The sequence below is a fragment of the Clytia hemisphaerica genome, unplaced genomic scaffold, assembly GCF_902728285.1.
Source record: "Clytia hemisphaerica strain Z4C2 unplaced genomic scaffold, Clytia hemisphaerica genome assembly, whole genome shotgun sequence".
Classification (NCBI taxonomy): Eukaryota; Metazoa; Cnidaria; class Hydrozoa; order Leptothecata; family Clytiidae; genus Clytia; species Clytia hemisphaerica.
Window position 1 is genome coordinate 40,562 of NW_027104031.1, and position 245,282 is coordinate 285,843.

The following is a 245,282-nucleotide window of genomic DNA, read 5'->3' on the forward strand; positions in this document are numbered from 1 at the left end:
CTAATAACGGTTGAAAACACAGCCAATCAAATCCTGTTATTGTTTCACTACTGGTCACACTTTCTTAAAGAAAGCGCAACTTCCGAAATTTGGTTTTTATTTTAGTTAGTGAGGACAGCGCTAAATTCGAATTTCCCACATTAATTTTTTTGAGGCCAAAATCGGACTCACAGCTCTGACCCGTCAAGTATTCATCAGATTTAAAAAAAATACGCAGACGGGTTCCTGTCTAGGAGCGAGCATGTTTTAGCCTCCACTGATGCAAGTTACCCGACTTCACGGTAGGGGTTTTGGACCTACCCGCAGTGTAAATATAAGACAAACATTCAAAAAAAGTAATATAAATAAATACCTTGTGTGATGATCGATGATAGTGCTTTGTTGTGTATAAAATGTGTCAAGCAGCCTGGATGAGCTTTGCTTGAGCTAGTTGAGCAGATATGAAATTTTGCAGTCGCCTTCAACCTGAATAAACCCTTCTTACAGAATACTTCAGGTCGAGCCCGACTGAATAAATGCCTCTCCCCCGCTTTTGTCTCGATACTTTGTAAACAATTTTTGACAGCTTTGGCTCTGTTACTCAGCAGCAGCGCCCGTAGTACACCCACCGCCCCTAGGCGCACTTATACTTTTAAGTTAAAAGTAGTGACGTCAAAAAATCGAATGTTTGGAGCCGTAAACCGTATACCGTAAACCTGTACCCTGGGTCAGGCCCAGAGGCCCAGTTTTCATAGAGAAAATACTATCTTATTCGAGCTGTGATACTCACGGTAGTAAACCTGGGCTCAAAACATTCGAGAAGTCGCAAAGTGGAATAGACGTCATACTGTAATCAGTTAATTGTGATGTGAAGATAAAAGCCCAGGATATATAGGGCTAAAATGACGAAATTGAGAGAAACGAACTTAGTTGTGCGCTATGCTGTTACCCTGAGTATCAGAGGTTAAGTTTTCAAAGAATATAATATCCTCTGAAGACCAATGATAGAAATTTTATCGCGCATGTGTCAATCTAATCACTGTAGAAAGAATCAAAGATGAAGAGCATGTATTACCTTATTAATGTCTAGCAGACTATATCAGTGTGCAGTTTAATATTTACGAATTCCCCAGAAACCTCCAAGTGTAATTGAAGTGAGTTTCTTTCGAAAGAAATCTTTTACATGATCCCCAAATGTATAACAGTAATTGCCCCCGCAAGGAGCGCAGCGACTGAGGAGGCACTCATAGCTTCACGCAATATATTGGACTGGAATCTCGATTTTTTGCGAATTGTTTTTGTTTTTGTGTTTGCGTCGTAATCGGCTTTCCGGCCAATTAAGTGTTCCGCAAAAATATGGCGGTAAATTATACAGCGGTAAATGTTATACATATTTTCATATTACGTTATATGCTATTACCATTATTGCGTATTACATTTTATTAGTTTCGATTTAGCATTGAAAAGCTGAAGCGAGTGTTATAAATGCAAATTATAGAAAAAGTATAGTGATTACACCATAACACGAATTACAATATTACTTGTGCAAATCAAAACAAACAAAATGGCAGACTGGTTATGATGATGAGCTGATTCGTTGACTGGAAAAGGTGTTTTGTATGTCAAATTTTGTTTCTTGTCTTTCAAACTGAATACTAAATACTGTAATTTAGTCAGAAGAAGTTTATTTCAGCAATGATTTCAATTCTTTTTCTGGAATCTTTAAAGAAGTTTGCTCAAGTTTTCAAATGTACATTTGATATTTTTGTTCAAACTGTAATTTATCTTTGTCTGTTATTATATTAATAACTAGCTTAATTGTTTATAGAGCTTTTTGAGCTTTAAAGACCATCATATGGTCGTAACTCGAGAAAGTCCTTCTTAGCTTGGTAAAACAAGGTACCGGCAAAGTACAAAAAAGTTGAATGTGCACGTGAGTAAAGTTGAATCCAAAAGTGGTTGAATGTCAATCAATATATTTTTTTTGGTCTTCAAAATAGATTTACCTCACTTAGAGTGTTTTCACTGTTTGTGTGGTAAATCTATTTCAAAAGCCTAAAAAAAGTTCGTTTACATTCGTTTAACTTTGCATGCGCTCGTTCCACTTTTTCATGCAGTTGTGATAGAGGCCGTCCATATAGTCCATTCATATAATAGTACGTACGCAAAGATTTTCCAAAAATTTGATACCCCCTCCCCCCTTGTACGCAGAGAACAATAGAAATGATGTCATTTAAACAATAGATGTACGCTTTTGCTAACCTCTCCTCTCCCCCTTCATTGCGTACGTACTGTATGTGTATGGATGGCCCCATAGCCTAAATAACTTACGCTCTAGGGGTTTGTTGAAATAGCTCCAATTCTAGCTTTCCAAGTTATGGCATTTAACGGTGGTTAGAGTAGGCACACAGACAGTCATACAGGAACACCATAAAGTGAGAGTATATAGCTAAAAACTCAAAAAGTCTAGTTTCCTGAAGGCCCGTCTCTTCATTGTCTGCGCTGCAATCATCTTAATGGCTTCGATCCTTGCAGCTTGGAGAAAAGATTGCATCATGAAAAAGTACTATGCACTTGAAAAAAAATTAGGCACATTTCAACTTTTCGACTGTACGCCTGGACCACAATGACATTCCTTTATTTTTCTTTTGACTGCAATCACAGCGTACGCAAGTGGAACCCGGGCCTTAACTAGGATTGGTCTATTTCAGATGGCGCAGAACTTTTTGATGGATTTTATACGCAGTATCATCTTATCATCTTACTATTGTTTATTAGGCAAAGTAGCAATAGAGAGTTGTTGAAATATATAGCAGCCAATGAAAAATAAACAAGCTATTTCTGATTGGTTACCTTGTTGATTTATTCACCGCACCGCTATATATTTTGCCTACAATCTAAGATGTCTGCTGCATTATCGGAAAAGGTCATTTAGTGAATGATCATGACATATATTGTTGTAAGAAAAAACAAACAAACAAGGAGATGTGAAAGTCAGTAAGATAATGATACCATGATTTTCGAAATATGTTTTTGAGAAGCTTTTCCAGCTTTTCCTTGAATTTCATTAAATTGTCAAGCTGCATGAATTCTTTAAGTATTTTGTTAATGGAATATGATTTTTTTTCAATCAATTAATAAATAATTAAATCAATCAATTATTCCTGATTATTTTTATTAAAAGCTTTATAACTGCATGACATGACCTTTCTGTGGGGGCATTTAGTGAAAGCTATGACTAGTTTTAATTACTAAACTATTAATTATGGAAATGTCCCAACTACAATCATGCTCGACATATATTGAGAATTCCGGTTATTTTAACGTTTTTTCAATATTTCTCTTTAATTTAATCGAATATTTCAATTGAAATGGGTTAGCAGACTTCCCAGGCTATATTCTGAACCTTATCGGACTTTTTTTGAAATTTTGGATCTAGCGTTAAAACTCTATCCTTCAAATCGAACCTACTTTAGAGCACTTACAAATCGATTATTGTGGTTTCAAAACTTCCTGGGGAATTTCCCTTTTTTCTTATCATTATCAAATAAGACCTTGATTGTAAAATTAAAACATAAATTAGAATTGCAAGGGTCCAGAATTTTTGAGATCTCGATGTAGAAATTTTCTTCCAACGCGCTAAAGCATCGGAGCAAAAGCAAGGCCGGGAATATTTACAAGATCGGAAATGGTTTACTTTAGATTACGGAATTTTGCAAGACCGCGATTTTGCAGTGGGAGAACTAAACCATCGTAGCCCTTGTTATCTCGTGGATTGTCTGGTTCAGTTCAGCCAAAATACTTTCAGCCTGAAGGGCAATGGGTCACCGCTGTTGAGCCAGACTGCGGATGCAGCACATAAAAGACTGACTATTATTCCTTCTTTTGATTTGATGGATTGAATTTTAAACTTCACTAGATCGAGCTTCGGACTTTGTTTTGTACCTTATGTACCCCAAGACAAATGAACCCATTTTCAAGCTTTAATGACTACCTTAAGGGAGCTTTTTTTGGCGGCAACTAATTTTGGCGGGCAGAAAATAATTTTTTAATTTTGGCGGGAACTTATTTTGGCGAATGAGGCGAGACCAATTTAATTTGTTGTTCTACGGGCAGATCGTTAGCAAAATATGGGTTGGTCGGTCGGTCGGTAAAATAAAAATAAATTTTTCATTTATCAGGGTTGGTAAAGTACCGAAAATGTTTTCCAAAAAATATCTGGTTCAAAAATTCCCTTTTTTTTATCTTCGATGAAGATCATAATAAAATCTTAGTGTATGGAATGCTTGATTGTCTAAATTTTTCAATTTCTTGAATTAATTTTCAGCTTTATTCAAATTTGATTCTTACAAATAGGTATACATTGTAGTGGAAATTCAATATTATTATTTTTTTGATTTTAGCAAAAATAGGGTCGGTCGGGCCCGTAGAACAACAAATTAAATTGTTGTCGCCTGACAGCGTAAATTTGTTCTATTTTGCCTTATTTTGAGCAATTTTGATAAATTTCAGGGATTATTTAGGCAAGGAAACAAAAAATGTAAATTTGGCGGGAACTTATTTTGGCGAGTGAGCAAAATATTTAATTTTGACGGAACTAATTTTGGCGAATTTCGTCTAAATTCGCCAAATCCGCCGAAATAAGTTCCTTAAGTACTCTTCATTTCTGTCAGATATGGTACAAGGTACAATTATAGTTTTTGTCAATCAGGAACTTCAAAAATTGACTTTCTAGGGTCTCTTCGCTAAAATGTCATTACCCCCTTCATTGTTCCATAGAAACTTTTCGAAGTCCCAAGGGACCACCATATATTGAGAGGATATTGGGGAATAAAATGAGACATGTTCATGGTAAAACTTACTGTATGATTTTAGCGAACATAAGGTAAAAAGTATACGAACCACTAGTTTTAAGAAACGTTTAACAAAAAGAAGTACAGTAAAGATAAAAAATTGCTGTTTGAAAGAAAGTTCTTTATAGTAAGTAAGATGGTATCTTTTGTTGTCGACTTGCTTTTCAAGCTAGCCGTTTGATTGTTCATGACTGCGTTTTAAGACACGACTTTCTTTTTTCATCTTCGAGTAAGAATCAATTCCGAGATATTGTTGAAGACAAAAAGGCAGATTCTCCTTCAGATACTGGTCATTGTTAAGTCGTAAGCAAGCTAACCGAGCATGATGTTTTAAACTACGATTAAAAGATGGTAGATAATGCCGTGGTAACAAACTCCTTTCTATGTGGTAAGGATCAAATTCTTTGGACTCCAATACAATTTCTCGTTTATCCCAATTGAACGTGACATTGTCGAGTTTATCAAATTTAAAAGAGATGACCACATCATTTGATTGTATATCAATCAGGTTGAAACCAATAAAACATCGGCCAAATATTGGATGTGGTTGAAATTCAATAATGTAGAATTGATCAAAGAATCTTTCAATTTTTGTTTTCTCAGAAAAACTATCAAGGAAAATCTCATCCTTTAATTGTAAACCGGTTTCATTTATGTTGAAGATTTGAAAAACTTGACTTTCTTTATCATCGTCGTCAACAGCTCCATACACCAGATAACAGAGTGATCCTTTAAGTTGACCAAACTTCATGAAATAATCGTATCCTTGCAATGTGAACTCGATATTGTGGATAAAATATTCGTTACCGTAAAAATCAAATGCTAAAAGAGATTTATTTGGATAGTCCATAATGAGTAGCATGTCCAATTCAAGGTTTAAGAAAGTCTTACAGTTCCAAATGGACATCAATCCAGTGCTAGGAGAAATATTCCTGATACGTTTGAAAAGGGAGGCTTTTTTCTCATCGAACTTTATGATATCGACACAATAGCGATGTTCAAAATAATGTTCCAGAACAACTAAAATGAGGTAGCCATCTTGAAAACAGTGTTCTTGCATAACTTTTGGTGAAATTATTCGGAAATCAGGTGCTACATAATCAAGTTCTATAGTGTTGTCTATGGTGCATTCAAACGTTGTTGTGAGAACATTTTTTGATAATTGACCAAAGAGTTCTCTCAATGTGCCTGTATGGATGGTCAAAGTTTTGTTGTTGTTGATTTTATCGTTTCTTTGGAAGAGGAACCATCTTGTCGAAGATGCATCATAGAAAGGTAGATACCAATTCCTGGTAGATGGACATGCTAACTGAAGTCTTAGTAACTGACATTCAAACTGATTAGAAGAGTCGTTAAAATAATGTACAGGTAGCGTTACATCAACAGGGTGCAGAGTGCTTGGAGGTGAGATGATACCATTTGAAGCGTACATATAACTGAAATATCTTCCACTGCTATCAAAACCTTTTCCAATGCAATCTCCTTTACCAAACAAATCATCGATTTCGTAATCACTTTTTGATGAAGTATTTTCAATCGAGGATATGGGCACCAAGTTTTGACGTTGATGGTAGCTCCAAGACATTCTTGTTTGCTGTGTTTAATTTTGTTTTTTAAACTGTAATACAAAGTAGAATGATAAATTATCGATGATGATGATTTTGTTAGGTAAAACCCAACAAGTCAGGGCTAAGAGTTTATTTATTCGAAGTAATATTATAAGGTCAACGAGGCTAAACACCAAAGTTGAACAACCAGCGGGACTAAAAAGGCTACTTAAAGTTCGAGCCCAACTAAGATATACAGTCGAATTCCAGGATAAAAGGTCATTCATTGGTTCAATCTAAGATTGGAAAGTAGAGGAGAACGGAACGGGATAACAGCTTTTTTTTATTTTGGGGTCAACTTTTATTTCATTTAATAGCTTATGTACATTGTGAGTAGGACAAGCAAAAACAGAAAAAAAAGATAAAAAAACGATAAACAAACTAAAAGAGAATATTAAATTGTTAAATTGGAAAAATGGTATTCTCTACAATACAACATAATTTATAATTTTCATCTTGTTACAATGAATAAATTGACCTGGAAAAATGCTAGTCATTTCTGCGAAGAATAGTTGTTAATTAATAAAAACGCTTTTTCCATTTTAAAAGGTTACTCAAAAGCTGATCTACTTGTGCAATTGTCAAAATGCTGAAAGGATAATTGTTCGCAAAACGCCAGAGAAATTTTATAAACAAATTTACAAATGGAAAGGGGAATTTTTTGTTCCTACTAATCCTAGAAAATGTTGCATGAGGTCTGTTAAATATAATTGTTTTTAAGTCCAGGAAAATCTAATTTTGATAAAATTATTTCAGTACTTGTTGAGTGTTTAGAAGTATTCTACCATATTAAAGACAAAGCTCGATTACCCAAGCATAAACAAAGGATTTTGTACTGAAAATTATTTTAGCAAAAAGTCAAAGTAATCAATCTCCATAACCAGATGTTTGATTGGTCACAAGACTTGAAGAATGGTGAGGAAATAACAAAAAAACAACAGTGATACACAGAGACAAATAAAAATCTAAAATTCTGACAAATTGATGACTGGTAGATTGTGATAGAAGACTTATCTGCCTGTGTGCATAATTGAGGGAAAAATTTGTCAGCATTTTGCAGAAGGACTAACCAATAAGATAGACTGGTTGTTTGTATAAAATCTATTTTTAAAAACAATAAATTTAGGAACACGCTAAAGTTTACGATCTCATAAAAAAAGACCGATCCATGAAAAACTTTTCATTGTAAACTCAAATTGATTAGGAGCTTAGTTGTTGAGAATCTTGTGAGGCTTTTTCATCAACGAGACAGAAAATGGAGCTTTAAAACGTATCGAAAGGAAAAGCTCAACCTAATTATTCGTTAAAGAGCAATATCGACCAGCTCCCTTTCGTTTTCTCAACAATTTCCACCAAACTTCTTCCAAATAAAAAACTTTTCTTTTATCAACATAAATCTACATTGGTGTAGTTCGTAGCAGTTACGACTTTGTTTATTTACGTTGATTGACTGATTTGGAAAGGATGGCCATCGAAATTCCATTCAAATCATGATGCAGAAGTCGAGACAACTGCACTAGAAGTTTGTTGTGAAGTGCTGCTACTCTGTGAGGTCGACGTCGCGTTGTTGGAAGTGTTGGAATTACTGTTGCTTGAAGATGTGGTTGTGTTATTGCTGGTTGCGTTGCGAAAATGTTCTGGAATCAAGACGCTCTGTAAATTTGCATTCTGTGAAAGCTCTGTAAAGTATTAAAAATGTGAAAATATTGAATAGTGTAAACAAAAAAGATATCTAGATTTATAACATTAGAAAGGAGCTGGATCGGAAGATAAACTAATTTTTGTCTAATATTTTTGAAAAATTATTCGAACCTTGTGCAGAGAAATTGAAGAGTTTTGGTAACTCCTTCCCATTTGGAAGTTTGATTCCAGGTTCACGTAGTTCATCAAAAAACTTATGAGCGCAAGCCTGAAGTGGGGTGCATCTGCTGCCAGGTGTATATTCCAATAGTTGTGATGTCAAAGAAATTGCATCTGCCGGTGTCCTTGCACGGAAAACCTGAAAATTAGAGGTTGGAGGGTGATTTTTGTAGCATTCTATTTAGCAATTGTGGCCTCAAGCTTAATTTATGTCAAATTCACTCCATAAAGGGCAGAGCCAGCTTAACATATGTAGGGAGTGACTTAAGGTGGCCGTACTTCTGAGCTAACGTAAACTGAGATCAAATGCTATGGTTCACGGAAATTTCATGCAGTTTTGAGCTAAAAACTTTAAAAGTTTGCATAATTTAATTTGACAGTGAGGGTTCCCAGGAAAAGTAACACTAGCTAGTAAATTAACATGTTCAAAAACAAAAGTTGAAGAAGCCATTTTCTCTCATGTAACTAAAGTCAAAATAATTGAAAAGTAATTGGACTAACCCTCGACCAAGGGTGTGGTTTGATTTGTGGAAATTTGAATTCTGTATAATGTTGGTTCATCTCACGTATCTGTTCTCTCGTTGGTGTCCCTAACACTTTGATGATTTCAACAAGTTGGTCTACACCACTGTCACCAGGAAAGATAGGTTGGCCAAGAAGAAGTTCTGCTAAAACGCATCCAGCTGACCAAGTATCTGTCGAAAGGAAGAACAGCTATAATTAAAGAATGAAACCAATCAATGCGTAGATGACGGTATCCATCAAAAAGAGTATGTAAATTTATGAAAGATTTTTAAATGCCAGCCTCTTACTTTTTGTGGTTTTGTTCCTTTTAGAATAACCTTTCAAACACATAATTTTCACATGGTGGTTCAAGTTGACTAGTTTGTCACTTACCAATATTAACTGTATAATCAACGGCACCAAATATTAGTTCTGGTGCTCGGTAATATCTGGAACAAATGTAAGCCACGTTGGGTTCTCCAGCTACCAAAATCTTTGCACTACGGAGGAAAAATGAAATTTTACTCATAATGAAATTCTAGTTTCTTTCGAATTTCAGTCATTATTTTCAAACAGACAAAATTGAAAAATAGACTAAAAGACTACAGCCAAATTTCAGACACGTAATAAAAGGCACACCATACAGGTGTGACTATTCGAGGGACTTAATCTAACTAAACTCAATTATTTTTTAAAACGATCGCGGATCAAATATACCTTCTTACTAAGTGTAGCTAATAAGCGTTCAGAGTGTCAGCCTCTATGAAGTCAGATTAATCAAGGATCACCATGATATAAGAGAACACAACTAGGAAAGATCCAATTTTGATGTCAATACCAAAATTTAAAAAGAAATCACTCAATACCTTCCAAAGTCACAAAGTTTCAATACAGCTGTGTCCGGATCCAGTAGTAAATTTTGTGGTTTGATATCACGGTGACATACCCCTAATGAGTGAATGTACGCCAGTGCACGAAACAGCTGGTACATATACAGCTAAAATAAACAAGCAACATGCTGAATGGACCTACCTAATGATTAACATCAGATGAAAATAAGAAAAAAGTGACAATAATTGTACAAAAATTCAGAATGGAAAAATAAAGCTTGTGTGTTGAATAATGTAAAATGGTAAAAAGGAATGTCCCCAAATACGAAAATCACTTAAACCATTCAGACCCAAAAAACCTTTTAAGCTGTTTTTGGCCCAAATTTGCCCAAAAAAATTTTCCTTAAAAATCTGGCTCCGTCACATTTTAGGCATTGCCATTTTGCATCATTGTGCAAAAAATCAGAATAAAATAACGAGTCAACTTTGAGAAAAGCTATTTTTTCTTATTTGGTTAAAGGGAATTTCCCCAAAATACGAAAATCCGTTTTTTAAGGCGAATAAGAATTTTCCGGGAAAAACCACTTCAGCCATTCTTTAGAGAATCTTGCCCTCCATCTTTGTACAAAAAATCAGAAAAAAGTAATAACAGAATTTTGCACAAAGTCCAAAAAACCCTATTTTTAGGTAGTTTTTGGCCCAAATTTGCCCAAATATATTTTTTTTCGAAAATCGGGCTCCGTCCCATTTTAGGCATTGCCATTTTGCATCAGTGTGCAAAAAATCAGAAAAAAATAATGAGTCAACTTTGAGAAAAGCTATATTTTCTTATTTCCCCAAAATACGAAAATCCGTTTTTTAATGCGAATAAGAATTTTCCGGGAAAAACCACTTCAGCCATTCTTTAGAGAATCTTGCCCTCCATCTTTGTACAAAAAATCAGAAAAAAGTAATGACAGGATTTTGCATAAAGTCCAAAAAACCCCATTTTTAGGTAGTTTTTGGCCCAAATTTGCCCAAATAAATTTTTTCTCAAAAATCGGGCTCCGTCACGTTCTGGGCATTGCCATTTTGCATCATTGTGCAAAAAATCAGAAAAAACAAATGAGCCAATCCTGAGAAAAGCTGGTAACAGACGGACGGACGGACGAACGAACGAACGGACGGACATGGCTTAATTTATAGAACCTCCACCGGGGCACCCGGCGGTAGGTCCAAAAAGAGGGTTAGTTCTTCAGTAGCTAGCAATAAGCAAAAAGCTCGTCCCAAAAAGTCTGAAAAATGGCAAAAAATGAAGTTTTCAGAAAGTCAAAATTTTTTATAGACATAAAGGATATCATTTCATGAATAGTTTGTGAAAAAATCAGAGCAGGAACATGCTCCATTGAAAGGTTATGACAAAATTTCCGATTTCTGGGCTAAAATCCCTGGAAAGTTAACAAAAATCAAGATTTTTTCAAAATGGGCATATAAAGGCTACAAAGTAGTTTACCTTACCAAATGTTTTTAAATATTGATAATTTGGATGTTACTGAAGAGTTTAAGTCATTTCAGTTGTCCAATGAAGTTTTTGGGGGTCTAAAATTTTGTTGCGCCGTGACGGAAAATCATTATTAAAAAAAAAAATTTGAACAAAGCAGAATTTTTTCAGTTTTTAAATGTTTAAAATATTAGACCTATAGGGCTGTTGAGAATCACTAAAAGAATTCACTTAAAAACACCAAGGTAATCTTTTAGTGCACTTTTAAGTTTGTGTTGCGCTGTGACGGAAAATCCAGGTCGGCGTTTTAAAATTATCTTTTCTCCAAAACTTGTTCATCAATCAACTTGATATTTATATGACATGTTCAAACAAGTCATCTGATGATATTTAGCTATCAAACTTTAATTTTAGACTTAGTCATGCCTTAGAAATAGTCAAGGGAAAAATATTAACAGATTTTTTTCAAAAATGTTTCATCCTAATTGTTTTCCAAAAATGTCCATTTTTTTTCAAACAGTGCTAATTTTTCAGTATATGATTTTTGATCTTGGAAAATACATGCCTTAGGAAAGATTTAATAACAATTTTGATGACAACATGTTGAAATAAGATGAGAAAATATATTATTCATATTTGTGATTTTCACTGTTTCATCAAATTTTGGGCCAAAATGGACCATTTATTAACCTTTCAAGAACCAATATCTTTCCAGCACATTCACAAAACCCCGGGATGTTATATATCATTGAAAGCAAAATTTTAAATAGATTCTGAATATCTAATTTTCAAAATTGGTGAGAGCTATAGTGCTTTAAATAGTTTTTTCAACAGCTGGGACGAGCTTTTTGCTTATTGCTAGCTTCTCTATTAACATTGCATTCGTAAAAAAGGACTTGCTCAAATGCATCATTCTGTAGTGTGATAATATATCCTGTGGTAAAATTAGTTGAGAAAGAAACAGTTCAGTAAGAATTTTTGCTCTGTAAAGCAAGAAGCGCTATCAGCATACATAAAACAACAAAAGTGTTGAATCGGAATTTTTGTTAAATCTATTTGGTTAAAAACCTAAGCAATAGAAAAAGTTGAAGAGCTTTTTAGACAAAGTTGAAGAACTTTTTAACATCAAACAATATTTTTTGCCGACTCCAGATTTCTTGAAAGGTTTGAGACTTTATTTAAAAAAGCAAGGCACAAAACAATGAATGGTAATAAAAATCCATCCTGCACAAGTTAGACGGAGTCATACAAACCTTAATATATATCAAGGGAAGTGTCTGTCTATTCTTGCAGTAATGTCTTGCCACACGATAAACAGTTTCTGGAACAAACTCTTGCACCAAATTTAAGTATACTTCTTCTTTCTAAAATTTAAGAGAAGAATAAAAAAAGTGTTATAATCATCACATTTGACTACAAGGACAAGAACAAGGCACTTACCAAGCCTAAGAATGCATCATTCGATCATCGTGCTCATACCAATAAAATCATATACAAAAGTTTCTAGGGTAGACTAAATCATTTTGGGTGCATGATAGCACACACTAGCCTCCTAATATACCTGAAATCTCTAAGGGATGTGCTCAACCACACCAGAAATTGATGTATTTTGATATTCTTTGTTAGTTAATCATTTTTTTCAGAGTTTTAATTCTTCCCCAAATTTCAAAATGAGTGCCACCCACTGTTCAAGTGATCTTTTAATGCAAGAAACTTTACCTTTTCACCACTTGTGTAGAAAAAATACTTGAGCTTCACAATATTACAATGATCTAATTTCCGCATAATCTGTAGTTCTCTATTTTTAAACCGTTTATCTTGCAGCACTTTTTTTATTGCAATAAGTTCATTACAGTCCACTAGTCTTGCTTGATATACAACACCAAAAGAGCCATTCCCAATCACTTTATTATTTGAATAACTGATTTCTTCTGCAGTGTCAGGTAATGCTCCAGTTGTTGCAAGTACTGTCGTCACTGTTCCTCCATCTTTGTCTCCTATAAAACAAAGATTTCATATTTATTTCCTTTTTAGTGTCAGCCTGGCTTCAGGTCTAAGGAAAACTCTACCAACCTACAATTTGAATCTTCCTAAAGTTATAATTTTGGTGTAGTTTTCATGACTTGAATGAAAAGCGATCTTTAAAATCTTTAAAATAGACATTGTATGTTGAGTGTACGACACAAATTATGAATAAGAATATTTCATATTTTTTAGATTCCATAAGTCTTCTTTTGTATCAAATGTGACAGTCTTGTTGGTTGATTTGAAATTTGAAAATGACTCTGGTGAAAAGTCTAGAATTGACATTGTACTCTAACTGACAGAATTTTGAACTTGAATGCCTGTATTTGTTTATAATGTTTGCGTATAATTTTTTGTTCAGACTTTCATGTTCCATTCAACGGTATCAATCATTTCTGTCTAATTAAACTTTGAAAAATTGTCAATTTTTTGCCTATTTTAGTTAGGGGCCCCCTCTGAAAGTTTCAAAATCATATCTACTTTCAAACCAAAACATGCCGTTGCAACCCACCAGACCCCACGAAAGGTTCTACAGAGCACAAAGGTTAGCCCTACTATAAGGGGGAGTGTTTTATCATGGAAAAGCCAAAAAATCTTTATGGCTGAATAATTCAGCAAACAAAAAAGGTTTTTCAATGATCAGTGCGTCACAAAGTGGAATATTTTGTTCGCGCGAAAGCGCACCAAAAAGCCAGCTGTTTTTTAGTTTTGTCTCGTTTACCCAAATGCTGCAATCTTGCATAGAATTAGGGCTCAAGACTAGAACCCCCAATACGAGACATTTGACTGACCAAAAAAATTCATCATCATCAATTTTGTCAATTGTTAGAATTGTTTACTCCCTGGAAATAAGCAACTTTCTGAAGTTTCACTTTTTCGGTTGTGCTTCATTAGAAAAATTACTATCGATCCCGCGAGTAAAAAAAGGTATTACGACTAGTCTACGAAAAGTGCGCTTGCGCTGCGAATGGGAAATCTCGCAAATTAATGTACAGCACCTGACCCTGAGAATGTAGTAAACCTCAAGAATGTAGTAAACCCCGAGAATGTAGGTTTCTCATTTATTAGCATTGTAGGCCTAACGATAGTTCAACTTCATAAAAAGTTGTTTCAGAGGATACTGTTGCATAATTACTCATTATTTCTAGACATTAAATTTTAGTTTAAGTTAATTCTTTTTGTATAAAAATCTGAATCGCAGTTGATTGAATACTACCCGAATTGAGGCATTTTTAAAATAAATCGAAATCTATTGGAATTAAGTTATGATGATAAGGTATTTTCTTACTCATGAGCAAAGTAAATGAGGAAAATAGTCCATTACAAGATTTATTGTTCCAAGTTAGATATTTTGACAAAAATGTTTGACCTACTTTTTTGGGTTAATTGACCTTCAATTTTGGGGTCTTCATAACCCGATATAAAAAAGTTTGTCAAATTACTTAAAACTTGTTTGTTGTACTTTCATAACATGAAAGTACTACCTGAGAGATGATTGATGTTGACATTTTGAGCTTTTACAACATGTCACAGACCCGCTGGGACCCAAGTCCAATCAGAAAATTTGCCAAACTTTTGAACAATAGAATTTCTATCCCCATTGGGACTTTAGTAGAAATTTTTGTCCCCATGTGGGAAAAGGTTCCAGCGGTACTGTGAGGCAGGGGTGTTGTTACATTATTCACATATATCAGCACAAAATTTTCAACCCACAAAATAAATACAACTTTTTTGTCTCTTCTTTTAGTTCTTTCTTTTACTTTTCCTCATTTGTAGCACGATAAAATTAATATCTTTGTTAAATCTTTGTCAGAATACATTTTTAAAGCATAAATTTCACTTACAGAACAAAGATTTCTGGTGAATACTGAAATTCCGCTAACCCCTGGGAAAGGATTTTGGGAGTTCCAAATTTCGTTGAAAACATTCAATGTTTTTTAAAATGCAAATCTACATCTTTCAGGTCTGATTCAAATTTCACCTACATTCTTGGGGTTAGGTGCTGTATGCATAAAACTGACGAAATCCTTTCTTTTCTGTTCTTTTTTATTCTTAGGTGACGTCACCATCGATCTTGACTTGACAATGGAGAACCAAATTTGGCAATGCATAATTCTTACAAGCGGCCGAGCAGAAAGTTTGTGTGACACAAAAATAGCACGACAAACAAAGCGCTAGAAAAACGCCCACAGAAATTAGGAATGTATTGAATATTTCACTAATGAAGTCTCAAACTTTTTGTTTTTTGTAATTATCATAAATTCATAGTTTTTAAATACTATTTTTTGAAAGTCAAAGGACAATTAAAGTGAATTTAAGATGATTGGGTGGATACTGGGCAGACGGGCGTATTGCATGCTCTGAGATCAGAAATTAGACCAGACAGGAGCGTTTTAGTATGTGATATTAATTAATCATTTCTTTATCTTTATTATTTGCAAATGCAAAATGAATTATGGAAATATAATGTAATATATTATATTTGATTGTCAATGCCAAGTAGTAGGCACTTCAGTCACGTCACTAAAAACATGCGTATATATTGAACCCGACTGTGGACTGACCGAAAGAGTAATTACATAAATTATTGTGGAAGTGACTCTTAAAATAAAACGAATGTATGGGAAATAAAAAAGACAACTTTTGTAAGGATGTTAAGTTTTTTGAATATCAACATTTGTGATAGACTGATGATTCTTTCTTTGTTTGAATGCATGTTTAATTCTTTTCAATCCAATGCAAAACAAGTGATACTTTTATGGACCTACCTGGTTATGCATTTAACAAATATAATTGATATCTACGTGAGCATGACCGTCAAACAATCATTCAGAACAGAAATAGTGACGATCTATTAAAATTAGTCGTTTGTTTCTTATAAAAAAAACGTCTAGAAACCAAAATTTCATGCTCTTGAAATAATCTTTCATATTCAGGACTTCGTGAGCAAAAAAAAACATCTTTCTTATTAAAAAATTGAGTAATTTGGCTAAGAACATTGGTGTATGCTTATTAATAGTGATTCTTATAAATAAAGATGCGTATTTTTAGCTGAAAAATTCTTTTTTTTACAAAAATCTGCTCGAGCCATCTTTTACCTACTTTCATGTAAAAAATCAGAAAAAAACAATGATCCAATGTTTCACAAAGTCCAAAAAACCCGTTTTTTTAGCCGTTTTTTGCCCAAATTTGACCAAAAACATTTTTTTTCGAAAATCGGGCTCCGTCACATTTAAGGGTTTAAAGTTATGCATCTTTGTGCAAAAAATCATAAAAAATGAAAGAGCTAATCTCAAGAAAAGCTAATACCTAAGTAATTGATAATGTGCTTATAAAAAAATACCGAATTCGGCAAGTTTTTCTATAAAAACACGCTAAGCAACCAAAATTTCATGTCTAAACACACATACCCTCTAAAAGTAAGCCCTCATGAGCAAAAAAAACATCTATCTCATAAAAAAATTGAGTAATTTGACTAAGAACATTGATGTATGCTTATTAATAGTGATTCTTATAGATAAACATGCGTTTTTTGAGCCAACAAAATTTTTTTGCGAAAATCTGCTTGAGCCATCATTTACCTATGATGGTACCCTACTTTCATACAAAAAATCAGAAAAAATAAATGACCCGATTTTTCACAAAGTCTAAAAAACCCGTTTTTTAGCCGTTTTTTGGCCCAAATTGGCCAAAAAAATTATTTTTTCGAAAATTGGGCTCCGTCACATTTTGGCCACCACCATTTTGCACCTTTGTACCAAAAATCAAAAGATTCCTATGATTCAATCCTGAGAAAAATTTGTAACAGACGAACAGACGAACGAACGGACGGACGAACGAACTAACACAGGTTAATTTATAGGACCTCCACCGGGGTAGGTCCAAAAATGTAGCAGTAAAATAGAAACCTTAATTCCCCTTCAAATAGCAGTATCACAAGCTATTAATATTCAAAAGCATTGAGTGAAAAATTTCTAGAAAAGTCAGCATCAGCTGGTACACTTTCCCACATGCTTAGAAAACACACTCAACACATTACTAGGGAGCATAACTCTGGAATTCTTGCGGATACATTCTGACTGCCCTAAACGCAACAAACAAGTTATCGACTGTTGGAACAGACAGTATAGACCTAACTCTTCATACAAAAATTACGGGAAACGCATATTTGGACTTTGTACCCTATGCTGCACACAAGCACTTAAGCCAAAGTCCCGCAAAGGCAGGACAAAAATCAGTTTTTTGAAGTTTGCAAAAAAACGCCACATAGAAGATCTTTCAAATTCAGTATGTGAATAGAGCAGTAAAAATATAACTTTTCTATTTTTCCTTTTTTTTGCAAAAGTTCTAGGAATGAAAATAAAGGGATAATGATAATTGAATACTATCCACTGATGATCCGCAGCACTACCGTAAAGCTAGAATCGCTTGGCATACTCCTTCGCTCTGCTTCGCTCTGCTTCGCTTGAGAAGATAATTTACAGATTAAAGTTTTTCACCCGCGCGGGAGCTCGCAGGCATTCTGTGCGCGTTCTTGGCTCAATCCTTGGACCGTGTTAAAATGGTAGACTCAGCTATGACAGATCATTTCGATGGAAGTTGTTGGAATGTTTACAAGACTCTTGACAGAAAATCCTTTGTTTTATTGTCAATGATGACAGTGCTGTTATTAATTTTGTTAGATCTGATATATTGATGTTTGTAAGTGCACTTTATAGTTTTGATTCCCATTGAATAATCATATTCTGGTTTTCATGTTATAGATGCTGTTTTAGAGCTTTAGAGCTAGCCTGACAGAACACATATTGAAGCCTTGACACACCAAATAAACAACCTCTGGAATGAAATGAAGACAGTAATGCTGAACACTCAAAAAGAACATGTGCCAATCAAAATAACTGGTTGCAACACTTTTCTCCTCAATTGCTTGGTTCACCCCACAAATATAAGAGCAGCTTGAATAGAAAAGTGTAGGTACAGATGTTATATATCAATTAAAACCCAAAAGATTGGAAGAGGTTAAAAAAATCACCCGGTCGCGTTCAGTGCCCGCTAAAGGGCAAAGGCAAAATTTGCTACGAAAAGTTATCATCAACAGCTCTAACTTGGGACTATCTGACAAACCATGGGACATTCGGCTACCATGGGACATTCGGCTACCATTTCACCAAACCTTTTCAAAGCTAATCAAAATACAAGCTCAGAAACTGAGGAGCGACTCTCCTGGTGACCATTGCTGCTAAAAGTGAAGCAATCGTCTTCATAAAACAAAGAAAATTGGAACTAGCCAACAGGTTTTCGTCATCAGGTTTCTGGGCTATACAACCCTGGATAAACAGTCAGTGATGCTGGAACTTCGATTTTTGAGGATTACGATTTTACCAGCTTTTTAGCGATTTTTGCCTCACTAACCCAAATCTTGCAACCTCTTTACCTTAAGGAAGATCGAAATTAGAGTTTTTCAGTGTTCCGAAAAAAACACATAGCACTTAGCAGAAATTTTTTCATCTTCACAGGATCGATTCTCAACAACAAAATACATCTTTTGGTCTTTGGGTTTGTTTCTGACGTTTTTCCTTCAAAGATTATTGATCACTTTCCTTTTCTCGCGCGGGCGAATAAAGATGAGGCGGCAATCTTGCACTGAGGGTGCTACTTAGTAGTTTCTGCCCTATTTTACGCCCACAATAGAATGGTCCAAATACGGGGGTATTCTAAATGATAAACTATGTCGTTCTGTAAGTGTTTATTTTCTGAGAGATACAAATAGTATATTGAATATTAGTAACTTATTTATTTAAGTATTTTTGAGTGCAAATTTAAATATATGGTTATAAAATAAAAAACAAATGATAGCAGTTCTGTTTTTCCTCAAACCCGCGGGAAAAGTTTTTTTGCTGACTTAGCTATTTTACAAATCTCGGAAAAGAACTCCCATACAGTGTAGCTGGAACCTCGATATTCCAGGATTAGAAAAAGCTATACCTGTTATCTTTTTTCTTTAAAGAAACAACAAGCCATCAACATCAATAAATTACACACAATTCCTCAGAAAATTTAAAAATTATCTGCCATTATGACTTTCTTGAAGCCGTTCCGAAATTAACCAATCGGGTTAGGTATCGGAATTCCTATGGGAGTTCTTTTCCGAGATTTGTAAAATAGCTAAGTCTGCAAAAAATCTTTTCCGGGGGTTTGAGGAATAAACAGAACTGTTATTATTTGTTTTTTATTTAACCATATATTTAAATTTGCACTCAAGAATACTTAAATAAATAAGTTAATAATATTCAATATACTATTTGTATCTCTTAAAAAATAAACACTTACAGAACGACATAGTTTATCATTTGGAATACCCCCGTGTTTAAGACCATTCTATCGTGGGCGCAAAATAGGGCGGAAACTAAGTAGCACCCTCAGTGCAAGAACGCCGCCTCATCTTTATTCGCGCGCGCGAAAACGCGAGCTAATCATTTTTTTCTCGCGCGATCAAGGGGAAAAGGAAAGTGATCGATATTCTTTGAAGGAAAAACGTCAGAAACAAACCCAAAGACCAAAAGGTGTATTTTGTTGTTGAGAATCGATCCTGTGAAGATGAAAAAATTTCTGCTATGCGTTTTTTTCGGAACGCTGAAAAACTCTAATTTCGATCTTCCTTAAGGTAAAGAGGTTGCAAGATTTGGGTTAGCGAGGCAAAAATCGCTAAAAAACTGGTAAAATCGTAATCCTCAAAAATCGAAGTTCCAGCCTCACTGCCATAGGAATTCAGATACATAAACTTGATTGGTTACTTTCGGAACAGCTTCAAGAAAGTCATAATGGCAGATAATTTTAAAAGTACATTGAGGAAATGTGTGTAATTTATCGATGTTGATGATGGCTTGTTGATTCTTTATAGAAAAAAGATATTAACAGGTATAGCTTTTTCTAATCTTGGAATATCGAGGTTCCAGCTACATTGACAGTGGACAGTTTAATTGTGTAATTTGATAATACTTTTTAGAACTGAACAAAAACACCAGAGTCTGGTGCATCGACAGAATTGCAGGATTGTAAAGTTGTTTTCACCGTAAATTTTGCAATGCGTGTGATGCTAACAATATGAAAAGTATGCTACTCACGAGTGATCCTAAATCCACCATGTGATCCAGGAGAGGAGTTTCTTCCAGTTGGGTCTACTAGAGAAGTTGTTCTTTGCCTTCCACTCATTTTCCTACTTTACATGACAATAATTTTCACAATCAAATAGTCCAAACAACTGGAAAATGTAACTTTATTTGAGTTCCATATCCAACCAATTATATTACTCCTTTGAATTACTTTGCTCTAGCAAGAGCGAGAAAAACTTGAAACACCTCAAAACTTTCACCATAAACAATAATATGTTTTCATGTTGCAATATTCACAAAACTTTTTTTGAGTCAAATGCCGAGCACAGCTACGCAAGTCGGCCATGAACATATCCTCTCTTTAATGAAGAGATAAAAGCTGTTATCACGAAATGAGGGAGATAACAAACCCGATTTCCCCGATAAATTTATTTGAAAGTTCAATTGCACTATTTTAGGGACAATAAGTACATTAAAGATTAGCTGGCTGTTTGTAAACATAGCAAGCATTTCCAAATGGAAAGTATTTCTATTCAAATAACCAAGATGAAATCCAGAAATAGCCAATTAACCGAAGTACGGAAATATCGGGAAACCAACTCGATAGCAGCGTTGATTCATTAGCTCCCGAGTATTGGGCCAGTTCTGTCAAAATCAAAACCGAAAGAGGTTTGTTTTGAAAGAGGCCACGGAAAAGAATGGACTTACGTCTTCGAATATAAATTGAAAACATTTTTCGGCAAAATTTTCGCGGATTATTTTTTTCGCGCTCGAAGTTTACCGCAAAAAGGGAAAAGGGAACAGGGAATGCGGTTTCAGGAAAATCAATGGTATCGAAGTAAACAAACAGGGAAACTGACGTGTAAATTGGTGAGTTGTATAATTGTCTACACGTTTTTTAAATAATTATAAGAACAAACCAAACAAGAACAAATAAAGCTCCAATGGTCAAAATATTAAACAAGTGTTAAGAACATTTTAAGGCTTTGCGGACATCCGGTTTCTTAGGGGAATGGTCAAAAAACTCGCAAAATGGTGAAAAAATAAGAAAATAGTAAGAGCATTTTTAGGCTGAAATTTAAAAAAGTTAATAACATCCGAAGGCTGAAAATTATTGGATGTTCTTATAAAAAACGTGTACCAACCTCTACTTGAGCTGGTCGATCGTGTATTGCTGTGCGATCGACTTGAGGAAGATTTTCCGCCACTGAAGACTGTACCACTACTCATCAGCAAAGATGCTTTCTTGACCATCCAGTCAAGGTTCAAATATTTTCAATTAATTGTCTTTGTAAACGTGATGGTATAAAAAGCGAATCCCTTTTCCGTCAACAGTTCTCATACCATTTACGCAAATTCCGCGAATATTAAATTTAGAAATTCCAATGAAATGAAAAGTAAGGTCTGTCGAAACACCAAGAACTTCAAGTTAACATCTTTCAACAAAAACAAATGATTTAAAGATATACCCCGATGCGGGGAAGAAATTATTATCTTCTTCTTCTGTTAATTTTTTACGTATCCATTTTGATTATTTTTCGATTTTTTTGATACCCTAAAACGAGAGATCAATTTACAATCAACAATAAAATCACAGAGAAAGAAAATACACAAACAGATTAACATCAAAACTTCCTACAAAACTGACAAAAATCATTCAATGACAAAAGGAAAAAGTCAATTTAATTTATGCAAAAAAATATTATAAAAGAGAAAATGCTCAGTTTTAATTGCTAAGCCAATTAACCGAGAACAATTAAAAATGTATTGATAAAAGCAAACGATTGATTACACAATGCGCTACGTCCAACCCGCTCGCTCTTACAGCGCGCGCGTCATTCGGTTTGTGACATCAAGCCAAATAATAGTATAACACGAAAATCACCCGGAAGTAACCGTCATGTAAACGGAAACAGCCTTCTTCCGCATTTAATCAATCAGCAATGATAGGCAAAGACATTGAGAACAAGCTTGCGGAAAATACGTAGAGATAGATAGGAACATCCGAATGCTCCAAAACTATTCGAAGTTGCTATGAAAAATGTGTAATATAGTACCTTATTCCGGTGGAGAGGGGATGGCACTGACCTTAACAGCCGACAGGGTGTACCGCTTAAGTTCAAAAAGCGGATCCTGTCATCATAGTGCGGAAAGGGGTCTGACCCCCCCTTCTTGGTACCCCCCCCCAACCTTAAAAAATGCCTATCCCCCAAGGGTTTTGGGCTACATTTTTTATGGTAAAAAGGGAAGGGAAACAGTAAAGAAAAATTAAGTCTGGCAAATATAATACCACTTTTTAGTGAAAATAAAGAACTTCCTTTCATGCAGACCAAATTTCATAACAGTGCTAGAAAATAATCTACAATATTTTTAAGCCCCTCTTCTTAAACGACCCCCCCCCTCCTTGCTATCCCCCCATTTTAATGAAAATTTCTGACCCCCCTTCTTCACTTTTTTGGAAGGTGTCATACTCTAAGGTCCCGAATAGTAGGGGGGGGTCTGAATAAAAGGGGGGGTTCGAAATTTTTGCAAAATATAATAAACGGGGGGGTCTGAATAAACGGGGGGTCTGAATAAACGGGGGGTCTGAAAATATTTAGGTAAATAAAGGCTAAAACCAGGCTATTTAGAGCAAAATAAGGGTCCTTCTCTTTGACAGCTGAAAATATTCTTAAAAACTAATAAACGGGGGGGGGGGTCCTAATAAGAACGGGGGGGGGTCCGAAATATTTTCGAAAATTAATAAGCGGGGGGGGGACGTCTATTCGGGACCTTAGAGTACCCCCTTAAGAAAGGGGGGGGGGTCCGAACTATGGTCATATATGAATGTTTGGTAAATTTGGGACCCTGTCAGAACGAAAAATCGTAAGCAATGGAAAGTGGCAAAAATGACTAAAGTGAAAGTAGACGAATAAATGAGAATTTTCTTTAATTTTCATCATCCTTAAAATTCTCAAAAAATAACCAAAAGTCAAGTCTGCCAGACACACATCTTATTAAAGATTAGTAAATTTGGGACCCTGTCAGATATCTTCAGAGTCTAAAAAAGGGAACTCTGAACAGCGGCACTTCCAAGTGCCTCCCTGGGCCTTATTCTTCAAAACAGAGATGCTTATTATCAAACTAAATTAAGGAGAAAACTAAGTGTGTTGTAGCAAAATCACATATCCCCCCTCTTCTGAAAAATTTCAGTGAACGCTCTTTGCTAACAATAGTGACTTTTTGTACCCCTTTGGCAACCATGGACGTTTTAGAACAACCCACAGTTTTGACCCACAAAATCGAGGACGGTAAAAATGCTGATTTATCGTCATCATTAATCTAGACTAGGAAACAACGTCGTTGTATTTTGCTACAGGTTACGCTTGCAGACGCTCACTTCGCTGAATACAATGGCTTTCCAAACCACGCCCATGGCAATTTATCTTTTTTATATAATGTATCTTTTTATATAAGGACTATTTCTGCGTTCTTGTTTCTCAGTAAAGGCACGCACTTGCTAGTCTATCCTCAGTCAGTCGCGATCTAACGAATCAAAAACCAACCGTCTCCGTCGCAAAAAAGCGCCATATATAAACACCCCAATGACAAGAAGTTTACAAAGAACTGAAGAACTCTTTTGTTCAGCTCGCAAGATGAGTCGTGTGTTTCAGGAGCAAAAAACAATGCTGTATCAGGTTTAATCGAAATTTCTTTTACCTACCCCCTTCTAACTCCTACCCTGCAAGGTTGCCACCTAGTTAGCCCAGAAACCATCCTGAAACCCAAAATATAGGTATGTTGGAACTCAAAAACAGTGTCAAACCTTTTTCATAACCAAGGTGGGGTACATGCCCCACAAGGCCTGGACAAAAAGGGTATGTGAGTCAAATGATCAATGTTTGGAGAATATTTGATCATAGCCTTGGTCAACTGTTTAATTAAGTCACACAAGGTCACTGAGACAGGGCTGTATATAATAGTTCTAAATTGGGGAGCTAAAGCAGTTGATTTCAGTTTACAGAGCGTAGACTTGGATTAAAAACCTTCGACAGGTATCTGATGTTTTAGAAATTCAATAGTCTGGCATGTTAGACGAGACTAAAATTAAGCACAAAATAATGAAAAGAACGAATTGTAGTTTACACAGACTGTAACAATTATGGTATTTACTATCATATAAAACCTATGTATTACTCTATTACACATTACACGGATTATAAAACGACTTCAGTTCTAGAAATGTAAACACACGTAAACCCTTCGACGGCTCTTCCAGCATCTTGAGGTTTGCCCCTCCCAAACGAATTATTTTGATAATTTTTGAAAAATTATTCAATTGACTTGAGATTTTGCAAGTGTTCACCAAATATGAGTTAGTATCTTTGGGGAAAATTTCGACATTTTCCCATTGATGACGTCATCGACTCCTGATGACGTCATCATTCTTTGAAAATACCGAAAATAGGACCCCCTCTAACTTTTTTTTCGCTTTAATTTTTTTTGCTCAAATTTTGTGAGGCAACTCCACGTGACATGATTTTTTGGGGCAGAAAGTCAATTTTTCGCCACCTGTTGGTATCGTGTATTTTACAGACTGGCCCAAAATTACCTTTTTTTGCCTAAACAGCCCTAGGATACTGTATCTAGTGATTGGGGAGTGCTACTGACTTGAAATTAATTAATCAACATTATATATTATTAATAATACAAGCTTGTAGTCAAAATTTCAGCAAAATCGGACGAGTGGTTATGCTGAAAGTGAGCATTTTAGGTAAAAACGAACCGGTCTGTAAAATAGCAACCGATCACGTGATTGAATTTTGCACACTGTCTTGGATGGTTAATATCTATCACTGGTGAAAATCTCAAGTCAAATCCTCCAGCAGTTCCTGAGTTCTGGCAGGTAGTCAACGTGAATTATACAGACCGGTCTGCAAAGTACCAAATACTCATGGGATCAATTTTTTTTGTTACTAGTCTCTTTTATTTGACAAATCAACCTTCAAGAACAAATTTCAGTCAAATCGAACGAGTCAATCAGTCAATACATACTTTTAAAATGTATACTGGTATCAAAGAAGGGCTAATAAAATGTGTGTTTCGAAAACAAACATGCATAGTTTATCGTGAAAAGGCACAAAATCATGAAAATATTGTCTCTCTAATACCATTCACGAAATTAAGTCCCCGCGAAATCTTAAAATTTCGCGGATGAGCTCAACCGCGAAAGTCACCCCCGTAAATTTATTCCATTAAAGTACGAGAATAATCATTAGTATTTTCAGTCTTATACCTTGATATTTCATCCACCACTAATGTAGTTTACACTCTGATGGAAATGTATATAATCTGTAATCTGTGACAAAAAAATTGAATCCACAACAGAAATGTAAACTTTCTACTAAAGAGAAAAAATACGAAAGTTTTATTTACAATGGCACTGTGTCGTATCAATGACAACGGTGTATTAAGTTCATGGAATAATAACGATATTACCAAGTTACAGGTTAATTCGCATTCTTGTATACTGTAATACATTCTTTGCTTATTTTATCGATATATGGCATAATAAACCTGAGAAAAAACTACAGTGCATTCTCGCCTACTCAAATTTTTCTTGGTTAAAGGGAAAACCTAAAAAACTATATTTTGAATCTCTCTGTGATTGAAACAAATTAGACTTCCTGTTCGAGTTCGAATAAAACAGCCGTAATGACGGCTGCAAACTCCCCCGGTAATTGCCATGGGTCAGCCTTTCTTAATATATCTAACATAAAATATAAAAAGTATATTCTAGTGAGTCCGAGCGCAAACGGAAACAAAATCGGGAAATCAAACCGGAAAGATCGGGAAATCGAAGCCGACTATCGCGATCGATCGAATTACAAATGAAAAACACTGATTTTAAGAAACTCCTTAACCGGAGTTTAATTAGTGAGGGTTAACTGTACTAGGAAAAACTGAGAAAAATCTACTTTCGATTATAAAGTCTCCATAACGCAAACACACACACCCACGCAGGAAAAAAAATTTCGAGTTATGGAAAATTCAAATCATAAAGACTATGAAGGGTACCAGAAAACTTGTTCCATTTTAGTGAAAATTCGTGTTATGGAGACTATACTGTACTGTACACTGGGATTTCTATAGACAACTCTTTCCCTAACTCGATTTTCAAACGACCATTGCAAGAAATAAAGAAGACGTGTTTTGCTACATAAACTTTCTCAATTTACTCATCCCCGAAAATGATGCAAAATGAATTAAATTCCAAAGTCTGTAAAAAAGAAAATTTTTGTCCCCTTTTTAAGGTCTGAACAAATCACATAGTAAAGAACCGAAAGGGCAGAACATTCAATATGTTAGTTGCAAATTAGTTTGAATCCAAAAACGAACTGCAATTAAAAACTTTCCTTGAAATCAAACCTTGTTTTCCTAAATAACAGTAAAGCTATAGTATTGAAAAATCCTCGCATCTCAAATAGGTTTTCTCAAACTTTAAACGTTGTATCCAAAAATAACAACCTTTAATACGAGGATGAAAGACAGGACTTATCACCAATTAAAAGAAGAGGATTTTCAAGATTTCCTTAGGATTTAGACAACTATTTAAAAGATTGAAGGTCAAAGCAGGCTTAGCTTACAACAGATTTTTGTACACTGTTTAATTAACTGTGTTTTCAAAGTTGGAAACACTGAAGCTATTGAAGGATGGACCTCTACAATTGTTTGTACAGTATGTAAATGTAAATTGTTTGTATATATTTGGAAAAATTTTGCATACAGTATGTGGCCCCCAAAACGTCGATCAAATTTGAAATTTCTCTCAAATCTAGAGGAAAAGAGGTTTTACAAAAGTTTTTGCTGCATGAAAAACTTTAACATCTCTACTTCATTTCCTGGAAGTTCTTTTTCAAAATTTTCAATTTCAACAATATTTTCCAATCGCTTAAAGATAGGTAGCTTTTAATGGCCCCCAAAACGGAGGTTTGCAATTTTAGCGATTTCTCGAGATATCTTTAAGATATGAATACAAAATTTTGACCACAGTTTGGAAATGTGTTTTGGGCATAAATTTGTTTGATAAAATTTTTACAGTATACCCCTGGTTGTCAAAACGCAGGTTTGGGGCCCCCAAAACGTAGATGTAGTTAAAATCAAATTATTAAGCCCAGTGGTAATAGGGGGGGGGGGGGGGAACTATGAACATATTTGTTTTCCCTTAAATTTACGACCTGATGGATGTAAAATTTATGATTTTTATCAAATATTTCAAGATTTTTGTCCAAAATGACAATTTTGATTTAACAACGTCTTAATCAAGTTTCTGAAAACCAATCTCTTTTGAAAATAGTTCCATTCATGTACGGAATAAGCTGTGAAAATTTTAGAAAAAAAGCTTAACTGAAACTGAAAATATTAAGCTTCAAAGGTATTTTTCTCCTATATTTTGCAAAAAAATGACAGAATTTGCCGTTTTTGCTGATTCAGCGAAACATTTTATATATAATGTTAATTTTTTGTTATAATTTATTAACTCAAGCTGATAGGAATGGAATTCCAAGATTTTTTGCTGTTTCTCATATTTATAATTTTCGGTTTTATCAATGCTGATTTTAGGGCCCTAAAATACTGGTTGACCTTTAAGATGCTATTATCTTTTATCCATTCTCTAAAGTCACAGATGTATCTGCATTTTCTGAACAGCATTAGGTGTAGAAAGTTTCCTATACCCCATTCTCATAACTTATTTTCAATATCCAAGGAGCTAGAGTGAGTTATATGCAATTTTTATCTAATTTTGGTGTTAAAATATTTCCTTCAGATGCAAATATGTTATTTTGAATCTGTCTCAAACCATCAAAAACATGCTCATTTTCAAGTATAACCATCATTCTTTCAAAATAAACGAAACTCGTTTAATTCTGATAAATCTACAAGTCAGAATCCTCATTTTAATGTCGACCTCCGTTTAGGGGGCCGTCTCCGTTTTGGGGGCCATATACTGTACGTTAAATTCGCTTTGAGTGAGCTATAATCTTTGCTTTGCTTGCTATTTTTCAAAGAATACTTCAATTTTAATATAGTATATACCGTTGAAAAGAGCACTATCCGTGTTTTATAAGCATTGCACTTATAAGCATATGTAGGCTCAGATATGGCAAAATTTTAAGCATGTGCTAAACATTTCCGTGAGCCTAAGAAAAACTGTTTTTGGCTAGGATTTTATGTTTTTTCGGAATTTCCCTAAAATTTTGCTTGAGATATAAGCATCCTTATAAGAATTTTTCAGCCTTTTTAACCCCTCGATCTAAGCATCTCCGAGCCTGTTTTCAAATTTTTGTTTGTTTATAAAAAAACTTGTAATTTCAGCGAAAAATAAAGATGAGGAAAATGAACTTTTTATTTGTGTTAGAAAGTTCATTTTGGCACAGAGACACTTTGAAGCCTCCTGATTAAAGATATCTATGCAATTATTTCTCACATAAAATTACTGCATATAAAGACATTAGAAAGTTACCTGTTGGGTGAAAAAAAAACAGCAAAAAGACGGGGGTTTCTAGCAGAAAAGGATAAAAGTTCATTTTTTGTTCTATCTTTTAAATTCTTTCTCTCAGAAATGAAAGTGTTCTGATCTTTTTAATTTTATATATATAAGTTCTTAGATTTGAAGCAAATCGACTTTTAGTACCCAATGATAAAACCTTTTAGGTTTAGTACCTCTCACAGAAATAGTTCCAGAAATTGATGGGTTCAAATTCGCAATATCCATCCCTTAGAAACTCCCCTGTCTCACTCAATGATGTGTGATAATTGACAGGACTGACAATTGTTCTCTCTCCTGAACTGCTTTTTGAAGGAGCTATCCCAAGAACTAAAAAGAGATGAGTGGAAAAAGCTTCGTTTTACATCATGGGACAAGAATCTGAAGAAGGTTCAATATGAAGTCACAAATCAAGCTCAATTTTGTTCTCAATATCAATCAAGTGAAAATTTCCTTATCAACGCGACCACATAAAAAAATATCTATACCAACGAGACAATCAAATTTCCAAATATCACGTCAACATTTGCAGTAGAAAGGCAAATAAATACTCATAGAAAGTATATGAAGCAAAAACTAAACAACAATTTTTTTCACGAAATGATCAACCATCACCTCTATAACTTTCAGTGTTTTTAATAAGTGTGAGAGAGACGAAGCGAACTTTCATCCCTCTCACATGTCATAACACGATGACGACTTAAGAGAGATACACGATTTTTATAAGAACATTCAAATATTTTGAAGCCTTGGGATGCTCTTAACTTTTCCAGTTTCAAGCTTAAAAATGTTCTTAACATATTCTTATTTTCACCATTTTGTGGGTATCGTTATCCATTTTACTAAGAAATCGGGTGTTATAAGGCCTTAAAATGTTCTTAACTTGTTCTTAATATTTTGGCCATCGAAGCCAGATGTTCTTATAAAAAAACGTGTACACCGTTCGTTTACTGACTGACACACTATACACGTATAAAGATCAAATTACATTACGTCATTATTAAGGAATAAGTATTAGCAACTTTATATAAGCCTCAAATGAGCTTCTCTGTAGAAATTTCCAACATTTTACAGCTCTGCAGAATGCGGAGTACTTTTTGAACTGATGATGAATCCAAAATTTTTGAAGCCTTAGGATGTTCTTAACTTTTTGAGTTTTAAGCCTAAAAATGTTTATAAAATGTTCTTAATTTCACCATTTTGTTAGCATTTGTGTCCATTTTCTTAAAAAAATTGGTTATTTTAGAGTCCATGATGCCTTAAAATGTTCTTAACGTTTTGGTTATCGAAGCCCTGTTCTTATAAAATTTGTTCTTATAATAAAAAACGTGTAGCCGTAGAATCTGAGAAATAGCGAATTTTTGTCTTTGAGATAAGTCGAAGGAGACGGTATAAGACAAAGTCCACATATCCCCAAAGTCGCCGTCCACTTGCTCGACGGTGTGAGCAAAGGCGATATAGAACCGTACATCAACTATCGACTTTGTTCTCCGTCGACTTCAATAACCGCCGATATCATCCGAGACATAAACTCGCTAATACAATCGAAACTGTCTAAAAGTCCTATTAGCCTGTACCAAACTCTTCTTCGCAGGAAAAGAACTACAATCAAGGTCATTTTATTTGAGAAAAAAGGGAAATTCGCCGGGAAGTTTTGAAACCACAATCGATTTGTAAGTGCTCTAAATTAGGTTGGAAGGGTAGACTTAAGACCTTAGGATACGAGGATCCAAAAGATCAAAAATAGTCCAATAAGGCTCAGAATATATCCTGGAAGTCTGCCAAACTCTCCCAAATTGAAATATTCGATTAAATTAAAGATATAGCCCAATATCGACTTTCTCGCCGGAACTTTAAATCTTGAAAAACGTTAAAACAACCGAAATTCTCAATATATTTCAACCATGATTGTAGTAAGAACCGTGAAGTACGAAACACAGCAAGATTTTTTAAAAAGCAAAAATTGCCCGTGGTAGGGATCGAATCGGCTAAACACTTTTGCCATATTTGACGGAAGATGAATTGCCGCTGGCAAGAAATGGAAATTGACAATCCAATTAGCGTCCTTTGATCAAACGAGTTTGTATAACAACGCGAGCGGCAAGGGCAACAATTTGTCACAAATCTTTCCTTGATATGGAAGGTAAAAAGTCTCCATAACTCCAGCCTCTACTGATCGAATGTTTCCCCAAATCCAACAAGTTTGCTGGTCCCTTCAGTTAACAACATCTTATAAAATAGTCTCCGTAACTCGAATTTTCAATAACTCGAACAAGTTTTTGTTCCCTGTGCGCTTTTGAGTTATGGAGACTCCACAATCTTACGTCGCATATTCGCGACGCGAAAGTAGGAAAGAGGTGCCGAAAAGTCTACTGAAGAGCTTTCCATGCCTCTATCATCATGCTACTGTCTGAAAGTCTGCAAAATAGTTAACCGAGTTCAGTTGAACAAAATGAACAAGTACTCCAGGAACGAATAACTCAAATATCGATTTCCAAAAAACGAGAAGAACCAAGCCTGCACAATATCTTTCCAAAAAGAAGAGCAGATTTCTTTCCAATCTTAAACCTTCATCTTCTTTGATGTAAACGTATTTAGACTACTCTAAAATTCCAATTGAAATGAATAGATAGGGTGATAAAAATCAAAATCTTTTACAATACATCATGCAGCGTTGTGCATTTGAAAAAATTTATTTTCAAAAAAGAAATCGTTCATTCAATGGTGCAACCATTTATTATTGAAATATTGTAACGAAATTTTTCACTGCATGGATTCAAGTCAATACCCTACAGTTAAGCATTGAAAGCGGTTTTTCTTATCACCTACGGTATCCAAACTACGTAAAGATCTCAGTGGGGAAAATGGACCACCCAAAAGGAGATACAGTCAAGTCTCTGTAATTCGGAACTCTATTTTTCGAATCTTTCTGTAATTCGAACTAAAATGTTGGTCCCCTCAGCTGGAAAGTAGTTTAAATTACTCTCTGTAATTCGAATCTTTCTCTAATTCGAAGAAAATCTTTAGTCTCATGAAGACCGAATTAGAGAAGGTCAATTGTAAAGAGTTCCAAGCATTGGCAGAAAGCCCAACGTTATTTCAACGCCAACCGAAGCTCCATCGACATTTTTTAATGTTTAGAAATTGAGATGAGGTCCAGGATGCATGAGTGATGTTGATGGCATCCAATTATGTAACAATAAATTCTTCATAACAAAAGTCAGAAGAAATTACGGTAAAAAAAAAAAATCTCTTCCAACCAGTTTTCTTCTGATTGAGTTAACGTTAAGTCTACCCATTCTAGTCCGTTTCAGCTAATGATTGATTTTGTCAAATGGTGATATATACCAAAAAGTTTTTTACATCTCAAATCTTCACCAAAATGGATTTAAATTGCCAAATGGAAGGCAGTACATGATAAACGATTCAAAACCAACAAAGTGATCTTCTCAATCATTCCTCTCTAGGCTGCGGTTTGTAGAGGTCTGCGATTCAGACTAAATCCTTCCAAAAAGACGTCACGAAAAGCCGACCAAATTCTTTGCCAAGAAAAAAAGCCGATCAAATTATTTTAAAACTAAGTCCTACTCCTCATATCCTCCAACTATTTGGAAACCATTACAATTACCTTTTAATGTCACCGTTCATCAACAGTAAGTAAATCTATAGTGGGTCGACTAAAATTCGGGAAAATTGGGGGGAGGCAATGTTGATTTTGGCGCCCCCTAAGAAAAGAAATTTCTTTATAAAAATTATGCAAACGAAACGAGCAGGAAAATTTTGGGATATTTTGTCTCTTTTATTCCGAAAACTGCCAATTCTAAGATCTAAAAAGCAAAGGGGCGCCGAATTTAGTAATCGGAGGTGTTTTTTTTGTTTTTTGTTTTGTTTGTGTCTTTTGTATTTAGGCGCCACCACGCCACCACGCTACTACTTCGGATGCTCTACCACTGCATTACGGTCGCATCATAAATGAGGGTCGACCAACATCCGAACGGGTGAGAACATAGGTTCAACCAAGCTATGCAATACTGTCATACTGCTTCAAACTAAACGCTATAAAGAAACCAAAGCCTGTAAAGCACAGGAAGGAGATGGAGTTTTTACAAGCTCTTATTTGATTTGGTTGGTCGTTAACCATCAAGTTGCGCAAAAAGCCGTGTAGCCCGCTTCGAAGATGTAACCGGTTAACAACCAGTAATTCAACAATTTTGTTACTTTTTCTAAAGAACACGTCATTTTTGTTACTTCAAATGACAATTATTAAAGTATCTTATAAAAACTCCATCTCATCTGAAAGCACGATGCAAGACGATGAGAGGGATATAACATTTAGTTACATGAAATTTCAAATAGCGAGGTCTTTAAAGGACTAAAGATAACAACTTCACTGTAAACAAATGATGACGTCAACACTAACAAAACTTGATAAATAACAATAACAGACCGCTAAGACAATGACGGTCTTGTTACAAGGGCTACAAGGTACTCATTGTTGGAGGATCCTCCAAAAAATGGCGAAATGTTGTCCAGCTCTGGTAAAGAGACCGCCATCCATTGCACAAATGGTGCAACCATTTATTATTGAAATATTGTAACGAAATTTTTCACTGCATGGATTCAAGTCAATACCCTACAGTTAAGCATTGAAAGCGGTTTTTCTTATCACCTACGGTATCCAAACTACGTAAAGATCTCAGTGGGGAAAATGGACCACCCAAAAGGAGATACAGTCAAGTCTCTGTAATTCGGAACTCTATTTTTCGAATCTTTCTGTAATTCGAACTAAAATGTTGGTCCCCTCAGCTGGAAAGTAGTTTAAATTACTCTCTGTAATTCGAATCTTTCTCTAATTCGAAGAAAATCTTTAGTCTCATGAAGACCGAATTAGAGAAGGTCAATTGTAAAGAGTTCCAAGCATTGGCAGAAAGCCCAACGTTATTTCAACGCCAACCGAAGCTCCATCGACATTTTTTAATGTTTAGAAATTGAGATGAGGTCCAGGATGCATGAGTGATGTTGATGGCATCCAATTATGTAACAATAAATTCTTCATAACAAAAGTCAGAAGAAATTACGGTAAAAAAAAAAAATCTCTTCCAACCAGTTTTCTTCTGATTGAGTTAACGTTAAGTCTACCCATTCTAGTCCGTTTCAGCTAATGATTGATTTTGTCAAATGGTGATATATACCAAAAAGTTTTTTACATCTCAAATCTTCACCAAAATGGATTTAAATTGCCAAATGGAAGGCAGTACATGATAAACGATTCAAAACCAACAAAGTGATCTTCTCAATCATTCCTCTCTAGGCTGCGGTTTTGTAGAGGTCTGCGATTCAGACTAAATCCTTCCAAAAAGACGTCACGAAAAGCCGACCAAATTCTTTGCCAAGAAAAAAGCCGATCAAATTATTTTAAAACTAAGTCCTACTCCTCATATCCTCCAACTATTTGGAAACCATTACAATTACCTTTTAATGTCACCGTTCATCAACAGTAAGTAAATCTATAGTGGGTCGACTAAAATTCGGGAAAATTGGGGGGAGGCAATGTTGATTTTGGCGCCCCCTAAGAAAAGAAATTTCTTTATAAAAATTATGCAAACGAAACGAGCAGGAAAATTTTGGGATATTTTGTCTCTTTTATTCCGAAAACTGCCAATTCTAAGATCTAAAAAGCAAAGGGGCGCCGAATTTAGTAATCGGAGGTGTTTTTTTTGTTTTTTGTTTTGTTTGTGTCTTTTGTATTTAGGCGCCACCACGCCACCACGCTACTACTTCGGATGCTCTACCACTGCATTACGGTCGCATCATAAATGAGGGTCGACCAACATCCGAACGGGTGAGAACATAGGTTCAACCAAGCTATGCAATACTGTCATACTGCTTCAAACTAAACGCTATAAAGAAACCAAAGCCTGTAAAGCACAGGAAGGAGATGGAGTTTTTACAAGCTCTTATTTGATTTGGTTGGTCGTTAACCATCAAGTTGCGCAAAAAGCCGTGTAGCCCGCTTCGAAGATGTAACCGGTTAACAACCAGTAATTCAACAATTTTGTTACTTTTTCTAAAGAACACGTCATTTTTGTTACTTCAAATGACAATTATTAAAGTATCTTATAAAAACTCCATCTCATCTGAAAGCACGATGCAAGACGATGAGAGGGATATAACATTTAGTTACATGAAATTTCAAATAGCGAGGTCTTTAAAGGACTAAAGATAACAACTTCACTGTAAACAAATGATGACGTCAACACTAACAAAACTTGATAAATAACAATAACAGACCGCTAAGACAATGACGGTCTTGTTACAAGGGCTACAAGGTACTCATTGTTGGAGGATCCTCCAAAAAATGGCGAAATGTTGTCCAGCTCTGGTAAAGAGACCGCCATGGTTAAAACTCCAAATCATTCACAAAAAACAAGAATTATCCAAACTACTAGCGCATTTTGAAATCAAAAAAATATTTGAAAATTTGAAGTCACAGAGTGTTGGTTAGTTAACCAAATGCTTTGCAAATGTTTTGGTCCCAAAACCAACACGTTCTTCCACGAAAATTATAAAGTGTAGACCACACAACACAAACATATAATAAAGAGAAAAACTTATCAACAACTTCGTAAAATTTGTGAACAACTTTTTCACCTGAACTTTCATTTTGTTCATATAAGGAAGAGCCTTTTTCTTCTTCTTCTTCTTCTTTATTTTGCTTGAAGAATAGAAAAAAAGATGAAGAGAACTGATAAAAACGTGAAAAAATTATTAAATGAAAAGGAAAGTTGATAGATTTAAAAATTGTTAATACACATAAACTTTACAGTAAGAATGAGCAAGAATGTTCGAAAGGAGACCTCCATTAGCCAGATAGGAAGCCGGTTAACACTCTAAACATCCATTGCCAAAAACTAGCCTACCGGTCAACCTTAGCTAGCGCGTAAGTAAATTTTCACAGGCTACTCAAAATTCTTACTACACAAATTACGAATTACGAATTTTGTATATTTGTTCTTATAATAAGTTGAAAAGGCAAGGAAAATGAAGAGATTTCGAAGGAAAAATTAATACTTTTTGGTATTACCTTCAAAACCAAACAGAAATAGTTTTGGACCGCCTTTAATTCACAATCAAATTTAATCCCTCATTTTTTTCCATTTAAGAGAACACTTTACAGTCTAAGTAAGAGCGCTCATCAAAAGGCTAGGCATTAACTATTTACTAACACAGCTTAGGAAAAAAGGGAAAGAGTAAACTCACAACTAAGAAAAGGATTGATAGCACCAGTAGCATGATATGGGTTATTTATTTATAAGAACAAACTATATAAGAACATAAGCCTTCGATGGCCAAACAAGTTTAAGGCTTTGCAGGCTCTAAAATACCCGACTTCTTAGGAAAATTGCCAAAAATACTCACAAAATGGCGAAAATAAGAACAGGTTAAGAACATTTTTAGGATTGAAACTCAAAAAGTTAAGAACATCCGAAGGCTTCAAAAATTTGGATGTTCTTATAAAAAAATGTGCACCTACAAAAATCATGGTATGGTTTATCTTTGCCACACATTGACCAGTCACCTTTTGTCCATTCATTATAATATTCCTGAACCAGGATACCGCCAGAATGTCCTTCTCAATCAGCACCTCAGTAACTTTTTTGTATTTTTCTGTTATTTTTTTTGTAGCATATAACTGAAAAAAAAAGAAGATGATAGCATGTCAAAACATAGAACATAATATGAACCATATAACATGTTTAGTAAAACAGTAACAGTAACAGTAACAAACAAAATATTTTAATGTTTAGCAAAATGTTAAATCCGTCTCTTACTTCATAAGCTAACCCAACAATAAACCTATCATCCAGGGGCGAATGTATAACTGAAGTTCTTACGTGGGCGTACTTACAGGTAAAGAGATTTGAAGTTATCCGGGCCTTTGGTATTCTCAAAAAGCATTATCTGATTTTCCAATGGCGGATTGGCGACTGCCACGCTGAAGCTCTAAAGAAGTGGGTCAATTTCCAAATGGCAAGCTGTAGCCCGCTCTTTGACGTTCCCAAGTCCAGTCCAACTCCCCTTACGCTAAAACCTGAAAAAATTGCAGTTAGACCCTGATAACCCCCCAAATGAGGGCTGGGGTCCAGACCTCCCATCGCAGAATCCGTAGCACGGTCAGGCAAAATTTTATATTGCCAATCTTTCCATATGTTGAAAGTTTTCCCGACCTAAAATTCTGATTCGGATGTCAGAAAAGCGTTAGGTCTGATAAAAGTGTAGAAAGAAACGATCGAAACTCACAAACTAACGGGTTTCATGTCTTCAAAAAAATATGATGTCAAGTATTTACAACGTAAGTAAAAAAACGTGTATCAACATAAAAACTATTCTAACTTTCAAAATATCTAAATATTAACACAAAAAATAAGTTTATAAATGTACTCAAGAGAATAATCGAAAGGGTCTGGTGAGGGGAGTGAGGGTCACGAAGAAATAAAATGATAGGTCAAAATCGGTCGAAATATCATATAATAGGGAGGGAGGGGTATTATGGGATTTGACGAAAAAAGAGACGGGAAAACGGTATTTTAAAATCAGACGGTGACGGTATTTAGCCTTATTTTTTGTCATTATGCCGGTATTTTAACCTCTACAAACCGGTGTGACGGTGTTACTATTTTTTTCAATTTTCGGGATTCAACAAAAATTTTGACGGGAAAACGGTATTTCGAACCCCTACAATAATGGGCGCCCTAAACATCAGTTATACAATAAATCTTCATTTTTTCACTGTCTAAGTAAATACATGTAATAAAAGAAAAGTAAAACTTAAAAAATATCTCTAACTAAAAATACATGGTAAAGTATACAACTCAAATAAATCAGAAAAACTTTAAAAAGCAAAGATAGACTTTGTATGGATGGCAAACCACCCAAAACACAAATATTCTTAAACAAAAGTTTTATTGTACCGTAAAATACCATTTTAAGACAAATTTCTTGCCATGATTAAAATCTATAACTCATCGGCTCTGGAGAGAAAATTATTGGATGTATTCTGAACAGAATGACCGCCCCTGACCAAATTATGATCAACAAAGAAATGCATGTAAAAATGTATGGTTAACTTCTCTAGGACCCAGTGGAAACACGTTGTTTCGACGTCCGGTTCACGTTACATATGTCATAATGGAAGGCAAGCATTTACCGTAAATGTATATCCAACTTTAGGATCCGTGGGTGCACCGAATATTGCAGCATGTAACAAGAGTCTTATGAAAATAGTGTTTGGACATCTTCTATGCGCATTTTCTGTCGGTCTTTGCTCGATTGTTTTGGTCCGAACGTTCGTTTCATCATGTCTCGTTTTTTGTCTTGTAATTCCAACATCTTCTCTTCCACTGTGTTTTTGACGACGAACTTTTCCAGAAAAAGAGATAATAGAAATAACGTACGAATGTGTCCGAAAAAAATGTAAAGTCAAAATATACAATTTCCTAGTGGCAATAGCAGATTCATGAAAACTAGTTTTTAATACAAGACGCGTAGTTAGATACTTTTAGCATCATAATTTGACGGGAGAGAATGATAAAAAAGCTTAAGAAGAAAAGAAGAAAGTGAGGCGTGAAGCTGGCATTGTTGCGCAAATTATGAAAGATACCTTGTATACTTTGACTTCTTCTGTTTGACCAAGGCGATGACATCGATCGAAACACTGATCTTCCGATGCAGGGTTCCATGCCTGAGAAATAAAGATGAGCGACTTTCATTACTACTATGTATGGGGAAAATCTCCAGGTATATCAGTCGAGGGTAACCTTTAATTGTGCTGCGACTAAGGTATATCGAGAAATAAAGAACTAACTTACAATCGCTACACTGTGTTTCATTCTGACACAATCTTCAGGCAATACAGTGTATAGTAGATTCTATTTCAATCCTAACTTAGGTATGTAAATTTGTTAGTGAAGCTTTATACCGCGATCGGGGAATATAATCTGCCATTATGTTTCATAATATACTTCAATTGTCAGGTTTCCCAAGGCCTGTCTAAACCCTGTCAAGAGTATATTCTAGGGGGTTGGGATTAAAGAGTATAAAACTAAAAACTACGTAAAAGTCAAAACATACCCTCAGACATTGACAAAGTTTCCAGAGTGTGTCTAAACCCTGTCGGAAGTATAAAGCTGTCCAGGAGTTGACATAATACTCGTCGAGGAATCATACTAGCGCCTGGTAAATACCGTGTTTAAGTCAAAATCTATCCTCATACATCACCAATAAATGTCTGGATGTCAAAATGTTTCCTTATCGGGAACACAAATTTATAAAACCCGAAGGGCTGGATGTCGTGCTTTTTAGCCATCACGGGCAAAAAAAAAATTGAATATCGGAAAAATATTGTTGCTATTGTTTTCGAAAGCCTGCGAAGCTTCTGATTGGTCAAGCGATGGAATTCTATTGTAATGTCACGTGACCTAGGTAGGATTTCCTACCTAACCACGGCACACTTTTCAGCCGAAGCACGACATCTAGCCCTTCGGGCTTTTTAAATCATGATCCGGAAACACCATGTCATATAATAGGACGATCGTCAAATGATGCATTTTCAGCTGAGGACCTTCATTCAGCCTTTATTCCTGTATGAGCAAATTGAAGTCAAAACCAAAACAAGAAATCCAGAGAAAACTTACAGGGTCCATAAGGAAAACGCGAGTAGCAGCCGTCAGATTTAATCCGACACCCCCTGCCTTCAACGACAACAACATGATAGTCGGGGAATTATCGGATTTATCAGAAAATCGGGTTATAGCATCTGTTCGTTGTTTCATGGTCATGGAACCATCCAACCGGACAAACTTGTATCCGGATTCTTGTATCGGCTTTTCAAGGAGGTTGAGAAATTGTGCAAATTGAGAAACGACAAGGTGTTTACGGCGCGGGTTTTCTTCAGACTCCTGTTTTAGCATTGTGATTAATCCATCGACCTATTGGGAGAAATTTGTGCATTATTATTTCTAGTAATTCACCCCCCCCCCATGTCCTAATTTACAACCACTGATGTACTACTACTTGACTGGACCGAAATTGCTACCAATTTTAGTGCCGGCTAATCCACTATCTTGTTTGAAGACCTACAACCAATAAACTGATTCAAAACCCTGTCATTCTTGAATGAAGCTTTTTAGCAAACTAGTAATAATACAACTCAATGTGGGTACTTACTTACTAGCGTTTTCGCGATGAGGGAAACGACACGATTTTTCAGAGAAAACGTCAATATCCCCTTTTTTGAAAAACTGAAAAATTCGATGATTCTGAAATCAATTTTTCGCATCTTGAATGTTTGAAATTCTTAAATTGTACGGTATTCCAGAAAAAATTATTTTAGCCATCAGGGCACTCTACGTCTCCACCAAAGCAAAGGTCATTACAGCTGACGGAGACACTATTATTTTTGACATTCATGCTTGAGTTTTATAAGGTGACACCTTAGCTCCCTTTCTTTTTATCATTGTTTTAGATTATGTTTTAAGAATTTCTGTTGACTTATCTAATGACAAGAGAATCAAAATCAAAGCTCCCCTGCGCAAGCGTAACCGCGGCCTTTTTCTGACCGATCTTGACTTCGCTGACGATCTTGCCTTAGTTTCTGAGACTATTCAAAATTTTGAAGGTGTTCCCGTCAAGTTGGTCTTTATTGTAATGCTGGAAAAACTGAATTTATCAGCTCCTCAGGAAATGTTCTCCCTTTAACTTCTAAGAATGGTGTCAATATCAAACTTGTGAAGGATTTCAAATATCTTGGCTCTCATATTAACAGCTCTGAAAACGATTTCAAACTTTTGAAAGTCTTGTCGAGCCCATTCTTCTATATGGCTTGGAGACTTCGACCATGACAAAAACCATGCTGAAGAGCCTTGATGGCTGTTATAGAAGCCTTTTGAAAAGAGTCCAGAATCTTGATTGGCGCAACCACCCAACCCTTCAAGAGATCTATCATGGACTCCCAAGAATCTTCTGTTTTGACCAGCAGGATGCTCTCCTTTTCAGGTCACTGTTTCCGTGCGAAAAACGAAATCGTGTCAGAATTCTTACTTTGGTGTCCTGCGGGCCCTAGGTGCTCGAGAAAGCGCACATTTCTTGATATTTTGAAACGGGAAACAGGGCTAGAGATTGAGGAACTGGGTACTGCAATGGCTAATCGAGAGATGTGGAGGGAGGGTTATTGTTTATTTCCGACCTAGGTCCATTTGGACCTACATCGAAAGATAATGATGATGAATGTTGGAAACTTGGAGGGAATGAAGAAGTCGGATTTAGCAAGTCTTTTTCATGTTGCGTCCTCAGAGAAATCGCCCTATCATAGCGCTTACTGCCCAAAGGGTTCAGATAGCTGGTGTGGCGCTCAAAGAGACAAAGCAAATGGAACTAAGCTTTATAAACCTGGTCCTGGCTTTGTCCCTTGAGATAATTAAACATGTTTTAAGCCAATTTATAATGACCACAGCCAATGACGTGTTTTGTTGGTAGAAATGTGTTTGGTGTCCATGACGCAATCTGTCATTTTGATATAGGCACTAAAGCTGCCATAGAAATCTATAACAAGTTGAACATTGTACCTAACTGCAACAACCACTGCAAGGTTGTGATCGCATTAGGGGGGGGGGTTAAGTAGTTAGTAAAAAACACTATGCCTACTAAAACTCAGTACAGCTAGTACTAACTGAATTCTAGATCAAATTTACATATACACCACCCTTGAAAATGGCTTAAATGTTTCAATTTTCCATATTTCAATAGGAAATTACAACATTTTTTAAATATTATTGAATATTCAATTTCTATGACAACCGAAAAATCATTTTTCTAACAACAAAGTCCAATTTTAGATAATTTATATGATGGCGGCAGGCTCCAGGGTTATCTTTTGTCTAAATACCATTGAAATTTCATAAGGAATAGATGAGAAGTTTGATAAACAAGAACTTGCATATTTTTGATATACTTTAAGGGCAGAAAGTTTCACGAAGTCAAAAAGTCGCGAAATTTAGCTATTTAAGTTTCGCGAATTATGGTTTTAGCCGAAATTTCACAGATAGAACTTTTGCAAATACATATAAAATTTAACTTCTTTGGTAACAAAAACTCAAAGAACACGCAGAAATTTAGCAAACAGTGCAAAACTGACAGGTTTAATTTTTTACCTGGCAGAAACTTTCGCGGAAAAGGATCAAAATCGCGAAAAACGCGAAATCGCGAAAGTTTCTGCCCTTAAAGTAATGGTTGCTGGGTGGTTGCTAGGGTAACAAAGTAGTCATTTTATTTCAGAGTTGATATATGTGAAAATAAATTATTAATCTAGTACAAAGATAATTTTTCTTCTAAAGTAAATGGGCCCCTACCTTAATATTTTGGACAAGACGGTCGTGATATATAATCATAATCTTGCATAACGTCGATTATCAATTCTAATCGAAAACTAATACATTGATTGATATCGATTGGTTATCGATTAGCACCGTATGGTTTGCACCCTAAAAACTAGACTGGGAATCCAGTCGTTTATAACGTTTTTGTTGAAAGCGGGAAATTTTTATGTCGGGATATGGTTAAATTAAACTATATTGATGCTCAAGTTTTCTACTTCCTATTTTTTACTGAGTTAAGTCGTCTAGCATACTAGACTACCTAAAAACAGGCATCCACGTTACAATTAATTTTTTAGAAGCATGATTCCATACTTTTTGTTCTTTATCCAAAAAGTACACGATTCTTTTTCAGTCTCCCGATATCATATTTTATTCGCCTAAGCTGGAATTTTTTTGTGTAACAAACCCTCTTAATTCGTAAACATTGAGCAACATTTTTAAAATCTTGGAATATTCTCCTCAAGTTTGAACTCACGACCTCGCATACTGTAGGTGAATGCTCTACCTCTTGTATTACGGTCACTGGTGTAAACGTGTACTTTATAACTTTTGTAACTCTGTAACTTTTTGTGTTGTACTAAATCAAATAATTTAATGCTGAATCAAGCATAACACAAGAATTTTAAGACAGCATGATATATTAATATTTTGTTAGAGTCGAACGGACAGTGAGAAAAAAACCCTTAAGATCCACTGTGACCTCATTTGGATCAATTCTGAACACCCACGGTTTCATTTTCTTGAACAGAACAAAATATGCTCACCTGTGATGCAAAAAGAAAAACAATTTTTAATGATAACTTGATATAATTTTGAGCCAACGTAAATGACAAAAAATTTCAAAAAGGTTTTGTTTGTCCAGCTGATACTTTACTGTCGAACGTGCTAACCGCACTGGCTCAACTTCAGTATCTTTGAAATCATTCGTAGGCTCAATTGTAAACTTAATGGCTTAAGAAAAATTATAGCATTTTGGGTTTTGGCCTCGTTTTGGTGAAAAACTCATCCCCAGGCCCCAAAAATCAAAATTAAAAAAAAATGAAAAAAATACCCCCAGGGATTTGCCCAAGGATCAAGTGTGCAATACTTCAGCCCAATCGGACCATTTTTGAAGGCTCCAGCCTGCCCCAAAGTTTTAGCCTCGTTTTGGCGAAAAGCTCGTCCCCAGGCCCCAAAAATTAAAATTTTGAAAAAATGAAAAAAACACCCCCAGGGATTTGCCCAAGGATCAACTGTGCAAAATTTCAGCCAAATCGAACCATTTTTGAAGTCTCCAGCCTGCCCCAAAGTTTTGGTGACAGACACACAGACAGACATTCTCAGATTCTAGCTCAACTAAAGTTGAGAATTTATTGGGCTTTTTTTATTGGGCTTTTCCAGAAAAAAATCGTGCACCCCCTGTTGAGGAGGTCCATTTCCGTTCCAAGGGGGTAAGGTTTGAAATGCAGTGGAATTCCATAAGGGTAGACGAAAATCCGTCAAAAATAAGCGGAATTCCAAGGGGGTAATGATTGAAAATTTGTAAAAAATTCGGAATTCCAGAGGGGTATGATCCTAAAATTGCCTGGAATTCAAAGGGGGTAGGTCACAAAAGGTTGGACCTCCTCAACAGGGGGTGCACGGTTTTTTTCTGGAAAAGCCCATTTAAACAAGACATAAATCTATTATGCGTTGTGCAGTCCGGGTCTTTTGTTTTTCTCAGTTCAGTTCTTTTACCTCGAGATTTAACCCCCTTCGTGTTCGAGTTCCAAACGTAGAGTGAGGCAAAGAACCATCAAATCACCCCAATGAGATCCTTTTCAAACTATTCAGAATAACCCCATGTTAAGATGAATGACCGAAAATTGACCGGGAAATTCATCGGGTAAATAAAAGTCAAATACATACATACATATATTGATAATATCGCAGGGTTTTATCTTTTTAATGGGTTTATTAAATACCTCTTATAGTTATATAGGTTTTTACTTGTATAAGTTTCTTGTATTAACCTAAAATAGTATGGAATTTTGTAATTTAATATTGGTTGAATATATAAAAGATTAGAAACAGTATTAATAGCTGGGTCACGCAATAGCAACAGAGGGGTGCATTTGTTAATAATCAGGGACAGTGATTTTATACCGATTACATCACTACAGTCGTTTAACAGCCGTTTTCGCTGTGAACGAATCGAATTCTAAAATCTGTCTTTTTACACTAGGTGGACCAAAGATGGCGGAAGCGAGTGTGGTTGTGTTCTTTTCTGTCTCCGTTTTTCTCGGTACCATAGCTTTCAGTGCGACTGGTTTCGCCATGGCAATCATTTTCTTGTTTCTCTATCAATTGGGATCACTGGATTGGCTGGAGTGTTGCAGTATTAGATACGCTGTCTTCATTCAGACGGTTGCTTTTGTTGTCATTCTACCCGTTGTTCTATGGCGCGCTAATTTGAAGAAAAATATCCGGTTCGACCTTTTGTTAGGGTTTGTACCGGTAACTTTAGTAGCGACGCCGCTGGGCCAGTACCTGCAAGATTCAACACCTGTTGGGGCGTTGAAGATCGTGGTGGGTGTTTTAAGCATTTTGGTATCGTTGTGGCAGATTTATCTTTATATATCGAACAAACGAAAAGAGAAAGCCGATTTAACAAAAAAAGTACAAGATGCGAAGGCGGGAGACATTGCTCACGATAATGAAGCATTTGAGGAATTCGGAGTTAACGTTGGCAAAGATAACATTATCAAGAAGGCTAACTGGGATAAAAACAACCAAAGTACTAGTGCCTCAAATGTTTTCTTTTTGATTGGTTGTCAGCGATCAGGGAGTAACTGGCTTCACACCATGATCACGGATAGTGAAACGATCGCTACACCTCACCCTCCACACATTCTGAAGCACTTCATGCCCATTCTTCACAAGTTCGGTGACCTGTCTATACCTTTAAATCTTCAAAGATTGATAAATCTGATCTGCGAATTTGTCGAGAAAAATCCAGTACCATGGCTCGATGAACATGGGGAGAAAATCAAATTTGATCGAGAAGTCGTTTACCAGCAATGTGAAAGCACTGACGTCCCACTGGTAGCCATATTCGGGAGTCTAATGAATGAATTTACTGTAAAGAACGGTCGCAAAACTTGGGTTTGTAAATCAGTGTCATACGGCAAATTTCATAAAGAGCTTAGTCAGCATTTTGGTGATCGTTTACGTTACATATACCTGTATCGTGATCCAAGAGATGTCTGCTTATCTTCTTACAAAGCATCCCAGATCGCAAACTCTCATTACTACACCATCGCTCAAACATGGAAAAAACTGCAACTAGTTGCCATCAACCTGACAGAAACTCTAACAAGCCAGCAGGTTCATCAACTGTCATACGAATCACTATTAGCAGACAAAAAGACGACTTTAGATGAATTATTCGACTTTATGAACACCGAAAATACTACAGAATCTTCGACACACGCTGGTAAAGAAGCGGCTTTGAGAGCGAAGAAGTCATCTTTGTGGAAAAACTTGACACGCGGGGAAAGCCTCAGGACTGAACAAATGAAGAAATGGGCAAGAGAGGGAGGTCTTTCAACAAATGACGTTAAAATCATCGAATCTATTTGCAAAGATGTCATGCAGAAGTTAGGTAAAGGAACACTTTTTAAGTCAGTTAACTACCTTTGCTTGGCATATCAAGGTTATACATTGGGCTTTTTCAGAAGAAAACAAGTGATACTTTGATGGACCTACCTGGATTATGCATTTAACACGTTTATAATTGATATCTACGTGACGTGACCATTAAACAATCATTCAGAACACAAATAGTGATGATCTATTAAAATTAGTCGTTTGTTTCTTATAAAAAAACGTTTAGAAACCAAAATTTCATGCTCTTGAAATGTTCTTTCATATTCAAGACTTCGTGAGCAAAAAAACATCTCCAAAAAATTGAGTAATTTGGCTAAGAACATTGATATATGTTTATTAATAGTGATTCTTATTGATAAAGATGCTTTTTTTGAGCTGAAAAATTCATTTTTTACAAAAGTCTGCTTGAGCCATCTTTAATCTACTTTCATACAAAAAATCAGAAAAAAACAATGGTCCAATATTTCACTAAGTCCAAAAAACCCTTTTATGGCCGTTTTTTTAGCTGAAATATACCCCAAAATTTTTTTCTCCAAAAATCGGGCTCCGTCACATTTGAGGGTTTATAATTATGCATCTTTATGCAAAAAATCGTAGAAAATGAAAGAGCCAATCAATCTAATACCTAAGAAATTGATAATGTGCTTATAAAAAAATATCGAATTTGGCCAGTTTTTCAATAAAAAACATGCCCAAACAACCAAAAATTTCCCTGTCTAAACACTCGTGAGAAAAGAAAAACATCTATCTCATAAAAAAATTGAGTAATTTGACTAAGAACATTGATGTATGCTTATTAATAGTGATTCTTATAGATAAACATGCGTTTTTTGAGCCAACAAAATTTTTTTTGCAAAAATCTGCTTAAGCCATCTTTTACCTATGATGGTACCCTACTTTAAGGCAAAAAATTTGAAAAAAATAATGATCCAATTTTTCACAAAGTCCAAAAAACCTGTTTTTTAACCGTTTTTTGGCCCAAATTTGCCCAAAAACATTTTTTTTCGAAAATCGGGTTCTGGCACATTTAAGGGTTTATAGTTATGCATCTTTGTGTAAAAAATCATTAAGAATGAAAGAGCCAATCTCGAGAAAAGCCAATACCTAAGTAATTGATAATGTGCTTATAAAAAAATATCGAATTTGGCCAGTTTTTCTGTAAAAACACGCCAAGCAACCCAAATTTCCTGTCTAAACACACATATTCTTCAAAAGTAAGCCCTCTTGAGCAGAAAAAACATCTATCTCATAAAAAAATTGAGTAATTTGACTAAGAACATCGATGTATGCTTATTAATAGTGATTCTTATAGATAAACATGCGTTTTTTGAGCCAACAAAATTTTTTTGCAAAAATCTGCTTGAGCCATCTTATACCTTTGATGGTACACTACTTTCGTGCAAAAAATCAGAAAAAATTAATGATCCAATTTTTCACAAAGTCCAAAAAACCCGTTTTTTAGCCGTTTTTTGGCCCAAATTTGCCCCCAAAAATTTTTTTTCGAAAATCGGGCTCCGTCACATTTTGGGCATTGCCATTTATGCATCATTGTGCAAAAAATCAGAAAAAACTAATGAGCCAATCTCGAGAAAAGCTGGTAACTAACGGACGGACGGACAGACGGACGGACAGACGGACAAAGGTTAATTTATAGGACCTCCACCGGGGTAGGTCCAAAAAACGTATATCCCCTGTTGAGGAGGTCAATTTCCGTTCCAAGGGGGTAAGGTTTGATATGTGGCGGAATTCCATAGGGAGACAAAAATCTGTTAAAAATAACTGCAATTCCATGGGAGTGGCTTTTTAAATCCTACTCAAACTGCCTGAAAACCTGAAATTGCCTAGAATTCCAGGGGGTTACAGCATAGCCACATAGCAATGAAATGGACCTCCTCAACCATAAAAACCACGTCAGCTGAACGTTTTTGGGCAAAATTCCGAAACCCTTAAACTCGTTAAACTAAAATCAATCTTTTATTTTCAATCATTGATTTGGTTTTTATTTGGCGGTTCAGAAATCCTGGCAACATAGGAGTAGACTCCTATGAGCTAGAGCTTCCAAAAAATTATCAGGGATAAATTTGAACTTGTCTGTACACAGACCCAGTATCTACGGCTGATTTCAAAATTCATTGCCGTAGAGGGTCTGTTGTCATTGTCTTTTCTCATTTGAGATTTTTCAAACCGACCACTGCGATGGAGTGTTTGAGAGAGAGGGGAGACGGTGAGAAGTGTTGCTATTTATAAATCATACTTCATTGCAGAGGTCTCCGTACGGGAAATTTTTAATCAAACAGACAATGCGCACAGAGTGTAGTACGAAGCAATAAACCTGAGATACACTCTGGTACAGAGTAAATTTGGACATGCTCCTCACAAATCTGATGCCGGCAGAGAATAAGAGTTCTATTTGAAATTCTTTTCAGGATATATGTTGGAGTATGAAGGAGAACTTCCAGAATTCTCTGAAGAAGAGATCAAGGAGTTTGAAAGATTGAATGAAGAAGGGAAAGCACGAAAGAAGATACGATTGGCAGAGGAGGATCCAGACGATCATCAAAGAAGAATCACCCAAGAAGAAGTACTCCAGAAGATATCCTCCTCCTCATATGATATTGATGTTGAGTCACATCAAAATACACCTTCGTCAAAACCACCTTCTTTTTGGGCGGACGCCAAACAACAACTTTGGCCTTTACGCCCAATCATGTTTTGGATTGTATTAGCTGGCTTTGTGAGCGGCTTTTTGGGTGGCCTGATCGGCGTCAGGGGGCCACCTCTTATCATTTTATTCTTTTTTTTCGAATATCCCAAGTCGCAAATTAAAGCTAACGGAGCCATAGTAGCATCCATCAACGTTATAATCCGTATAATAACGTATGCAGTGAAATCACCACCAGAAAAATATCCCTCGAAAACATGGTTTACAGATGCCGACAAGTACCTCTATATCAGTGTAGCGTTGTCAGGGTTACTTGCCACACCAATAGGATTCTGGCTTTCGAAACGGATCAATCAAGCTTTGTTTAAGATGATATTAGCTTGTCTTTTGATAATCAATGGTGTCACAATGATAGTGACTGGTTCAATGGATTTGTGATAAATCAACCTCGTTCTCTGTGTATTATCGGTTTTTTTATGCTCGCTGATAGCGCCAGATAATACCCTGGTATTGTCGTTTTTCCATTGCGATAGATTGCATAATTCAAAAATAAACCGTACAAATTTTCATTTGTTCTTCTATTTTGAAGTCATTGCACTGCGGGGTAACTTTGAAATCAGATTTTTGCACGGCGTATTTTTACTCATACATATAGCCATTCAAATTTGGTTACTAGGGGCACCTTGAGTTAGCTTTTGGTCTTCGAAGCTTCGCCGAGAAGAAGTTTACAGTTTAAAAATGTGCGGCGACCTCAAAGAAAAAATTTTGCAAGGTTTTATTTAAAATCGTATTCGGGTCGTATTGTAAGTCAATTTATATTCGCAGCACCTTTTTTGGATTATTTTAATGAATATTTACTAACAATGATTATCAGTTTTTTGTGTATAAATTTTGTATTTTTGTATTTTGTACTATATTATCAGCCTATTTCGCTTTGCTTTTGCATGGCACTCTTTGTCTTTGGTGCGTCCTCCATATTTCTCTATTCTTCTACGGCACATTTTTCTTTGTTTTTATTTATTTTTATAGCTATCCAATCATCTAGCTTTTTTCAAATTTCTAGGAGACGTGTAAAATTTGTTTTTATAACATTTGTAGAGATGATGTTGCTCGAAGAAGACACTTGATAAGTGTCAAAATATTCAGCACTAATAACAATAAAGGAAATTGAAATCTAAATGAAAATTGACTTTAATAATTGTCTCTTCCGAGACTCCAATAATTTCCAGATACTTACTTTGGAGCTGGAGCTCCACGTTGCTTGCTTAGCTCCCCCTCCTTCACCGTTTATGATGTCATCTTTTTCGGCTGCCGGTTTAACTAGTTTCTCTTTAGAAATGTCGTTACGACACAATGGACATTTTGGTTTGTCCGCCCTGATCACACCTACAGTAAAAATTGCGGGAAACGATTAGTACTAGTAATAACATGGTTTGGAGGGTTATTTGGGAATAATAGTCCCGAGGTTCATCGAAAACATTTCAAAATGGTCCAAACGTAGTGAGGGCAATTTGAAATGTTTTCAATGAAACAAGGGGCTATTATTCCCAAAATCATCCGAATGACTATGTTATTTCTCGTTAATTAATATGGATGAATTAAAATTCAGTCACTCCTCATTTTTTCTTATTTTGTTCATATATTTTTTTTAATCTTCCTTTTTATTTTTGTCACTTAATAGAAGTTCGAATGACAACTAACCCATCAAAATATTCGAATTGCACAACTATGAAATCGATTAGTTTTTGAAAAAAGTCGTAAGGCTTTTCTTCAAAGATTTCTCTTTTCGCGGGGTAATTACAGCAGGGCTATTACGGATTAATCACCCCACTCCTCTTCAAGCTAAATGTAATCAGCCATATAATCAGCGCTAGAACGAACCCCTTCTTTATTTCGAGCGGTCACGACTTAGAAGTAAGAGGTTACTATATAAGAACATAAGGCTTCGATGGTCAAAATATTAAGAACAAGTTTTTAAGGCTTTGCCTATACCCCAATGTCTTAGGAAATTGCACAAAAATACTCTCAAATGGTGAAAATAAGAACAGGTTAAGAGCATTATTTTTTACTCAAAATGTTAAGAACATCCGAATGCTTCAGAAACTTTGGATGTTCTTATGAAAAAAAACGTGAAAATAAAATAGCTAGGTATCAATCTACAAAAAGTTTACCTTCGATGCAGGGTCGGCAATACAAGTGAGCACAATGCGTGATAACGGGATTGTTGAAAGCGTCCAAACAAATCGGACACTCTTCATCACCGGACGAAAGTAAAACGGTCAGGATTTGTTGGAGTTTCATCATCAACTTTTCTGGTGTTTGAGAGGCTCCTAAATTGAAAGTGAGAAAAAGAAAGGAGCAATCAGTGCCTATCTTGATTTTAGGGGAATTAAGCCATTAGCAATGGTCACTTTTTATGTCAGAGTCTTGAACATGATTCGTTAAACTTAAAGCCTTCCGAAATACTATTAAAAAATGTCTGTCAGAAGGGGATATAATAACATCACTTGAGATATTGGAGGATCAAAAAAAATCAAATCGATTATGATATAATGCTTACGTACTGATCTTTTTTATAAAAGTGCAAAGGGAATTTCCAGAACTACAGCAAGACAAAATATTCTCAGGAAATAAGCATGAAATCCCAGTTCTTGTTTACCACAAGTAAAAGTTCAAGCAAAACTGTTTGCATTACTATAACTTTTTCCTTTCTCACAAAACGTGGTCCGTTGTGAGTTGGTTATCAGGATCCTTCTAGTAAGGCGCGCCTGGACATAGCGTACGTCCAGGGGGTTGTCTATTCACCCTAAGTTAGACATCACCCGACTCGAAGCCCATCGGGATTGACCGCAACCTTTTATTTTTGCAAAGCGTTTAAGATTTGCCTTGATGCTCAAAGACATATTCTAATAACTCGTTTTGAATTTATTTTAACCTTCACAGTTCTGCCAGAATCGGTCATTTTCTCTCTAAGTTGAATGTGAAGCTAAAATTGAGGGTATCATTATTTGTTTCACGGATAGAAAAGGGCCAAATGAAGATTACTAAAAAGTCTTCAGTCCCAGCACTGAGCATCATGTTTAATTCCACTATTTTCCTTTGATTTATTTTCAAACCAAGCTAGAGGTAGAATTACCTCTCTCAAGGATATTAACCATGTTTTTAGCTCCTAAATTACGATGATGACCGAGTTTGATTTTCACAATCAAGAAATTGGATGCCAAAAGAAGATTCACCTCTGTTGTACATAGAGGCAGAATCTGTGACTGTTAGAATAAGACATCAGAAATGTAGTCGATTCCCTCTAGATTAAGCTACCAATTTGCACGAATCACTCTAAACTCTAGGCTTCTGCTCATCCTCTAGCGAAAAAAGTTTCTTATAGAGGCTGCTTAATACTCGGTAAATCCTCTTTCCCACAAAATGCTGCTTTATTTATTATTCGGCGAGAAGGCTATTTTTGCTGGCGAGTGCTTATGATGATTAATTTGCAAAGGTACTCTACCTGTTACGAAGTAGCATAGCTTTCGCTGTTCAAATTCAAGATGGCCGTCGAAGCGGGAAGTGGTTTTCGTCAAGCTCGAGTACTTGTTTTTGATTTGGGGTAGTTTGTTTAAGGCGAAAGAAGTTTTGTTAATACAATTACAAGTTTTAGAGTATACAATATGTGTACCAAGAAAAAAATTACCGTCTAGAACATTTGTTATCAAGCTTATAACAGTGGTCAAACCAAGGTTTCCCGTCTGAGACGGAAAACGGAATTTACATTGCAATTTTAGGACATACTCTTGAAATCTCATGCACATTATACAGAGTTTTGAGACGGTAAAGCCTCTTTGTTTACTTCACAAAGACGGAATTCCGTCTGAGATGGAAGAAGTTTGAACACTGTTATAATGTGGGATTTCGATTTGTTTTGGTGAACATTTTGTTCGTTTTGAACGAATGTAGAAAAGATACAGTAAGAGGTCTTGACAGGTTTGTGGGTATTTTAGAAGCTTATGATAGGGAAAGATTGTTGTTGTAAGTATCTAATATATTATTTTGTGGCTTTATCTCTTTCCAGAGAGCCTTCTTCCCTTTTACTTTGTGTCTACTTAAAGTTGTTTGAAAAAGTGCAGCAGCAGATTCTTTTATTCTTCGTTTTGTTAAACTTTGACAGGGACGGGAAGAATGTTGGAATCAGTTTTATTGATGAAACCCAATATGTCTCATTTAAGTAACCTGAAGAGGTTCTTTAGAAACAAATAGTTATAGTGAAATTTTCTTTCAAAGTATTTGAGAAATTCAAATTCGTTGACTCAAAGCTCTAATATCAAAACATTCGAAAATAGAAAAAAATCATTCGAAAATAAAAGAAAAGGCGTGACTGTGGCAAAATGGAATCCGTCTGACACTGGAATGTCTTCACTTTGATTTCTTTTGTTTATCTTTTAACTCACATTCGAGTTTCCATAAAACTTAGCAACTCGCCAGATAGCACGAGTCGGCCACCATAAGAGCCACCGTAGCGGGAAATCAATCCATACACTATTAAGCAGACCTATAGGAATCAGACTATCTAAACTCCCGAACTGAAACGAAGCCGCTGTAGTATTCAAGAATTTTCGTATTACTAATACGAATGACTCTCTATAATTCGAGCTAGTCTTCTCTAATTTAATTTGTCAGTTCCCTGTAAATCGAAATAATTGTAGAATGATTATTTTTTTGGATTATATTTGAAAGTTGACCAAGAACTGCCAGGTCAACAAAGAACAATACCAATACCTCCGGCTGGTTGGTTGAAACAGTCCAGGATTTGAGCACACAATTTAGGGTGACAACATAACTGTCGCAATCTCATCAAAATGACCAACATGTGAGCGTAACTTGCCGATAATTTATTTTCCGTGATGTATCTTAAATGTGAACAAAGAAATGTTGAAATGTTTAATATATTCTAAAACTCTAGCCAACATTATATAGAGGCCCGGAAAACCCGAGTTAATTACATATAAAATTTATTTTCGAGTTACGTAACTCGAAAACAAAATTTAAAAAAAATAATTCGAGTTACATAACGACAGAAAATAACTTTCTCGAGTTGCGAAGTCTCCTTATGACGTCATAATTTGAGACTTATGACGTCACATTCTTCGTAACTCGGGTTTTCCGGGCCTCACGTATATACATAGTAAGAGTAATTGTTAAACCTTAAGCTTAAAGAATTTCTGACCTTGAGTCAAAATGATCATGCTTACAGCGGAAGTTTTAGCTATCGGAGGATAGAAGTCTAAGTAAGTAAGTAAGTAAGTTTACGACCGCAGCTGAGGGTACCGGAAGGCTTTCTTCCTGTGTCAGTGTGTCAGTCCAGTATGCAAGAAGTGACGCCGAAAAAAAATGGTTTCACACAAGACCTTCCTTTACTTAGAAAAAGACGCGAGTTGCGAGTTGGTTTTTGCGAGTTGCAAGTTACGACTTGCTATTTTAACCAAATAAAAGTGCGAGTTGCAAGTTGAAAATTTCACGTTAAGACATAAAAATCGCGAGTTGCAAATTAAAATCGCGAGTTGCAAATTGAAATCGCGAGTTGCAAATTTTAATGTGTGAGTTTCAACCAGTGTGGAGAATTTTGTTGTTAGGGCGACATGTCCAGGTTCAAAATTGGAGAAAAGTTTTGTATTGGAAGCATAAAAGCTGATAGAAAACTATTTATACTGTGAAACCGTGTAATTCGAATCTTAAAATTTCATATAGTAGGTGGTAAAATAAATATTTACGATAGAATAAAGAAAGACAAGTGATACTTTTATGGACCTACCTGGTTATGCATTTAACACATATATAATTGATATCTACGTGAGCATGAACGTTAAACAATCATTTAGAACATAAATAGTGACGATTTATTAAAATTAGTCGTTTGTTTCTTATAAAAAAAACGTTTAGAAACCAAAATTTCATGCTCTTGAAATATTCTTTTATATTCAAGACTTCGTGAGCATAAAAAGACATCTATCTCATCAAAAAATTGAGTAATTTGGCTAAGAACATTGATGTATGCTTATTAATAGTGATTCTTATAGATAAACATGCGTTTTTTAAGCCAAATAAATTTTTTTGCAAAAATCTGCTTGAGCCATCTTTTACCTTTGATGGTACCCTACTTTCATGCAAAAAATCAGAAAAAATTAATGATCCAATTTTTCACAAAGTCCAAAAAACCCGTTTTTTAGCCGTTTTTTGGCCCAAATTTGCCCAAAAAATTTGTTTTCGAAAATCGGGCTCCGTCACATTTTGGCCACCACCGTTTTGCACCTTTGTACCAAAAATCAAATGATTCCTATGATTCAATCTTGAGAAAAGCTGGTAACGAACGGACGGACGGACAGAGGTGAATTTATAGGACCTCCACCCCACCGGGGTAGGTCCAAAAATCCTAGATTGGAAATAATAGTTGTACTCGTTCATTTGTGAGCATTTGCTCGATAGCTCTCATTCGTTCTGTCATGCCCTTGCGCTACTTCGAGAATCCCGACACTTTTATCGCAACAGTGGAACTGCACACTGAGATCTGCTGACCTCAAATCCCGTCTCACCGATCCACTGGGCCCCTGCGACGCAAGATGATAAATTTAACACCATGTTTATCCGAACACTTTTGATTAAATAATCGCTTGTGGTTTTTCGAATAGACCAAAACGTGGAGCAATCCATAGTAAATTTACTAGTAAGAGAACCCGGGGGGGGGGGTACTAGGGTTGGTTAATGAGGGGTATGTGCGGACGGGACCTCCGAAAACCGACCCTTAGAGAGACCAAATTTTAGTGAAAAAGTGACCCTTAGAGAGACTCTTTCGAAAAATTTTCTCTGATTTTCAAAAATTTCCTACCCTTAGTGAGACTTTTTTGTAATTGGTCAGCCTAAGCTGAGCATTCAAATAGGTAAAATTTTCTTCCATCATCATAAGACGGCAAAAAAAAAATCCGATTTTTCCGATCTCACTTTGATTTCTAAACTTTCTTTCGATCGGGTTAACTTTTTGGGTACTTTTAGCGTACTTTTTTTTACAGATCATAATGTGCTCACTTTGATTTCTCAACTTTCTTCCGATCGGGTTAACTTTTTGCGTACTTTTAGCGTACGTTGTTTTAACAGATCATAATGTGGTGTTTCAAGATGGCGGCTCAAGCGATAGTCAGATGTGATAAAAGTCAGTGTTGTACCAAAGTATTTCCAGTATAAATCTGTTGCAACCTTCAATTTCTGTCATTTATTTTTTAACTCGGCAAATCAAACACATGATTTTCATCAAGGGGACTCTTTTTCTATATCTTTTGAAGCTTTAAAGCCGTTTGCTCAAGTTTTTGTTTATGTTGAATTTTCTGATACTTTTTATTGCTGCTTTTTATTAGTTTTTGCAATAAAAACATATTTTTCTTGTTTGCCTCTAGGTGGGATTGATGGTGTTATAATGTTATTTTGGAATTTGATAAAATCAAAAGTACAGCTACTGTCTAAATTTGATAAAGACTGGATCAACAATTGTGCTTTTTTGGACTAAAAGGAATCGCAATCGCAAAAATTGTTTGGTTCCCGTCATTTCTACTTTAAAAAGTGGGGGTCGTTCGGTCATTCGGTTGAAAATATTTTTCTTTTAAGAAGCAGCTACATCTTGTTGAAAGGGAATCCGCCGTGTGGACTGATCCGAATTAAGAAATTGAGAAACCGTGGATAAACTGGTTTTCGGTTTACTCTCCATTAGCATGTGGCTCGCTACTTCGATTTGAAAACTTGTAAACACAGAGCATGCAGAGGTCGACAGTGGAAATCCAGCAAAGCAGCGGAAAAGCTTTCCGACTCTCCAACTCTACCTGCTGACCGTAAATCAGGGTCGGTCAGATGACGGGAACCAAATGATGACATCACATCTCCTATTATTGGACTTGCAAAATTATGACAAATGGTCTTTGGAATTTGATCAATTATATTAATATTAATATATACAGTTCTTGTTGAAATTGATCAAACTATTTTTCATGCAGTTCCGGACGCAGATTGTGTTTTTCTAACCTTTCCTAACTTTGGCGCACGTTTTGACCGAATAATGGAATGGAATGAATGGCGATAACAGTTTATACATATCTCTTATCAGACTTGCAGAAAGCGGACTGCAGAAAGTTATGAAAAATGCTTTCTAGAATTTAATGAATTATATCGCCAAGTTACACAACAACAGATCCATCTGGTCTTCATTTAACATTGTTTTAAAGTTTAAAAAACACTGCCAGTGCTTGGCACAGAAGAGAGGACTCCCAGTTGAAATTAATTGCTACTTCGCTGCCTTGTTGAATTTATTTATTATGGTCGTGTGTTTATTCCGCTAAGGCGGAAAGGCGATCGCCCAAATTCATAGACCAATCAAAAGGGAGTTTAAAGCAAAACGGGGGAAAAATGAGCTTCCCCGCATAGTTATGAATTTTAAGTTTTGCTTTCGATTATCATTTGCGACTAAACTACAAAATTTATTTACGCAGACTGGATGCAAATTATGTTTTTCTGACCTTGCCAAATTTTGGCTTTGACTGAATAGCAGTCAGTCAGTTTTACGTACCTCATTGCCCTTGCAGACAACTGATAAATGGTTTCTGTAATTTGACCAAGTCTACCAAAATACAGTTCCTGTTGAAATGTTATAAATATGAACTACGTTTTGTAAAGTTTTTGATGAAAATTGTGTTTTTTGTTTTTCTGGAGTTTGCGCTTTGTGACTTAAAGTTTGTAGCTTGTTAGTTTAAAGTGAAATTGGAGTTTTATCAAGTAAAACAAAAAGTACAGTTTCTGACGTTTTGGCAATTTTCTTATTTATTTCTAGTATAACACTTTGGTCAGATATGGATATTGTCTACATAGAACAGAAAAAATGTATCATAACTGACTGGAATGAAATTAACAAAAAGTTTAATTACACTATGTTTCTGTTTTATTTTATAGTAATGAACTATAGCTTAATTGTTTGATGTCATAAAAACAGTGCTACAATGCTAAAGAGAAGTATACTTTGAGTTTCTCGTGGGGGGGGGGGAGGTGTGAAGGAGCTCTCAGGCTTGTTATCAAATGTTTCACATTTTGTACATTACACGCTTTTTTTTTATAAGAATAGTGTACTTTGGTTGAGGGTAAGCATTATTCTTATTTTTTCTATTGTTCTAAACAATAGGCCTATTGTTTTAAACCCGAAATCTCACCCTGATATTCTTATAGAAGTTATTCTTATAAAAGAATAAGCGTGTATTCAACATTTTTAGTCTACTCTGTTTCAGTACATCTCTTACATCTGTTAACCCACTTATTAAAGCTATCTAGCTAAGCTCTATTGGCTGACCTTCCAGCCTCGGCTGGTTTATTTTTTCTTTCAAAATCAAAATATTTTTCTAAAAATCGTTATTTTTCCCACCCTTAGAGAGACTACTTTGAAATTTCCTGATTTTTGTAACCCTTAGAGAGACTTTGAAAGGTGAAAAACCCGACCCTTACCATCCGCACATACCCAGCACCTATTTTTGCCTAAGTACCCCCCCCCCCCCACCCCCCCCCCCGGGTAAGAGAATATAGAGAATTACTATCAGAATTTCTATCCTTTAATGGGAAAATCTACTTAGAAAAAGTAAACAACTATTTTTAGGAGCATTTAAAATAGGTATGCATGACTTTAAATATCTAGAAAAAGCTGAAAAACTTTCCCCAGATTCTGCGTATTCGTTCAAAAATGTCAGAGGAATGTCGGGAAAAATAATTTTTTTTTGAACCGAAAAAAATAGAGTGGCGTCGACTTCCTCTCAACAGTGGGAGTTTGGATTTTTTTTCTGGAAAAACCAGTAGTTAACCTTCGAATTCCGCGCTGGACGCTGCTTAACCTTAAGCTATCAACACACACGTACACTCACGAATAAACCCCCGCCCTGTGCTGTGCCGTGCTGCTTTTTAAACCCCGCACGCGCGCGCATTATTTCATATGGATAAGCACTATTCACTATCGTAACTCAGAAAACCAGACGCTCGATGGTCTAAAAAAACATTTCTTTACCCTCAAAATATACCGTATTTCTGCAAAATAAAGACAATAATCAAACTGCAAAAATGCGAAATTCATATAATTAAGAAAGTACGAAAGCAAATTTTCATTTCAACTGTCAATTTTAATTTGCAACTCGCGATTTTAATTTGCAACTCGCGATTTCAATTTTCAACTCGCGATTTTAATTTACAACTCGCGATTTTAATTTTCAACTCGCACTTTTGATTTTTCACTCGCGATTTTAATTTTCATCTCGCACTTTTGATTTTTCAACTCGCGATTTTAATCTGCAACTCGTGATTTTAATCTGCAACTCGCGATTTTGATGTCTTAACGTGAAATTTTCAACTCGCAACTCGCACTTTTATTTGGTTAAAATAGCAACTCGTAACTCGCAACTCGCAAAAACCAACTCGCAACTCATATTTGATAGCAACTCGCAACTCGCAGGACCAACTCGCAACTCGCATATTATCAATTCACAAGACATCAAACCTTTCCAGAATAGCTTTCCCTTCGTTTTTGAATGTTTCATAAAGTTTTCTTTCTTCTTCGCTCATTTCGATGTATTGGACATAAATATTTTTGGGTGGGAGGTCGATCACACTCTTGTTGTTGACCTTGTGTTGTTTCGTGCGACGAATGGAAATGTTCAACAGGATGGCTTGTAAAATCCTACACAAGAGAAGTAGTAGAAATTTAATACGTTCGTATTTATTTTCAAAGCTTGAATGGGTTTTTCCAGAAAAAGTCCGTGCCCCCCTGTTGAGGATATCGGATATCCAGGGGGGTTAACGATTTTTGTTCAAAGGTAGATATTCAAGGGGTTAAATATCTACAAGGAAGCGGATATCCAGGGGGTTAAGCGTCTTTTCAAGTAAAAAATACCTTATCCAGGTGTAAGGATCTTTATAAGAGTGGATATTTACTAATAAAGTAGAATATCCAGGGGGTTCGATACTTCGAAAAATCAATATCCTCAACAGTGGGGGTAAAATACGTTATTCTAAAGCTTTTTCCAAAGGAAACTTGCATTGAACAATAACTCTTCTCCTGTCAAGTACTCAACAATGCCTGAACATCTCGCCCCTTTCAGATGAATTAAGAGGGCGTTCGATGATCCGTTTTCAAAAATGAGGGTGTTTATTGAATGGTGAAACATAAAGGAACTAAAAGACTTAATGTAAGACGCCCTGAACATCTCCGGCCCTTTCAGTTGCATTGAAAAGCCGTTCAATGATTCGTTTCCACAAATCAGGGCGTTTATTGAAGGGCGAGACAAAAAAACTTACTCTAAGACACCTTGAACATCTCCGCCTCTTTCGGCAGCATTAAGAGGGCGTTCGATGATTCGTTTCCACCAATCAGGGCGTTTATGGAAGGGCGAGACACGGAGAAAGCAGAGGACGGCGTACAAATCTTTGAAACTGTTTTGAACAGGAGTACCTGAAAAAAGAAGGTTAATGAAATTTTCTTTTCCTTCTTTTCCTTTTGGAAACTGATTTTCACGGGAATTAATTTCGCTTTATTCGCGGTTTCAAAAATTTAATTAAGGACATTTCAGGCTCAAAATTTTAAACCCTAAAACTTCTTCAAACCTCGATCGACCCAAGGATTCTCAAAGAAGCGCAAGTACATGTCACAACGAACCTATGCTCACAAAGTAATCGAGTACATTTAATTATTTTACCAAACCCTATGGGGTCTGCGCAAGAAAGCACTTTCCAATAATAGGGAAATTAAACATCTCTAAGTAGTCATAAGCTTCATTTCCATAACTAGGGAGCTGTTGCACCTTCCCTAGCTAGGGGTTGGTTAGGGAAAAATCCAGATTTCAAGATCTGGAAATATACATTTCCATAGCCTAGAGAATCAAAAAAAATTTTCCTGCGTAGATAGGTTGATGGGTGTCACGTAGGAAGCGCTTACATTAAAGACCTGTGACAAACTTTCTTAATAAAAACTATTTTATTAAAAAACAGGCTTAAAACATTTTACCGCAAACTAAGCTTAGCCTGGAAAGGTTAAATTTTGAGGTCATTATAGTATAAACTGGGTAATAAAAACAGGATAATAACAATATGAGGGTCAAAGCCGGGTAAAATAAGAACAGCAGAATGTAGGTTGGAAGTGACGTAAACATACCTGTGACAAACCAACGGCGTTCGGAATTGAGAGCAATGCAGGCTTTTGATTGGTTGGAAGTGATATTTCGTATACAATGACCCTCATCGAGGACAACTCGTAACCAATTCACTTGATGGAGTGCGGACATCTTCTTGTAGTCTGTCTTCGACATCTAGAAAATAAAACAAAGTTCAATTCACCGCATCTCCATTCTGAATAATCTTACTTTATTTTGAATCCTCCAATCAGATAATATATGCTAATATATTCTTTGACAAAAAAAATATATTCTTGTTTTAAAAGTCTGCGCATTTAGAGCCGATTTGAAGGGTATTATTAATCCATAGAACCCGAGCTGAGCGGGCACGTCTATGTGTCAAAAAATAGGTAAGTTTTTATGGCTAAAAAACAACTTCATTACAAAAAAAGAAAAAAAGCGTACAATTTAGGGTTAATATTTGGGCAATCCTTATAATTAAAAACATCCATTTTAAAATAAAATCTAACTCAAGGAAACCTTTATTTGTATTTTCAGCCAAATTTAATTTGTTTTAGCCTGCCTTTGAGCCTGAGCGTCGTAAAATAAGTGGGTTCGAATCCAAAATTTTGGAATGTTTAACAGGAATAAGGAACCAAACAAAAACTAGGAATGATGCTGGCGCCATATACTTCCAAAACCATTTAATCGCGCCATCCAATTTATCAAAAGTGGCCTCCAAGTTAGAAAAGGTCAAAACATTCAGTTTCAATCCGAAAGACCGAAATCTGCGCTGCATTTCGGATGACAGATTGAATCTGGCAATCTCTTTGTTTTCGCGGTTTTCATTTCTCAAATTTTTGCGGTAAATGTTTCTTTCAAACTAGCGTTTGTATGAAAAGTATGCGGATTACGCTACTTATGTAGGGAATAAGTAGCTTCAAATCCTATAGGTGATACCTTAAGTTAGCTGTCTTTTGCAAGCGGTTTCTACTAAGCAAATAAATAATTCTTATAATTGAAATAGACGGCAGAGGAGGAGGAGAAAATGATGAACAACGATTGATTTTAACAACAAACTATGGGTTTCAGTTTTCTTTCGCTAAGAACTTGATTATATTCTTGTACACTCAAGGAGTTAACAAGCTTTGCTAAGTCTTCATATTGGGTATCATAAAGTTTCATATCAGCCACATTCACCATCTCCCTATGTTCCCTCAGAAATCCTGGATGCTCAGCATCATCACCATATTTTAAGAGAAGCTTCAACCGCCCAATTCTGACTTCCGCAAGAATCTCATGAAGTTTCACCAGTTGTTCGATACCACCGATGTGCTGGGGGTAAAAACTCCTCGGATGACACATAATGGCATACACCAAGTCCAACATATTGGTGTAGTATGAGTCTAGAATTTCTAGCCCTTCGAATATATTGACATTGGGTACAAAAAAGTTTCTTAGATCTTTTAGTTTCAAACTTTGATAAAACATTTCATAAATTTCGGCCAGACACTTTTCAAAGTCCTTATCGGTTGCGATTGTCTCCCAGAATGAAGGTTCCTTTTCTGCGTAATAATATAACATAACCGTCTTGATGCAGTAAGAGGGCAAGGTCTTAAATTCAATATTTTCGCACCATTTCGTATCTTTAATATGGACATAAAAGATCGATTTTGCTGCCAGATAAACCAGTCTGGAATTGTGTGGCATTGTTGCAAAAAGATATCTTTCAGCAGCCGAGAAAGAGACACGGAAAGTATTCTGATAACCTTCCACGTCTTTCCCTACCAAATGGCAATCCACTTTTGTTACTTCATTTACAAGTTCTTTGGACAGCCCTTTATAACTAGGCTTTTTATACCAATCGTCACAGCATTCAGGAAGGAAACAGAGCTTGATACAAGGAACAGTATCACAGGACCATTCCCCACATATTTCGTACGCAGTCTCTACGATTCTGTTGGAATAACCCATCGAAATGAACTGTCGTATATAATTATAAGTCAATGCTGAAGATGGTCAGGCTTTCTGCATATCCCGATCTCGACCCTCGCCGCGTTTTACGATCATATTGCTGGTATCTACAATATTTTCCTCGATTAACCAGGGCTGCATAAAGAAAGCATCTATTCTGTTCTTTAAAATTAGCTGCATGGCTTGGCATCTTTATATACTTTCCGGCATCCGTATATATTTTGTATACAACATCAGCAACGTATCTTCTATTTTCTTTCATATCTCTACGACAATGAAAAAATCCCGAGTGTCCCTCAATTGGGATGAGAAAATCCCTTTCGTATTCCTTTTGAAGTACCCCTCGCTCGATCATTGAATCAAATTCAATTTCTATCCGGTTACTTCGTAATGTTCGACAAATACTGCCAACTTCTACAGCACTACCGCTCATAAAAATACTCTCTCTTGATACAGTATCCCAGAACTTTTCTGCTTCCGATGATGGACTTATATTTAAGTGAGCATATTTCTGTTGAACATATAGAAACTCTTTGATATAGTTTTGCAACGCCTGGTCAAGAGTCATATACCTTCCAAATAAATCCATCTATTGAAACTTGAGTGTAATATAGCATCAAAAAATGTTTGTAAATGTGTTAATCGAAATAATTTTTTATATATATTATAAAGTGTAAAAGTTATATTATCATCACGAGTTTCATAATCGGTGTAATTTTAAAATATAATATTACGCTATTGTGCAATGTTTTTACTTCTGTAAAATGAGGAATTGCGTATGAGATTGACGATGAGACTTTTTTCTGTCGGTGTTTCGGTGTTCAAAGGAACAAGTGTCGGTGGTACTTTGAGCCTCCGGTTGTTCTTATTCTTTTTTATGATCTTTTCAGTCGAAATTGACGAATTTTAGTCCTTTTACCCAATTTCTATTACCTTGACCCTAACATTGCTCGATATTTCAGCAATTTCAGGCTCACAATTGTTCTTAAACAATTGTTCGACATTTTTGAGCGCCCTAGTTCTTATAAAATTGCTCTCTAAAATCAAAGAGAAAAAATGTAAGGTTGAAGTCAAATTTTGTCTAAACCGTAATGGATTTGACAGAATTCCGAACTTGAAATAACATAATTTTTCTCTTTGATTAATTTACTTGAAATACTTTTCAGAAACTGACGGATAAAGACAAAAATGTCAATCAAATGAAGCTTTGCAAATGACTGAGTTTTATGATACAAATTTGTAGAATCCTTTTTGATAATAAGTAATAATTATATTATAGAATAAAATAACAAACTGCAATGAAAACCATGCAATTCGTGTAGCTCTTGCTCTTTATATACCTTATCGATCTATCTCACACCCGGCTTTTTTGACCTATTAAAAGAGCTTTGAACAGCAGCGGTCGTCTTTAGTTGATTTTAGGGGATCAAAGGTATGGGAAGGAGATAAAAATCTTTTTTATATCTATCAATTCACGTTTATCGTAATTTTTTAACATTTTAATTAGATCAACCCATCGTAGATGATAGAGCAAAAGCGAAGAGAAAGAACAGTCGGAGAAAAGGCTTCTTCAACGACATCCCGGATTAGACTTCGAGATCGGAAAAGACCAATAAAAGTTAGGCAGTTCTTTTTGTTTTTTTACTTTGTCTAGAACTCTTAGCAGTAGGTTGGAAAGAATTTTTCTACCATACCCCCTTACAGAATCATAAGAAAAATGCAAATGATATTTCGTAAGGATTCCTATACTTCAATAAAAATCTCTTTTTGAACCAAATATAATATAATCTCGCTGCCATCGAGACAAAAAAGGTCAAGTCTCAAAATTAGTCTCTGAGAAAAAAATACATCTTTTTTTGGTTTGTTAACATAAAATTTTGAGATTGGAACTTTTCTTGTAGTGAAGAAGGATCTTACAGGAGAAAAGGATCAATCTAAAAAAATCTTAGTTTTCTCAGACACTTATTTTGTGATTGGTCCTTTTGCCTCGATGATTTTATCATACCTTTGCGAAGTCTGTACTCAGTGTCTGGTAGGTGGTAAGAATGACATCTTTCTTAGCCAACTCGTCCGGATTTTGACATCTGTCCGAACCATAGTACACATACACGTCCAATGCACCATACTCAAGGTGGGTTTCTAGTTGATGCTGTGAACAGAGGGAAAAGTATCATTTAGTTATCATTGATTAGAACATTACGCCACTTTTATAGCAGCTGATTGAGTTGCAAGTGATATATTGGGTCGGAAAATCAGTATTTTATACGATTTCCGGAAAAACTATTGTTTAGTTATAGATTTTCACAACATTACCCTACTTAGAGTTTGATAATTTTACTAAGAAAAAATGTTGCATTTGATTTTCGTTATCAAAACAACATGTCATTCGACACCCATTGCAAAAAATTTACAGTTTGAAAAAAAACACGAAGAGTTCAAGTAAGCAAATTAAAACAAAGATAAAGTTTGTTTCTTACCTGCCAATTATGAATTACTGACAATGGGCAAACAATGAGTGTGGCACGTGGTCCAGGGTGAATGTTCTTTGTAATCTTGTAAGCTGTCACCGTTTCTTAAAAAAGACAAAGAAGAAATGGTACTGCAACGATCGTCCTTGTTTTTAGATGTATCGTAATATTTTGAATAGAACTGCAAAGAACTTTCGGTTAAAATATCCCAAAAATCCATTTAAACAATAGCTCCCAAATTGTCTACCTCCATGATCGATTTTATTTTAATTGATTATCCTCAAAAGACATTGAAGTATCCTAGTTCGAACGTAGAAAACCCGAAAATGCCCTTTTTCAGCCCTAACTAAATAAAAGCTGCCACAACTTGAAACATCCAGCAAAGTCTTTAAAACTATGAAGGTGGTCTTTTGTGATTATTTTTATTCTTTATCATTATCAATGGGGGGATGAGCTGAACGGGGTTTGAGCTAGACACGCTATTGACGCTATTGTATCTTCCAAAAAAGAATGCAAATTAGCTTAAAACTTTCAGGAAGTGATTTTTCCCTCCTCCACTCTTTTTGAAAACAACTACAGATCCTACAAAAAGGAGCAGAAAGAATATGAACAAAAATGATGAAATTACCAGTGGTTGATTCCTTATGAAAGGTGGACACTGTTTCATTTTTCATAACATCTTTCTCTTTCAAAACAATACTCTCGCTGTTAGGAAAAGGTTGAGTTGTTTGTGGAACAGATTCTTGTGTTTCTTCCACAGCTTTAGATTTACCTAAAAATAAAAACAAATAATTCAAAAAATTTATAGTCAAAATTTGGAGGAGTTAGAAAAATCAACTAAAACTAAAAGAATAGAAGCTAATCCCTATAGCTCCATAAATTCTCATTTGGGATTCTTTATTAGTAAGTCAAGTGCATTACATACCCACCTAATCTATAAGAACTCATCAGTATCGACTTCGTTGGCATCGGTATCAGTCAAGAAAAAAAAGAAATCTTAAAAATACAGTGAAACATTTAATGACTTATCAAATGATGAATAATTGAGATTAAGTTCTTACTTTTTCTTCCCCTTTTCTTTTGTTTGGGTTTGACAGGAGAATCCAATTCTTCACCTCCAACCCAATCGTCATCATCATCGAAATTGTATCGTGGTTTCTTGCTGGCAGTTCTGAGGAGAGGTAAACATGACAAGAAAAATTGCAAAAGCTAAACAAATAAGGAAAAATTCTAAGGGAAGGGGAACTTAATATGACAAGTGTTTGCACCAAAACAAGAAATTGGACCTTTTTTAGTGCAGAAAGTGTATCTTTTCAAAATCTTTCAACACTTTGTGTGATGAAAAACTTAATAAAAGTTAAATATAATACAAACAGATTTGGAGAGCAGGCTTTAAACTTATGCTCAAAATTCAACGAAATTTCTAGAGAGTTATTATTCATCTTGGTGAATTTTCTGACTACCAACGAAAACTGCAACGCTGTTCTTTAATGCTATGTGAAGTAGCAACCCTGTCAAACTGATTGTGCGCACAGTAACACTAATTTGTCATGAGGTGTGTTTCTGAATACCGTAAATCCTCAAATAAGCGCCCGGGCGCTTATTCGAGCGGGGCGCTTATTTTTTTATTTCAGAAATTCGTATGTCAACAAATTCGGAATCTGCTTAAACTTAACTGTTTCAAAGGGTTGATTTTTCAAAAAAGGATGAATAAAAGAAAAATTGGAAAAATCCAATTGATAAATTTCTATCATTTTATTCTTAATCGCTTTCTTTCTTTTTAAGACACAAGTATCTACTCAATATCTTATTCAATCAATAACAATATTCGAATAAGCGCCCCTTCCTGGAGGGGGCGCTTATTCGAGGGGGGGGAGCTTATTCGAGGGGGCGCTTATTCAAGAGGGGCGCTTATTCGAGGATTTACGGTACTTGTGATTGAGGGAATTTTTTAAGGCTTTCTCACAGGTACACACACAGGAGGATTGTGGAAAAGGAATTTATCTAATGAAACAGGACTCGGGAAAATGATCCAAAGAATTGATTGCAGCCTTGGATCAGAAGAATCTGAAGTTATTCCTACTATTCTACCTTTTACTTCTTTTACTGGCAATAGTTGCTCCTTGAGAACTTTCTTGCTGACTTGTAGCCACAGTAGCAGGAGGCGGTTTGTAATCTACATCTTCTTTGTGATCAAACGAAGGGAGGGGTGGTTCTTCATTCTCTACGTCCCCATCTTCTTCTTCAATAATAACACACGATTCTTTTGATTTACGTTTACGTGAGACAGCTGGCTTCTAAATGAAATTAATTAATCAAGGAGTTTAACTGATCATAACACCTAATAATTTTAAACGTGCAGTTTCGAAGAAAGTTTGCATAATAATTTTCAATGAATCTGGAATCTGTGTGGCATACATGCAGTTTCGAAGAAAGTTTGCATAATAATGTTCAATGAATCTGGAATCTGTGTGGCATACATACTTGCAGCTAGCAATATTAACCGAATATCATTGCTTTCACCAGGAAAAGGTCACTGCAATCAGTATCATAATTCAAAGAAAATAAGTTAAGAGCCGCAGTAGTGAACAGTCTGCAGGCTGTATTATTTGATGCGTGAGATAGCAGGCGTACATCTTCACATACACCTAAAATATCTGAGGAGGGGATCAATCAATCATCATTTTACATTTGATAATCCTTCGGGTGAAACTGACAGTAACGTATTTTTTACTTGTTGACAAAGAAATGTTTAATTCTCAATCACACCCCATAAAGTTAGTTTCACAACTGGAATTTTCAAATGATGCAACCTAAGTCTGTGAATTTATTTTTTGTTTAATACAATTATACTTAAACCTAAGATAATTTTTAACAGTCAAAATAAAATTGACTGTAAAATCAGTGCCAAGCCTCCAAACACAAATTTCTTGAATCTTGTTTGACTTAAAGAAATAGTTTACCTTTTTCATGATATCTTGTTGGACACTGGAGGTTTTATCAATATTGACCAAAGGTTGTTCATTACGATAGTTTGTGACGATCAAAGAAATGATTGAGAGTGTTTTGCCAAGACCCATGTCATCTGCCAATATTCCACCTTTCACTATCTAGAAATCATAAAAAATAACCAAAGTTGAATTCAACAAAAATTCTATAAGATTCTTCGAGTATTTCTGAATTTTGAATCTGGTATAAATGGAACCTGTCAATAAGTAAGTGAATCTGAACATCGAAAAAAAGTTTAGTTTCATACATACAAAAACAAAATTATTTTACCTATTCCGAACCAGTTTCCTAGAGAACAATTGAAAGTCCAAAACAAGTTTGGAAAAAAGCAAACAATAATAGCTGCATTTTTTTATAGTCAAGAAATCTAATTCCAGTCTCGATTTCACCCAATTTAAAAAGCATTTATTATTCAAGGTGTAATGAAAAAAATTTACCTCAGGCTTTTCCTTAGTTGTGTGATTCACGATGGATAAATTGTAATTCGTCCCTTGTCTTTTCCAGAAAGGTGGTAAATTCTCATTGTTTTCTCGAGAGACCATCCAGGCTAAAGCTTGTTTTTGATGGTTATACAATGGTATTTTGATGCTCTAAAAAATGAATGTCAATATGAAAGCATCTCATTGAAAGCTCAGAAATAAACAAGTAATTTTATTAGCACTTCAAAGAACATTGGAACATTATAATAATCTGTGTGTTACAAATCTTAGCTTTACCTGACTGGGTTCTTTGATTTTTTGTTTTCCTTTATCAAAAGTTGATTCAAATAGTGTGTCAATCTCTCTTTCGAGCTTAAAAAAAAAATGCTACATTGAAGTGAAGTCATAAGAACCAACCAAATGTTTTCAAGAATTAATCTTGTTTCTTCGTAGTGACCAGGGAAATTCTATTAAATGACAGCCATTGTTTACGCACATGTAGCTGGAGATACAAAATACACCATCAGTTCAGCACACAAAGTGTTTTGAAGATAATTATTAAGTCAAACCTGTTGGCCTGTCATTTGTACGCGCTCTTTTGTTGAATTTGTTTTAGCAACATAAGAAGGTCTGGCAGGAGCTCCTTTGCTTGTTGACTGACTTGCAGAGGAACCATCAGCATGTCTAATATTTAACAGGAAAAAACTTCAAACAATTTCTAATTAATTGTAGTCAGGTGGAAGGACTTGTGATTAATAGCTTTTAATTTATAGCACAAATTAGACCAGATTTTGTAAGCCAGATAAAGATTTGTAGAAGAGGAAAGTTGCTAATATTAACATACTTATAACTTTTTTTCATAGCAACAATATTAATACACCCCCTTCTCTCTCACAGACCCACCAGGATTTTAACAGCTAGTGGGGATAAAAATATTGAATCAAAACTTGATGGGAATTTGAATGCTTTTTATTGCTGGGGATTTGAATTCCTTTATTTTCTAGCCAGGAAATTCAGTGGGGATGAAAAAATAGCACAATATTTTCAGCGGGACAAAAACTAGATTATAATTTTCCACTGGGGACGGTATTGTGGCCAATTTTTCCAGTGGAAAGGGTTTCCAGTGGGCCTGTGAGAAGGGGATGTTGAAATTGAAATAAGGTGCATGACACATCATGCATAAATACCTTTTGTTATCAGAATTCATACCCAGCGAGTATCCTCTTCGTCTTAGAAGATCTTTACAATATTGTTGATTGGCAGGTGAACCACATAATGAAATATCACATGGCATTGTAAACTTATTTTTTGTACCAAAAGGGACAACCCTAAAGAAAAAATTCAGTAATATCTGTACCCTTGAGTAACTTTGTTGAGTAACGAAATTAAATTAAAAATGCCAACACATCACAACAAAGTTTTTTTGTGCACTTAGAAACTTAGAAAGGTTCCTTTTAGACTGACATTCAAACGAAGTACTTACCCTTCAATTTTTGCTTTTCTTCCATCAACAAGTGAGGCCAAAACAGAAGCTTGCTCTCTTTTGATATGTCCAACTTGTTGTCCCAGAACATTATCGACTCGTATAGCATTGCGATCATAGGGATTGTTTGGCTCTCTATGTAAAGAGACCATCTCGTGATTATTTACTTTACCAGCGTAATAGCGTAGCCCAACAACATCTCCACGGAATGATCCAAAATAAATTTCTTCCTCTTCATCATCGTCCCCAATCACAAATGTTGCATTGGCTTGTGTACTTTGCAACCAGTCTGTTGCCATGTTGACAGTTTAATTTTTTTTTAGTTGAGTCTATTGGCATGTAAAAACATATCAATACTTCAGATGGTAAGCAAATTGACGGAAAACATGCTTACGGAAAAAAGGGAAGTTTGCAATCGATCAAGATATTCAACAAAGCTTAAAAGAAAAACGTCGCCTTCAATAGGTACAACTTCGGAACAGAGAAATAGAGCTATTTACGCTACTGCGAGAAACAAGGTTACAGGAAAGATCAGACGAGAAAGAAGAAGACTAGAAGAACGAATTTGTGGTCAAGCAAAAAGAAGCCCTAAGAAGTTTTGGAAGGATATCCGGAACTCAATGAAGACCAAATCGGGAATTTCCCCTCTTCTTCTTGATCCAAATGATAAATCATCACTTCGTTTTACTGATGAGGATATAGCTGACATCCTACAGGATCAGTTTTGCAGTGTTTTTACGAATGAACCTGCTGGATCACTATCTGAGTTTCCATCACGAACAGACACAATTGTAGCATTCGATCTAACTGTTAACATTGTTCTTCTAGTCGAATAATTAAATAAAGAAGTGATCCTGTTGGTTGATGTCCAACTATTGTGAATGGTGAGTAACAACCAATTTACATGGTAGCAGCATTCGGTGGTTTTGCAGTAAAGATATTATTGGTTGGTTACTAAAGTGTGATAAAGTTTATGAACTTTGGTTGTTATAAAAGTATAAACTAAAGTGGTTAATTGTTGAAAATGGCAGGTGTTGTTTCGATAGGGCAAAAGTATGGATTGCCCTCGTTCTCCGAAGATGGAGACTTTGAACATTGGTTACATGAAATTGAAATGTGGCAGTTAGTAACTGATTTAGCTAAAACAAAACAGGGACCTGTGTTGTATCTCAGTTTATCCCCAAAGGTTCGCCAAGCACGTGCAACATTAACGAAAGAACAGCTAAATGTCGAAGAGGGTTTAGATGTGCTTATAACCAAATTGAGAGAACTCTATGCAGTATCAAAAGATCAGGCAATGTTTACTGCATACGAACAATTCGAAACGTTTCAAAGAGATACGAGTATGAATATCGCAGAATATATCAATCAGTTTGAACAACTCAATCATAAACTGAAAACTTATAAGATTGAGTTACCATCGCCAGTACTAGCTTATCAATTGTTGAAAAATGCTAATTTACCAAAAAGTAAACGTGATTTAGCCAGAGCCACTCTTGCAGAACTGAAGTCTGATGATATGAAACGGCAGATTAAAGCTATTTAGATTCGTGTACGACTGATGAAAACGACTGAAGATACATCAGATATTTTAGTTGAAAATGAACAAGCATATTATTCTCGTAACAATTATTCTGCTAATCGAGGACGAAATTTTCGAGTTAATCGATATCGTGGACGTGGATGAGCTAACTATCGAGGATCCCGTCAAGAGGACAGTCGCGCTCCTCAAGCACAGTCATCAACTCGTTATAGAAACTGTCCAGATGAAAATGGTAACCCTACTCGTTGTAAAATTTGTGGTTCAATCTATCATTACTACCATGACTGTCCGGATGCAGATAAAAAGGACTTATCATTACAACATTTGAAAATCCAGTTATTTACGCAAGAAAGTGGAGTCGAGTTATGTTTTCTTGAGCAGATGGTATCAGAAACATTAAGTTGTGCAGTTATTGATCCAGGGTGCCCTTCAAATGTATGCGGAAAGAATTGGTTAAATTGCTATCTCGATTCGTTACCAAATCGCGAAGACGTAACAGAAACAAAAAGTAAGAAGTCGTATCAATTCGGTCCTAGTCAAGTTTATCAATCATTGAAGAAAGTAAACATTCCTATTAACATCGGTGGAAAACCAGGGCATATCCTTACAGATGTAGTCGACTGTGAGGTACCTCTCTTACTTTCCAAGCATGTATAAGGAAGCCGGTGGACAACTTGATTTTGTTAAAGACACGATAACTCTTTTCGGTACAGAGATAAAACTTCAACACACTTCAAGCGGACATATTTGTATTCCTATTTCGCCAAAGCAGATTCTTGTCAATCGTAATATCGCACCTGAAGCCAAATTGAGTTATATCTTACAAAAATGATTTAAAACACAAAGTCGAAAGAGGAGAAAAAGTCTATTGCTGTTAAGCTGCATAAACAGTTTGGACATCCTGTTGATTCCACAAAACTGAAAACTATTGTAAAAGATGCAGAAATCAAAGATGACGAGTTATTGGGACTTATCGATCAAGTTACAGAGGAATGTGATGTTTGTACCCTTTACCGAAAAGCCAGAGCCAGACCTGTCGTATCGTTATCGCTTTCCAAAGAATTTAATGGTTGCCTTGCAATGGATTTAAAGTTCATCACAATTAACGATAAAAAGTACATTATTTTTCATATGATCGATTTGTTTACTCGCTACTCTGCGGCGTCCGTCATCAAATCTAAACACAAGGAGGTGATAGTTGACGAAATCTTGAAACACTGGGTTGCTATTTTCGGTTCACCACAATCAATCTTTGCTGAGAATGGAGGAGAGTTTAACAATGAACTGCTTTGTGATGTAGCAGAACTTTTAGCAGTGGTCAAAGCAGTTTTTTTCTGTGAGACGGAAAAACTTTTTAATAGAGATATTTTGGTACACAGTGACACCCGCAGGGCCCATCATGGTTACGGCCGAGGGCCAGAAAATTTTCAGATTTTTTACCTCTAGATTGGCTAGAAAGGCACTAAACTTTGTTAATTAAAACAACTTAAAATGTTCTTAAATGCCGATCATACAGTGAAAATATCTATGAATCTAAAAACGTTGAAAAATAAACATAGACCTAACCAATATGTAAAATCAGCCATAAACACAGTTTTAATACGAGATATCTTTCTGATAGAATTATTCTAGAGGATAAAATCAATATTTCTTGCTAAATAACCATTTCTAACTGAGACGGAAAACTTTGACAAAAATTTCTGTGAGACGGAAATCCGTCTGAGACGGAAGAACTTTGATCACTGTTTTAGATGTATCGATAGCTTCATTAGCTGCTGAATCACCATGGTCAAATGGGGTAGTCGAGAGACATAATGCCACTCTAGGAAACATGATCCACAAAATTGTTGCTGATACTCAGTGCTCCATACAGAATGCACTTGTTTGGGCTGTAAGTGCGAAAAATGCTTTGTCCAACAACTTGGGATACAGTCCTAATCAACTAGTCTTCGGCCGTAACCCAAATCTTCCGTCCACGTTAACATCTCAGTTACCAGCCCTTCGAACGAAAACGTCAAGTGAATTTGTTGCTGAACATTTGAATGCTCTTCACTCTGCTAGAAGGGCATTTATCCAAGCTGAATCCAGTAAAAGAATCAAAACAGCGTTATCACGTCAAACACGAACAACAACGAGCAAAGAGTTTAATAATGGAGATACAGTCTATTACAAACGAAATTCAGACAAGGACTGGCATGGTCCAGGCACCATTATCGGAATTGACGGAAAAGTTGTTGTTGTGCGTCACGGAGGAAGTGTTCTACGAGTAAGTCCATGCCATTTGACGAAAGCAAATAAGGAAAAGTCGGGATCATTACCAAAGGAGATACTTATCGTACAGATGAAGATGAAAAAAACAAGTACCATTCCAGAGCTATTAGACATCGATATGTTTAGTAAAACAGTTATGATTCCAGTTGAAAACCCGATCGCAGAACCTAAGCTTACTAAACCTGACAAAAAGATACCAGAGATCCAAACAGTTGAAACGACGCATCCGGTGGGAGATAAGAAAAAGACTGATCGTAGAAATAAAAGTAGCTCTCAACAAATTCAGCTTCCTCGTATTGGACAACAAATTTTGTTCATTGACCCAGATATCAATAAGGAAGAAAAGTTTATCGCTGTTAATCGTGCTGGAAAAGCTAATGGCAAGAATAAACATTGGTTTAATGTTAAAATTTTAGTGTCGGGTGTTATTAAGTGTGTTGATTTTGAAAATATTCAATGGCAGCCAGTTGAAGAAGAAGTCCTTTACAGTTCCAGTAACAACCCTCAAGTATTAGCAGCTAAACAAAAGGAACTAGAGAAATGGACCGAGTACAATGTCTATGAAGAGGTTGACAATGAAGGTCAAGAGACAGTATCGACCAGATGGGTTATTACCAAGAAATCTGACAAGGACACCAACACCGTGAAAGCAAGGTTAGTCGCTCGTGGTTTTGAGGAAATCAATACTGAAGTTCGTACTGATTCCCCAACTATCTGTAAGGAAAACCTTCGTCTCGTATCAACAATTGCCGTGAGCAATTCGTGGAAAATACACTCTATGGACATTAAAGCTGCTTTTCTGCAAGGGTGTCCAATTAATCGCGAAGTATTCATTCAACCGCCAAGAGAGGCGAATACCTCAAAACTTTGGAAATTGAAACGTACTGTTTACGGTTTAAATGATGCCCCTCGCTCGTGGTATCTTAAAGCTGCTGAGGAACTAGTTAAAGCTGGTGCCACAAGAAGCAAATATGACCAAGCGTTATTCTTTTGGAGAAACAAAGGAAAGCTTCAAGGTGTTTTATGTTGTCATGTCGACGATTTCTTCTATGCTGGAACGCGCCTGTTCCATGAGAAAATTGTAGCACATGTACAGAAATCATTTGATTTAAGCAAAGAATCGTTTTCAACTTTCCAGTACCTAGGATTGGACATCAACCAGACAGGAGAGTTTGTAGCAATGCATCAAAATGACTACATTAAGACACTTCGACCTATTGAATTGAAAGATACATCAAAACGTAATCTTACTCAAGAGGAAAAGTTACAACTGAAAGCTTTAATTGGACAGATACAATGGGTGTCAAAACAAACACGCCCTGATTTAGCTTTTGCGTCGTGTGATTTAAGTAATCGTGTTAAAGATGGTACAACAGATGACATACGGTTAGCGAACAAGTATCTTTGCAAGCTTCAAAATTCAACTGCTCAGATCCACATACCTAATATTGGTGATGTTAAAAAGTCAACGTTGTATGCTTATAGTGACACATCACACGCCAATCTTCCAGGATTTTTAAAAGTCTCAAGGAGGTTTCATTATCCTGATTAAAGGTGAAAATGGAAACTCTGCGCCAATTGTCTGGACTTCAAATAAAGTAAAACGTGTTGTGAAAAGTCCACTTGCTGCCGAGACTCTTGCGCTACGGAAGAAGAACACGCAGCATTAATTAAAGCCACTACTTGTGAGATTTATGATTCAGAACAATCAACATTTCCGACTGTTTGTATAACAGACAGTAAATCATTGAGAACAACTGCTCACACTCTACAGTTGTTGAGATAAAGGTCTTATGATTGACCTTTGCTGTTTACGAAATGATTCAAGGCAAACTCATTACGATTGAATGGGTTCCGCTCAAAACAACTGGAGATTGCTTAACAAAATCTACAGCACTGCTTCCTTTTGATGAAGGTGTTTGCTGGTGAAGCTGGCCGTCCAAGTCAATAAGAGACCCGCCAAATGTACATGTGTAAAATTGTTGGTATTGAACATTAAACTTCTGTTGACATTATGTTATTGAGAGAAACACTTTTGAGATGATTGGTCTCAGATTCAAGAACACCACTTATGTTTCGTTACGTTATTTACAACCGATGTCAACACTGGATCACACCATGTCAATCAATACAAGATTCGTCCGGCCGGAATCTGTTAACATTGTTCTTCTAGTCAAATAATTAAATAAAGAAGTGATCCTGTTGGTTGATGTCCAACTATTGTGAATGGTGAGTAACAACCAATTTACACTAACAATCGACATGGTCAGAAAGGAACTGAAAGGTTTGAATCCTAATAAATCGCTAGGACCTGATGAGATTCACCCAGTCATGCTGAAAAAGCTGGCCCTTTACATAGCCGGTCCTTTACATACTATCATGGCCAAGTCCTTTGTAGAAAGTAAACTACCTGACAGTCTGTGCCACTAACTCGATCGGGAAGATTCTTCTGAAATGGGGAGATTCTTCTGAAATGGGAAAAACCTTCCCGAACGGGAAATTAACTTGACACCCAAATGGGTAAGAGTTAAAAAAAGGACTTCCAGATCGGGAAGAAGCGGGAAAATAAGGAAAAAGCGATCGGGTTGGAACTTCCTGTTTGGGAAGTTTACGCAGTTTTTTCACAATTTAACAAAACTTCTACGGTAAAGTTTACTTTTCTTTCGGTGAAAAACCTTAAAATTTGATGCTTTTTCACCTCCAAAAAGTTTCAACATTCGCCGGTCATCGTACAGCTTCGCCGAAGATTTCAGTCAATACCTTTCTCCCGAGATGCTGCGCACACTTTTAATTGCATTGCGACCTCCCTTGAGTACGCAAGCGTTTGGTCTCCACGGCTGGAATCAAACAATCGGATGCAATTGAAAGTGGTCCACTAGGGCCACAACTTGTCGGTGGTAAGAACCATTCATATGAAGAACGTTTACAAGTCATGAAACTACCCAGCCTCAAGATCCGGCGTAAAATCAGGGACATGGTGGAAGTATATAAACATCTTAATGTCTATGATAAATCTTCCCTATGTCAGAAACACGTTCTTCAAAATCGACCTCAACGTAAGCACAAATCTCGAATTAAAGAGGAATTTTCGCTGAAGACGGCATTAGAGGATCCAAAGAATTCACTTTACTATATAGGAGCATTGATACTTGGAACAGTTTGGCAACCAATGTTGTAAATGCACCGTCTGTAGGGAAATTCAAACTAGAATTGGCAAACGAATGGAATGATAAGATCTATAAATTGTAAAGATGTAAGATTGTTTCATAGAGGTCAATAGACCTGAGAAATACACTTCTATAAATAAAAATAAATAATTTATTTTAATCTTCAACTTACCAAATTATCTTGAATCTTTTAAATCCCATGTCAAAGATTGCTTGTTTTAAAATTATGTGCAGCTAAATTGCCAGCTTTTTGTTTTTATTAAGTTATGCATCACTACAATGTCTTTTTAAGCTTTTCCCCCAGTTTTTCGTCTTAAACAATACAAAAGTGATATTTTTTATTTCTGGGGTTTTAGACCTAAATAATGGTGGGCAGACTTGACTTTAATGTTGGGCCTTGTAGCATATATGTATCATATATGTTAGACTTTATGATTATTATAAATCAAATAGAGAAAAACTACCAAGGTTAGTGTCAACCCTACAGTAGGCTGCCTAGGGTACTAACAGGTTTCAAATAGTGATAACCTTGAGTTTCAGCCACTCAAGACCACTAAACAGGGCAGAAGAGGGGGTGGTACCAGTCTGGCAATAGTCAAATGCACTTAGTACTGCGGGGTTTACATCAAGATGTAAAATTGAGAATTTTCACATGGAAAAATGGCTTAGATTGGCTTGAAACATTTCTCTTTTGACTAAAAAGTACCATAAAAGTTACATCTTATTCAAAGTTGGAAGTTTTCTATTTTGTTAAGAATTTTTCGCGAGCATAAACTACGGCAAATGGCCCTTCCTAGAGTTTTTAAAGACATTTACTATTAACTATTATGTGCGAGTCATGTGTGTGAACACACCTAGTCATGTTATCCATAATCTACATTCATTACTGAATACGACTAGCTCCAGCTGAAAATTGAGGGCCAGGTCTTGAGAGAGAAATTCTTCCCAGGTTGCATGTTCATCATGGAATTGAGGCTTTTTGTTAACTGCCTTATTTTTTCCTGTGTTGGTGAAGAAATATACTCTGTCTAGCAGAACATCCCCATACTGGGTGGGGGCACTTAAGCAAAAATGGGTATGGGACATGCTGCTGGGTACTATGCTACAGTGGTCCCTAAAGCTCAAAAGACACTTCTGTGTTCTTATAAAATTTGTGAACTGGAACTGTCTAGTCTCAATGGCCCAAAAGGCTCAACAGTCAACAGACACTCGGCTAGGTGGTAACCACACTGTTCACCACACATGCACGTTTGCAACTTATTTCACATTTCAACTTCGTCAAAAGACAAAGACCTTTTGGGAAAAAGGAGAAAAAATTTCAACCTTTGAAATTTCACTTCCTTTTTAAAGACAATAGCAGTGCCGTAGCAACTGGGGGGGCAAGGGGGGGCATAGCCCCCCCAATAATTTTTTCAAAAATGGTTATTTTGCAAAATGCAAAGTTTTTTTTTTTTAATTTGTCATAATTGTCACAATTGAGTGCATTTTCAAGCAATCTAGAGCTCAAATTTTCAAAATTTCCCCCCTCGGGCCAAACCATGGTTGGCGCTGGCGGTGTCACTAAACTTCAGCCCCCCCAATATGAAAATGCTTCCTACGGCACTGCAATAGTACCTATATTGTTTTATTCAAAAGGAGAAGTGAAATTTTAAAAGGATTGAGATCCTTCCTCAGAGCCATCGTGAAAAAACAAAGGTAAAAAAATGTCTTTTAAAATTTTTCTGTCAAAACCTATATATATAGATTTATAAACTTTTTTGATGAAAGCAATCTAAACTTTGGAGCAAGTTGACTAAATTTTAATTTTTGTAGGTGTATGTAACATCATATATTACCTTAACAATTACGATATGCCTCCAAATTTGCAGACAGCTAGCCCTAAACCTGGCGACAAAAACACAGGTTGCTGAACTCAATCTTTTGATTTTTATGATGGCTTCTGTGCATTATCAGCTTTTTGATGCTAGCTGATACGGTAGCACTAGATAATACCCTGGCATTGTTGGCGAAGCCAGCCTGCAAGGCCGGTGCATCATGAAGATTTAGCCATAAGTCAGATACACTTCATTCCACATAATCAAAAAGTTGAGTGCAGGTGCAAAATTTGAGGTTTTCAAGTGCAAGTGCAGACAGCCTTTAATCCCCAAGTGCAGGTCTGCTATTTTCTCCTCAAGTGCAGCTGATTTTAGCAATTTTTGGGCCAATTTCCGAGGTATGTATGTGCACTTTTGTCCAGACCACCAAAATTTATCAAAGTTATTTATGTTCATAAATATTTAGGTCTAAATGTGAAAAACTTACCACCAAAACTTTCTCAATATACAATTTATTGAATTTAGATAGGGAATCAATGTGGAATAATCTTTTCATCGACGAAAACATAACTACTAAAAAAGCACTCGACACGTGCTCCCTGGATATACTACTTTTGCTCCAAGTTTTTTTTATTGTGTTAGAATTTATTTCGCCGATTCAGCAGTTTTGAATGGCGGGAAAATGATATATCGAGGCCCGCATTCTTCGAGTTAGCAATTTTCGAGTTAGGAATTTCCGAATTAGCTAAACCATGACGTCATAAAAGTGAAAATTATGACCTCACTAGACTCTAATTCGATTTTTCATTTTCAAAAAAGGTTTTTGCGAATTAGAATTTACTCGAATTTTTCTTCGCAGAAAGCTTTCGAGTTAGCTAACTTTGATTTTTTTTCACAAAACCATTTTTCGAGTTAGCTAAGTCGGATTTTTTTGTAAAAAAGAAAGTTTCGAGTTAATTATTAGTTATTCGAATGTTTACTCTGAGTTACTGATGGAAGTGATACAATCGCCCTGGGAAATACTACCACTTTGCGAAAAATAATTTTGTTTTTCAGAATATTCACGGAAACCATGATCATGATGGTAAATATAAAGAAAGACTACCTTATTTACGGAAGCCCATTAGTGCCATTTAGATTTTCCTTTAATCTTTTAACGACGAAAAATTGACAGAAACTAAAATATTGACGACGAAACTAGAAAATTGACTGAAACTGAAAATAAATTGTTACTTCGTTTCGTCGTCGAAAAATTGACAACGAAACTAAAAAATTGACGACAAAACTAGAAAATTTACGACAAAACTGAAAAAAAATTGTTACTTCATTTCGTCGTCGAAAAAATCAAAAACGAAACTAAAAAAGATGGGGCTTGGTTACAATAGCATACATCTCCTGTAAAGCATCTTCTGATGGTAGAAAAACAACGGTGTAAATGGAAATGAAATGGGGTCGAGTACAACTTGACTTCCCATAGTTAAATGCCCTCAAGAAGACTTTTCCCAAATTGTTCTATGGAGTCTCCCACAATCAAACTTTAATGAGAAAAATTGTCATATCACATTATGCTCACCGTTAGAATTGTATTTTATTCACTATATTATCAAAGCCAAGTAATTTACAAATTGAAATCATATCAACAATCATCGAAAAGAAAAATATATTACTCATCAAAAAATAAGATCATACTGAAAAAATAAATTATGGTTTAAATTAAGCACCTTTTTCACATTTTTCTTTTCCGTCTTAGACAAAAAGGTTTCTAAGTTTTAGCGATAACTATTGTTGTTTTTCTCTCGTGGAAGTTGGGTGTTTCGATGAGGCGGTAAAACATGACCGCCCTTCCTTGATAACATGTTGATTTCGTCTTCAAGTTGTTGTATTTCACTCGATTGCATTTGCACCAACTGTGCCAAACGTGTGCGTTCGATTTCGTCCGCCATACGATCGCCTTGAAATTCGCTCCCCTGTGAAAAGAGAACATAAAATGTATGAAAATATGGTTTGCTTTATGTTAGTATCGACTGAACGTTTATATTCAAAGTTTACCTTTTAATTAACTATGATAATTACCAGAATTTAAAGCTCGGGCGAAAATTACAATTTCAGTACTTCCACTTTGTTTCATTTGATTTTTAAATTTGGGAGGGGCTAAGTGGCTTTCAGGTAATATTCTCAGCCCTATTTGAACATTTTCTGAGGTTTTAAATCCTGATATTCTAAGGTCCTAAGTCTCGTGTTAAAAGTCAAGAGTTAAAACTCTACTTTTTTCATCGTACTTTACCGCGCTTGAAAACCACTTCGGATTGTAAAATTTTGAGGGAATTTCCTTTCACTGTCAAATATTTTGGTGGAAATTGTAGCTAGTACAAATATACACATCTTTATACATACCAAGTTCTTTTGTCGTGCATCTAGACTGACTTCCAACTCACGATTAGCCCGATGAAGGACGGTGTAAGTGTCGAGTCGTTTGGTGTTTTCTTTGACATGAACTGTCAACTCTGATTGTAATTGATCAATCGTTTTCTATAGTAAAAGAAAGATTCAGGAGTATCTAGAGGGTGCGTGTGCGTTTTTAGAATGAATTTTCGCATTCCTCTTTAAACAAATCCTTCAATACATTCTTCTTTAGAACAAAAAAAATCCACTCCTTTATGGAGTCGCTGGTAACGGTTCTATTCTTAAAATACTTCTCTTGCCTATCTGGCATGATAACATACTCGTACAAAAGTTTCTTGATCTTAACTTGAAAGCAAATATTCTACTCATGATTATTTTTCCAACAAGTCAAATGAGACTTACATCCCAATTATTGAGGTCTCTTATATTCTGTTCTTCTTGCATTCTCAATTTCTCTTTCAATTCTTCAGCCACACGATTGACAGACACCGTCTCCAACTTCTCCAGGTCAACTAAACGTCCAAATTTCAAGAGTTGGATTTGTTGGACACGTTCTTCCAATTCTTTGATCTAAGATAGAGGTAAATTAAATTTAGTTAAAATTCTCTTTCGAGATTTCAAAATGGTGTATACCTTGAATTAGCAGACATGTTTTTACTTCCAATGATGTTATAATTATTCGAAGAAATGGCGAACAAACTCATCAGAGGGGAATCATTTTCAAACACAGAGTTTCTTAAGTTTAAAGGTCACAAAAAATCTGCAAACAAGTCTGAAGGGTGAAGGTTGAGATATCCACAAAATAAATCGACCCCAAGTTTCGAGAAATGTTTGACATAATATGTGTAATACAAAAAGAGAATAGATTGGTTGACGATATTTGTTTAGAGAGCATATGAGCACGAGAAGATGAGAACTTATACATTATGGATGACGAAAATACACTAGTACCAGACTGGAGTCGTTTTCATCCGTGTAATAGAGTAATATGGGTGTTATATAATGATACAATCATTATTTTCTACTACCTTATCGGCCAAAACTTAGTCGGCCCTAAGTGACTAAATTTTGGCTTGGTGACTAAAATTAGGGCCGACTAAAAATTAGGGCCGACTAAAAATTTGGACCGACTAAAAATTAAAAGTTGCCCAAAGATAGCGCCAATAAGAGCGCAATACAAGAAGGTCTCAGATTTCTGCACTCAATTTATGGCATTTTGGGCTACCTTATCGGGCAAAACTTAGTCGGCCCTTAGTGACTAAATTTTGACGAGGTGACCAACATTAGGCCGACTAAGTTTTGGCCGATAAGGTATGTCTGAATAAACCGTCTAGTAAGTGATTTAGTACAACTTCCCTTTCATTAATTTTTTGTTTATTTTCTACTATGTCTGAATTAGTGGTCTAACAAGCTAGACTACACCTCATACCTTCTTCTGCATCGTCTTTTTATCCCTCAACATTTGAACGTGTTGCTGTCTTCGCTCCCTTCAAAGTAAAAAAAAATTCAAGCATCAAGGCTTCTGCACATCCTCTAGCGAAAAGAGTTTCTTATGGGAAGTATATATCTGTACAGGTATGCGATTCAGATTAGGAACATCAATGGGCTATTCTAGAAATATTATGTTTTTAAAAACGAAGCAATTTCTTTGCACTTTGCATATAGTTTGAAAGATGTTATGATGTGACAACAACAATAAGAAATCTCCTTGGGGGTACAGCAACAGCGAAAAACACACTTACTTATAAAGTTGCTTCTGGGTGACTTTTTCTCGTTCCAATTCTTTGATTCGACGTTGAAGGCGATTAAGGAATGAACCTCGGATGATGAGACACTTGGAAAGATCTTGTGGTAGCGCGTTGTTCAGAACGTATTGTATTTGATCCAATTTCAACGTGACGACGACGTCAAGCTCGTTCAACTTTTGCTGTTTTTCACGCTGAAAATCAATAATAAAAAATACACGCTTTTTTGGCTGATGATTTTATGACATATGCTCGCACAATTTTTTTTCTGCCCTTACTAAATTAACTTATCTGTTTGAGGGCTCGAGGTCCGCTTTTTCTCAGCCATTACTGAAATTTGAGGATGCTGGAATTATTCTTGATTTAATCCTAGGTTTTGGTTGAAATTGAGTTGCAGGGAGAAGTTTTTCTCTCAGAATAAATTCTCACTCACCTGAAAAGCTTCGAGATCTGATCGTGCATTTTTGAGCGCTCCATCCACGACTTTCACTTTCTTCGTCATAGCGTCTAATTCTTTTTTCATTCCATCACACAACTTTTTCGCTTCAAGTAGCGCGTCTTCCAAATCGAGACGGCGTTCACGTAATGCACAAATCTGATCGTAAATAGCCTGTATGTGTGGAATAATGTCGATGGTAAGGCACGGGATAAAGGAAAGACTGGTCACACTTCTTGGAAAAAGTGATCAGACAAGGCATTAAGAATGAGTAGAGCCACAACAAGGAACTGATGTTAGATCCATTAAGAAGTGCTCCCCTCAACATTAATCCGGTAGTTTTTTCTTATAGTTTCATTGCTCATACTTCGACCATTGAGGCTATGTATCTATCATCTATTAAAGTTGTCCATTAGAAAAAAGCCCGTCTTTGCTTGTTTAAAAAATATAATTTTGATGGATTTTAAGAAATGTTTCAAAGATGCTTACAAGCCACTAAACTAAAAGTAGACTCTGGCCTAATGGGACCATTGAACATCATTAAATCTTTTTCTCAAAGCCTGAAGAATTCTTCTTAAACTTTCGTCTTGTATTATCTTAAAAATCTATGATTCATTTTTAACGCCCTTTTGATGTTTCGAATTTTCAGTGTTTTGGAAGCGTTTTGAAAGTCGCAAGTAAAACTTTACAATGTACTTACAGGGTCACAACCAGGAGGGCAAACAGTATCATCCATTTCATCGTCATCAGAATCGACATCGGAATCGTCGGAATCATCATAGTCATCATCGCTATCATCCTCTTCACTGTTCTCCTCTGAACTTCCTATCGAGAGAGAAAAAAGAAACAAGTTCAAAGGCTATTCAAATAGTAATTGTAATCGTTTAGAACAACAACTACTAAACTCTTGCTCTTTAAAAACACCCTGGGTGCAACATTGGGAGTCATCTTGAGAATACTTCCAACCAGTTTGGAAAAGCTTGCGAAGAGAGCTTTAGGTTATAAAGGGACCGATCGTATGGAAATCAGATTTGATAAATCTAAAAATTTCTAGGTAAAATATCCTTTTGATAAGTCTGAAAATCAAAGACATTTAACATTCATAGAGTGTGATCGGAAAAATTTTATTGCCCAAAAAGGGGATTCTTAAGTTTTTTTCTAAAAGAGGTTTTCTTGCTTCGCGAGTTAGGGTTAACAGCTGACAAACCCTTGTTAAAGATATACGTTAGCTGAGCCCTAAGATAACATACCCTCGTTACTGGCTTTCTTCTTGATTCTCTTGATTTTCTTCTTATACATCTTGATGAGAAATGATTCGAATTTGTTGCCATCGCCAATGGTGTTGTTCAAAGTGACGGTCAACGAACCTTCTCGTTCCTGAAGTTGCTCTAGTTCCTCCTTCTGTTCATCCAACGAGTCCTTCAGTTCGTCGGTCTGTAAATTGAACATAAAATGAAGCCAGTTGCTTATTACGTTATTAGTGGCACTTGTTAAAATTCGTTTTAATGTTAATACGAACTCTTGGTAAGGATGTCAGAATGGGAATCATTGAAAGAGTGTTTTGAGATACAGGCGAAGAAAGGAATCCGTATAGAAAGTACATAGTAAAGTGATACCACGAGGTTCAATCCAAGGGGGGGGGGTTAAAATGTAAGTTCAGGATGGCCGGAAAATACACTCAAAATAATATTATTTATTTGAAGAAATTGAATGAAATCTCAGTAATTGATCAGGAAATATATAAAAAGCCATGTCTCAAAACATCATTGAAGGGGGTTCCGGCTCATGGTGTCAACAGCTGAATATACCTTATCCTCGAGTTCATCTCTCTCTTGCATCTTGGTGTAAACTTTTTCGGCTAAACCATTCTCACGTTTCTCAAAGTCTTTCAGTAACATGCATTCTTCGAAAAGCGTCACTTTCCTGGAACAAGAACGAACATGTTTGTAAGCGTAGTACCGATATCTCAATAGCACACCGCTACGCAAACGTCGTAATTATTACTTTCAACATTTGACCGAAATTCAATCCCACAATCCTTTTCATCTTGATTCGTAATGCGTGCAAGTTATTACTTTTGTATTGTCAAAAAGTGTAATTGACTTGCAAAATCAATTAATGCAAAGGATGATGGGATTATAACTCGGACAAACAGTAATTTTGATATCTATTTTTAGAATCACTCCGGTATGCTATTGAGTTGAGAGAGTAATTTTGACTTGGAGGTCTAGAAACGAAAGCACTGACCAAACTTTGAAAATACACATTAATTCGAAACATCATAAATGCTAACGGGTTTATATTGTCAGAATATTAAAAATTTAAGAGTGAAAAGTGCATTTACATCATAGTAAGGATTATTGTGAAATGCCAGTGATTTAAAATTTGACACGGATGTGGAGCAAGATTGGTCAAAGAGAGGAAAAGAAAAACATTTTTTTGCTTATATCAGCATGACCATTGCAATGTCTTCCAAGGACCCAACAGCTGATTGGTTGAAATGACGTATTTTACGTCACTTACAACCAATCAGCTGTTGGCTAAATCCGAGATGTTATCATGAATAGCCATAGTTTGTCTCACTTACCTTAGCTCAGCATTCTTTAAAATCGTATCCAAGTTGACCTTCTCATGACGTAGTAGACGCAGAACAGCATCAAAGAGGATCAGCTTCTCGCGAATTTCACGTAACAGTTCATCACGCTCGTAGGTTAGCCTGTCAGATGAGTTTGAATTTCATTAGAATGGATCATCAAACTTTTTTATTTTTCTTGGATATTTGAGAAAATCGGTGAAAATATTCTTCGGCAAAAAGTTTTGTTACTTGCCATTGATTTTAATTTTACCTTTTACAAACAAATAGTTTTTGCCGATAAAAAATTTTAGTCGGCAAAAACTAAAAGTCAAAAATAATTTTCGGCAAAAAATTCCTTGATTAAAAAAATTTGTTCTTTTTTTTTCCGATGATTTTTCTACCGAAAAGGTGTAACCTTCCCCCCACCCTAAAAAAAACTTGTTATGCTATCAAAGAAAATACGGCAACAAAAGTGCATAAAGAAAATTTGATTCGCGAAACTGAATTCCATCAAGACATGCAAAGCTCTGCAAATGATCTGACTAACAAAATTCTCTAGATGTGAAGAATTTCAGTATTGAGGCATCATGTCTCAAACCTTATTTCTTGTTCTTTTTCAATCATCAATTGAAATTCTGATTTTTCATCTTCATTATCATCTTGTTCAAAATCTCTTCGCCCTCCTTCACCCATATCCGGTGTTTCATACATTACACTTGAACCCGATGGCGGTAGACTTGAAAATGTGGACAGAATTGAGGCTGAACGGAGGCGTGGATCATTGGTTGCACGTGTGGTCGCCTTACTGGTATGTGTCTGCATTAAACAAAGTCATACTGGAGTTAAAAAAGATTCAATAAATACAAAATGAAGTTGTGATTTCGTAAAGGCAGGGGAATCTGTCTAAATACTGTTTTGGCGCCAATGGTGTCCGCTTTACTAAAAGAGTTGTGGCTTTCGAAAAGTGTTCGCTAGGAATTTGAGGTTGGAAAATGAATCTGGCGGAAAATCGAAATTGGGACCCATTTGGACACTTTCAGATATCTTATGATGAGACGAAAGCAGCCGACCAAGCGACCTTTTCTTAGGATATGTTCTTAGCAAAAGTCGGAGCTGGAGATCTTAGAATGTTCTAATTGAGGAAAATAGGGTATAATCGAGAAATTCTGATGTTTTTATTGCCAAGGCAATTGTAAAAATTTTCAGAGTATTTCAGACAGGGGGTACTAAGTTTTAGAGACCACTGACGGGTGAGTGGTCAAAATTAGCAAGTCAAAAACAGCTTACTACCACGTATACTATAAGGTGTACCTTGGATTAAAAGCTGATTTTCAACTTAGTACCTTGTGTAAATTTGACCTAAAATGCAGTTGTGACCAATAATTTTAGGGTTCGCGACAAAAAGTTCGATACTTCAGTATCTAAAAATGTCTTAGAAAATTTTTTTTAAGGAAAGCAGACGGAAGTAAAAATCTATGACACTTTTGATATTGCGCTCTCGTTGACCCTTTTTCGGAAGAATTCTATGTATAATATGTGCTTTTGGGGTGGTACTTTACTTTCCCATCAAATTATCAGGATTTTACAGGGTATTTCGAGGTAGTTTTGGGGTGGTCTATCTACACTGAAGACATACTTCAATTCTGCACCAAGGTGGTCAAACTTCTTTCCAGAAAACAAGATCATACACATTTTTGGCACTGGTAAATACCCATGAACCCCCTGTTTAAGACAGTGGTAAAATCAAATTAAAATTTGTGTGTCCTTGTTGAGTATTGACCATAGAGAAGTTAATAAAAACCGTAGGAAGACAGCTTTCACCGTCTGTTTTTAATAATCAAACCTCTCAAAAAAAGAAGCTAAAGTCTGTTCACGATAAGTATGCACTCTTTTTTCTTTTACCTATAACTTTTGAAGAAATTCTTCAATCTTTATAAATTTGGTATCGTTGGAAAGATATTTGTGAGTGGAACAATTTGAAATAAAAAAGTCTTTAAAAAAATTCTAAAAACAAAGATGAAAATGAAGAAGAAAAAAATGAAGATCTTGTAGAGAAGTGCTATAACTTTCATTTTCATTGGAGAGATTTTTTGATCTTAGGAGGTCATCACTGTGAAAAAATTTTACTAAAATATTTATTCAAGATAAAGTTATGATACAAAGTTTATAAGTGATTGACCCCAAAAAACAGCAGAAAACAGGAGAAAACAGCGTTTTTAGACGTCAATCAGCTTATAACTTTGTTTGATATCTTTTGTCTGAATGATTATTTTTGAGAAATTTTTTCACAGTGATAACGTTCGATAATCAAGGATTCGCTTCAGTGAAAATATAGTTATAGCACTTTTCTACAAGATCTTCATTTTTTTCTTCTTCATTTTTATCTTCATTTTTAGAACTTTTTTATCGATTTTTTTACTCCAAATTGTTCCACTCACTAATATCTTTTCAATGATACCAAATTTATAAAGATTGAAGAATTCCTTCAAAAGTTATAGGTAAATGAAAAAAGAGTGCACACTTATCGTGAATAGACTTTAAAAAGAAATATAATTTTCAATGGTGTAGTCATATGTATTGATTCACAAAAACAACATATGAATTAGAATGATACCTCTATAGCTGGAACAGTGTTGGTGGTCGAGTTTTCATCAACGCGTGTAATTTCCAGACCTAAAACATTCTTTCGGAATTCGATCAACGTCTCCTTTGTATATTCAAGTTTCCTAAAAATTTCATGTTTAGTAAATCAGATTTATCAAATCTCAGTCACGAATCTTCAGAATGAGTTACTGCATATCGAGACTTGTGTGGTTAAGCTACTTAATTCCCGGCTTTGTTGAGCTTTTGCCTGATAGTCAATTCTTGACTCGTAGGGTTTTTTTACATACCTTAGATAGTGGTAATAAAAAACGCCACATGAATGTCAGTAGCTAGCTAGCATTCGTTGTTATCTCTTTGGAATTTCGAATAAACGGGATTCTACTGTAATAATTACTGAAGAAAAAATTTCTTACTTTTCCGGTTCTTCTTCGGGCTTCATTTCAGGGACGGCTGGTAATGTCACGTGACATCTTTTGGGCAAATACGATTGGACGATTTCCAGTTTATCTACAAGCTCCTTGATCTAAAAAGATGATTGGAATCGTTAGTTAGTATGCGAAACGCCATACTAGCAATATACAATGTATACACTCAGATCTATATTAAAATTACACCCCAGGACATAAGAAAAGGTATATAAAGCAAACAACAACTTATACAAGCAACTAGATTTTTAAGAAATATACAAAAACAACACCATATGCAAAAGGCGGCCTCAGATCCTTTTCATCGTCCAATATATACTTAATAGCGTTATTTTGGAGTTATAACTTGGCCAGTAAATTTATAATACAGATCAGAGAGGACAAGTAATTCATTAAATTTGTCTTACAAGTTCTCATAGTATCAATTTAAATTGTAAGTAAATCAATAGACACAATTAATTTTTTTTTAACCGAGAAAAGGTGTTTGGTGTGATACTCAGATCAGTGAACAGTATGTCTTTACCTCAGCAATGCTTTCGATTTTACGATTTCTTAACATCAATAGTTTGTCGTTGAACTTTTTCTTCATATCATGTGTCTGGAATTTGCGGAAAAAGAAATAGTAACCATGCACACCCAAATGATTTGATAACAATACATATGGAATTCTCGTGGGGCTGATTCAGTCCAAAATCGACAACAGTAGACAGTAGACTCTTGCTTATTCGAATCTTCCTATATTCTAACTTATTCCAAGTCACCATCAATGAGAAACTCACTTAAAATACTTTCGAAACTCTCTGTAATTCGTTCAAATAAGGTTCCCCATTCGTGTTCGAATTAGAAATAATCAACTGTACGTCTAGATGCCATTGACAACGTTAAGTATGAAAAGGTAGTTGGCAAAGTGGAAGGTAACAAACTAGGTAGTTGTTTCTGTGTAATACAGAGGGGTTATATGAAAAAGTGATAACTATTACGTGATGATGTTATTTATAGTAAGTAACTTTTTCTTTACCATACTCTACTTAGATTTAAGAATCACTTAAGAATATTTTAAGACTAAAGATTGAACATTTTTAAGAACTATAAGACCCTTTCGATTCTTAGAACCTCAATAATTAGTGCAACGAACAGAAGAAAAAAACTTAAATATCATTTAAGAGTTGTCCGAAAACGTACCTGTCGAATGAGGGAGAAAAGTTCTGATCGTTTCTTCTCTGCATTAACTCTTTCATTCTCAGGCACCACAAAGTCAGCTGCTGTCTTCAACTTGAAATCACCGATCGTTTGCTGAGCAAGCGCGATCGCTTCACAGTCCTCTGGATCTTCGTAATTTTCATCGGGTTGGTTTTTGTAGAGCTCCTCCCACTAGTGAAAGAAAGTAAAAAAAAGTAAGTAAAGATTTCCATAGCTACCAAGTTGGGGAGGGCGCCAGTCTTTTCTTTCTTTTGCTTATTTTACCCTTGCTGAACATTAAACAAAGAGCCATAGATAACAATTTTTCCAGGCTTTGATACGAACAGGCCAAGGATTGAAACGACAACCGTAGCCGAAAGTTCTAATATTACAAAACTTGCCTGCTCAAATGAGCACACATTGCATAAAAGAATTTCCCATCCACGAGTTTTGTACCAGTCCCTTCGAGGCTTTGAAATCAATGATCAACATACACTTGACTCCCTCTAATCCGATCTTCAAGGGGACCAAAGACATTCTTCGAATTGGAGAGGGTTGACTGCAGTTTAAGTTCTTTGTCAAATAAATGTTGGTGACGAACAAGTACATACCTCTTTTTGTCGAGCGATTCTTTTTTGTTTTCTTTGTTCAGCTTTCTCGATCATCTTTGCCACTTTTCCTTCCAACTTTTGTGCTGGTTGGTTGGGTGTTTGCTGCTGTTTCTGTAATAGAAAACAATTAGGGGAAAAGATAAACGAGATGACATGAAGAAGTGCTACGAGGGAAATTCTGGAGTTTTTTATAAGGTACTTCACTAATTGTTCATTCGAAGTAACAGAGTTGACGTTCTTTAGAAAAAAAATATTTTATTACAGGTTAACAACCACCCAAATCAAAAAGAGCTTATAAAAACTGCAACTTGTCCCCTTACCTGAGCTTGAGCAGCCTGCTCTTCTTTTTCTTGTTCTTCAACGAGAGTGCTCGTTTTACGTTTTCCCATTGAACTCTTCCGATATGTTGATTGTCCTAAAAAGGGAAGGTAATTTTCTAATGAATTAGAATGGTGAAAATGCAAGGTGATTTTCTATTAAGCTGTTCTGAGTAAAACTATAACAAACAAAAAAAAAATGAAATATTCTAGAAACGCTGAGAATCTAATTCGTGATATTCATGACGTAATGTTTTATATGCAACGGCTAAAAAAAGACCGAGTGTCTGCCACTAATTTTTAATTTTAGCAAACGTCCGGGCTATTCTGGATACTTCCGTATAAAACATTACGTCATGATTATGATGAATAATCTTTATCTCTTTACTGAAATAAAACAATGACAAAAACTGTACAAAGTAATAACGAGGGCTAGACTATACACTTATATAAAATGACTGATCTAGCAAAGATACCTCTCTCCCTTTTCTTGAACGCTTTGGATGCCATAACTATAATATGAAGTTGGAAATCGATTTAAACTACCTATACTTTAAACAAATACAACAAAATTGAAGCGAAGTGTAAAATTTTCTTTTCGACGACTTCACCAGCATTAAGCTTATTAGGTTATGCCTGTTAATAAAATACTTTGCACTAATACAACTATTTAAATATACAATACAAGATGAAGAACACGGGGTAAAAATATAATAGTTGACCAGGTAAAGGAGCTGCAATACCCTTCTAACTTTCATCAAACAAAGGTAAGATCGGACGAATGGACGAATATCAGTTAATTTAAAGGACCTCCGATAGGTAAATAATGAAGCACACGAGGTAAATATGTAATAGTCGACCTCGTAAGGGAGCCGCAATAGCCTTTAACTTTCATCAAGCAAAGGTACGAACTTGATTTCAAACTCGGAAACAATTATATTGTATAAATCCACCATGACGGTTTTTTATCGCAAAAAAACTGTGGACTAACCTGCTAAGAAAGCACCAGCACCGGCGAAGTTCATTTTCTCTTGGTTTTCTTCTTCTTTGTTGACAAATTCATCAGAAAGTTCGTTTGCACGAAATGAAGAGACAGAATGTTCAGTTAAGAAGGAGTACAACACGATGCGATCGCATTCGATCAGTGCTTTGTACCTGTCAATGAAAACAGAAAGTATCCCTCAATACTTATTTTCAAAAACGTGACTTAACTTAGACTGTATATCCAGGCTGTAAATCTTTTTTATTTTCTGGTTTACCGCCTGGTTTTTCTAATTCGATTTGCTTTCGAAAATCGTAAGGCAGCACATGCGTAATATGTCGATTCAATTAATGCGCCAAGCTAAAAGAGGTGGACTGGGGTTAAAATATGGTTACAAAGGTAATGGAGTCACAAGATCTGGTTTCCACTTTGTCTGACCGTTTTAACCATCTCTTTAAACCGGTATTGACATTTCCAAAATTGTCGATTCCCCTGAGTAAACTTTCTGTGGCCAGCCTTTTCCCCAAAAGCACGTTTCTCGAGTGGATATTCCCGAGTGGATGTTCCCGAGAACGGACGGCTGAACAAGAATAAATAAACTGAGGTACCTCTGATGTAACTTTTTGAACGCAATCTCATGTTTCTCTGACTCCCACGCAGTCTCCTTCTTCAACAACTCAACCTTTGAAAAAATGGTAAAATAATGACAAGATTTAAGAAGATTGATAGATTTGGACCAGACTCGAAAGAATTGAAATTCCAGATTTTCACTTAAAAGCAATGCTAATTCTTTTTTTTTTCTATCTATTCCCATTTTTTGATAAAATTATCTCGTATTTCATAACGGATTCTCCTTTCCAAATTTTTAAAGTCAAAATAATTACGCTTTGATTTGACTGGAGCAACAAACAAAGATACTGTTTTTGTTATGTTATTTACAGCTCACCGACATAGCACAGAGTAAAAAGGCAGCGCATAATAAGGACTGACGTGGAAAGGTTAATACCACGTTCAGATGTTATGGTTTCGGAAACAAGTGTAAACGTAAAAATTCGAAACGTTAAAAAAGAAGACGTTACAGAGCAAAACAGATCGAAACGGTTTCGCTCCACTTTTTTCATCAAAACGGAACTGCTCCGTTAACTTGCTCCGAAACGTTCCGAAACCAATATGAACACACTCGATCCGTAACGAAAATCATACCGGAGCGAACCAGAACAGTAACGTGTAAATGTGAACAAAGTCTAAATCAGGTCGAAAACAAAATGAAAATTTTAAACTTGTTACATGAGATCTAAAATACCATTCTCACCTTGCTTTGAGTCTCATCCTCAATATCAATTCTCATCTGTGGATCGATGATGAAGTCCTGGAAAAAAAGAAAATTCACCCCTGTATCAGTCATACAGTGTATTTCAAGCACCACGATCTTCATGTTAGGTTGAACTTTAGTACCAGTCAATCAATAACGGAAGATTTCCTTCTCAAAGAACTAGTTCGGTGGCGAAATGACCTTTCTTTTTATGTAGTGTAATATATTCATTGGTCCTTAGGTCTTCAAAACCTGTTTTTCTCAATCCGACAAATCAGGGGACAATTTTCTATGGAGGTTGAAGGGGGTAAGGTCATTTTGGTCTAGAGATCCTTAGAAAGTCAATTTTGACCAAAACTGATTGTTCCATCTGATAAAACTTAGAGTCGGCCAAACCAGAAAAATAACCCTATTTTGGAGTTCTATTCTTAAGGCTCTGTCAGCTTTGTAAGCCTGGAAAAATCTAGCTTTTAAAACCTGAAGTCCCAAGAGACCATATAAAAAGAACATGAAATAAAAGCCCATTACATCAATGCATGAAACCAGCGGTATTGGTTAAGAAAAATAATGATTCTTTTAATGAAATATTACTGTTTTACATCATTCAGGTCTTACTTCCTGTAGCAAGTGTTCGTCAACTACGTTTATGGAAATCACTTTACATATATGTGAAGAAATTTATAGAATTTCATATATACTACTTTTTACGGTCTCGACCCCGGACTAAATGCAGAAACTGAAGCTAAAGGACAACAAAAATCAGAAACGGTAGCGAAACAGTTTGTAAAAGTACGTTACATCATCTAGTTGAAGAGGCAACATAGCTCTAGAAATGGGATGGTTTGGATTTGATTCAATTTAGTATTTCCCTTAAACTTTCTTTGGTAAGTTTTCTAATGTTGGCTTGAAATTTTATCCTAAGCCTCCTAAGCCAAGTCTGCAGGAGGAATTTATAAATCATTCGTATAGAAAAGATATTATGAAAAATTTGACTCCAGTGAAAATTAATCGAATTAAAAGAAAAGTTTCTCAAAACAATTACTTAGCCAATAACAGAGAGTTGGTGGGAACAAAAAACTATACAATAATTAAAGATTTTTTCATATATCAAAATATTCTAAAAATATATGTCTAAAGGCCATTATTATTGATGTTTTTTAGAAAAACATGAAAAATCAAATTAAAAATTATTAGACTTTTTAAAGGTCCAGCGAGCAAGGAACAGGAAAAACCATCAGAAATTTCTAAAAACACAAAAAAGATTGATGGTTCAGATGATAGTGAATAAAAGTTCAGAATACTTTAAATGATGGCTGGACTACCTTTAACGATCTGCAAACTCTTAATTTTCACAATATTCAGCCGATCAGGACCAGGTATCAGGCCTATTTATAACAAACTTTAGATTTCATGGTTAAGGGAAGAACTAATTTACTTAAGGGAAACAAGAAGAGGGGTAATCGCCTGAGCTGAAAAAGGAAGCATAGACTTTTGACAATAATTCTCATAAATCTCAGTATTGAAATAGTTTTTATGAATTTGGCGGATGTATCTTGAAAAATCTTTGAATCAGTGGGTCATTTGATCAAAAGCCCTCTCAATGAGAAGAGAAAATTGATGTCTATGGAGGGAGTAGGTGGCAAATATCCCAACCAACGCCAGCGCAAATAAATGTGCCTGATAAATTTTCTTATTGTTTAAAAGGACTTTGTCTTATTTTGGGCAAGCGAAGCTTGTTTTAAAAATAGCAAATTAAGGTATGTTGACAAAAGCTATTGATCGGGACAAAAAAGTATAGCAAGCTAACCAATCATTTATTATTAGCCGGTCATTGAGCTTGAAAGCTAATAATGATAAACATATTTTCAAGGTGTGGTCCATGGTGCAGTGATGACGAATGAGAAACGATTGATCGATGATCTACTGAGGAATTACAACAAACATGTCATACCAAGACATAATTTCACAGAATTCCCAATCGAAGTAGAATTGAAAATACAATTGCGTAGAATCATTGAAATGGTAAGAATTTAGAGATATTGATTTAACCTCTTTTTTTTGACTGTGGTTCATGACCAACTCCTTGCTGAAAATCGGTTGGTTAATGTTCTGGTAATCAATGTTCTTCGCTCGTAACATTTTGCGTGTCGCGATGTGTCAGTGACTAAATCAATTGCTTGAGAATAGTGTTACTTTGAATTGAATAACAAGTTGTTTACCTAGAGTGGTTTTAGTATCAATATGGGGCCGGCGAGAGTGGTGAATAAATAAAAGTTAAGTATGAATACCAAAAAAATTTGGAAGTTACACATTTTATTGACCGATAAGGAAAGTCAAATGCTGTCAACGAAGAGGGCCAACGTAAGGTACTGATATCTCTTTCTTATTATAGCGTGAAACAGAACAAAGCTTGGTGACAGACATTTGGTTATCACAGATCTGGCGGAACGATTTCATGAAGTGGGATCCGAAAGAGCACAGTGGTATCGAGTTTGTCAACATCCAAAAACAATCACTATGGTTACCTGATACCCTGATCATTAACGAGTAAGTGTGTGGCGTGCTACAGAAGGAATAAGGGTCAAATAATAGTGCAGGAGAAAAACTAAAAGTGGAAGTTTGACCAACCACACAAACGTACAAGTTTTTTATAAGAACAAACTATATAAGAACAAGCTTCGATGGCCAAAATATTAAGAACAAAAACAAGTTAAGAGCATTTTAAGGCTTAATGGACTCTTAAACAACCAATTTCTTAGGAAATTGCACACAAATACTCAAAAAAAGGTGAAATTAAGAATATTTTTAGACTTAACACTCAAAAACCTGAGAAAATCCGAAGGCTTCAGAAAGTTTGGATATTCTTATCAAAAACGTGTATGTTCTTAAGGCAGTCAATTCTATCGTTGACAGGTTTTACTTTTGCCGAGTAGGAAAAAGGGAGCTAGGAGGTAAATGTAGTGCGACCTTGTGACTAACAATGGTAAGAAGAAAGACAAATTCAAAATAATGAGAGGAAGCATCCTTGCTGATATTTTGACTTTCCTCATTTTAAGAAACAGATGAAAGGTCATTTAAAAACGAGAGAAGAAAAATTATGGACGAACGCTTAATGGAAGCTAATTGCAGATAATGACTCTATTCTGAGAATTTTAATTATTCTATTGAGAGTAGAGAGACATCCTTCATCCTTCTTTGCAACATCAGTTTAAAGAGAAGGAAGAGATTAAATAGCATCTCTAATACCTCGCTTTAAAACTAGTGCAGAAAATAGACATCGTATGAGGTTTACGCTAATCAGTATAGTCTGGTAAGAAAAATCTGATAAAATGGGATGTTTTTGTCTGTATTCCCAGCTGCGCACAACGTTGTTTCAGCGTTTATCTAACGTTCACAACGTCCATATAACGTTAGATGAACGTTGAACCAACGTTGTGTGCCAGCTGCATTTAGCTAGTTGCTAATCCCTAGCTGCTGTTGCATCATTTAAAGCAAAAAAGATTCAAGCTGTTTCCTCTGAGGTTGTTTACGAACAAAACGTATATCTATTTAGTTCGAAAAGTGACTCATTAGAAAGTCAACAACAACAACAGCTAGAGAAACCCCACCCAAGTTTCTAAATTCCTGCTAGTTTTAAATAACAACAAATCTCAAAAGCCCTATCTCAAAAAATGACGAGAATCATTCTTACTATTCTTCAAAAATATAAAACATCATAAATTCAAGTATTACCGACAGTTTACTTTTATCGGCGATCCAAAAAATATCTACAATCTGATTGCTTAAAAAGAGTACAATATATCGTGTATTTTACATGAACAAAATTTAAATTGACGAATGTTGTTGCATTGTAGCGGTAGTAGCAATCTGACGTAATTTTGCTATAAAATTGACCCACGTTTTTTTCCAACATAAAAAGTGCATTTTTTGGGTCACCGATAAGCCAGTTATCAGAAATTCGCTCTTACAATACGTACAATATGGAAATGTTTCACTCGTTCCGGATTTTCCGTATATTTTCCTCGCCTAAAGGCTCTGAAAATATTGTACGGAAAAATCTCGGAAATCGTAAAAAATTTCTCATATTGTACTAGCAACTGTCCAATAACTACTACATAATGTAGGAGAATGTCGACTAAGATAAGATATATTCTGGTTTATGTTTTGTTTCTTATAAAAAACCTCATTTCTTTAGCCTGAGCAACGCAACCAATCAACATTTCGAAGACAATTCTACGTACGTTAATTTACGTTATGACGGCGTACATCAGACGTATATCCCTCTCATCATCCCAACCTCGTGCGCGTTAGACCTTAGTACGTTCCCTTTCGATGAACAGACGTGTTCTATCATGTTTTCAGCATGGACGAGTGACGAATCACGAATTCGGTACGTACATCGAGAAAAATTCCATAAAGGAAGCTATACAGAGAGCAAAGCATGGGAATTGCTATCAGGAAACATTCGAGTGACGAGCACGAAGTACGAGTGTTGCATAAACCCGTTTTCAGGAGTTGTATTGGAGATAAAGTTACGGCGAGTTTCGTTATTTTATGGGATTATTTTGCTTTTTCCCGTCACAATGGCTTGGATTCCCATTTTGTTAGGTTTCGTTGCTCCAACAGCGAGCGGGGAACGAATTTCGTTTAGTATTAGTGTACTTTTGACGCTTGTTTTTTACATCGAAGTGGCAAATAAAGCACTACCACGGAGTTCGAATCATATTCCACTTTTTGGACAGTATTACGCAGGGGTGGTCGTTGTGATTGTGTCCTCGACCCTTGTAACGGCCGTTGTAACCAAATGTTTTCATAGCCGCCATTACGAAATGGGTTCTGACTTCAACGGATTTCAGAAATTTTTGTTGACCGTGGGATCAAAGATTCCTTACATTGGAAGTAAATGCGAACGAGTGATCGATCTGAAGAAGAAAACCGTAGAAGCAGCTAAACTACGTCGCAAAACATTTCACGATATCTTTCTGTCTATGTCAGAAACGGCTTTCCAAACAGCAGGAATGGATGTAAGTAGCGAGGAGAGATCACCAGGGTTGACAGGAGATGAGGAGAGAATCCATCGAGTTATCAGGAGAGTGCAACAAGTTTCATTGGATGAAGGATTCGTGGAAGAGAATGGTGAACAATCAAAAAATTCGAAAGCCAATCTGCGCAGACGCGTTGAAGATAAATCAAAACAACAACAAAGTGACGTCACTTCGCAACCTAGTGGTAATTTACACGTTACAGAGCATCGAAAGAAGCTGCAACGTCTTCATTGGATATCGAAATACTTGGGAAAGATAATCGAGACAATGAGACGTAGAAGAAACAGGGATATCGAGGCAAGTAAACAAGAACAATATGCGAACGCGATAGTGGATTTGATTGATCGTCTCATGCTGATCCTCTTTACATTGGTGTTAATGGGTTGGTTTGCATTGACTATCGGATTATCCTTATGGAGGATGACGCAACATGTGGCCCATGATCATTAATTAAAAGACCAAACGATTTTGAAAACAACGAATATAGCACTTCGATATAATTGACATTTAAAAGTTAGTTAGAGTGTTTCGAGTTTTATGATAAAGTAAAACAGCCACAAAAAGATTGAGCTGTTCCCTTTAATATCCATACCTATAAGGGTAAACAAATCTTTTCAAGCCGAAAAAATTCGGAGATTGTGCGGATATCCTCTGGTAAAAAAATTGCGAAAGACTCATGGAAAAAAGAGTACTATTGCTTATGAAAAATTCAGGTCCCTGGAAATTCCATAAAGAAATTCTTGAAATCCTTGGAATATAAACGAGCATATCATTTCACCTCCGGAAAAAGGAAAAATAGGTAGACGATACGTGATCCAACCCCTTCGAAACAAGATCAACTCAACTCTGGAAACTCATAAGAAATTCAAAACACTACCTTAAACTGACAATCATGTACGAATTTCACTGCGGGAAGCCTCAAGTAAACTTAAAAGAATTTTTAACTTTAATTAGTTATAACGTTTCGAAAAGGATCTCTGAGCATCCGAAAAATACGTTATTTAAAATATTTTTCTGCATCACTACTCGTATTTTTGGAGAGACTGGTTCAATTTGGGAATCTGGACCTCGGGTTGAAAATTTCTTTTGAAGAAGTTTATAATCATATCATCTATTTGCAAAACCTCAAGTTCAGTGGTATAAATGGTTTTGGGTTTCAATGATTTTGAATTTTCGAGGATTAGAGTTCCCCCTGAGAGAGAACATGCGACTTGGTGTTAAATAAACTTTTGAATTCATTTATGTCGGCTCAACATGTCCCTAAAATGACATATTCTTTCCAAGACTGACTTTTAAGTATCTACTAGGGGGGGGGGGGGGGGGGGGGGGGGGGGGTGGGGGGGCGGGGGGGTCAAAAATTTTTCCCACTAAAATTTCATGTCTTTAGGGACATGCCTAATCAAATTCTGCAAATTCAGGCATTTTTTTAAATTGTCAAACCTTTTGATGCAACGCTCTTTTCAGACATTGAGGTTCAAACAAAAAACACTTTATTTTACGAGACAAGCAGGTTTTTTTGCGACTTGCAACACTCTTGGATGCGGCGCTAAATAGAGGAGATTACTTGAAAGAAACTCTTGTAAAAAATTTGAAAATGAATGTGAAAAACAGTTTTTTAATAAGTAAAAAAAAAATTTATAGCAAACAGATACGAAAGCAATCACATTTCAAATAAAGCCTTAGCAACACGTAAATAAATAACATCATAGTCATATGGCAGAAACTAAAATTATGCTTTAGAATAAACATAAAAGAAAGCAAAACATATTGATTTTGTTAAAATTTTAATCAAGATGTTTTATCGAACATTAGTTTAGTCGAGTTTAGTCAACATTCTAATACTTCAGATAAAAGAATATGTAATAAGCTGTATACCGAATGACAATGAAAAGAATGTAGTGTACAGTACAGCGGAGTGAGAATGAAGCATATAAAAAGGCAAATATATGTTAAACGGCCTTTAAACTGCTGTCAGCCATTTGGTAATTAATGTAATCTGAAAACTTTCAAAAGGTATATGTCATCCTATTATACGCATACCCTGGTTATTTGTAAAAGACATTCATCACTCACTACCGGTGCCAAATTTGAAAACGGCATATCGAACGGCTTATCATTGATTGGGTAATTATAATACACGATTTTTTTAATAAGAATAGTGTTTTTCCAATTCATCATGGATAATCTTAACTTTCTGGGGAAAATAATCCTGAAATATTCTTACTGTATTCTTTTAGGCTAGAATCAAAATCCAGCCTAAATCTAGCATGCTATACATATCTCAAGCTAAAATTTAGCACTTTTGTGAAACATTTTAGCATTGCTGGGGAATTAATGGCAGTTTAGGGGTAAATTGCTCTAAAATTGGAATTCTTCGGTTCAGCCATGGTCAGTCCTTGATGGTGGTATTCTTAGCATATTCTTGTTTTTTGGCTAATTTCATCATGAATATTCTTGTAAAGTATATTCTTATAAAAAAAAAGCGTGTGTTTCAACCTGAATTCCTCATAATGGGAGATTTTTGGCCGTGAACATTTGGATCCATGTAGGCAAAACTGATATATTTTTAAGGACCAAATATAGGTATAATTTGATAATTTGATACTGATTATTTCTGAGATATATAGTTGGGTCTGAAAATTTGCGTAACTTGGGATAACTCTCGTTTTATCATTACTAAAGTCTATTCACGATAAGTGTGCACTAAATTTTGCTTTGCTTGTTATTTCTCAACCAATGCTTCAATCTTAACCAGCTACATGCTGAATGGACCTACCTGAAGATTGATGTAATAAGACAATTGAAAAATGGGAACAATAGTATGAAAATGCAGAATAATACGAGAACAACTCGAGAAATTCATGGAATCCGGCGATTCTCGGCTGTTCTGGCGATTTTTAGAAAGTTCCTGTACCAAAGTCAGTTTCATGCTTAATCGTGGAAATTCTTATAAATGATGTTTTTGTTTGAAAAAAACAAAGACATGAAACGAAAAAATCCAATGAAAATCTGCAAAAACGGAAATTTCCGGCTTTTTTGGCCGGAAAAAACATTTTCTCAAAATTCGAACTCGGTCATGATTTGAACATTGCGAATACGCATCATTCTGCAAAAAATCAGAGAAAAATAAGGATGAATATTCGAGAAAATGTCAAAAAAAACGGTTTTTCCGGCATATTTCCGGCATATTCGGCCGGAAAAAAATGTTTTTCGAAAATCTCGCTCCGTCACATTTTAGGTATTGTCATTTTGCATCAGTGTGCAAAATTTCATAAAAAAATATAAAGTACAGCTCGAGAAATTCAAGAAATACTGTCTTTCCGGCGAAAATAAGGTTGTTCCGGCCGGCGATTTTTGAATAGTTTCCGGCCTTCCAAAAAAAATTTTATTGAAAATTGAAACATGCTTGATGGTGGGCATCGCTATTAATAATGTTTTTGAATGAAAAAACAACCAACTATAAGGAAAAAGTCCAATGAAAATCCAGAAAAACGGCGATTTCCGGCATATTTCCGGCATTTTCGGCCGGAAAAAATTTTTCTCAAAAATCGGACTCGGCCATGTTTTGGGCATTGTTAATACGCATCTTTGAGCAAAAAATCAGAAAAACTAATGATAAAATCTCGAGAAAGTGCTAAAAAGCCAGTTATTCCGGGATATTTCCGGCATTTTCGGCCGGAAAAATTTTTCTTCCGAAAATCGCGCTCTGTCACATTTTGGACATTGCCATTTTGCATCATTGTGCAAAAAATCAGAAAAAACTAATGAGCCAATCCCGAGAAAAGCTGGCAACAGACGAACGAACGAACGAACGAACGGACATGGGTTAATATAAAGGACCTCCACCGGGGTACCTGGAGGTAGGTCCAAAAAGTTTGGTATCGTTGGGAAGGTAGGAAGGAGCTTATTAATTTACTGTTAGTTTTTTTCCGTGATATTTGAAAAGAACATGAAGAAAAATGAAGAAGCAAAAATTTAACTTTTTATAGCCGTATAAACGTTATTATTACATCTTTGGAAAGCTTAAAGCTATATACTTTTACTAGGAAATATCTATAATTTGAAATTTACAATATTCAACAGAATGAAAAGTAGATTGACTGATTTTTCTGAAAAGAAATTTCTTACACAATGTAAAATTCCGGGGGTGACAAAGTGGTTTCTTATGGGATGCAGTAATCACCAATTGAATATTGCAAATTTCAAATTCGTTCGTTCGTTTGTTCATTTGTTTTTATTATTTTTTGCACAATGATGCAAATTGGCAATACCAACAATGTGACGGAGCCTGATTTTCCGAAAGTTCTGTCTTCGAAGAATACAGAATAACTGCCTACAAATAGGTTTTTTTGGAACTTGTGCAAAATCGCTTCACTAGTTTTTATTGATTTTTGGCAAAAAGACACAGGACAAGGTTTTCTAAGAGTTGCTGAAGGAGTTTGGAAACTATTCTAGTCGCGAGTTAGGGAGTTGCTAGTTTCGAATTGGGGAGTTGCTAGTTTCGAGTTGGGGAGTTAAAAAATTACCGGCTACCGAAAAAGAATAACATACATCAAAAGTACGATTTTGAAAGTAAATGTAATACGAGAGTAATATATAACACATATAATACGTATAATACATATACCACCTGTAATATGCTTGCTTGCCTTAAAAACGTGCGCTGAGAGCATGGAAAGCTATTTCCTACTGTCAATTCATATCCATTTATATTTCCTGCATCACATTGAGTATAAATATAATTCTTGATTAAAGTGACTTTAGAACCATTGTATTTTATAATGTGAGCAAAATTTTTATTAAAAAGTGTCAATTCCAATGATAAAATGACAAAAGAAAGTGTCATTATTTTTCTAGCCCTATAAGCCATCTCTACGAATTTTTTGAGGCTAAGATGACTGTCAACTTATATCCTTTTATACAATAAGCATCACTTGCAGTATGATCAATATTTTTTGGGGAATTTGTTTGACAATCATTGTATTAGAAGATTTTGTCAATATTTTTACAAGAACGTGTCATGTTGTCAGCATTATGACAATGACATAAACAGTACTAAGTATTTTGGCTTTGCTAGCCAGCACCTTACCATTTTCATGATCTTAAAGTCAATAATATGTTTGGTACTGGCTAATTTTAAATTGTACTTTTGGGCTACATTGGTTTAAATTAGAAAATTTTCGGTCGCCGTGAAGTTTTACGAACTCCCCAACTCGAAACTAGCAACTCCCCAACTCCCCAACTCACCAACTAGAACATTACCTAGACTCTTGCTGAAGCTGTTTTTTCCAAAAAAAAATTTATGTGTGAAAATCGAATTTTCTTATTTGGAGAGACCCCCTTTTGTCATTTTTAGGGAAAATGAGCATTTATTATTGGCTTGCTAATTTTTTCTATTTTTTTTTAGTTTGGATTTTTTTACTATTGTTTCTAATTTTTTTCTGTTTCCTTATTACATAACAGTTGCTGAAACTGTTTTTTCCAAAAAAAGAATTTTATGTGTGAAAATCGGATTTTTCTTATTTGGGGAGATCCGCTTTTGTCATTGTTTTGATATAACTCCACCAAGTTTATTAATCATACTTTCTGTCATAACATGTCACGATAACTTTCACTGATAGCGCGCCCTTTTTCACTTTTTTGTTTTCATTTAAAATGACCGGAGGCCGGTTGGAGAATTAGAGAACGACCACCGCCTAACCGCCTATCGCCCGATGGGATTAACAAATAACGAGTGTGTAACTTGCCGCGCGAGTGACGTCAAACGCTCCATCGTTTTGCCACTAAGCTGGTCTTCTTCGTTCCAGACATTCGCGTGTGTTTCACTATGGATTTTTTTTCATATTTCGATTTAAAAGCCTACTCAGTGTGAAAGAGAAATCGTGTATCTTTTATTACGCCGTTCATTAACTCAAATCAAATTACTTTGGAGGTTCGGTGAAATTGGTGGCCGAATTGCTGTCCCATGTTTTGTCAGATAGTCCCAAATTAGAGCAGTTGACGGTACGGTATAGTCATTTCAATAAAGAATTGGATTACATTGTTACATAGTGGAAGAAAGTAGTTAGTCAAGGTGAACCAATCAAAATAAAAAATGATCACAGTTATGAGTGGAATACTACAAGGTAGTGTTTTGGGACCATTGCTTTTGTCTTGTACATAAATGATCTGCCTGACAATTTTATTTCATCTATACTACTTTTCGCAGATGACAAAAAGCTTTTCAAACGGGTCAATAAGTGATATAGAAAAACTTGAAAAATGGTCTTAAGATTAGCTTTTGAGATTCCACCCCGACAAATGCCACGTCCTTAGACTTGGTAAATTCGCAAATATCAAACATGCTCACCCGTATAGTCTTGCGGATAATCAGCTTGAGCATGTATTCGAAGAAAAAGACCTTGGTATACTGATTGATGCTGAACTATCATTTGAACAACATATAGCCAAGCAAGTCAACAAGGCTAACACTATGCTCGGGGTCATCAAGCGAGGTTTCATCAGCTTAACTCCAGAGATCCTCCGCACTCTACAGCTGTCCGATTTCATCTGGAGTATGAACAATTAGTTTTGTCACTAGGGAGTGCGAAAACGCACAGCAAGACTGGTCCTAATGTGCCGCAACCTCTCGTATAGCGAAAAACTTCGAAGACAGTTCTGTGAATGGTCCAAGTCTACAAACATCTCGACTTTTATTGTCACATCTAGAACAAGTGAAACTACTTTCTAACAAACAACATGGTTTTACTAAACCACCGATCAGCAATAACACAACTTTTAAACTGTCTAGATGTGTGTACCGAAGACATTGCTAACGGTAAAGCTGTTGAAGCAGTATACTTTTTTCTATAGACTATACCTAGTATATAGAGATGTTCAGCGGCGCGCAACAAAAACAGTCGAATCGTGTAGGCGACTATGTAATGAAAGCAGACTACAAAGAATTGAAATCCCAAGTCTACCCTACAATATAGGCAAGATAAGTTTACCTCGATTTACCTATCGATAAGTTATCTTGAGATAAATCCCATGAATGGTCGTTTTATTTTTACATAAGTGTTCCCGTTTCGTATCAGACACATGTTTCATATCAGGACAGTGTCTGCCTATTGTTATATTATTCTGATATAAGCAAAAAAAAGTTTTTATTTTCCTCTTTTTGACCAATCTTGCTCCACATCTGTGTCATTTCAATGTGAAAAAGTTTGTAAACTAAAATTGATGAGCAAGCAGGCGATATCACTCTTATTCAAAAACAAAACCTTTTGGGCCAAAAAGTCCCTGATAATGAGGTTTCTTGGACTTTGTGTGAAATTACTTCATTAGTTTTTTATACATAAAGATGGAGGGCAAGGTTCTCTAAAAAGTGGCTGAAGCAGTTTTTTTCTAGAATTTTTTTTGGCCGTAAAAATCGGATTTTCTTATTTGAGAATATGATTTTCGACCGCCGGAGGCGGTTTCTTTCATAGTGGTACCCTAATCTCGTTTTGCCTTGGCTCATTACTTTGTCTGCCATTTACTTTCGTTTTTTTTAACTAGATTACCCAGGTGTTTCTCTTTTTTTTCCCTGAATGTCTTTTATTCGGAATTGAATAATCGAGACATGAAAAATGACTATATTGTAATCTGTTTTCAATGAATAATCTAAAATGTACTGGAGATGACATGTAGGCGTTAATAATGTGCGCGCGCTCTTTCGGGAGCGTGATGCGTGATGGAAGGCGGTCGTTTCAGTGTGGTTTAGATCCACACTGTGACCTAGTATTAATTTCGCCTTAGCGAAAGTATTACGATAGGCATGGTGCGATATCGGACGAAAATTTAGAAAACGAAAGTACTTGATACGGTGGACGAACTCACTAAAATCAATTTACAAATTACACGCTCGTATAACCACGGAAGATCTTCGCAGGTTTTCTTTGGATTACGTCATTATGTCTTTGTGTCTTTAGCTTTACAGTTTTGATTTTTCTTTATTTTCTTTTAAGCATATACTTTATAAGAATCAAATTAATAACTCTTGATAGACGGTGATATACCTTTCGGTAATTAGTTCTTACAAAGTAAACAAGGGATGGGGCACAATATGAGCATATTTATTTTTCTTATAAGCATATACTTTATAAGAATCAAATCAAAAACTCTTGATAGACGGTGACATACCTTTCGGTAATTAGTTCTTAAAGTAAACAAGGGATGACGCAAAATAAGAGCATATTTATTTTTCTTATAAGCATATACTTTATTAGAATCAAATCAATAACTCTTGATAGACGGTGATATACCTTTCGGTAATTAGTTCTTACAAAGTGAACAAGGGATGGGGCACAATATGAGCATATTTATTTTTCTTATAAGCATTACTTTATAAGAATCAAATCACTAACTCTTGATAGACGGTGATATACCTTCCGGTAATTAGTTCTTACAAAGTAAACAAGGGACGGCGCACAATATGAGCATATTTATTTTTCTTATAAGCATTTACTTTATAAGAATCAAATCAATAACTCTTGATAGATGGTGATATACCTTTCGGTAATTAGTTCTTACAAAGTAAACAAGGGACGGCGCACAATATGAGCATATTTATTTTTCTTATAAGCATATACTTTATAAGAATCAAATCAATAACTCTTGATAGACGGTGATATACCTTCCGGTAATTAGTTCTTACAAAGTAAACAAGGGTTTGTACAATATGAGCATATTTACTTTTCTTATAAGCATTTACTTTATAAAAATCAAATCAATAACTCTTGATAGATGGTGATATACCTTTCGGTAATTAGTTCTTACAAAGTAAACAAGGGATGGCGTGCAATAAGAGCATATCTATTTTTTATAAGCATATACTTTATGAGAGTTTTTAAAAATTAAACAACAATTGTTCTTAAATTGGTCTTATTTTTTTAGCGATCTTAAGCCTCGTTGTTCTTGTTAAATTGTTTCATCAAGGCTCGATGTAAAGTAGATTTCAGATTAGCTTCATCTACTTCTTGTTTTTCCCATGTAGTTCAAATTCTAGGCGAAATTTTCGACTTCAAGTCGTCTTGTATATATATTGTATTAATCACTTTTGAATTGCTTATGGCATCTACTTTTCTCCACTTTTTATCTCGACGTTATCTGTTCAGATCAAACAGATCTAAGCAGCAGCAAAAGGTCTACATCGTACATTTTTATTATAAAGATTTATTAACCGTTAGGAAAAAGTGGCTAGAGACAAAACACTGAATGACGGAATGCCGGAACCGGAATAGCTGTTCCGGCCGGAATAGGCCGGAATAGCTATTCCGCAGAATATGATTTTATATATTTTTTCCATAATCACCTATAATCAGCAATCGGCTACCTCATTGGCTGTTTTTTCGTATATAAAGGAATGCACTCGCTTGTAAAATCATCCTAATACACCTTTCCCGGGGTGTTGTTTGGGATTTTATGTTTGAGTGTTTCCCTTACATCATATAAAACTAAGATAGAACTAGAAATAGAATTACATGAAAACGAGACCTGGCTGTATATAGAGGGCTGTAGAGGCCTCAATTGGTCCCACCAGGGAACTTTACCAGACTGCTTAGTCGGCCTTGAGCAAGGTATAAATAGCCAGAAAAAGTCCCCGAAAAAGCACTCCATTACCTCCATGCATGTTCCACATCCAAGGTTCGGGGGTTCGGGTCAAAGTCCCAATTTTTGACCAGATTTTAATATTGATCTTGTAGAAAAGTGCTATAACTATTACTGAAGTGAAGTGAATCCGTAATCATCGAACGTCATCACTGTGAAAAAAATTCTCAAAAATAATCATTCAGTCAAAAGATATCAAACAAAGTTATAAGCTGATTGACGTCTAAAAACGCTGTTTTCTGCAGTTTTTTGCTGTTTTTTGGGGTCAATCACTTATTAACTTTGTATCATAACTTTATATTGAATAAATATTTTAATGAAATTTCTTCACAGTGATGATCTCTTAAGATCAAAGAATCTCTCCAGTGAAAATGAAAGTTATAGCACTTTTCTACAAGATCTTCATTTTTTTCTTCTTCATTTTCATCTTCATTTTTAGAGTTTTTTTAAAGATTTTTTTATTTCAAATTGTTCCACTCACTAATATATTTCCAATGATACCGAATTTATAAAGATTGAAGAGTTCCTTCAAAAGTTATAGGTAAAAGAAAAAAGAGTGCACACTTATCGTGAATAGACTTTAGGATGATTTTACAAGCGAGTGCATTCCTTTATATACAAAAAAACAGCCAATGAGGTAGCCGATGGCTGATTATAGGTGATTATGGGTGATTATGGGTGTTAATGGGTGATTATGGATGATTATGTACATAGAATGATATACCCTCAGGGGTGATAAAAGAGAAAGATTATTATATTATTATTATAATAAAAAATCTTATTCCTCGGAATAGCTATTCCGGCCTATTCCGGCCGGAACAGCTATTCCGGTTCCGGCATTCCGCCATTTAGTGTTTCTCTAGCCGGAAAAAGTGAAAATTCTTTTCTGATGAATACTACAGAAAGTTCTCTCTCCTTTTTTTTTGAAGCGGTCGTCAACAGTGTGTTTGAAACACGCTGACCGCAGGGTCCACATCATGAAGTAGTAACTATACCATTTTTACCTTTCTTAAGACAGAACACGATTTTTCTTGAAAGTCAACTTGTTGAAAGTAGCAAAAAATTACTTCATTTGATTGCTTCATCTAACTGACTGACCGACCGCGTGGTGTGTTGACGAAAATTGGGGAGACTGGGGAGTCAATTCTTGAAAGTGGAGATTCTGGCGCCTCTTGTCTTTCAGCGCCCCCATACCATAAAAATTGGCAGTTTCATCCCTACCCTGCAACCACGCTACTGGTTACAGAGGGTGGCGTAAACCCCCCTAGTAACTCAACTCAACAAGCTATATGCTGAATGGGCTAATGAAGGCTAATGTAGAAAGAAAATAAAAAAATGGCAATAATAGTAAGAAAATGCAAACTAAAAAAATCAGAAAAAATAGCAAGCCAATCATGATAAAAGGAATTTCCCCAAATAAGAAAACCCGATTTTCAGGCTTAAAAATTTTTTTCCGAGAAAACAGCTTCAGCCACTGTTTAGAAAACCTTGCCCTCTATTTTTCCGCCAAAAATCAATAAAAAACTAATGAAGTGATTTTACACAAATTCCAAAAAAACCTATTTGTAGGCAGTTATTTTCGGCCCAAATTTGCCCAAAAGTTTTTTCTTGCAAATCAGGCCCCGTCACATTTTGAGTATTGCCAATTTGCATCATTGTGCAAAAAATGATAACGAACGAACGAACGGCTTTACAGAGAAAAAAAGCAAGTTTTGATGTATCTAAGCGCATTTCTTAATAATTAAAAGAACTTTTTCATGAACTTCTTCATGAAAATACTAGTAATAATAAAACGAGAGTTATCCCAAGCTACGCAAATTTTCAGACCCAACTTTATATCTCAGAAATAATCATTATCAAATTATTCTGGTCGATTCGTCTCTGATATGCCTATATTTGGCCATTAAAAAATATTAGTTTTGCCCACTGAGGTCCAAATGTTCAGGGCCAGAAATCTGCTATTATGAATACCCAAGTGAGTGGCCCAGAAGCTCAGAATATTCTAATCACCGTAAGAAACCGTCAAATGTTTTAACCGCACTAAGCTCAACTGTGATATTGCAATTATTTGTAGGCCTTATTGTAAAATTGGTAGGTTGAATTTATTCATTAAACTCGGAAACGCCTCAGGTATTTACCCGAGAAAGAGGTCTGCAAAATTTCAGCCAAATCAGATCATTTTGTAAAAGTCTCCAGGCTACCCCCAACAAGGAAATAAACGCCAATGACAAGATCATTTTCGCTCGTACAAGTCATACTACACGTTTATTTGACAATTTTTCTACCAATCACGCCTCTTAGTAATTTTTACTTATTAACCTATATCTCCTCTTGATTATACAGATCCAATGCCAAAGACTTTCACCATTTGGGTTCAGAAATTTTAAAGCAATGGCAAACAAAGCAATAGAAGCAGTTACCGATAAAACAAATGAATTGACACTTTCTGAAACAAATACTAGACCGACGTTAGAAGAAATTAAGGAAGACGTGAGGAGTAAATTTAATAAGAAAAAAGGAAACTTGAGTGCTATTTTCCGCAAAATCACAAAACAATATGATGGAAAGACATGGACAGGACGTGTGTCTGATTACAACAACACTGAAACGAGACGCCCTCCACAAAAAAGAGGTAAAATAACAGTCGATGATCTAGATAAAAAAAGAATGATTCGCTATCACTCAATCATAGTTTACTTTTACCTAAATTCTTTAAAGTTGAAGAAAAATGGCAGATCTATTCCGATACACCCAAAAGAAGTCCAGATTATGGTTGTGGGGGGTCTACCAAATGGAATAAATAAATATTACTTCGCGACAAATAATAACGACTATGTAGAAAGAATCAGAGAAATCGCTGAAGGTGAATGGACGAAGAAAATCGATGAAAAAGTACTTTTAGAAATCCGTAATAAACTTAAACGTTTACGCGCCGAATCAAGCATTTATCAACTTCTCGGTAACCAGTATCCTGAAGAGTTCAAGACTTTTCTCACAGATTTGAATAGTAAAAATTACGAATACATGACTAATAATGGTCCAAAAGGAAAGCATGCTGAAGAATATTTATGTGATAAGGCAAAAGCACTCGCACAATTTCATGGAGACAGTAAGTTAACATTCAAGATATATGGCAAAAGACGACCATGTATCACGTGTGCAGCAAGGATGGCGACTGAGAAAAAGGACCATGAGCAAAAACTAACGATAGAATACAACGAACACCACGGAAGATTTTTCCTTCTAACAACCAAGTATTTGTCAAGTATTGAGCAAGGAATTCGCATCGCCGAGATATTAGTAAACAGCTCGTCCTACATAACACAAAAAAAAGATGGTTCGACCGAGACAGGATACGGTACTGAAACCGAACGCGACGAGAACGAGAACGAGAACGAGAACGAGAACGAGAACGAGAAGGAGAAGGAGAAGGAGAAGGAGAAGGAGAACGAAAACGAAAACGAAAACGAAAACGAAAACGAGAACGAGAACGAAAACGAAAACGAGAACGAAAACAAAAACGAGAACGAGAACGAGAACGAGAACGAGAACGAGAACGAGAACGAGAACGAGAACGAGAACGAGAACGAGAACGAGAACGAGAACGAGAACGAGAACGAGAACGAGAACGAGAACGAGAACGAGAACGAGAACGAGAACGAGAACTAGAGAACGAACGAGAACGAGAAACGAGAACGAGAACGAGAACTATAACGAGAACGAGAACGAGAACGAGAACGAGAACGAGAACGAGAACGAGAACGAGAACGAGAACGACTGCTACTATATTGAGAGTTACGATTACGACGGTACTGACGACGAGCTGGACTATATAGACTACTCAGACTACTCGGACTGCCCGACATCGTCATCAACAGATAACGAAGGCGACGACGACGGGAATGACGACGACAATGACGAAGAGGACGACGACGACGACGACGACGACGACGAAGAGAACGTGGGCGTGGACGGCGAAAAAGATAAGGAAGAAGGAGAGCACGACGGAAACGATGTTGAAAATAAAGGCAAGAAGGATGTTTGGGTAGAAAAAACTGTACATAAAAGCAGCAGCAACACGTCGACGACATGACAGATTTAAATCTTAATGAAATGCAATTTTCCAACTAACGTTCTCGAGTGAAGAAAACCTGAGAAAGACATATCCCGCGAGCTTTATAAGGAAAGACAATCATCACAAAGGATAATTCAGGTAGCCCTCAAATGCTCTTAAAAATGGCAAAACTGGTAAAGCTCATTTGTTGGACCAATATTCGATGTTTTATTTATGGGTTTAAATTAAAATTGCACAAATTGAATTTTAACACTATTTAGGGGGGAGGGGTTTCAAGGGGTACTGAATACCGAAATACCGGCAATCTTTTCCCGGAATACCGGAATACCGGAGACAATTAATTCCAAATACCGTCACCGAAAAGTTTTACATTTCATTTTGGGCCTATTTCGCGAGAAAAGGTATTTCAACTGCAAGAATTGTTGATGAAATAAGGACTAAGGGATACGCCCTGTTCAACTGTTATTACATATTAGCTCAGTATATCAGACGAACGATATAATTTCCAAGTGCAACCATGGTTTGTGCCGACCGAAAAAAGATTCAATTTTAACACTTTTGTATTTGGCTAAAAGCACTATGTTTTAGAATGGTTTTACTATTGTAACTAAGAGTACCTCAAAAAGCTCTTTTTATGGATAAATCTTTAGTCCTAATTTGAGAATTAGGCAGTTCCTATCCCATCACCCTTCTTTGAGAAAAGGGCAATAGCATGTTTGCTTGACCAAGATTGGGGAGGCAAATAAAAAAAAACCCGCAGGGTTTAGGGAAACATTTTAACAAAAAACTGCAAGCGAAGCAAATTTTTTGCTACAATCATGGTCGTAATATTTGAGAAAAAAGGGAAATCCACCGGGAAGTTTTGAAACCACAATCGATTTGTAAGTGCTCTAAAGTAGGTTTGAAGGGTAGAATTTTAACACTAGACTTAAGACTTAAGACCTTAGGATCTGAGGATCCAAAAGTTCAATAATAGTCCAATAAGGCTCAGAATATAGCCTGGAAGTCTGCCAATCCCTCCCAAATTGAAATATTCGATTAAGTTAAAGAGATAGCCCAAAATCGACTTTCTCGCCAGAAATTTAAATCTTGAAAAACGTTAAAATAACCGGAATTCTCATTCTATTTCTACCATGATTGTAATTTACAGGTACGCTATTGTGGCTGAAAGTGTGTTTTGTGATGTGAAATTAGGGAAAGGGACTACAGATTTGTTTAGTCTGTCCATTTGCTTTTGGATCAAATTCTACTCTAATAAAGGAAAATGGCAGTTGTAAGTGCTTGAGAGAAGGTAGCAATTTTTTTTGTAAAAAGTCATTATTTAAAGGATATAACCACAAAAAAGTTGCCACTAGACTGACTAGAAGTGGAGCTGTTTCTAACCCCATGTCACCACGCTAAAGTGGTATATACATACTGCGTCAAAACTGATCGTTTTAGAAAACATGGGCGTAGTTTTCTAAAATTTAAGAAAGTTTAGCACCGCATGCGATTTTTGAAAGTCTCTTTATGAAGAAAACAGTTCGGAAAGATTTTAAAGTTACCGAAATACCGAAGTTTTACGAGTAAATACCGAAATACCGATGCATTTTTAGGCAATTTACCGTCACCGGTAGCATTTCAAATACCGGAACACCGTACTTTTTTTCTTAAAATACCGAAATACCGAACAGAAAAAAGGCCGATACCGTGTCACCGTAAACCTTGAACCCCCCCCTTATTCACCCTGTGCATTTTTGTCTAATGAAACCCTGTGGGCAACAATTACATAATGGGTAATGCAATAAACTTGAAATTCTGATAGTTTGCAGTCAAAGTGTAATTTACTCCGAGGTTAAATCTACCTGATCTTCCTGTAATCAACATTAACGATGCAGCCATCGCCATTCAAGATCACCAAAAGTACCTTGAAGCCAACTTTGAACTGGATCAAAAGCTAGCCTTTCATTGTCATCTTGATGAAAAAAATAGTGTTAAGCAAATCGAGGTATTGGGCCTATTCGTCGACTTCGTGAGTTCCTGCCCAGGGACTCACTCATCACGATAGAGAAAGAAAGGAGAGAAAGAACGCGGGAAAGGGTGGATGATAAGTTCTCCCTTTTTGTAGAACCAAATTTTTTAGACCTAGCACTAACACAGTTTTCACAAGCTGACAACGATGGTATGGTTCTCCGGAACCGACTAAAAATTAGCTTAGGTCATCTTCGGTAACAAAAATTCAGATATATTTAGCATATTTTGAAAACAACACTTCATTTCTTGGTGCATCGTTCTGATTAATCTAATGATAGACTTGCGATGTTTAATAGCCTGTATCAACTTGACATAAAACTTTGCATTATATTTAATCCTAAAACATTGTGCAGAATACCTCTTTAATGGCGACACGAATTTCAGCTTTACCGAAAATCAAAATTTTCTAGAAAAGGTATAAAAAAGTAGCACTTAATATTGATTTGTACTAAAACTGTTTTCCTATATTTTCTCGACACCACCGTCAATGCCATTTAGTACCATAAAGTACTACCGATTTTGTTCTCGAAAATTTAACAACACGGTACTAACCGGTATAGTGCACTAACTGCCTGACCCCCCCTTATTAAATGCTAATAGTTTTGAAATTTCAAATCCACGTGATATTATATGAAAAACATGAAATCAACAATAAGCTTACCGAAGCAGGAAGTTGTAAATAGCTTGGGAGTTCAGCATTTTTTCCTTTCAATTTACAGAACTCTCTCCTGAGCTTTCCGATGACAGTTTTGACGTTCTGTTTCTTTTCTTCAGCTAGCCGTAACTTTTTGTCGTGTTCTGCTTTTTGTTTCTCCAGTTCAATGCTAGAAAAGAAAAGTTATTTTCAAAATTGGTCATATAAATTACTCACTCTTTTTTTTATTAGAACAATTCTGTTAAAATAAAGGCTCAATAGCGTCAACGAATGAAAAAAAAATTGAAAATAAATCGTAGTAATAAGGTAGGAGAAGAACAACTTGATTGCCAAAAAAAAAGGAACGGTCGAGTCACAATAAAAACTTATAGTTCTTAAAATAGTTCTTATAAAAAAAGTTAAAATTCGAGCTTTGAGCTGAAAACTGTTGTGACGGAGGTTGATTGAGGGACGGAGGTTGGTTAGGGGTGGGTGGACTGATTTTGGGTATGATTCTATGTCATTCCAGCAGCAGGAGTACCCTTGAGGCGAGGAGAGGTGAATCAGAGATTATAGTAAGAAAGTATTTCTAGGGCTTTGTTTCAGGATTATTAATAAATATTGTTCATCTTTTATTTCGCACAACATTTAGCACATATTTTAATGTAACATAGATTGTGAACTTATCTTAAACAATCTTTCTCCATACTAACAAACAACATTAAAAGGCAAACAAACCTGTAGTGTTTAGGGTCATCGATATCATCTGCTGGTCGACTTTCAATTGTCTGTAAAAAAATATATTCTTTTATCTTAGGGTAATTTTTATAAACTTTTGAGGTGGTAAATTAATTTAAAACTCACTCTTCAGACAGGCAACTCTGCGTCCTAAAAATAATTTAGTAATTTATTCATTTAACTTTTTATTTTGATGCACGCACTTATTTTGTAAAATTATGGAAGACGATTGTCAATTTTTATCATATTTGGCATCAATTTAAGGAATCTTTATAATATATAATCTATACACAAGAAAAAACCAAGAAAACGTCACATCACCTTTGTTTTTATTTGAGTTCTTGTTTGTTCAAATTCCTTTAACTTCTGTTGATCCATGAACGAAAAAGTGAAGATATTCCCATCCTCACCAACACTCATCAAAAACTTGTTATCGAAACTAATAGCTATATCTCGAATCACCCCTGTCTGATTGTCATGCGCATTGATGAACCAATAGGAATCGAGCTTTTCGAACGTAGTTTTACGCATGTTTTGAACACGAATGGCGCCACTTTGTAACCCCATTGCCAAAAAGTCACCGTTTTTACTAAAACGAAGAAAATCATTATTTTACAGTAGAATTGCTCCATTGTACAGCATGAAAGTTTTATTTTTAAAACAATTTAATAAGCTACAGACTGTCAAAACCTACAAATCCCAGAATCGTGATAAGTTTTGAATATAAATCAGTTAGATTTTAGATTTTCTACGGGTGTATTAAAAGAGAAAAAACTTTATGGAATACTACGTGAATACTAATTTTTCCAATAATCTCTAGTAAGGAAAGCCCTCAGCTTATACCTGAAATTGATCGAAGAGACAGGCACATCACTGATTTCTGGAATTTTGATGGCTTTGATATTCCCCTCTTCCTTCTTCTCAGGTTCCTGTCCAAACTTCTTCATCAATTTCACTTGCTTCTCATCCATCTTCTTCTTTTCAACGGGGAATTTACATTCGTAGAAAAAGCCAGCATCCCAACCATCCTGCGAATTCAAACGGTAGTGGTTTATGGGATGAAAGTGTATACAGGATTTGACTTTATCTCATGTTTAAGCAGTAGCCATTTTTATCTGACGTTTGTTTAGATTAATACAGGAGAGGCTCCATACCTCAAATATATAGGGGAATTGTTCGCAGAACGGACCATAAAACTTTTTTGAGTTAAGGAGGCATTCGAGTTATAGAGGTTCGAGTTAAAGAAACTCCACACTTAAAAAAATATAAGAAATAGAGTTCGGCAACACAGAGTAAAACTACTCGAATCCTGTTAAAAAGTACATGAAAATTGTCCACATACGACTTTTTCTCAAGAAAAACCCGATAGTCAGGTTGCTGGACCTCAGGTTGCTTTAGAACACGTCTTTCAAGGCGACAGGGGTATAATCAAATTAAAATTGACGTGTCCTTTATTAGTGACGCGGCGAAAGAAAAATTGTTGACCATTTTAAGGCGAAAAGGGTCTGATTTTCCAATTTTACATCCTTAGAGAGCGATTTATTTCATTTTTGCTCATTTCGACCCTTACAGTGCACTTTGGAAAGCTTGGAAAAAAAACCCTTGAGGGCCGCACTTACGGTATGTCGTTTTCCTTGAATGCTCCCCCCGGGCTGAGAGAGTCATGATAAATTGTCTATATCTTAAAAAGCCCAAATGGAAGGAATGATACTGATAACAAAATAAAAAGAAGTAAAAATTCCTTCTCTTTGATTGGTCAGCTAAATTGCCGTACCATAAATAAACACTCTTGACTTTCAAGTATCACGCCTCGATCTGTGCTATTCAAGAACATCGAATAAATCATTCTGTGATTTTGTAAGCAAAAATTAACTATGACGTCATATTGGTCACTTTCTGCATTATTAACTCTTTTTCAATTGATTTTTACCCTATGAGATAAACCTTTTTTGGGGAGTTTCTAAACGTCGACCAGAAATGGCGACCACGACCAGCGACCACGACCGGCGACCAGATAAATTTGGGTTATCGAGTTTACCTGCTCTCTCCATCGTCGAGAACGTCCAAATCGAGTCCTGATGTGGCTTTCAAATGAATCACTGAGCATGTGGCTGAGAATTACTCTATAGCTAGAGAATACTAAAAGTGACTTTTGACGTTACCAGTCATTTTATAGACAAAGTGACACTTTTTGACAAAAATATTGATAGGGTAATTAAGTGTGATGCCTGTAAACTTTATTACACCAAATATTTTAATTATACCGAATGAGATGCGTTTAGTATGAATAGATAGAAATTGTCAGTAGGAAAAAGATGGGAAGGCCAGTTTTAGAGATATCAATCTCATCAATTATTCTATTGTCCTTACATTGTCAAAATGACTTATTTTGACAAAATAATGATCTGATGATCAAATATAAAGCTTCCTAAATAAATTCCAGCACAAATTTTGCCACTAACCAATTTGATGCCGAAAATACAAAAGGATACAAATTGACACTATATTCAAGCTCCAAGAGCGTTGAAATGGCTACTCTACACGTTTTGCACGTGGCTTTATAATCACTACATGTGAGACAGGGGTGAGCTTTACTCTTCAAGCCATGAATAAATGATCATAAGAGAGACTCTACGGTGGAGAAAGAGGAAAAACTCGATAACCGAAATTTATCTGGTCGTCGGTTGTGGTCGCTGGTCGTGGTCGCCATTTCTGGTCGATGTTTAGAAACTCCCCCTTTTTTGAAATCTACATCAAATTTCGATCCAACAATGTATAACATGACCTAGTTTATATTATGTGATTTTGTAAGCAAAAATCGACTATGACGTCATATTGCTCGCTTTCTGCATTATTAACTCTTTTTCAATTGATTTTTACCCTATGAGATAAACCTTTTTTGAAGTCTACATCAAATATCCGATCCAACGATGTATGATATGGCCATATTTGTGGAGGTTCACATTTCACCTAAGCTTGACCGTCCTGATGACGTCACAAAATCTTAAAAAGGCCTGGAAACGAGTAAAGGAGGTGGATAGAAAATGGCCAGTAAAACTTTTCCAAATCATTTGATGTTATATAACCATTTCCAAAAGGTTTTAGATTCTTCGCACTAAGATTTCTAAAAAAGTGGTCCCGCAACCTGACTACAATTCATAAACGGTTCTAGGAAATTTGCCCCCAAGAAATTTGCCTCCGGAAACCCTGAAACTTGGCCCCCGGAAATGTGACCTCCGGAAATGTGACCTCCGAAAACGTGCCCCCACCGAAAGCGTGCCCCCTAGGAAAAATGCCCCCATTGGAAAATTTTCTCGGGGAGACCAAATTTCCGGGAGGGGGGGGGAATTTCTCAGGTGCAAATTTTCTGACACTTTCATAAACAAAGGTGCTTAACAAGCGAAGTGAGGTTCGCTTACCAAGGTTAAGATGAAATTATCAGAAGAAGCGCATTTATAGAATCCTCTCAACACATTCCCTTTCTCATGAACTTCTTTCGTTTCTGCGCTATTCTCATCTTCGTTCTCCTCCTCGTCCTCTCCCTCTTCATTTTTCTTCTTTTCTCCTTCTTCACTCACTCCTTCTGTTTCTTGTTCTTCAGTGATTCCCAATGCTCGTTTACGGTCCATCTCTGCTTGCTTCTTTCGTTGCTTTTCTTGTTGTTCCTTTGATTTACGTTCTTCTTCTTCTTTTCTCTGAACGAAAACAACGGTGGAAATATCAAACTTGCGCTCGGTGAACATTAGTTTGGCATGCTAGACGACTAATATTAAGACATAGTAGAAAATAAGCAAAAAATAATGGAAGGGACGAATTATAGTTTATACAAACTGATAGTACCCCGTTTTTAAGATTATTGTATTATTACTGAAGACAAATATTACTGTATTACATGGATTATAAATGACTAAAGCCTAACTGGTTATCTACTTAAAGGCTTTCTTCACCGTAAAATGATACAACTCTCACTAAAAAATGCTTTATGTATTTTCGCAATAGCTCCGAACGAAAAGTACTTTTAAGATATCAAAGAAAAAGTTGTGGCAGAGAATTAGAGTAGATCGAGACTACATAAAAGTAAACGTAAAACCAAAAGTACCTTAAATTTGGTTTTAAAATGCACATGTTACAATATTTCGCGGCTACTTAATTTCGCGAAATTTAATACCGTTTAAATTTTTCAAAAATACAATATCGCGAAATTAAATACACGCGAAAAATTTTCAAAACAGACCGAAAATGTGAAATTTTTAAAAATGAAAGACAATGAAATTTTTGAGGGATTAGTGATATTTCTTTACTATAGAAATAGGTATGTTTACATCCAAAACGTTGTGTTTCAAGCGAAATCAGCCATTTTCTTTCTTTATTCCCACTTTTTGAAAATGCCCAATTTAGTGAATCGCGAAATTTAATACACGCGAAACACGTTTCCTCGAAAAGATTTCGCGAATCTCGAAATTTTGTAACAAAAGACGCGAAATTTAACACCATTAAAAGGTAAAGAAACACAAAAACAAATCAACCAACCAATAAGTCATCTTTGACACTTTCAAATTGGAATTTGTTGATCAATAAATCTTCTAAAGGTATTTGAAATGATTTGGCCGTATCAAACTTGCCAGCTTGTGGTGGTTTGAATTCAAACACTGCTCCATCTTTGCCGACTACCAATAATTTGCCACCCTACAAATGCAAGTCTAAATATACACCCCTGTCTCACAGCTTCGATGAAGCTTTTTCCCATAATGGGGATAAAATTTTCTATCGAAATCTCGATGGGGATAAAAATTCTATTGTTCCAAGGTTAAAAAATCCGGTGGGAATGGTTTTGGAGTGCAATTTTTAAACATTGAATTTCTAACGGGGATAAAATCAAAGTCAATTTTCCAGTGGGGCTGAAATTCAAGGGTATTTTTCCAACCAGGGACGAAATTTTTGCCAAATTTTCCAGTGGGGCTGGGGCTCCTGCGGGATTGTGACACAGGGGTGTAAATATAAAAGCTCTCTTGCAACATGATATGGTGAATAATTTTCAGGTACAAACCAACATACTTTGAAATGAAAAATAAAGAAGACTTAATTATGTTTTCAACTCCATTTCAAATTTTCCAAAGAACTGTTATTAATGTTCAGTAGAGCCAAGGAGCTTTAAAATTAATAGAGTAACCATTGAGAACTGAATGATTCAGATCCTCAGCTAGGAAATAATAAAAGCTATATGGCTATAGGTTACCTTGGTAACCGAGGACCATTCCAAAGATACGACGTGCGTTTCAACTTCTACAAAACCAAGCGGTTTGAAAACTTTGTCGATTTGAAAGAAAAATACGATGCCATCTTCACTCTAAAATAAAGATATGTACTTTTATGGACCTACCTGGTTATGCAATTAACACATATAATTGATATCAATCATTCAGAACACAAATAGTGACGATTTATTAAAATTAGTCGTTTGTTTCTTATAAAAAAATGTTTAGAAACCAAAATTTCATGCTCTTGAAATATTCTTTCATATTCAAGACTTCGTGAGCATAAAAAACATCTATCTCATCAAAGAATTGAGTAATTTGGCTAAGAATATTGATGTATGCTTATTAATAGTGATTCTTATAGATAAACATGCGTTTTTTAAGCCAAATTAATTTCTTTTGCAAAAATCTGCTTGAGCCATCTTTTACCTATGGTGGTACCCTACTTTCATGCAAAAAATCTGAAAAAATTAATGATCCAATTTTTCACAAGGTCCAAAAACCTGTTTTTTAGCCGTTTTTTGGCCCAAATTTGCCCAAAAATTTTTTTTTCGAAAATCGGGCTCAGTCACATTTTGGCCACCACCATTTTGCACCTTTGTACCAAATATTAAAAGATTCCTATGATTCAATCTCGAGAAAAGCTGGTAACGAACGGACGGACGAACGGACAGAGGTTAATTTATAGGACCTCCACCCCACCGGGGTAGGTCCAAAAACCGCTTAAGAAAGGAAGATATGATGACAATGTTAATAACTTGAAATCGCAAAATGCTTTTTAGTCCACCAAACAAAACTCGAACGCTCATGGCTCTCTAATTGGAGAGCTGTCTAAATAGTTTATATCAAATCCAGTATCACTGGTTATCATCCCAAAGTGATGGGTTTTCGGCGAATAAATGCGGTAAGTATTAGTCGAATGAAGCGGGTTTCCCCTGATACGACTCTAGTACCAGAAGCTCACCACAAAAAGTCTAGGTATAAGGCTGTTGATCAAAAACGAAACTTACACCAGTTGCGAGAATCTTTCCAGGAGTATCGATCACCATACACGTGACCGCTTTCAGATGTGGTTTAAACACTTGTGATAAGTGAAGAGCCACATTTGATGCGTTGGGATTCTTTGAAGTCCTCTTGTTGCTATTGGTGATGGTTAAGTGGCGAATGACTCCATCTCCGAAGCCGACCAATATGGATGAACAACTGGTATCGATCTGAAAACAAAACAAGAAGCCCAGAGGGCATGAAGGCCCAGCGAATAAAAGTATGAACTGAACAAGACTTGAGTTTATAGCAGAGGGGATTTGAACCTGGAGTCGCTAATACAAGCCATAGACGCCTTAGACCATTCGGCTATCTCTTATTTACAACAATAAGAAATAATTCATAATATTTAAATCTTATATACAGAGATGTTTTTTTCCTAACACGAACAACTGAACTGTTCACATGATAGAGAAATGTAAAAACAACTTTTTTTTAAAAGAACATCTTCCTAAAGAGAAGAAGGTTTGTTACGGTTTGTTACATTGTTTTTCTTAAAACGCACTACATCTGTTATGTTCTTATAGTTTTAATAGTTAATTGTATTTTCTCCTTTTATGTTTTTAACCAATAAAGACGATTTCAATTGTTTTTTATTCTGTCAATCATGTTCTAACAGCCAATCAAATCCTTCACAATCTGAATTAGCCTGTGCTTGAAAACGCCATATATGAAAACGCGTATCGCCTAGTAAATTGTTACACACTGACACCGGGCAGAATGCTAATGAAAGGCCCAGTACGCTAAAGCTAGCTGGGCCAAAAAGTAAAAATACTGTTGGTCTCACTTATTGTGTTTCATGCGTTATGCCAACTGATTTCAATACCAAAAGCAATTTAATAAATCTCGTACGGTAAAAGAATTCGCGGTATTTTATGTGCGCGCTTGCCTTTTGACTGGATGGTTGTTGACTCAGTCCTCATGAAAATCGACCACGTAGCGAGGACACCTCGACCACCTAGCACGGTCACCTCGACCACGTAGCGAGGACACCTCTCGCATCGCTAATCGCCCCCAGGTGACGGTCCGGTTCACGGTCCAATCAACCCTTAGGATGGATGTGAGTTTAGAACCTAAACATAAATCGTTAGCTAAAAAGAATCATTACGATTTGAAAAAAAAAGAGATTCGAGAAGTCTAACAAAAGACTTACCACTCTAGGAATCCAAATTACTGAATGTCCACTTGAGTTGAATTTCTTTTGACATAAAAGCTTCTTTGCAAAATAATCATACAAACGTACAGTCCCTTTAAGTAAAGAGGAATATTGAAAATAAAGTAAAATTTCTGAGTAATCCATGAGTTTCCGGAAGCCTTTTTAATATTGAGAACAATTGTGCGTTTCCAATTGTAAAAAAGTTGAGCATAAAAAGAAAAGAAGTTGTCAGAAAAACTTTGTAGCAAATGTACTCCACATTACACTGGAAGATTCACACGTGGAATACAAAAAGGTAAAGGTAAGGAATTCAGTTAAATTCAACAACAATGTAATTCTTCAAAAATGATAAAAAATCATCAGAGCTTACCATCTTCACCAGTAGTGGCAGCAACATGTGAGATGGGAGACATACTCAACGATAACACTTTACCAGAGTGGTATGAATGCATCTTCATTGGTGCTTGACTCTATTTGATGAGAAAAAAGACTCAGTAGAAAAGTCACTACATAGCGTCAGCCCCCCCCCTGCTGGTTGGGGGGGCAACACCCTAAATTTTTCCCAAAAAAGGAGGGGGCTGGATGTACACTACTTTTTTGGGGGGACCTATGTACTTGGGGGGAGCTAAAATCTCTCAGCCTAATAGTTGGCTTCAATTACTCAAATTGAAGCTCATGAATCTGAAAAATTTTCGCCTGCGGCCTAATATTTTTATAGAAAGTGTGCAAAATATTTTATCTTAAACTTAGAACTGAACACAATTTACATTGGAAAACCCTTTTTTACTAGATCAATTTTTAGAAATTGTCTAGGGTCAAAAGTCCTGGGGGCTAACAAAAAATTCATAAATCTTTGGGGGGACTTAAAACTCAGGGGGGACCTAATTTTTGCCTGGGACCTAAACCCAGGCTGACGCTATGCACTAACAAACACAGAAAATATTTGTCAAATGATTTTACATTTTTATCATTCATTGGACTTCAAACTATTAGATTAGGTACTGCTACTGTTGTTTTTTTCTTTGAACTGGTATGTTTGTCTTGCCCCAAAGTGCTGGGGAATACAAAGTTTAACATAATATTTATAAAATTTCAAGCTTACAGTGTGTGAAAATGACAAGTCTAAGCTCCAAATACCACCATTTGAATCCTGGAAGAAAATGAAAAATAAGAATTTTAATAGAGCCAGGGGGGGGTCATGCAGTTACTATCCGACACTATCACAATTACTACCGTGGTGGTCTAAATTTTCAAAATTTGAAAAACAGTTACTACCCAAAGGTAGTAACTGTAGTTGAGGGTGGTACCAAATTCAAGTCTGAAGAAAAACAGTTACTATCCATAGGCAGTAACTGTAGTAGCGGGTGGTACCCTTTCTCAAATTTGATGAAATTGATTACTACACAAAGTACTTTTTTCACTCTAAATTGCCTGATTTTAGCCCATATACCCTATTTTGGCGTTTTCAGATGTACAATTTCTACCCCCTGGAAATCCCCCACTGTTTATTAGGAGGCAACTGACTGTTTCTTTAGGGGAGTATCCATCTTCTGATATTTGTAAACACTTCTCTTTTTGGATTTTGAAATCAAATATTTTCAAAGCATTCGAAATGTTTCAACACTAAAATCGAATGCAGTTTTAGGCTCTATTCAAATCAAGCTTTAACTTTCAAAATGAAAGAAGATAACTAGGAAGTAAAGGTAAAAATCATTTTAAAAGAGGCTATTGGTATTTTCAAGTTTTGCCTGTAATCTGCTGGGCTAGGCGTGCCCCAAGCTCCAACCTTCCACAGGCAAAAATAAAAAAATATTAATTTTTTATCAATATACTTTCTTTAAATGATTTTGAAACTTTTTCGTAGTAATATTTTTTGTTCCCTGGAAGGTTTTCTCTCGAATGAGCCAAAAAATTTTGAATTTTGACAATTTTTCATTTTTCGATGACGTCATCATTTATGACGTCATTATGCCTTATATCTTGAGATATATGCATTTCCAGATATAGGTTGTGACCTTTTTCTTTACCATGCTCTTTCGAATGGAACAAAATTTTTTTTGAATTTGACGACTTTAATTTTTTGTTGCTATGGTAACCAATGTCATCATTTTCCATGGCAACAGGGGTGTTAGAATTTTGTAACCCAAAATTTTCTTGGTCCTTGAGGGGTCAGGGCATCAGATCAAAAGTTAGTTTGCTTGTAACAAACCTGTGCACACGAGAATACATAAGCCCCTGCACTACTATTCTGCCAGACTCCCGATAGTAACTTTAAAATGGGGAAATTTTGGGGTGGTTATTCATTTTTTTGTCAAGAAAACAGTTACTACCTTAGGTAGTAACTGTTAATAAGGGGTGGTACCGTTAAACTTTTTAAGGAAAACAGTTACTACCTAGAGGTAGTAACTGTAAAGGGTGGTGGTATGAGATTGTTAGCATCAAAAAGACACTACTCATGATGTCTTGTAGTAACTGTATGACCCCCCCCCCCCCTGATAGAGCGCAATTTTTACCTTTCTAATGCAAAACAAGCTACATGCTGAATGGACCTACCTGAAGATTGATGTAATAAGACAATTGAAAAATGAGAACAATAGTATGAAAATGCAGAATCATACGAGAACAACTCGAGAAATTCATGGAATCCGGCGATTCTCGGCTGTTCTAGCGATTTTTAGAAAGTTCCTGTACCAAAATCAGTTTCATTGAAAATTGAACCATGCTTAATCGTAGACATTCTTATAAATGATGTTTTTGTTTGAAAAAAACAAAGACATGAAACGAAAAAATCCAATGAAAATCTGCAAAAACGAAAATTTCCGGCTTTTTTGGCCGGAAAAAACATTTTCTCAAAAATCGAACTCGGTCATGTTTTGAGCATTGCGAATACACATCATTCTGCAAAAAATCAGAGAAAAATAAGGATGAAAATTCGAGAAAATGTCAAAAAACCCGGTTTTTCCGGCATATTTCCGGCATTTTCGGCCGGAAAAAAATGTTTTTCGAAAATCAGGCCCCGTCACATTTTAGGTATTGTCATTTTGCATCAGTGTGCAAAATTTCATAAAAAAATATAAAGTACAGCTCGAGAAATTCAAGAAATACTGTCTTTCCGGCGAAAATAGGTTGTTCCGGCAATTTTTAAATAGTTCCGGCTTCAAAAATCAATTTTATTGAAAATTGAAACATGCTTGATGGTGGGCATTGCTATTAATAATGTTTTTGAATGAAAAAACAACCAGTTATAAGGAAAAAGTCCAATGAAAATCCAGAAAAACGGCGATTTCCGGCATATTTCCGGCATTTTCGGCCGGAAAAAATTTTTTCTCAAAAATCGGACTCAGCCATGTTTTGTGCATTGTTAATACGCATCTTTGAGCAAAAAATCAGAGAAAACTAATGATAAAATCTCGAGAAAGTGCCAAAAAACCAGTTTTTCCGGGATATTTCCGGCATTTTTGGGCGGAAAAATTTTTTTTCCGAAAATCGGGCTCCGTCACATTTTGGGCATCGCCATTTTGCATCATTGTGCAAAAAATCAGAAAAAACTAATGAGCCAATCCCGAGAAAAGCTGGCAACAGACGAACGAACGGACGAACGAACGAACGAACGAACGGACATGGGTTAATTTAAAGGACCTCCACCGGGGTACCCGGAGGTAGGTCCAAAAAAATTAAAGGTTAAGAATAAAGACGGACCTGAGCAAACCAGTTGTTGGATTCTTCTTCATCAAGAGATTTGACCATTGACAACAACTTGACATCAGCACCAACCTAAATGTAAATGTAAAGGAGTTCGTATTCATCACTTATAATCAGTTAACTCGGCGTTGTGGTAGTGGTAGAGCGTGATGAAACTCATCCCGTTCTTGGCTCTCGAGCACTATGGGTATTTCGAAAATTAACAGAATGCACTGCTTTGAATTACTATTATGGTATCTGCGTTTAGCATGCTAAAACAACTAGTGTCTGGTAGTATTTCTATTTTCAAAAGAAGATTTTCCATTTCGGAAGAAGTGGGAACCATTCTTATATTGGGAAGATGTAAACATTCATCATAATTCTAGCATCAGCTCAAACTTACTTTTAACTCAGACATTGGTTCAATTTCAAATAATTTACTTTCGTCTAGCGAATCTGCATTGTCAATACTTTCAAAATCCCAAACCTATAACATGAGACAAATTTGCATGACGGTAAGAAATCTTTTTCGTTAGCTAGAACATGAAGAACGACACTTTAATAGCCTTAAGATTAAATACAGTCAACTCTCTGTAATTCGAAATTCTATATATCGAATCTTTCTGTAATTCGAACTAAAAATATTGGTCCACACAGCTGGAGTGTGAAGTAAATTTCTCTCCATGTATTTCGAATCCTTTTCATATTCGATCACTGGAACGCAGCCAATACATTTATTTTCAACTTTCTGAGGTAAAATAAAAATCAAAACCCGGATAACCATGGACATAACAACATCCACTAACCTTGACATACCCATCAGCACCAATAGTAATCAACTCTCCTTCGTCCAAGAAGAACTGCTCAATATTCCCTTGATGGCACGTCTTTTTCTTCTTTCGAGTCAACTCTGCTTTGATGAGACCACCATCCCATAACAACATATTCCCCCATTCCGAACCTGATAACACTTTGCCATCAGGAAGTTCAACGAATCCTGAGGAAATTATAAAGTATAAAGTGTGAATTTTAAGGCTTGGGGACACGAGAAGTTTTTTTCGCGTTGGTGCAATGCAACACTAAAACACAAGAAAAAAAGTGCGCGTCGCATGGTTTCATTTTTTGTTTCATGGGACAAAAAGTGAGGGAAATACCTAAAAGATTTTGTTCCTGGGACAATGGAGCAAAATTGATTCGAAAAAGTCAGATTTTACTTTTATTGGTAGAAAGAAAAATGGGGCGGAGACACAAGAAAGCGTTTCAGTTTGGTGGGATGGAGCTTGTTGCTTTGCACCAACGCGAAAAAAACTTCTCGTGTTCCAAAGCCTTTATGATATTCTGTCTTTTTCATGTGACCTCAGATCCAAGTCGAAATTCCAGGAAAAACTATTTCTTGTTTTCACATTTTTATTTGATATAGAATAAATTACCTGAAATGTCGCTGAGTTCTGTAGTGCCAAATCTACCCAAATCGCCTTGTAATTTCAACCCAGTGAAAGTATTTGCCATGGTCCAAAACCTTTAAAACACAAGGGTTAAAAATACGTTTCTACAATTACTTTATTGGCGTACAAACTTTCGCGAGCAGTACCTTCGCGATTTTCGCGAATTTTAGCCCTTTTTAGCGAAAATAAATGTCTTTAAAAATTCTAGGAAGGGCCATTCGCGAAAGTTTATGCTCGCGAAAATTCTTGACAAACTGTAAAGCTTGTAAGGTTTAATGACACTTTTTAGCCTGTTAAAGCCTCGTGACTCAAAAGACAAAAGTTTTAATCGAATTCTTGAATTATCTGTCTCTATAAGCTATTTTTTTTGTGTGAATATTTTCATTTTTATGCCTTGATTTGCGAAGTTTATGCTCGCAAAAAAAAATTCGTCAAATTCGCGAATTTAAATGTAAATTTCGCGATTTTTTTCATCCCGCGAAAGTTTTTGCTCGCAATAGTTTGTACGCCTAAAGTATAAGATGGATTTTCCGGGCATTTAGATTAGTCAAATTTATCTCAAATTTGGACTTCAGAAGCTAAACTTTCAAGAATTATCAATACGCCAACGATTCTACATAAACTTTGTACAATGAACACATTAAAAACTTACTTGATGTGACCAGTTCCACTGGAGCATAAATGACCCTCATCTTCTGGTGAAAAAGCTACTTTGTAAACATCTTGTGAAAAGGCTTTTGAACGGAGAACAATTTGTTCCTAAAAAAGACAAGATTTTGCTTATAATATTTATAAAAAGCCAAAACGAGCTTGGTTTTTCTCTGAAATAAATTAAATGTTAAGAAATGTCAAGAAATGCTAATGGGCCATTCCAGAAAAAAAAAATTACCCCCTAATGGATGACATCAATTTTTGAAATAAATTTTGGCATGGAATTCCAGGCAAACTTTAAAGAAAAAGTATCGGAATTCCATGAATTTTACTTAATTTTGCATTAAAGTATTGGAATTCCATGATTTTTTTAGGTTACAGTAACGGAATTTCACTGTTTTGATAGGTATTTTGTAAATTTGTTACGGAAATTCCGGACTTTCTTGAAAGCAATTTGCTACGGAAATTCCATGTCGTCCATTGGGGGGTAACGAATAAAAACTGGAATGGCCCAATCAAGCACACAAAATTTAGACTATATGAAAAGTTGTTAGAATTCATATTATATACCAGAAAGGCAGAAGGTATATGTTTTTAAAACATATTTCATTTCTCAACAAACCTTATTCCAATCCCAGATGGTCATCATGAAATCAGGATAACTTCCCACAGAGGCTAGTTTGGCACCACTTGGTGAAAAGTCAAGGTTGGAGTAAGCAGCCTCTGTACCACCTCTCAAGATTCGATGAAGTTTCAAGGATGGATATTGATAAATAACGATATTCGGATTAACACCTTTCTCTGATACAGCAAAGTATTGACGGCTTGGATGAACCTGAAATGAAATAAGAGATGTCAAATTTTAATAAAAGGTGACAAGATGTCCACTTTCATGTATGAAATTCCATCATAACTAGAAAGGATAGAGAGTACTACAAATAGTTCATTGTTCATTGGCAAAAATATCTATGGCCCTCCCAGCGGTTTGCTAGAATGGCCTTTTTCACCAGCGTGAATGCGTGAATTGGAAAGCTTTGCGTGAACAAAAATTGCATGAATTGCGAAAAAACATTGCGTGAATGCGTTAATTTGGGAAATTCTTTTGCGTGATTGCGTGAATTGAAGGTCCGCTAGGGGGGGGGGCTCATCTATACTATTTACACGGGCAAAAGTGATTATTCAATGTGCGACAAACTGCCGAAAAATAGTCATTTTCTTTTTACTGACATCTGTTTATCAAATGTTTCTCAACTTAATCAAGGACAAGGAAAACTTACAGCAATAGCTCCAACACCACCCCCGCTTGTACTTCTCATGTTGATCTGTTCAGATGTTTTCAAATTCAAGATCTGGAAGGTGTTTCCAGCAGAGAAAATGATATGATCAGGCGACAACATGTGTAGATTCCATCGCTTGGTACATTCGTAACCAAATGAGTGACTGGTTAGTTAATGTGTAATAGTTAAAGAACATACTTAATTACGAGCATTTCCTGTCAAGATGTCAGTTTTACAGATTCCACTCATTGCCAGCAACTTCCCCACAAATTTTAGAACAGATTTTAGGTGTTGATTCTACATTAAAGAAACATTTTAAAAAGGTAATAGCTTCCCCCAGGTTAAAAAAAAAGCTTGAATACAGAAAATAACGCATTATACTGTTTTAGTAGCTTAGCACAACAAAAGGACAACAACAGACAAGCATAATTTTAATGAAAAAGATACAACAATGTGAGAAAATCTGGTGGAATATCAGGAGTAGTGGTAGCTTTTGACAAATGGTCATTTAATTCATAATCTTCAATTTGTGTTGAACTCTTCTTGCTCACAATTGATGTCTGACTGGACGATGCTTAAATATCAAATAAGAAATGGTTAAGTACGTCCCAGTATCATGATGATAAATAAAGGTCTTTTGTGACCTGAACGTTCATCGAGAGCAATAAAGACACTCCTTTAAAACAGTGATTCACTGTCATTGTTTTAAAGAAGAGCTTTTATTGCCCTATAAAATATCTTAAAAAAGACAAAGTATGTAAGGATAATAACCAGGGAGGTTACTAGGTTTGCAAGGTGACAGGTATGTCAGAGCCAAAGTTCGAAAATCAAGACACTGGATGTTTTTGCAATCTTTCAGAGAATATTTTTCCAATTTTTTAATTTTTTTTTCTCCAAAATTTTCAGATTTTATAACCCTTTGAAGGAGTTAATTTTTGACATTTCGTAATTTTGGGACCCTTTCAGAGACTTTCGAAGGTTTAAAAAAGGCACATACCTGACACCCACTTTGCCCAAGTACCCCCCCCCCCTAATAATAAACATGTTTTAAAGAACTACTAACCTTTTTGTTCAACTAATTGTTGTGGTTCATTATTTTGGTCAATTGAATCTTCTGTTGGTCTTCTTGAATCAATAGGAGAACCTGTAGATTCTTGTTGTTCAGAACTTGTTTGCTCTTTGCTGTTCTCAGCTTGATCTCCAGCCTCTGATGCTAAATTCTCTCCAACAGACCCTTGATCACCATCAGCCGATCGATCGCCATTAGCTGTTTGATCACCATCAGCAACATTTTGAACAGAAGTATGATCAGTAGCATTTTCCTGGTTTGTATTTGAAACTGTTTCAGATTCGGTATCGTTGCTATTAGATTCATTCATTTCTTCATCCTGTTTTGGCACTTCTTCTACAGCAGAGTCTTCAAGTACAGGCTGTTCCTGGCTGCATTGTTCAGTTTCTGGTTTTGTGTCATCTTTATTTTCACCATCAGTATTATCGTTACTTTGCCGTTCAGTTTCTTCTGGACTATCTTCAGTCGCTTGATTTTGACTCGAGCTGAGAGATGTTTCTTCTTGATTCACATTATCATCGACATTGCTTGTATTTTCTTCATTCGGTTGTTCAGGATTAATTATCTCCTTTGAAGACGCAACATCATTAGAGCCAGATTCTTGAGTCTGGTTCTCTGACAAATTTTTGTCATCAGTGTTTTCAGCTGGAGGTATTTCGTCTTTGCTATCAGACATAGTTTGTTCTGATAAAGCTAACTGTGACGGGGTAACCTTTGAATCCGAAACTGGTGTTGTATTGATAGATGGAGAAGTATCCTCTGAAATGGTTTGAACTCCTTCACCTTCCTTTTCAAGATCAGAAGTTTTTTCTGTGTTTTTGATGTTGAAATTTATATCATTTAATTCATTTTCTTCAGAATTGTTTAAAGATTTCTCATCAGTTTGATGATGCTGGTTTTCCGAGTCTTGATGATTCAAAGATGAGCTCTCTTCCTTCTCTCTGTTTCCAAGAGATCTATTTTCCTCAAGAACAGGATGATCAGTTTCAGAATCTTTCGATAAACTTCTTTCAGTTTTTGGAACATCAACACAATTTTCTTCTTTTATAGCAGAAGATATTTGGTTTTCACTTGCAGAGTGGTTTGAAAGAGAAACAGGTGATTGTGGTTTTACTGTTTCAACTGTTTCTTTAGAAAAGCTCCCTTCTTCTGCTGATTCCTCTTCCTTTTCAGAATCTTCCTTTTCAGAAGTTTTTAATAGTACTTGGTCTTTATCATCAGACCTTTCTTCAATAAATGTACTATTCAGTTCATCCTCGTTTGTCTTCGCTGAAGATGTCTCAAATGCAGGAACAGCTTCTTCCAACAAACTTTGATTTCCTTCAACCTTGCTATCAAAATGGTTTGGGGAATTCGATTCAGTTTGGTCAGGTAATAGAATATTTTGATTTTCAGTATTCAAAGAAAACTGATCATTTTGTTCCTCTTTAAGGTCTTCTGTTGATGGCTTTGATTCCAAATGTTGAAACTGTTGGTCTGGGAATCCTTCTTCATCAAGATCTTTTGATTTGATTTGAGTTTTGCTAGTTGAGTCAGTATTCTAAAAAAATAAGAGCAAAAAAGAACATTAGCAAAGAAGTTTTAAAACTAATGAAGAATTATTGAAGGGTGAAGGCTCTCAGCATACCAAGTATATGTTTTCATAGTTTCAGTCCTATTTTAGTTATAATACTCCTAAATAATACAGACCCATTTAGAAATTTCCTTTGGGTTAGGTGCCCCCATTCGTTGAATAATCTTTTAAATTGAAACTCTTTTAATAGAGTCGATTAGTAGCTCCATTGTTTAAGACTTTTTAGTGTAAACCTATCAATTTGCCTCTATTTTACTCAACTATATCCATGACTTGTAGTTAAAATTGATTTAAAATATTTTTTGAAAATATGGGATAAATACATTAGTTTGGGTATTGCAGGTCAAATGATCAAGATGAGGGATTTTCAGTCAGAATTCCATTTTTTTCAATAACATAAAATATGTATGCATATAAAAAGAGGAAAAACTGTCCAACAGGTTTCGGAAATGAAAAAACTAAAATTTGAAGGTTCAGAATTGAGTATAAGGTGAATACATGGTTAAATGGGCAAAAAAACTAACAATTCCTAAGACAAACCTTGGGTAAGATAGTCTTACAAAAGGACTAAGCGATAAGCATGTAATTTTATACTTATTAAGCCATGAAGGTAATAAAAATAGATGGATGGAGAGACAACTATTCTGACTTATCAGAATTGATTTTACGTGTACTCGAGGGAATATTTAAGATAATAGAATCTGAATAAAAAGTCATTACATTTCTAACAAGCATATTGAAAGATAATATCCTTGCCTTGAAAAAATTAGAAAAACTTGCTATGAAACACAAGAACCCGAGATTTTAGGGGTCACTGCTCATAAAACCATTGATAGATTTTAAAATGTAACACATGTTTTGATAAGGATTGGAACCTTATATGAATCGTTTTTTCAGAATTTAAAAACCCCTGCTCTAGAGAACTTTTGCTAGCCAACATTTTGATTCCATATTTCTATTTTTAAGACTTGTGTAGTCAAAAAAATGGGATTTTTGCTTGAAACATTATAATTTTGAGGGGTTTAAAAATGGAAGGCGCAGAAGCATCTTACAGTATTGTCGTGTTGCTCAAGGCTGATCATACCTGAGCTAATGACAACAAAATTTATATTTAAAAGTTTTTCCCGGATATCGGCCTGACTTACCGCTGGAAGGTAAGGAGACGGGTTGGTACCCTTTGTAGTTCCTGGGTCAAGGCTCAACGGAGTGGACACGAATTTAGTTCGTTATAAGTACTCAATATTAAAACACCAACAATAAAATACAAATAAATATATACAAAAAGTTCATAAGATATCCGCGTCCGGATGCGCCGTTCACTGCAGATTATTACGACTTGGGTTTTATTTCACTCTGCGGAGATCCCCAACTCCGCAGTCTTTTCCTTCTCTGGGTTTAACTCAGCAATGCCAATAAATCTAATACATAATTTCTCTTCCTGGGCCGTACCGCTCGGTGGCCAATAAATCATTTTGACACCGTCGACCGGCTCCTTCGGAGTCCGGTGGGCGAGTGTTCTTTTTTGTAAAACGAAAATGTTCTTTTGAAATCAAAGTCTTTAATAATTTACACACATTCATATTTTTGTAGCTTCTTTCTAGATTCTAGATTATTCTTTAGTTTCTTCACCATGACAGTATACCTGATAATTTTTTTCCCTGGAGGACTTCCAGAAGACTATCACTGCAAAAAGATTTTAGGTTTGTGTCTATTGCCATTGTAAAAATTTTTCCAGTCAAAAATGGGATTTTTGCTTAAATATTGCAAATTAGCAGGGATTTCAATTCCAAAATGATGGATATGCCCCAATCCGGAAGCCCAAATGATTTTGATTTTCCTGCAGTATTTCCAGAATACTATCACTGCAAAAAAAACTTTGTTCCATGTCAATTGCTACTTTAGAGATATTATAATATAAAATTGTTTAGGAGGTAAACAAACGCGTTTTTACCTGTGAAAGGTTAGGGAAAGTGGGTTTTCAGCTTCTAACTTTTTATAGCAATCTTTTTTCAGCAAAAAATTTTCAGAGTGGTATAATGTCATGAAAAGAAAAAACATACTAAAATTTGAGGGGATTTTGATCGACAGAGCTTAAGAAAAGCACAAAAAACCAACTTTCCCTAAAGACACGCAGGCAAAAACGAGTTTGTTTACCTCTTAGAGACCAAACGGTGGAGAGTATCAAAATAATACATGTGCATCTGTTTTGCTAATTACGAGAAAATTGTATGGTTGTGATGCTGGAGTTTTTAATTATTCAACATGACATTGCAAAAAATTTGATGGGAAAACGATATTTTGAGCCCCTACAAACCCCCCATAAGATGATGTTATTATTTTGAAATAAAAAAAAGTTATTCAAGAGACTGACATCCATCATAAATATGTCAATAATTGTAATTCATTGTAACAAAGAAATAGAAAAAGACCACTTGGTAGTTTAAACTCCTATATCCAGATTACGGGATTTTACTTTCATTTTCAGTGGTTTCACTTTTAATTTCAAGCTAACATCTTAGCAACAAGGTGGTAGCCCATAGTTACAGGGGGTTTGTGGGAAAAAGAAAAAAAAAGTTTTCCAAATCCCCTATTTCAATTGAACCAATTGTTTCACTTTTTCGCACCAATTCTTCAAAATGAAAATATTTAAGATTCAAAAAGTTCTTCCTTTATTCAATGATTTTACAGCACTTACTTTGTTGACAATCTAACTTTGCATCAAATTTCAGTAAATTGAAGATGAGGAAGCAATCAGTAAAAGAGACCACTTTCGTTTTGTTGCAGATTTCGATTTAAACTTCTCTCACAAAGATTACTTGTCAATGTGTTGTGTGTCAACTTGTTAGTATTGTATTTTGTATGTTGTTGTAAAGGGAAAGATAAAAGAGGTAAGGCTGAGATCACAAATTACTTTGTGTGTTCGCGTCATTTTCAGGTCCGACCATGAGTTGGACTATATTCAACCTGTCAGAAATTTGAAAACCTACATGCGATTAACTGTAATGCCATCGGTTTCTTTCTTTCTTTCTCTCTTTTTCTCTCCTCTACGTTATGTTATTCACTGTTTTTACATTATGAGAAAATTTTCAAATGGAGGAGAGCTACTCATACGCGCATTTTCGGCTGCCGTACATTTTTTCATAACTCAGATGGTCGCATAAAAATTCGACGTTTTTCCGACTTTCTGACTTGAAAGTGTCAGAAATTTAACTAAAATTATAAAGTAGGTTCGAGGACGCGAACACAAGTTATTTGTGATCTCGGCCCAAGACTAGCCTAGTTTCTAATAAGGAGTTTAAGCTTAGACTGCTTGCAAAGTGAATGAACCTGTATGAACCTTTGCCTGGGTCATTCCATCATGCCTTGTGAGAGGAGGAATTCTTGATATGCGTAAGTCACTGATGACGTCACATTTTTTTAACGGAAGCTTCCAAAAAGGCAGTTTTTACCTTCCGTGTTTCTATTTTTAGTAATAGAGAGAGAGGTCAAATCCCGGCTTTTTTAGGGTGTTTCTGCTACCTTACCTACCTTGAGTTACCTTGAGCTTGTTTCGTAATATCTTTACGCATCCATCCTGTGAGGACCGATGTAAATTTTCATATTGATGATGCTGTTTGTTTCAGCTCGTCTCATCATAGTGTAGCCAGTCACGAGTGGCTCGTCGGGAACTGTAAAAAGATATTTATCCAGCTCAGTTTTGAATTTCAATTTCTTGCACCCAGTGAGATCCCTCAGACGTTTTGGCAGCGAGTTGAAAAGCCTTGGTCCTTGGACTTTAAAACTTGAGTATATGACTTTTTGCCAGGGCCCCCTTTTCACTAGTGGTATGTGACATTTTCTTCCTTGTCTGGGATTGGCATAGAACGTGATTGTCCCAGGATTTGGGACAAGCGTTCTCAATAATACACCAAGTGTATATGATAATATATCTTTCACGCCTTCTCTGCAGTGAAAACAGTTTTAATGTTTGTAGTCTTTCCCAATAGTTTTGGTTGTGTAGGTTTTTAATCCTCCTTGTGAATGATTTTTGGAGATCTTCGATCTGCTGGATCAGATTAACTATATTGGGTGACCATAGTTGAGAACAGTTGTCGATGTGTGGTATGACTAAAGACTTCCAAAGAGTGAGCATGACATCATGTTCTCTTGAGCGAAGGTTCTCAGAATCCAACCAATGAGTATCTGTACTTTTTCTACAATGGTTAGAATATGTTGGTTGAATTTCGCATCGTCTGACATTGTAACACCAAGATCCCTTGTTGAAGATTTGGTTTGGATTATCTTTCCTTCACCTGTGAAATAACTGGTGGCTGGTCCGTTTCCATAATGGAGATGCTCGAACTTCTTTCCATTTAACATCATTTTGTTTATGGTCGACCATTGATAAACATTGTTAAGGTCGTTTTGTAGGTGAAACTGGTCAATGATGTTTTGGATTCCTTTATTTACTCGTGTGTCATCAGCAAAACTTGCAAGTTCTGCTTTGGTTGTCCCTTCATCAATGTCTGATATCATGATGATAAAGAATAATGGCCCAAGAACCAATCCTTGAGGTACTCCTGATTGAATTTTTGCCTGGTACGACTTGTGACCGTCTACAAATACTACTTGGTTTCTGTCTTGAAGAAATGACTTAATCCATTAAGTAGTTTGTTTTGTTATTCAATAGATTTCAGTTTTGATAGCAGTATCCTGTGGTCGACTTTATCAAATGCTTTTGAAAAATTGAGATATACAACATCTACATCCAATCCTTCTTCTAGTTTTGATAGGATACTGTCATAGTGGCTGAGTAATTGACTAAGGCATGATCGCCCTTCCCGGAAACCATGCTGTGTTGGGTTGAACAAGTCATTGTTGTTGATAAATTCGACTATCTTCTTTCGAACTATTTTTTCAAACACCTGGGAGATGGACGTAAGTGATACTGGCCTGTATTAGATGGCTCTCCTTTTTTTGATTTTTTGATATATTTTTTTTTTTTTTTTTTTTTTGTGAATCTCTCCTGAATAATGGTTGAGTTTCTTTCTCCAATTTTAGCAGTTCTCGGCATTTTTCAGCAAATCGCAGGAAATCCATCAGGACCGGAGCAAGTTGGTGACAATTGTTGCTTCAATGAAATCTTTTTCGCAAAGTCTTGTTTTACACGGTGGACATATTGTTTGGTAGTGACGTCATTTTCCGATGTACACTGTGTTATTGGTCTTGAAGAATACGGCAGCATCATATCAAAGAATTATTTTTGTCCGCAGTGGTCCAACTTTGATTTTGATTTCTATGCTTTTTTGATATGCATAAAAAAATTTAGGATGGTTTTTTATGAGTCTGTTGCCTTTCCTTTCCTGGCTTTTCTTCTCTATTCGTAGGAAGCTTTAGTTAGTTTCAATTCTATTAATTTTGTTTGGATTTTGCATTTTTCATTGGGGTTGGAAAAATTTTCTAAAAATGTTTTTTCTTTTTCTGAATAAAATCTTTGCTCGCGTGGTATCTTCTGAAATTTTTAGTGTTTGGTTTCGTTTTGGTACATTTTCCTTATTATGTCTATGATCCCATCGTGATTGTTGACAATTGGTCAGCTGCGGTTGATCATGAAGGTCTGTCCACAATTTATCCTTCATTTTTTCCTTGATTGATACCCAGTTTATTGTTTTTGAATGAAAATTGTACTCATCAAATACATTACGCACAACAAAGGGATCCTCCTTTTGGAAACTTGAGTGTAAATCAAAGTGAATTTTAACATTGATCATTGAGTGATGGGATATGTAATCTGGTGATGGGGCTGATTCATAGCTGTGTATTAGTAGAGGGTTATTTGTGAGCATTAAATCCAGTGTATTTCCTGCTTTGTGTGTGGCTCCTCTAATGTGTTGAATCAGATTATGGTCATTCATAAGAGTGAATATTTCACTAGTCATTCTTTGTTCCTCTGTATATGCCCCAGGGTTTGAGCACTTGCTGTCCCAATTTGCGTGTGGCAGGTTAAAATCACCTGCTGTGAAGATGTCTGGTGTTTTTCCTTCAGTTTTGTCTAGTTCTGATTTAATTAACTCTATAACTGGTTTGAATTGTTCATTCTTAGATGGATTTCCGTTTGATGAGTCGTCTGGCTGTCGGTATATTCCCCATATTTGGATATCCAATGTAGTCGAACTCAGACAGATGACTTCGATAACGCCATTTGAGTGTGTAACGGTCTGTTTGAAGTGTGATGAAATATCTTCTCTCATGTATATAGCGACACCACCACTACATCTTCCAAATCGTGACTTTGGTCTTTTTCTGTCGGACCGAAATATTTCATAGCCTTCTATGTGTAACTCAGCATCATTATGGTCTTTGAGCCAAGTTTCTGTTAAAATCATAAATAAAAAGTTATTCTCAATCAACTTGTCTTTGATATATATGGTACTGTTGATTGAACTGTTTGTGGTTTAAGTCCTTGAACGTTTAAAATTGAAAATGAATTTAGCGAGACGGGTTGATCATTGACGGGTTTATTCCCCAGTTGGTGTTCTGAGGGGACATCATTCGTTGAGGATACTGGTATTGTAGTGGTATTTCCTTCCTCACTTGTTTGTCCATCAGTGTGGATATTTTCTGATCGATCTCCAGCATCAAGTCTTTTTTGAATTTTTGAAAAATAGCTAAAAAATCCATTTCTTTGTTTGTATTCTGGTTATTCCTTTGATGGGTTTCTTGAGATCCATACTCCCTGTTGTCATGCTGATAGTGTTGTTCCTTAAAATCATTTTGGTACTGATTTTCTTTGACATCCCATTTGTTTTGATATTCTCTCTCTCTCTCTGTGGGTAGGTTTCGGCATTTCTTTTTGTTCCTTTTACATGTGTTAGCTGACACATCTTATTGAAACATTCTCCTTTCCTCAGTGAATCAAAGCACATTTTTGGGTGAAAAAAGAGACAGTTTCTACCTTTTTGACAGCCAACTCTGGCTCTGGTTCCGTGCTTCATGAAATTTCGACATGCTTTTGGATGGTCAAACTTGCAGTTTCTTCCCTTTATTCCGTACTTGCATTTTCCTTTTACATAGTGCGCACAGGTTTTGGATATCTGTCGATTTTGGTCCGTCAAATTGTCACTTATTTTCTCAATTGTCTCATTTGACTCTGAGTTGTCTTTATCACTGCTAGAAAAATGACTTACGCATATCAAGAATTGGGTTGTTAGAGTTCAAAAGGTGCTGACGGCGGGGGCGGGGGGGGGGGGGGCGCTTACTGTTATTGAAAGCAAGTGTCTATAGTTGCAACAATGGGCTTAAAGCTTCCTGCAACTCAACCAAATAGAAAAAGAAGGGAATTCCTCATCTGACTAAAACACCACACTATTTTACCCATTTACACAAACTCACCTGTTGTTCTTCTTCCTCTTGCAGTTTGAATCTTCTCAAGGCTTCTGCTTTCAGTTTCACAGTGGCTTGTTTGAATTTTTGTTCTTTTTCTTCTGAAACGTTCGAATTGATGTCAATAGAATGTTTTTCTTCATTTTCGAATGTTCTTTTCCCATCTTGATCCGCCATGTTGGATTTGCTTCGATTATTTTTACGGGGCCTGATTTTTTAACTTCAATGGTTAATTGATCGAGACAAAAAACAACACGAGTGATTTTTGTTTATCATACGTTTCCAAGTGGCGGAATATAAGCACCAAAAGAGGGCGGAGAAGGGGGGGGGACGTCATTGCGCCTCTCGTGTCGGTAGGCTATGAGGGGGGTGTTCGTCGGCTCATAATAATACCGACTCAGGTCCGCCGACTTTCGAAGGTTGTTGTGGATCGGGTCGCCGACTTTCGAGGGTTGTCGTGGGTTGGGGCGTCGAGTTGTCGTCCGACCAGGAAGTCGTTGGCCCGGGGAGGGGGTACTAGTGTTGCGAGCTGAATGGGGGGGTACCACCCGACTTTCGAACTTTGGACCCTTACCAGGACTAAAAAAGAGAAAAACCAAGGAAAATTTTGAGAATTTGACTAATTTTGACCAAATTTCGACCTTTCAGGAGGTAAAAAGTTGAAATTTTCCTATTTTTCCGACCCTTAATGAGACTGAAATTTGATTTTCTGACACCCCCCCCCCGGGGTCGTTGGGAATGGGAGGGACATCGTGGGAGACTCTCTTTCATTTTATTCGTCCTCAATTTAATCTAATTAATCAATCTGGTCTTTAAAATATTAATTATCGTCGTTCGTGGATCCGCCGTCCTTCGAGAGTCGTCGTCCGTCCACCACCGTCCTTCGAGAGTCGGAGGGTTAAATACAGACGCCGAATGAGAATTAAAAATTTACCGCCGGATTTCTCGAAAAATGCACAACTCAAAAACAAAGAAACCACTAGATTCAATCAATCCCTCTTTTTAACCTGACAACTCTCAAAGGATGGTGGACCGAGGACGACTCTCAAGGGACGGCGGGCCAACGATAACTCTCGAAGGACGGCGGACCGACGACGACTCTCAAGGGACGGCAGGCCAATGACGACTCTCGAGGGACGGCGGGCCAACGACGACGATTATCGATTGAAGGACAGCGGACCGACGACGACTCTCGAAGGACGGCGGGCCGATGACGACGAAGGACGGTGGACCAATATTTTAAAGATCAGATTAATTAGTTAGATTAAATTGAGGACGAATAAAATGAAAGAGAGGCTCCCACAATGTCCCTCTCGACGACTTTCTGGTCGGACGACGACTCTCAGTGTGCACCGTTCCGACCCACGACAACTCTCGAAAGTCGGCGACCCGACCCGTGACAACCTTCGAAATTCGGCGACCCAACCCACGACGACTAGTCTGGACCGGCATTATGAGCCGAACCCCCCCCCCTCATAGTAGGCAAGGGTTTTCATTCAAACTCCGAAACTCAACTCCAGAGCTTACAGCTTTAATTTCACCATTTCACAAATGTCAATTGAATTATCTATCTGTTCTCTATTTTACTGAATATGATTAGACGCATTGGCATATATCTAGAATTTTGATCTTATGTTATATTATATGTTCATGGATGCCCCCTCGTTGTATATCAAAAGTTACCGTGACTGGAAAATCAAAAAAGATGGTAGCGTATTAATGCACACATCGACAGTAAATCAAAAATACGCATAAATTATGTGCACCTATGATGGATGATCCATAATTTATGCAAAAAATAACTGAACTAAATAAGGATCTAAACAGAATATCGAAAATACAAGCTTTATATACGATGAAATAAAAACATTGCAACCACTAAAAAGAAAACCTACCTTGGTTGTCAAGCGGGTCTGTACGTTTACGGTGTGACGGGATTGGCCCTTTTTTAGTACGGTATTACCGGATTTGACGAAAAGAAAGAGACAGGAAAACAATAGTCTATACTAGACGTCACCCACATTTTTCTATGCAATTTACGGGATGAAGAATCTCGGTTTTTAGTGAGGTACCCGCTAGGAAAACAACGATATTTTGAAAATCAGTCGGTGGTGACGGTATTTAGCCTTATCTCTAGACAGTATTCTGGTATTTTTAACTCTGCAAACTGGTATGAAACGATGTTATCATTTTTTTCAATTTTCGGGATTCCGAAATTCAGCAAAAAATTTGACCGCGGAAAACGGTATTTCGAATCCCCACAACCCCCAGTCAAGTCAAAGTGGATTCCGCTGACGAAAGGAATCTTATTTAGGAAGCAAGGTAAGTTTTAGTGTTGTTTGATTACATGCAGTTAGTTTGAAATGCAGGTCACAGGGATCACAGGTAACATCATAAAGACACATGTCCCAAATTAAACTACAGACTGAAAAATTTACAATGCGCTCATTACAACATACAATTCATGATAAATATAAGTTTCCGAAAATATTACATATTTGTGCAACCTGGTTCCCTGCGTATTATCAGCTTTTTGTCGTTACTAATAGCGAAAGATAATACCCTGGCATTGGCTGGTTTTCGAACGCGTAAAATCACGTAATTCAAAAACAATAAATCGTCCGATTTTATTTGTTCCTGGTTTTTGAAATAATTGCACTGCGGTGTAACTTTGTTACGTCAGATTTTTTATAACGATGAAGGTAAAACGTTTCCTCTGAGAGGGGGACTTGCATCAGCCGAAAACAGGGTATTCTCTGGTGCCCATAAAGTAACGTGAATAAAGCCTGGGATACACAGGGATGAGGTTGATGTTTGTGTACAAAAATATTTCATTTATGTAGAAGATTTAAAAGGGCATTATTTAAGTTATCTCTTGCCTTTTGCTTGACGCGTCATTTTAATAAACAAATGAAAAAATAACTTTCTCCTCCCTCCCGCGCCGCGAAAGTAAAAATTACAAAGTATAATTTCTTTAATTTTTTATGGTTTGTCAAGAATAAGAGGTGTGCCGTCTTTTTATATCTAAACTAAATAAAATGATACCGTTTTAAGAGAGTGGTCATAAAGTATGTAGATAGAGGGGGTGGAGGATATTTTAAAAAATCGAGAAAAAGATTTGTACCCCTATCGACATGTAAAAAAATTTCGAGTCCCCCCTACCAAGCCCAAAGTTTTGCATCCTCTAAAAGATTTTAAACGAGCCCCCCCCCCAAAAAAAAAGAGAAAAAAACAGACTTCCTTGCTCGTACGTGTAGGTCCAAAATAAGTTGGATGACAGTTTGCTGAAATGTGTAACTGGATTTCAAACATTGACTCTTTACTATCTGAGCTTCACAATTTTATTCTTATTCTGTGAATTTCGTGTGTTCTATCTTATCTTATTCTTGCCTTTGTAATTTGAAAACTATACCCATTCATCGAACTATTGAAAAGACGTCATTCTTGCCTGACCATCTTCGTGACCATTAGAATTTTAAGATTGACAAAAGCAACCTTGAAATTTCGGCCAGTGGTTAATATGGAATGGATAATTGGAGATGATTTGCAAAATTTTGGTTCGTCATCTGCGTGGTTGGTATTTTACAAATTGTAAATCTGGCTACAATCACGTATTGACCGGTTGGTTGGTTTGTTTGATTTGGCTGAAGTTTGTTCCTGAAAGCTGATTTTTCAAATAAAAAGGAACTATAGTAACAGAAAGAAATCGATCCCATGAGAATTTGGTAATTTGCAGCCTGGTCTGTAAAGCCGCGTACTCCACCCATTTCTGTATCCGCATCTCACAGCTGAAACTCAAGAGCTAATGAAACTTTGAGTTAAAATTTTGATAGGAAGATCGTAGGGCAAGCGAAGTGAAAATGTACATTTTCTGTTAGGTCGATTATCCTTGAGTCTGTAAATTTAAGAATCACAATGTCAAAAATTGATGAAGAAGAAAATAAAGACTTTTGCGAAGAAGAGTATTTCAGCTTTGAAAAGCTTATTTTCGGCGAAGAAAAACCATTTTAAAAATATTTCTGCGGTACATGGTGCATCTTTTATCGAACTAAAATTAGATTTTCGGAAAATTTCTCTAAAAGCTTACTTTTTTTTCCCTATATAACTTGAGAAACTACATTACACTTACGAACATATACTACTTACAAAACGAATACAGAAAAAAATAGCTCCACCCCCTCCCCGCAAGGCACTAAGTGATATCGCCAGGGGTACTAAGCTATAAATAAAAGAAAAACTTAAAGGAAAACCATCTCTAAAAGGAAAAAATAATTTATTAGAGCTGTGTAAGAGGAGATAATCAAACTAAAATAAGGCACCACTAAAACTTTCAGAGTCAAGAATAAATTCGATGAAAAGATTAATTATTGAGTTATTTATGTTGAAAGATAATGCTGGATCAACGTACAATAAAAGGTTGAAGAGCTTACTTGTTTCAAAATTGCTGAAAATAGTTTTTTAGACCAATTTTTCATCCCAATTTTTCATAGAAAATCAGACAAAATTTTTGATGCAGCAATTTAGAAAATTTTTCCGAAAAATTCAAAACAGTTCAATTCTTTGCGGATAGTTTGAGAAAACTGCAAAACAAAAAGGTTAATTAAAATCAAAACTAAGCACTTTATGTAAAAGAGGGTGATGCAACATATTATCAACGGGCGTGTTCACACTACAGACCTCCCTTAATAAAAATGTAGTTAGGAGAATCTTTTGTTGACTACAGTACAGAACGTGCATTTAGTAAAGAGTCGAACGCGTAGTATTGTAATTTTAATCGATCTTCCTTAATTAAGAGTCGTAAGCTCTATTGTCTTAAGGGTAGGGTAGAGGCTTCCCTTAAAACAAAAGATTTTATTAAGGAAGCATAAACAAAGAATGTGTGCAGTGAACAAAAAGTTTTACGATCTCAAAAACGAATGAACTGAGGAAAAAATTAGAAATAGTGCAAACGGTGTTGTTGATGTGTAAGATGAATGCAGTTAATGAGTAAAACCATTAGAACAAATATGTCTTCGGATTTCAAGTGATGTATGAATACCAATATCAACCAATCACAGGTGAAATCGAAACTCTCAATAAAAAATCAACCAATGAGAAGCCTTAAGCAAAATCAATTACCGTGTTATAATAGATCTCGTGAACCTACAAGGAACTGTAATAAACCAGTGTATTCATCCATCATAAATCTCTTTCTTTAACTTTGATAGATTTAATTAGGTTAACTTTCCAGTGTGAACGCGCCCAACGTCTTTTTAAAGCTCATGACGTCATTTTTGCAATCAAATCCTTAACAACTCTCAAGGCATTTGATTAAAAAGCAATTCATAAAGACAATTCTTTCTTAAAATTGTTGATGAACATGACTTTTATTTTCAAATGACAAAATCGATTTTTCGACTATGATCAGAGCCGTTAAATGCTAAGTTTTGACATACACATGCAAACATTTCTACTTGTACGCGATGTAAATTTAATCTTTGCTCAAAATCATCCCATATTAGCATAACGTAACGATAAAATTTATTTGTGACAGTGATCGTTTTGGGGGACCGTTCTTTGAATTGCTTGCTCTCAACTCTGACTTTTATTTTTTAAATCCTTTTTTTTATCACATTTCTTTCTTTATTTGGTTCCTACCTCTTGGCAGTATAATCTAGTGGTTTTTTTTGCGGGCTAGGAGGCTTTTATATTTGTTCCTGTAACATCTTATAAATTAAAATTAAAGAAAAACTTTTAGTCTTACCATAGACGTAATAAGAGTTAGATGGAGTAACGTTTTAAAACTTTCTTGTATATAGTTGAAAGATTGGTATTTGTAAATGTGTAAAAATTAATAAAATTTGCCGAGGATTCCCTGAGCAGCGAACATTTCAAATTCGATGTTTTGTGTTTATTCTCGCAAAGGTTTTCTTATGTTTAATCAACAAAACTGTCATCACACAATGAACAAATAAAAATATAGCATGATTTTATTCAAATTCTCTCCGACTTAAGTATTCCCATAAGTGAAAGCAAAATTAATAGCTTTCTCCCAAAGCAATAGTTTGCTATCAATGATACAATACAATAGAATAGTATAAGTGGTATCTCCATCTATATTTTTATTACCTCAATGGTCTTACTAAGGAGGAGGTTCAATTTAGTATGAAAGCAAAAGAATCATGTAGACCAGCATTCGCATATTTAGCTCTAATCCTTGGAAAACCTACGTCATTGTTAAGAATATTTACATATTTTCAAATGAGATAGTTGTTGGTAATGCAATTTTGAAGTTGCTGGGTTGATATTTGGTTGCCTTGTTGCTTTCATAGGTTCTGTAAACAAAAACACATCATGTCAAAAGGATTTCCAATAGACGATATCGGCTATCCAAATTCTCCCTGAATGATTACCCATGATGCATTGCGCAAAAAATTCACGGAAAGTCAATATCGTCCGTGAACTTTTTTGCGCAATGCATCATGGGTAATCATTCGGGGAGAATTCGGAAAGCCGATATCGTCTATTCACTTGAATCACTCAAAAAGCTAGAAAAGTGAACATGAAACTTGAAAAATTTTATGGTACAAGTAAGTTTGGATTTTCTCTTACTCGAACATATTATTTTTCTCAAAAATTGAGTCCCAGAGATTTTCAGGATTCTTCTTTGCAAGATTTGTCACATACATGCTACTGGAAAGTTTTGAAAATTGATTGAGAATGAGCGTCAGAGCTCCAAAAATTCAAAATAACATGAAAGTGCTGAAAGTCGTGATCTTGTGCAAAATTTCGAAATAAAGTCAATCAGATCATTAATTTTAGCATGCCTTGTTAATAAGGTTAAAGATTTTTTTCTAGCCTTCGCCCATATCTCGTATGGGGAGCACTGGAATTGCAAGCCTACATTTTATCGACCTTTCAAAGCATTTTGTATACCTTTGAAAAGACACCCTTAACCCGTAGATACTATCAGTTGTTCTGCCTGCCCTCTCGTTGTGTTATTCAAGCTTGAAAAAGATGGCTCAGAAAGTTGAAAGTTCGAGCAAGAGTGGTTAACAATTTTGCTTCAAATTTTTTTGTTTTTTTGTTCGGTAAAAAAGGTCATTAAGAAGCAATTATCCTTTTGATTTGATTTTGTCGCTAACGCTTAATCGATTGGGCGTCATTCATTCCACAGGTTGTCATATGGCTTGAGGCGTTTGAGAAGTGGTGTCTAAAAATAGTTTGTAGAAACTGAAGAAACAAGATTGGAAACAAAATGTAAGTTGCTATTAACTTTTGCTACATGCTAACCTACATTTTTTATCTGTTTTTATTGTTTATACTATGCTATAAGAGCTCATACTCACTGAAAAATTAAATAAAAGTATCATCCTCACTGGATTGTTTTCAGCAACAATCTTTACAATTATCCATATTATTACATTTTTGACAAATCCTCATTTACATATAATTATTATGCGGTCAGGAGGATGGAAGCATTTAACATAGACGATGTTATCGTCCGATAAGAAGATTAGCGCGCGGGAAAATAAGGTGCGGGAGGTTAAAGCCGTTATGGCTGCAGAGGAAAGATGCCGCGGAAGTGATGGTGAAGTGAATTATACGGGAACAGCTGCCCCCGAAAAAACTCCCGTCTTCACGTTTGTTCCTCTTAGATGAAACTCGTCTTAGACTATATTTAACACAAAGGGGGGGGGGGGCGTACGGGACTTCCAAAAACCGATAAACCGCGCAAAAATAGCTCTTTCACCAATAAACCGACAAAATTTATCCTCTTCACCGACACCGACTTTTTACTCTTGCTTCAAAAAAGGTCTGTAGCTCTTAATAAAGTAGACTCCATGTATCCCCGAAATTTTTGTAGCAAAACTAACCCATAATCCCCAATGCATGCTGGCAGGAATTCAAATTGTTGTTTAGGAGGTAGCAGGAGGCGCAACCATGGTTTGCGCGGACGGAAAATTTTTCAGTTTTCTAGCTTTCGTTAGGCTAAAAACGCCCTTTTTAGACACTTTTTTCCGAAAATAAGCTGGCTTAGTGAATCAATACTATTCAATACGGGTTTCTGCATTTATTATGTTGGTTGCCCTCGATGGAGAAAACTTTTGTATTTTCTCAACCCTCCATGCGAGCGAAGTGAGCGAGAAAAAAATTGATGGACTTATTTGTGCCGAGATTTTGTGCAAGTTACTTTTGTCCACGATTTTAAACTCAAAAATTATATATAATCTCTAAAATCGTGTTTGAAAAAGCATCTTATGAGGCCCTAGAAGTATTACTGGACTGGACTATTTTATTTTCTGCTGGTCATATATACACAGTAGAGTGATGGGTAGGTCAAGGGTGGGGAGGCAAAAGTAGAATTTTAGCTGAAGGCATAGGCAAATTCTGGCGCCCCCTTTTTGGTCACATTAGTATACAAAAATTTGTTTAACTTGAACTTTTGGTCATTTTAGAAACATTTAGGAAATGAGAGCGAAGCGAGTAAGAAAAATTTGCGACATTGTTTATCGAGATGAATTGCGTAAAGTCAATTAGAGTATAACTAGACGGTTCCCGTCGTCGCAAACGCCGGTTAACTGTTTTGCTTGCACATCAAAAGCCTTTAAAATACTCTGATGTGGGTTAATGCCTGACATCGTTTTGGCTTAGAATGCCGAATACAATAATAAAAATTATACTTCTAAATTTTCTACATTAGTCAAAATTTTGTGTCTGTAAGCCTCGATGATATGTCTTTTTGAGATAACGGAAGTTTTTGTTCAATGAAATGCCATAGTGACCCTGTCAAAATTATGGAGGGTACCCATCGTTGCTTCTAGGAAAGAAAAAGCCTTAGTTGTGAAGGAGAGGCTCGCGCTTTGCGGTTGAGCGCTAAAGGTTTTCCCGTTTGTTGGCTTCACACGCGGACAGCTTAAGACCGGCGCATATGCAATGCAACACACATTGAAACCTTTTTAAATAATGTTAGACGAAGTTTAATTATCAAACAACAATGTTGGATTTTGTTGCGTGTGTTGATATAAAATAATTCGAAATCGTGCAACAAAAATGCCACACCTTTTTATTTGAAACTTTGTGACGTCGCAGTACTTTTTCATGAAATTGACGTCAGAACTTTTTTCGTTTACAAATAGCAGTGTAGAGTCTTCTCTAATCCGAGTTTTCTACGCTTGTCAAACTTAGCGCGAGAATTTTTGTATCAAAAGTGGATAGGTTTTCCAGCCGCGGCGTTCAAATTTTAGAAATCTTAACATATGTCACTGGGCTAGCGTTACAGACATTTTTCATAAACTCATTTAGTATAGTAAGATGATACTGAAATGCGAGCGAAGCAAGCACAAAATTTTCGACTAGAAAAGGAACAAAATAAAACCACGTTAAATTATTTTAATAACTTTATAGAATTATAAAAACTTTAAAATTAGGCATATAATATATGACAAATCTTATGAAAAATTCCACATACGATCCTTTAGGAACTATTATTGGTTATGCCTATTCTAAAAAATTCAATGCAAAAAGTTGACTCTGTTTGACGCGAGCGAAGGGAGGGAAAAATCTTTCCAAAATAGAGCTTAAATTTGAGCAAAAGTTTAGTAAAAGGGCGCCTTAAAGGGAAAGGGGCGCTAAAGTTACATACTGAAGAGCAAATACGAAAGAAAACTTCCTTCTTTTGGCGCCCCTTCAAAAAGCCTCCACTGGGAGGGGGGGCACACCACGCTACTGTATGTAAACAATTTTTTCCATCAGAGCTTTTACTAATGGGCTATTGCTGAACATATGTTATTTAACTAGGTCATTCCTGGTGTTTTCTGCGAGCGAAGCGAGCAAAGAAAATTTTACTTCTTGATTTTTGGTTATTTATGCACAAGGATAATCAATTCTCAGTAACCGACGTATGTGATAATCACCGAAAAACCGCTATTTTTTTATTTTTTCACCGATAAACCGAACAAAAGCAGCTCAATCACCGACACCGTGATGTTTTCCCTTCACCGATAAACCGACATATTTCGAGCTCTTCACCGATAAACCGGCAAAAAAAGGGCCAAAACCGACAAACCGCGCAAAACCACTTTCCCGTACGCCCCCATCACACAAAGCGCTATAATATGCGAAACACACCTTTTCGACCGTAGTCGCGAGGTCAGGCGCGTGCCACTTCACTATTTAAGTTACCACCCTAAACTCGATTACCAGTGGATACCCCTTAAAACCCACAATAAAAAGTGGTACCCTCTATCTCATTGTTTAGTTGGAGTGTAAGGTTGAAACTTTTTGTGTTGAAAGTACGTTGTCTATGATTGTCTTCCCTAGCAGTGATGTTTTGTAGAAAACAGTTTTCAGTTTTTCACGAGGAAGTGAAAAAGTGCAGTTTTAGCTATTTACCCCTTAAAACCTACAAAATGGTTTTTCTCGAATAACTTTTTACAAAAAAGTTCTTTTGACTTGAAATTTTGAACAGTGATTCACTGTAAAGTTACTAATGTTATGAATGTACCATTAGTACCTAAATGATCTCAAAAATATGTGTTAAAATCAAAATACCCCTTAAAACCTACAAAAATAAGGCTAAAAACCACAAAGTCCGACCCTTGCTAACGGGATACTCAAGCTGATGGATACAAATTTGGTGTTGCTCGTGATTCAATGGTTCAAAGACTTGCTAGAATTCATTCCCACAACAATATTTTCATTTTTCAGGATTTCATGCCCATAATGCAATTGTGTGTGGTTTTTTCGTCAAAAACGGCTACGAAAGGCCAAAACCTTCATTCGCTTCATTTTTGACCTATGGTTCTAATGTTTTTTAAATCTCCATCAAAATTTGACATTTTGGTATGCACATGACCAGGTTTTTGAGAAAGTCGATTTTCAGATTTTTGATCATCACCATAAAAGTGCTTTAAAGTAGAATTTTAAGGGCCTGTCATTTTCGTTGGGGTCTATTCACGAAGATGAAAATGATTTTTTAATACCTACCATAAGTATAGGTATCTAAAAAGTATAGGTTTTGTGACCTTAAATTCAATTGTGTAATTTCTAGGTCCAAAAAACCTGATTTTTTGAAGGGATTTTTGATAAAATATTGAATAACTTCGAATTTTAAGATACTTTAGCATCTTTAAAATCCTTAAAATTTGGTATTTTATGAAAGAACATTTATAAGAGGTTGTAAAAAAGTGAAACATACCACATAAAATTAAATCTGGTAGTTATGAAAGCCAAAAATGCAACATTGTGGGTTTTAAGGGGTATGTGGTTTTAAGGGGTATCCACTGGTAAATCCTTTTTTTACACTTTTTTCTATTGTCTTTTTAGGCCCGAAAAAAAAGCTGGGTGGTTTTAGGGTGATAAAACGGACAAAAAAATGCCCGCGCGGCAATTGGTGGCTACGGTCGAAAAGGTTGTATATTGTCTCACAGTTGAAATGTACTCTAAGCGCAACAATTCTTGGACTTTTTTCTAGCCCCATCGGGCTTTGAACTCGTGGGTGTATCTCTTTCACCGATTAGGTTGCACATAGAGGATATTCTCTTATCAAATCTCAAATTTAAAATGAATGAATCAATGATACTTCAACTTTTCACAACTTACTTCGTGGTTAAAACATTCAAAAGAGACAAAACGCGTGATAAAATAAAAGATAAGCGATAGCACTTCTCGCAGTTCTCCTAAAGTTTTGATATCTAATTCATTATCTTTTTATTTATTTCTAACAAGTATTAGTAGAGGTAGAAAGATAATGAGATTTGTTTTGCATGTTTTGTAGGATTATATACTGTTAGGAAAACTGATTTCGTGGCGTGTGCTTTGTAACCTTTTCTATATTAACCTAATGCTTGTAAAAAAAGAACTAAAAGACAGGGAAAGGGTTACTCAAGTTTTTGAAAATATCTAGCATGTTTTAAGCTATATGTGCTGCCTGGTGATGGTCTTTTCTTCGACCTCGTCCTATGTACAGGATGTTTCACTATCATTTCAGGAACAAGTTACCGATGAAAGATGCCAACTTCTTGTCCAGAATTACTTTCTGGTGGGTGACGAAGTAAGAGTTATTATTCTTTGTTATACCAATCACGCTGACTGGTTATTTATAAACAACTTCAACAATCTGGTGAATCTATACCTAAAGCCTTGCATTACTTTTTGATTTTACTGATTGATTTTGAAGGTCATTTGATACGAATCGACCCCGTCGTGAGCTCTATTTGTACGTTAATGAACAAATACGAACCCATCTCCCTCGCTTCGCTTTTTTAGGATTAAGAGAACGCTCACAAAAGGCTCTAGGAAATAGAAAAAAAGATTTTATCACTTCCATCGTTAATAAGTGCAAGTGGCTCTGTGTACGCGTTCTCAGTAAATATCGAAGAAATTTGGTGAAAAACCCATCTCATAGGTTCCATAGGTTAAAGTTGTGTAAGCGGAGTGGTAGGGGTGGAATATCTATTCCATGTCTTTCGAGTGCGTGTTCCTTTTGCCAAATATATTGGACATAATCAAAAGACTATGGTATGAAGTTTATCTTTATGTTTCCATTCTAGATTTATCATAAAGGGCTCAAAACAAACAATAACGAATGAAGACATTTGGGCATTGGAAGATGAAAATTCTGCTGAAACAATCAGCAAAGAATTTCAAGCAGAATGGAGCCGAGAAGCCGAAAGGTGCGAAAGCCATAAGAAAAAAATGCCGCTAGCGAAAAATTCCCCGTTGTCCGGTTTCATAATAGGAAAAAAGCCCGCGAAAAAAATAAACACGAGGTTCCACTTTCGTTTTCAAATTCTCTGAAATTTTTTTGGCTTTGAGTCATTTTTTAGAAGATTGGATAGATTGGAACATGTCAGTAGTTATTCTCTTTGAATATTTTTCTTTTGAACCAGGAAAAAGCTGCAGAAATCCAAAGGAGATGGCAACGAAAAACCTTTTCTCACAACAATTTTTGTCAGGATGTATTGGAGGAAGTACCTCTTTTGCTGTTTGTTCAAACTTATCGCTGATTTTTTCATATTATCAACACCATACATACTTGGGTAAATGATGTCTCTTTATTCCATATTTGATTAGAATACAAAATAGTTGTCTTTTAGTTATACCCTAGGTACAAGATAATCCATCCGGCTGGTTATCTAATTTGTTATTCAATAGACTATCACATTCTCCCAAACGACTATACAGCTCAATAAAAATCTTATGGAGGTTACTGAATTCAGTGCTTTAATTTTCTTCTTCTTAGAAGCATACTGGTAGGCCCTAATGAATGTGTCAAGTGTTAGGGTAGAGAGATTATCTGTGATATCATTTTTACAACCCTTTTTGGGTTGATTTTGAAGGTTAAATGAAGCACCTCTTGATGGCACCAGACCCTGTACTCTTCCGGACCTCACCGACTCTTCCTCTTCCCCTCCAAAAAACTTTCAAAATATGATCAATTTACATCAAGAGTAACCAGTATCTTTAAAATTTACCCAACATTTGTTACGACAGGAACCATCAGGTCCTTTTTTACATTTACTTTGTCTGCTAAAGAATAAAATAAAGTAGTTTTCATTATAATGCATTGTTAACCGGTTACTTTTTCGAAGCGGGCTACATGGCTTTTTGCGCAATGTAATTGGTTCCTTTCGCATGACGACGGGCCTACATTGTCCAGAGTTGCCCGTCGTTAGGAAAATTCATTGTGACGTCACTTTTTCAAAGTAAAATGAACAATGCGTTGACATCACTTCTCTCATTTTTTATTTTTGACGTCAGAAATTATAGCAATTTTTATCTCTTTTCGCTTGTTTTTTCTGCTTTATTTCGCTATTTTTCCTGGATAAAGCGCTAAAAATCAATCAAAGTTGAAGGAAACGGTTAACAAATACAATAATGACGGGTTTTTTCGGGCTGTACTGAAAATATTGCCCTCGGTCAACGCAACAACCTTGCAAGCTCGGTCGTTACTTGACCTCGGGCAATATTTCTCAGTACAGCCCTCACGAACCGGTCATTATTGTATTAAAATAAAAACTTTGTTTTCTTTATTATTAAGAAAGTTGATCAAATCAGTGGAACATGGAACATCAAAAAAAGAAGGGATCACATATGCATTTATCCTTTTCATATTGTTGGTGGGACAAAACCTAGTTCATCAACAATATTTCTACAGATGCTACATTATAGCAATGAATTTCAAGACACTAATTGTTTCAAGTGTTTACAGAAAGGTATTTCTATTTATTTTACATTATTAAAATTTAAAATTTATTTCATGCTTCATTCGATTTTCTTACTGTTTTTAAACGATTCTCCTGAATTTGCCAGGTCAAACAGCCAATTTCGTCTCTAAGTTTGCTGTACGATATTTGCTGGATTTTTTTTGGTTCTGATAACGTTGTTATGCATTTTGTATATAAAACACTTGCTTTCGATTGTTAACAACTTATAATTATGTAAATTACATCACATAAATTATCACATGATTAAGTATGAAGATTTCTTGTATAATATTAAAGGGCTAGCAGGGCTAACTGATTTGAGATTCTTCTGATGCTAAGTTATATCTCAAATCATCTTATTTTTCCTTTAAGGGACAGATATTTATCAGGTGGATGCATTTTATTTTGCAGCTCAAATTATTATTTTAGATGTTCCGGTTGAGCAACCAGAGCCGCACCAAATATCCTTCTGGCAAACTCATAAATTTCATGTCTACTGATGCAGACAGAAGCTACCAAGTCGTGACATATCTTGTTGTCAGCTGGTCAGCACCATTGCTAATCATTGTTTCACTTTTATCGTTATTTCGTTTAATTGGATGGTCAACACTGGCTGGTCTTGTGGTCATACTTCTTTCAAACCCAATAAACTATTTGAGCACCCAACTTGTTCGAAAATATAATCAGCAACTTGTAAAATTCAAAGATCAACGTTTAAAACTTATGAGTGAAATTATTTCTGGGATCAAAATCATCAAAATGTATGCCTGGGAAGGAAGCTTCATGCAAAAAGTGACTGAAATTCGTAAACAAGAATTGAGATTTGTACGTAAAAGCATGATATTGAGTGCAAGTTGGGATTTTTCAATTACATGCCTCCCATTTTTTGTTTCACTTGCAACATTTGCTGTTTATGTTTACATAGAAAAAGGGGTTTTAACAGCTGAAAAAGCCTTTGTAAGCATAACATTATTTAACATTATGAGATATCCATTCTCTGTTGTGCCGATCTTTATTAGTGCTGTGGTGAACTACAACATATCAGCAAAACGTATATCAGAATTTTTAAACTGTGAAGAATTTGATTCTAATGGATACATAAGGCTGCCAGGTCCATGTGATGCTAGCCTAAATATTGAAATTCACAATGGTAGTTTTGGTTGGACACCAGAAGATAAGGCTCTAAAGGATATTAGTCTTGGTGTGGCAAGAGGACAATTGATTGCTGTGGTCGGTCAAGTTGGCAGTGGAAAATCTTCTTTATTATCCTCCATTTTAGGAGAGCTTGAAAAAGTTTGTGGAAGTGTGAAAACTTATGGAAAAATTGCTTACGTTTCACAACAAGCTTGGATACAGAATAAAAATCTGAGACAGAATGTTTTATTTGGAAAATATTACCGTAATGAAGCATACAAAAAAATTCTAAGAGCATGTGCATTAGAGACCGACATTGAGCTTCTCCCAGCTTCAGATTTGACGGAAATCGGTGAAAAAGGAATCAACCTCAGTGGAGGACAAAAACAAAGAGTTTCCTTGGCACGTGCAGTTTATGAGAATGCAGACATTTATCTATTTGATGATCCTCTTTCTGCAGTTGATGCCCACGTTGGAAAACATATCTTCGAAAATATCATTGGATCGAATGGCCTATTGAAAGATAAGGTAATGTAAATAATGTAAATAGTTATTTTGGAGAACGCGACGGCCTATTGAATAACAAATTACTTTCCCTCAGCCAATAAAAAACATGAAAAATTATCTTGTCTCTAGGTAACTGTTGTGGAGTAATTAGTTATTCAATAGTCCATCGCGTTCTCCAAAACAACTATCAGTTTGGCTAGCTAAGAGTGCTCAATGTTAATGATAAGAGAGATTTATTCTTCTTTGAGTAAAGAAAGCGAGTTAAGGACATACCTAATTTTTCGATTTTACACCAACTTAAATGGCAATTTCTGCATTTTAAAAAGATTAATGTATAAATCTTTTTATATAACCTGTTAAACCTACCTTTTTAGAATCTAAAAATCGAAAAATTGAAATGAAAAAATTAAATGAAAAAGAAAACGAAGAGTTTTTCGAAGAAGAGTATTTCGCCTTTCAAAGCCCTAATCTCGGTAAAAATCAAACAATTTGGTATTTTTTTTTTGGTTCAGGTGATGTATCTATTTAGTATCTAAAAATACAATTTCGGAAAATCTTTGCGGAAGAATCTTTCCTTTGAAATCTCCAAAAAACCTCATTTTTGGCAATTTTCTCCACTAAATTTCCATACGAAAACAGCTATAACTTGGGATGTAGCTAAATAGAAAATTTTTCCGAAAAAATCTAAATAAAGAAATTATTTGTCATTAACTTTAAAAAAGTTTGAAACAATTAAATGATTTCCATGAGGAGATTAGGCTTTTTTGTGAAAAGTATATGAATAGCGTCGTTATGACGTTTTATTAAGGTCCATGCCACACTTATTCCTTAATTACTCATGATGTAAATTCACTTTTTCAAAAGCAGTTTGTTCTAAAACATATGAAAGAAGCGAAAACATAAGATTTTATCTTCAAATTCTGAAATTGATTTTTCACTATGACTAGAGCCCTTCACTGAAAATTTTACTATCCTGTATGCCATGAGGTACATTCGCTGGAGTTAGGTATTCGGTATTCGGGATTCGGGATTCGCATTCGGGATTCGAAAAAGCTCAATAAAAACTTAACGAAAAAAGATATTAACTTGAAATAAAAAACGGATGCATGTACACACACTAAGGAATAAATCCCAATAACAAAAATTCAGAATATGAGCTCAGTTGTCACGTGACTATGGGAAATTCCCCTATTCTGGATTCAAATCCTGTCAGGGACCTTTCTTCAAAAGCTCGCCAGTCGTCAGTTATTTGAAGTCGATCCAACCATTTCCTGATGACTGGTAAGCTTTTGAAAAAGGTCCCTGAAATAATTTGAATCCCGAATAGGGGAATTTCCCGTAGTCACGTGACAACTAAGCTCATATTCTGAATAATTTTTTTTGGAATATTTTCTCAGATATGTGAACTTGCATCCGTTTGTTATTTGAAGTCGATACCTTTCTTCCTTGAGTTTTTATGAGCTTTTCAAAAAGGGTCCCTAAACTAAAATAACTCTCAAAAAAGGGAATTTCCCGTAGTCACGTGACAACTAAGCTCATATTCTGAATTTTTTTTATTGGAATGTCTTCCTTGACATGTGAACTTGCATCCGTTTTTTATTTGAAGTCAATTCAACCATTTACTGACGACTGGCGAGCTTTTTAAAAATGGTCTTTAAATTGAAATAACTCCCAAATAGGGGAATTTCCCATAGTCATGTGACAACTAAGCTCATATTCTGAATTTTTTTTTTTGGAATATTTTCCTTAACATGTGAGCTTGCATCCGTTTTTTATTTGAAGTCAATCCAACCATTTCCTGATGACTGGTAAGCTTTTGAAATAGTCCCTGAAATAATTTGAATCCCGAATAGGGGAATTTCCCGTAGTCACGTGACAACTAAGCTCATATTCTGAATTATTTTTTTTGGAATATCTTCCTTGACATGTGAACTTGCATCCGTTTTTTATTTGAAGTCAATTCAACCATTTACTGACGACTGGCGAGCTTTTGAAGAAAGGTCCCTGACAGGATTTGAATCCCGAATAGGGGAATTTCCCATAGTCACGTGACAACTGAGCTCATATTCTGAATTTTTTTTATTTGGATTTATTACTTAGTATGTGTACATGCATCCGTTTTTTATTTCAAGTTAATATCTTTTTTCATTAAGTTTTTATTGAGCTTTTTCGAATCCCGAATGCGAATCCCGAATCCCGAATACCGAATACCTAACTCCAGCGAATCTACCTAAATATTACCATGCCATGATACTTCAAATATGAACGTTTTCTTTACTCATAAAAAAATGTAGCCTTGGATCTATGATTTCAGAAGCCTTTGACTATTTTGTAATTTAATATAGTTATCTTATCTTAATGAAAAAAAATTTAAAAACGTTGTTGAATATTATTTTACGACCTTGATTATATGTACACTTATATTACAATCCTTGAGGTATTGTTGTACAAAAATACTTTATAATCTTTTTAAATTTCAGACGAGAGTTTTAGTGACTCATGGATTATCATTTTTGCCACATGTTGACCACATTTGTGTCATCAAAGATAAAACAATTTCACAGGTACGTTTGTTAATTACTAAAACTTCATCATGGATTGCATAGTTTTGTGTATCTTCTGGTTATCATGTTTGTTTTTTTGACGTTACATGAACTATTACGTTGGCCCTAAACTAAGCTTTGTATACATTGATGACTTTATTTTTATGGAAATTTAGGACCTCCTATTTTAGACCCTCTGGAGACCAAAAGCCCCCTTAAAACGCTATTTACCTTTCCATTCCATAAACTAGAGATATTAAGCAACACGAAAATAGTATTGTAATTTAGGATCCCCCTAAGTGGTGCTACCCCGCACTCGGGAGCTGGTCTGTTAGAAATCCAATAAACACACTGTTTTTAACTTTTTTTTATAGCATGGTTCATTCGAAAAGCTTTTAGAAAGTAATGGTGGATTTGCAGACATCTTGAACCAATTTGCCAAAGCTAGCAATGACAATGACCTAGAACAATCAATTGAGAAGGAGAAGTCAACTTTGGTTGACGATGATCATGGTAATCGTTACGTTTCTATATTTTTCATTGATAAGATCTTGTCTGGTAAAATAGCACCTACACTTCACTGCCATCGAGGCGGCGAAAGAACCAATCTCAAAATTAGAATATTGGCCCTTTTCTTGTATATGGAGAAGAAAAGCTACAAGAGAAAAGGATCAATTTCAAAATTGTAATTTAGCAAAGTAAAGAAAGTATTGTTTTCAGAGACATAAATTTTGAGATTGAAACTCTTAACTCGGTGGCAGCGATTTCCTAAATGTTCATTCTCTTATTGCATCCTTTCAGATGACGAAATATACGAAGAAGCACCCAACCACCCTGTGTTTCAAGGGCAAATCTCTTTGCATAGTCAGGGTGGTATTTTAACAACAAGCGGCAAAAATCTGTACCGTGTAATAGACAGAATGACAGATGAACAACTTTTCACAGATGATGTAGTTGAGGACGAAGAAGATGAAAATGAAACTGAAAATGAAAAATGGAAACTAATTGAGCAAGAAAAAGTGGAAACTGGAAATGTAAGAAAATATTATTTGCTATTAATATCATCATATCTTAATTTCACCATTCCATACACTCAGACAAAATCGGACCCTTACAATGCAGCCCCTGAGCAGTGAAAAGGTCCATTTTACCGAAAGTTTCTGAACCTTAGAAGTTTGTTTTCATATCTTATTTTGCTGAAGCCACCTGAAAATGAGATGTCGATACAAGGTGCAAAACAAATCAAAATGGATGCGGGTCAAAACCGTAAAGATACATCAGATTTTTATTGTCAGACTTGCTATTCAGCAGTCCCTAAACACACCCTTATAGTGTATCCAGCTAAAAGAAGACCCTTGTAGTGCACTTATCAAAAGTACACCCTTACAGTGCATTTTGAGGGTCTCGAAAAACCTACCCTTAAGGGTACCCCCCCCCCCCCGTGTTAATGGCCACATTTCAGTAATAGACAAGAACTTAAACCCTGTTAGGCACAAAAAATTCAATACATTTCTTTTACTGCGAAAAAGTCTGAGATTTTGTGATTATTTTCAGGTTAAGCTGACAATTCTCATGAAATATTTGAAGACAATTGGTATCCTTGCATCTCTGGTCATCGTAACATGTGGAATATTGCAAGAAGCTTCGTTGGTTGGTTCGAGGTTCTGGTTAGCACATTGGAGTTCATTATCACCAATAACAGCAAAGCTTCATCGTAACGAACTAATCAGTGTGTATGGACTTCTTGGCTTAGCACAAGGTTTCTTTGTCTTATTTTTAGCTATCGTATTAGCTCTGGCAAGTTACAGATCTTCTAAAAAACTACATTTTCAATTGCTGGATACAATCTTGCATTGTCCAATTTCTTTCTTTGAATCAACACCATCTGGACGTATAATGAATCGTTTCACCAAAGATATTGGTGGTTTAGACAGCTCCATACCTACTAACTTAAGGACTTGCCTGGTCGATGGAATGGGCCTTCTAGGTGTGGTATATGTGATTTCATTTGCAACGCCTTTGGTGATGGTGGCTTTTATACCAATATTCGTCATTTATATTTTGACTCAGGTGAGAGCTTTTATTTACGAGTGTAATAAAATAAATAAAAAAGTTTATAAAGGCTTAAAATTTTATCATACAGCCTTTTGCAAAACGGTCGCAACAAGATTTGACCTCAGGCAATAATTTTCCACAATTCAATTCCAGCTTGGGGTTGCAATAGAACCTGCTGGTTATTATTTTTGAGCCACACAACCGACAAAGTGTTCCAAGTCGTTCACAATGATTATCCATGTTTGTCAGTTGATGGTTGTGGAGTTCATTGATCAAATGATATTTTTACTGATTGTTGTTTTTCGCTCAATTTAAGTTCTCTCCAAACATTAACAATAGTCTCAACCCTAAAATCATGGTGAAAATCTATTGAGAATTTAGCTTATTTCCTCGTTTTCCGAAATTGGGAGTTCGGGCGAGAAAGTCGCTTTTGGGCTAATTGATAAATTCATTCGAGTATTTTAATTCGGGAGGGGTTTATAGACTTCTTGGCCATATTCTGAGCCCTATTGGACCATTCTTGAACTTTTGGGTCCTTAGATCCTAAGGAAAACTCAGAGTTAAAACTCTACCCTTCCGAGCGCTTCCAAATCGTTTGTGGTTATAAGATTTCGTAGGAATTTCTCTTTTTTCTCAAATATTACGACCATGATTGTAAAATCTAAGCTCTGGTTTAGTCGACTCAATTTTAGCCCTGCCTATTCTAATTGCTAGAGTTGGCATAAAGTGGATCGAAAGTGGGCTGTCTATGTTTAGCTTTAGACGCCAACTCTTTGCCAACTTTTGCGAAACAATAGTATAGCGTCATTGGTTGCGAGCTCGATCCACTTTATGCCAACTTTAATTAGCAATTAGAATAGGCAGGGCTAAAAGGGGGCCGACTAAACCAGAGCTAAAGGATAGTTAAATCCACAGTCATATCAACAGAACCATTAACACTAGAAACAACATCAGGCGTCAGAATCACCAAAGTCATCGCTCGGGAATTAGAGATGTCTCCGGGGAAGCTTTTTGAATCTTAAACACAGGATGAATAGTTTAAAACAAGATGCGTATCAGATCTGACTTGACATCTTGACATTGTAAAATTCATGGATCTTCAAAGTTATCCTGATTACATCTTTTCTTCTTCAGAGAATCTACGTCAAGTCATCAAGACAATTGAAGCGGATCATCTCGATTAACCAGTCGCCAATTTTCAACCATTTCATGGAAAGTATAAATGGAGCAAGCACCATAAGAGCGTTCGGTAAAGTAGACGAATTTATCGACGAAAACCACAGAAGGATTGATCATCTGCAGCGACCCTTTCTTGCAAACATTATGTGTGACAGGTTTGTTTTTAGTTCTGCTCTTCAAACCACTAATATGGATTATACGTATCCGTACCTTTATACTAACTTAAGTGGATAAATTTTGGCCTGGATTTAATTTGGCGATTGGCCAAAATACGATTTTTGGCGGGGATTTAATTTGGCGATAGATCAATTTCGTAAAATTTGGCGGGGATTTAATTTGGCGAATTGGAAGTTTTGTCACACTGAAATGGGTGAAAATTACTCAAAAATATACTAAAAAGTTGTGATTTTTCACATAATTATCTTTTTGTTAAATTTGGCGGGGATTTAATTTGGCGAATTGCCGAATTTAGAATTTTGGCGAGGATTTAATTTGATTAAATTCGCCAAATATTTTCCCCGCCAACTTTTATCCACTTAAGATAGTTTTCGCCGTAATGATTCGGGTTTAAACCTTGATGACTCAGCAAGCAAAGCACTTTATTCCATCAACTTTGTTAATTCAACGAATTATCAATAAAGTTTCCACGTATTTCAACAAATTTTGGTGTCACTCCAAGAAAAAGTGCTTTTTTAATGAGTCTAATACTTTTTATGATATTTCGACGGTAGAATACACGACGCTCTGTATATATTGATGATCCTTTTTCGGTAAGTGTTTGTTAAATCTACACGTTTTTTATAAGAACAAACTATATAAGAACATAAGGCTTCGCTGGCCAAAATGAAAGCTAAGAACATTTTAAGGCTTTGTGGACTCAAAAACACCACCCTATTTTTGAGGAAAATGGTCAAAAATATTCTCCAAATGGTCAAAATAAGAACATTTTTAGGCTTAAAACTCAAAACGTTAAGAACATCCGAAGCCTTCAAAAATTTTGGATGTTCTTATAAAAACGTGTATTCGCCACAGTTTATAAGAAAATCAATTAATGTTATTTCCTTTTGTTCTTAGATGGATGTTAATTCAGATAAAGATGCTTGGTATCTTTGTTGCTCTCTTTACCGCCATATTTTGTGTCATGGAGAAAGGAAACATATCACCAGGTATCCTTGGGCTGACTGTGTCTTATGCTATACAGGTAAATCAATTGATTTAAACCGTTCCTTCCAGGGGCCCAGGGGACTAAGGTTGGCAGACGGGATCTTACAAAGCCGACCCCTAGAGAGACCAAATCCTATTGAAAATTGACCCTTAGAGAGAAATATTTGAAAAACTTCCTACCCTTTGGAAGGTGAAGGAACTCGGCCTTATCGTCCTCACATACCCATCGCCAGTTTTACTCTAAGGCCCCCACCCTGATTCAGGGCTCAGAGTTAAGTAGACGTGTAGACTTTTTAAAACCGAATCAGTGCTTTTTTATTTACTTTTCTCTCCGAGGGTACGAAAGCTTTTCTTTGCTCAAGGTTTTTACGTTGTTAATGACAAAAATATGTAAATAGTTGTGCTAACAGTTGAGATCGGTTATGATTATTTATATATTATTCGATCTTTCAGATGACGCAATCTTTGATTTCATTGGTTCGCTCTTCGAATGGTTTGGAAGTTAACTTGGTTTCAATTGAGCGAATAAATGATTACATATCAAAACCGAGAGAGGTACGTCGTTGAGGATAGAGGATATTTTTTTAACTGTTTTGACTTTGAAGGTGCCGTGTGGATCGTGATATGTGTAGCATTTTCAATATCGTTTTATCAAATGTATAGAAGAAGCGATGGCCAAGTGGTCAAAGACGTCAGCGTCTTAAATCAGGGATTTGCGGTCAATCAAATGCATGGGTGTGGGAGTGGGCGTGAGCGTAAAAGAGCTAAAACGACTGTTTAGAAACGGTACAAGCTATTAGCTGAATTTACGCCAATCAAAGAACGAGTGCAAGACTTTATTCGTTCCACTATCGAATCGAGAACAGCGTTGTGTTGTGGAAATAGATTAGTAAAATATAAGAACGATAATTCTAGACGGACTAGATGTTTCTAGTCTTTCAAACTCTTTCACTTTCAAACTATTTTTAAACGCCTTTAAAATAAGTTGACCTGAATAACATTTTTTCCTTGTAAACCCTAGGCTAGCATAACGTTACAACCCTCACGAGAGGTCACGCCTGATTGGCCACAAAATGGAGAAATCTCATTGGTCAATTACTCAGTGCGATACCGACCCAGCATGCCACTTGTTTTGAACAGTATAAATATCACAATACGTCCACAAGAAAAAGTAAGTTTTTCTCTTCATCGATCAATTTTTCAACAAACACGTTATGTTAAGACTGTGCCAGAGAACCGAATACACGTTTTTCTATAAGAACATCCTAAATTTCTGAAGCCTTTGGATGTTCTTAACTTTTTGAGTTTTAAGCCTAAAAATGTTCTTAACATTGTGAGAAAAAGGTGTTTTTGAGATCACAAAGCCTTAAGATATTCTTAACTTGTTCTTAACATTTTGGCCATCGAAGCCTTATGTTCTTAAAAAACCGTGTTTTACAGGTTGTGTTGAAGGTTTTTGTGAACTCAAAACTTAAACTTAAACTTAAAATTTTCATGTTTACCTTTTGTTTTACTTTCTACTTCTAGGTTGGAATTGTTGGTCGAACAGGAGCTGGAAAATCTTCTATCACTTTAGCCTTATTCCGTATCATCGAAGCATCTTCAGGCTATATTTCTATTGATGGTGTCAAAATATCAAATGTCACTTTACAAGAGTTGCGCTCTAAGATCAGCATTATACCTCAGGTAGAATTTAATTTGATTAATAACTTTCTGGTTCAAATACTGTCTGTGCCTTACAAGTATTCGTAGAATTCTTATTGGAAATGTACTACAGGGTTTTGGCTTGAACTAGTTTACTCTGAAAAAAATTTATACACTTTTTTTATAAAAACATCCAAAATTTTTGAAGCCTTTGGATGTTCTTAATGTTCTTTTTGAGTTTTAAGCCTAACATGTTCTTATATTCCCCATTTTTTGAGCATTTTGGTCCATTTTCCTAAGAAATTGGATGTTTTAGAGTCTTTTTTTTTTTTTTTTTTTTTTTCTTTATTGAAACAAAAACACGTGTACACTACGAACATATTACAAAACATTACTTAAACATAAAATATAGTCCCTCCCCCCGCTAGGAACTAACGTTATATCGCCAGAGGTACTAGAATATGTAAAAATAAATAAATAAGTAAATAAAGAAAAAATCTTGGAGAAGGAAGCTACAATTGTTAGGTAAAAGCCTAAAATAAAGCACCGCTAAACCTTCCAGTTTCGTTAAGAAATTCAACAACAGAACAAAGAATAGATTTATTTAGATTTGAAGTCAAACTTTCATCCCCATATAATAAAAGCCGACAGAAAAAAGGAGGGTTAAGCGGCGGATGAAAAATAATGTCTGCAAAGCCTTTAAATGTTCTTAGCTTGTTCTTAGCATTTTGGCCATCGAAGCCTTATGTTCTTTAAAAGTTTGTTCTTATAAAAAAACGCGTAGAACATTTTCCCTCCCCTTTAACTATTTATCACAATTAACAAGTCGTTCGTTGATTTTACAGACTAGCTTAGAAGTAAACCAATCTTTTGATCGCTTTTGTTATTTTATTCTTTGAAGCGTTATATATTTATAGGATCCAGTCTTATTTTCGGGGTCGATCCGCTTTAACGTTGATCCGTTTCAACGGCATACCGATGAACAAATTTGGAACGCTTTGGAAATTTCTCGTTTGAAGAAATTTGTTTCAACACTTTCTGGTGGATTAGATTCTGAAGTTCAAGAAGGCGGTGATAATTTAAGGTCAGTAAAATTCCCCATTCATCGACAGTATCCAACACTACACAAAATAGTCATTAGAATCTGTACAAATTTTCGTACACACGACCGTACTTAGAAATATACGGTTTTTATTTGGGTTGTATCATTGCTTAAAACAAGGCCGAAAAAATAAGTTAGCTAAGAATACCATAATAAATATCAATTCATTAAAAGCTGCTAGCCTTGTTTCAATGTCTAAACTATTCCATATTTACCCTAGTGTTGGGCAACGTCAGTTGATTTGTCTTGCAAGAGCTCTACTGCGCATGTCAAAGATTCTCATCATGGACGAAGCAACAGCGTCCGTTGACATGGAAACAGATTTGTTTATTCAACAAACCATTCGAAAAGAGTTCACTGGATGCACTATTTTGACGATCGCACATCGATTGAACACCATCATGGATTATGATAGGTGAGTCATCTTCCCAAAAATTAGTTATAGATTCAAAGGTAATGTGTTGTAACGAGAGAGCAATTTGCTGCGTGGAATTTTAAGTCGAAAAACGTCTAGGTTAAATTGAAAGTAACATTTTCAGCATCATTCGCCTCTTTTGGAATAAGAATGATTATACCTAAGGCCTTATATTTCTGCACCAAACACCGTTGCACGGAGCTCAAAAACACAGAAGACGCTAAATTCAAGAATCCGTTCGTCCCCATCAAATTAGTGCAAATCTTGCTTTCCTGAGAAATTGCTTCCAGCGTGGACTGGATAGCTCAGTCGGTAGAGCAGTTGCACTAGTAATGCGAAATTCGTGAGTTCGAATCTCACTTCAATCCTCAGTTTAGTAGTTCTCTATCAAACTGAGGTCAATGTGCACATATGTACGTGTTGGCACTTAATGATAAGTCCTTGATAATGATATCGTTGAATGAGAAAAACTGAAGCTTCCTCTGTAGCTCTTAGCTATGGCTCATTGCTCAAAGATAATTTAGCTTGAGCTTGGCGCTTTTTGAGAGTCCTGATAAACCGAGAAAATGGAGGATTAAGCGGTTAGGGTTTATGTTGGCCTTTACAGTGTTCGACTAACTGAACTTTGCCTGCCAATGATTTTTCTATAATATTTTATACAACTTTCACACTTCCCTCTGGGTCACATCTCTTCTAAAATCCATGGGGCTGTATTTGGTTAACACTTACGCTGCTAACCACGAGTATACAATATCGGTAGTCCAAAGGGCCATAACTTTTGATATGGAAACTTTCGACGAAATTCAAAGAGGTCAAAATTGCGATTTCTGAAAAAGGCTCGGCAGTGAACGTGTATGACGTGTATACACGATGATGCTGTTGACTAAATTTCAGATTGTAATTTGTTTTTTCTATCAGGATTTTGGTGATGGAAAAAGGAGAGGTCGCAGAATTCGATTCACCCAAAACTCTGTTGGCCGATCATACTACAATATTTTATTCCATGGTCAAGAATGCTGGCCTACTCGGTTCAATTTAACCCAATCAATTGATTTTGGTTTAATGGCAGGTATTTTCTTCATATACATATTTTTTTTTTTTTTTCAATTATTATTGACTTTTTATTTTCAAAATATTTTATTATATGAATTTGAACTAAAATCTATGCATAACACTTGTTTAATTGTATTTAAAGGTGATATATAACATATAAAATCAAAATGTTACTTGATTTCTCAAACAAAAAGATGACAATTTAAGTTATGTAAGGCGCATGCGCAACTTGGTCATCATTTTATGCGGAAACGCCCGAAATTATGCGGGAGTCGCCACCAAAACCTTTTCATTAGAATATAATAAATGTTCATGAATTTTGGTCTTTTTGTGGTTGTTTTACATTAGAACACCCCCTTCTCACAGACCCACTGGGACTCCTTCCCACTGGAAAAATTGGCCAAAATATCGTCCCCAGTGGAAAATTATCCCCCAACTTTTTTTTCCACTGAAAATAATGAAATAAAACAATTTTTCCCATTCCCACTTAGTGTGGTTGTGTTACAAAAATACAGGCTGCTTTGTAGGAAAAAGATAATCGAAATAATTCACGCAGAAGATGAAATTTATGGTCAATTTTAGACCAAAATGTGGCGACAAGTGGAACTTTCGCATGAAATATCTTGAGTTAGGTAATGAAATCGGCTATACCCGTTTAAAAGTCTTCTATATACTTTTTCGAGAGCTTTCGAATGGTATACATGATATTGTCTGAAAATGAGTTTCAAAGTTTCAAAAAGTTTTGCCCTTAGGGTTTTGCCTGGGGAAAAAGGAAATTGCCCAAAAAAGGGATGTTCCACCAGTGGGATTTTAGGGGATTTTTTCCTGAGGTATAAGCATCCTATAGAGAAGGTCTGGAGAAAGTTTCAGCTGTATATTATTTTTTTCCTGTAAATTATGCTAAACGACCCCACTAACTGAATTTTCTGACTTGAGAACAATAGAATTTAAATCTCCAGCCATAAAATATGTGGGAATGTCTATCTCCATCGTGTTTCAGTTCGTTATTTTTACCTCCACTGGCTGAAAAATCCTACCGGGTCTGTGAGAAGGGGGTATATTAGACATATGTAACAATTAAATGATCATGTCATGCGAGGGTTGGTATGGCTTATGCCTAATTTTCGGCCTTGAATCTGAGCCATGTTAAACGGTTTTCAACGATAAAAGTGTTTTGATCATATTCTGATGTGAATTTGACACCATTTTTATCGTCAAAGAACTAGATTTCTCCAAATTGAAAAGTGTGAAGTGAAAATATCAAAAGAAAATATGAAATGAAAATATCTACATATTTATTTAAGATCAGAAATATTTAAGGTTGAACTTTTTTTAAATTGTTATTCTTATTAGAAATAGCGTGAGTCGAATGCTTTATCTCGTGAGAACTTTTTGCATTTTATTCATATTTCCAAGTCTCCAATGGAAATCACCACGACCTTGATCATATAGTTGTTGACATTGAACTTCAAATGTTATTAGATATACAAAACTATGGGGACGGGGGTAAGCGAGATTTGAAGTTAGTTTTTGGACTAAGATTTTGAAGATTCATGGATGTTAGATAGACTCTGTGTGACTCAGCTGGAAACAAATGTCACTATCAGAATATGGAAGAAGGCGATCAGTGCCTAGCGTGTACCACCCTACCCCGCCCACGGGCGTTTTTTGTATTTTGAAAAAAACTTGCCGTGTGTCGAACTTCGCGTTATCTTTTCAATTAGCGAAGAAGAGTTTGGTACATGCTAATCAGTGCCGTATGAATAATTTTTTACCTCGTGAAACATCGTGGTTACAAAAGTTTAGTTGCTAGGTTAAGAAAATTGAGGAAAGAATTCTGTATCTAGAGCACGTTTCAACCCTATCATCAAACAATTATTTTCATCAATTAAAGTTCAAATTATGCTTCATTTAAATTAATCATGGTTACGCAATTAAATTTTACCATCTTGCTTGTAATCACTGGGCATAGATACCTCAAAGTCTCAGATTGTTGTTTTTGTGTTTTGTTTGTCAGCTTTGGAGTCTTCCTACTTCGTTGTAGGCAATACTGATAGAGAGTTTGCTGCTTCGAAATTTCCATACACTATTAAAATAAGTATATAATTAATGCTTGTAAAATAACCGCATGCAACCGCTGAATGGGATAATTTGAAATTGCAGTTTAACTTGAAATAGATTGATTACCATTTTCCGGTATTTGCTTCATTATACACCCCTGACGGTAAAGGTCAGAAATCTCCGGTGCGATAGTCGTGATTTCATGTTTTTGTTACAATGCAAGAAGAATAGCAGTAATTTGAAATGTCACTTCTATATTAGTTACTGAAAACCATTCAGTTTCAGTTTAGTTTAGAGCTTTCGATTGCCATACACATCACCAAAGGACATGTATGGTCACCACTTTTTATCCACCGTCACCTTTTGGTGGGTCACAAGGTAAAATTTCTTTCTTTCAAACAAAATACAAGGCACTACCCGATGCATAGTCGCAATGAATTATGGGAATCAGCATCATTCGGTTATTGTTCAAGCTAGTGATGGCTATTCGTTTCGCGGTTTAAACGCAACGGTATATAACTTTCTAACATTTATTTTGGAAAGTAACGTGCAAACATACTTTTCAGTCAGACTTGAAACAAATAAGGCTTTCCCTCCCTTTTTCATTTGTCCAACTCTTGACATTTTGATACTCTAATAACTCTAGTATAAGCTATGTATGGTTAAACCCTCATGTTTGTTTCCCTTGCTTATTTCTCATTCCTTTATAGGTTGATTTTGACAGGTTCAAGGCGCAGTTTAACAAATAAAGATGTATGGCCACTGCAAGGTGAACATACAACAGAAAACATCAACCAAAATTTTCAACAGAAATGGAAAGAAGTGAAAGAAGATTGTGAAAAAAATGAACGCAGTCCGTTGATAACAAAAGCCTTCGTCCGAATGTATCGTCGTAAATTTTTGTTGAGTTGTATTTTGAAATTGTTTGCTGATGGCTTTCTGCTAGCTACACCTTACATTCTTGGGTAAGATTTCTTGTAGATAAAGCTCTGCAAGTTTTTTTTATAAGAGAACAAACTATATAAGAGCATAAGGCTTTGACGGCTAAAATGTTAAGAACAACCTTTTAAGGGTTTGCATACTCTAAAACACCCGAGTTCTTAGGAAAATGGGCAAAAATGACCGAAAAATGATGGAAATAAGAACACGTTAAGAACATTTTTAGGCTTAAAACAAAATCCGAAACTAATCTAAACTAATCCGAAGGCTTCAAAAATTTTAGATGTCCTTATAAAAGAAAGTTACATTTATGTTTTCAGGAAGTTAATAGATGCAGTGGGACAAACGGAGAGCAGTCGAACTGAAGGTATCTTATACACACTTGCGTTATTGGGTGCTTTGATTTGCCAAACATATCTCCAACAAAATTATTTCTGGTCGTGTTACGTCATTGGGGTGTCTTTGAAAACGGCAGTTATTGGTGCCGTATATCGAAAGGTTTGTAGTAAAAAGTTTTTGAAAAAAAGTGAATTTTTCAAAAACTTTGAAGTATTTTCTCAGCTCAGGACCGACAGAAATAATTTGTTCGCTTTACTATTTTCTTCAAGATATTCAGAACCCTGAGTAGCCAGACAGCTTTAATTTCAACTGCAAATATTACTTTTTTCCCAAAAATGCACTAATTGATACTATAAATTTGTTTAATTAAAACCTATTCGCTGAAATAATTTGAAACAGTCCAAAGGTTACTGCCGCAAAATAACCGCAACAACAACCGCACTAAGTGATTCTTAATGTCTGCTTAAGACTGTTGATATGATTTGGGAAATCACAATGTCCAAATTCCGAAATAGTTTGTAACTATTATACCATTCAACCCTCGGGAGGCTTTGTGAGCTAGATCGTTTCTGGTCATTTTCCAGAGTGTTAGAAGTATTGTTTTAAAAACAATAAAAACAGCCGTAATGACGGCTGCAAACTCCGGTAATTGTCATTTATGAATAGCGAACCATTACGCAAACATTTTTATCGTGGTCAGCATCTCTTAATATATCTAACATAAAATTTTAAAAAGTAGCAAACAAAAATCGGGAAATCAAACCGGAAAGATCGGGAAATCGAACCCGACTATCGCGATTAATCGAATTTACGCACAATTACAAATGAAAAACACTGATTTTAAGAAACTCCTTAACCGGAGTTTATATATTCGATCTGTCATATCCGCATGATTGGTATTGAACTTTTCTTTTCTTTTCAAATTCAGATGTTTCGATTGAACAATCGAAGTCGCGCCAAATATTCGTCTGGGAAAATCATCAATTTCGTGTCTATTGACGCGGAACGGTGTTTTCAATTAATGACGTCATTGATGATCACATGGTCAGCTCCATTGGTTGTCATGGTATCATTGTATTCATTATTCAATCTGATTGGTTGGTCAACAATAGCAGGTCTTATTGTCATCATGATATCAAATCCAGTGAACTATGCTATAACAAAATTCGTTCGAAAGTATAATATTCAGCAAATGAAATTAAAAGACCAACGTTCGAAACTTATGAATGAGATTTTATCTGGCATCAAAATCATTAAGATGTATGCATGGGAAGGTAGTTTTATACAAAGAGTAACTGAAGTACGAAATGAAGAACTGAACCTTATTTGTAAAGCAATGATACTAGAAGGGAGCTGGGTCTTTTCAATTGTTTGTTTACCGTTTATCGTTTCCTTGGTAACGTTCGCAACGTATATTTTTCTAGCAGGTGGAACGCTAACGGCGAAAAAAGCTTTTGTTAGTATTGCATTTTTCGATATCATGAAAGTTCCATTTTCTGTTATGCCACGGTTCGTAAATTGTTTGGTTCAATATAATATTTCAGCTAAAAGAGTTTCAGATTTCTTGAACAGTGAAGAATTTGATGTCGGTCAAATTACAAAGTTGCCCGAAAGTAGTGACCACCATTCAAGTATCTCTATTCAAAATGGCTGTTTTTCTTGGTGTAATGAATATAAGATTTTAGAGAATATTGATTTAAAGATTGATAAAGGGAAATTAATAGCAGTTATAGGCCAGGTGGGTTGTGGCAAATCTTCATTGTTATCTTCAATACTCGGTGAAATTGAGAAATTATCTGGCAACGTAATAACGCGCGGTCGAATCGCGTACGTACCACAACAAGCCTGGATACAAAACCAAAGCCTCCGAGAAAACATATTATTCGGGAAACAATATCGAAATGAAAATTATAAAGAGATTCTAAGAGCATGTGCATTAGAGACCGACATTGAGCTTCTCCCAGCTTCAGATTTGACGGAAATCGGTGAAAAAGGAATCAACTTAAGTGGAGGACAAAAGCAAAGAGTTTCCTTGGCACGTGCAGTTTATGAGAATGCAGACATTTATCTATTTGATGATCCTCTTTCTGCAGTTGATGCTCATGTTGGAAAATATATCTTCGAAAATGTGATTGGACCACGTGGTATTCTAAGGAACAAGGTAGTTTGAGCTCGAAGAGCACCCCTGTCTCACAGATCCGCAGGGACTGCAGCTCCACTTCAAAATTGACTTTGACTTGCGCTACAAAAACCATTCCCACTGTATTTTTCGACTTAAGAACAATAAGGTTGCTATCCCATTAAGGTTTTCATGAGGTTTTGAAAGAAATTTCCATCCCCACTGGGAAAATTCTCACCGGGGATGTGAGACAGGGGTGTGAATAGTCACATGCAATCATCTTAGACATCATATCCGATGCTTTTATTTAAGTAAGCTCGTGGACCAGAAATCAAATTAATCTCTTTCATGCACATAATTCAATATGACTCCGAATATAGTTTAAACTGTGAGTCTCTTTAACTCGAACTATTTCATATAACATTCTTGAATGAATTTCAGCTATCATTTTTAGACTCGTGTTTTGGTTACACACAACCTGTCATTACTTCCTCAAGTTGATCAAGTATATGCTTTGAACGACCATCTATTGATCGATGTAAGTCTAATTTTGAAAGATGGTTTATAACTCACTACCCATGTGTTCTTGTGGGGATTTTCGACTCCTTTTTGGCTATCCCTTGCGAAAATGAATTAAGGGTTTCTCTATAACCATGGTTTTTTGCTCTGGTTTAGTTGGCCCGCGTTTCGCCCTGCCTATTTTTTAATGATGAATCAAAGTGGACAGAAAATGCATTGCCCTCTTTGGTGCCAGTGCAATGAATTCTGTCAATCTTTTTCAAGAAAAGATTTGAAGTTTACAAATTTCTGCCCACTTTTTGCCTACTTGATTAATTAGAATTGATATGGCATATAAATTTGGCCATCTAAGCTAGAGCTTAATTCTATTACTTCATCCTCAGCAAACCCCAAAAGAAACTCTTTCAGAATGTGACGATCATGAAAAATTGAGCAATCTTGAAGAAATCATGAACGTTAAACAAAGCACTACCGACAACGTTGTCTTACACAGTGTGGATGGTACCTTAACAACAAAGGGAGAATCTTTGTATCGTGTAATCGATGGATTAGCAGATGAAAAGCTCTTTGTGAAGGACGTAGATGGAAAAGATGAAGGAAAAATAATCGAAAAAGAAAAAGCAGAAACTGGAAATGTAAGTTTGATGGTTGATTTTAACATTGATTGTGGCATGTTATTGATGCCCCTGGGTCTAGGGTAAAAATATATTCTTGATATCCATGACGTAATGTTTTCTACGGAAATACCCCGGTTTTTGCCAGTAGTGGCAAATTTAAACTAGACAAAAGCTGTATAAAACTTGCCACTATTGGCAAAAACCGGGGTCTTTCCGTAGAAAACATTACGTCATAAATATCATGAATTTCTGTTGCTCGACTGGAAGATTGATTCGAACATTCGAAGCAGTAGAGAACGCTATAATGTCGACGATTGATTTACTTTACATCCTTTTTGTGAGACTTTGTTCCTTTTGTTAGCACAAACGTCATATATGTGGGATATAAAATTTTCAAAGGCAACGTTCCAGAGGTTTTTTCAACCTTAATCAAATTTTTCTATATCCTCTCATTTCAAGTTGAAGGCAGCAGTCATCTCACACTACGTTCGAACTCTTGGCATTATCGCAACAACCATCCTTCTCTTGAGTGCGATACTACAAGAAGCTTTCAGAATCGCGTCAAGAGTATGGCTGGCTCACTGGAGCTCTCTACCATTACAGACATCAAAGACAAGTCGAAACCTTTTCCTTCGACTATATGCATTACTTGGATTTATTCAAGCCTTTTTCGTTTTGCTGCTCGCTTTAGTTTTAGCAATAGCTAGTTATAAATCATCCAAAAAGCTGCATTCAGAACTCTTAGACACTATTATGCATTGTCCAATGGCGTTCTTCGAGGCCACGCCCATCGGGCGTATCATGAATCGTTTTACAAAAGACATCAACAGTCTCGATTACGAACTACCGCAGAACGTACAAACATTTTTGATCAATGCGATGGGTTTGGTGGGCGTTGTGTATGTGGTTTCATTCGCCACGCCCTATGTCATGGCTTTCTTCTTTCCGATCATTATTTTATATATTATTGTTCAGGTAAGATTTCTCATTTCTTTATATTATCACCAATCAGCCATTGATTTTTTCCATTTAAATACATTTCCGTCAAATTGTTATACTGGTGCAATTCAAACGTATTGTAACAATTTAAGCATACAGTTGATTACCTTAAATATAATTTTTCTTTCTCAGAGAATCTACGTGAAGTCATCGAGGCAATTAAAACGGATTATCTCGATCAACCAGTCGCCAATTTTCAATCATTTCATGGAAAGTATAAATGGAGCAAGCACCATAAGAGCGTTCGGTAAAGTAGACGAATTTATCGACGAAAACCACAGAAGGATTGACAAGCTACAAAGTGCATATCTAACGTCTGTTGCTTGTGATAGGTAAGGTATAAATAAATCTGACATTTTGATCTGACTTTATGTTTAATTGCGGCGGGAGAAACTTGGCCTCTTTTAATTCCGTCAAAAATAAGATGAGGTATTTCTTGCAGCCCTCGCGCTAAAAGTTCTATTAGGTCTATCGACCTCTCTGAAATAATCATGCTCAACATTTTACAACTTATGGAGTATCTTTTTCCATTCTGTGATTAGGCTGCTGATATCCACTAACGGATCCGTACCCCTTATAATACTACCTGCGGTTTTGTAGAGGTCTGCAATTCAGACCAATTCTGTGAGCAATTATTAGTTTCATACTTAGGAGTATTTTATGCTTGCAATTACCTGTCTAACCCGGGGGGGCACTTAAAGTTATAGAAGGATATGTACTTCACTGACTCCAGCGCCATCAAAAATTATCAGAAAGCAAAGTTTGGTTAGAAGTAGACTCTAGTCCATTTATACCTTACTTCCAAAAAAGGTTTCACCGAACTTGAGCTAACTTTCTTTTAAACGCTAATAAATCCACCAACTTTAACTCTCCATATAACCCCCTGTAAATTAAAATTACCAAAGATTTTCTTTATCAATTTCAGATGGATGATTCTAAACGTCAAAATGTTGGGAAATTTTGTGGCTTTCTTCGCCGCATTATTTTGCATCTTGGAAAAAGGGAAGATTTCACCCGGTATCCTTGGCCTTTGTGTGTCTTATGCCATTCAGGTATTTATGATATTATCACCATGTTATCCCACTTTCTGAAAACGACTACAATAAGTTTAGAACTTAAGATTTTATGAAATGTTACGTTGATTCAAGTGAGTTAAGAGAACTTTCTAGGTATTGTAAATACAATTGACGCTCTCTAATTCGATTTTCAATCAGATCTGTATCGAATAAGGGAGCGTATCGAATAGTAGAACGGTTATGAGAGTTGCTTTTGTTGACGGTGGCTTTCAATAATATTGACTAATGGGGGTATCGAATAGAAGAGCGTCGAGTTAGGGAGCGTCAATTGTATTGCGAAAATGCAGACTTCTTACCTTTTTCACATTTTTTTCAGATGACGCAATCTTTGATTTCATTGGTTCGTTCCTCAAATGGTTTGGAAGTCAACTTGGTTTCAATCGAGCGAATAAATGATTACATATCCAAACCGAGAGAGGTACGTTGTTTCTATAAGAGACACCACGGAATTTATAAAGTTAAAGTTAAAGTTACTTATTTGAACTTTTAGTGCCTTAATATGAATTGTACCGTGGCAAGGTAGACTTTCAATTTCAAGATATGCACCATATCTCACAATTTTCGAAATTTTCTACCCAATATGTCACTTTTCTATTGTATAAGAGATGGATTTGGGGAGATCTCAAAAATGTTGAAAATCCCCAGTCGCTAATAAATGGTGGGCTCTAGCCTTTTTTCTGTCAAACTCTTAAAACGCTCTTCTGGCAAAACTTAAGGATGAAATAAGTAATATCGTGAGAGGTACCCAATGTAAAAGTTATCCTTTCTTGTTTAGACCGACATGATGATTGAAGAGTCAAAGAAAATCCTACCTGATTGGCCACAACATGGAGAAATCTCATTGGTTAATTACTCAGTGCGCTATCGTCCCAGTCTTCCGCTTGTTCTGAATAATATCAACATTACTATCAAGCCCAAAGAGAAGGTATATGCTATGCGAGGAAGCTAGACTGGTATGCGATCCCGATCTCGTTTTGTTTTTAACTTAGAAAAGCCGAGAGGATTTCTTTTGAGAGTAATTTTTCGAAACTCCTTTTCAACAGAAAATAGACTGTAAAAATCATTCTTTCTTTCTAATAGGGAGATTTTTTTCATTTTTTTTTCAAACTTTAGGGAATCCGAACATAAACCCACTTCCTCGCTCACTTAGACACGTTCCAATCATCTGAATAACTTTAATTCTTTAAATTCTTATGTTTTACTCTCTAGGTTGGAATTGTTGGTCGAACAGGGGCTGGAAAATCTTCAATCACTTTAGCCTTATTCCGTATCATTGAAGCATCTACAGGCTATATTTCCATTGATGGTGTCAAAATATCAAATGTCGCTTTACAAGAGTTGCGCTCCAAGATCAGCATTATTCCTCAGGTATTGGCGACCAACTTCTTATGTGAAAATAATATTATAAGATTTATTGATTGTCTTTTCTAGAACTATGACATCTTTAGATAGTTTTGGTATTTGAAAAATTGTTGTAGATGGCTTTTCAAAGTATACACCAGTTCCATTTTTCGAATCATTATTCAGACAAGGATCTGGCCCTTTCTAGTGCACACTAAGGTCGATACAGTTGGTAGAAAATGAAACTCTACACTACTACTCAAATTTCTGCTCCAAACTTGGTGAAACAATAGATTTTTTTCTATCTCCTTTAGGATCCAGTCTTGTTTTCGGGGTCTATCCGCTTTAACGTTGATCCGTTTCAACGGCATACCGATGAACAAATTTGGAACACTTTGGAAATTTCTCGTTTGAAGAAATTTGTTTCTACACTTTCTGGTGGATTGGATTCTGAAGTTCAAGAAGGCGGTGATAATTTGAGGTTTAATTATTTTCCAGTATTTGTACAAAATTCAAATGACCCAGTCATGAGATACTTAAATAACTATTGAATGTCGTGCTTAATTGTTGTGAAAAGAAAAGATTATAAAAACAATTAATGATTTACCTTTTTCTGCTGAGAAAATATTTTTCAATCGATGATCTTCGATCCGTCAACTTTTTAATACTCGCTAATCTTCTCATAGTGTCGGGCAACGTCAATTAATTTGTCTTGCAAGAGCTCTGCTGCGCATGTCAAAGATTCTCATCATGGACGAAGCAACAGCGTCCGTAGACATGGAAACAGATTTGTTTATTCAACAAACCATTCGAAAAGAGTTCACTGGATGCACTATTTTGACGATCGCACATCGATTGAACACCATCATGGATTATGATAGGTGAGCTTCTCTGCTAGTTCCGTAAGGGTAGATTTCACCAAAAAACTAGCATATTGTATTGAAATAATAAAGAGAGGCAAAGAGAAGGAAGAGGTAATCTAGAAGTCTGAATCATGATACATGGGTTTCGAATTAGCTCTGTTTAACTCCGTATATATTTGCACCAAAATATATCAAATGGAGAATATCCCTGATAGATAAAATATAAACACACCAGGTTTTTAACCAACCAGAGTTTATTTATTTGATTTTTTTTTGCAATTTACACGGAATAAAGGCAAAAAATCTATTCTAAAGTCCGTGTATTCAAGGGAAACATTATATTCAACTACCCTAATTCATTGATCTACTTATTTTACTCTACTTATCTACTTAGTCTTTGGGTGGGTTTCTCCTCAATAATTGGTATCACTAATACAAACCCCCAGCTAGTCGAGCACAGGGCTAGAAACTTTTAGGAACAAAGTGATAAACATTTATTTTTTTATACGTATATTAAAGACTGAACTGAAAATAATTAAAAACCGGTATTAAAATTTACAAAACGAAAAAGTGGATTAAAAAAATAAAATAACTAATTTTGGTGATGCCATCAAGAGGCATTTTATTGTTTGGTCCTCTTGGCGTCGAAGTCATCCAGATCACCAAGGAGAGCATCAATGTCATCATCACCAAACGATTCGTCGTCTTCATCAATCTCATTGTTGTCGAATTCAAAGAAATCAGGGATGGTTTGTTTCATGACGACTGAAGATTTGGATCCTGCCAAAGGTGGTAAATCGCCAAGGATATTGCTTTTCTGCGATTTGATGGCACTGATGTTTTGTTTGGGTGATTGGCTGGTAACGGCTGCAGCAGGGATGTTTTGTGTTGAAGCTTGGCTGATTAACGATTCTCCAGACACTTTAGCAGTTGCTTGTTTAGACAAGTCCAGAAGAGACATACCAGTATCTTCATCAGAAATGCTTGGTGGTTGAGCATCTTCTTGGTTGGTTTGCTGTTGAATGTCGGTGTTCAATTTGTCGTTCGATCTGTTCTTTGACATTGCGAGCAACCCACCCAACAATGATTTGTTCTTTGGTGGAGGATTGGTGTCAGTACATCCGTCTGATGATGGTGTTTTCTGCAATGGTGCACCATGCAGAGCTGGCAAGTTGCCTAATAATGGTTTACCTTTCAAAGCCGGTAATTCAGCTTTAAGTGGTGGCAAGGCTTTCAAGGAAGCCAAAGGTTTGGTTTGTTTCTTCGAAGACTTCTTCTTCTTATCTTTCTTTGTCTTCTTTTTGGAGATTTTGTTGGAGTTTCCATCTCCAGATGAGATATCCTCAGAAGAAGATTGTGATTTCTCATTCATCATGGAGTTGTCGGAACTCAAACTAGCGACAGACTCTTCACAAACTTCACCAACATCCTTGTCAATCGATGGTTGTGCGTTGTTGATGAAACATTCACCCCATTCTCGTTTGGGGATGGACACGCCATCACTTTCACCCTCGCTGGCATAGTTGGTGGGTTTAGTTTCTTTCCTAATAACAGAGAAAAAAGAATTTTATAATTATTGCATATTATCTGGATAACCTTAGAAAGCTTGGCATCTATAGCGAATGATCAAGGTTCTCATTTTCAATAATTTTTCAAGCCATGGGCATGATTGTTTACTGAAGCTTCTTAATCTGGCTTTTCAACTCACTTGTTAAATTTGGTTTTGTCTTGGCTAGGCATGGTTTGGACGACATCGGAGAATTTGTAAACATCCTCGTCATCGGTGTCAATGAGAAGCGATGGTTCATCGGTGATGTCCTCCGTTGCGTCGTCGTTTTTATTGTTGCTAAAAGAAAAAGTATAAGTTAAGTTTGCATAATTCATGTGAATCAGTGACACTTTGGTCGACCTTGGTGTTGGATGGGAAATGATCCTATTCCTTTCCTAAATATAATCTTCTAAATGGAGATTTTATTTGGTTTAATTTGGGTTTTTAGAAATGGTACAGTATGTTAGAAATGTATGTTAGAAATGTAAACCTACCTCTCATTATGTTGAGCAGTTTTCTTTCCACTGACATCTTGATCATCAAATTTGATGGATACGAAAGGTGAGATGACAGAGGAGGATGCAGAAGATGATGGAATGTCGTCATCGAATGATGAAGAATAATCGTCTTCACCTTCATCCTTGGTGACTTCACTGTAATGAGAAAACCAAATATTTTCATCAAAATTTGACTAAAATATTTTCATACTAAAAACTAGTTTTTAATTTTTTTACTGATCAAATATTTTCATCTTGTGTCGTAAAACCAACCAGGAAGACTCAAGTTTCATGCTTCAAATTTTACTACAAAGTATAGATTACCCCACAACGAAATTTCCAAAATTTAAACTATCATAAAGATGAAAATTACCTGTGAGTCTCATCTTTAGACTGTACAACAGAAGCGACAGTTTTTGAACACTGAGACTCAACTGCATCACTGGCATTTTGCGTCATTTGTGATTTCAGCTTGGCAAGCTCTTCCTCCAGAGATTTTGTCTTAGCCTGTTCAGTATCCAGTTCTCTCCGTAACCTTTGATCGGAGGCTGTTTTGATAGTCAACTGTCGTTGTGTCTCGCGAAACTTGACTTGAGAATCATCCATCGACTTGTTGCTGTCTTTACATTTCTCCTTATACTTTTCTACTTCTTTACGGCTGTTTGCAAGTTCACGTTCCGTTGTTTTCAGTTGTTTTGACATGACATCGCAATCGACAACAGCATCGTTACATTGTTCTTGGACACTTAGTAGTTCTTTACTAAGCTCAATCACACGATCACTGGGAGCGCAATTTGCACGAAGTTTCGTCTCCAGTTCCTTCACCTTGTTCTTGAGTAAAGTGATTTCATTTTTATGGAGCCCGTTCAATTCCTTTTTCTCGAACAAGTCGAGCATCATGCTTTTGTTCTCCCTGTTGAGTTTATCGTTGTCTTTCTTCAATCCCTTGCAGCTGGTAATTTCAGCTTTGGCGTCGGTGTTCTCCTTCTCCAAAGCCTCTATCTTCAGCTTGAAGGAATCGACTTCCTCTTCGTGTTTCTTTTCTGCTGCACGAAGTTGATCTTCTAGATTCTCGATCTGATGCTTGAGGCTCGATACGTCTTCAGCAGGTGAATGACTAGCCTCAGATAGCTCTTGTTGAAGACTGTTGAGTCTTTCTTCGGCACTGTCTTTTTCTTTCTTAAGCTCCTCAGCCTTTTGACTCTCAACTTGCAATTGTTCCTTCAATTGGTCGACCTCGCTCTGCAAGTCAGTCATTCTTTCTGCCTGAACTTGAAGTTCATTGTCACGTGATTCGATCACTGACTCCAGTTCATTTTCTGTCTCTCTCAAAAGTTTTTCAATCTTCAGACGATCTTCTTCGTATTTCTCTTTCAACGATTCTAGCGTTTGAGTATGTTCTTTTTGCAAAGAACTTTGTTGTTCAGTTAATCCCGTAATTTTGTGCGTAGCATCTTCAAGATCTATCTGTGCATCAGAGAGTTTATCTTTCAAGATATTAGCCTCTGCTTCCACCTGGTCTTTCTGCGCTAAAATTTCAGCCAATTTGGCTTCCGTTTCGGAGAGGGTAGATTCTAATTCGTTAAGTCTGGAATCGTCAGTAGCGGTGGTGGATTCTTTAGCCTCAAGAAGCTCATTTCGAAGTTGTTGTAGAACTTCCTCAAAATTACTCCTCTCTGCATCAAGGTCATCCAATGTTTGTTGGTTTTGATTTTGTGAATCTTCAAGGAGTTGAGATAACTCCTCAATATCTTTTGTTTTGGAAGAAATTTCTTCCTCTAGTTTTGAGATTTGATGTCGGCAATCTCGTTTTTGTTCCTCGAGTTTCGACTCGAGGTGTCGAGTTGTTCCGAGTTCTTCGGCGAGGATTTGTTCCATTTGTCGTGGCATATCTTGGATCGACTTTTCGTGAGCGAGTTTCATCTCCTCTTGCCTGCGAAAACATCTGTTATGAGTTTCCTTAAGTGAAGTAAGTTGTTCTTTAAACCCATCGCGTGAGATGGTCAACATGACAATTTCTTCACCGTCCTTTAGCTTTGAACTCTGCAACTCATTGACTCGGACATTTAATTGTTCAATCATAGCTAGTTGTTCTTCGCTTGATTTTTCCAAATCTTGCAATTGACAAACTAGTTTTTGATTTTCCTGACTCAGCGTTTCTTTCTCGGCCTCAATGTTGTTTATCTTGGCTTCCCATTCGCCGCAGCTATCTAGCTTCTCAGCTTTCAACTCCTCGATCAAACCATTCAAGATATCTTTCTCATTGCAAAGGCAACGAATCTGTTCATCCAATATGGTTTGACCGTTGTAAGCATTTTCTAATTCCTGATCTTGTTGTTCAAGAATTCGAATCTTGTTTTCCAGATCTTCCTTTGTTAGCTGGAGGCGATCTTCAAGAAGTTGGATTTTACTCTCAAAATCCTGGCTAGCAGTGGCTGATTTGTCTTGTTGAAGTTCATTGAACGTTTTTTGTTGATATTTCAAATCTTCTTCATTTTGTTGAAGTTTCTTTTGAATCTTTTTCTTTTCGTCGGACAGCTGGATGATCGTCGATTCGGCTGATTGTAATGCATCGACTGTTCCAGTCAACTCTGATGAAAGCTGTTCGTTTCTATCGGCCAATTCCTTGACGTTGGAAACAGATTCTTTGAGTTTTTGATGTAACTCCAAAGACTCTTTAGTTTGTTGGTCAGCGCAAGCTTCGTGCTTCGCGTTGAGTTGGTTGACCAATTCCAACTCTCGTTGCTTCTCAGCAAGAAGCTCTTTCAATTTTATAACGATAACTTGGGTTTCTTCAAGCTGCTTTGATTTGGTCTCTAGCGCTTCTGAACCAATGGCAGATTGCGATTGACTCACCAAGTCCAATTCGTGTTGTTTTTGGGCAAGAAGATCCTTCATATTTGAGATGGTGATCTTATTTTGGTCCATTTGTTCAGATTTCTTCTGAAGAATTTCGATTGATGCAGCATTACCACCAGTTGGTGTTGTTTGTATGAGAGCTTTCAAATCAATCAAATCTTGTTTTAGAATATCAATCTCCGAAACTTTTTGTTCCAAAGATGACAAGCGTCGTTCGGTGGTTGATACTCGTTGAAGAGAGACATCAGATACCATAGATTCTTCATCAGAGATTAAGAATGGAGCTGATGGTTGTTGGTGACCAACCGATTGGTAGAGGTTCTTGCATTCAGTTTCAATCTTCTCTTTGAAACTCTTTACCAACTGTTGTGCTTGTTGTTGCTCTTCCTTCTTGAGCAGTGTTTTGAAGTTGACAATATCTGCGTCAGTTTCTCGAATTTTTGTTTTCAGAGCTGAGATCTCTCGATATAAGAGGTCGACGGTGGTCTTCTTGGCTGCATTGTTTTTGTACAGACTCTTCAATTCTTTCTTAATCACTTGAAGCTTGTTGTTCAACTGTTGACGCGATTCTGCTAACGTACGCAACTTTTTGACAATCAGATTGTGTTGGTTCGTGTCACATCCATGGAAGCTATTGTTGTGCTCGGCGAAATCCTTCTCCGTGAGAAAAACGACACTCCCCGGGCAGCGGTGGCAAGTACGCATGCGTGAGACATCTAAATTGTCGAGAATTTTTGAATTCATAATCATTTTGAATAAATTTTCTGTAGAACGGTTTACTAACGTCCAAACAAAAAGCTAGTAACTACAAATATGATTTTTCAAAACTTTGCACAACACCTATCAAAAAGCATAAAAATATTATTTGACGTCAAAATCCTTTTATTATTTGACGTCAGTTTTAAAGTTTACGTCAATTTTCACTTGACTTATTGACGTAATTCATTGTACTTATTAAATTTATCCATTTATTTTTCGCATTTTTGTTTAAAACTATGTTCCAATCAGTATCTGAATCATACAATTTACCCACTATTATTAACTAACCCATTTGTAATATTGCAGTGTTCGGTGACATTCAGAAAATGCTTGAACGAAAAAAAATTACACCTCTTTCACTTCTTTGTTGTGGATTCTTTCCTTTTTCCTTTGCCTTGTACACGAGGCTCTGTAGTTAAGAGTGGTAAGTCATAATGTCATTTCTGGGGAGGCTGATCTATTTCTTAGGAGGCGTCCTGGTAGTCTTATCTCATCGTAGGGTAAATTCCGACTCAGAAGCCTTGCTCATGCAGCTGACACTTTTTGCTTGCAAACGAAAGTGAAAGCGACTGGGTTCAAATGTTTGTTTATGATCGGTGCTTGATTTTGATTCGATTGGTTCATTTTGGCCAATCACCCTGCTTCAAAGCTCATCTAATATTCATCCCATATCCGGATGAAAAAGATAAAAGCGGCGCGCCAACCAGAGCAGATTCTCTTACGGGCCTTGGTCTTTAGAGTGAATACGTGTCATGCGTACAGTATCAGAATCTACTCGGAGATTAGCGATTGATGTAAGAAACCAATAGCTATCTGTGATCACACTGTCTCTCTAACTGTTTGAGGTGCTCTTTTGGACTTTACTTTCCGTTGTCTGACCATGCATCATCTCTTATTTCAGGATTCTGGTGATGGAAAAAGGAGAGGTTGCAGAATTCGATTCACCCAAAACTCTGTTGGCCGATCATACTACAATATTTTATTCCATGGTCAAGAATGCTGGTTTACTCGGTTCGATTTGAATTCAATTTGCGAAAAACATTATTGGCTTTTTGGGCTACAGAACTCTATTTAATGTTTAAGAAAGCTGACTGGCATGGCTCGATTTGATTTCGCGCCCAACATTTGGCTAGCTCGAACTGTAACATTTTATTTTGTGTTCGAAATCACTTGCCTTCTTTGTTCGATGTGAGATTGATTTGCTTTCTTAGTAGATTCAGTAGGCTCAGAATACTGACCTGCTTAGTTCTCAATGATCTTGACTCATATAAAAGACCTTTATTTGTTAAGTGGGTAATTCAATTAAACACCCCCTTCTCACAGACCCGTTGATTTGATTTTATCAGCCAGTTGGGGTAACGGACCAAAAGTCGATGGGGATTGATATTCCTATGTTTTTTTATGGCTGGGGCCTTGAATTCCATTGTTTTCTAGCCAATAAATAGATTTATAGCCAAAAGTATCACAATATTATTTTCAGCAAGGACAAAAATTTGGGTATAATTTTCCACTGGGGACGATATTTTTACCAATTTTTCGTTGTTGGGTTTGAGATATTTTCGGTATAAATCTTCTTCATTTCGTTCTGGTTGCATTTTTAAAAATCCATATTTGTATAATACTGGAGAATGAAAACATATAATTTAGCAACCCAGCTGGCACACAACGTTGTTTCAACGTTCATCTAACGTTATATGGACGTTATGAACGTTAGATAAACGTTGAAACAACGTTGTATGCCAGCTGGGAATGTTTCTTACGTGTCTTATGGGTTAATTCTTTTTTTTGTCAGTCTAAAAAATATTTCAATTCGGAAAAACTTTCCAATCACAACTTAGCAGTTATTAAAAGACCAAGACATGTCAGTGACATCTAACATGAGCCGGTCTCCTCAGCTACAATATAATCTATAGGCCTTAAGACGGTTTTGCCAGTCTAGTTGATAGAAACGATGGATTTTTATATAAGAACAAACTATATAAGAACAAAAGGCTTCGATGGCCAAATTATCAAGAACAAGTTAAGAACATTTAAGGCTTTTTGGATTCTAAATTACCCGATTTCTTTGGATAATGGACAAAAATACCTCAAAAAAAAATGGTGAAAATAAGAAAATGTTAAGAATATTTTTAGGCTTAAAACTAAAAGAGTTAAGAACATCCGAAGGCTAAGTTTGGATATTCTTCTAAAGAAACGTGTAATCCCTGGAATCCATCAGGAAACTTCCTTGGGAGTTTCACCATTTCTAGGGTATGTCAATCGGGTCATACGTTATGTTAATTCCTTAGGCCTTGTATTCTTGTTAATTCCAGTATTCAATGATCGTACACGTTGGAGTTTTGTCACTTTTTCGTTTGGTGACGTAATTCTCGCTGTTTTTGGTTTGGTCCATCCTTTCCTGGCAACCCAGTAAGGTTAGAACGGTATCATGCAGGAAAAGTGAGCGTAAGAGTTTGGTAAGCGTAGGGAGAAAATTTTTTGGTGGCAGGGACTGAAATCTGCTAATCAGCACTCTGTCGCCAATTTTTGTTCGTTCTCATACGAAGATCCTTTCCTCTGACATGATTAATTAACAGTCTATCCCATGCTCATCGATTATCGTTCTTAGATCATTTTTTTCGGCAAAGGGTCCTTTGTTATTTTTCTACGAATTAGCTTTACATCCAACATTTGGCTTTTTTTCCTTCTCAGGGTCACGTAGACAGTCATGTCCTCCATATGAAAATATTGAATCAACAAATGATATTATCACTGTTTTCTGAAAGATACTTTTTCATGGAAGCTAATATTTTGGCTCCTCCTCTCACTGCGAATATTTCGTTTTTTAATACCTTACAAGGCCAGTTTAATCAGTAATTTTATGATGTGTGATATTGCTTTTGAAATTCCAAAAATCTCGATGACGGGAAACAAATAACTTCTCAATCAAAGCAATCGATTTGCTTGGCAGAAAAGAAAAGCTGGAGATGAACTAATGCTAAAGATGCTCTTACCCTAGAAGCTAATATTTAGAAATTGGTACGGTAGTAGGAAAATGGGCCATTCCATTTTTTATCCATACAGGGGGTGGACGAACATTTCCAGAGGGTAATCCAAGAACAATTTCCAGGGGTGTTTTTTCATTATATTTCGCGAATTTTCGCGAATTTCACCTTTTTCGCGAAATATAATCCCTCTCGAAAATTCTCAAACTCTCATCTGTCGCTAAATTTGCTAAATTTAATCCCCACGAAAATTAAGTTTTTTACGCTAAAAATTCATTCAGCTAAGAAATTCTCGTAAATGAGTCTCCATTACTCGAATCTCACTATAATTCGAATAAATTTTCATTCATCGTAGCCGTTCGAGTTATTGAGACTCTACAGTACAGACAAAATCTCGTAATCAAACTAACGAAAATCTGAAAATCTGAAAAAAGTTAAATTAAATCCTCGCAAAAATTTACATTCGAAGTTAGTCGCGAAAATAAGTCCCGCAAAAATTAAATTATTTCGCGAGGGAAGCTGTCTCGCGAAAATTAGTTGCCGCGAAAATTAATTCCCTTCAGGTAAAAAGTTATTCTAAAATTTTCAGGTGGTAAATTACTGATTTTAATTCATCCACCCTCACTTTAAGGTATGAAAAGATTTTTCCAAGGGTATTTTTAAAAATTTTGCCATTTTCCAGGGGGTATCCACACATTTTCAATAATTTTTTTTACTTGAAGAGGTTCGTCCACCCCCAACCCCCCCTGTATGGTTTTTTAATGGAACAGCCCAATTCACTTAGCATGGTGCTCATCCCTTTTTTGCACGAGGTGGTTAAAACTTTTTGAGATTTCTAGAAACAGGGTGCCAAACAAAGTTTTTGAATTCCTCTAGAGGGATCTGAGAATAAAGACTATTTCCCTGGGGTTCACCCTATAGAATTATGCCAGAATTTCAATGAGCAGAAAACCTCGACTAATTTCTTGCGTTTCTATTTGCTAAAATGGTCTATCTAAAAACAGGACTACCAGAAATTCCTTGAAGATGGCGTTCTATGAGATGTTTACTCGATTTTTTAGCAGTAGATCAAAAGAAAATTATTTGGATTCAAGCCCTTCACTCTATCCCAGTAACAAAAATTCTGACTACAGGCGTGCTTAGGTATAAACTTAAACTAACAAATACACTATAGGTTCAAAATGTTAGCATGTTTTCTTTCATCATTCGAATGGAATGTTTCATTCGTCATTTTCAAATTTCCTTCTTCATTCTTTGAAAATTCAAAGGCTCTATATGAAATTAGAAAGTGAAATCACAATATTCAAATCATTTATATTTTGCAATAGACCGGTTATCATTACAAAACAAACCGGTTATTCATCCGGTATTCCAACATGTCAACCACATATTACTATTCAAAAAGCCGGTAATAGAAAATGATTGTCAAAAATTTCATTTATCAGCTTTTTTTGTTTCTTAGACTTTCAGTTTCAAAAGCTCAATTCTAAATGCTCAGCATTAAGTCAAAAAGAGAAGGATGGAGGCATAGGGGACAGAATCTAAGAAAGAAAAGGTTTGGTACTTAAAGGTTTTGTTTTTAAATAAAAGTGATAACGTTTGCTTACTCATCAATTTTAATTTACAAGCTTTTTCGCATTGGATACGACACCTTTTCGACCGTAGTCGCGCGGCCAGGTGCGTTATTTAACTATCCCCCTAAACTCGACCCAATCTTTTTTTGACACATTTTTCTATTGTCTATAGGTGCGAAAAAAGGACTGGGACAGTTTTAGTGGGATAAAGCGGACAAAAAAATGCCCGCGCGGCAATTGGTGGCTACGGTCGAAAAGGTGTATTGACACGAATGTGGAGCAAGATTGTTCAGAAAGAGGAAAAGAAAAACATTCTTTGCTTATTATAAGCATAGCATAACAATAGGTAGACACTGTCCTGGTATGAAATATGTGTCTGATATGAAACAGGAACACTTACGTAAAAATAAAACCTTTAGTGCTCGCAGTAGTTAAGTTAAGTCAAAAAAGAGAGGGATCTAGGATCCCTTGATTACACTCACAAGACTGACTTGGACTAGATTTACTATCAAAAAACGTCGATTGACACAGTGCAATTTCGGATCCTCCGTAAACAGGTCATAGCTTATAACCCCGTCTATTCAGCAGAAATTATACAGACCTTAAGTCTGAACTCAAATAGTCTTTGGTCAAAATTTGACCTTTCTCTGGTCCATTTTCGATTTAGTATTTCGTACCGATTCTTCCGCTCACAAAATCATTTATTTAAAATTTTGGAGGATCGCTTTATTTATCCAATCATTCGCCTTTTGTTGAAAATTACCCATAAGGGTACCCTGTACTACTCTACTCGTCAAAACTCACGGTTGTGCCGTTGAGTAAGTATAGGCCCCTTACTTACACACCCCTGTGTCACAGACCCGTTGAGACCCGCCCAGCCTTACTGGAAAATTAAGCAAAGATTTCGTCCCGGTAGGAAAATACCCTTGAATTTCAGCCCCACTAGGAAATTTTTATCCCCACTGAGGAAAAAGGTTCCACCAGGACTGTGAGACAGGGGTGTCCATAAGTGATAAATATTGAATAGGCTTTACCAATTTTTTGCAAAAATTTCAAAGAAATGACTCGGAATCGGTCCGACATTCCAAAAGTTTCCCCTTTTATTACAATTTTTTCCAAAAATACACCTTGCAGTGGGCAGATTTTTTCATTTTATCTATGTTTTGTGATACATGGGGAGGCTAAAAATGATACATCTCACTGTGCCACGTACATTTTCCTTGGCAAAGACTCTCATTCTTGTCCACTTATAAGTACAATTAATTTAGTAAACTAGGCTCTCTATGGTAGTAAGTTTTTTCAAATAAAATATTGAAACTTTTTAAGATATGATACTGGCACCGCTTCAAAATGGTACCTTGAGATTGATTGATTTATAAATTTAAGAATAATTATCCTTAAAAACGTGTTTTAAGGCATGGCACAGCCATCGTTTTCCTTTCCTCCAAAGACGCAGTTTGCAAGAAAAACAGGAAGCCATAAAATAACCCTAATATTCTAAAACTCCTAAATTTGTCTCTTCAATTTCCAAAATTTGAACATTTTTATGGTCTTTTGATGGTTCGAGTTTCCGTTCTTTTATGGAAAATTATTTTCAATACTCTATTCGTCGAAAATTTGATTGCCTATTGACGTCCCTTCCTTTCGGTCTTCGGAAGTACAAGAAAAAGTTTATTTGATGAAAAAATGGGATGCATGAATAAAGCAAATGATAATTGCTCAGTAATTGGCATGATGCTATTATTGTATGCCAAATGACCAAACACTAATTATACCGAAAATAATTTTTGATCATTAAATCTGTCTACTGATGCCCTGTCATCAGTTTTCTTTCGTAAAGGAAAATTCAAAAGCTATCCTCTTTCAGTTTCGTAAAAGAGTCTAACTGACCAAATTTTTACTGAGTGTGGCACCGCATCATTTACCGAAAATTCTCGGCAGCAAAACCAAAAGCTTGGATGCGTACATCCATGAAATAGTTTTATTACCAAAAAACGACTCGCACACTGGGTCCGCTTACCAATTAAAATTTCTTAGCAATAAGTTTAAGAGGCTAATTTGAATCCCTTTTTAACTTTTTCGAAGATACGTGAAGCGTTTTTTTTTATTGGCTGGTCTCTCTTCGCTTCCATGTATCAACCAAGAGGTGTTTCTATGACAAAGGTTTATTCACGCTCCACAAAGATTTGGTTCTTGCTGCGTTTTGTCACCCCTGTGTCACAGACCCGCTGGGACCCACTGGAAAATTTGGCAAAAATTTTGTCCCCGGTGGGAAAATACCCTGGAATTTCAGCCCCACTGGAAAACTTATTTTGATTTCATCCTCATTCGAAATTCAATTTTTAAAAATGGTACTCCAAAACCATCCCCACTGGATTTTTTAACCTTAGAAAAATAAATTTCTATCCCTATCAGAATTTCAATAGAAATTTCTCTCCCCTCTGAGGAAAACAGTTTCACCGGGGCTGTGAGACGGGGCTATGTTTTGTATTTAGATTCTTTGAGACTGATGCCTAGATATTCGCCTTGCTGCTTGAATTAGTGCTTTTTAAGGGAAATAGTTTAGTAAAGTGCGCATTCTAGACATGACTGCAAGCATAGTTTACAGGTTTGGAGCAATTAAAGTTTTGATCGAAGAGCCGAGTGGGTTTTTCAGACAGAAATTATATTTTTGTCAATGACGCCGTGGGTATAGAAAACTGCGGAAGGCGGGTCATTTTGTGGTAAACTAATACGAATCACGTACATTTTACTTGGCAAGGAATTCCAGTCTGATTTCGTAAAGACGGAGATATATTTTGTCGGTATTTCAACAGAATGGTAGTAATTTTTAGTAATTTAGTAATTTTTTTTTAATGTTCAAAGTTTTCGATACATAGAAATACTACCTTATTACATTAAGATAACAACTCAATTATTTATGTTAGTAACAATCGCTAGACTAGATTTGAGCCAATGTAATTTTTTCCCGTTATTAAATTGTTGCTCTCATTTTTCCCGCGTACCTTAAAATACCTTAAAAATTATGACTACCTAAACTCTTCCACTTTTGACTGCAGATTGAAAATTCTCTTTATTACTCAGAATCTAACAAAGCGAGAAAATCAAAAGTAGTGCGGGCGGAAAAACGTGAATATAACATCGTAACATATCCGTAGCAGGGTAGCGTATTTGTTCTTTTACACCGGAAGAAAATGAGGTCGTTAAAAGACTTCCGGCTGACGCATGTTCGAATAGGCTGCAAGCAGTAAATCACGATTAATTGCCAAAAAATAAGCAGCGCATACAAAAAGCAATTAAAAAAAGTTAATTAGAGTTGTAACGCTTTCTTGTGCTGGAGCCTGGAAACGAGTTCGAACGCTATTGTATAAATACTGGCGTATTTCGAGAAGAACATCATTCAAAAAAAGAATTTGAGAAAGATTTTCAAGGAATAAGCAAAGCAAATAGTTACAAGGTATGTATTAATTAATAATGTTAAAACATATACACTTATGTTGAAAAAAACGAGTCCTTGTTAAATAAATATTCGTCATGATATCAGATTCTCTAAGTTTCTGGTAAAGCTACGCCTCTGTGAACAAAAGTCCTTACAACTCCGTGAAATGAAATAAAAAATTATATTTTCATATTTTTTATTATCTTTAGATGAATACCCTTTTAGCCTTGGTGGTTTTATGTTTGGCTGCAGTCAATTCAACAAAAATCGAAAAATGTATCCGACGTAAGTTTGAAAGCTTTTTTTTTCTTTTGAGCGTTCATGTACATGTCCTATACTAGACATCATACGGCTTTTTTATACGTATTAACGGAATGAGAAGTCCCGGTTTTCGGTGACGTATGCTCGCTACGATAAAGGATTCTAAAACTTTTCACAAAAAATATTCATGAAATGCTGGTAATAAGAACACTTTAAGAATATTTTAAGGCTAAAAACTCAAATAGCTAGGAACATCGAAAGGCTCCGGACAATTTGGACGTTCTTACGAATAAGATTAAAGCTTTAAAGGGACATAAAAGTACTGACGGAATTTGTAAACAAGCCGTATGCAGCGGGATACAAAATCAAAACAAATGTCACATGTCAAAATAAAAAATCTAAACAAATATGGCTGATTTCGATTCTTTCAATTGTTTTACAAGTTTGTTTTGGACACGTGATCTTAATTGTTTCCTTTAATGACACGTGGTTCGCGCAATGTTTACATTTTACTTTTTTATGTCCCTTTAAAAAACAGCCTTAAAAACTCTCGGGTAAGTTATGGCATGTCTGAAAAACTGAAAATTACCATAATTTTTAGATCGCATTAGTCGACAGAAAATGACCAAACAAATGACTGAAAATGAAGGGTACTGTGATGAAGTTTCTAACCTGATGTGTAACCTAATTGTTTTTTCGCTGATTTTCGCAAAAAACCTTAAAAACTGATTATGACGTCATAATCGATGACGTCATAAAAACTAAAAATTGAATTTCTCAAGAATGGTTTATCCAATTGTCTTCAAACTTTCACCAAAGATGTATCTCACCAAAGTAAATCGTTTGAAAAAATTAATTTTTCGAAATTTTCATGACGTCAGCAGAAATTAGGAAAAAAGGAAAAAATCCTATTTTTTGCTGACGTAATCAGAATTTCGAAAAAAGATTTTTTTTCAAATGATCGACTTTAGTGGGATACATCTTTGGTGAAAGTTTGAGGATGATTGGATAAACAACCCTTGAGAAATTCAATTTTTAGTTTTTATGACGTCATCGATTATGACGTCATAATCAGTTTTTGCGGTTTTTCGCGAAAATCGGCGTAAAAACAATTAGGTTACACATCAGGTTAGAAACTACATCATAGTACCCTTCATGTTCAGTCATTTGTTTGGTCGTTTTCTGTCGACTAGTGCGATCTAAAAATTATGGTAATTTTAAGACATGCCATAACTTACCCGAGCTAGCAGCTTAAAAAATCTTTCATTCAACACCAATGTGATTTTGTATAGTTTGTAAGAATGTTTTTTATCTTTCTTAGAAAACGGAGGGTACAGTGATTGGTTGAAATGGTCACCATGCAGTGTATCATGTGGCAAAGGAACAAGATCTAGACATCGTTATTGTGATAACCCAATCCCAATGTATGGTGGAGATAAATGTCAAGGAGATGATAAAGAGACTGAAGAATGTGATATGGGACCTTGCCCAGGTACTTCAGTGTTTCTGGAAACTTTTCTTACTAAATTTTTAACAAACGAATTTTAAGGAAACTGCACTTAAAATATCTATAACCCAATTCGTATCTGAACTTGGAAAAGTCAACAATACTCCAGTTTGAAAAATTAAGAACCGCGTACTCATATAACCTAATAAATGTGAATTCTTTTTTCAATCAAAAAATTCCCGAGGCACTCCGAAAATCAAACTCTTTCCCTATTTTTCCAGAAAAAGCAACCCTCGGTGAATATGAAGATATTGGGAAATGCTCCAAACCATGTGGCGGGGGCGTTCAAAAAAGACAACGAAAATGTTTACCGCCCATCAATCCATACTACAAGAAATGCTACGTTGATTGTCCAAAAGATCGCGATGAGATTACTGAGCCTTGCAACACTCATAAATGCAAACAAGAAGGTAGGTCTTACTCCACCCTTTCAACATGAAACTTTTGTTCTCCTTCAGAAACCAGCATCCAAGGGCTCTGACTTGGTCTTTACAAGTTTAAGCGTGTAGGTATACCTAAGCTTTTAGGAACGTTAGTCTTATAAATTTAAACTACGTGAAATTAATGTTTGAAAATTTTCTAAAAGTTGTCAAACTCGAAATATTATTTTCTGATTAAGCGATCATGAAAAACTGAATGCATCACTTGAACCTTAAAACCATTTCATTCAAAAGATTTTCTCCCGATGGTTTACCTTTTCATAAATTCTCCATTTCATATATTTCATTTAGTTGGTAATGAATGCCAAGGATGTAAACGACAAGCCAATTATGACGCCGCCAGAAACGGCAAACCCGAATTCGTCGGTCATGCTTGCCGTACGTCAAATAAATTCTGTGAAGGACGAACGAAAGGCATTAAAGCTATGTACGCACAAAATGATTGGTTCTTTTTACACTGTGCACCAGATGGCTCTTGGTGTAAACCATGCGCTACCAGAGGATTGGTTTATAACCCTGAATGTGGAAATTGCGAAGTGAAGAGGTCTGGAGTCAAATGTACTGATGCTGGTAAGACATTGTATATTCATTTATCCGAGGGGGGGGGTCTGAATAACTCGACCAACCACAGGGGAATTAGAAATGTTCGAGTTATAGAGATTCGAGTTTTGGCTATTTAAGGGTTTGTTATCTCTAGCTTGATGGGTGAGACCAGAAATTAAAGAGAAATTCGAAGTATAGAGGTTCGAGTTATAGAGATTCTACCGTATTTGAAGAATTTTTCCTGGAGTATCTTTCAAAAAGCATACTTTCCCTTCCCCTTTCATATCAAAAATTGAAATATTATTATTGCTCGTTTTGCAAATTTTCTATTTCCTCTAACTTCAATATAAATTACTCATCACGCCCCTCTTCATGGCTTTTAACTGTGTTGAACCCTGGCCACAATTTTTGAAATTTCAAAGCATTTGGCATTTCTAGGAGCTTAAGAAATATCGACACAAATGGCTTTGTTTTTTCTCCATCCTGGCCATATCTATATCCTATTTACTCTAATAATTTATTTTCCCATCTATCATCAACAGGTACTTGGGATAAAACGCGAGCTCAAAAAGACGTTTTGAATGATGAAGAACTCTGGTAAACTTGAAAAATAACCAACCAATTGTTTTCGACAATTTTATCACGTGATCAATATCTCCCCCGAGATTCATGATTTATGATTTATTCAAACATTCGAAGCATCGAATGCACAGGGAGGAAGATTGACTGTTAATTTTACAGTTTCTAATTTCATCTTTTTTAACTCTTTATATCGTATTTCTAATTTTTGTCTAGACTTTATTTCTAAAGATTTTTATTCAGAAAAATAGTTAAAAAAATATATTTAAAAAAATCATTTTCAAATTTTTGAGTCAAAATTCTTTGTCCAGCGAGTCGATTTCTATCCACACTTTCTAGATGAATAGATTGCTGGTCAAAAATGGAAATCCCGGAATGATGAAAAAATTAATAGAATACTTTACACTTTCTAGAGGAACCAGTGAGTTCTAGCTATTCTTATCTTTTTTGGATTTAATGTTCTGCTTAGGCCTATAAATGGATAAAATTTTCTTTGTAATCTTTGAAATTTGAGGCTCACGTTGTTTTTGATTTTACTGTAAGTGGTTCATTTCGGTTCTCTTTTTCTGCAATCAGGGTCAAAATATATTGGGAATTTTGGTTGATTCCTCGTTTTCAGAAATTTAAAGTTCGGGCGAAAAAGTCGTTTTAGGCAAATTGATAAATTTATTCAAATATTTCAATTCGGGAGGGGTTTACTTGTGGGTTGCCTTTTTTTGCCTCCTTAATCTTGGTCAAGCAACCATGCTATTGCCCTTTTCTCAAAGGAAGATGATGGGATAGATACTATGCCTAATTCTCAAATTAGAACTAAAGAATTATCCATAAAAAGAGCTTTTTGAGGTACTTAGTTACAATAGTAAAACCATTCTAAAACATTTAGCCAAATAAAAAAGTGTTGAAATTTTCTTCGGTCGGCGCAAACCATGGTTTCATTTTGTTAGTAATTAAACTTCACTTCTTTTATGCTATTTGAACTTGGAAATTGATATAAATCTACAAACGCTCGATTGGACAGGCTGGAGAAGAAAATCGAGAAACTTTTAGATAAGGAAGATGTCGCTAAAGATAAAAAACAAAGGACATACGCAAAAACTACCAAAGAAGAACTGAAGAAGCAAGAGGTAACTATGAAACAACAGACATATGCTAGCATTACAGAGTTAAAGAAACAAGAGGTAACGATCAAGAACTTCATCAAAGAAGAGAAAGAAGAAGTACGATGGCTGAACCTGACAAAGTGCAATATCATTGTTCACAACATTGATGAACTCAAACATGAAACCCTTGAAGAACAGCGAACAAGTGATAAAGATTACGTCGAAGAATTTGTGAGCAACCAAATGGGACTAAAGGTAAACATCGTCAGCGCAGAAAGAATAGGAGCTCGAAAGGACGAGATGTTCAGGACGAAACGTTGGCGACCCTTAAAAGTTGTGTTAAGGAATGAAGAAGAGAAACGTCAGATTCTAGCATCAGTCCACAAGCTAAAGAAAATTGTAACTGATTTACGAGTAACCGATGATTTTTCTAAAAAAGAACGCGAAACCATCAAAGAATGGCATAGGAACGCAAAAGAGAAGACAAAGTTACAAAAGGATGGCAGTCAAATAAAGGTTAGAGGAAGTCCTCGGACTAGACTCTATTTCAAGAAGATCTGCTGTGACTTACGCGTTACTGAAAATGAAATATTGTAAAGACTGATTTAGAGGCCAATTGTGCGCCTACAAAATGTTAAATATGATTATTTCATAGAGGTCGATAGACCTGCGAAATATATAAAAAAATATATTACTATATACTGAGCTAATAACAGTCGAAAATCAAGTTTTCAACAGGGTTTCCCACATTACTCCTTATTTCATCAACAATTCTTGCAGTTGAAATACCTTTCCTCACGAAATAACCCCAAAATGAAGTGTACAAATTTTCGGTGACGGTATTTGGAGTTAATTGTGTCTGATATTCCGGTATTTCGGGAAAAAGTTGCCGGTATTTCGGTATTCAGTACCCCTTGAAACTCCCCTCAGTACAGAGAAAGTTACGGGTACGTACGGGTCGTATTCTCATCCGGTGGGACGAGATGGAGTTTTTACATCTTATAAAAACTCCATCTCATCTGCATCCGGTATCTGTCCAGTGGTATTATTTCAAATTAACTACTCTTAGGTGCCAAATAAACAGGCCCGCCCCCCGCTTGTTAATTTTTCGATTTTTTCCCAACCCCCCGGACCTTATTCTAACCCCCCCCGTTTATTTATTTTTGAAAAAATTCCCAGCTACAACAAGGAAAATTCCTTGTTTTACTCTAAAAAGCCTAAATTTAGTCTATTTTGACCCTTTTTTAGGGTTTTTAAAGGTCCATTTTCCAACCCCCCGGTAATTAGGCCCCCCCGTTTATTTAATTTGAAAATTTTTTCCAAACCCCCCCCCCGTTTATTTGGCACCTAAGAGTACATAATTTGTGTTGTTCAAGACTTAATATGTTTGTTTTTTGTTTGTGTAGTAATTTGATAAATGCGCCGTGATTTGACAACAAACTTCCTTAAAAGGGGGTAGTCATATGAGAAATTTGAAATGTCATTTTTTAAACTTTTTGTTATATCTTGTGAAGTAGTAAATATTTTTCAATGAAACTTTCCACAATTGTAGCACAACTATAAAGAATATGAAAAATTAAAAAAAAATTCTAAAAATAGCAAAGACGGGGGTAATATCGTCCAGGGGGTAAAAGCTATAAAAATATTGTGTCAACCTTTTAAGAAAAGCTAAGATAGCTATTCAAAAATTTTTTTCTGGTGAAGGTTAGTATTATGAAAGTCTCCAGAATGAGTGGAAAAATTTTTCCAAATTTCAAGCCAGGGGGTCTGGAACCTAAAATTTGTACTTTTTCAGTTTAACAGTCAAAAAATGATTTTTTTGAAAAACTGCTTCATTCATCCTGAGGCTTACCATAATGGAAAACTACCCTGAAAATTTCAAGTCAATAGCTTTTCTCAATCCTGAGAAAAGGCTGACAAGGTGCGCGAAAACCCCCTAAAACGTGTTTTGAGAAAACGGCGCAGAAAGTTATAAATCGGTTGGTTCGAAACGCAGGAGACAGGACGCAGGAGACAGGACACAGGACGCAGGAGACAGGACACAGGACGCAGGTCATACAAACTACAGACCGGAAAATTGTAACACATTCGTAACATATAATTCATAAAATGTTTCTAAAAACATTATACGCAATGGAAAATTATACCATATAATTATACAAAATACGCTATTTAGAAGATTTTTAAATGACAAGCCATCAATCCCAAATATTGACAAAATGACATTTAAATTATGTAAATGATGACGCTATCACAAAATACAAGGTGTGTACATCAGTTTACAACAAAATATTTTTTCATGCTAAATAGGATGCTGACGGTGCAAGTAGATACAGATTTAAATATTTTGAATACATTAAATGCTCCAAGAGAGCATTTTTAGAGATATGAAAATAGTGATGTCATTTTCATCAAAAATACGAGATAGGGAATAAAAATATTGATATATTAATAAAATACAAACCTTTGACGCTATTTTAGTCAACTTTTGTTATCATACCCAAGGTGATGCAGGAGATATAATGAGATATGATAAAGTGATTGTGAAATAGCTATTTTCCTGTCAGGGGCTGTTTAAAGGGTTTAAAGATGAGATAAATATTTTTAACACTTGTATTTTGTATATAACATATTATGTAACATGCCAATGTGAAAAGATAACTGCTATTATAAATGCATGATTTATGTGTAATATATAATACAAGTATTACAGGTCCGTGTTATACACGGCACAAAATGCAAAAGCACGTGGCAAGCATGTGGATAGATTTTGACATTTAAAAAGGTTCTAGACCAATAAAATACCTTCAGAATGATATTTCTAACAATTACAAGTGTTTTTCAAACATTTTCTTTGTCTTTTACATCAATTAAAGCTGACCTGTCAGCACTGTCCTGCGTCCTGTGTCCTGCCTCCTGGGTCCTGTGTCCTGCGTTTCGAACCAACCGGTTATAAATTGAGGTTTTTCTAAATTTTTCTGCGATACATAGACCGTTTTACAAAATTTTTGCTGTGGTTGACCAAAATGGATTGACACATAACTTTTAATGTTGAAAAGGTACTGGAAATACTAAAATAGTCCAAGTTTTTTGAAAAAAATGGCCTTCCACGTGCTCCGGGGGAATCTCCAAGTATTTTGCGTCAACTCTGCGTACAACGCGTAAACATGGCTTTAAGTCAATAAAAGTGCATTTTCTCATCAAAAAGACTATTGCCAACAAAATATATCATCCTTGAGCTCTCTCAAATCTGTTTATATCATTTACAGTTGAATTTCAGTGTTGATCTTAGGGAAACGTGTCTTCAGGTTGAAAGTCAATCATGCATAGTTTTACTCAATTTTCCAGGATCGCCTCTGGCGCCATGAGTGCCATGATTCATCAAAGACTAGATTTCCACTGGATTTAAGACTCATAATGGATACATCATTGAATGTGTTTGGTTCCTTTCTTCAAACTTTATTCAAAGTCTATAGTCCATCACTTTGAAAAGTTTTTTTCGGTGTACAAGTTTTACTGTTCGAAAACATCAGTTCGCAGAATCAAATTGTTGCTTTCACTCAAATTATAGGCTTCCAAAGCTTTCCCAGATATGAGAAATGAAATGGAACATTCAATAATATCATAATTCAATCCAAAACAATACATAAGCTCAGTTTCCATGTCAAAAACACAGCTGACTGCCTCCAAAATGTGAATGTTTTTGAAAATACCACTTCTTCGGTTAACATCTTTAATTACGTCATATTAAGAAATCCCGGGAAAAAAAGGCGGTATTGACTTTGACGCCCAAAAAGGGCGTAAAAAGAGCTTTCATTTGGTATGTCATGATGCTATGTTTAGAGCAGCCAAACGGAAATGAGGCCTTAGCAACGGATGCGATTTCCCGTTGCTAAGGAGAAAATTGTATACCAGGGCTCATAAGAAACCCAATATATCGGCAGATATTTATGCTACGGCCTTGAAATTTTCAGGGTATGTTCAGGAAGGATAAAGGATCCTAAAAAGCCCTAAATCCCGAAATTGATAAATTTTCACCAATTTTCAAAATCTCATATGACTACCCCCTTAATGGAAGTAGCTCACTCGCTTATAAGGTCGCGTTTTTACGTTTTTTGCTTAAAAAAGCCTTAAAATCGCTTAAATAGAGCTTTTAAGGCAGCAAGACCACACGATACATTCCATATCATAATTATGAAAAGGCTTTTTGTAAGACGTAAAGTGATCTAGGTACAATTACGTGATATTATGGGTTCATTTGCAATATCATATATTTTTATTTTGTTCTTCATTCGTTTCCATTCAGGTAAAGTCACATTTAATTTACCTTTTCCCAAACAAGAAAAGCCTTAAGATTTGCACCGCATTTAGAATGACGGATTGAACTTAGCTCTTTCTTTGTTTTCTATCTAGCGTTTGCGTGAAAACGTGGGTCACGCGTTTTGGATTGAAAATAAGTGGCTTCATTTCCCATGCACGGGGCTTTGAAATCAAAGGTACTGAAAAGACCATCCCGAGATCGAGGTATGTTGAGGTCATCAAGATAAAAAATAGATTCAATTATATGTTTCTTTTGTAGAACCTGTTGATTGTAAGAACATTGTCGTATCAAAGTCAAACGGCAGCGACACAAAGGGGTGCGGCTCAACAATACAATTTGCATGTAAAACATTACGGTATGCTGTTGAAATGGCTGAAGATAATGACGTCATCCTCTTGGATGGAAGTAACTCCACCATGAAATATGACTTCACCAATACAGTTATTGATAAAAACTTATCCTTAGCTGCGTTAGACACTGCAATATTACCTCTTCTTACAGCATCAATTAAGGAAGGAGAGCGGAACTTCATTTTGACTCATACTGGGTATTTCAATGTTAGTTATATGAACTTTTCAAGAAATTCTTACTCTTTCACTCCAACAGACCCTTATTTTTCAGTTGACTTGACCTCTTATGGATCTAACAAACTTTTTATCACGGATTCGATCATACAGAAAGGAGCACCGATGTACAGAGTAAATAGCTGGTATGTTGAAGGGTCTATTTATATTTTGAGGTGTATATTTCCTGATGACTTCAAATGTTTTGTTCCTGATCATAGGTCGAAAAATCAAACGAGCACCAAGGTTCAGGCTATCGTCAAGGATTCTTTATTTTCGTATCTTGGCGAGTCAGCATTCGATTGGTGTTTACATGCGTCAGTATTTTCTCTTATAAATTGTTCGATTGGGCTGAATAATTTTATCCATCACGGATTTGATACTGTAAACATCCAAGAAACCACCGGCAGTATTTCGATTAAAGACACCCATGACTTAACCATTATAGATAGTGGCTTGATTATGAACTTGGAAAACATAAATCACGCTATAATAGTTAACAATACGTTTATTATTCGCTATAATGTTTTTTGGATACCCTTGACTTTCCAAAATGTTACCTCGTGTTTGATCAAAGACTCTATAATTGACATTCCGTTTCCAAGAAAGGGGTGCCCGGTTGATAGTCTCCCTTCCTTCCAAATACACTCAAGCGAAGTCACATTTGAAAGGTTGACATTTATAATGAATGAAAAATTGAAATACTTATTGGATATTAAAACCTTCAAATTTCCAGAAAAAAGTTGGATCGATTTGTCATGCGAAAATAAACTTATTTTTGAAATAGGTCTTCCAGCTGATCCTTCCGATATTCATATCTCACAGTTTGATTTTGGATGCCCGGTAAATTATATTCCAAAGTATGTATGTTTTCCTCGTCAAAATCAGCAATATGTACTTTACTGTGATGCGATGATAAATAATCAATACACTCTCAACAGATCTGAGCTCAGTTATACTATATTAAATGGGTATTATATTCAGTCTCCCCCTATTTACCAATGCCCCCTTCAAGCAAGATGCGGGGAGGGAAGTATATTCAACTTGGAGCCTTATTGGGGATATATCAACACAGAAAATGGATCTAAAGTTGATAACAGTCCATTGGAATTTGTAACTTGTCCAGAACATTTTTGCGGAAACATCGAGTCATCGAATGCTATTGAAACATCTTGGCAATATTGCCAGGGAAAACGTATTGGTCGACTTTGTGGTGATTGTCCCGAAAATTACATTGTTCCCGTAATCGGTTCGAAACAATGTCTCCTGATGACTGACTGTGATGATGGGAAAATGTTTTGGATTTTGTGGCTGTTGCTTTGTCTCTTTATACTGACAGTGTATGGATTTCAACGAACAATAGCTAAAGTTATATGCTACTGTTTTGAAAAATATTTCCGTAAAAAAAGAGTGCAACGACCGATACCGCGAGAGATTCAAATTGAAAATGACGAAATTATTGAAGAAGAGAATAATATACCAAATAATTGTCACGGTCCGCAAGAAAACGAGGAAGATAGAGTTTGCCAAACACCTCCACCACAGCCTTTGGTACCTTTACCTCATGTTGACCATCAAAGGAATCAACAACAACAACTTGCAGACGATCATGTAGATGCGCATCAGCTTTTGGAAGAACATCAACAAAAGAACTCTTTAAGTGGATGGTTTGTCATTTTTATCTCTTTCTACCAAACCATTTATATTATCCGACCCTCAAGAAACACAACCAGTTCATCGCAAATCTTTTCGACAATCAATGATGTCTTTTTTACCCTTTTCACTGGAACTTTGGATATCGTCTCACCGAATATCACCATGTGTCCTTTACAGACACAAAATGCCGACCTCGTTGAATTCATCAAAATAAGCCCTTGGATTGCATGTATAAGTTTCACCATTTTCTTGATCATTATTTTGACATATGTGGTGAAATTCAAGAGAAGACAGCTTCACGGAAATGGCTATCAGAATCTTGAAGCTGCTGGTGAAAATGGATGGCAAGAAAGAACACTTTCTCATCTTCAAAAAGGTGTCACTCAAATGATATTTATTGTTTACATTCCCATTAGTATGTTTTTGCTGCGTTTACTGAAATGTGTTGAAATAAATGGTGAGCATTATCAGTTCATTCAAGCCTCCAACCAATGTTATTCCACGACTCAAATCGTTGCTTGGATCTTTCTCATTTTCTGGTCAATCTTCTTTTGTCCAGCATTATACCTGGCAACGAGATTGCTGCAGATGAAAAAAATTGCGGTGAACGAGTTTGTGATTGTGTTGATTTTCCCGCTTCAAATTGTTTGGTATTTAATTCGAATAGGCATGCGTAGAAATGACAACGAACAGGTAGTGAATGATGACAAAGAAAACATCTACAAAGTGATGAGCAACCCTTTCAAAAGAAACGATGAGAACGTCCCCATTCAGTGGCTACCAATAATTTTATTCAGAGCTTTTATTTTGGCCATCATTTCAACCTTTGTGTTGAATACCGAGAAACGAGTTTTGGCAAATACCGCTTTTAGTGTTGTCCTTATGATCAAAGATTCCGTTGTTTGGCCATACCGGAGTGTTCGTTTGAATACTCTGAATATTATGTGTTGGTGTGGGTTGTTTTTGGAGATTCTGAGCTCGTTTTTTTTGGTCATTTGCTAATCTTTCATTGGTGAAAGAATTTTCTGGTCTTTTCGTGGGTTTTGAGTTTGTTTTATTGCTAGCGCCAATCTTAGTTTTGGTTTTTGTGAACCTCTATGGATTATTATTTGCAAAGTACCTTAAAAGATTTTTTAATAAGCAGGACTAATTTGCTTAAATTATTCTAACTTTTTTATTGATTTTTCTTATGGATTATCCAATGAACTTACATTCTTTCTACTTTCAAGCTCGTTTATGGAAATATTTGATCACCCAATGAAACTATTTTAGTTTGACATTTGAACATCCTTGTCTCAATGCTCCACTGGAACTCCTCCCCCCAGTATATCAAAAATCCAATTGGGATGAAGCTATTGTTTTTTAACTCGATTTTCTCCATTCAAATTTCAATAAAAATAAAAACATATATGGCACTTTCCTTTTCCGTGGAAATTTCGAGGTGTTTTCCACCGGAGATAATTTTTTCAAGTGGGGTGGAGTCGCCCTGTGACAAAAGGGTGTACACAAATATACATTAACTTTTACGTTCACTTTATTATATAACATAGTTTGTATATTATAAAACGTAATATGTTGCAAGGCGGATAGAGTCTGTGTTTACGGACGATATCAACTTGGAGTTTTTCTTGATTTTACTTTTGTCCTGACCAAAATCCAAAATTTCCGCTTTTCTGCCAAGTTGATAAAGTCTAAGACAAGAGCTACCCCCGAAAAAATCCCCGTCTTCACGTTTGTTCCTCTTAGATGAAACTCGTCTTAGACTATAGCATAGTCTAGGGTGTATTTGAATCTGATTAAGTTTGTGTATTGCACAACAATCATTTTATCTTTGAGATTTTAGAAAAATTTGATGATTTTTCAAGAACTAAATATGTAATGATCCTCAATAGAATTTCTTAATCAATTCAATTTCTTTCTTTTTCGTATTAATATTAATTGACATACAAAAAAGAATATATTTATAGGAATCCATTTTTTATATCAAATATCAAAAACAATGCAAATTTAATATTCTTGACCACAAGTTTGAAGACCGAAGGATTTTTGGAAAGAATTTTTATTAGAACATTTTTATCAGTATCGAATCCTTTCTGCAAGTCTGTAAAAAATTGCTGGTTTTGATACTTCCGGCTAAGCTGATTTTTAAGCCATATTATAAATAAATCTACACTGTCAATAATTTTGAAAATATTTTAGATTTACGAAACAAATCTTGATTATTTTTCTTTTATTTGGTATTGGTGTTTCTAAAATTAGATTTGTAAAAATTTCTTGTGGATTAAAAATAAAATTTATTTTCGTCATTATCATTATGAAATTTTAATGATGAAATTTTCTCCTCCTTTTTTTGAATGCGGATTTTAAAGAAGCGGCCAGAATGATAAAGGGATAAATCGTTTTCTTCATTTCAAATTTTGGGACTCCCTTTTGGAGGTTTCATTTCCCTTGTGAAAAAATATAAAATATTTTGAATAGAGAAATTATTATATCGGAGAATTTTCACTATTTTTGTATAATGGAGACCATCGATATTGAAGAAATTAACAAAAAACACCATATCTCCTTAGGTATGTAAGAATATTTGTATCATCGCGAGGAAGAACTGTGTGGAAAGTGATTAGAAAATTAGTCGATATAACCAACTAGATGTTAACACTGATACTACTCTAAGGTCCCAAATAAACATTAATTAATTTTCGAAAAGTTTTCAGACCCCTGTTCTTATTAGGACCCTCCCTTGTTTATTTATTTTTGAAAATATTTTCAGTTATCACTGAATTGTTTTAAATAGCCTGTTTTTGGCTTGTAATTGCCTTCTTTTGAGGGTTTTTGGAGGTATAATTTTGGATTCCCCTTTTATTGAAGAATTTATCGCTTGCTACAGTAGCAATACTTTGGCCAGGTTTTATGAGCGAGTGTACCATCCCATGGTCTCAAGCAGATTTCAATTGCATATAATAAAGTTCAAGTAAATGTGTCAATTGCTAGGTTTGAATTATTTTTTTTTTTCAGATAATTCCATCCTCGAGAAGTTCGCACCGATTCCAGAGAAGGTCCCGGAATGGAAAAAAGAAATCATTAAACGAAAAAATGAAAAGCTTTTGGTAAGATGGATTTATATTTAAACAGCTTTTAGGCGTTAATCTTTCCAATAGAAAGTTAAGGTATATCTCATAACCATAGGAAATCACCCGGGGGTACTTAGGCAAATGGAGGGTACAGTATGTGCTGCCCTTAAGAGTACCTTTTTTGGATTTGCAAAGTCCCGCTAAGGGTCGGAAAAATCAGAAAATCAAATTTCAGTCCCACTAAGGGTAGGAGAAATAGGAAAATTTCAACTTTTTACCTCCAGAAAGATAGAAATTTGGTCAAATTGTTCAATTTTGTCCCGGTAAAATTTTCAAATTTTCCTTTTTTTCTCGTTTTTAGTCCCGGTAAGGGTCCGAGGGTCGAAAGTTGAGTGGCACCCCCCGTCAGCTCGCAACCCTAGTACCCCCCCGGGACCCCCTTCTCACAGCAGACCCACTGGGACCCCTTCCCACTGGAAAAATTGTCTTAATTTTCCTCCCCCATGGAAAATTATCCTCCAATTTTTGTCCCCAGTGAAAATAACCAAATAAACCTGTCCTCACTGCAAAATATTTATTCTCTTTTCCCATCCTCACTGAACTTTCTGACTTAAAAACAAAAGAGTTGAAATCCCCAGCCCATCAAGTTTCAGTTCGTTATTTTTACCCCCACTGGTTGTAAAAATCCTACCGGGTCTGTGAGAAAGAGGTGTAGGAAAACACACTCAGCTCTCATTACACAATGGAAAAAAACTTGAAAGAGCATTGCAATCTCGATAATATTAAGGATCTCTTTTGAGCTTCTAGCTAGATAAACAATAACAATGACATCCCCATCCATTGAAAATAGTTAACTTACTATCTCCTGGCATATAACTCCTTCCATTTCCGATTGACTAAAAAACTCTAGTCATCAATGTTTATTGGGCTTTCTTTAAAATGCAAGCTGTGATCTTAAAAGCATGTTAATCTTTTTTGTGCTGACTGTCAGCAATAAGTAGCAAGCAGGTAATGATGAAGAGCTTGGACTCTGTCAAATGTGTTTTGGTCAATACAAATCTTGAAAATCACTCGTATACCTACTTCCACTCCAAACTCTCTATAGAACATTCCCTTCTCACAGACCCGGTGCGATTTTATCAGCCAGTTGGGGTAAAAGTAACGGACCAATACTCGATGGGGATTGATATTCCCATGTTTTTATGGCCGGGGATTTGAATTCCATCGTTTTCTAGCCAGAAGAATTCAGTGGAGATGGTGAAAATAGTACTTAGTATTTTACTTTGAGGATTTGTTTATCTGATTATTTTCAACGAGGACAAAAATTAGAGTATAATTTTCCACTGGGGACGATATTTTGGCCAATTTTCCCAGTAGGACGGGTCCCCAGTGGGTCTGTGAGAAGGGGGTGTTATAGACAAAGAATTAATTCTAAACCTCTATTCCTTCATAAACTACCTTTACTTCTCATAGGTATCTAGTAAATGGGGTTCAGAATAAACTGGGAGGGGATTTTAAAACCGTTGGGTCGTTTATTAGGCGCTAGAGGTAAATGAGCGACGTTGGGGCGTATTTGTTGATAACTTTAACCCTTTGCGTTCAGGGGTTACAAGCAGTGCTCTTGCATGTAAATGGTTTTCTCACATAGAAAGTTAGTCGATTTGCATCCAAATATACATTCATCCCCTTTTAATTGATTTAAGGATGCTTAAGGGAAGTAATCAATTTATTCCGCAATAAAAATACCTTTATTGTTACCATATCAAATTCAAGTTAGCATGTAGTTACACTGCGTTTTTTATGAGGGAAGGTCAAAAAACATTATGAATATAGATCTATAAAGCCCGAAGGGCTAGATGACATGCTTTGTTTGAAAGGTGTGCCTTGGTTTGCGGTAGGAAGTCTTTCCGAGGTCACGTGATATTACAATAGAATTTCAGCGCTTGACCAATCAGAAGCTTCGCGACTGTTCGAAAACAATAGCAACAATACTTTTTGCGATTTCAATTTTTTTTGCTTGGAAAAGTTTGACACCCCATCTAGCACTTCGGGCTTTACAGAAATCTATGATTATGAAAGGAACTATAAAAACAATCTTGTTGATACTAACTTTTGTGCCATAAATGGTAGTGTGACCAGTGGCCGATTTTTGGTTGGTGGTGTCGAAGGACACCAGAACGCTTAAAAGAACCCATCGTCGCTTTTTCGGCGCATCTTACCCTTTTTCACCACACAAACAGTAATATTCCAGCTGGCACACAACGTTGTTACAACGTTCATCTAACGTTATATGGACGTTGTGAACATTAGATGAACGTTGAAACGATGTTGTGTGCCAGCTGGGATTTTAGTCAAGGGGATCAAATCCTCACATTCTAATACCCGTTATACTATACTACTTTATACTATCACACCGGAAAAATTAGCACATTTGAGGCAGAGGTTCAAAGGTTAATCTAAACGCACTAAAGGAATCTTAAACGTTAAAAGACATTGTCATTCTGTCATTTTCAGCAAGACGCAATCGACGAAGCAATAGCACAGAAAGATCCATACGCTGGAGTTCCACAATGGAAGAAAGAACTTCTGATCAAGCGAGATAATGAAAAAGCGCAGCATAAAGAACGACTTTCCGTTGAACAGAAAGTAAAGGAGGAGGTTACCAAGAAATTTGAAACCAAACCAGAATGGAAAAAAGATCTGATCTTAAAACGTCGTATTAGTCAAGAATCCCCACGACAAATGCAAACTTGAAATTCGTTATAATTATTTTGTGTTTTTAGTCTTTGTGTGATGTAAAATATGAGTTTACTTTGATTATTTCATTTAGGGACAATATACTTATGTTTTCAAGAAATGGTTTTGTTATGTTTTAACCCCTATTAACATCCCCTGTCTCAGTGACTCGGTGAGAATCTTCCCCATAATTAGGTAGATACCATTAATACACCCTCTTCTCGCAGACCCCACTCCCCACTGGAAAAATCGGCCAAAATATCTCGTCCCCTGGAAAATTATACTCCAATTTTTGTCTCATTAAAATAATCAAGTAAAAAAATCTTCACTGCAAATTTTATGCTTTTTTTCCCCATCCCCACTGGATTTACAAACATGAAAACGAAATAATTTAAACCCCAGTCATAAGAAATATGGGAATATCAATGTCATCAATCCCCACTGAGTTTCAGTCTGTTATTACACCCCTGTCTCACAGCCCCGGTGGAACTTTTTTCAGTGGGGATAAAAATCTCTATCGAAATCCCAATGGGGATAGAAATTTTATTATTAAGGTTAAAAAATTCAGTGGGGACGGTTTTGGAGTGCAATTTTCAAACATTGATTTTCGAGTGGGGATGAAATCAAAGTCAATTTCCCAGTGGAGTTGAAATTCCAGGGTATTTTCCCACCGGGGACGAAGTTTTTGCTTAATTTTCCGGTGAGGATGGGGTCCCAACGGGTCTGTGACACAGGGGTGTGTTATTTTTACTACCACTGGCTGAAAAAATCCTACCGGTCTGTGAGAAGGGTATATTGATACCTTGATACCATTGACTACATACAGTTATGTCAGTTATAAGCATAAATTTTGTTTTCTGTATAAACGCAAAGTGACCAAAATAGCAGTATCTGACTCTCTCTTTAAATAAATACCATGTAAAAGACGGTTTACAGCTTTAAGTGTTTTTCTTATGTCATTATTATGTCAATATACACGGTGACGCAAAAATTACTCTAATAAGTGGTTTTACGTAGTGGAACATAGAAAGATGCAAGATCATGCTATTTTAATGTTAAAAATTCTCGAAACAGTTTCGCAGTTTCGATGACAGTATCATCATAGAGATAGCATGAGATTTGTCTTTTTCTTGTGCTTTTTTATTTAGGGTTTCAGCGTTTGAAAGTAGTATAGCAGCATAGTTTGTTTCCAGTTTTATCACACGTTTTGAATCCATGGAATCATACGTTATCTTTGAAAATCGTTCTAATTTTGTACTGGGACGCTGTAACATCACTTTAATCTTTTATGAAAAAGGAAACTTTCACTAAACTCGGATAGGTTTGTTGTTAACTCTATTTTCAATAATTTTGTATATTTTCCCAAGCACCATGAATAGTTGATTCACCCAGATTTCTATACAGTATACACCAAAATACCGTGAATTCGTGAATACCCTTTCATGTCTACTGTGTATTATTTCGTTGTTTGTCTTAAATAAAACATTAAAGTTACCGCGCTGATCAATTTCGTTTTTTTATGGTTTCCAAAAATATTATTCCTAAACATTTGATGATGGTTTGCGCTAGGTTTTCTTTTCATTTTTTCGTGGCTTAAATTTGCCTTGTCCAGTTCTTATGGTATCGTTTTGTATGGACAGGAAATCAAGATAATCAATAACCTTTAATCAAGTTTGGGTGTCGTGTATCTAGCTTAAAGATGATCATATTTTCTTCAATTTTCAGAGGAATTTAGAAAGTATTCAATCTGTTTGCCACGAGACATCGTCCCGGTAATATTCGGTGGATGGAGTTATAATTGGTTTCATCCTCTGGTGGGGAAAAAAGAGAAGTTTTCAAATGACGAATAATTGTAAACGTTAAACGGTTTTTTCTCTATATAAGAACAAACTATATAAGAAAATAAGGCGATGGCTGCATAAATGCTAAGAACAAGTTAAGAACATTTTAAGGCTTGGTAGACCCGGAAACACCCAATTGTTTAGGCAAAATGAGTAAAATTACTCAAAAAATGGATAAAATAAGAACATTTTAAGAACATGTTAGGCTTAAAACCCAAAAAGTTGAGAATATCCAAAGGCTTAAAAAATTTTGGATGTTCTTATAAAGGTCTCGTTCGATAATCTATTTGTAACCTTACGCTTCATAAAAATTGTGTCAAATTTTTTGTAGGAAAAGGATAATAAAGCAAATGTAGGAGATTTCTCGTAGACACATGATTGATGGTTTAGGTCTTGATTCTCCATTTCTTCATTTTGATTGACAGCCGAGAGATTTTCAGTAATTTTCAGTTCATAGTAAAAATTTGAGGATTATGGTTCAAAGATATGTTATGACTTATATCAGACCAATATTTGCTCCTTGCAACAACAAGACTAAATTTATCGTCGATGGGCGCAAATTAAGATAATGATGGTTATCAATATTTTCATTTCGGAATGGTTTTCATTCAATTAGTCGTCATATTGAGACTAACGATTGGATAATGAAAATCAAATGGTGTGATCATTTTAATCAATGAAGGTGTAAATCGTTCTGTTAGGAGATAATTGATTCTTGTCATATATTTTCTACCAATAACAATGGCAAACCAGCCGCGGACTTACTTATAGTTTTGCGCTTCCCTCAATCGCACCTTGTTTCTCAAACATTGTCATACTTTTGCATGAGGTTCTGATGTGCTTCGTGAAGAATTTCTCAACCGGGCGGGCCGCTAACCCTCTGTAAATTGTGGTGGCGGGTGAGGCGGGCAAATATTACAAAGGCGCCTTAATGTGCCTCTAAAATTATCATGTAACAAGGGCCTTATGCGAAAGGGGGAAAGGTTGCAAAAAAGATGAAAGTGGGAAAACGAATTATCTTTTTATTTTTATGTTTGTTAGACTAAAAGCAATCAAGAGTCATGACTGGTTTATGAATGGAAATAATTTTCCTATATTAGAAGTTGATGTAAGTACCTATATACTAGCCTTTGGGTGATTAATCTCTTTTCTTTTTTGTGATTATGTATGGTATGTGCCACTGACTGAGATTTTTAATCAATGCTTTTAGTAGACTCAGCTTTTTTAAAAGAGAAATAAGATAAGAGGTTATGAGGTTAATCTTTCTATGAAATTTCTGAATGGTGTGTTTTGAGAAAAATGCAAAGATGTAACTGGCAATTCATTTAGACATACGATTAAGGCAAAAAGACTTTCAACATTCAATGTTTTTACACGTTTTTACATAGAGACTTGTGTGTGTGCTGGTTGTGTTTTTAGTAGTTTTTATCAAATTGAAAAAAGAGAAACCAAACCTGGTTTCTTTCAAATAATAAAAAGTGATACAGTAGTAAACCATGTGTTTTGATAAGAAATTGTTAAACATTTTGGTTTCAGAACAAATTTTGTAAAAAGTTATAGATTGTGTTAGATTTTATTCGCTTTGGTATAGTACTTAAGGGCTCGGCCGCCCACGCTAAAAAGCTCTAACAGAGTGATCCAATTTAATTTAATCGCAATCAAACTCATCAAACATAATCATAATCGAACGAAATCGAAGATTAATCCAATGTAATTGACAATCAATCGAACCAATCGAACATAGTCAACTATCAATCGAACCAATCTAACACAATCGAATATTACCCAGGAATCGGCCGTTCGATTGAGATTCGATTACGTTCGACAATCGAATCGCAATTATTCGATCGCGTTCGATTACGTTCGATTGGTTCGATTGCGATTTTTGTTCGAAGTTGTTCGATTGACACCGTCTGGACATTGATTTTTAGGTCAAGTTCGGGCAACAAAGTTTTGGATTTTTGATTCCCAAAACCTGGCCTGAACATGCACAGGTCATGTTTTGGACTTTTTCAAGTTCAAAATATCACAAAGTGGCCTGAAGCTGAAAAAGTTTTGGTCATATATACCATGGGTTGTTGAACAGGGTCTTGGGGTAGGATTTTTCTTTCTTACCTAGGGATTTTTAACTATCATTCTTAATAACAGCAGGCCTACTGACTGAGGATGAAAAAATGTTACACAGAATCAGCCCTGGGGAAGCCTTGCTAAAAATCCCAACAGTATGTGGGGGCGTACGATTTGGCGGTACTCGGGATAAGGCCTAATTAATTTAAGGCCGGGAAGCGGTAAAAACGATAAAAAGTGTTCGGGAAACGGTATTTTGCAAGAGCCACGGTGACGGTAAAAGACCCGATTTTCCGTCCAGGATGAGGTAATTCTTATAAAAAACAATGGTATTTCGGCAAAAGTCATACGTAGACGGTACAAAAAATTTTCGGACTATACAAAAAGCTTATCACAGGAGTCAGCAACAAGGTAAAAAAACGTGAAAAACTCCCAAAAAAATAAGGATCTTACTCCATTTCATAAAAAAAACTTATTTGAAACGTTAATGCGAATGTGCACGGGGCTTTATAAAGCCTGGTTTCTTTGAAAAAGGGAAACTCTTTGTTTTGTTTATTCAATTTATCAAGGGGCGCGTAGAAACCAGACAAAGATTCGAATTTCGAATGTTTCTTTTTTCAAATTGGATCAGCTCGTCTTGTGTTGTGTGGTTGTTTTGTTGCGCTTTATTGGTATGTTGGTGTGCGAAACGTAGAAAAAAATGTCTGTGTCCTCTGTTATTAATTGCAGAGCTATTTTTTATACTTTCGGAAACTCTGGAAGAAATTACAAGGACAATTTTGTATTCCGTGTAGCCGTTTCAGATGATATACAAAAAGATGTGAAGAAGTTTAAAAGTTTCATCAGGTTGGTACTTTCTCTTGAATTTTGGTAAATTCTTAATTTTTGTACTTTTTGGCTTTTGTTATGTTATGCAAAGTTATTTGCCACATTTAAAAGTACTTAGATTGTTATGAATTTTTCCCTCCCCTGGCAACCTGGCAGGAATGTTTTTTTTCAGGCTTTTTACAAACAGGGAGAAGGAGGAGAACTTTGGGTTCGTAAAGTTGAGCTAGAATGTATGTCTGTGTGTGTATCTGTCTGTCTGTCACCTCGAAACTTTTTTCTGGGACACCCAGTACATTTTTTTAGAAAAGTAGTTTACTAGTTTATCTTTGTAAATTTTCGCAATCGAAGCAAAATACGAAAATAGTGATCTATCTCATACACATCCAATTCCATTTTGCCGAATTTTGACTTCTAGTCCTTAGAATTTTATGGGAAAAACAGCGAGAACAGTAATTTTCAAAACAATGGCCGGGATGGCGGTAATTCAAAACCTCGTATGCCCCCCCCCCAGTATGTGGTGCAGAACTGTCATGATCAGTTACATAGCTGTCAACTCTCCCGCATTGAGCGGGAGTCTCCCGCATGTCAACGATTTCTCCCGCGTGAAGAAAATTCTGCCAAATCTCCCGCATTTTTGGGATTTTCTCCCGCATCTCCCGCATTTCCAAAAATTTTCTGATTTTGGAAAAACCAAACGGCAAAATTTCTGGATTTTGAAAGATTTCCCGATTTCCCGATTTTCTGATTTTGAAAAATCGGATTATCGGGGAAAATTTTTCCGACTTGGAGCTCTCCTGCATTTTTGTGAGGCGAAGTTGACAGCTATGCAGTTAGTCCTGAATATCTTTTACTCTGATGTTTCTGAATTACTGCTTGGTATTCCTAATTGATATTACATCCTAAAATCAGAAGACAGCATCATGTACATACTTTGTAAAATTTTATTGATACTGTAGCATGCAACTATTAACTTGTTGACCCTGGGTTTTCAACCATCTAGGTAGACTAAAAACGATAGAAACATCAAAATCAAAAATATAGTTTAGAGTTTTGGGCCATTGGAGGAATATAACATGTAAGATAAATATAATGTTTGACAGTATCTAAATAAACATATTGCAGGATAACTTGACAGAGGAATATTAAACAGGGAAAGGGTCTCCTTAGAGCACTCAGTGAAGATATCAAAAGGATTTATTCACCTTCTGGAGCCATTACTTTAGCAGAAAAGCGACCTTAGTGCAGTGGTAGAGCATCCGGCTACGGTTCACAAGGTTGTGGGTTCAACCCCCAGCCGGGTCATATCAAAGATTCCCAAAATGGTACTTAATGTCTCTCTGCTTGATACTCAGCAATTATTAAGAGAAGGATCAAGGGTTAGTGGAGCAATCCAGGGAGAAAGAGTGGCACACTCCCCTATCCTCTGGTAGATAGCTAACGAAAGAGGAGCCTTCTGGTCGACTCCGACTGCGGTCGCAGACTTACTTTAGCAGAAAAGCACTTAAAAATACTACTTCAATATATAGATAGATTAAACCTCAAGATTACATGAATGTGTCCTACTCCTTTCAAAGCTGAGGAACTCTTTTAAGCAGGAATACCAACCTCGAAAACTAATTTGAAGAATAACTTCACAAGAAAAAGATCTACAGATGAGAAGACACCTAGATCTTTGTATCACTGAATTATTTTTACTTTGGCATGTAACCAATTCCTAACAAATCGAAGCGCTCTTTGGAATTAAATAACAAATTTTGGTTGGTTGATTGGCTTTGAATCTAGAGCTTGATTCAGGTAACCTCATCCTTGTTGTTGCAAATACATCCAGTAGATGTCTGAAACCTTGATTACTTACGTTAGTGTGACTAACTGAAAGGTATCATAATGCTTGATGATTACACTCAAACATAGTGGGAGAGCATAAGTACTCGCAAGATAGCACAATGAAATCACACCATGTCTAGCATAACTCCCATGCTCTTGTATCAGAGTTATGGTACCCTATTCTACTTACATTGTATGGGCTGGCCAGGACAAAGTAACACTTACTTTTCAAGTGAGTCAAGTACCACAGTGGGAATCAGACTCTGGTTGCACTGGTGAGAGTCAAGATTGCAGCAATGCCTATTTCTCTTAACTATAATATATAGAGTTTTAAAATTATTGTTTTTTGGGATATCATCAAGCAGGATTTGAAACATTTTGTCGATTGTTGATTTTTAATGGAGCACTATGAGAAAGTAACAAAAGTATTAGCTTCTTTTTGTGATTTTTGAGCTTATTCTTTAAATCGCAAGAAATGGGTGAGGTGGATTAACCTTCACTGAAATTGTTTTGATTCTACCGTCTACAACTGGAACAAAAAATTAATAAGAAAAGTCACAATAAGCTGTTAAAAATGCCAACTGAAAGTTGCTTCCATATTATTTTATTATGAGACAAAATGTCAGAATAAGAGATAACGGCACGAAAATGTGAATTTATTGATACACCATTACTTTGTCAGGGCCATCATAGTAACACATGACCCAAATTTCTTTACCTCTATTTTCTTTTTAGAATGAATTACAACAATAACAAAGTACTATAGCAAATCATGATCATTATTATTAATCTTTTATTACTTTCACTGGCACAATCTTTTGGTAAGGTACCATTTTAAATTCAATCTTGAATTTATTATTTATAAAATTATTCAAAAATAGTCTCTAGCAATGAATATGATGTAAGTTCCAATTGCAGAAATTCTGATACCATGAAGATAATTTTTCTATTAAACAAAGTTCCAATAAGATAAACCTTATCGGGGAAAACTTCGTCGGGGAAAATTTTCGTCAGGGAAAATATTCGTCACTTGCTGGTTTTGGTAAACGCATTAAGGCCGGGGAAAATTTTCGTCGGGGAAAAATATTTGTCACTTGGCCGAAATTTCGTCACTTTTCCCCGACGAAGTTTTCCCCGATAAGATCCCTGAAGGTATTATAACCATAGGTTGGTTTCCAAGTTGTGAATTTATGAAAATGTTTTGTTATAGTTAATGGCAGTAGTCGGACAGTCACTGCTAAAGAAGATGGAGATGCTGTTTTAGAATGGGACATTTCAAGATACACTAGCGCTGATAAATTTGAAATATATTATAATAAAGATACAAACTTAGCTACTATTCAGCAAAGTGGTGCAGCACAAGTTGCTGATGGTGGAACTAATAAATATGGAAAGAGACTACAAGTTGGCAAAGTTGGGGATCGTCTTCGAATAACTATTAAAAAATTCCGGAGCTCTGATGCAGGAACTTATGAAGTGGATGTTGATATGGGACGGGGGAAACCTTCTCAAGTACTACAAAAATTGATATTAGAATCCGAAGGTAAGGACTGGTTACTTAGTTTCCGTGTTAATTTTTAGAGAGATATTGAGTTATACCTATTAAGGGAACTAATGTTGGTGATTAGCAAAAATACCGAAAAATATATTAATATATTTAATAAGAACTTATTTTGACATGGCAATTTTTGAAAATTTCTGTAAGAACTGAACTATCTACCAAATTCACTAAAATTATTGGCTTGAGGAATTTGTTTTAAAATTGTTTGTTCTGGAGGCATTTGTAATTGTTTTGAAAATTAATTTACACTAATTGATAATAGTTGTTATTCTTACCTTTAAATTTACTGTAATGTTTTTATTTTGTTTTGTGAAAATCATTCAGATTATTTTTTAAACACTTCCAACCATTTTATTTTGTTTAATTTTTCCTGATAATTTTTTTTACTAATGCACAAACACCTTAAGATTTTTTCGTTTTCTTTTATTTACAATTTGTAGATTCGCCAAATTCTTCTTATTTGGGTTCAGGTATTTCCTCCTCCACTGGAATCATCATTGGAGTTGTGGTTGGAATTGTCGTTCTGGCGATCCTTATTGCCCTATGCTGTTATTGTTACAGGAAAAACAGTAAGTTGCCGCTGGTATAAAAGGGTTGATGAAATTGTTTTTCCACCTATTTTCTATCAATAAATAAAACTGTTAATCGGGAGAATATTTAACTGTTGTAGTGCCATAATTTTGGATTTTTGATACCTCAAGGAAAGTCTAATTAGACTCACAAAATGGTTGGTAGGTCAAATTACTTGAAATTTTACTAATTTCAATCTATTGTTTTCTTTTGTTTAGGAGATCCAGATGATCCAGAGAGTGGAACCAGACTGGCGGCATTCAATACTGGAAGGTGAACCCTTTTCTCTCTTGTCGTTAAAACACCTTCAAAACATCCATGACACCTTTCACCAGATCGGTCCAAAATTCAATTGTTTGTTGAAAAACAATAAAGATGATATCTATTTTGTGTTTGTTTTGACACTTTCACACACATGCATGCATTTCAATTGTGTTGATCAGATATTGTGGATAGACTTGATGGAGAGTTTAAGAGTACCTCCATTATTGAAAGTTTTTTTAGTCAACGGTACCCAAACCATATTGGGTTGGATAGCATTGTATATTTTTATGAAAGAGCCGGTGTAGTTGTTTTTTGGTCTAGGTCTACAGTCATTAGAAATTCAAGACTTTTTATGTATAATGACTCATACTTAAACTGATAATTCAGAATTTTTAAATTAAAATAACTTAAATCTATAAATCCTTAAAAAGGGGACAATCTGTGCACATATGGTGTCCTTTATTTCGGATTTTTATAATAAATCAGAGTTTTCTGAAACCCAAACCAGGATCTTAATTTGTTTTTCTGCTGCATAACCTCTTATTAATATTATAAACTAAAAGATTTATTAGAATTTATTTCTCATCACGATTATATTATTTTAAATTTAACTTTTTAAGTATTATTTGATTAGTAAAATCCTAAAAAAATGTATCTACCTTTGAAAACAATCAAAGAGGGGATCATGTCCTTTTAAAATCAATATGAATTTTCTTACATCTGAAATGAAAAATTTAGCCGAGATTGTAGAAATAAAAATACACATTTTTCTGTGTAAATTTAAAACCGTTACTTTCTTACTTATTGATGAATAATAGTAATAACACAATAAAAATCATTGGCATTTTCTTTGCCATGAGCTAAGTTTTATCTTAATTCCTTGTTAAAAGAATGCATCGAAATTGAGCCTTGTGAATTTTTCTAAACATGGATTGTTCCAATGAGGCGATGATTCCTCTCAGAATAATGTACATATTTGATGATATTTTTCTGGATTAGATGAAAGGATCATGACTCTCATTAGTGGTGTAATTTGCTGGATATAGGTATCTATTAAGTTTTTTCTTTTGTTTTGCTTGATCAATCTTTGTGTTTTGTAAATAAAAATCATAGGATAAAGTCTATGTATGTTTATAACTTCTTTATTAAAAAGCCATTTAAAAAGTTAGGACCAAATGTTAAACTTTGTTTGTACTGTCAATTACTTAACCTTCTGACATTAGCTTGTTAAACAGTCTTAATCTTTTTTAAATTAAATATTGATGGCCCCCTGATAGTCCTGATAGCTTGTAACTTGAGTCGTCCCCCTTCTTAATGACACATAATTTTAAAAACTGTCTGGAAGTAAGCTTAAAAATATACTTGTTGAAAGTTTAAAAATAAGCCTTCCAGAGGGTTTATCAAGTCTGTAAGAAAATGTAGTTTTATGAATTTTTTCCAATTCTCACTTTTGATTATCGGCTTTTCCTTAGCATCTATTTGACATTTTTCAAGCGAGATTTTTCTCTTGTTGTCTAGATGCGAAAATTTAAATCAATAGATTTGTTTTGCAATCATCAAACATTGTTTTGAGGAGCTTCTTTACGTAAAAACTTGATTTTATCAGCTTTAAAAAAGTCCGGTTTGAACCAAAATGGGCTTTCCGTTACCAAAAATAAGTAAATTTATATACTAAATGCTTCCAGTAATGCAGTATCAAAGGCCGGAACGTTTTTTGAAGAAGAGAAACCTGGTTAAACATTAGCACTCTCTCAAAATCAATATTTGACTTCATAGTGTAGATAGGACCTTAACTCGAAACACCATGACTACCATTTTACATATGGTTCGACTCAAAAGGCGCTGTTTCTCATATTTCATTAGGAATAAAAACAAAAGAATAAAATAAAATGAATTTTTCGATGACATCTATAATTCATAAAGTATCTGTTAATAAAATTCTCTATCTTTTCTTTATGATTCCATCCACCTTTTCTCTCAGGTTTTGTGAGCCTTCTTTTGTAACAGTAACAATAGAACCTCGTAAATAATTAATGAAAAGCAAAGGGGTCTTATTTTTTCATCACTCTAAAATCTTCTTAATTTTTTTTTTGAATAAATGAGACTTGTTGATTAGGGGTTATTTGTCTCGATTAAGATGCAATCCGATTTTTAGTTTCGCCACCTTAGAGAAAAATAGTCTTGAACGATATTTGTATGAGGTGACAAATCTTCAAACCCTTCAAAATGATTTTGGTCAAAGTTTCATTTCAAATATTCCTTCTTCTCTCCTACACGTCTTTTTATAAGAACCAGTAAATTTGGATGAAAATCGGCTGTTATTGATTTTTTTCTTATAAAAAAAGCGTGTACCTTTATCCCGAAAATGTTCTTAATTTCACTATTTTTGTGAATATTCTGATGCAATTTCCTAAAAAATTGGGCGTTTTAAAGCCTTAAAATGTTCTTAACTTGCTCTTATTTTTTTGATCATCGAAGACTTACGTTCTTATAAAATTTGTTCTTTTATAAAGCACGTGCACCTCTTCCTTGTTAGTCAAACGCCTACTCTCCAAAAGAATGAAAATTTTAAGCACTTCTGTTATTGAATATAGTCTTATTGTTACGTAATGGACTTTGAATCTTCAGTCGATAATGTTTGGATGAATTTTGAAACTTTAAATTTATCCGAGTCGGACATGTTTTGATGATTACACTGTTGTCATATTTAGAGTTTGACATCCAGCCTGATAATGATCATTCAATAACCTCACTGACCACGCATTTAAATCTTTGTCGTGAACCCTATGACATATACACGTTTTTTATAAGAACATTCAAAATTTTTGAAGCCTTCGGATGTTCTTAACTTTTTGATTTTTAAGCCTAAAAATGTTCACCATTTTCTAAGTATTTATGTCCATATTCCTTTGAAATCGGGTGTTTCAGAGTCAACAAAGCCTCAAAGTGTTCTTAATTTGTTCTTAACATTTTGGACATCGAAGCATTATGTTGTTATATAGTTTGTTCTTATAAAAAATGTATAATCAAAAGGACTGCCCTTTTAAATAACTCTGTTGATTAAGCTAACGCTAACCCTGAACTTGTAATTATTGCGGCTATGATTCGATGTTTTCGGAACCTAAATTGATTGAGAGTTCCTCATTGCTTGAATAGCGTATTTCTTCTTTATCACTAAAATTTAACTCTAAAATACCCTAGAAATATTCCCTACTTATACTACTTCAAAAACTGCTGATATAATGAAAATCCTAAACAAAGCAAAATAAAAGACCTATTGTTCAAATATAATGAAGATTTAGTACGTGTTCTACGTCACGTTCAAGTCCGATGAGTTAGCGCTTTTAAACTTGCCAAACTCGTTTATGTACAATGAGAATTGCTGAGTTCAGTTTATGTAATGTACAAACGTGCTCAGTTTACGTCATAAACAACGTGTCGAGAAATTTCGAAATGTTTCTTCGTTTCTTCTCTTTTCGAGAATGTTCTTTAAATGTTCAAATCGCGTTCGCGACATTCCCGACGGCAAATAATACCGATTCATTCGTCAGTTAAATTTTGTCCGTAAATTCTATCACGAGCTTCCAATGCTGCTCGTCTGGTTGAGCGTCGTTTAGGTTGAATCTCCTTTTCGTTTGTTTGTTTGACATCTTGATTATCGTCAATGTCATCCGTGGTTAAATCGTCCTCGACTTTAAAATCATTCTCACATTCCAAGGGGTAAAGTAGATTTAGCGAACGGTTGACGGTATTTTTTGTCGCAAGTAGTACCTTTGCTGCTCTGATCTTTCCGTCTGTGCTGGTGATTAATCCAGTGATTCTTCCAAGTTTCCAAGATCCTCTTGGTGTGTCATCTTTGAGTTGGACGATATCTCCAACGTTCGGTTTCTCGTGTGCTTGAATTCGTGGTGATGATAGACGAGACTTTGTTCGTTCACGGAGATTTAGAAGGTAGTCGTTCTTCCAAATCTTCCAGAATGTTTCTAACATCCGTTGTCCTCGTTTCCATGTGTCCAGAAGTATTTCCTTTGATTCCATTCTTCCCTCGACGTATGTTGGATCATTGATTTCGTCTTGGTCCTCAAGTGTTGGTGTTCCTGTCTTAGTGTTGGGTGACAGAAAGTGTGATGGGGTGATTGTAGTTCCATCATTCAAATCTTCTCCAATGTATACCAATGGTCGTGTGTTCAATATAGCTTCTGTTTCTGTCAGATAAGTCTGTAGTTGCGTTGGTGTGAGAAGTTTTTGCCCAATTGCCTTCTTCAGTGCCATCTTGCTGCTTCCCACCATTCTTTCGTAAAATCCGCCCATCCATGGTGATAGTTCGATGATGAATGACCATTTGATTCCCTCGTTGGCTAAGTATGACGTCACTGCTTCATCGTTGATGACTTTGATCCACGCCAAGTCGATTGTAGAACTAGCTAATTTGAATTGTGCTGCATTGTCTGAAATTATATGGCTTGGCTTTCCTCTTCTTGCAATGAATCGACGCAGTGCCATGATGAATTCTTCGGCTGTCATGTCGTTGACAATTTCCAGGTGACTGGCCCTCACCACGACGCAGGTGAAGAGACACACCCAGACTTTCTGTGTTGAACCGTCTGATTGTTTTACTTTTAACGGTCCGAAGTAGTCAAGTCCAGTGGTTTTAAATGGTGTTGATCTTGTCAGCTTGCTCCTTGGGTAAGGTGACATCTCCGGCATCTTGTATGGTCCTCCTTGGTGTTTTCGGCAGATTTTGCAGCGCCTCAATACGTGTTTAATTTCAGCTCGTCCTTGTGGGATCCAGTATTGTTTCCTCATCTCTGCAAGTGTGTGGTTGACTCCGGAGTGGAACAGTCTTTTGTGTGTATCCTCTATCATCAATTGAACAAATCTTTCTCCTCTTGGTAGAAGTATTGGATGGATCATCTCTAGTGGCCAATCAGCGTTTGATAGTCGACTGTGACATCTGATGATACCATTTGCGTCCAGTTGTAGGTTGAGTGGGTTGGTTGCTGTCTTCTTATTCATTGTGACTTTTCCTTTGGTTGTCGTCAAGTAGTGTTTAATCTGTAAATATTTGATCCATTGCAGCTTTGCTGATGCGATCTCCTCTGCTGTCAAATCTCCTTTTGTGGTAACCATCCTTTTTATCTTGAGTTGAAAACGGTTGGCGTATGCTGTGATGCGGAGAACTTTGTTGAATGAGGAATGATTCTCAACTTTCATTCCGAATGGTGTTTGTATGGCATCCTCTGGCTGTGCGTTGGCTGTAGTGGCTGGAATGGATGTCTCGTAGATAACGTTAGATCCTTTGTCTTTTGTTTCCAGTGTCCGTTTGATTGATTCTTTGTTGATTTGATCCACATCCCAGGTTGGCCATTGATTGGGTTCCTTCTTCAGCCATTCTGGTCCATGCCACCACAATTTACTTTTCTTCAGCTCTTCAGTACTCATTCCTTTGGTTGGGATGTCGGCTGGGTTGTGTTTAGTGTTGACGTATCTGAAGCTGATGTCATTCTCTTTGATGATTTCGTTGACTCTGTTTCTTACGAATACATCTTTGTTATCTTTCTGCTTCAACCAATCAAGAACACATTTTGAATCAGCCCATAGTGTCATCTGTTTGTTGTCAAGTCCAAGTTCCTTCGCAATGAAACGTAGTGCCCTTGTGGCGATTAGAGCTGACATTAGTTCCAGTCTTGGGATAGTCATCTCATCCTTTGTCTTCTTTGCTTTGGTTTTGCCTTTCTTTGTCTTATTTGGGTTGACATTCTTCTCCTTTGGTGCGTTTCTAGTTTTGGCAAAAACCAAGTTGACGTTGGGTGTACCATCAATCTCTGTTCGAAGGTAGATTGCCGCAGCATATGCTTTCTTTGATGCATCGCAGAATCCAAGTAATTGCTGCTTCTGATTTCCAATGAATCGTGGAAACTGTATTGATGCCAGGTCATTCAATTCTTTGGTCAGATCCAGCCACGTTTCTCTGTCTTCCTTTGTCAATGGGTCATCCCAGTCCATGTCCTTCTTCCAAAGTGATTGTAGGAAAATCTTCAGCTTGATGATTGCTGGGCTCATCATTCCGAGGGGGTCGTATATTGATGCGATAGCTGCCAGGACTTCTCGTTTAGTCGTGGCTTGTTCGGCTAAGTAGCATTTCTTTGTTGATATTGATAGCTCGTCATCTTCCGTGTTCCGGTTGAGTCCAAGCACTTTAGCGGTCGTGGTTTCAATGCGATCTTCCTGTTCGATCAGGCTGTTGACCTCCTTTGAGCTTGTCAACCATTCTCGTAAATTCATTGAAGCATCTTTAAATAATTCTTTTGCATTCTTGTACAATTCGACGGCTTCGCCCGTGTTGTTGGCCCCTGTGATGATGTTGTCAACGTAGATGTTGTCCTTGATCTTCTGTGCTATTGGTGTGTTTGACTTCTCGATGTGATGTTGGATCGTGGCACCAAGAAGAAATGGACTTGAAATAATGCCAAATGGTACTCTTGCAAATCGGTATACCATCAAGTTGTCGTTGGAGACTGGTTTGGTGACATCCTTCAACCATAAAAATCTTGTTACATCTCGTTGATCCTCTTGGATGCCGATCTGTAGGAATGCTTTTTCGATGTCTGATACAATTCCAATCTTCTTTGTTCTGAATCTCATGAGCAGTCCACACAAGTCTTCCATGATGACTGGTCCTCTGTAAAGACACTCATTCAAGCTCTTGTTGCCCTTTCGTGTTTTGGCAGATGCATCGTAAACGATTCTCAGCTTTGTCGTTGTACTGTCTGGCTTGACAACGACGTGGTGGGGAATGTAATGTTTCCTGTTAGCATTGTTCATTTCAGAAACATCTACTTTCTCGACCATTCCCTTTTCAACTTGTGTCTGGATAATTTCGTCATATCGCCTGAGAAGGTCTGGATCCTTTTCTAGACGTTTTATTAGGGACTTCAGTCTGCCTAGGGACAGTTCATAATTCTCTGGTAATAAATCGTGATCCTCATCTCTCCACGGCCAGCTGACAGAGTATCGTTGACCTTCCTTTGTAACTGTATCTTTGAACATCTCTGTGGCGATTTCGTCAGTGTTGTTTGGTTCGTCTGGTTTGATTCCGATTGTCTCCAGGTTCCAAAAATCCTCAAGGTTAGGAGGTGTCGGTTGTGATTTGTCTGTGATTGTAGCTTGTTGGATTTCCGATAGGATGTTGCTTGATGTATGGGTCATCACAAACAAGGTGCTCTCGGAGTGATGCTTGTCTTTACTTTTGGTGCGTCCGGATATCACCCATCCAAATTTTGATTTCAATACGAATAATCCCTCCTGGACTTGTTTCCTTTCTCCTGTCATGACATCGTTATAATAGTCATTTCCAATCAAAATACCGATGGTTGAAGCTTCGCGGCTTGTAGGTAAGGTGTCTGCTAGTCTGAAAGTTCTTTGAAATTTCATTTTGTCTTCAAGATGAACGGGATGACGATTGATCTGTGCACAAATCTTAGGCACAACGTTGGCTTTTACTTGGAGAATGTTTCCATCCTTTGACTTCAACACAATGGTGACAACAGGTGAAGTCATCTCCTTTGGCTTTTTCCCGCCAAAGGTAAAAACAGTCAATCGGTTTTTATCTTCAATTTCTAGTTTCAGTTTCTCAACAAGTTCCTGGGTTATGTAAGTGCGGCTACTGCCGGTGTCCATTAAAACTCTGGTGGTTTCTGATGCCGATTCTTCTCTATCCATAGCTTCGATCAATGCGGTTTGCATAATGACATTCTCGCCAGCGGATAAGAGTCCTTCTTCTTCGATTAAGGTGTCCTCATCAATCTCCACGTCATCAGCGATCATCCCATTATCTGTTTCCTTTTTGGTGTGAGTAGGGCAAAGACTTCGATGATGGTCAGTTTTCTTGCAATGGTAACACGGTTTTTGTCTCCTACATCTTCCTTGGTGGCTTTTTAAGCATATGAAGCACTTCCCCTTCAACTTCTCTTTTCTTTCCTTGACTGTTGGAACAGTTTTGCACTCGTCGTTCCAATGTCCCTTTCCACAAAATATGCATTTCAAGGTGCGTTGTCTGGTGTTGGAGAACATGGTTCCATCTCTGTAGTCGGGTCGACGGTTGCCCTGATGATTTGTTTTAGGCTCGTGTTGGGCTGCAAGTTCGTTTGCTGCAATATATCTCTGTAGGGTTTTTCTCAAGTTCTCGACAGTCCAAGGTTCTTCTGGTGGTTTTTGCATTTCGATCTGCTTGATGACGGATTCTGGAAATTTTCTTCGGATTAGAGTGATATTCTGTCTTTGATCAATGTGTTCTCCTAGGGCTTCCAATGATCTTAGGTGTTGTTCGATTGTATCGAAAGTTGATCTCAATGAATAGGTTCTATCAGTTGCAACACCCAAATCCGATAGCTTTGTATAATGGTTATCTATGATCAGTTGCGTATTTCCATATCTCTCCTTCAAAATTCCGATAGCAACGTTATAGTTTGTCTGTGTCAGCTCTAGTCCATTGATCGATTTCAGAGCTGCACCTTCTAGCTGGGAGCGAAGATAGTTCAATTTATCTATCTCGCTAAGTGAGTCATTCTTATCAATTGTTGCCTCAAAACTGTCCCAGAAGGCTTGCCATTTCAATATCTGTCCATTAAATCTTTTAAGCTCTAACTTTGGTAGTCGAACAGTTTGTTGTTTCACAGTATTCCTTTTCTCTAAAGCTGCAGTTGCGGTCGCAGTAGCTGTGTCGGCTTTACACTTCTCCATCTGAACTTCAGACTCGATACGAAGTTTCTCCAGTTGAAATTCTTGTTCTTGTCTCTTTTCCTCAGCTTCGAGTTGGCGATTTTTCTCCTCAGCCTCTAGTTGGCGAATCTTCTCTCGTTCCTCCCTCTCAAATTTCTCCTTGGTGGTCTCGATGTAATGTTCCAAATCATCCAAGATGTCTTCAGCTTCGACTTGAAAGTCTTGGTATTTGGTGACTTTCTCTTCATCTCTATTTTCGGATTTCTCGTACTCTTGAATGTCCTTTTCAAATTGTGCGTTTTTCTTGGCTACGGCATTTCTAAGTCTGGTAAGCTCATTAACTTCGTAAATGTTCTCTTTTTCTTTGAGGTATTTCTTTCCCTCTTCGATTTTCTCAAATAATCTCTGTTTTGATGTCTCGATTCTCTTCGACGCCATAGTTTCAATTGTTTCTCTCGTTTACACCTGTTAATCCTTTGTAATAAAAGATATTCCTCTTGTTTAAGTTTCTTTTTTGAAAGTTTCTCCTGTACCAATTAATATCTCCTTTTGACAAACTTTCTTGAATTTAAATTATATAAATCCAAATGTTCCTTTATTATATGGTTCTTTATTTGTTAACGAAATTTCTCTCACGATAACAAAATTTATCCTTGCTTTGTTTTCCTCTGCGCTTGTTGAAGCGATTTTTCTCTTGACTCCATAAAACAACGAATTGAACCACCCTCTGCTACCATGTAATTATTGCGGCTATGATTCGATGTTTTCGGAACCTAAATTGATTGAGAGTTCCTCATTGCTTGAATAGCGTATTTCTTCTTTATCACTAAAATTTAACTCTAAAATACCCTAGAAATATTCCCTACTTATACTACTTCAAAAACTGCTGATATAATGAAAATCCTAAACAAAGCAAAATAAAAGACCTATTGTTCAAATATAATGAAGATTTAGTACGTGTTCTACGTCACGTTCAAGTCCGATGAGTTAGCGCTTTTAAACTTGCCAAACTCGTTTATGTATAATGAGAATTGCTGAGTTCAGTTTATGTAATGTACAAACGTGCTCAGTTTACGTCATAAACAACGTGTCGAGAAATTTCGAAATGTTTCTTCGTTTCTTCTCTTTTCGAGAATGTTCTTTAAATGTTCAAATCGCGTTCGCGACAGAACTAATCCAAACTCAAGTCTTAATTATTTACTAAATCTCAATTGTCTAAACTCCAACCTTTTTAAACATAACCTCTTAATTGATCTAAGGAACTGAGTCATACAGACCTCTCTTAAAATCTCACTTCTCACAAACTAAATTTAAACTTGTACAGTTTTTTTCTGAAACACCCGGTATAAAGGCATATATTGCTATTTCAAAATTGGTAATCATATACTCAGACAAAACATCGGTATCCCGATGGGAATAGATCCAGCTCCATTTTGGGCTAACTTCTTTCTTTATTATTACCAACTTAAATATGTACAAAATTTGATATCTACTAGTTCTCCTAGAGCACACAATTTTCATTCAGTTGCTAGATTTATTGATGATCTTTGCGCTATTAATGATAGAGATGATTTTTCTCATGTTATAATGATATCTATCCGGAAGAGCTACAGTTGACGAAATAATCATTTCAACTCAAAGTCGAATAAATTTACTATAATTATCAACCCTCTCTGTTCTTCTTTTCCAGGCCTGAACGCAATGAACCAGCGGATGAAGCACGAATACCATTAGAAGTGAGATTTCTCAATTTTTTATTAGAGCCTCGGCTCTTCTTATTTGACCCTTATTCTTCTTGGTGCTTTTACGTCAAAATTTGTCTTATCGATTCTTCTCATTTCAGGACAGATTTGAGGTGATTCATTCAACTTTTGATACTTTGACTCTTAAATTGACATTCAAAAATCCCAGTTGTATTCCTTATTCTTTAGCTTTTGCGCCTTTTCTTAAAGAAAAAATGGTCTGAGACAAACCTGTATCTGAAAAATGAACTCCATTTTCTGAAAAATCTTGTCTTTTTTGAGGAAGTTAATCATAATCAGCTTTCTACAGGTTCTATTCTGAAGGACAAGGCATCGTCCATTTTAAGCCAAAAAAGGCTCTTTTTTTGAGTGTTTTCACATGCCAGTAACTCATTTCTGGAAGGGCAGCATTGTCTAGTAACCGGGCGCTTAAAAAGCATGAAAATTTATCAGATATATACTTAACTGTTTGATTTGTTACGCATAAATGATTCCGTCCGACCAGTCCCACAGATCAAAATCAAGATTTCCCATCCCTCTTGATCTTACTATCACCTTGAATAATACTTTGAGTTTTTTTTTCAGCAATCGGAATATCAAACACCATCCGGTATACCAATCAATAAACCGCCCGTCGCTAAAAAGCCACCCGTCCCGCCTCGTGCTGTTTACTCAGAACTTGGTGAGGGCGGAGGACGGACTGGACCACCTGACTTGAAACCCACTAGATCACAATATGCAGAAGCTAGGGACACTTAACATAAAGAGAAGCAATAGTTAAGTCTTATGGACACACTCTGACCATCTCAGATCACCGAATTCTTAGCCGGTTATGACAATCATATGCTGCTGCTTTTTAACCGGAAAGTTTAACGGTTGCACTTTAAAAAGTTGTATATAGTTCCTTGCTCATCGCAACTTGGTCGTGAATCTTACTGTGGCTTATTGTGTATGGTAAAGCACATTCTTATTTGAATATTATTTTATTTTTCGAAAATTACTTATAAAGTTTATTAATTTTTTACTAAGATTTCTATTGTGTACTGTATAAATTCATATATTGAAATTATTTCTTTTTCATTTATTAATTTCGCCTAGCGAAAGTATTACGATTGTCATTCTGCGTGTCTATCGAGAAAATTTTTGGGGCGCAAATTATGGCGTGGGCGTTTGGCTGCGGGCGTACTACGGCCAATATTCTAAAGGTGGACTCACTCACGAAGATAAAAAAAGCGCTTTTTTTAAATAATAAAAATTACGCTAGTACAAGAAGTGTAACCAAGCCTTTGTAAACATTCATCGTGAGAACTTTTTAATGGCTGCTTTTGAAACTTGCTGCTGCTGTAAAATTTTTATCATGTTTTCTGGTCTTTTGTAGAGTATTTAAAGAGGTTTATTATTCGTTTACTACTAAGTATTTTATGTTTGTGTAGTTAGTGAATGCACCAATAAAGTAAGTAGAATAAAAAGAGTTACTTTTCACAGCAACAACATAAAAGATAAAAAAAACCCTCTTCTTCACTAAAAACTTACAAACAGCACAGGTATGATTTTTTTTCTCCTTTTAATAGTGAAACCAGTTGTGACAAACAGTCAGTTCTAGCAAGTATTTTTTAGAAATCATGTTAATTGAAATTCAGCGATCATTTTTGTAATCGAACTGTCAAACTACAGTACCGTGAGATCGGGTAACTTGCATCAGTCCAGCAGTTATATATAGTCACAACACTAGGAAATTAAGCTTTCAGAAAAAACAACATCAGTCATCTATAGGATGTATTTGCAACAACAAGGATGAGAGTTACCTGACAATTAATGAAAACTTGAAAACTTAAAATGAGACAAAATTACTGTAGATTGCGAACGTGCAGCAGCCAGAAATCAACCAACCAAATTTTGTTGTTCATAATTCCAGACCCGATCAATCGAACTTGTCGAACCAATCGAACAATCGAACTAATCGAACTCCGTCAAACGATTAAAGTTTGAATAAAAAAATTAATCGAACTCTAAGATTTTTTAAAAGATTGTGAGTGTTCGATTAAGTTCGATCAATGGGTTTCGGTTCGATCAGTTCGATAAACCAATTTTGGAATGTAAATCGGGAAATTAATTCCGATAACGGATTTCACACTTTTCCTGTATCCTTTTAGCGCCAGAGGCGGTTTGTTAGGGTGTACTATTCCGCCACTCGGCCGGGCGCGAAATCGCAACAGAGGGGCTATGGACTTAATCCGGATAGACAAATATCCGGGTACAATAAACGTCAAGCTGTTAAGTCTGGGTATTGTCGAAATAGCAATCGCGTGTCAGGACAAAGTTTTTGCAAGCGAGGGAGGATATGAGGATTTTTAAATATCATTGAACTATTAAATCGATTAAATCGAACTTTTTGACTGAACTAATCGAACTGCTATTATTGCTTCAAAAATTGTGAGTGTTCGATTGGGTTTGATTAATTTTTTTAATCGAACTTTAATCGTTCGATGGAGTTCGATTAGTTCGATTGTTCGATTGGTTAGACAAGTTCGATTGATCGGGTCTGGTCAATTCCTGAGACAGCGCTTCAATTTTTTAGGCCTTGTTTATACACTGAAGTAAAAATAATTCTGCACATGTAAATGGTTGTTTGAGGTCTGGCAAAATTTCCGGGAAATATCATATCCGGCGGTGCGCGGATCTAGGTAGGTTCCGCCTCCCCCGTAGATCTTTTTCTTGGGAAGTTGATCTTCAAATTAGTTTTCAAGGTTGGCTTGGCTTTAATTTTTTCATCTATGGCTCAAATTTTAGGCAATTTCTCAAAGTTTTTGAAAATGTTAATTTCATTAAAAAGTGCTGGGTTATTTTTTCATGAATCCTTTTAGAAGTTTTGCGGCGCATTTTTTTGCTTGAGAGTCATGTAAACTATATAGCGCTTTCGCAGCATTAATCTTTGATACGTATTTTGGCGGGGTGCTAGTGTGACTAACTGTCAGTGGAGGGTAATATGGCATATCCCCTCAAATGAAGTTAAATCAAAACAAAAATGATAGAGTAGAGCTGCGAGCAGAGCTGCGTAGTTCTTTTGTTTTGAAATTTTGATGGGTATGTAAGTTTCCCTCCACTGATGCAAGTTGTATCCAACTTCACAGTATCCATTGAAATCAAACAATAGCTGTTCGATTACCAAACCTTATTTGGTAAGAGATTTTTTGATTAGTTTGATTATATAAGTTTGATGACAGTTTTTTTTATCCAATGAAGTTTGATTGGTGTTCGATGGGTTTGGTAAGTAAAGTTTTCCAGCTTTTCCTTCCCGATGGGATGATAGATATTGGCCTGCTCTTTATGCTTTAGTGTGGGCGTCTGCTAATAAGGCATCAGAATGTAAAAAGAATTGGCAACAAGGTAATAATTAGCCTGGGAATCCATGCTATGATTTCTTCTTTGATAAACTGATGGCGAAATGTATTAGCATGGTATGGGCTGAGAGTTTGAATTTCTCAGATCCTAATAACGGTTGAAAACATAGCCAATCAAATTTTGTTATTCTTTTACTGGTCACACTTTCTTAGAGAAACCGGAACTTCCTAAATTCGGTTTTTATCTTAGTAAGTGAGGACAGCGCTAAATTCGAATTTCCCACTGTAAAAAATGTGAGTCCAATATTGGACTCACAGCTCGAACCCGTCTTGTGTACATCAAATTATAAAAAAAACACACGACGGGTCTCCTGTCTACGTAATAATTCAAACTAATCGAGCTTTAATCAAACTTCACTGATCTTGATACACCGTTTGCTAATCTGGATTTTCATTTTGATATATAAAAAAACTACAGTGGTACCTTTGTTTTGTATAAGATTCCCATTTCCGCACTAAGATTCTTGTTGCTTTTCTGGTATCTTTCCCCTATATATTTTTCACTGGAGAACCAGCAAGAGATTGGGGAGGGTTTGTTTAATGGGGTGCAGTTTAAATAGTTACCGTTAACCAACTGCTCTAGCTTGGGACTATCTAACAAAACATGGGACGGCAATTCGGTTACACAATTAGTGAAAATACAGACCAGATATGCAACAGTCCCATGTTTCAACCAATTGTCCCAAGTTAGAGCAGTTGACGGTACAAAGGAGTCATTGTTGGGATTTGCTAGAAGGGCCATTAATCGATTACGTTTAATATTATGATTATTTTACTGTTTTTAGCACTTACTACTTTCACTTGCGTGTAAACATTTATTTTATGATTTTGTAAGGTTTACGGTCAACCTAGAAATAATTAATTAAATAATTTTAAAGGACTCTATTACAGCATCAGAAGAATAATCGTATTACTTTAAAAGTGAGGTTTAAGTCAATTTGTATCTGGTAAGAAAATTTGAGTGACAGTGGTAAATAAATCTTGACCGAAGTCGGGTTGGTCTAAAAAGCAGGGTAGCCAATTGGGCTAGGTTGTGGGGTACCTAAATATTCTACAGACCAGAATAGAAATACCGAAAATGAATGTATAGAACCACATTTTACTGACCAGGGAGCATGAATCTGATTGATACTTAGATTGATCATGTATGATTCCAAAGATAAAGAAAGATATAAATTACCACGTGTTAATGCACGAAGAGTAAGAAATAGAGCTTCATTATAATAGAGCTATTTCAAAAGACTTTTTGTACCTATTATAAGCTGCCATATTTAGAAATTTTGAAAGGAATTAATTGTTTGAAACATCTAAACATGATTTAAATGAAACAATAGATTCAATAATAAAGGATTGTTAAGATATGACAAGATTAGAGATCATATGGCCCAAAGGCGATTCCAAAGCTATTATTATCGAATTACAGCTTCACGGAAATAACAATTAAAAACATAAATAAATCTAAATCTAAAATATTAAAAACTGTTTTGTATATATTTTTTATTCGGGTCTGTAAAGTTTCAAACGAAGCCAAGAAGGAAGACAAAATGGCGCCAGGTCTCTTGAGAAGTAACAAAATTCAGTACCTTTGGAAAAAAGGCTATTGTGGCTGAAGTTCGAAAGGAATCTTCAATTTTATTACATGGAATCATTAACAAGATGTTGTAATAGTTATTTCCACATGAAAACAGGTTTCAGATTTCAAAAGTTTAGGCAAAAAGAGGTACCCCACAACCTAGCCCAATTGGCTACCCCATTGGCTACCCTGCTTTTTAGACCAACCCACCGAAGTCTGTATCCTTAATTTTACAAGCTTTTCTTAATATATTTTCATATGGATTATTGCATTGAGATTCTGGAAATTTTTGGCAAAAATAGCCAAATTTTAATCTCAATGAGTATTAGGGCCAAATTGAAAAGTCCCGTTTCTGTCACGGAAGGAAATCAGAGCCTTTTTTGGTCTATTTTTGAAAAATGGTAAACTTGATGAAAATAATATTAGTCCTGAATTAAAGCCTTCATAGTACTACTACTTCCAAACAAAAATAAATTTCATAAAAGTTTTTCCTCGTTGAATAATTGAACTTTGAAGGTTCTGTCACGGAAGGAACGCAGCAAAGACATTAAAAAAGACCAAAGTATGCTGATTCAGATTCCTGTGAATTTAAAGAGAATTTTAAAACCAAAATACCACCAGAAGAAACTTATGTCTATCTGCTTGTCATTGAAAAAAGAACTGTGTCAAAAAAATTAATCTCAATGGCTACAGGCCTTTGCAACTGAGAAAGGTCAGTGTCACGGAAGGACACCGTCACGGAAGGAAAAAATTCCTATTTTTCAAAATCAGCAATAGCGTAAAAAATGTTGACTGAAACTAGTGGAGTGACACATCATATCATGAATCATACCCATTTTTACTATTCAGTTCATTTCAAAACCTTGAAACTGTATTTTTATTGTTCAACCATAATGGTGATAATAATTAGGAAATTTTACAGGAAAGATTATATTTTTTAAGCAAAAAACGTAAAAACGCGACCTTGCAAGCGAGTGAGCTACTTCCAAAGGCTCTAATTAGCATATTTCCATGGTGCTGAAGCGATTTTGAGGGTTTAGAACTGGCTGGGAACAGTAGTTTTGCAAAAAAAACGGTTTTTAGGCCTCCAGAGCCGCCTGGGCTTACGCTGTAAGCTTACAGCACTGTACTGGAGCCTTAGTTGAGCTTATTCTGAGCTCCATACAGGGTTGAGCTGGTTCCCAATGGTTCTAAACCTCGTAGGCCACTCTCCTGCAATGGATTAGACCCATTGAAGTCCAAGATTTCTAAAAATAACAAGATATTTTTAATCCGTCACGGAAGGACAAGGTGAAAGTGTCACGGAAGGACAATAATTTCAGACCTTGTAAGTGCATATGAAGGAGGTTGCTTTGGAATGTAATTTAATTTTTTGTTAGGGGGTACCAATAGTTAGAACTTGCAATAATATCAAGAATAGTGTACTTGCACAAAACTGGTGAAAAAACTTTTTGTCTTGAAATTGTCACGGAAGGAATTCGATATTTGAAAAAAGTTTCTGCTTGCAGTACTTTTTCGTTGTTTGACTTATTTCAAAATGAATAAACCTATTAAACTAACTAGGGTATGTACTTGTTTTAAAACACATTTCATTTTTGATTAATCATTTTATTTTTCAAAAGAAGGTCCATTATATTTTAACACTTGTCCTTCCGTGACAAACCTCACTGGTTGTGTTTCGATATAATCACCTGATTACAGAGTCTAAAAGTGCGACTCGGTTGATTTAAAAGTTGAAATTGGAAAATTTAAGGGTTATATTTAAAAAAAATCACAGTTACTTATTTTGTTTGTAAGATTTTTGATTTTGTGTTTTGGTTGACCACTTTTCAATTTGGCCCATTAGTATATATAATCACATGATAACGAGTGCAATTTTCGAATTGTACGAGTTATTATGTGATTACGAGCTAATCGCGCAATGGCTTTCATTACTTTTTCCCAGTTAGGAAAGTAAATTACAGAAATTACATTGAGAGTTTTATATTTTTCTCTTCCCTTTATGTCTTTCTTTTATTGTTGTTTATTGATTGTCTTTTTCACAAAATAAATTTCGATTGCAATTAAAACGTTCGATGCAAAAAAAATATAAGAAAAAACATTAAAATCAATTTTGTAAACATTGGCGCGGCATTGGAGAGTGTGATTAACGATTAATTGCTCTCTACAGGATGCAATTAACGATTAATTGCTCTCTTTGAGGGCGTGCCAAACAAGAAAAAATAACCCATCGTGCGATTATTTCTTTAAAGCTTAAAGTTGGCTAGTTTTAACCCTTCCATTTTCTAGTCCAGAAGCTGGAGCTCAACTACTCAACTTTTTTTATGTCTATGATTTTGATGGTGGTGCGCCATCATCAAAAAGCAAAGATACTATACAACAGATTTTTCGAGATGACAAGCCATTTTCGGCCATTTTCTCAATCTTAGAAAAATTCTACTGTTTATAGAAAGAAGCTGATAAACTTTGCCCGAGTGAAGCACAAAATGAAGTTTCTGGCATCAAAGAATGACGAAAAGTTATTTTTTTCTTCATTTTCAAAGAATTTTAAAATTATTTTTCTCCAGTTTATTACAGTTCTCTGAATAATTCTGAATTGAAAGGTTTTTTTATGCTTATTAAAAGGAATTTTTTAGTCGCATTTTTTTAGGAATCTTTTTGTTTTTAATGGATTGAGATTTTTCATAAGAAAACAGGGCATCTACGACCTGTATGTACAATACAATATTACAATGCGTATTTTTTGTGTAACGCTTTATTCAAAATATATAATGCATAATGCTGCAGGAGTCACGTTTCACGCGTCTTCGTCGTTTATTTTCAAATATTATGCGAAATTTTCGACTTTAAGTCGTCTTGTTTGTTTTAAATTTATTCTTCTTTGTTGTTGATCCACTTTATTTTCACACTGATTTTATTTTTTGCCATTAACCCTTAATCTTTATTTCCGAATCACCATGTACAACGTACCCAACGCAAGCTTCAAAATTTGACGTGGTAAAATCTTGACTTTGTATGCTTTTGTACATCTCACTTGGTTTACACTCATTAATAGTATCAGAATGGTCTTTTGAAAGATCTTTTTTTTGTAGGTTATTTCTTCCTATTTTTCAATATTTACAGTGTTTATTTTAGGAACAGGGTCTCTCTATTTGTACATATGCTTTGAAAGATAATTTAAAACGTTTTCTATAAATTTATTTTCGTAATATTCTTGAATACAAAAATTTCCTCATTACCTAACTGTAAATGACGCCGTCACATGGTCAGAAAAAAATCGATAGAATCGATACTGGGTGTTGGTAACGAGAGTGTTTATTATTTACAAATTACAGAGTGACTTTCACAGTTCCAGGCAAGGGTCACTTCTTCTTTTACAAGATTATACCCTATAAGAATATTCATGATGAAATTGGCCAAAAGATTGAGAATAATATTACCATCATAAAGTTTGATAACTGAATCTAAAATTGCCTTTTTGGGGACCTTTTTCACTGTAAATTTACAATTATCTCCCAGCAATACTCAAAGCAAAAAAATATCATGTTTTTGCTTGAAGTATGTATTACATGCTGAGTTTATGTTAGGTTTGGATCCAAGCCTATAAGAATGCCTTAAAATTGTTCAAGATAAATTTTTAAGAAATCAAGAATATCCACACACAATGAAATGGAAAAACTCCATTCATATATAAAAAAGCTTCCCACCCTCGAGGTAGCATACTGTTTTATACCTCTATTATATAAGTGGAACAATTCTTTTTTTTACCTTTAAACAGTCAGAAGCAGCCACCGACCTAAAATTTGCAAATATCTGTTCTGATTTGCCAGCTGGAAGGATTTCCACGAAATTAAGAACAGTTCCTCGTTTTACAGGCGAGGAATTTTTACTTCAGAACAGTTATATTTTTCCAGCTAAGAGGTAAAAAAACTTTCAGAACAGATACAAAATTACCAGGCGATTGATTTTACGCGAGTTAACTGTTCTTCTCTACCAGGGCTGACAAAATCTTTATAAGAACAGATCGCTAATTTCCAGCTTGACATTGAAGGACTTTTAAGAACAGAAACTTAATTTCCAGCTAACAGTTCGAACAGATCCACAATTTCCAGATGTTTTGTAGAACAGATGGAGAATTTTCAGCTGCCACTCCAGCAGGCAACCACATTCAGGACTTTTTTTAAATTCCCTCAGAACAGATAGGAAATTCTTAGACACGTTATTTATAAATATAAGATATCAGACTATTTTTTCATAAGAACAGATCATATTTTCCAGCTGGTCCCAATCTTCAGTAGAACAGATCATATTTTTCCAGCTGGTCCCAATCTTCAGTAGAACGGACCATATTTTTCCAGCTGGTCCCAATCTTCAGTAGAACAGACCACTTTTTTCCAGCAGACTTTTTTCTTTAGTTCAGTAAGAACAGACCGCCATATCCAGCTGGAACGTGCCTTCAGAACAGATATTTTGAAGTCCTCCTTCGGTGGATGCTTTCGAACAGTTGATTTCCTTATTGTTTCTTACGCCGGCCCAAATTTAGTTTGAATCGCAGACCTCTATAGATATACTTCCTATATAGAAGAAACTTTTTTTCGCTAGAGGATGAGCAGAAGCCTAGCCTGAATTTAAAAGAGACCACCTTTTAATACCGGCCCTTAATACATGGGGTCATGAAGAATGTAGAATCGAAAAAAAGATGCTAGATTGGCTAAATTTTTAGCAGGGTTTAGGGCATTTAGCATCAAACACATTGACTTCCAAGCCCGAATGGCTAGACACAAGACTCCTGGACCGGGAATGAAGCCACTTATTTCTCATCCAGAACTCGTGATCCCACGTGGTTTTCACACAAACGCTAGATAGAATAGAAAGTAAAACATATATCACCATATATATAGTCTAGTACCTCTGGCGATATAACGTTAGTTCCTAGCGGGGGGAGGGACTATATTTTATGTTTAAGTAATGTTTTGTAATATGTTCGTAGTGTACACGTGTTTTTGTTTCAATAAAGAAAAAAAAAAATATATATATATGGTGAAGATCAGAGATCTGACCTCAAGGAGAGAAAGTGTTGAAAATACGAAATAAAATAAAGATGAAACATAAAAAGGCACTAATATTTTTATAATTATACGTTTTTTTTCCATTTTTTTGAATTTTTCTAAATATATAAATCAAACCAATCAAACATCCTGTCAAGAAATGAGAATTTTATGCGAAAAAGAACCAACAAACCAATAGACATAAAGTTTAAAAAGCCAAGCAGAAAAACACAAACACCAAAACCCACTCAAAAACCCAACCAATGCAATCTGGAGTCCCTGACTTGCGACAGGTGCAGCGGCTTTAAACATGTTTTATGGACGTCCAACACTCAGCCTCCCCCAGATTGCATAACCCTGAACCGACCCGCAGTCCAAACAAACTAACAAACAGAAAAATAAACAAAAACTCCCACACAAATACAAAGAAACAAAAAAGGGTAAACAACAGACAAGAACAAGAACAAGACTAACGACAAAAAACACAAATTTTTTTAAAAAGTAGGCCCAGAACCCGGTTCGACACCTAAAGTCCGTGCAGCCGTCTGTACGGGAAAGAACGAAAAAGAAATGACTGAGAAAACTAACATACAATACATAATAAAAAAAAAAAAAAAAAAAAAAAAAAAAAAAAAGTTTCAATTTTTCAAAAATGCAGTTGCGCTAAAAAACCATTTAAAGATTCTCCGAATTTCATAAAAGTCTCTGGAAATCTATCAAAACACTTTACTATTTGTTTTCGCAAGAAAGATCTTTCAGCTCCCTGATTGAGCATGCGCTTGAAAAGTTCTGAAATTCTGGGCAGAACATCTTCAAAAAGAAGAGTGCATCTAGCAATGCGTAGGACCTCAGAATATATAGAGCTGTAAAAGATGATTGATGGTAAATTACTATCTTTATGTGGCATTCTCACAATGAAAAAGGGAAAGGCGTCTCTCTTGTCAAACAATTTGTAGCGAAAGATGTTATTTTCAATGCTTATATCTAAATCCAAAAACGTTGCATGTGTTCCATGATGTTCAACTTTCAACTGTAGCTCTTCCGGATATATATCATTATAACATGAGAAAAAATCATCTCTATCATTAATAGCGCAAAGGTCATCAATAAATCTACCAACTGAATGAAAATTGTATGCTCTAGGAGAACTAGTAGATATCAAATTTTGTACATATTTAGATTCGTAATAATAAAGAAAAAGGTTAGCCCAAAATGGAGCTGGATCTATTCCCATCGGGATACCGATGTTTTGTCTGAGTATATGATTACCAACTTTGAAATAGCAATTCTTGATTAAAAATTCAACACACTCTGATAAGGAAATGTTGGTAAAAAATCTGTTATCTTTTCCTTTTGCTGTCCAATAGACTGAATTTGCAGAAAATCCAAGTTTATTGCGACATGCCCCATCAAAAACGAAATTAATGATATCTGTCAAAGTTTTTACAAGTAATTCATGAGGAAGAGTGGTATAAAGTGTAGCAAAATCGAAGGTAGAAATTCTTTGTGCTTTTTTCTTAGCATTTATCCGATTTAGATGTTCAATAACCGGTGAAGAATTTTGAACCACCCAAAATTTGCTAAACCCAGAAAAGAATCTTGATTTTCTGTGAAAACTTTCAACATGTTTGTAGAGAACTTTAAAAACATTTGAAACAACTGCGGTCAACGGTTTGGTGCTACAAGTTTTAGAGGCTACAATAAATCTGAAACCAATAGGATTTTTATGCATTTTTGGCATCCAATACATGATGGGAAGAGTTTTCATTTTTTCTATCAATCCTAAACCAAAGCGCTTACACATTTCCTCATTTGTATTGATGATGGTATTGAAGTCTATGTCACTAGGCAAGTATGTATTATTGCCTGAAACCTCAGCAATGAGTTTGGCGACATAGAACTTCTTACAAATAAAGGCAAAGTTTTTGGAAGCTTTATCTATCGTCACTATGACGTATTTACGATGGAAGGATTCAAGATATTGCTGTACATTTTGATCTTTAAGCACAGAACTAGTTTTGAAAACTTTAGTTTTAGGTTTCCAAATGTTGATTGTATCTCTTACTTTTGACATAATTGCTTCTTTCCACTCATTCAAGGTTGACTTTTTAATACCAGATTTTGCTTCAATGTTAGTTATACAATCATCCAGGCTTCGAAGAATCTCTTCCAAGGCTCTATCAAAATTTATAATTCTAGGTTCTCTATAGTTGGGACCCTTGGCTAAAAGTTTTCTGAGTTTGTCATTCTCAACAACACGCAAATCACCAGTGATAACATGTTTATGAAACTTATCAGAAAATGGAGAGTTACAACAATCACATGGGTCTGAGTCAAGGGAAAAAGAAACATCATCATCAATGAAAATGGAATCAACAGTCTCTTTATAATTCAAGATTTTATTTCTTATTGTGTTACCTAATTTATATGTCACAACTGGTCTATTTTCTTCATCGCAGATTTTGTTTGGTAAAAGAGATACGATAGCAGGGTGCTTTAGAATAGAAGGAAGATGTATAATTTCAATTGCTTTATTATGGAAAAAAACACTACAGATATGTTTAGGCACACGCTTTGATTTTTTCTTACTTTCAACAGGAATAAAGAGAAGAGTTTCGATAATGTCAAGAACATAAAGATAGTATTGTTCAGACGGAGAATTGAGTATAACCAAAGGACTATGCGAAAGGATGCTAAAGGCAATCTTCTTCAAAGTTGACTTTTTCAATCTATTTAAAGTGACACGCAATTGATAGAAAGCATTGCTCTTGTCATTCGAAATGATGTTGTCAAAGGAATGAAAGAAATTTTCATGTGAAGTAACGATGTCATGATTATTTCTGTTATTCCGGCTATGAAAAGTACGTGGTACAGTTCTAGCTATTTTTGAAAATAATTTACCAACTGGAAGGTCTTTGTCATGTCCTCTGGCCCTTTCATTTAGACCATAGGGATAAATAGTTCGCAATTCTTTCATCCAAAAATCTTCTCTATCTACTCGCGCTTTTCTTGCAATAGGACAAACTTTTTTACCGACATATCCGTTTCCATCAAACAATTCAATAACTTGAATAGAAAAAGAAGCACCAGGACATGCTTCTTTGAAATGTTTGATCATGTGTTCGCATCCAGTTTTTGCTGTTCTATGGATATTCATTCTACTACTTAGCTTTATGGTTGTTTCGCCCACATATTGGACATTGCAATTCAAACAGGAGAGGAGGTAAATAAGGTTTTGAGAATTACAAGCGACAGGAATGTTAGAATGGTTGATTAAAGAATAAGATTTTTTGGTCACATTTGAGACAAAAGTGGGTTGATTGACTAAGGAAGGACAAGTAAGACATCTTCTTAAATGAGAAGCAGTCTGACCGGTTGGTTGTTTCCCATTGGCAGATGGTAAAGATGTGGAAGGACTTCCTTCTTCCGCTGAACCAACTACTACGGCCTTACCCTGGCGAGAAACAGCCAACCTCCTGGGGCGGTTCCAACCATCCCCAGGGGAAGTCACCCGGGGAGGGGGCTGCCCTCCCCGAGTTTGCGATCTGGTTGTAGGCATGTAAAAATAAGGGGTTATAATTGTTTAAAAGTTTAATGTCAAAAATTTATTTAAAATAATTGTTGTTCAAGCTGAATGCATATTGGTAGTATATGTGTCAGATGTTGATAAAATGAAAGTGTGGAGAGGAAGGAAGATCAAGGGCAAGCAGAAGTTAAGAGAAGAGGTCACAATGTCTAAAGGAACCTATGGATCCTGCAAAAGAAAGTTTAAGAGGGAGGAATTCCTCAACACTGCATAAACAAGACTAATGATAATATATATGGTGAAGATCAGAGATCTGACCTCAAGGAGAGAAAGTGTTGAAAATACGAAATAAAATAAAGATGAAACATAAAAAGGCACTAATATTTTTATAATTATACGTTTTTTTTCCATTTTTTTGAATTTTTCTAAATATATAAATCAAACCAATCAAACATCCTGTCAAGAAATGAGAATTTTATGCGAAAAAGAACCAACAAACCAATAGACATAAAGTTTAAAAAGCCAAGCAGAAAAACACAAACACCAAAACCCACTCAAAAACCCAACCAATGCAATCTGGAGTCCCTGACTTGCGACAGGTGCAGCGGCTTTAAACATGTTTTATGGACGTCCAACACTCAGCCTCCCCCAGATTGCATAACCCTGAACCGACCCGCAGTCCAAACAAACTAACAAACAGAAAAATAAACAAAAACTCCCACACAAATACAAAGAAACAAAAAAGGGTAAACAACAGACAAGAACAAGAACAAGACTAACGACAAAAAACACAAATTTTTTAAAAAGTAGGCCCAGAACCCGGTTCGACACCTAAAGTCCGTGCAGCCGTCTGTACGGGAAAGAACGAAAAAGAAATGACTGAGAAAACTAACATACAATACATAAAAAAAAAAAAAAAAAAAAAAAAAAAAAAAAAGTTTCAATTTTTCAAAAATGCAGTTGCGCTAAAAAACCATTTAAAGATTCTCCGAATTTCATAAAAGTCTCTGGAAATCTATCAAAACACTTTACTATTTGTTTTCGCAAGAAAGATCTTTCAGCTCCCTGATTGAGCATGCGCTTGAAAAGTTCTGAAATTCTGGGCAGAACATCTTCAAAAAGAAGAGTGCATCTAGCAATGCGTAGGACCTCAGAATATATAGAGCTGTAAAAGATGATTGATGGTAAATTACTATCTTTATGTGGCATTCTCACAATGAAAAAGGGAAAGGCGTCTCTCTTGTCAAACAATTTGTAGCGAAAGATGTTATTTTCAATGCTTATATCTAAATCCAAAAACGTTGCATGTGTTCCATGATGTTCAACTTTCAACTGTAGCTCTTCCGGATATATATCATTATAACATGAGAAAAAATCATCTCTATCATTAATAGCGCAAAGGTCATCAATAAATCTACCAACTGAATGAAAATTGTATGCTCTAGGAGAACTAGTAGATATCAAATTTTGTACATATTTAGATTCGTAATAATAAAGAAAAAGGTTAGCCCAAAATGGAGCTGGATCTATTCCCATCGGGATACCGATGTTTTGTCTGAGTATATGATTACCAACTTTGAAATAGCAATTCTTGATTAAAAATTCAACACACTCTGATAAGGAAATGTTGGTAAAAAATCTGTTATCTTTTCCTTTTGCTGTCCAATAGACTGAATTTGCAGAAAATCCAAGTTTATTGCGACATGCCCCATCAAAAACGAAATTAATGATATCTGTCAAAGTTTTTACAAGTAATTCATGAGGAAGAGTGGTATAAAGTGTAGCAAAATCGAAGGTAGAAATTCTTTGTGCTTTTTTCTTTGCATTTATCCGATTTAGATGTTCAATAACCGGTGAAGAATTTTGAACCACCCAAAATTTGCTAAACCCAGAAAAGAATCTTGATTTTCTGTGAAAACTTTCAACATGTTTGTAGAGAACTTTAAAAACATTTGAAACAACTGCGGTCAACGGTTTGGTGCTACAAGTTTTAGAGGCTACAATAAATCTGAAACCAATAGGATTTTATGCATTTTTGGCATCCAATACATGATGGGAAGAGTTTTCATTTTTTCTATCAATCCTAAACCAAAGCGCTTACACATTTCCTCATTTGTATTGATGATGGTATTGAAGTCTATGTCACTAGGCAAGTATGTATTATTGCCTGAAACCTCAGCAATGAGTTTGGCGACATAGAACTTCTTACAAATAAAGGCAAAGTTTTTGGAAGCTTTATCTATCGTCACTATGACGTATTTACGATGGAAGGATTCAAGATATTGCTGTACATTTTGATCTTTAAGCACAGAACTAGTTTTGAAAACTTTAGTTTTAGGTTTCCAAATGTTGATTGTATCTCTTACTTTTGACATAATTGCTTCTTTCCACTCATTCAAGGTTGACTTTTTAATACCAGATTTTGCTTCAATGTTAGTTATACAATCATCCAGGCTTCGAAGAATCTCTTCCAAGGCTCTATCAAAATTTATAATTCTAGGTTCTCTATAGTTGGGACCCTTGGCTAAAAGTTTTCTGAGTTTGTCATTCTCAACAACACGCAAATCACCAGTGATAACATGTTTATGAAACTTATCAGAAAATGGAGAGTTACAACAATCACATGGGTCTGAGTCAAGGGAAAAAGAAACATCATCATCAATGAAAATGGAATCAACAGTCTCTTTATAATTCAAGATTTTATTTCTTATTGTGTTACCTAATTTATATGTCACAACTGGTCTATTTTCTTCATCGCAGATTTTGTTTGGTAAAAGAGATACGATAGCAGGGTGCTTTAGAATAGAAGGAAGATGTATAATTTCAATTGCTTTATTATGGAAAAAAACACTACAGATATGTTTAGGCACACGCTTTGATTTTTTCTTACTTTCAACAGGAATAAAGAGAAGAGTTTCGATAATGTCAAGAACATAAAGATAGTATTGTTCAGACGGAGAATTGAGTATAACCAAAGGACTATGCGAAAGGATGCTAAAGGCAATCTTCTTCAAAGTTGACTTTTTCAATCTATTTAAAGTGACACGCAATTGATAGAAAGCATTGCTCTTGTCATTCGAAATGATGTTGTCAAAGGAATGAAAGAAACTTTCATGTGAAGTAACGATGTCATGATTATTTCTGTTATTCCGGCTATGAAAAGTACGTGGTACAGTTCTAGCTATTTTTGAAAATAATTTACCAACTGGAAGGTCTTTGTCATGTCCTCTGGCCCTTTCATTTAGACCATAGGGATAAATAGTTCGCAATTCTTTCATCCAAAAATCTTCTCTATCTACTCGCGCTTTTCTTGCAATAGGACAAACTTTTTTACCGACATATCCGTTTCCATCAAACAATTCAATAACTTGAATAGAAAAAGAAGCACCAGGACATGCTTCTTTGAAATGTTTGATCATGTGTTCGCATCCAGTTTTTGCTGTTCTATGGATATTCATTCTACTACTTAGCTTTATGGTTGTTTCGCCCACATATTGGACATTGCAATTCAAACAGGAGAGGAGGTAAATAAGGTTTTGAGAATTACAAGCGACAGGAATGTTAGAATGGTTGATTAAAGAATAAGATTTTTTGGTCACATTTGAGACAAAAGTGGGTTGATTGACTAAGGAAGGACAAGTAAGACATCTTCTTAAATGAGAAGCAGTCTGACCGGTTGGTTGTTTCCCATCACCAGATTTCAAAAAATATGCCGCGTGAAAACAAAAAAGTGCAAGATTCAATCCGTCATTCTAAAGACGGCTCAGCACTCCAGGCTTCATTCTTCTTGCTTGACAAAGGTGTTGGAGATTCATCTCTAGCGTCTAGGCTTCAAACTCGGGTAACTTAATGCATGTCCCAAAAATGCATTAATTTTTCCGCCCCAGTTCCAGTCCCTTAACCATAACAAACTATACATTTTTGGAAGCGTATTTGGATGTAGAATACCGTATTCGGTGTAACTTAAATTCT

At 35.8% G+C, this 245,282-nt stretch overlaps 12 protein-coding genes and 1 pseudogene across 14 annotated transcripts; 7 read left to right on the plus strand and 6 right to left on the minus strand.

The window, feature by feature from the left end:
- Nucleotides 1-7,509: 7,509 nt before the first annotated feature.
- LOC136811675 (glycogen synthase kinase-3 beta-like) lies at nt 7,510-21,812 on the minus strand. Of its 2 annotated transcripts, none has more exons than XM_067068302.1 (8): nt 21,396-21,812; nt 12,833-13,110; nt 12,367-12,477; nt 9,670-9,800; nt 9,197-9,303; nt 8,801-8,994; nt 8,252-8,438; nt 7,510-8,118 (listed from the first exon to the last, which is right to left on the minus strand). In XM_067068302.1, the coding sequence occupies exons 1-8, from the start codon at nt 21,502-21,504 to the stop codon at nt 7,928-7,930; spliced, it is 1,308 nt and encodes a 435-aa protein (XP_066924403.1). In that variant the 5' UTR covers nt 21,505-21,812; the 3' UTR covers nt 7,510-7,927. The 2 variants fall into 2 exon arrangements, with proteins under 2 accessions (XP_066924403.1, XP_066924404.1); XM_067068303.1 differs by lacking the exon at nt 21,396-21,812 and adding an exon at nt 20,263-20,608.
- Nucleotides 21,813-37,538: 15,726 nt separating this feature from the next.
- On the minus strand, nt 37,539-70,347 carry LOC136811676 (helicase-like transcription factor). Its single transcript, XM_067068304.1, has 20 exons — nt 70,017-70,347; nt 69,721-69,861; nt 69,103-69,217; nt 68,831-68,905; nt 68,552-68,704; nt 68,069-68,215; nt 67,197-67,402; nt 66,167-66,276; nt 65,734-65,877; nt 65,115-65,209; nt 64,643-64,786; nt 60,705-60,858; nt 59,852-60,005; nt 59,055-59,234; nt 53,270-53,400; nt 50,671-50,829; nt 49,737-49,885; nt 39,472-39,765; nt 38,439-38,519; nt 37,539-38,197 (listed from the first exon to the last, which is right to left on the minus strand). Exons 1-20 carry the CDS (start codon nt 70,313-70,315, stop codon nt 38,051-38,053), a joined length of 3,078 nt encoding a protein of 1,025 aa, XP_066924405.1. The 5' UTR covers nt 70,316-70,347; the 3' UTR covers nt 37,539-38,050.
- Nucleotides 44,359-48,995, plus strand: LOC136811677 (uncharacterized). Its single transcript, XM_067068305.1, has 2 exons — nt 44,359-45,832; nt 48,264-48,995. Exons 1-2 carry the CDS (start codon nt 44,425-44,427, stop codon nt 48,935-48,937), a joined length of 2,082 nt encoding a protein of 693 aa, XP_066924406.1. The 5' UTR covers nt 44,359-44,424; the 3' UTR covers nt 48,938-48,995.
- On the minus strand, nt 61,732-63,267 carry LOC136811674 (uncharacterized; annotated as a pseudogene).
- Nucleotides 70,348-80,369: 10,022 nt separating the features above from the next.
- LOC136811678 (cilia- and flagella-associated protein 44-like) lies at nt 80,370-140,253 on the minus strand. The gene is made up of 42 exons (XM_067068306.1): nt 140,058-140,253; nt 131,108-132,653; nt 130,492-130,618; nt 130,045-130,207; nt 129,390-129,602; nt 128,769-128,875; nt 128,102-128,190; nt 127,478-127,668; nt 127,075-127,158; nt 126,690-126,764; nt 124,093-124,140; nt 123,361-123,460; nt 122,988-123,082; nt 121,801-122,004; nt 120,772-120,882; nt 120,066-120,221; nt 118,955-119,230; nt 116,379-116,563; nt 115,857-116,124; nt 115,536-115,585; nt 114,825-114,987; nt 93,401-93,457; nt 92,697-92,770; nt 92,098-92,261; nt 91,583-91,618; nt 91,110-91,204; nt 90,790-90,900; nt 90,182-90,370; nt 89,523-89,597; nt 88,988-89,097; nt 88,585-88,696; nt 86,569-86,786; nt 85,983-86,111; nt 85,204-85,318; nt 84,646-84,829; nt 84,096-84,220; nt 83,393-83,569; nt 82,957-83,153; nt 82,644-82,701; nt 81,617-81,784; nt 81,206-81,340; nt 80,370-80,778 (listed from the first exon to the last, which is right to left on the minus strand). Exons 1-42 carry the CDS (start codon nt 140,223-140,225, stop codon nt 80,581-80,583), a joined length of 7,146 nt encoding a protein of 2,381 aa, XP_066924407.1. The 5' UTR covers nt 140,226-140,253; the 3' UTR covers nt 80,370-80,580.
- Nucleotides 94,631-98,895, plus strand: LOC136811663 (neuronal acetylcholine receptor subunit beta-3-like). The gene is made up of 4 exons (XM_067068291.1): nt 94,631-94,776; nt 95,271-95,422; nt 95,793-95,947; nt 97,596-98,895. Exons 1-4 carry the CDS (start codon nt 94,707-94,709, stop codon nt 98,893-98,895), a joined length of 1,677 nt encoding a protein of 558 aa, XP_066924392.1. The 5' UTR covers nt 94,631-94,706.
- Nucleotides 140,254-146,552: 6,299 nt separating the features above from the next.
- LOC136811679 (multidrug resistance-associated protein 1-like) lies at nt 146,553-167,217 on the plus strand. The gene is made up of 19 exons (XM_067068307.1): nt 146,553-146,617; nt 147,205-147,287; nt 152,020-152,082; nt 152,582-152,704; nt 152,921-153,070; nt 154,072-154,246; nt 154,667-155,899; nt 158,359-158,442; nt 158,796-158,934; nt 159,223-159,455; nt 159,976-160,491; nt 161,611-161,810; nt 162,730-162,856; nt 163,273-163,374; nt 163,841-163,990; nt 164,347-164,505; nt 165,381-165,547; nt 165,786-165,980; nt 166,899-167,217. Coding segments are annotated over exons 2-19 (3,939 nt in total). The 5' UTR covers nt 146,553-146,617; nt 147,205-147,285; the 3' UTR covers nt 167,020-167,217.
- A 1,969-nt stretch (nt 167,218-169,186) lies between these two features.
- LOC136811680 (multidrug resistance-associated protein 1-like) lies at nt 169,187-185,220 on the plus strand. The gene is made up of 15 exons (XM_067068308.1): nt 169,187-169,472; nt 169,805-170,059; nt 170,354-170,531; nt 171,301-172,533; nt 172,946-173,029; nt 173,394-173,645; nt 174,087-174,602; nt 174,759-174,958; nt 175,552-175,678; nt 176,019-176,120; nt 176,478-176,627; nt 176,912-177,070; nt 177,358-177,524; nt 177,730-177,924; nt 184,472-185,220. Exons 1-15 carry the CDS (start codon nt 169,423-169,425, stop codon nt 184,590-184,592), a joined length of 3,789 nt encoding a protein of 1,262 aa, XP_066924409.1. The 5' UTR covers nt 169,187-169,422; the 3' UTR covers nt 184,593-185,220.
- Nucleotides 178,455-183,596, minus strand: LOC136811664 (myosin heavy chain, skeletal muscle-like). The gene is made up of 4 exons (XM_067068292.1): nt 180,326-183,596; nt 179,950-180,108; nt 179,615-179,752; nt 178,455-179,450 (listed from the first exon to the last, which is right to left on the minus strand). The coding sequence occupies exons 1-4, from the start codon at nt 183,559-183,561 to the stop codon at nt 178,529-178,531; spliced, it is 4,455 nt and encodes a 1,484-aa protein (XP_066924393.1). The 5' UTR covers nt 183,562-183,596; the 3' UTR covers nt 178,455-178,528.
- Nucleotides 185,221-191,529: 6,309 nt separating the features above from the next.
- LOC136811671 (thrombospondin-2-like) lies at nt 191,530-195,178 on the plus strand. Its single transcript, XM_067068298.1, has 6 exons — nt 191,530-191,585; nt 191,777-191,852; nt 193,150-193,320; nt 193,557-193,745; nt 194,067-194,345; nt 194,861-195,178. The coding sequence occupies exons 2-6, from the start codon at nt 191,777-191,779 to the stop codon at nt 194,917-194,919; spliced, it is 774 nt and encodes a 257-aa protein (XP_066924399.1). The 5' UTR covers nt 191,530-191,585; the 3' UTR covers nt 194,920-195,178.
- Nucleotides 195,179-204,922: 9,744 nt separating this feature from the next.
- Nucleotides 204,923-208,465, plus strand: LOC136811672 (espin-like). Its single transcript, XM_067068299.1, has 3 exons — nt 204,923-205,107; nt 205,553-205,644; nt 208,123-208,465. The coding sequence occupies exons 1-3, from the start codon at nt 205,056-205,058 to the stop codon at nt 208,360-208,362; spliced, it is 384 nt and encodes a 127-aa protein (XP_066924400.1). The 5' UTR covers nt 204,923-205,055; the 3' UTR covers nt 208,363-208,465.
- Nucleotides 208,466-215,614: 7,149 nt separating this feature from the next.
- Nucleotides 215,615-228,662, plus strand: LOC136811682 (uncharacterized). Of its 2 annotated transcripts, none has more exons than XM_067068310.1 (6): nt 215,615-215,725; nt 216,115-216,447; nt 216,936-217,034; nt 217,254-217,308; nt 227,711-227,756; nt 228,348-228,662. In XM_067068310.1, exons 1-6 carry the CDS (start codon nt 215,677-215,679, stop codon nt 228,519-228,521), a joined length of 756 nt encoding a protein of 251 aa, XP_066924411.1. In that variant the 5' UTR covers nt 215,615-215,676; the 3' UTR covers nt 228,522-228,662. The 2 variants fall into 2 exon arrangements, with proteins under 2 accessions (XP_066924411.1, XP_066924410.1); XM_067068309.1 differs by having other exon boundaries at nt 216,906-217,034; nt 228,348-228,605.
- LOC136811665 (uncharacterized) lies at nt 220,840-226,695 on the minus strand. Its single transcript, XM_067068293.1, has one exon. It carries the CDS (start codon nt 226,456-226,458, stop codon nt 220,840-220,842), a length of 5,619 nt encoding a protein of 1,872 aa, XP_066924394.1. The 5' UTR covers nt 226,459-226,695.
- Nucleotides 228,663-245,282: the final 16,620 nt, after the last annotated feature.

What these genes read in the sequence shown, in the direction of transcription:
- LOC136811675 (XM_067068302.1), bottom strand. Translation starts at nt 21,504, where the DNA reads ATGGTCAAGAAAGCATCTTTGCTGATGAGTAGTGGTACAGTCTTCAGT. An exon ending in TCTACACAAGTGGTGAAAAG is followed by an intron (nt 12,478 to 12,832) that starts GTAAAGTTTCTT and finishes CTTAAATTTTAG; the next exon opens with AAAGAAGAAGTATACTTAAA. An exon ending in AACCACACCCTTGGTCGAGG is followed by an intron (nt 8,439 to 8,800) that starts GTTAGTCCAATT and finishes TCTAATTTTCAG; the next exon opens with GTTTTCCGTGCAAGGACACC.
- LOC136811677 (XM_067068305.1), top strand. Translation starts at nt 44,425, where the DNA reads ATGGCGGAAGCGAGTGTGGTTGTGTTCTTTTCTGTCTCCGTTTTTCTC. An exon ending in AGATGTCATGCAGAAGTTAG is followed by an intron (nt 45,833 to 48,263) that starts GTAAAGGAACAC and finishes AATTCTTTTCAG; the next exon opens with GATATATGTTGGAGTATGAA.
- LOC136811676 (XM_067068304.1), bottom strand. Translation starts at nt 70,315, where the DNA reads ATGGCAACAGACTGGTTGCAAAGTACACAAGCCAATGCAACATTTGTG. An exon ending in TACAAATGACAGGCCAACAG is followed by an intron (nt 68,906 to 69,102) that starts GTTTGACTTAAT and finishes TTTTTTTTTAAG; the next exon opens with CTCGAAAGAGAGATTGACAC. An exon ending in TTGCCGACCCTGCATCGAAG is followed by an intron (nt 49,886 to 50,670) that starts GTAAACTTTTTG and finishes TTTTTACTGTAG; the next exon opens with GTGTGATCAGGGCGGACAAA.
- LOC136811663 (XM_067068291.1), top strand. Translation starts at nt 94,707, where the DNA reads ATGATGGCTGGACTACCTTTAACGATCTGCAAACTCTTAATTTTCACA. An exon ending in TGCGTAGAATCATTGAAATG is followed by an intron (nt 95,423 to 95,792) that starts GTAAGAATTTAG and finishes TTCTTATTATAG; the next exon opens with CGTGAAACAGAACAAAGCTT. An exon ending in GATACCCTGATCATTAACGA is followed by an intron (nt 95,948 to 97,595) that starts GTAAGTGTGTGG and finishes TCATTTCTTTAG; the next exon opens with CCTGAGCAACGCAACCAATC.
- LOC136811678 (XM_067068306.1), bottom strand. Translation starts at nt 140,225, where the DNA reads ATGGCGGATCAAGATGGGAAAAGAACATTCGAAAATGAAGAAAAACAT. An exon ending in GTGTCAAAGATGACTTATTG is followed by an intron (nt 119,231 to 120,065) that starts GTTGGTTGATTT and finishes GTTTTCGTTCAG; the next exon opens with AGAAAAGAAGAAGAAGAACG. An exon ending in GTCTCTTCGATCAATTTCAG is followed by an intron (nt 116,125 to 116,378) that starts GTATAAGCTGAG and finishes TCTTCGTTTTAG; the next exon opens with TAAAAACGGTGACTTTTTGG.
- LOC136811679 (XM_067068307.1), top strand. An exon ending in TTTGGTTGACGATGATCATG is followed by an intron (nt 158,935 to 159,222) that starts GTAATCGTTACG and finishes GCATCCTTTCAG; the next exon opens with ATGACGAAATATACGAAGAA. An exon ending in AGATCAGCATTATACCTCAG is followed by an intron (nt 164,506 to 165,380) that starts GTAGAATTTAAT and finishes ATATATTTATAG; the next exon opens with GATCCAGTCTTATTTTCGGG.
- LOC136811680 (XM_067068308.1), top strand. Translation starts at nt 169,423, where the DNA reads ATGTATGGTCACCACTTTTTATCCACCGTCACCTTTTGGTGGGTCACA. An exon ending in ACATATCCAAACCGAGAGAG is followed by an intron (nt 176,121 to 176,477) that starts GTACGTTGTTTC and finishes TTTCTTGTTTAG; the next exon opens with ACCGACATGATGATTGAAGA. An exon ending in ACCATCATGGATTATGATAG is followed by an intron (nt 177,925 to 184,471) that starts GTGAGCTTCTCT and finishes CTCTTATTTCAG; the next exon opens with GATTCTGGTGATGGAAAAAG.
- LOC136811664 (XM_067068292.1), bottom strand. Translation starts at nt 183,561, where the DNA reads ATGATTATGAATTCAAAAATTCTCGACAATTTAGATGTCTCACGCATG. An exon ending in TCTAAAGATGAGACTCACAG is followed by an intron (nt 180,109 to 180,325) that starts GTAATTTTCATC and finishes TTCTCATTACAG; the next exon opens with TGAAGTCACCAAGGATGAAG. An exon ending in ACTGCTCAACATAATGAGAG is followed by an intron (nt 179,753 to 179,949) that starts GTAGGTTTACAT and finishes TTTTTCTTTTAG; the next exon opens with CAACAATAAAAACGACGACG.
- LOC136811671 (XM_067068298.1), top strand. Translation starts at nt 191,777, where the DNA reads ATGAATACCCTTTTAGCCTTGGTGGTTTTATGTTTGGCTGCAGTCAAT. An exon ending in TGATATGGGACCTTGCCCAG is followed by an intron (nt 193,321 to 193,556) that starts GTACTTCAGTGT and finishes CTATTTTTCCAG; the next exon opens with AAAAAGCAACCCTCGGTGAA. An exon ending in TCATAAATGCAAACAAGAAG is followed by an intron (nt 193,746 to 194,066) that starts GTAGGTCTTACT and finishes TATTTCATTTAG; the next exon opens with TTGGTAATGAATGCCAAGGA.
- LOC136811672 (XM_067068299.1), top strand. Translation starts at nt 205,056, where the DNA reads ATGGAGACCATCGATATTGAAGAAATTAACAAAAAACACCATATCTCC. An exon ending in AAAACACCATATCTCCTTAG is followed by an intron (nt 205,108 to 205,552) that starts GTATGTAAGAAT and finishes TTTTTTTTTCAG; the next exon opens with ATAATTCCATCCTCGAGAAG. An exon ending in GAAAAAATGAAAAGCTTTTG is followed by an intron (nt 205,645 to 208,122) that starts GTAAGATGGATT and finishes TGTCATTTTCAG; the next exon opens with CAAGACGCAATCGACGAAGC.
- LOC136811682 (XM_067068309.1), top strand. Translation starts at nt 215,677, where the DNA reads ATGATCATTATTATTAATCTTTTATTACTTTCACTGGCACAATCTTTT. An exon ending in TTCACTGGCACAATCTTTTG is followed by an intron (nt 215,726 to 216,114) that starts GTAAGGTACCAT and finishes GTTTTGTTATAG; the next exon opens with TTAATGGCAGTAGTCGGACA. An exon ending in TTATTGTTACAGGAAAAACA is followed by an intron (nt 217,035 to 217,253) that starts GTAAGTTGCCGC and finishes TCTTTTGTTTAG; the next exon opens with GAGATCCAGATGATCCAGAG.
- LOC136811665 (XM_067068293.1), bottom strand. Translation starts at nt 226,458, where the DNA reads ATGGCGTCGAAGAGAATCGAGACATCAAAACAGAGATTATTTGAGAAA.